Raw genomic sequence first — 257,373 nt, 5'->3', positions numbered from 1 at the left:
CGCCCCCCTCCCTCCGCCCGCCCTTCCCCATCGATAGGTATCAGAAATTGATCCCCGCCGCCGCCGCTCTTTGTTCGGCGCCGCCCGCCCGGGAGCCTGGAGCGGAGCATGGAGCAGCGCTAGCGGCGATGGAGCCGCGATGGAGCCCCGGCCCCCGCCCCGCCGCCCCCGAGGTGACAGCAGGGCCGGGGGGCGGCCGCCGCTCCGCCCCGGCGGGAGGGAGGGAGGAAGAGGAGGGAGGGAAGTTGCGCGGGATGAAGTTGCGGGGAGCGCGGCCCCCCGCGCCGCCCCGCCAAGTTTCTGGCGGTCCCCGCCCGCCGAGCGGAGCCGCAGGTGCCCGCGGGCTGCCAAGTGTGCCCGGCGCCGCCCGCGGCGGGGGCGGCTCGGTCCCCGCATCCCCCGGCGCGCTCGGGGCGGGCAGAGCCGCGCGGTTGCGGTGATGGATGCGGGGATGGAGGAGCGGGGCTGCCCGGAGCCCCGCCGCCCTCCCATTGTTATCCGGGGCCGGTGCGCGGGGCCGGTGCGGGGGCTCGGCCAGCCCTGAGCGCCGGGAAGGCGGTCGGTACCGGGCGGTGCTGCTCGGACCGGGGATGGATGCGGCGGGGGGGCGGCAGCTCCTTTGTGGCTCCGGGCAGGTCACGGCCGCCGTATCCCACCGTGGTACCCTCGGTCTGTGAAATTCCCGGTAAGTCCTTTGTTACCGTGCGCGGGGGAAGGTTGCCAGGGGCTGCTGACAGTTTGTGACCTTAAATACGCACCTTAAATGGGAGGTGGGTAATTAACACAATGGCTCTCCCAACATAATGGGATGAAAACCAACCTGGAGCCGCTACAACAACCCGAACGCGCATTTCCATGGATATTAAATGGGTTTATCCCTGTAGGATATTCCGGAGTTTAAAATACAGCGTGCTTCGGAGGGGAGTAAACAAATTGAAATGCGATTTATGGGGCTCCGGTGCTGGATCAACAGTTCCAGCATTTAATGCATTTTGGCTTTTAAGCAGATTACGTGCTGCATCTGCGCTACGCGACCCGAAAAGTACCGCAGGTACCGCGGCCGGTGGGTTTGCCATGACTGCTCAGTTCTGGCATTGTGGCCGGGAAGGGATTAGGGCTCTAAGCGCTTCGGATACAAAAGCGTTCCCCGCTAAATCGCGCTAATGACTTTTCCTGGGTGCGCGCAGAACCTTTATTTAAAAGATAAATATTGGCAGCTACTTTGCCGTGGGTCTGTCGGGGGCGAACTTTGCCGGAGGGAGAGGTGGGCTGGGAGGTGGCGGCTCTCCTTCCTCCCTTCCTTCCTCCCTTCCTCCCTTCGCTCCCCGCCGTTCCGCCTGGCCGGTGCCTGTGGCTGGGTGCGGAGCTGGAGAGGGAGCAGTGGGGATTGACTTCTGTCCAGGCAGCAGTTCTGCCGCCTCGCCGGGATCGCGTTGGGAAAGGTGACCTTGTGCCAGCTTGGCCTAATGCCCTCCATTAAGGAAAAAAAAAAAAAACAGGGGGGGAAAGGAAAAAAAAAAAAAAAAAAAAAGGGAAGGCAAGCAATCAATTTATAATTCTTCCAAGAGCTTTTTCCTTTTTTTTTTTTTTTTTCCCTTCCTTTTTAATGGATGTGTCTGAGCAGCTCTGGTGGCCTGGGGCTGGCCGGGAATGGCAGAGTTTGAGCCGCCCTGATGAATGGTGGGCATATGGAAAACACAGGGATAATGTGCGGCTCGGCAGCGCTCGGATCGAAACGGCGCTGAGCCCTTTTACGGCAGAGAGTCGCGGAAATGAGGAGAGATAAAATTCTATCAAAGATAATGCCAGATGTATTTCACCGGGTTATGAGATTGGTTTATTGTGTGCATTACTAATGCAGTATTTTTTTACAGCTTTCTTGTGTGTGATAGCCAGAGCGGGATTCATACCTTCGTGGGGTTTTTTGGGGTTTAATTTGCTCGGGGTTTATTGCGTTCTGGTTGGCACCGTGTGGATTTATGGGATGCTCTGTGCTCTGGATGCTGCTCCAATCCAACCCGTTCTGCTTTAAAATGGCAAAAAAATGGGCAAGAGTTTTGAGCTGCTGATTTGGGGTAATAAATACAACGGGCGAGCGAGAGCGATTAGAGCCATCTTTTATAAATGTCTTCACATCTCATTATGCAGATGAGCTCTGGCTACACGGCTCCAAGCCTTTGGTTCTCGTCAAATAAACTGTTCTTGGGTTTATTTCCCGGAATGCAAATGCTCTCTCCTCGTGCAGGAGTTGGGCAGAAACTTCGGCAGCTCTGCCGGATGGAGGAGAGCCGGGAGCCTCGGAGCCTGCTCTAGCTGATTAAATGTTTTTGCTGTTTAAAGTTTAGGGGAGAAGGAGTGGGGGGAAAAAAAAAATACACAACTGTGGATGTGATTAAAATATTATAACCTTATGATATTCTGAAGTGCATAAATTTTACATATCAGCTACAGAGGGAGTTTAGACATCCATTAAATGATATGACAGCTTGACTTATCTAAATGTGCATCATTTAACAATGTGTCAAAATTCTGCTTTATATAGACGACAGCAGTAAATAAGCTATCAGTCCTCTTGGCTGGAGCTTAATTCCTGGAGCTTGGACTAATAAACTTAGCTGCATTCTTGTGGTGTAGCAGGATAAACCTGGGGGAGGCTGAGGTGCTTCTGGGGCTGTGGATGGGGGAGCTTGACCTCTGCAAATGCCCCTGGTGCTCTGGGTTTTTAGGGCTCTTATGGAGAGACTGGTGGGACATTCCAGTTTGATCCTGCACCCAACACCTTCCATCCCCATCCCTGCTGGAGTGGCTGTGGTCACTGTGCCCGAGGGAAAGCGTGGGGAGCCCAAGGAGGCCCCGTCTCAGAGGGATTTTTATCTTTCCAAGCTGAAATCTCCGGGTTTGTGGAAGTGCAGCCAGTGCCCGGGGCTGGCTGAGAAGCCTTGTGAGGTCGGGGAATGCGGTTTGTGCTTTGCAGTGGCTCCAGCTGCTCCTGGTGCAGTGGGGCGTGGGGAGCACTGGCTGTGGGATCATCTGGTTTGAACAATTAATCTGAATTTGGGCGCCGCCGGAGCCGAGGCCTCGGCAGATGTCTGTCTCATGGTTGGCTTGGCTGCTGTCTGATGGTTGTGTGCTCCTCCTGGCAGCTTCCCTTGACCACAGCTCTTCAGGTGGGCTCTCCTGCAGGGCTGTGCCCTGTTGGTGGGGACACAAGTGATGCTTTTGTCCTTTACCCAGCAGCTCTGTGTCCTTAGGGATCCAGGGCTGGAAACGCAGCCGCCCCCAAGGAGGTGCAGCTGAGCTGGTCACTGAAATGTAGCTGATGCTCCAGCATCAACAAGTTCAAACCTTGGTCACAGGAGAGCTCGGGTGTCCTGGAATGTCACTGTCACTGACCACCTCGTGGTGTCCCTTCCTCTGTGCCTGCACTGCAGCTCCCTCCTTGGGACAGCCTGAGGTGACAATCCATCCCTCCCCCCAAATCTTTCATTAATACCTGATATTTCTACTATTTCCTGTTCAGGAAAGGAACGTGAGGAGATGGGCTGTGTTTCAGGTCCCACCTGCTCTGGGGTCAGTACTGAGCATCACTGGAAAGTCAGACTGAAGTTCCTGAAGTGAAATCTGATTTTTTTTTCTTTTAATATTTTTTTTTTTCTGGCTGAATAATTGAGATGCTGCCAGACAAGAAGAGCTGCAGAAAATGAGAGTTTATCTTTAGCACCACAGTTCTCACTTTAGAAACTGGTGACCCCAATTCCAGCCTGGAGAGTGACTTCTTCCCTAATTAATAAATCCATTAATTAATTGTGTGCGTGCTGCAGCCCATTAGAGATGTACATGCTGGCCTCCTGATCCAGTTTAGTGGATTGTCTCTGCGGCCTTGGAAGCAGGGGGGGTGAAAGAGGGATTGTGACCATGAGGCAGCTAGGGGACAGGGATGGAAATATAATTTGATTTTTGTGGGACTGCAGGGATGAGCACAAGCCCTGCCACCTCCTGGTGGGTGTTCCAGCTTGGAGAGCGGTGTGAGGACTGAGTGAGTGCCCAGGGTTGCTGTGCCCACTGAAATGGGGGACAGCAGTGGGGTCTGGGGGTTGTGGGGTGCCTCTGGAGTGGATGCCCTGTGGGATGGGGAGCAGGGAGCCACCCCCAGGGCTGGTGGCTTTGGCAGGGCTGGGCACGGCTCCTGCACCACGGGTGGAGAGGAATGGTAAAGCCTTGGGTGATCTGAGTTATTATTTATGTCCAGATCAGGAGGCAGTGCTCTCCCAGCCTGCCAGTCCTTCAGGAGGCTCTTGCTGGACTCGAAAACCTCGGCAGAGCCTGCGGAGCTCGCCGTGCGTCTCCCTCCGTGGGCTGGCACACAGGCTGCTCCCTTCAGTTAATTTTTCTTGCTGTCTGCAGAGACCTGGAATGAAAATACAGGCAAATTGTTGTGTGTGCTGGTCCCAGGGCTCCTGTTTTCTCTGCTGAATGGGAAGCTGGCTGTTGGCAAAAGAATCATCATCTTTAAATGCAGGAGGCTTTGCTTGCCTGTGGGTTTTAGGGGCTCCAGGGGCCCCTCTGCTCCCCCATTTTCCACTCCTGGTTTTGCTGGCTGGAGAAAATTGGTGTATCTGGGTTCCCAGAGGTGGCTGCGTGTCCCAAGGGACAGCAGTGGTGCTTCTCCTCTCCTCCCTTGTGTGCTGGTGTAATCATGGTGCCGCATTCCTGGCTGCAGGAATTCCCACATCCCAAATTTCAGGGAATTGTCCTGGGAGCTGCCAACAAAACACAGCAAATTGAAATTACAGGGCCATTGTTTGCAGGGAGGGAAGGTGAGCAGCAGCATCCTGCTCCTGAGCGTGCCTTGAAATGGGTTTTATTTAGGATTTGCAAGCCATGGGTGTGTGCTCCCCCCACAGCAGACCTCAGACAGAACCCCCAGTGCAGCTCGGGGTGTAGCACATTCCCTCTGGGACTGGAAAAGGCACATTAGAGACATCCATTCCCTCCCAGACGCCTGGGTGAAGTTTCTCAGAACATTTTGTACCATCCTGCTCCTATTACCGAAAGATGTAATTCCCCAACTTGGGAGATAATAAGCAGGTATTGACTTCTGCTGGGGTCATTATCAAGATTTATTCAGTCAATATGGCTCCTTGGGTCAATAAATCTTGAGGTTGATAAAGGAGGAATATATACTTGCAGACTTTATTAAAAAGTTTTCCCCTTTTGTAACACTTTTTCCTCTGTGTTGCAACAGGATCTGTGACTGAGTTTTCTTTAATTACTTTTTTTTTTGGTGGTGCACATTTTCCTGCAGCTTTTGGGCTGTCTTTCCAAGACAGCACAATTTGGGGAAGCAGAATTTGGCTCTGGTTTGCTGGAGATCCCTTTAGTGCTGTGATTCCCCCTCTCCTGGCTTTGCTCTGGTGCTGGGTGAGGATTTGGGGGAATGGGGGCAATATTCAATATTCCCAACATTGCTGGCTTTTTTTAAGCTGAGTTCCCTGGTTGCGCCAACACCTCCTCCCAAAATGGATTTGGTATCTTTTATTCTTTAACATGGCCTTGCTGCTTAATTATTTTTTTGCCTACTTTGGTGCAGCACTAACTGATTTCCCAAAGCTGCCCCAGCACCCCTGAGCACTGACTTTGCTGCGGTTTAAGCGAGCGTGGGGCCAATTTAATATTTAACTCTCGGCGTGTGCCTGTGCCAGCCAGTCCTCCTGCAACACAGATTCCCAAAAAAGTAAATAACCAGTTTGAACCCCGGGTAAATATTCCTCTGGTAGGAGCTGTGCCGTGCGTCAGCCGCTCCAAGCACGCTGCCGTTGCCTCTGGTAACGCTCCCGTGGTTTTACACCAAAGTCAGGACCTCGAGCATCCTTTGTTTTCTTCCGTCAGGATAACATAATAAAGTATTACCTGGTGCTGGCAGCAGGGCTTGTAATGTGTGCTGTAAGCACGGAGCAGAGCCGGGGTGTTATTGCTCAGCCTGGCTGCAGAGGACATTTATTCCTTATTAATCACGCTGACGGGGAGAGCTGCCTCCGTCTGCGGCTCTGGGAGTGCTGCACAAACATTGCTGCATCCCTGGGAGCTGGGTCATTATTGCCCCTCTTGTCCCCTCTGTTTCTTGGCTGAGGGAGGAGCTGTGGGCTCTATGAGGGCACATTTTGGGCTAAAAGCCCCCTGTGATGCCCGGCACGGTGGTTGAGTGGAGGATGGTGGTGACCCCCATGCTGTAGCTGTCCCTCAGGATGGTGGGGCTAAACTCCATCCAGGGGAGGGTTAGGTTGGAGATCAGGGAAAGGTTCAGCCCTCAGAGGGTGCTGGGCACTGCCCAGGCTCCCCAGGGAATGGGCACAGCCCTGAGGCTGCCAGAACTCCAGGAGCATTTGGACAACACTCCCAGGATGGGATTGTTGGAGTGTCTGTGCAGGACCAGAGGTTGGACTTGATGATGCTTTTGGGTCCTTACAACTCAGATGATTCTGTCCCTTACCACTCCATGATTCTGTCAGTCTCTGGGGTCTCTCCCCTGGGCAGCTGCTGGTGCCACATTTGCCGTGCCAGGGTGGGATGGGATGCACTGGGATGCACTGGGATGCTGCGGCCGCGCCGCTCCGGTTCCCTTCCCCTGGCACCAGCAGTGGGCTGTGCTTTGCTGATGCCAACCCATCCAAACTGCTCCCAGCCCCGTTCCTGGCAGAGCTGAGGGCTGGAGGGTGCCTGGGCTGGCAAGGCTGTGCCCTGGGCACGGCTCCAGCTTGTGCCAGGGCATCCTGGGCCAGCGGCTCCGCTCGGCACGCGCCGCCGAGGCAGCGTCTCCCGCCACCGCGCTTTCCCTTCAAATAAAAGCAGCTAATTAACATTATTCTTTAATTATTGCCTTTATCAACAAGGGGTCTGGTTTATACCAGCAGGGTAGTCGCTTTCCTTTCCACTACCCAAGCGAATGCTTCAATTCCTGTTGCTTTTGAAATGAATTTGATGTCATCTGCCCATTGTCACTTAATGGGGACACTTGGGTAATGATTGTGCGCTCCAGCCCTGTTAGCAGCACTGCGAGCGTGTAATTCAGCCCCTTAGGCAACGGTACTTTTGAAATCTCTGGATAGTTTTGAACTCTCTGTTCTTAATTAAATATGCAATTTTTCACGGTAACCAGGTTAATTCTTTTGTGTTGTGTTGTAATACTGTTAGGAATTTTCATAGTTCTTATTAAACATTATTCAGGCATTGTGAATTCCATAATTAAAAAAAATGAAAAGAACAAAGCTTGATTCACTTCTTTCTTTTCCCTGGTTAATTTATCAAATGAATTTTGCAAATTTTTCTTTTTCTCCCCAGACAGCGTGCCAAGTGTTTTAAAGGGGAAGGATTTAATTGCTCTGTAGGGATTGGTTGGTTATGAAGGATTTGGCTGTTTGATTAGTAAACCCTATTGGGAATGGTTTAATGCTCCATGATCTTAAAAATTGTCTGATTGTGAGGCTCTCCAAGGATGTTTTCTCTCTTCCTCATGTACGGAAAAGGCTTTGCACAAGTGTGATTATGGGATGGGGAGGAGGGAGCCTAGGTCGGAGCTGGGTGATCTGGGCTGCCCCGGCCAGGAGGAGGAGGAGGATGGTGAGGCAAAGCAGCAGTTGTTCCCCTGTATCCCTGCAGATTGTGGGAATGGATCCCTGGCTGGGCCAGGATGGGGCTGCTCCGGGCTGGATCCATCCCTCAGTTCCTCCTCCAAGGCTCACTGACTGTTTTATCTTGTAATACAGTGGAATTTGATGGAATAACTGGTTTATTAAGAGGCAAACCCCTGCTGTGCTCTCCGTGCCTGAATCACTCTGGCATCCCTGGGTATCCCTGTAAGGATGTGGCTGGGGGATCCATGCACGAGGAGGGATGTGGGGATGCAGCTGCCAGGGGTTGGATCCAAAGCAGGGGGATCCCAGCTGCTCTGACTGTGGAACCTGGGAATGTCCAGCCAGGAGTCTTTATCCAGGCAGGCTTTTAAAAAGGATAAAACCACTCAGTTTCTGCTGGTTTTCCTGTTTCCTTTGGATCCAGAATCGATGGAGGTGATGTCTGTGCACTGATACTGGGGCTGCAGGGATGGGCTGTGGCTCCAGTGTGCCAGGAAGGGCACAGTGCTCCAAAATCCCTGCTGGGGATGAGCCTGGGCTTCCCTTCCAGAGCATCCAGGGGCATCCCTGTGGGCACTTTTCTGTGTTGTTTTTAAAGCACTTTTGGATTTGATATAGAGAAAAAAAGGTCAATATTTGGTGGTTTTAGCCATATGGTGCCAGCTGGGCTCCCCCTGATGTTGTGGGGTGAAGGATGGTGGGGCCCCACTATTAAATAACAGAACAACAGCGTGGTGCTGGCACCCAGTGGGATTTTGGGGGGAGCAGGAGGGGCTTTGCCTCCTGCATGGAGCATCCCTGGGAGGTTCCTCTGTCTGGGAGCTGCAGCCTAGCCAGGATCGATCGTGGCCAGTCTGAGGGGCCTCCCCAGGGGTTATTTGGGCTTTAAGGAGAGGTCAGAGAGTCATTACACTTATAAATATATTACTATTTAAGAGAAGAGCTGTCATTATCTTTGAACTTGGTTTATGTGGCGCCAATTTTTCCCCATTCTGATTCCAGCCGGGAGGATCAGCCAGGCTGGGGCAGCACCTGGACAGCTTGGGGGAGGAAATAAAGGATTCAGCAGTGTTGGGCAGGGGGGCTTTGCCTCAAAAAGCTTTGGAATCTGTGCTTAAAGCTGCTGCTTTCCCCCAAAACTTGGAGAAAGGTGTTAGTTTGGGGAACCAAGTGATGCTGTGGTGATGCAGCTGGCAGTGATCCTGGGCTGGAATCTGTGTCAGAGCTGGGGTTTCTCTGCATCATCGTCTTTTGGGTGTTTTTGGGGAAGGACGAGTCAGCAGCACATGAGTGCCCTGGTGTGACCAGGTGGGAACATCACCAGCCCACAAAGAGAAATCCAAGATGCCACCAAGCAGTGGCATCACCCCGTGGCAATGCCCCCATTCCTGGGTTGAGCAGTGTGGGCTCAATGTGGCTTAAAAATAAGGGATGCCAATGTGGCTTAAAAAGAAGGATTTAAATCAAAATAAATCCCAGTTGTTCCCCCAGTTTTTCTGTTCCTTGTGGCTGAGTTAGGCACTGAACAAGCAGTGCTGGGCTGTGGCTGAAGCAGGCACACAAACCATTTGCTCTGGTGGTGACACGGGCTTGGAGCAGAGACCAGCAGGACTGAGGAGTTCCACTCCCCACAGGGCTGTGCTGAAGCCAGAAAGTCACTTAAAAACAAAGGAAAAAACGACCCAAAAAAAAAAAAAAAAAAAAAAAGCTAGACATTTAGACATTTGCAAGGCGAAGGCGAGCAGATGCCAGTAATGTATTCCCAGGCATGACACAGAGTGGCAGCGTGTCATGAACCGTGTCCCCAGGGACCCCTGGCTCTGTGATATTGGCTTTAATCCCCACCAGCTCCGGTCGGGGTGTAAATTCATCAGGCTTTGGGTATTGCTCTTGGACTACTGAATAATTTACAGTTGCAGAGCCCAGCCAGGTTCAGGTCATCGGGGTTCATGGGTTAATAACAGGTTTGGTTTTTGTTGTCAGCATCTGCCTTGATAACATATGAAAGAATCCTATTCTGTTGATTAGATTTTGAAATGGATCAATTTTTAATCAGCAGAACATCTGACTCACTCAATAAGAGGAGCGTGGTGGAGACAGGACGAGGGGCTCGTTATTTACAGGATTGTTTGTTTTTACTAATACGCAAATCCTCGCTGGGGCTGGAGCCTCCCCCCTCCTTCCCTGGCCCTGGCTCCCCCAAAATAAATCGCTGGGATTATCTGCAGCCTCGTGCCAGGTATTTGATCCATCTACTGATTGGGTGGGAAATCCATGCTGCTGCTCAGGGCACGCTGAAGCTTTGATTTAACTATCTTGTTATCGATGGAAAACATTTATTTACCAGTCACCAAATCTTAGAAAAAATTTTACATTTTGGGGGGTGTTTTATTCAGGTCTTCCTGAGCATCCTGCATGGGGCTCCCCTCCCCAAGGACCACCAGGATGGGCTTGTGGGTGCTGGGAGAGCAGGGAACCAACCCTGGTGGGATGCAGAAATATCCTGGTCAAATTCCTGCCTGTGAGCAAAGTTTCTGAGGGAATAACTTGTGATTTCCTCCTTCAAAAGAGCTGGATCCCCATGGAAAGTTAAATACTGAGTGGGGGACCTGGGCAAAAGCTTTGCTTATTTATTTTTCTAAATTATTTGGTTTTGATTCTTGGGCACAAAAAAAATTCCAAAGTTGACGTATTTCATTGCATCTTGATAAACTGCACGTTTCTTTCTGTAAGGACATGCATGAAATAAATATTATTTTAAAAATAATAAATTAGTGGCTTTTTAATGGAGTCCACTGGGTCAAAATTTTGGCTTGAAGCCAGTCAAATGGTTAACAAGCACCATCACAGGACTCCCTGAAAAACAAATTCTTTTTTTTTAATAATAGAAATGGTAAAAGTCTCATAAATGTAATTTTGGGAAGAGTGTCAGCAGGGAGTGGTGGCTCTGTGGGGGCTGGCTGGGGACTCTGTCATTTGCAGATATTGATATAGATAAGAACTTGTTGGGATGATAATTTGCATGGGTTTGCCCTGGGATCTTTGGGATTTTGCTTTTAAAACTTGTGCCTTCTGGCAGTCTCCTTAACCTAAATAAATATTCTCCCTTGGATCAATTAAGATCGTGGCTGGTGGTGAGGAATTGCTTCTGGTGGATTTTTTTGTTTTCTTCATTGTTTTTCTTAAAAGTGTGGCTGCTTCTTAAAAAAATTGGTGCATTTCTGAATTTATAGGTAGAGGTTTTTTGTTGATTCGATGAGGTGGTGATTTGAGCACTGGAAGAAGCATGCTGGGGATGCTGGAGGTGGGGATGTGAACATGGGGATGGATTTCCTGATCCCTTTGGGTGCCTGTTCCAGCTCCCAGCTGAGCACCCACGTGCTCTGTGTTTGCTCTCACAACCGAGGTTTCCTCTGGAGCTTTGCAGTGCCTGGTGTTATCACATCCCTGTAATCCCAAGAGCTCATTCCTACAACCTGGAAATAACTCTGCAGGTAGTGGGTGTTTGCTCTCAGCGGACACAGGTGATGTATCTGCCTCTCCTAAGATCATTAGCTCTGTGAGAAGGTTGAATATGCAGATTTTATCATCCCTGGCAGGTTCATTTGCAGGAGAGCGATGGGTGTCACAAGTTCGGGACTTCCAAATCAAGTTTATTTTAGTGATGGAAAATGTGCCTCTTCTCTTAAGCATCTGCTGGTTATTTTCGGCAAGAGTTGGAAGAAAAACAGCTTTGTAAAGAGTAGGGGGACTCCTGGGCTGGTTTTTATTAAATAATGGGTGCTTAGAAAGTGATGATTTGGTTTAGTGTCTGATTTGGGCAGTGGGAGCTGCTCTGGGGACTTGCCCAGTTCTTCCTCCTCTGGTAACTTATTAACTCCAAAAATTGTCCTTGTGTTTAGCAGCTGAGTAAATGTATTGCTGATGGGTGCCTGGGTTTTAATGTCACTGCTCTGGACAGGATTGACCCAAAACAGCTCCAGAGCTGGTTCTGCTGCCCTGTGGGAGCTGGGTGTGGCACGGTGGGAGCAAACAGCACAGGAGGGGCTGGAAATGGTGCTTGGCTCCTTCCTTTGCACTTTGAGGCCATGCAAGGGGGCTGCTCCTTTGCAGCTCAGGGTTTTTTCCAGGGTTCCCATCCCTGGAACTTTTCAAGACCGGATTGTACAGGCTTGGAGCAACCTGGGACAGTGGCAGGTCCCTGTGCTCATGGCAGGGAGAGGAAAGAGGTGATGTTCAAGGTCTCTTCCCCAAGCATTTTTTATTCTGTGATTCATTTTGGGTGTAAGGTTTTGTACCCCAGCCAGTCCCAGGTACAACCCTGTGTGTCACTGCAAAGCTGCATGGATTTGATCCAGAGTTACCAAGACCTGCAAACCATCCTCTCCTCTCTCCTCCTTGATTTTTTTGAGCCATTTAGCCAAGTATGATGCTGCAATAATTTCGGGCTCCACAGGGTATTTGGGTTCATTAGGTCTCGCTGTGGGGACCATACAAATTTACCTTGTGACAGCAGTGGTCTTCTCTGCCCATCCCTTCCCTTATGGAAGAATCCCCTTCCCACCAGGATGCGTAACCTGAGCCTGGAAGGGTTTCTGCATTTCGGTCTTTTTTTAGGCTAATAATTAAACCATAACGACAGAGCCCAGCATCTCTTTATTTAAAGAGCAGATGGAGTGTTCTGGATATTAGCATGGGCCTGGCTCCCACAGTGCCAGCAGCTCCTGAGCTCAGGGTTGGGATGAGCCCCCCAAGAACTGCGTTATTGGGTGGGCAGCGGGTGACAATGCCGTGGGGCACCAAAACCACAATGGCATAATTAGCTAGGGGTGAGCTGAGATGTTTTCCTGCCCCTCTTTCCTGTCCCGTGGCTGAACCCCAGGGAGCTGCTTCAAAAAGCACCTTTGGACTGCTGGGTTGGCACAGCTGGCACGTCGTGGGCTGAGCTCTGCCTCCATCCCACCTGAGGCGCCGAGGCTGTCACGGTTCCGACCGGAGCGGGGCTGGTTTGGTGACACACATTTTCATGGATAGTCCCAGGCTGCCACTTCCAAAAGCTGTAAAAGAATGGAGCACAGGCTTCGGCTGCTGAGCTGGCCCAGAGCTCGCTGCTCCCTCCTCACCATCGTGATGTGGAGCTGCAGTGGTGATTCTGGAGCTGGCAGTGCCATCCTGGAGGGTGCAGATCCATCCCAGAAAATCCCTGCCTTTCCCCATTTTGTCTCCACCCAGCATCACCATCCAGCCACAGTGCTGCGTACCTCCCACCCCGATTTCTCATTGACACAGTTTATTTTTTTTTCCTAAGCAGCCACAATTGATAATTTAGCTCTGGATAAAGCAACCTTCCAGCTTTTTCTTTCTCAGAGGCCAAAACATTGATGTTGTGTGAAATGGGAGCTTTGAGGAGGCTTTGTATGGAACTTAGCTTCCTGAAAAATTTATTTACTGCGACTGTGATCCGCAGGAGCGAATTGATGTTTATCTATAGTAGTTCTTGCCAGAAAAAAAAATGCATAACTGCACTTTCTTGGGAAGCCTTGAAAGGCCTTTTAAATAAGTGTCTAATAGTAGGCTCTCAATAGCAAACAGCCAGCTTGATAGACAGTGTACAGTATATTATTAACTATAAGCAGGCTTAATCTTTTCCTCATGTTTTAGAGAATGCTTTATAACCTTGTGGCCAAAGAATTCATGATCACCAGGTATTTGAAGCTAAGCAAAAATTATACCAGCTGTAACTGCTGGGAGATCGATTGTGCTGGGAAAAGCTGGAGGCAGCGAGCTCCTGCTGCAGCCCTGGCCTGGAGCTGCTGTTCCCAGCCACTCCTGGATGTCTCCATGGGGTTTAGATGGCACATGTGTCATGTGGAAGATTCCCTGGGGAGGGATGTTCATTGGGAGGATGTTGTTTGTTTATTCTCCTCACTATTGCTGTATGGGATGGGGGTCCAGGTCCCATCTGGAATTGAGTGGTGGGATCATTAAGGTTGGGAAAGATCTCCAGGATCATCGAGTCCAACCATTAACCCAGCACTGTCATGTTCACCACTAAGCCATGTCCCCAGGTGCCTCACCTTTTGAATGGTTCCAAGGGTGGTGATTCCACCCCTGCCCTGGGGCAGTCTGTTCCAATATCTAACCACCCTTTCAGTGCAAGAATTTTCCTGGATTTCCAGTCTGAACCTCCCCTGGCACAGCTTGAGGTTGTTCCCTCTTGTCCTTTGCTCCCTGGGAGCAGAGCCTGACCCCCCCTGGCTGCACCCTCCTGTCAGGGAGCTGTGGAGAGCCAAAAGGTCTCCCTGAGCCTCCTTTTTTGGCCCCATGTTGTGGTGCCCTCTTTTGCTGTCGAGTCCCTCAGCTCCTCCTGCCCGTGCTGCTGGATCCTGGGAGCTCTGGCCAGGAGTCAGGGAATCAATAGATGGTTAAGGTGATAAGTGGCTTTGCTAAAAACCAATTTTGCAAGAGGAGTTTGCAAAGAGGTCAGTGGAGAGGATCTGCATCTGCACTCACTCCAGCCCGGAGCTCGACCTGAATTAACCTGGGAAGTTCAGAAATTCCCTCAGTGTGGGATGGCCAATCTCCTCCTGCTTCTGTGGATCCTATGGGAGGGTGAGCCTGAGGAATGTCTCCTTCCTCCAGGCAGAGCATTTGGGTGAGGTGAGTGTGCCTGAAGGCAATGGAGAATTAAACCAGCAGAGTTTGCTCAGCTGATAACTCCGCTGGTCTAGGAGCAGTGCTGGAATTCTGGTTGCAATATTTACATATGGATGAAGTGCTCCTGTACAGCTCCTCCAACGTGGCTGGTCTAAGCAGGCTTTTCTCTAATCTCCACCATGGCTGGATGCTGCTTCCAGCTCTTATTTTCCTTCGAATGAACTCATTAATTGTGCCCACTGGTAAGGAGATGCTGTTTTCAGGGTGCTTGTTGCTGTTGGCACAGCTCGGTGACACTGCTGGGACCTGTCACCTCCTGGCACCAAGCACGAGTGCCTGAGTTCCACGTGTCACCATGTGGACCCCACCTGTGTGTTGCTGTAAGAGATGGATTAGGGAGGAATGAGCAGAAATGGGGAGGAACAGATTTTTGGGATGTTTCATCAAAGTGTTTCCAACCACCAGCAGCTCCCGTGTGGATTTTCTGTGGGCAGAGTATTGGGTTGTTTTGAGACTTTCTGGCATTTCTCTGGCTTGACTCATCTTTTCCCACCTGTAAGACCAGGAAAATCCCCCAAACTCCATCCTCAAACACTGGACACTGGGGCTGATGGCAGAATGAGCCATCACCAGCATCCCCTCTCCCCTTGGGCAACAATTCTTTATTTTCCCTGCTTTTTTTTTTTTCCATTTATCAGGTGGAATTCCCCCTTGGCTGATGACCCCAGAAAGAGCACAGTGGGATGCTCATTCCTTGCAGTGGAGCTTTGCTTTCAGCCCTTATTTATTACTCCATCTCTCCCCTGCACAGCCACCATTCAGATGCTGTGGCTGAAACCACCTTGTTATTTTATTTTATTTTTTTTAATCATCACGGGGAGGCTGTTTCTGGATGCTGATTGACAGAAACATCTTATCTCCTCTAGTCAAAGTGTCTCCTCTTTGCGTGGTAATGAAAGAGTTTGACACTTTGACACGAGTGTCAAACACTTTCCTGAAGATGCAAACAGTGCAGGCTTTGATCTAGGTGCAAACTGGTTTTATTACAACAAACAGATCCCCCCCTTTCATCCAGAAAGGGAGATAAGGGGTTTCAATTGGTGCTAAGTAGCAGCTGCTCTTAGGGGTTTTAAAAATAAAAATAGGAAAAAATATAATAATGGAATAGTGGAGCTGTTATGTCATGTTATAAACAAGTCCTGGTGCTGTGCAGTGAAGTAAGGTGGGTGTAAAGCCAACAGTGGGAATGATAAATGGGAGAAAATCCTCCTAAAATAAAACCACAAAAATTTCCTCTTTTGGGAGATGTTTGGATTTGTTTTTCCCCAGTATTTCCATCTTCAGAAATGCCTTTTCTGGAGAAAATTCATTTTGCTTTTCATAAAAGTGATAGGGGGGATTTGTGAAAAAAGACTTCTGCTACTAGTTTGGGGTTTTTTTTAAGGAAGAGGGAGGCAGGCAGCCCTTTTGGATGCTCTGGGCTTTGGTGCCTTCACTGGGATGCTGGGTCCTGTCCCATGGTCTCACCCAGGACAGCTCCAGTGGGACTGTGGTGGGATCTGCAGGGTTTCCCCACTTTCCCATCCATACTTTCTCTGAGGATGGCATGTGGCTTTGCCTTCTTTCCCCTCCAGTTTTCTCCTGTAATTCATTAAAGGTTGATATTTATTATATTATCCCCTAGCCAAGCCTTGGGGGTATTTTAAGCCCTGGTAGGAGGCCTGGAGGGAGGAATCCCAAACACACCCGCAGGCTGACAGAATTCTCAGTCATGAGCTTTTCTTTTTCAGTAGATAACTTTAAGTAGAAATGGGTAAAATTCCTTCCTGGCATCACTCTGCTGGCGTTAGGTTGGACCATGCCTGGATTTGGCCCAAGTTTGTCTAATTAAATGCAGCAGCACCTTCTCTCTATTTTGAGCCTTGAGCTTGGGCACAAGTGCCCTGTGAGCAGCTGAAGAGAATTGATGTGATGTATGGAAATTGTTAAGTTACAGCAAATCCTGAGGTTTGTGTGTGGATTTTCCCTTCCCTCTCTCCTGCATGGACATGAGCGGGGTCAGCCTGGGAACTGCCTTCAGCCTGCTGGATTTGGGAGTTTTCCTTTTAACTGCTTCCTTAGAAAATCTTTTCCTTTTGGACATCTTGGAATAAATGACTGTTGTAGATCAATTCCACTTGAGCCATTTCTGTCTCCCATCTCCCATTCCCCACTCCAGGCACTGGTGCAGCACAGCCTGGCACTGGGAGTGGGATGTCCCTTATGACACCATGAGCCCATGTCCCCTCTCCTAAAGGGACTGGGAAGCTCATCCTGGGATCAGGGCTCTGGGGACTGTGTTCATCCCACACCATCCCAGGATCTATCCTCTCTCTTGACTGTCACTGTGGAATTCCATCCATCCTCTTGGGATACCTGGCACTGGTGACCCCAGTGAGGGGTTGTCCCTACCCTGCCTTTGGGCATTGCCCCCTGAGATGTCTCAGCCCAAATCCAGGGGGTGAGGAAGCATTGGGGTGGTCATTTATGGGCAGAGGCGATTAATTTAATGTTTAATTAGACCAGCAATTCCTGCTCCTTGCCCTCCTCCCTGGCCGCTCCATGCCAAGGGGGCTGGAGCGCACTGAGGAGATGCTGGATTGGGAAGTGACAGAGGATTTGGGGTTTCATTTTAGCCAGAACATGTGGCTCGTTTTTAGATGCTTCTCAAATCAAGTCCTGGTGACTTTGTTGTAGTCGAGGAAAGGGAAAAAAACCCCAAAACTGGAAAGGTGACTTGGTTTAGATGGAATCTCTCCACGGCCAGAGTTGGGGAATTTAACAGGAGGGAGCTATTCCACATTGCCCAGCCTGTGCCAGAGATTAAAACTCACATTTCATTTTTATACACTGTGGTTAATCCAATAATGATTCCGTGTTCCAAACGGCAATAATATCTTTCAGCATAGTTAATCAGAAGAGACTTAATGCTGTCACTATTTATTAACCTTTGTTGAAAAGCAAGAAGTTTTCCTACTAATCTGTGATTGTTGCTCTTGTCAGGCTCTGTCAAGTGCAAACCAGATTTGGCATTTGTTCCGGAGGGGAGGATGCTGCTGCCTTCCCTGCCGGCTGCTGCATCCAACCCCCGTGCAGGGAGCTGGTCCCCTGTGCTGCCTGGGGATGCTCTGGGTGCTGCAAGCTTTGGATCCAGCCAGGCTGCTCCTCTCTCTCTCTCCTTTCAGCTTCCAGAGGGTTTCCAGCCTCCTGCCACACGGATCCTGGTGTTTGGGGTGAAGAAGCTTGTCCCCTCCTTGGAGTTCTGTTTGGCTGCCTGGGACAGAGCTTGGGGGTGATGGGTCAAAAAGGCAGCTGTACCCCACTTCAGGTTTATATTTTGTCTGCCTGAGCCTGTTTTACTTCCAGGACACCCTCTCCCAGGGCTGTTGGAGCCAGCAGGCTCCCAGTGTGGGGAGATGCTCTCCTGGCCAGGTGGCACTGGAGTAGTGACCTTGGTCTCTGGTGGTTTGTAGGGGTTCAGTGACTTCCAGCAGCTTCCCAAAAGCTCTGGGAATTCTCCCCTCCATTGTATCCACTTGTGCTGGGGGGAAGAAGGTGTTGCTGAGCAGACCAAGGGGTTAAGGAGGATTGTGTGAGGATCCTGTGACAGGAGCTGAGCTGAGGCACTGAAGCTGGCTTGTCCCTCCCATCCAAAAAGGCATCCCTGTGTGATCCCAGTCCCTGGCAGAGGCAGGTGGGATGCTGCCCTTGGAACCAGAGCCCTGGGCTGGCATTTCCCAGGTTCTGCAGCACCAGGAACAGACATGGTTTTGGGAAGTGTGTGTTGTCTGGAGCTCTGTGCTGATGAAAGCTCAGTGCATGAAGGAATCTCAGCCTCTGGTGCTCTCCCATGTGGCTCCTGTTGCGGGGAGGCTGGCGCTGAATTGGCTTGTAGGAGCACCTGGGATTAATGAGGCAGCTTGGTGCCGCGCAGGAATCGATGCTTCCTGCATTAATTGCGCTGTGTTCGAGCTTCAGCTTTTTATTCTGAGTTATGGAGTTACAGGGAGAGATGTCTCTCTTCAGCACAGCCCTGGATCCCACAGGAAAGGGTCGTTTTCCCAACACCCATCCTGCCACGGTGCTGGCACATCCTCACTGTGGGACAGGGATGCCAGAGCTGGATGGGGAGGGAAAACCAAAAACCAGGACAAAAATAAACCCCAATTCTCTGCTTGCCTCCCTTGTAATCAGCCAAATGCAGAGATGGATGGTGGTGGTCAGGCCGGAGTGGAAAAGCCACCAGCAGCCACCTGTGGGTCCAGCTCTGGTCTGCACTGGGACATGGATGGAGGGATGGATGGGCAGGAGAGGTCAGGTCTCCAAAAAAGGCTGGCGTCTGCTTGCAAGTGGGTTTGCAGCAGCTTTCACATTTATTTACGCATTAATTGCCATTTAATTGCAAATTATTTTTATTTACTTGCAATTATTTCTGATTTCTGTGACTGAGCATTCATGTGGATGGAGAGCAAAGTCTCCCAGCCTTGGGGCTTCGGGAACTGCTCTGGAAGAGCAGTTGTTGCTGATATTTCTTATTTTTAGGGTGGACTAACATTGAGCACTATTCTGATCCTCTTGATCACTCCAACAGGTGCAGTTATTTTACATACAGCCCCAAACAATCCCACTTTGATAATATCACTGAAGCCTAAACATGGTATTTGTATTTTTAGCAAATAGTTCATTCTGGTATTGATTTACGTGTAATGTGGTCCTTGCATGAATAACTACCATAAATCTGGAAGCATTTATTAACCCAAATAGCTGCAAACTCAGTCAAATCCTGTGTGTGTTGGACACAATTACAGAGCTGAGACTGCAAAGTAAAAGAGCAAAACATAAACCTTATTTTTCTGTGACCAACCCAGAGTTTCTGCCAGCTGGTCCATTGATCCGTGATAAGAAGCAAGGGTTAAGATAATTTGGCAAAATGAAAAAGTAGGGAATAAATAACAATAAATGGGATTTCTGATGTGGCTTGTCGATATTTGGGATGGTGCCTGACTCTGCCTTTCCTGCCTAGCCAGAGAAATTAACTTTTGAACTCAGTGGCTCCAGCCTTTTTCTCCTGACTCCATCCCTTGTGCTGATGGGTAGCAGGGACAGGCACTTGTTTGTTATCCGATTGATACTGAGCCCAGCAAAGCCGGGCTTTGTGGAGCCAGGGCTTACAAAAATAGTGTAAATCTTGTTTGGTATTTGTGAAACAGGGATCATGTTAAAAAAGCCTCGGAGCCCTCGCTGGTGCCGTGTGCCAGACGTGGAGGGCTGGAGTTCGGAGGGCTGGAGGGTTTCTGGTTCTAAATTTAGCCATTTAAAACAAGATTATGGACTATGCACTTGGGACTTTTAAAAAGGCTTTCACAATAACTCTTGAAAGCCTGATGCCTCTAATCCTAAACTTTAATTTAAAATAAAGAAACCTTTTCAACTCGCCTCTCTCCCCTCCTCCATCCTGCTCTTCCAGGCTGAGGTTCTTCCCATCTTGCTTACGGAGCAAAGATGTGCTCAGCTCTTTTAATTTCTTATGAAGATATTTATTTTTTAATAGAAAGAAAATCAAGTCAACACTCGAGAGTATACACAGCAGTTTACCGCGATAGGAGGAATTAATCAGTCTATAAAGTTCAAAACGTACAAAGAGGGAAGAAAAAAAACACCCCGGCTGATCAAACACGAGGCTCTTCTCTGAGATGTGGAGATAAAAGCCTTTTCCTCCACCAGCTCCTCCACTATTGGCAGCCAGTGGGATCGAGATTTTTTTTTTTTTTTTTTTTTTTTTTTTTTTTTTTTTTTTTTTTTTTATGGAAAGCTCGAGATAATTAATGTTGTTGAAAGAGGACCGTTGGGTTGGCGTCTCGCAGGCTGGCCCCCAGTCTGGCATCTTGGGGAAGCAGCAGCGAGTCGGGGAGGGGGGGAAATATCCCCCACTGAGGGAGCTGCCAATTTAACGGAGCAATAAATAATATCCAGAGATGAAAAAGAACATTTAAAAGGGGCTGCGGTGCTGCTGTCGAGCAACTTCCCTGCCCGCGAGGGCGGTGTGCGATCCGGAGCATCCTCGCGGTGTAACTCCTCTGGATGCTCTTCCAGGGCCAAATCCCTGTGGCCAGCTGGGAGCTGCTGGAGCTGCTGGAGCTGCTGGCCACTCCTGGATCCCTCTTGTCTCCCAAAGCTCGTTTGGTTGCCTCCTGTTCCAGCGCTGGTGTTAAATGTGCTGCCCCGGGGATCGATAGACGGATGGTCACCCAGGCTGCGTGTGCAGCTCCTCTGTCACAGCCCTGACAGCTCCAGAGCAAGATGAGAGCGGGCAGCTCGTACATCGAGCGCTCTTTAAAAAGCGGGATGAATTAATTACCGCCGTTAATGACCGGGGAGAGACTTTAGGAAGCTGCAGCTGATGGTTCGGAGGCTTGAGCCTGGGGAGAAGCTGAGGAGGTGGCACCTTACAGTGCTTCAGAGTTGGTGATGCTGTTCAAGTCCACGGTGATGAGGTCCATGGTCTCCATCCACATGAGACCAACCTGGATTTGTAGGGTTGGATGAGCCCCTGCAGATCTGGCAGAGGAAATTCCTCCCTGGCAATGAGGGCATTTTGAGATTTCTTTCCCCTGATCCCTTGGTCCTGCATCCCCAAACCTCCCTCCAACACTCCTGACTGAGTATCCTCATGGGATGGTGCATCCATGGGCCGGGATGGTCTGCTCCATGTTCTCCATCTTCATGAGAGCAGCCTAAATTTGTAGGACATGAAGGGTCCCTGCAGATCTGCCAGGAATGGACCTGGGGAAAAATGTCTAAATGCCATCATTCCTACTGAAAGGAATCCCTGCATCCCACCTCAGCAGACTTTCCTCCAACACCCCTAGCCCAGTGTCCTCTTGATGCATGATCCATGGGCTGGGATGATCCTCAAATATCCCAAGTGCATCAGGGCTGCATCAACATCATTACAACGCTGTGGTCGCAGCTGGATTTGCCCCATCCAGGTGTTTGCCCAAGATTGTGTTAATTATGATGATTTTTTAATTGCTTTGAGGGTCTTTTTGCTCTTTCCCAGCCCCCTCTGAAGGAGCTGAGATGGCACAGCTGATGATCCCATCCTCCTCCACCTTCCCTATCCCAGTTATTTATTATGCAGCATCACCAGGATTGCTCTCAGACAAGGCTTGTCAGCTGTAAAAGACACTGGCAAATTTTATTAGTTGACAGAAGGGTGGTGGTTTTATTTTTTTCCTCCTGAAAATATTAAAAAGTCATTTTAGTTTAGAAACCTAATTTTAATTTAGTTAGGTTTTAATTTAATTTAGTTTTTAAATTCATTTTCCAGCAGAACTCAATTTTTCAAGCGTAATTTGATGCCGTCAGTGGCCATAATGTTTAATGTCCTCCCTATAAATTGCAAGGATGGCTTTGAGATGATTTACAGGATTCAGGGGGATAAAGCCTGGCCCTGCACATGGGAGAGGCTGGAGAGAAAATGCTTTTATTGTGGCAGCTGCAGCAGCCAGGGTGTTACCTACAGAAAAATGGGGAAAACCTCAGTTTTCCTCTCTTCTCAGCCCTGCCTGGGGATGGATAGCAGGAGAGATGCCCCTGTGCTGGGTGGGGATGCTCCAGGGGTATTCCTGGATCTGTGCTGAGATGAGGGGGAATCCCAGCAGGGGTGAAGAGTTTGGGATGGTGACATTACCCCCAAATCCATCTGCTTTCCCCAAAGTGAGCTGAAGCATTTCTAGGCATGGATGGAGGGAACTGGGAGGTTGAAATCAGGGCAGACCCTTGGAAAACACAGCGTAATTGAGTGAAATTCCCTCCCAATTTCATCCCTTGAAGCGTTGCATTTAATTACTGGATTAGAGAAGTCTTCAGACCATGTATTGAACATTATAAATGGGGATGAGATGATTCTGGGAATGGCTTAATGAAGCAGGGGAGGTGGGTGAGGATGTCTGCGTGCACCTTTGGGTCAGGGCCACATCAATTTGGCAGAGGAGGAGAAACCCTTTGGTGCTTTGGGGAGTGTGGCCATGGGGGAAGGTTTGATTTTTCCTCTTGATTTTGGCTGCTGTGTGGCAGCAGTTGGCTCTGGGAATGTTTGCCTGGTGGTATTCATTTTTTGGTGATGAAGGGGCAAAGCTGGGTGTTCACAGATGGGGGGAGCATTGAGGAATCTCCCAGTGTGGATTTGGGATGTGTCTGCTGAGGGGGAGGTGGTTTTGGCCAGTGCTGCTGTATCTTGTCTCAGCCCCATCCCTCTGTGCCTGGCTCCCTGCAGGACTGAGGCTTGTGCTCCCTGTCCATTGGATGGATCCAACACTGGATGCCTTTGGTTAATTTTGACTCAGATGCTGGTGATGTGTTTTAAGACACGCTCCAAAATCTTCCACGGAAATGGGCCAGAGAAAAGCACCTTAAACAATTTTCCTTGATGGGGAGAGGGGATGTGAGCACAGCCATCGTGTGAGACACTGAACAATCCCCATGGGAGCTGTCTGCCGTGTCCTGGGCTGTGCCACCATCCTCCTGTGCCACCACCTGCCCGTGCCACCACCCCCTACTGTCACTACAGGACACGAAATAACACGATGGGGACACACAGCTCTCCCAAGGTAAAAAGAGCACTTTTAATTTCTAACTCCAACATTTATAGACTTCCAAAAGTGATGGTGGATTGGAGGGTGAAAGTGCCACCTCTCCAATGACAAGCCAACAGTCCATCAAATTTCTTCTCCTCCATAAAAGAACGCAAAACAATAAGTTACTTACATAAAGTGTGTGAGAAAGTTCGTTACAAGAATGTAAACATCAGAAGGCTTAGAAAAACTTAAAAAATCAGGGTGACATCCTACAGCTTCCCCTGGTGTCCCCACACTGACTTTGGGCTCCTGCCTGGTCCTGGCTCTCCTCACAGAGAGGTCCTGCCCTGTGAATGCCTCCCCCATGTCCCATCCCAAGGGTGCTGTGCCAGCACCAAAGCTGGAATCCCAGTGCCCTGCTGGGGTGCCAGTCCCTCCCAGTCCCTCCCAGCGAGATGCCATCGCCGCCCAGCGTCCCCTGGGTTGTCATGGTTACTGAGGCATGGGACCCCAGAGACCCGGCTGGGAATTAATGGCAGCCCGGGATAAAGGATTCCTGTCTGGGCCGAGTTGATGGATTACATTGATGTGCCATTTGTCATAGCGTAATTGTTCTGGCAAATGTAATACCCACTCGTATAAACATTGTGCTGCTTTGCTAATAAAACTGAAAATAGGAAGAGAAAGGATGATGCAGTGTTATGGTCAGGCAAAGAGACACCGCCTCCGCTCCGCGCTGGCACCGGGGGCTTCTGCTGGACTCCTGCCCCAGCCTGCCCTCTCCATCCATGGAAAACGGGCAAAGTGACTGTCAGTTCCTCTGGGATGGGGGTTTGGCATTGTTTCCCCCATCACTGCTTTTGTTTGGGGGGTCAGACACGTTTTCACCCCCAAATGGGCAGCGGGGACCCCGAGGGTGCTGAGTCCATCCCTCCCCAGGTGAGAGGTAAATGAAGCTTTTGGCATCTGAGGGGCTGCTTTCACCTTGAGGGGGTTCATAAATTGAGGGTTTGTGGCACAGTGGGCACCTGTCCCCAGGTGCCACCCCCTGCCCTTGCTTCAGGAGCACAGGGTCTGACACTGCCAGGAGCAGCTGGTGCCCAAATCCCCAGGTAGTTTTGCTTTCTGATTAATCAGCCCCTGGATTAGGAGCCCAGCAGGGCTATCAGCTGGAGATGAATTGCTCATCCTCCTGTGAGCAGTTCCTGGTGCTGGAGTCGATGGAGAGGGGTGGGAAAGCCCCTCCAGCCACCCCTGCTCCTCACCCAGGACCCTGGGTCACGGTGAGGATCATCATCCCTGCATGCCCAGCTTGCCTGGCACTCAGGTCATGACACTGTGCCCATGTTTCAGAGTTCAGGACCATTTTACCTGTCTTCTCCCATTTTTCTGCCATGAAAAGCGATGAAGATGAGGAGAAAGAATAACCCCCTTTGTTGCAGCTCCACAACCCCTCCTAAATCCTGAGGTAGTTGAGCAGCATTGTGCTTTACACACTCATCTCTCCAAATGTTTTGGAAGTTTCTGGTTGACCTGATTCGTAGAAAAAAAAAAGAAAAGATAAACACCCTTTCTGTGTTTGCAGTCATATGTAATTTTTATCTCTTGACCTTTAAACGTAAGCAGCAGTAAAATGAAGAACTATGGCAGTCATTTAACACCCTGCCTGTACTAACTGGTTTCTGCCTGTGAGCCGTGGTTTTAAATTGGCTAATGCAGAATACTTGCAGAGCTAATAATAATTCAGATTACTTCTGTCAGCTATTCCGGTTTCATGGGTAATTTAGTAGTTGAATAAATTTTTAAAAAAATTCATTCGTTCCCATGCACTGTTATGAATCAGTAGATGGTTTACCATTGGCAGCAGTAACTGTAAGAAGATTTAAATTGCTACTGAAAAGGATTTGAGTGAAGGTAATGTTTTATAATGTTCTAAGCCATATGCACTACTTTCAGGCCTCATCAGTTTTACATTGATTCCTAGTGAAGTGTTTAATTGCATCATGAATGCAATATAATTCAGTTCTTTTTGCTAATATGGTATATATCTCAAAGTGATATACAGCACTGACAGTGAAGACTCAGGGTTTTCTTAGGATGTTGAAAGATGCCTCTGTGTGTGTTTGCACGCGTGTGTGCACATCTGTGTGTGGCTGGGAGAGTTTTCCTTGGAAACCTCGAGGCTCTTGGTTGGGTGCTCGCTGCCGAGAGCTGCCAGCTCTCCAGGGGTGTCTGCGTGGGCATCAGCAGGTAGGGGTTTCTATATTTAAATATATTTACCTTGTATAAAAATAAATCTTATAGAATATTGAAAGTTCAGCTCTTACAACCTGACTGCTCTGGTGTTGGCCAGCGCTCCTTGGGCAGCTCAGCTCTGGTCCTGGCACTGTTTTGGTTCTTCCCAGCACTGCTCATGGCTGTGGTGGGAGGTGGAATCCTGGTCAGAGGCACAGGTGTGGCGCTGTCAGAGCCTTGTGGGCAGTGGATTAAAAGCCCCCCACGATTTCATGGTGATGTGAAGACAATTTGAATCCGTCCAGGAGCTCTTGGGGTCGTGGCAGGTGGCCAGGCAGCAGCAGGGAGCTGTGTGCTGGTGCTGCAGCTCTGGGAGCCCTCACCCTGGCACAAAGCTCGTTCCTGTGCTGCTGCCAGGCTCCTGGAGCTGTGCAGGATGAGCTCTGTGCCCCTCAGTGGCCCTGGTGCCCTTCCCTCCCTCCCGATCTGTCTGCTCCCTGCAGGGCAGGGACCTTCCCTTTCCCCCCGGCTCCCTCTTGCTGCTTCTGCTCATTACAATTTCATCAGTTAATTAAGGATTGGGCCCTGGTGTCATCCTGGTGGGGAAACTGAGGCAGGCTCAGTGCTGGCTGGGATTTTCCCGTGGGAGAATGCCAGCTCTTGGCTCCAGCGGAGCGAGCATCCCCCATCCCTGCCGTAACCCCGATCCACCTGCCTGCATCCTGCTCTTGGCTCAGTTTGAATTCCCAAATTTCCGTGGCTTTGTGAGGTGAGGAACACCCAGAGCTAGCAGGGACGTGTCCCTGGGGATGGCTGCTGTTGGCTGCTGCTGTGCACCTGCTGCTTCTGCCTTTGGGAATCTTGTCTTTGAGAGGGAGCTCCTCCTTTGGGATGCAGCATCCTTTAGTTTGGTTTGCCATCACCAGCAGGGAAATCCTGACCTCAGCTTGGCCCCGTGGGGCTGGGAGAGGTTGGTGAGGGCAGGATCCAGCCCCACATTTGGAGTATTCCCACAGAAGGCTCCTCCTTGGCCGTGGTGCTCCCCACCGGCGCGGCGGGGGCCGGGATGCGTTCCTGCTTTGCAGCCTAATGCGATATCAAAGTCACTAACATGATTATGCTTATATATCATATTAGGGAAAATGAATACTAATTCAATACAAACTACTAATTCAGTAGAACAGAAAATTGCTGAGAGAATAGAAAATTGCTGAGCGTGCCGAAGCTGGGCATGGCTGGGAGGAGAGGCGCTGCCTCGCTCCGTGCTGGAGAGCTCTTCCTCAGCGGTGTGGCACTCACTGTTGGCCAGGGTGACATGGGAGCTCCCAGGATGTGTCAGTGCCAGAGCTGAGCCAGGGAGTGGCTCAGGAGGTGGCTTTGCCATGGAGCTGGGGAGAGAAACCCTCCCTTTGCTTTCGATCCAGAAACTTATGATGAGGGACTGGGAGATGTTAACTGAGACCTGTGTGAGAGCTGAAGCAGGAGAGCAGGAAAATGGCTCCAGGTGCTGGTGGGAAAGGGGGGAGTAAAGCTGGTGTGGGAGGGTGAGCTCCTGATGGAGCCAGTGGTTTAAGTTGTTTGCTTTTCCTAATGCATGGATCACATCTCATTCCTGGAGTGGTGCTGAGCGTGGACTCCCCAAGCTCCTGGGGAACACCCCTGTCCTGAGGACACTGACTGGGGCTTCCCATGGTCCTGCTGCTGCAGGAACTTCATATCAGGCTCTTGGCTTAATTGGCTTCTCCTTCAAATTATTAGTGCTTGTGCAAGTTTTCAGGCCACACTGTTTCCCAGAGCCATGTGGCATTCCCAGGTTGTGGCAGCTGCCTTGGATCTCCATCCCTGGCCAGGAAACTCAGTCCCATGGAGAGGGCACCCAAATGTCTCTGATTTACTTCTAAATCAAGAATTTAACTGCAATTTAATGCATCTGCTGTGGGTCCTCTGCACCATGGGGACAGAGCAGGGTCCTCAGTGCCCAATCCTTCACATCCTCCCATCCCACACGGGCACATTTGGACACGAGCGTGGCTGGTTCTGGGAATGCCAGGAATTTACCCAGTTCAGAGGGAGCCGTAAGTGGGACACACAATGTCTCTGTACTAATATGGTAGGAGAGTCTTATTGTATTAGCAATTTCCCATCAGATCATGTCATATTAGTATTGTATTGTATTAGTATTTGTTTTCACTAATGTGATGTGAAAGTTGCTAATATGATAAGACTCCTGCATTGTATAGTGAAAACAAATATTAATATGATAGGATGGAAAATAGCTAATAAGAAACTAAGTTGCTAATCTGACGTGATGGATCTCCTAAAGGAATCGGTTGTAGCTTTCCTGTACTTTTCCAGGATCACCTTCAACCCTGCTCGGGGTGGGGGACGGGAAGGCAGCAGCACTGCTGTGTGGCACTGGTGGGTTTTAAAGGGATGAATCCACCTGGAAAGCAAGAACATCTCCTTCGGGCTTAAATCCAGGCTTTCGTTAGGCAGAAGAAAAAAATAATCACATTTTTATGGGGAAGCCCTTGTCTGCTGGAAACCCAAGGGTCCTGGGGCAGGCTGATCTCTGGGAAACACAGCAAATACAAATTTAGGGTGCACAGAGCCTCTGACAACCCAGGAGGCCGCCCCAAGCTGCAGTTACACCACAGTCTAACTACGACAAGACATAACCACCAGTTTCCTAATTTTATTTTATTTTTTTCCCCAGTCACCAGAGCAAAATATCAATTTCTGGCACAGAGAGCCCAGGGTAGGTGAACCAGAGCTAAATAAAAATAAACATTAAACAATTATTGGAATTTAGCTTTATTTAAAAAATCAGCAGGGTTGAGGGAACGAGCCACCTATTAGCGGGGAAAAAAAAAAAAAGCTATTGGGCTTTTTAACAACATGCTGTTTCTTGGCGGAGGCTGGGATTTGGGCTGTGCACAATCATGTTATTGATTAAAGATGATGTAGCAGCAGCACAATTATATCACAGTTTGTGCTCGCCGCGGTGGTACCGTTGGCCTCTCATTTGTCTGTCGGAGATTGGTTTGTTCTCCTTGCCCTTCCCTGGTGTTGCTCCTCACTCTGATGGATCCCCTGGCGCCGGTGCAGGAGGCTCGGGGCGCTTGGGGACTTGGTGTTGTCTCTGTGGTGAAAATGGTTTTAATTGTTTCTTGTCCCCTGTTCTGTGTTTAATGGTAATTCCGGTTTCTGCGCTGTCGACCACGGTGACGCAAAAATAGGGGAATGTTGGGGTTTTGCAGGAATTGAACAGCCTGGGATGGAGCAAGAGCAGCAGCTCGGTCTAGTGGAAGGTGTTCCTGCCTCTGGCAGTGGGGTTGGAACAAGGTGATCTTTAAGGTCCCTTCCAAGCCAAACCATTCCATGGTTCTATGACCCGTGGTGGCTCTCACCACGGTTCTCTCTGGTGTTTCCCTGAAATCAGAAATCAGATCCAGCCCAGCTGATGCTTGGGGTGCCACAGCAGGCAAAGCCACAGGAAAAGGCTGTTTTAAAGCATTTCCAGAAAATTCTGTGCTGGAATTAAGAAGCCAGCATAAGAGGATGGAGAGGGGCTGCGTGGAGCGAGCGGGTGGCTGGTGGGAACGTGCGCCTTCCAATCGGTCTATAATGCAATCAATTCTGTATATCCCCAGTGAAAGAGCAACATTTATTTAACGTCTTTTATAGAGCAGCTGAGTTTTATCACAAATCACATTCCATTTCTATTCTTTGGGGACCCCTTGAAGGCTAAAACGCACTTACTTTCCTCCAAGGAAGTTTACCAATTCTTCAATAAAGCCCCATTTGCGTCCGTATGTAAAATTGACACATTTATTGAATATTAAACATTTGCCTGTTGCCTGTGCACTTCTTTCGACTTTATCTGGTGCCCTTAAAAGTCGTTAAGGGAAGGATATATCAAAGTCGTAATAAAGGCATATTTATGGATGGAAGAGGATGCTGGAATCTGCTGGAGGGGTTGGTGTGTCCTGTTCAGGGGCTCCAGCCCTTTTTTCTCCGCTGTCTCTTGGCAGTAACCACCTGGCTGTGTGTTTGCTCTGATTCTCCTAGAGGAATTTCTGTGCTCAAAAGCTGTTTGGTGTTAGGTGCTGGCTGGGGTCATGCCAGGTTGCAGGAATACACTTTTCCAACCCAGAGTCAGTCCAGCTAATTAGCAGGAGGTCCAATAAAACAAGTATTTCTTTTATCACTGTTACTAAGTGCTGTTGTAAATCAATTAAAATGTATTCTAGTAATTCTATTTTTCCTTGGCGACTCTGTTTAAAGAAATGCTGAGCCATTAACAGCATTTTCCACATGTTTGTTTGTGTGTTTATGGGGGAATATTGAGCTGTTGCTGTTGAGTTTGGTGCTCAGTGATGAGCTCAGGATCCTATCCTGTCCCATGCTCTCCTCACAAGCCATGCAAGGTCTCTGCATCCATTTATTTGGAGAAAGGTGCAGGTTTTTTGAAGGTAGTAAGGAGGGAATTTTCTTTTCCTTGAAGCATGGGTATTCATGCCAATGGTTGTTCTAATTATGAATTGGTGAAGGTGCAGTCATATCCTCTGAGTGCATGCCCCGAGTTGTTTTATGGGGAGTATTAACTCAGGAGGATGTGGTAGCAATGTGTGGTGATCCTGCCTAAACAGGCCTCTCAGTCCAATCCCTAAAAACATGGCAGCCTTTGTGCAATGGGAAAAACCTGGGTGACAGGAGGAGAAAATTTGCCAGGAGCAAAAAAATGGGGGATTCACCCCTTTATCTGAGCCATCCATTCTCTCTCTCTCTCTCTCATTCCCTGCCTTTTCTCTGCTTTAATTCACATTATTTTAAGTACCATGTAGGAATCTGGGCTGGCTTGCCCTGCTCTAGGGATAATTTCTCCCAGGCCACTGGCTAATTGAGGATGCCTCGTTAGTCCAGGAGGTGGCTGCTGGGTGGTTTCATTGACTCTGGAATGTCAGCAGAGCACAAGCAGCCACTTGCTGGTGGCCACCTTGGCAGCTCAAACACCCACCCTGCCCCACCAGCCTGGGGAGGTGAAGGTGCTCCTCAATCCCATCTGGAGACAAATCCCTGCCACGGGGGATTAACTCTTCAGCTCCATGTTGTGGCAGCTTTCAGGAGAGTTGTCCCCAAGCCATGTTTATTGTCATCTATCAGTTATGCTTATCAAGAAGGAACTTAATAAATTCATGATTTGCTGAGCACTAGGACAGGACCAAACTATCAGTTTTTTGTTTGTTTTTTTTTTTTTTTTTTTGGAGGGGCTGAATTTAGCACAAGGAATAAAGAGCATTGAGTTGGAGATTTAGGAGCTGCTCGGTCGTTTTGAAGGATTTCATTTTGTCCCTCCTTTGGAGCAAGGTGACTCTTGGAATGCAGTTGGCTGCAGGATGGGGTTTGGCTCCTGCTTTGCCATGGCTACAGCTCCATCCTTGGATGCTGAATTATAGCATGGGTTAGAAAATTAAGTTCCTAGGGTTGAGACACCCCAAATTATCCCAAATGGAAGAGCAAATGGGTGTGCAGCAAACCTTCAGAGGAGCCAGCCCATCCTTGCAGTGAAGGTAGATTTTTGTGGCACTCGTCCGTATTAATTTACAAAAGAAATAAATAATGAATGTCACCTGAATGGAGCTCCAGTAAATGCAGCTCATCTGGAGTGTATAATAAAAATAATATACAGCTGCCTCTCGGCAGCTCCCGACTCGCTGCTGGATGGGAGGAGAAGCCCCTTTGCCAGGATCCTGCTGCTGGCACGACCCTCATCCCGCTCAGAAATCCCCAAAAGCAGCTCCCAGCACAAATAACCTTCCCTATGCACCGAGAGCCTCTTCTTTATGGGTGAGGGAAAGTGCTTAAAATGCTTAGAGGGAATAAACAGCTTTTAATGAAGTTACATTGCCACATAATGGGTATCATAAAATTGCCTTCATAGTACAGGGTCCCAGGATGGCTTTTATTATCGACTGAGCAGGAATCCTGTCTGTAAAGCTCCGGCAGCTGCAGAGAGGAGAATGCAAAGTCTTCTTAAATTACCTGATTGAAATAACCAGCAAATATTCTGCTTTGCTGCTTTGTTGAAGGCAAAGCTGCCTTTGGGGTGGTCTGTCAGACCTGGTTTGCAGCTTCTGAAGAACACAGGAGTTTCATTGCAGCAAAACAGATGTTCATCTTGTTTCTCTATCGGCTGTTTGATGAGAGATTTATTGCTCTTCTGCTGGGCTGGAGCTCCTCTGCTGTGGAGTCTATTAGGCAGCCCAGGAGCTGGCGGGGAGCCAGGGAAGCCACGTTTTGATGAAACCCATGAAAAAGCCTCGGCTTGGAAGGCGCCAGTAATAATGCATCGGCTAGACTTGGATCGGGCGATTGATTGCCGTGATTTGATTTATTGATCAATACCCTCAAATTTGGCGTCTGAGAAGCTGAACTAATCTTTAACTGCTGTGAACATCTCTGCCTGGTGGAGAATTAGAGCTGATAAGGAATGTATGAAAGGAATCTGAGCTTATCTTAATCACACAGTGCCCCGGCGCTGCCTGCGCCGAGCGGGAGGGGATGTGTGCAGAACACAATCACCAGGCAGAACAGAGCAGATCTATAAATTGATGGAATTCAAAGCCTCCAGCATCGATTACCATTATAACAAACAGTGGTGCGCTGAATGTCTGATTATTTTTAGACAAAGATTCTGTGCTCTCAGCAGCAATTTTGCTGATGCTGTCACTGTGTCAGATGTCTGTTGTTGATTGCAATTAGATGCGATACAAAAAAAAAAGAAAAATTTAAAACTATCTCTGCCTATAGTTTTATTTCCACTTATTAAATCTCCTCCTTTGTTTGCCTCCTCCTAATGTCTGCAGCTGGATGAAATATTGCATTACCAGAAGAGATCTCGTATATTCAGTTGGGTATAATCACTTTACAGATCATTGGATTATATCTGATATGGTTCAGATAATCCTGGGGAAATGTGGGACATTTACTCTGCCTTGGTTAAATAAATGCGCCCTGGTTTAGGGTTTTCAATGTGAATCTGCATAACATTTGGGTTTCTGAAACAGGGTCTGCAGCCCTCCCAATGATCCAATTCTATTAAAGCACTAATCAATTCCCTGTGACGTCAGTCTGCTTTCCTACTGGTCCAACGTGGATTTATCCTGTCCTTTTTAAATGGCTTTTGGAGCTGCCACAGCACAGGCTTTAATGGTTTGAGGAATGGTCACTACCAGCAGTGGTGATGGGGAGTGGGCAGTGGGGAGCAGGGCACATCAGGACCCACAGATTGGTGTTCCAGGGTTCTGTGTGCCGGGATCCCAGGAGCATCCATTGGTTTGGTGCTTTCCAGTTTCCCTGCAGTCCTGGTGTGTGGCTGAGTGGCCAGATTTGGGAGAGATCAATGTCATGGGAATGTCTCTACAGGGAAATGTAGCTGGGAAAGGGCAGTTTCCACAATGCTCTTCCCAATGGGAAAAGCTCCCTGGGGAACCCTTGTGAACTGCAAACGGGGGCTGTGAGTCCATACAGGCATCAGGACTGGGAGTTCCCTGGGGAGCGCTGTTGGACCAGGCTGGGTTTGTCCTGCTGGGTGCTGGGCTCTATCCCCGCATCCCACACTCGATGCTGGTGCAAAATAATTGGGGAATGCCACATTTTTACTTCAACCCCGGGCAGGGGCCGTGGGCTTTGGCATGTGGTTGCACAGTGGCCGTGGCCCTGGCTCTGACCTGGTGGCCAGAGGAGCAGAAGGTCTCCTCTTGAACGTGACCTCGTCTTGCGCAGCCACGCGCGGCTCCGGGGCTTGATGGAAAAATGCAGCGCGGCGGCGGAGGAGTTATGTGCTGCTGGCAGCTGGTGTTTTCTTTCTTTGGGAAATCTAATATATTGATTAGCTTTCTTCAGAACAGCATCAATAACGCGTATAATGGCATGGCTGGTGCCTGCGGCGTCTCCTTCCCTGGTCTGAGCCCCCCTGGAGCCGGGAAGGACCTTGGCTGCTCCGTGCCAGGATCCGCGTCCCGTCGGCTGCTCCTCCCTTTCCTGGCATTCACGGGCCCTGCTCTGCCTGAAGAACACGCTTGGCTGGACACCCTGATCCTCTGCAGGGAGCTTATCCTGGGCAGCCTTCCTCCACCTCCTCCTCCTCCCATCCTGTGTCTCCGTGTTGCCTCTGCCTCCGGCAGCTTTGGCTCAATCAGGTCTGGCACGGAGGCACTTGGCCAAACCCTGGCAAATATCTCCAGGGTCTGGATACACCATGGGGAATGGTTGGGATGTGCCTGTCCTGGTCATCCCCAGGCAGTGACTGTCACCAGTGGAGCCACCATCACCCAAGGAGGGTTGTGTGACTGGTGCTTTTGGGGAATATTGGGAGTCAGGGGAGCTCATTGCATCCAGGAACACATGGATACTCTGCCTGTGCCATCGTACTTCTTCCCAGCTGCATCCTGGCCCATGGATGGCGGCTCCAGCCCTGTGGTCACGGCTGGGGAAGATGGAAGGACCCATTAAAGTGCCTGAGAGAGTTTAGAGGTTGGTTTATTGTTGTTTATGCGGTTGTTTTTCTTTAAGCTGATTGATTGCAATAATGAATGGGGCCCAGAAATCAGCCGGAGCGGCAGCTCGAGGCCACCGCTGGACTTAAGGTCCTGGTTGGCTTCAAACCCTCTCCACTATTTTAGCTTTCATTGGTAAAATACACAGAAAACCAGTGGGATCTTATTTAGGGCCCTCTCAAGCCCCGATCCACCCTGGGATGCCAGTGCTGGAAGGAGCTGGTGTTTACCAAGAGCTGTTTTATGAACTGTTGGCTTATTTATTGTTCCATGGTTCGCTGGAGAGCGAATCCATCTGGAGCCACGGCTTGTTCCACCACGCAGTTCCTTGGCATCATGAGCCAGGTAAAGGCAGCACCTTCATCCAGGACTGATCCCACTTATGGATTTATTTTATTTTCAAGTCTGATTCCCTTGTGAAGCGATGGAGGAACACCCCAGTCCCCCAGTGCCCAGGGGTGGAGGTGTCCAGGCTGCATCGCACCAGCCAGGAGCCTGGAAGGGTTTTCTCTGCTTCCCAAGCATCTTGCAATGAGCTCATTTCAAAGAGAGATTTTCAGAGCAAATTGACAGCTGATGACTATGGGAAGATGTTTTCCAAAGGAGAAACAATTTACGATAATTAGAAATTTATAAAATGTCTTTAAACATGGTGGTAATGGGGATAAGAAAACACTTGCTGCAGTGTAATCAGTTATTAGCAGCTGATCATTTATCTCGATGGATAGTTGCTGCTGGTACAGGAGACACGTGATAAAAGGACTCTTGATTAACTAATTTGAATATCTTTTGAGAACAAATTCTGAGTTCTCTTTTTTCTCCATTGTAACGGATCCGTACATCTGCAAGATAAACACGGAATGAATATGGAAATGAATATTATTGTGGGAGTGTAGCCCTCGAACGCCGCTGCCGCCGTCCCAGCCCTGGCCCTGGGAAGCAGCCTGGGGTGGATCTAATAGGGAAGGGGCCTTAAAGAAGCTGGCTGGGAGGAGCTGAGGCTGTGGGATGCAGGAGAAGCCGGGTGGGGGATTTGCCAGGATGTGGGGTCTGGAGGGGCAGGACCAGGCTGGGCCCTTCCATCAGCTCCTCTTTGGCCTCTGGAAGGAGCAGGATGGCAAAACTCTGGAGCTGCCTGTGAGCACCAGCAGAACACCAGAGCATGTGATAGCATCCCTTGATAGATGGGTTTTTTGAACACACAGCCTGTTCCTGCCTCCCCGGGAATGGGAATCTGATGCAGGTCTCAAATCTCTGCCCTCTGTGAGATCCCATTACAGCTCCTCCGATAATGCTCTGTAAACCCCGATTCCATTTTAGATGCTGAAACCTCACTCTCTGCATCTGTGCCCTGGACACTGGCGGCCCTGGGATGTGCCCTGGGGTGACCAGTGGCACCAGTAGGGACTGTTCCCTGCTCCCTCTGCTGCCGTGCCATTTTCTGTGTGCCCACGGGTGCCAGGGGTTAAAGACATGGCTGGAGCAGTTGGGAAAGCACAACAAGCTTGTATTCCTCTTTTCTGGCACAGCAGGCAAAGGGAGGAGGTGGCTGCTGGTGGGGGTTCAGGGGGATCTGGTCCCAGTCCCTCTTGGTTTCCCTGGCAGCTCCCAGCCCTCCATGCCCTCGCCGTGTTCCGGAGCGGCTCCTGCCGCCTGCGAGTTATTCATCGTCCTCAGCCACTAATGGACTCCATTCAACTGCTTCTCCCTCGTCCCCCCCCTCAGTGTGATTCATGTAGTGGCTGGAAGCAGATTCCTTTTGGCAGTGAGAGTCCCAGATATTTTATATTTACGCATCATTTTCTTCCCGGGATCTCAATTTTTCCCTTCTCTCCTCTCCCCCTTTCTCCTTTCAGCTCCATCCATGCTCAGCTGGGGTCGTGGCTCTGGCTCCATCACCCACCATCCCCTCCCCACATGCTGCTGAGGGTGGGGGGTGCTGGATTCATCCCCTCCTGCAGGAATGGGAGGGGGATGCTCGGAGGTGTTGGCACTGCTCCTTCTCAGCTGTATTTACTGCAGCGAGGAGCAAAGTCCACGTAGCTGTGGATGCAGTTTACAGGTAATTAAAGTCAGCTTGGTGGGGATTTAAACATTAATATTGATGCTAAAGTTTTTAATAAAATATAGGGAAAGAGAGAAAGAGGTATTGATTCCTATAGGCTTTTTATTTTTTCTTTCCTCTGGCTTCATTGTCACAGGGAATGTGCTGATGTGTTGGTGAGCATGAAATTAGGGTGTCCTGTGCTGGCACGGGGTCTGCAGATGGGGACAGGTGTGATTCCAGGAGGACAAATTGGGAAAGACTTGGGAAAATGCATTTTGGAGTGATCCATATGGTGAGACTGTTCCTACCCCAACCCTCCTGGGCATCCTCTGTGGTAGGCACAGGCTTGGGGACAACATCCATTTTTTGGGAATGGCTCTGAGCCTCCAAGGTTTCTGTGTCTGCTTCTGCATCCCCTGTGTTGCTCTCCATCGTGGCTGGCTCAGCGCACAACCCCTTTGACCACCCCACTGTGTGTGTGTCTGGGCTCATTCCAGCATCATTCCCACTCCCACTGTAGCCTTGGGGGTCCCTGAGATTCCCCAATCCTGTGGTGCCACCGTGGTCATCCAACCCCTCTGCAGCCGTTCCTGCGCCGCACCAGAGGCCGTTAAAAAGATGCTGACGGCCGTTTTTCACTCCCTGCTTCTCTGTATACACACAGGACCCGGCTTTATCTGCTTTCTCGCCAATATTTTTTTATATAACAGTGAAATATTTATATTGTCCAATAAAAGGTAGTAACTTGCAATCTCGCGCAAATTCATCGGAGACCGGGAGCTTCGTTGTCTGAATTTTCCACCCGGCAGTGACCCCTGGTAATTGGCTCCATACATCTTTGGCATCAGGGATTTACATACAGGGAAGGGGGTGATGGATGGCCAGGGTCACCCCCCTGGCTGGCAGGGGAGGCTGTTGGCTCCCTGTGCCGGGTGTCCTGCTCCACATCCCATCGTGGCACAGCCAGGTGATGGTTTTGGTGATGCCAGGGAAGAAAGAGCCAAATCCCTCGTGATTCAGGCAGCCACAGCTTAAATCCTCACGATGCTGAAGTGCAAGGCTGGTTTCATGGGAGTTTTGAGGTTTTGCTGGGACATGAAGATGGAGCAAACTGCAAGTCCTGCAGGCCAGGACCAGCTGCTGATAAAGAGGGCAAAGCGGCTCCTTCCATCACAAACCAAATTTGCCCCAAAAATGCCCGTTTTGGGAGCAGGATGGGATTGAATCACCAGCAGCCAGAGCCTGGGGCACAGCTGAGCCTCAGACAGGCACCTCCTGACCTCGGCCAGCAGCACCTCAGCCCCCAATTTATCAAAAAGCAGTTAATGACCACCCCCCCGCCCAGGTTTTTATGGTGTCTGTCTCTCCCCCCCGACTGCAGGGCAGTAATTAGAGTCTGTCTAATGAGGTTTCCATAGCGGGAATATGTCCTCTTGCCATATCTCCCCACCAGACAAAGCTTTTGCCACAGTTTATGGTGCCAGCCTAAATTTTTTCCGGCTGTTTTCACCCTGGTACAAGCTGGATAAGGACCAGAACATCCCCTGGGCTGTGGAATTTACCAGGCAGCACCCGAGAGATCTCTTCCCACCGCATCCACCCCATCATTTTTATTTGATTTTATTTTTTTCCTACATTCCACCAAAATTAAAAAGCCATCTATATCTTAAAAACCTTATTTATGAACACTTAAGCGTAAGTAAGTCATCTTTGGACGGCTTCCCTCCCTGCTGATGGATGGAATCTGGCACCGAGGTGGACCGGGAGGGAAATCTGGCAATACAATATGCTGTGCTTGACTATTTTGACACTCGGAGTGCGATGTTTTTTTTACAGTTACTGATGAGCTTATGGCACTGCTCCTTTTGGAGAAGCGAGGAGGAGGCTGGGGCTGAGAATATTGATTAGCCAGCTCCTGATTATCTCAACAGCCCTCTCGGCTTGCCTTTTCTTTTGCGGGGAATTCAGAATTCCTTCAATTATTCATGTGAACCCCCTTGTCGATACTGCCAGCACGACAGCGAGCAAAACTGGGCTGGGGGAATTGTATTCCTCAAATTCGAACTCCAGCCCTCCTAAACCCCTTTTATTTTGTTTCCCCCCCTATTTTTCTTGTTGTTTTTGTCCACCTTTTGTTTTTGTTTTGTTCCAGAAGGAGCTTCATGCTGGTGCTGGCAGGGTGGGGGGAAAGCGCAGAGTCTCATAAACATTTAATTGAACTCAGTTGGGCATTTAGGAAAAAATGTACCTGGGGTTTAGGAGATTTGCTGTTAGGGAATTAACTCGGCAGGACAGTGGATTTCCCTCCCCAGCTACGAGATTTTTGGGAGCTGTAGATGTTGGTGACTAACAAAAGAGAAGTTTAACTGGCCACAAAGGCAAATTTTAGCCCCTAACCTTGAGGTGTGGGCATTTCTGGCTCTCGCCACCTCTGGTAGCTCTGTTGGGTGGGCAGAGCTGGAAGAAAGGGGCTTCTTGGGGGGTGCAGCATCCTGCTGGATGCAGAATCCACCTGGCTGCATCCCAGCAGCGCGGGAGGGAATTTTGGGTTTCGAGGCGTTTATAAAAAGCAAACGTTGAGCGCTTGGCGCGGAGCTGCTGGCACCCAGCTCGCAGCCCAGATGGGGGGAGATGGGTTGTTTGTTAGAAAAAAAATGAATTAAAAAAAGATGAGAAAGGGGTGGGGGGGAAAAAAAAAGAGCAACTCTAAAATAGCTTTTCTTGGAGGCTGTGTGGGGAGGGGTGTTTCTACCAGCCTGGCTGGGTGGGAGGGAAAACTGGCAGCGTTAGGGGGAATGCTCAGAGGAGAGCTGGGCAACGTGGGCAGGAGCTGCCCTCTCCACCCATGGTCCTGGGGATGATCCCAGGCCTTCCCCACCCTGTTGGCTCTTGGGGGGTTGAGATGGGGAGAGCCCTGGGAGGGACAGACTGGACAGAGCTTCCAGGCAGGGCAAGGAGCCAGCAGTGCTGGGAAGTGCCAGAAGGGGCCAAGATGTGTCTGGGAGGTGCCAGGGTGTAGCCAGGAGGTGCCAGGGTGGGGCTTGGAGATGCCAGGGTGTGGTTTGGAGATGCCATGACATTTTCAGGCATGGCCAGGAAGCACAGTGACACAGCCAGGAGGTGCCATGGCCGGGAAATGCCTCGATGTAACCGGGAAGTGCCGTGGTGTGCCCAGGAGGAGCCCTGGCACATCCAGGATCCCAGGCTGAGCTTGCAGAGGGGGATCTGAGGAGGAGCCGAGCTACTGGGATGGGACAACATGGTCCCAGCCCACCACGCTGCCAGGGAAGGCTTCTCCATCCTGCCCCAAATGCTCCACATCCACGTGAGCCTTGGCTTTGGTCGCCGATGCTGGCGAGAGTCTCGTGGCACTTCAGGACTCCTCTTTTCTCCCCGATAATTTAGTGTTTTCTTCAGGGGCTGCTTCCCCTGCTCCTCTAATGTGCTTGGATGGAAACCCCTGGAGAGCTGCTGGTGTTCTGAGCTCGCCAGCAGCGACACATTAGAATCTGTCATCTGCTGAGCATTACCTGGTTTTAAATCTGTCTCTTTGGAGCTACGGAACTGCATAGGAAAATATTAAAGTAAACAATAAGTGGATTTACACAAATGTGGCTGATTTCCATATTTTTCATCACTTCATTTTATTACTGGGTTTACTGATATGCTCATTTATTTATAGAGCAATCCAGTATTGATTCATTCCGATGCACTGTGCATAAACACATAAAAGAGAGTGATAACAATAGGAATACATTTTCAGTCTTTTAAATACTGCATTTTTTCCAATAGTCTTCATTAGATCCGCTCCAGGAATATGAGCAATGTCCTTTGGGAAGCCCTGCCGGCCCCTCTGCCCAAGTGGCTCTGGATTTATGGGGGTGTCAGGGAGAACAGGATGCAATTCCCAGCTCAGCAGCAGCTGCTTCCCCAGCTCTGCCACCTTCCTCACACCAGGGAGTTTTTCCACAGGAGGTTTTGGGAGGTTTTATCCCAAAAAGTGGATTCTGCTGCCTTGAGGTTGGGTTTCTGGGCTGCTTTGGTGCCAGGCAGTGCAGGGTGGACACCAGTGAGGTGCTGCTGCTCCTGGAGCCAGGCTTAAGGGGGCTCAGGACTCTGTTCTTCCCCTTTTTCCCTGTTCCCTCCTCTTTTCCCTTCCCTTTTTTCCCCTTTCCTTTTTCCCCTTCCTTTTCCCCTTTCATTTTTCCCTTTCCCTTTAATCCTTCTTTATTTTCCTTCTCTTTTCAAATATTTTTCCTTTTTCCTCCTTTTCATCTTTTTTTATCTTCTCTCTTTTCCTCTCTTTATGCTTTTTCCTCTTTTCTGTTTCTTCTCTCTTTTTCTTTTTCTCCCTCTTTCCCCCTCTTTGTCCCTTGTTCCCTCTCTTTTCCCTTTTCCCTCTTTTACCTTTTTCCCCCTTTCCCTCCCTTTTTTTCCTCTTTTTTGGTCTTTTTTTCCTATTTTTTCAAATTTCTGAAAACCCGCACCACTCCCATCCCATACATTTCCCCCTCAAACCCCACTTTTCCTCTCTCCCCATGAATATTAAGCAGGGAGAGCTGAGTGCTCCACCTGCATCACGAGAAGGAGCCCATAAACTCGGGGTGATGGATGGCAAACATTCCCCCTCTGCTCCTTCCTCTGAATGGGAAGGAAAAAAGGGGAAAAAAGATAATTTTTAAACATTAACCTGGAGGGGTGTGGATGAGCTTGTAGGGCCCTTTCTCTCTCCTATTCCTGAATACATCTCCTAAATATTTAGGCTCTTAGATAATTTTTTTTCCTTGAGGAAGGAGTAGCAGGACCAGAAGAAGAAATTGTAACCACAGAGGATAAACCCAGCTTTTATTTTTCCCCCCTCTTCAACTAAAGGGCAGCTCCTTTCTCTCCCCAAAAGCAGTTTAATGGCAACAGCTTGAGAGGGACAAAGTTTGAATATCCTTGTGCCGGAGAAAAGAGCAGAGCGAAAGCCCTGCTAATTACAAAAGTTGCTTTATGAAAGATAATTCAAAGCAATAATTTAGCAAACATAATCAAGTAGCGCAGATGGGGATTTTGATGAATAGTTTGCAACATGCAATTAGCAGCTCTTGCAGTTACATATCATTAACCCTCAGAGCACAAAAATTATTTTCTCATTATTAGATGAAAAGGTAAAATTAAGCTGACTAGACAGTAAAGGAACAAACTACAATTAATTACCTTCATTTATTACAGTCATTATTTTAAACTTATTTTTTTTTACTCTGATAGATAGATGAAAACATCTAAATTAAAAGTTTTGTTCTGCTAAGTGGGAGGTGAAACTTTGCAATCTTTGGGGTGCGGGGCCAGCCTGGCTGCATCCCAAATCTGGGGATCAGTGGGAACCCCCTCATCACCCCCATCATCCATGCCAAGGATGCAGAGCCTGAGCATCCCTGCCTGTATCCCACACCAACCTGGACCACTGCTGTCAGCCACAAGGGGAATTTTGGCTATTTTTGCAGGAAAATATTCTTCCACAAGCGTAACTTTCCAGGAAAATATTTTTTTGTGGAAAATAATTACGGGGGGCTTGCAAGAAATCCTTGCTGGGAATTAACCTGCTCAGGTGGCACATTCTCCTGGTGGTGGTCAGAAATCAGCCTGTTCCTCATTGGGTTGGATGCTGAAAACTTTGATTTTGAGATTTGTGTTGGTGGCAGATGGTTCGGAGCTGCCAACTGTCAGCAAATGCACTAAAAAAAATAAATTCAGGGAAAAAGAGGAGAAAAAAAAAAAAAAAAAGAAAGAAAGAAGGAAAGAACCAGCTCGAACAGTCAGTGAAAAAACATGGATTAAGTTATGTTGGGGAGGGTGGGTAAGCTTGAAATATTTTCCCTGTTGCTGCTGTGAGTGCTCAGCCCAAGAAATCCTGTGGTGCACAGGAAAGAAAGAGCTTGGGCACCTTCTCCCTGAGGCAGCAGGGTCAGGATGATGTGGGAAAAAAAGAGGGGAAAAATAAACGAATGAACTGAGTGTTCTCTGAATCTGCTCTCAAGAACTTTGCCAAAACATCACTGAACTTGTCAGGCAATATTACAACAAAATTAAGAACCAGCAGCAATTTTCTCCCATTCGGGATGCCGCGCTTTAGAAAGTAAATTATTAATGCATTTTTTTTCCTCCGTTAAGCAGTTATTTGCAGCAGTCTTGGTGTATTTCTCATTAGAAGTAACATCATCTAAAGAACTTATATTGATTCTTCTTTCCCCCCCCTCTTTTTTTTTTTAATCTCCGAATCATGGACGTGAACAACATATTTCTGTGATGTTCCCTTTAACTAGAATTCTCAGGCTTTATTTTTATATTATTGATCTTTTTGACATGAATTGCTTTTTGGCCTTGTGAAAATCTTGGGAGCTGCTCCTGCCTTTGGAGGGGTGGGGGGGCTGTGGGTGTGATGGGTTTGGGTGGGTGCGCGGTGGGTTCGTGGGGGGTGTGATGGGTCTGTGCGTGTTTGATGGGTCTGTGAGGGGTTTGTGTGTCTGTGATGGATCTTTGGGGGCCTGGGATGAATCTGTGGGTGCACAATGGCTCTGTGCACACTTGTGGAGGATTTAAGGGGTTGTTTGGACACGGAGGCACCAAAGGACCCCAACACGTGCCTGGTTCTTCGTGGTGGTCCAGCCCCATCACCCAGAGCTCTCCCAGGACAGTGGCTCCTTCCCAACCTCCCCCTCCTTGCCACCCTCTCTCTCTCTCCCCAACTTCTTTACACATCAGCAAAAAAAAAAAACACCCAAGGAAAACAGCGAAGCCTTGAATTAATTTTTTTTTCATCACTTTTCTTCAACATTTGGGGTCTCTGTTGCCGCTTTCTCCCCCGACAGCTGTTCCCGCACGCTGAAAAAGAGCTCATTTGTGGTTTACTGCCACCAGCATTTAGATGGAAATAACCCACTACTTATCCTGCACTTGATCTGGTGGATGTAAGAATAAACTCTCCGCCGGTGCGACGCAAATCCCGCGCCTCTGGAGCGGGGATGCTCAGACGCTCCGAGCGCCGGGAGGAGCACCGGCTGCGCCGGGGGAGTTTTACCATTTTGTCAGTCAATTATAATAATATTTCTGCTTCCAAATGTTTAAAAAGTTGGCTTCGGAAGGTATAATCATGGCACAGAGGCCAGCCTGACAATAGTAATTAATTAGGCTATTACGCATTCTGCTGTGATAATTGCTTTGCTGGAAAGTCACCAGCCATGAAAAGGACCCGGCGCGGAAATGTAATTTATCAGGCGGCGGCGATCCCGTGCTGCACCTCACCTTGAGCCCATGGAGGCTGTGGAGGGAGATGGAGGGGGGAAAAATGGGAATGAAGAGTACCTGGGTGTTTGGTGCACAGGCAGAGCAGGCACCGAGGGCTCTGCAGGTGGGCAGTGGGGTTGTGTCACTCGGGGGTGTCGTGGTGATGGGGAGAATGGGAGCGATGCCATCCTGATCCCACTGAACCTGGGCTGCTTCCAGGGACGCTCAGCTCCCCCATTTTTAGCCATTTCCTCCTCTTTTCAGCATGTTTTCAGATGTTGTCTTCTTGGATGTGGATGCAGGGTTTGGTTCTGCCTCAAGAAAGTGAGAATGTAGGTGTTTTGTTATAAGACCTTGATTTTAGGGCTGGTGTGGGCTTTTCCCAGGTGTTTATTCAGCTCTGTGTGAGGAATTGCAGCAGTTTCAGTGCTGGGTGAGCCATCCCTGTGCAGGACTCAGAGCTGCTCCAGCAGAAATCTCCCCTGGCATTTGAGTAAATTATCCCCCATCTGGAAAAGATCACTGAAAATGTTAAATATCTTTTTTTCTACTGACATTTCCTACAAGTTTAGTGGGACTCTGGGAGAGCTCAGTGGGTGTCTGGCTCACCATGTGCCAGTTGCCCACGCTGGTGGTGCCCTGGCACTGATGTGGGCTGGAATGTGCTGGGGCCCAGCACAGGGGATGCTGCAGGCTCCTTCCCACCCCTCACTGGGGATGCTCAGATCTCCACAGGGATTGCTGAGGAGAGGGAAAGGTTCCCCTTGGAAAATGCTTTGTCTCTTAAGATGTGATTTGAGGAAGGAAATGCAGTGCACACAGCTTGGTTTGGAGCCTGGGTCAGCTCTCATCCCTGGCATGGATTAGGGGTGCACAGGGACAGGCACGGGTGGTGGAGAGGGAATGGAGAACATTTGGGCTGGATTTTTGCTCTGCACCCTTTGGTTGATGCCAGCTCAGGGGAGATGCAGCTCTTCAGAGCAGCTGGGGCAGGTCCAAGCATCCCCATGGCCCCGTGTCTGCTCCTGCTCCCCTCCTGTGCATTCCAAAGGGTTTGGGAATGGGGAGGTCACGCAGGGCTGATGCCACGAGCAGCCCAGCACCGCTGTGTCCCCACATCCCTACAAATCCCCAGCAGGGCTCACCCCACTGGCAGATTCAGCAGGAAAAGCTCTGTCCTGCTCCAGCACACGGGCAGTGCCGGCTCCTGGCTGCCTCCTCCCTCCCTTCCCCTCTTCACTGTTATTATTTTAAAGCACCCTGAAGCCAAGCATTTTTGCAGAACGCTGAAGAAAAGCCCCCAAATTCCTCCTCTGCTGGAACCGCGGTGCTGAGAAAGTAGGTTTGTGTACGAGCTGCTATAAAAAGCCCGGCTTATACAATTTTAACAATAGAAAAATGATCTTTGTGCTCCAGTGCCTGCGAGCTCCGGAGGAGAAGGCGGCTTGCTCAGGTGGCTGCTGGATTACAAATGAGCCGTTTGCTTTGGGTTGGAATGACAAGCGATGGCAATCCGGGCTGGCAGGGTGAGCCAGGAGCTCTGCTGGCACAGAGGAGGGGAAAATGCTCTGGTGTGGGAGCTGCCACCAGACTGGGGCCCAAAGTTCAGCCCATCGGTGGCTTAAGAGCCATTTAATTGATTATTTCCCTGTCATAACAGTGTGTCTGCTGGGTGGGCACCTCTTCCTCCATCACTGGCTGGTGTGAGTGCCCAATTTGGCTCCAGTCTGGACATTTTCCAGCTGGGAATGGGTCACTTCCATCCCTGATGGCTGTGCCCTCGTGTCCCTCTGCTACCCCATCCCATCCACTCCAGGTGGGGCTGGATGTGAGGGGTAACCAAGGGGACCTGGTGGGCAGCAGCCCCTGCCCCGAGGTGTCATTGTGCCTTGAAGAATTAAAGGGAGTAAATGATTCATGCTCATAAATGTTGGATGGGAACACGCAGCAGATTAATGTTGTTGGGTTATTGGGATGTGGCTGGTGCGAGGGTCACCAGCACCCCAGTACCCCAGCAGCCCAGGGGGACAGGGACAGGAGGACATGCCCAGTCCTGGTGTGAGCATCACCTCCACCCCCAGCACCACCCTGGCAGGGCGGCTGGGGAAGGCCGTGCGCCGGATCCGGCCCGGCAGGCACAACAACGGGCGGGCTTCTTTATTTCTTATTTAAGCGCCGACATTAAATTATAATTTTCATTTACTCAGAGCACATCAATGATTTAGGGAGACGTGACATGGCAGCGGCACGAGGAGTTTAGCCACGGGCAGCGAGCGGCTGCGTGGGGCACAGAGCGGGCGCGGAGCCGTGTGCCGGCTGCGGTGGCGCCGATCCCGCCGGTTCCTTCCTCCAAGCCCATCCCTGACCCCTTTATCCCTCTCCCCGCAGGTGATTGCACTTAGTAAGAGAAGCAAGGAGGCTGAGACGGCTTTCCTGAGCGTTTACAAGCAATTGCTCGAAGCTCCAGGTAAGCAGCGCGGTGGCGACCTGGCTGCCTAACGAGTCGTGTGCCGGTGCCCAGAGGAGCCAGCGAGGAGCGTGGCACCATCCCCCGCACGGCTGGCACCATCCCCGGCACAGCTGGCACCGTCCCTGCCACATCTGGCACCGTCCCTGGCACGGCTGGCACCGTCCCTGGCACGGCTGGCGTCGCCGACCGCGGCCGGCGCATGGTGCTGTGGAGATCCCAGCCGAAGAGAGGAGAGGAAGCAGCTTTTGCCATCGCTGTGTTTCAGCCCCTGAGCCAAATGCATCTTGACATTAGGAAAGGAATACATTTGCTCAGCCCGTGTAGTAACACTGCGGCTATTCCCACTTGTCTGTTTGACGGTAAGTTGACCGAAACGGCCGAGCGCCAGCTCGCAGCACGAGCCACGGGGACATCCTTCAGCTGTCACCCTGTGGCCGGGGCGCTGCGCCGTTCTGGGAGGGGGAAACTGAGGCACAGGGCAGCCTTGAGGTTTGTGTTGGCAGAGCTGGTCCTAGCTGGATCAGCTGGGAGCCCTCTCCTGCTGCTCCCCACTTCAGGGGGTTTGTGTGCGCCAGGCACGGAGCGTCCCCCGGCACGTCGGGGACTGAGAGCTGCAAACGGCTGAAAATGCACGGAAAGGCTCCTGCAGGGCCACTAATTCATTTTCCAGACATTTAGGAATAACAAAATGTTTTAATGATTTCTTAGGGGAATTAGGGAGACATATTTTTGTCCTCATTAAATTTTCTCCTGTGCTACGAGAACCAAATGTCAGCTCGGTTTCCAGAACCCAGTTATCTTCCCTCCCCACCTCCCCACGCTCACACGCCTGCACGTGGATGCACACACATGCACGCCCCAAAACTGCTTCCCTGTGCTCTCTGCACTCCTCCTTCTCCTCTCTCTGCTTTCCACAGCATCCTCTCTTGCTCCCCTCCTGCTCCCCAAATCCCCCCTCCCACGGTTCATCCCCGTCTGTTCCATGTCCACATGTCTCTCGACAGGCAAACTCTTTGTGGAATACTTTCCAAGAGCCACATAAGTCCTGATTCGACATTTTTTGCTTTGAATGGCTGCTGTCAACACAAATCTCTGGCAGAGACTGTAACGGAGCCTGATTGCTCAGCAAGTATTTTGATAAGTGAGCTGGCTGTGTGTCTGTAATTACGGGAGAAAACCGTAAATCTTTTGGATATTGTTCACACAGATGTGGCGTGAAGGGAAGGGGGGGAAGCAGTAAAATGTGTTAAAAGCATAATTAATGTCATTGTTGTTGGGGATGATTTGATTTAAGGCTGACTTTGACTCGTGGAGGGATTCGTAGGGCGCTGGTGGATGTGTTTGAGCAGGTTGGCAAGGGGTGGCAGAGGAGAGGCCATGGTGGTGGAGAGGTGACAGCACTGTGGAGGTACTGTGGGTGTCCCAGGGATGCACCACGGGTGACCTGTGCTCCTCCTGGAGCCAGGCAGCAGCAGCATGGAACGTGGGCTGGGTGGAATGGCCCTGGCACCGGGATTAGCTGGTGATCCCCAGCGATACAGGTGCTCTCTGCAGCTGTGTCTGCTCAGGAGGAGGTGAGGAGCACTCAGAACTGTCCCTGTCCCTCTTAGAGCATCCAAAGAGGGCCATGGAGATGGTGAAGGGTCTGGAGAAGGAGGAGCAGCTGGGGACACTTGGTTTGTTCAGCCTGGAGAAGAGGAGACTGAGAGGAGCCCTCATCCCGACCCGCATCATCCTCAGGAGGGGCAGTGCAGGGGCAGCTCCAGTCTCTGCTCTCTGTGAGCAGGGACAGCACCCAGGGAACGGCTGGAGCTGTGTCAGGGAGGTTTAGGTTGGATATCAGGGAAAAGTTCTCCCCCAAAGGGTGCTGGGCACTGCCCAGGCTCCCCAGGGAATGGGCACAGCCCCGAGGCTGCCAGAGCTCCGGGAGCACTTGGACAGTGCTCTCAGGAATGCACAGGGTGGGATTGTTGGGGTGTCTGTGCAGGGCCAGGGGTTGGACTCCTGGATCCTCGTGGTCCTTTCCAGCTCAGGATATTTTGTCGTTCTGTGATCCTGCTGCAGCACTGCCGGTGCCACTAAAGGATGGCCAATGACGCCAGCTAGTGGTGGCACTTATATTTGTATTTATTTATTTAATTAATATATGTATAAACTGCATATGTGGTGGGTGAGGGTATGGAGCGATAGATGGGTATGATAGTGGGTGTGATGCCCAGCGTGCCAGGGCAGGGACACTGTTTCCCAGGCTGTGCCATTTGTGGGTGACCCTGCACCGTGGCCCCAGAGCAGTGCCCTCAGGTCCTGTTTAGGCACACGTGTCCCTCGTGTCACCCGTCACCCATCTGTGCTGCTGGCCAGTGTCAGGTCTGACCTGTCCCAGTGGAAGATGTGATCCATGGAGCAAGGACCACACCCCAATATCTCACATGTGGTGGCACAGCCAGCCCCACAACCCAGGGTGGTGTTTCCCAGTGGGTGGGCAGTGTGGTATTAGCTCTGTGTAGTTATTCCAGCCAGGAATTTGGTGTCTGTGCTGCCCTGGCTGTTGCAAAGGTTTGTTCTTCCCTTCCCAAAGCTCTGCTCCCACCATTTCATCCCAGGCTGGTAGCTCCAAACAGGGAACAGCACACGGAGGCATCACCCCAGCTGTATTTCACCAGCAGGGCTGCAGCTCATAGGAAGGAAAATGCTGACCTGAGGAAAATCCTTGGTGCTTTATCACTCAGATCCATTTTTCCCATATTATTTCTCATCTTGGAGGCAGGAGGAGTTGCTGGTGTGGATCAAACAGGGCCTGTCCCAGCTTTTATCTCCATGGAGGCAGCTCACAGGCTGGCACGGAGCCTCCTGCCAACACCCCCAGGGCTGGGAAGCACAGGGGGGACCCCGGCAGCCCCCGGAGAGCAGGGTTTAATTATCCATGTCCTTATCTCCACTCACATTGTTATGGGAGTTATTAATGGCTGTGGGAGCATCCAGGCTGGCTGGGACTGTGCTGCATCACTGTCATCCTGCACCCTTGGGTGGGAAACCAGCCTGGGGGATGCTGAGCTGAGGCACGCCAGGAGCTGAAGGATGCCATGAGCATCCCCAGGAGGATCCCAGCTGGAGCCAAGTGCCTGTTCCAGTGACAAAGCTGACAGCACTCAGCACCTGCCTGTGGATCCTCATGGCCAGAATCCTGACACAAACCTCTTATTCCTTCCATTCGTGGGGCCTCTGTGATGTCCAGCAGAAAGAAGGGATAATGTTCTCTCTGGAGGATGCTCCAGGAGCTTTTGGTCTTGCAGTCACTAGTCCTGGAGGGAAGCTGTGGGGTGGGATGGTGTGGAATGGCAGAGCAGCAGTGAGGCAGACAGACCCCCAAATCCCATTTGGGGGAGTGTGTGCCTTGGGATTTCTTGTTTGCAAGGAGCATCCACATGGGCATGGACCAAATCTTGCATATTTGGGGCAGGTTCACCCCAAAGTCATCTGGTGCTGTGTTTGACCCCTAAATCCCATGACATGGCCTCCTTCATCCCGCTTCCATCTCAGCCAGGGGCTTGCCAAGCAGCAGAGCTGCTCTGTGTCCCGTTCTGAGTGGAGGCAGCCAGTTGCTGGAATTATTTTCCCTCACTGTTATTGTCTTTTACCCTTGGATGCCTGCCATGTGTCCGTGCCGTACGGTAGCATGCCCAACTCCATCCCACTTCCCTGTTTGCCTAACTTTTTGACCCTGGAGAATTCAAATCTGTTTTCTTTCCTCTTCTTTTCCATGAAAAAACCCCCAACAAAAAAAAAAAACCAAAAAAAAACCAAAAAAAAAATATCCCCCAAACCTACATTAACCTGGCTCAATAGGAGGCATTTTCTTGAACTTATTAAAAAATCCAGACTTGTAAATTAATTTGTTCATGTTGTACAATGGCAGTGCAGATGGACTCATTAGCATGCACACAACAAATAATTATAGATGAATTTTTAGCTGGCCTGCTTAATGGGCTTGCTGGGTTAATTATGTCAATGTATAATTACATCAGCCCTGGGAGACATAATGGCACACCCCGCTGAGCAGACACTAGCTAATGATGGTGTAATGCTGACAGAGGGAAGACGGACGGCTCCGGATGCACCTGCTTACCTCGGCACAAACCTCCATTGTCTGTGCCCAAACCGGCCCTGCCGGAGCCAGGGTGCCAGGAGAGGTGATGCCCCCATGCCCCCAGCCCGTCCCTCCGTGCCTCGGGGCTGGCAGTGAAAGGCAGGGATATCCCCATGGCACCTGGAATGGCAGGGTGTCCCCATGGCTGCTAGAAAAGCGGGACTTGGCGTGTCCCCACGGCTCCTAGAAAGGCAGGACCTGGCGTGTCCCCATGGCTCCTGGAATGGCAGAACCCAGGATATCCCCATGGCTCCTGGAATGGCAGGACCTGACGTGTCCCCATGGCTCTGGGGAAAGCAGGACCTGGGGTGACCCCCTGGCTTCTGGAATGGAAGGACCCAGGATATCCCCATGGCTCCTGGAATGGCAGGACCTGGCGTGTCCCCATGGCTTTGAGGAAGGCAGGACCTGGGGGTGTCCCCATGGCACCTGGAATGGCAGAACTCAGGATATCCCCACAATTCCTAGAAAGGCAGGACCTGGAGTGTTCCCAAGGATCCTGGAATGGCAGAACTGAGGATATCCCCATGGCACTTGGAATGGCAGGACCTGGTGTGTCCCCATGGCTGCTAGAAAAGCGGGACTTGGCGTGTCCCCACAGCTCCTAGAAAGGCAGGACATGGGAATGTCCCCATGGCACCTGGAATGGAAGGACCTGGCGTGTCCCCATGGCTTTGGGGAAGGCAGGACTTGGGGATGTCCCCATGGCTCCTGGAGTGGCGGGACCTGGCATTTCCCCATGGCTTTGGGAATGGCAGAACCCAGGATATCCCCATGGCTCCTGGAATGGCAGAACTTGGTGTGTCCCCACAGCTCCTAGAAAGGCAGGACTTGGGGGTGTTCCCATGGCTCCTGGAATGGCAGGACCTCCTGTGTCCCCATGGCACCTGAAATGGAAGGACCCAGGATGTCCCCATGGCTTTGGGAATGGCAGAACTCAGGGTATCCCCACAATTCCTAGAAAGGCAGGACCCGGAGAGTCCCCATGGCTTTGGGAAAGGCAGGACCCGGGGTGTCCCCACGGCACGGGGAGGTGGGAGAGGGCCCGTGGAGAGCCATCCCTGCTGCTCACCGCCCATCCCGCATCCCGCAGACCCCGCTCCTGTGCTGGAGGCTGCCCGGAGCCTGGAGGATCGGCTGCAGCAGCTCCAGCGCCTCGAGCCGGAGCCGCCGCCCCTGAAGGATCTCAGCCGGCCCTGGAAGAAGCACCCGGAGCTCGGCAGCACCAAAGGTACCGCTGGGGAAGGGTGGCAGGGTACCGCGTGTGCCGCCTCTGAGCATCCCTGGAACGCAGGGCGGGTCCCAGGGCCAGGAGCTGCCCCCTGGCCACCGCCGCTGTCCCCTCCGCAGCCGTGTGACTGTGTCCCCCCGCAGAGCGCAGGGAGGGGAAGTCGCCCGCAGCCGAGCCCCCGCTCCCCGGCCTCGACGGCAAAGCGGCCGGCACAGAGACCTCGCTGCAGAGAAATGAGGCAGACAAGCAAAAGTACGTGAGTGCCGGGAATGGGGTCGTTTCGGGGCGCTGCGAGGACACGTGGCTCTGTCCCTGCTCCTCTGTCCATCCCCCTTCTCCTTCCCTTTGCTGTCTGGTTGGGAGTGGCCGCACCATGCTCAGAAACCCGACACCTGTCATACTCTCGTACTCTCCCAGTGTCTGTCTGTCTGTCTGGCCATCCCCAGTCCCAGGTGGTTTTGGGGAAGCAGCAGGCACAGGCGCAGCCGGGACAGGTCCCTCCTGTTGTCCCCTTCCATGGTATCCTTGGCTCATGGCTTTGCTCGGACTCATGGGTTGAATCCAGGTCGCTGTGTGAACCTCGTTAGATGACCTTTTGATTCGGAGGCTCTGGTGCCTTCATTGTTATTCCTTGACACGCTGCACCGGGAAACAAATGAAGAATCTTTAAACCCTAAATTGCAGATCTCTGCGAGTAAGTTCCTGGCAAGTGCAGGCTATAAATAATGCAGAATAACTTTCCCCTGATTGCTTCCCCCTCCTCCAGTTAATTACAGGTGGGGGTGGGCTGCCATGCCCCCCTCAGAGGGGTTTCAACCTCAGGCATCAGGGACCGTTTTCAACCCAAAGTGAATTTTTTTTACACTTTGGGGCAATAAACATTAAACAGGCTACCCCTTAACATTGAGGGGTAACGCAGCTTGGACACATCCTGGTATCCACTGGTGGGTCTTCCCTGGCTTCAGTGAGTGATGGGCTAGAGGAGGGGACTCTGAGGGGTCTCTGTATGATTTTGGGGGGCTGTGGGGTTGGCACGGCCACGGTGCCCCCAGTACATCCCTGGTGCCCGTCTCTCGCAGGGGCCTGCAGGAAGCTCAGGTCACCTTGGCCGCTCGGCTGGGGGAGGCAGAGGAGAAGATCAAAGTGCTCCATGCAGGTAGTGGGGCCGGGACAGGGGCTGCTGAGCATGGAGGGCCAAGCCCCCACCCCACAGCTCACCCTCCTCTTCCTCTTGCCAGCGCTGAAGGCCACTCAGACGGAGCTGCTGGAGCTGCGCTGTAAATACGACGAGGAAGCGGCGTCCAAGTAAGTTCCCAGCAGGGCTGGGTTGTGCTCAAAGCTGAGCCGAGCCGCTTTTGGCAGCACTGGGACATCTCCGTGGTGCTGCTTGAGGAGCTGGCACTTCAAACCACTGCAGGAGCATCCTGAGTTGTGGTGTGACCAAAACTGTGGGAGAAACAGAAACTCTCCAACAACATCTTTTAAGTGTTGGAGAACCAAAGCATTACTTTATTCTGGCTGGGATGTGCAACAGAAATTATTTCATCCACACACGCCTGGGTTGTGCAATGAAAATCATTCAATCACACCTGGTTTTGTACCAGACCTTCCATGTATTTGTACATAAAAACCCCGTAGAAATTCACATTCATTGGTCTCAAATGACACAATCCTTAATATTCCATCTCCTATTGGTTATTAATCCCTTCACCTTCGATGCTAATTGCATCCTCATCCTTGGGTTCTCTTATCTTATCTTTTCCCAGACCAGGTGTCTCCAATCCACCAGGGGGGAAATGTTAATGTTCCCTTATCTCCTGTTTATCTCCTGGCTACTCCCAAATCTTCCCCATGAATGGGAGTCTTTTGAGGAGAAACTTCAATTCCCCTCCCCTTGGGCAAAGGCAAACAAGCCCCTGACTAAAGTTACAAAAAAATGTTGAAAGTTGTATCATTTCCAACAACGGGATCCTTATCCCTCAGCCTTAACCCGTGTTCTGGGCTGTGTCTGTGCCCCCACACCCTCTGACACCTCTTGTTTTCTGTCTCAGGGCAGATGAAGTGGCCATGATCATGACCAACCTCGAAAAAGCCAACCAGGTGAGCCAGGAGCTGAGTTTGCAGGAGCTGGTGGGGTTGGCCCTGCAGAGCTGCTGCACGCACCCTGAGCATCTGTGTGACCTGGATGTCTGTCCCCAAAACTGATAAGGGGTTGACAGGAACCAGGATTGGGAATCCCTACAAAGCAGAGCTCAGGTTTCCTCCCCCTGGTAGGACCCCCTGCTCCATGTGTGGGGTCAAGGGTGTGTTTGGGTTTCTGCCAGGCTCCATTTGGCTGCTGGAGCTGGCACTTGTCACCTCCAGCCTCTCACAGGTGTTTTAGGGCACAACCCACGCTGTTACTGTGTTAGATTCCGTTGTAATCTCTCTTGGTCCTGTCCACTCCTCTTAATTAGTTTTATTTTATTCTGAAAATGTAAGTACAGATAAATGCATGTAGTTAATAAAAGAGGTCTGAAGAACAATTTGTGTAAATAAAACCATCCTTTTGGGTGGAAAAAAAATGGTGTCCTGGAGACGGTCTGCAGCCAGTGCCCAAGGATTTGGATCCAGAACTGTGTTAGGACATGGGGACCTTAAATACCTGGGGGGAGCTTCAATATCTGGGCTGGGCTTATGATGCTGGGAGTGGGAGTGGGTGCTTAGGAGAGGCAGAGACTGGGGCAGATCCTGGGCCCTGTGTGGGGTGGGATGAGCCACAGTTCCTGGCGTGATTCCTGTTCTTTCTCTTGCAGCGGGCGGAGGCGGCGCAGAGGGAAGTGGAGAGTTTGCGGGAGCAGCTGGCGGCTGTCAACAGCTCCCTGCGCCTGGCCTGCTGCTCCCCGACGGGCACCACGGGGGTGAGGGCATCCCCAGGGCCAGGAGCACCCCTCGGGGCCAGGAACACCCCTCAGGACCAGGAACAGCCCTGGGGCCAGGGACAGCCCAGGGCCAGCAGCCCCCCCTGCAGCTGGCAGCATCTGTCACAGCCAGGAGCATCCCACTGCACTTGGGAGCACCCCACTGATGCAGGAGCACCTTTTTGTGTTTGGGAACACCCACCAAGTTGGGGAGCAGGCCCAAAATGCCTGAGGAGTGTTTTCACCCTGAGGTGGTGGCACTGGTTGTGCCCTTCAGACTCCCACGGAGAAGGGGACATGCACCCCCACAGCACTGAAATGCACCTGGGAGACCTTTAAGGGCAGAAGGAAGGTCTGTCCCCCCCCCAGGGCTCTGTCACCAGTGTCCCCAATGCACTGGGCTGAGCCCTGCTTCCTATGGGGACATGTCCAGTGGGGAGGGTGGCCCTTGTCCCCACCGTGGGTGGCCGGGAGCTGACAGTGTCCCCTCTCCCAGCAGGACAAAGTGAACTATTCCATGTGCTCAGGGTCGAGGCTGGAGGCAGCTCTGGCTGCCAAGGACCAGGAGATCCTGCGGCTCCTGAAGGACGTCCAGCACCTCCAGAGCTCGCTGCAGGAGCTGGAGGAGTCCTCTGCCACCCAGATTGCCGAGCTGGAGGGACAGCTGGCCGCCAAGAACGAGGCCATCGAGGTGCGGGGGCTTGGGGCTTGCCAGGGGTGGGGGACACGGGCCCGGCCGTGCTGTGTGGCCACCAGGAGCCGGCTGCAAGGAGTCCCCTCCTCTGCTCCACAGAAGCTGGAGGAGAAGCTGCAGGCACAGGCAGACTACGAGGAGATCAAAACAGAGCTGAGGTATGGCTTGATGGGCGCCCGTGTCTGCCTTGCCGGTGTCCTGGCACCCGCGGCGCGCTCCCGCAGCCGTGACACGGCCACCACGTCACCCCCTTGTCTCCCTGCCAGCATCCTGAAGGCGATGAAGGTGGCCTCTGCCGGCTGCAGCCTGCCCCAGGCAAGTGCCGCAGCGCGTCCCGAGGCGCTGGCCGGGCTGTGCCAGCCCTGCCGACGGTGCCTCCGCCGCCTGTCCCCATCTCGGCTTGGCTCCTTGCAGAGCATCTCGAAGGCAGAGGAGGCCCTGCTGCTGGGGAAGGAGGCTTTCTACCCCTCCCAGAAGTACCTGCTGGAGAAGCCCAGCCTGCTGGCCAGCACTGGTAGGGACCCTAGATTCTGTGGCATCCTGCTGGGAATATCCGTGGGAATGTAGGTGGCCTGACTGTGGTGGGGTGGGATGTCACCTGGGGAAACTGAGGCAGGAGCAGTTTGGCTGCAGGGCTGTGCCCGAGCCATAGCCACAGGGACTCTAGTGTGTCTCCCTCTCTCTCCTTCATCTCTAGAGGAGGATCACTCCGAAGACGAGTCGGGGAAGGATCCACTGGGCATGGAGCAGCCGTACCCATCACCCCACCACGCCCCGGCCGATGACCCCACGTCCCCCACTCCCCTCCCACCTCTGCCTGGTCCCGGCATGGCCCCTGACGGTCCCCGGACTTTCTCGCTGTCCCCATTCCCGGGGGGCGAGCGGCTTCCAGGGGACCCCAAGGCCCCCCACCTCCCGCTGGCCGGCTACAAGAGCGAGAGCAGCAGCGGGGCACCGCCCTTCCCCTCCTCCCTCTTCGGGGCCAAAAGCAGCACCGTGCACCCTGTCCCCGTGCCAGCCACCAGTGCCACCAGCCCTCCCGGCGAGCCCTCCGAGGGCAGCGCCGGCAGCTCCACCGAGGAGGAGCAGCTGGACACGGCCGAAATCGCCTTCCAGGTGAAGGAGCAGCTGCTGAAGCACAACATCGGGCAGAGGGTCTTCGGGCACTACGTGCTGGGGCTGTCTCAGGGCTCCGTCAGCGAGATCCTGGCACGGCCCAAGCCCTGGCACAAGCTGACGGTGAAGGGCAAGGAGCCGTTCATCAAGATGAAGCAGTTCCTCTCCGACGAGCAGAACGTGCTGGCCCTGAGGACTATCCAGGTGCGCCAGAGAGGTGAGTGGTTGGGGTGGCCCTCGCCAATGGGTCCTGTCCCCTCCCAGTGCACCCCAATTCACTGGCAGCACCCTGGAGTGCTCCATGCCACGGCAGTGGTGCTCACCAGACCCTGATGTGCTGGTCCCACCAGTGGCACCCCAGGATTTTCTCTGCTGGGATGGAGCTGGCTGCCGGCTGGGATGAGGCCTGGCAAACGGCAGCAATTAACAACAACCCATGGCTGTGGAAGCTGCATCCCTGGACGTGCTTTACTCATTTATCCTGACAAGTGCCATTTAATTATTCATTAGGCTGTTCCGTGCCGTATGAATCAATGTGCTCCAGAATATTTCATTAAAATAATGAAGTTTTAGTGCTGCGGAACCTTGGCGCGGTGTTGGCACAGCCGTGGAATGGTGACTCCCATCTCTGGGGGCAGTGGCTGCTGGCCACATCTCAGCAGTGGCAGCTGGTCACTCGAGTCCCCTTGGTGGCACCAGGACTGGACAATGCACACCCATGGTCCATGCACCTGCTGTTTTCAGCCTGGAGGGCTCTGATTTATCCCCTGGATCTGATCCATCATTAACACTTCTCCTGCACAGCCAGGAGGGCACAGTGCCAGGGATGGGGACATGGTCTCTGTGCCTGTGTCTCTGCTTCTGGTGGGGAGAGGGTGCCCTTGGCTGGGATGAGCAAGGTGGTGGGAGATGCTGTGCCAGAGGCAGGAGCTGGCCAGGGCTACCAGGGCTCCCTGTGCTCTGGTAGAGACTAATTGGGAGTGACATTTGTCTTCAAACTAGCATCCCTAAAAATAACCGAACAAGAGGAGCAGTAAATACTTCCTGACATACAAGTGGAGCTTGTAAAACCAGCGCTGGTGACAAAGCTGTTATCCTGCCTCTTTGATCAGGTAGCATCACGCCACGGATCAGGACGCCGGAGACCGGCTCCGACGACGCCATCAAAAGCATCCTGGAGCAGGCAAAAAAGGAGATCGAGTCGCAGAAGGGAGGTAGGTGCAGCCATGGGGGTGGCTCCAGGGGTGGCCAAGTCCCTGCTCTGCCCTGTGGCAGCAGCACCCAACGGGGTCACAGTGGCTGGGTGCTCTGTGGCTGTGGGTCCCATCCCAAAAATTGGCTTTTTTGGGGGTGTTTCACCCATCAACATCCATGGAGAATTTTAGGGCATGTTGGAAGGAAATACCATGTGGGGTGCAAGAGTCCCTGTGCAGCAGAGTTCAGATCTGAGCTTTCAGAAACTTTGGATGCACTCTTTTCCTCCCCCTTGCCCCAAACCAGATGATTAAATGAGTATTCAGAATCCATCTGGCACGAGGAATCATTAAAGCAGCTGCTCTCACAGTCAATTACAAGAAATGAAATACATTAAAACAGGTAGTCTGCTGAGAAAGCAGAATCACGGAGAATTAAATTAGACGGGAACGGTGGAAAAACAGGCAGGGAAAACAAACATGTTTGTCTATCGCATTGTTGGTAATGGGATTTATTTTGCAATCATCAAAAAAGAAGTTGCCTTTGCGTTGGGCTGTTGAAGCTTTTGCTTTGTGGATGCTGCTGCTCCAAACCAGATCGGGACAAACCGCTTTTCTCCCACACTTCGAGCTGTGGCCACACAGTAAACGACGTGTGCTGCTCCTCGGGGCTGCCCTCACCCCTTTTCTCCGCAGGGGAGCCCAAAACGCCGTCGGCATCGCAGGCAGTGGCCAACGGGGCGAGTGGCAGCAGCTCTGAGGACGCCATCAAGAACATCCTGGAGCAGGCGCGGCGGGAGATGCAGGCGCAGCAGCAGGCGCTGCTGGACATGGAGTCGGGGGCCAGCGGGCGCGGCGGGGACGCGGCGCCCGCCGAGCGCTCCACGCTGGCCACCGTCAGCCAGAACATCGCCCCCGCCTACGTCAAGCAGGAGGAGGGCAGCGGGGGCAGCCCTGGCCCGCCACAGACGCCCCTGGCCGTGCTCTCCCCCGCCGCCTTTGTCCAGAGCATCATCCGGAAGGTGAAGTCGGAGATCGGCGACGCCGGCTCCTACTTCGACCAGCACTGGGCGTCGGAGCGGAGCCTGCTCAGCCGGCCCTACACCTCCGTGTCGCCTTCGCTGTCCTCCTCCTCCTCGAGCTACTCCAGCATGGCCAACGGGCGGGGCTGGCCGCGGGGTGAGCCCGGCGAGGGTGGCACCAACGAGGATGAGCTGCAGCCGGCGGACGAGGAGCCCCAGCGGCTGTCGGAGATGAAGGCGGAGGGAGCCGGCGCGGAGCCGGCGGCTGGTGGGAGTCTGTCCTACTACCCCACGTACGTGCCACGGACCCTGAAGCCGACGGTGCCACCGCTGACGCCGGAGCAGTATGAGATGTACATGTACAGGGAGGTGGACACGCTGGAACTGACCCGGCAGGTCAAGGAGAAGTTGGCCAAGAACGGCATCTGCCAGAGGATCTTCGGAGAGAAGGTACCAGCCTGGAGAAGGGGGAGCTGGTGTCCCCTCTGCTCCATGACCCAGGGCCTGGGCTCATTGATGGCCTTCACCAGCTCCTTCCAGAGTCTTCCTTTTCCCTGGTCTTTTTCCCCTTGGAGGACTCTGAGTCCTCAGGATCTGACCCAGCCCCAGTCTCCCAGTGGCCACCACTAATTGGTCGGTGGCACTTCCCACAAAGAGTACACAGAGCCCTTTTGGACCAGCCTCCCACCCCACTGGGTATCCCGGGGGACCCACCATCAGCACCCATGGCAGGGGACAGAGGGTCCAGACATGCTGTGGGGCAGCGGGTGGCAGTGGGTGGCATCCTGCTCCTCCTCCCCTGACACAGGAGTGGAGGGCAGGCAGCTTCCCAGCACTGGGGGAGTGCGCCCCACCTTCAGTGGGTGACACCTGCGTGGTGCCCAGGTGCTGGGACTGTCCCAGGGCAGTGTGAGTGACATGCTGTCGCGGCCCAAACCGTGGAGCAAGCTGACGCAGAAGGGTCGGGAGCCCTTCATCCGCATGCAGCTTTGGCTGACAGACCAGCTGGGCCAGGGGATCAGCCAGCAGCCCACACCCTCCCAGGGTAAGTGACAACACTGTCCCTGTAGTCCCCATGTGCCATCAGTGTCCCCACCCCTTCTGTGTCCATCCCCTGCATCCGAGTGAGTTTGTCCTGCTCCCACCCCAGCACTGCGAAGAGCTATCCCAGCCAACTCCAATACCAACACCCAGATCTTGGGAAGCCCCTTTCATCCCCAACCCCCTTCATTTAGAACAAAAATAGAAGGAAAGCCACATCAAAAATCTTGGGCTTTGTGCCTGACATAAAGCAGTAACTGGATTTTTTTTGTGTTATATTGGTGGCATTTTCTCTCTTTAATTATTCCACCACCACCATCTCCCACTTGGTAGCCACTGGAAAAACTTGGCTGGTATCCCTCTTCTCTAGAGGGCAAAGCCACAGGCATCCCCCAAATGCTCTTCCTGCTCCTGCTGGGTCCCTGCACTGTCCCCTCCTGCTGACCCCTCTGCCCTGGTGTCACACAGCCAGCCCGGCGGAGCCCCAGCCGTCCCCCTCGCCGCCCCCCAGCCCCACTGAGCACGAGAAGGGCTGCCAGGAGCCCCTCACCCTGGCCTTGGAGAGCAGCAAGGAAAACCAGCAGCCCGAGAGCCGCTCAACACCTGTGCTGGGTGGGAAGACGTATCCCAACAGCCAAGGCCCCATGGGCATCCAGGAGATCGTCGCCATGTCCCCCGAGCTGGACACCTACTCCATCACCAAGAAGGTCAAGGAGGTCTTGACAGACAACAATTTAGGTGCGGACCCTGTCTCTGCCCAAGTTTTTGGGAGCTGCTGGTGAGACTGCATGGATCCAGCACCCCAGTTCCTGTAGATGCAACACCCCTCCCAGACGTTTTTCTGTGGGTGCTCATGGGAATTCCAGGAGGATGCTGGCTGGGAAATGGGGTGCACCTGCTCTGCAGGGGGACTGCAGGGCCCGTCCCGCTGCTCTACCCCGCTAACCACCTCTGCTTCTCCTCCGCCAGGCCAGCGGCTGTTTGGGGAGAGCATCCTGGGCCTGACGCAGGGCTCGGTGTCCGATCTCCTCTCCAGGCCCAAGCCGTGGCACAAGCTGAGCCTGAAGGGGAGGGAGCCCTTCGTCCGGATGCAGCTCTGGCTCAACGACCCCCACAACGTGGAGAAGCTGCGCGACATGAAGAAGCTGGAGAAGAAGGGTGAGGGATGGGGTGATACAGCCCCGCTGGGTGGGGGGTGCTGGCTGGGGCAGGGGTCCTGGGCTGGGGGGCGAGCCGTGCCAGCTGGGTGTCCTCTCCTGCAGCCTACCTGAAGCGCCGGTACGGGCTGATGAGCGCTGGCTCGGACAGCGAGTCCCCCAGCGCCCGCTCCGAGTGCGCCAGCCCCAGCGCGCCGCCGCAGGACCTCAGCCTGCTCCAGATCAAGAAGCCGCGGGTGGTGTTGGCGCCAGAGGAGAAGGAAGCCCTAAAGAAAGCTTACCAGCTGGAGCCATATCCCTCCCAGCAGACCATCGAGCTGCTCTCCTTCCAGCTCAACCTCAAGACCAACACCGTCATCAACTGGTTCCACAACTACAGGTATGGGCACTCCTGAGCTTTGGGGTGCTGTGCCACGGAGGGGGTGTCACAGTTCCCCTTCTAGCCTTCCCCATCACTCTTCCCTAGATGGGTGGTGCAGACCCACTGGAGGTCCCCAGGTTGGTGGGTGGTGTTGGCTACCTTGACCAAGTCATGTTGAGCATCTAAAGTGGTTTCCATGCTCACATCCACCTGCTCACCCCAGAGTGGGATCCCTGCAAAGGGGGAGGGAACACCTTATGGAGGCTGCTGGAGCACTGGATCCATCCCCACAGCAGCCCAGCCCTGGGGAGCAGCACAGGTTTCATCCCTAGGTGATATTACAGTGGACAATTTGCCCACTGGCTAGAGACATGGCATGGGGCACTGGGTGGTTGTTGCCACCTCTCCGTGGTTGTGTCCCGCAGGTCACGCATGCGCCGAGAGATGCTGGTGGAGGGTGCGCAGGACAATGACACGGACCCGGAGCAGAGTGGCGGGACAGCCATCCCTGGGCGCCGGGCCCCCCACAGCCCCGATTCGGACACCGAGGATCACAAACCCGTGCTCGTGGGGGGCGAGCCCCCCTGTGCCGCTGTGCCCGTGAAGGTGAAGGAGGAGCAGGGGGATCCGGGCGGCTGGAGCCGCCGGCGGGACTCACGCAGCCCGGCCGGAGCGGCCGAAGGGACCGGACCTCCCCAGGAGGAGCGGGGGGCAGCCCCCCACGCCGCCGCCCCCAGCGCCGGCAGCCTCCCGCGGCGGGGAGGCCGCGCCGGTGCCACCGCCGGGGGACCTCCGCCGCCGCCGCCTCCACATCCCGACAGCTCCCAGTCCTCCGCGGGGTCATCCCGTTGCAGCTTGGTGGTGTCCCCAACATCGCCCTCGGCAGCTTCCTCGCCCGGCCTCACCGGCTCGGCCTCACCAGGACCGTCCTCTGCCGGGCCGGTCTCGCCCGCGCTCCCACCGGCTCCTGGCCCCCGGCTCAGCACCAGCGTGCAGCGGCGCCACGAGAAGATGGCCAACCTCAACAACATCATCCACCGCCTGGAGCGGGCTGCCAACCGCGAGGAGGCCCTCGAGTGGGAGTTCTGAGCCCCCCCGACACCCTAAATATATATATACACCCCCACACATATATATATATTTTGATAAATGCAGTGTGCACCAAGAGGTGACGAGTGGCCGGCGCTGCGGAAGAGGAGCGCCCATGAAAAAGAGGGGACCTCCCCCCCTCTATGAATCCACCCTACCCCTCTGGCTTTGTTTTAAATGTGAAAAACTGGGAACAATTTTAGAAAAGAAAAACAAAAAAACAAAAAATATTTATAGACCTCTTTTAGATATTTTAATAAAAGGATACTTTGGAATTTATTAACAGCTTAAGCTGCTTTGATATTAAAGATAGCTATAAAATCAAGATGATGTAGCAGTCGTGTCATTAAATGTACACTGAAGTCTTGTAGTTTGCCACTGGATGAGATTAAAAACAAATAAACAAAAAAAAAAAAAAAAAAAAGAAAACCAACCCACAGAAAAGACTTTTTGAGCAAAGCCATCAAGAAGCACTATGAGACTGACCAAATTTAAGAAACTTTTGCAGTTTCCACCCCTGTCTGTAAGACACTGCATCGCTTCTGCCCCAGCCAGAGACTGCATCCTAGTCCCTGAAGACTCTAAAGCCCCCGATGCCATCGAGTATGTATTTAGTTCTGGTGGTTTATGTTTTTGGAAGCCTTTGTAACACAGAATGTCCCGTGCGGTTGTATATGTTGTAGAAATGTCTGCAATAGCCTTCTGGAACAAGATGTAGCATGGTCCCAACGCCGTCCCTTGCGCTTCCTCCGGCCGGTGGCAGCTCCCATCCGGCGTGGTGAGGCTCGTGCCAGCTCCCAAAGGAGAGAAAATGAGGCAAAAGCAAAGAAAGCAACCTGAGTGAGCTTGGGCTTTTGGGAGTGGGATGGGAAAATGTCCCTGGGTGTGATGCTTGAGGATGGTGCCAGCTTGCTGGGAATGGAAATCATGGCATCCTGTTTCCTCATCCATTCAGGAAAGAGAAGGATGGAGCCTCCAAGCTTTGGCCCTGGAGCTGCAGTGCTTAAGGTGAGCGCCCAAAAATTGTGAGCCACCCACTCAGGCTGAGCCCTGCTTGGAGCTGCTCCAGCATCACAGCCCAGCACTTTTTTAGGGAGATCACCAGGGCAGGAGGAGCATCCCTTCCCCGTAGCCATGTCCCAGGTAGTGGATGTCAGTGATGCCAGGATGAGCTCTGGGATGTCACATCAGGCTCCTGCCTAAACTGGGCAAGCTCACCCCTGAGTTGGGCAAAGCATCACTGATCTTTGGCATTCCAGGGCTGATCCTGTGCAGACAGAGGAGCTCAGTGGTGGCACCATCCCGCTGTGCTCCCTGTCACCTCCCTGACCCCACCGCCTCCAGCCGGCCTCTGCTAACAAAATGCCTTTAAACAATGTGGAGTGTCCCACGCTGGGCTGCTCTGCCCTGTCCCCTGCCCACATGGCATTGCCCACCAAGGCCCTGCCAGGCTCCCAGGCGATGCATTGACTGATTTTCCACTGTAGATGTTTTTATCAGAATAGAAGGTATTTTTGTACTCGGGTGGTAGCGGACGAGCAATGCTGGGTGAGGGCACAGCTCTCCTTGCCTGCCTCTCCTGCCCACAGCTGCTCTGCCACCGTGCTGTGGAAGGTGGAGGTGTGACCACTGACTGCCTTCTCCTTTGTGTGCTAGAGGGAGCTTTAGTGGAACGGGATTTGAGGAAGCACTTAGGATAGTCCTGAGCACGGCAATCCTGTTGTATGAAAGCCAGCGGGACACACCGGTCACGTTTTTGTTAGGCTCATGTTCTGTACTTCAAAAGTTTCTATGAGATCGATGAACTTTGTTTAACAATTTTGGAAGGAACAAGTTCTGTAAAGAGCCACTAAATACAGAAGTTGGATATGACTCTGGCCTTGGGGTGTGTTTTGTCCGGAGGTGATGGAATGGGAACTCCTCTCATGCTTGCCCAGTGTTGGCACCCTCAGAAGTCACAGCTTTGCTTTGGGATTGTGGCAAGAGCTCTTGTTATCCCAGTGACTGGGGGATAAAAAAGAGAAGGTGTTAAATGGGGTTAGCCCAGCTCAGGGTGTGATCCTGCCCCATGAAATTCCTGTGCTCATCCCTGCTGCAGGTTTGCTCCTGCCCCTGGGGTAGCTCAGCATCCTCCAGCATGAGTTTCAGCTTGGTTTATCATAAAATCATCATTTACTGGGATGGTTTGGGTTAGAAGAGACCTTAAGGATCATCTTACTCCAACCCCCTGCCATGGGCAGGGACACTTTCCACTTGAGCAGGTTGCCCAAAGCCCTGTCCAACCTGGCACTGCCGATGGCACCGTACCCCAGCTTGTTCAGAGCCAGCCATCGCTGGGCAAGTCGGCAGCTTCTGACACGAGGCAGGGCTGTTTGTGTCTGATGAATTAATAAATGCATATGTTGCATATCTGTTTGAGCTTGTTTGTCAGCTAACATGTTGAGAAGGACTTATCTTTGATGGATATCTGAACGTCTGGAGAAGCTGTGCCAGCTGCCATGGAAACTGGAATCTTCCCCCTGCGGTGAAGGATGGAGCCACAAGAACCATCTGGGTGCTCTGGGTGTAACTGCACGCTGGCTGCCCTTGGCACTGCTCCAAATGCCAAATTCCACAGGGGGATGCCTGCCTGGCCAGGAGCAGGCTCCACACTCTACAGGCTCTTGGTGAACAGGTGACCTTGACTGGCTTCGTGCCTCAGTTTCCCCAAGAAGTGATTGCCCAACCTCTGCCAGATCCCGTGTTAAAGAGAAGATGGAGACATTCATGCAGGTGGGATATGTGGGCAGGGACATGGGGACATGCTGGCCACTTTCACAAGGGCAGAGTCCTTGGTCCCTGTGTAGCATCAACAAGGGGACAGAAATTTTGTCCTGGTTAAGAGACGCCCTGACATGGGACCACCCTGGCACTGGGTGTCCTGATGTTCCCAGGGTGACCCCATCCCATCTCACGCCATCCCTGCAGGCAGATATGGGGCTCCAGGGCACTGCAAGAGCCTGGTATTGACTATGTCCCCTTCAGGTGACACAGTCCCTGAGTAGCCCCACAGACATGGTGGGCACAGAAGGAGGACTAAAATAAAGCATTAATTCCCACCTGGACCCCCCTCCCCAGGGGTTAGAGACACAAACAAGGACCATGGATAGGAGGGAACAACTTTTATTGTAGAAAAATCTTGTGCCTGTCCCAAGGGAGCAAAGGGAGCTGGAGCCACCCAGCCCTAAGCCAGGGCACCCTGACTGCTCCCCCTTGCTCCAGGGTGGTTCACCCCACCTCTGGGCCAGCAGCTTGAGTTTCTGATGTGGAAATAAGATAGAAACACAGGCATGAGACACCAGCTTCGCTCTGGTTTGGCACATGAATCATTCCTCACGCTCTGCTGCTGACACACACGTTCCCATTTGCCACCACGAGCGATGCTTCCCCTTATTGAGCTGGCACGGGGATGATGTGCTGTCCCAAAATATCCACCAGCAAAGAAGTGCCTGAAGCTGCTGAATTCCCCCAGGGTCTGACCCCTCCCATATTTGCCATCCAGGCTGCAAGCAGCAATTGCTCCCTGTGAAATGCCCAGGGCTGGGTGTCACCAGCTCCCCTGAGCGTGCGGAGCTGCTGCTGCCATTAAGGAAGGGCTGCACTCGCTGATATTTTCATGTCAAACCACATCCTGCTGGAGCAGAGGGATCTGGCAGAGCTCAGCCGACCTCAGCCTTGTGCTGGGCCAGGAGGGGAAGTTGGTAGCAGGCTCTCCATTGTGGAACCCACACAGGAACCCAGGCGGGCGAGATCCCATCACAATCCTCCTCCAGAAGTTGTCAAGGCATGATCCCACTGCAAGAGCACCAAGAGGCCCCAGCAGAGCCAGAGCAGCAGTCGATTTCCAGGAGGCCTCAGTCAGTGAGTGGTTTGTAGTTTGCTCGTGCTGAGTGGAGCACCCCAAACCCACATGGGGGCATGGCTGGAGGGCACCCCTGTGGTGCCCATTTCACCATCACAGAGCAGCACTGGTGTCCCTTGCTGCCCAGCCCTCATTGGCACCACCAGCAGGTGTCCATCACCACCACAGCCAGGTCTGCACATCCCGGGGTGAGGAGGGGACAGGGCCAGCACCAAGGATGGCCACCTGCCCCAGCTCCTGGTAGGTTCCCAGGGCTCAACCACAGCTCAGGGCTGAGAGCCACGCCGCTTCTGCTGCCAGTCCTGCCGCAGCCGGGCCACCTCCCGGCTGTACTGCTCGTGCAGCCGGCAGAAGGTGGACGGGCTCTCTGCCACGGCCGCCTCGCCGTTCATCACCCGCCTGCGCGGCGGCAGCGGCGGCGGCCGCGGGGTCCCCTCCTCATCGTGCCCACCGCAGCTAGAGGTGTCGGGCGGCCGGTCCGCACCCAGCACGTTGTTCCACACGGCGCAGCCGTTCTCCTTCGGCACGACGGCGGGCAGAGCCGGCAGCCGCTCCTGGGACTGCTCCAGCCCCGACGGCTTGGGCTTCCAAGGGCCGGGAGCGTCCTGGGAGCCCCCACATCCTCCGGGCAGCCCCTGGCTCATCTCCTGCAGCTGCTTCTCCAGCTCCCGCACCACCAGCCGCATGTAGTCAAAGCTGGCTCGGGACAGCGACTTCACCCACGACTCCATGGCCGCCTGGCTCTCCGCCGCCAGCACGTAGGTGCGGGACTTGCTGCCGCCAAAGCGGATGGCGAAGGCGAAGTTCTCGGCTGAATCGCAGAGCTCCACATTGCAGCCCTCCAGCACGATGACGCCCACGGGCTCCCGGCTGTCCCGCTCCTCGAAGTAGAAGAGCATGTTGCCCTTGAGCACGAACCAGCGGCGGTGATAGGCCGTGTGCCGCTCGCCGCGCTTGTAGAGGAAGCCGGAGTTGTCGGCCGGAGAGTCGCAGGTGGCATAGAAGGCCAAGCTCCGCTCGTTCAGCTTCATGGCTCCGCGCCCTGCGGGGACAGAGGGTGCTCAGCGCAGCGCCTTAATTGCACGGAAACGAACCATCGCCTTTTTGTTCTTGCTGGCAGCAGCCCTGGCGCCCAGGAAATGGAGCTACTGAATAAACAACACCGGGATACTTGGGATAAGCCCGCTCCCAGACAAGGTGCTGAGTCCGGCGGATGCCGGGTGGGCTCTGGCTCCCCAAGGCTCAGTGGGGACGAGGTTCCCCCCCCCCCCCCCACCACCCCAGTGGAGTGTTTTCCCACGGAGGAGCCCCAGGCAGGGCCTGTCCCGGTGCCCCACGTCACCTGCACAGGTGACCTTCCCGCCGGCGCCGTGTTTTCCGTGTCGCGCCGCTCCTCCCCGCGGCGCGCAGGGAGCGTTTTGGCCGGCGCCGTGGATCTGGCTGCCGCTCCAGAGAGCCGTGGCCATGAACCCTGTCACCAGGGCAAGGCCACCGCTCCTCTTATCCCCTAATCGCTGGTGGCTTCGCCGTGCCAGATTTTGCACTCACCTGGACTCTTACCTCCGGTCTGCGGCGGTCACCAGCATCAACGACACGCGAGTGGCCGTGGTGGTCGTGAGAGCGCTGGATCCGGGGTCGGATGGTGCGAGGGGGCTTTGGGGCACCGCTCCCTCACGGTCACCTTTGTCCTCGGCTCCCACCGCCCCGGCCCGCCCCGGCCCCGCGGGCGGAGCGCTGCTCCCGCCCGCCTCCGCCACCGCCCATCCCCGCGGCCGCGGCCGGGAGGGAGGAGCTGGAAAAGCGCTCCGGAGCTCGGCCCCGGGGCAGGGAGCCCCTGGCTAGACCCAAAACCCCCGGCAGATCACGGCTCCGGGCACCGGGATTGAGGGCTAGACAGCAGCGGGGAGAGCGAGGGGGGAATGGGCGAGAGGTGGGGGCACGCATTGGAGGGTGCGGGGGATATGCACATCCCGGGGTGAATGTATGGGTTTACTCAGGGATGTGCACGTGTGTGGGAAACCCAGGAGTTTAGTCCTGAAGGTGGCTGCACAACGTTGAATTTTTGAGCACATTTCGGAGGGAAAGAATTGGGATTCTGGCAGGATCTGGCAGGGAACGGGCAGAGGTTGGTGGATGAGGTGGGCAACACAAGCCCCACAAGGAGGGTTGGTGGCAAGATGTGGACTGGTCCTGTGTGGGTGGGGGATGCTGCAGGGGACCAGGCTGCAAGTCCTGGCTGCTCTCCTGACCTTCCACCCATATCCTTGGGCCACAGACAAGTGTGGGGTGGTCTCAGTGCAGAAGGACAGAAGAAGCTGAGTGGGGACAAGCCTCCAGTCTGACTTCTGCTCTTGGTTGGCCTTCCAGGCTCACAGGACCACCTTGGCAGTGTTGCTGTCCTCACCATGTCCCAGTAAATACCAGCGTTAAGGATTTGCTCTTCTTATCACTGTCCCTTTCCTCCAGTTTCTTCATCCTCCTGCTCTGCTCCACAGCCATGTGTGCATTTTGGCAATCAAGGCACTGTCAACAATTTTACAGGTCCCCATCCCAGAAACCCTGCTGTCCCTGACCTCTGCCACAGGTTGTGGTTCACTCCCCACCCACAGATGCCCTCATTTCCTTGCACAACTGCTCAGGACTTTATAATTTTCTGCTTGTGTCAGAGGTTTTCAGTTCACCAAGGGTTTTCCTTGTCACCTGCAGGCTTTCACTTTCAGGCTATAAAAAGGGATTTAAACCTACACTAAAACCATTTGGGCTTTATCTTCCCTCCTGAGCAGAGCAGCTCTGTTCAAGGTCGCTGGTGGGAAGTCTCAGGGCTCTGCAACACTTATCTCCCTGCCTAGCTCAGAGATGCCTTTTCACACGGCAAGATTAGAATGGGAAGGGCTGTGGGGAGAAGCAATATCTTTATTAGAGCAGCTCGGCTAATTGGAAAAAGGCAGCAGTGCTCCCAGCTCTGCTTTCCTTTCCTGGGACTCCAAAGCCACGTTTTCATCTTGCAGAGGTTGTTCCTCCTCCACAGCTGCTCTGGAAAATCATCCCAATTCCTCAAAAACACCGGCAAAATTCCCCTGTGGATTTTTGCTTCCCATTGGGTCTCTTTTGGGACAGTCACATGTTGCTGCACCAGCTCCAGGACTTCCCTTTCTGAGCGGCTCCGTATTTTCCCTGTTGTCCCCCAGCACCCCCCCAGCAAGGAGCCCAGACTCTGTTCCTCAGTTTCCCCTCAAATTTTGATGGGAAAAATGGGAAAATTAACTCCCATGTTGAACTTGCCCGACAACAGAGGGAAAGGGAAAAGAAAAGGGTGTGAAAGGAGGTGAGGGGGTGCCAGGAGCATTTCTGGACATGGGATGCCCTTGGCCCCCGCTTCCAGCTGCTCCCATGACTGGTGACTTGCTGTGATTACACAGCGGCGGGTGCTGTCGGCTCAGCGAGAGCAGCGGGAGCTCTGAGTCACCCCCAGTGCCGGGAATCTCGGGGTGCTGGGGGAACGGGGTGCTCTCTGATACCCGGCTCTGTGCGGGTGCCCGGCACAGAATCATCCCCCGGGAACCCAAATGGATCCCGAGCCGTGCCTTGGCGTTCAAGGCGAACAAGTCCTGACTGTCAGCGAGACGCGGGCGTGGGGCGGGCGCCTCTCGGGGTGCGGAACCTGCCCCGTCGCGGGGTTCCCGGTCCCAGGCCGCCTCCAGCCGGGCACAGGGACACGCTGCCCCCGGGCCCCTCCGGGCAAACGGAGCCGGGCGGGGAAGGGCCGGAGGCGGCGGCTGCAGCGCGGGGAAGGGCCGGGAGAGGGCGGCGGGAGCCCGGCCACGGCGGCCGGAGCGCTGCGGGGCTCAGCGGGGACGCGGGGGCAGCCAGCCTCCGTCACTGCCTCCATCCCGCTCCATCAGCACCCCCCTGCCCATCAGCACCCCCTCCACAACCAGCCCAACCATCCCTAAATCAGTACCTCCGTTACCATCTCCCCCCGAGCCAGCCCTCGGAAGGGACACGTAGAAGCCAGGGTAAGATTTTGGGGGGCATTTTCCAGATCAGCCCAGACCCCCACAGCCAAGCCTTTCCAGATGTCGTAGCCCCCTCCGGGCAGGTTGGGAAGGACAATACCTCGGTGTGGGATGGAAGAGGTCACCTGAAACCCACCACATCCCGCCTGGAGGTGTGCAAATGAGCCACTTCCAAACCGCCCCACCCATCCTGAAAACAGAATGGGCCAGAGCAGAGCAGTTAAGGAGGGAAGTGGGAAGGACGGCTGGAAGCCGGTAAAGGGGTTTTTACACAGCAGAAGAAAGCAGCAATGGTTAAAAGCTGAGGGCAGCGCAGAGCGGAAGGGAAGCAGCAGCGCCTGAGTGAGAGTGTGTGTGTGTAAGAGCATCTGCGCAGCTCCACATGCACAAAAAAAAAAAAAAAAAAAAAAAAAAGCAAAAAAAAAAAAAGCAGAAGTCGGGGGTAGTGAATTAGCAGTTGGGGACTGAGAAAATCCATACAGGAAGCAAAACAAAAGAGAAATCTCAGGCCATTGGGGCTGAGGACGCTGAGAGGGCGCTTCTGACATAGATGAAGCTGATAAAGAAAAGTGCGATCGCTGGGAGCTGGGACAGCCGCCCGCGGGAAGGGGGGCAGGCACCCGGATCCGCCGGCCGCTCCTCCGTCCTCAGGAAAAGAGCCAGAAGGTGCAATTATGCATAAAGCAACGGCAGGAGGAATTAAAAAGCAGATTTCAAGGTAAGATTTTATCATGTCAGCTGCTCCCATCCACTTCCTTGTGGGGTTTGGGAAGGGCTGATTGGATGCGGAGTCACCTGGATCCCTGGCAATGACCGAGGGGCTGCAGGGTTATGGCTCAGATCTGATCCGGGGGGGTTGCTGAGGCTGCAGAAGGGCAGCAGGGCTGTGTCCAAACCGGCTGTGGTCCAGGGGTGGCGCAGCTCCAGCAGGGAGTTTGCATTTCTTTCGTTTCTTCCCTGGAGGGTGGATTGGGAATGGATGGGGTGAAAAACTGAGGTGTGTTTAAAGCACCACTGAGGACGGACCCCACGGGGGGTGACACACAGATGTTCACAAATGGCTCAGTGTGTCCCTAGCCCACTCTCCAAGGGCAAATTCCTGCAGCTTCCACCTTCCCAACACCCACAAATCCATTGTGTGGAGTGTGTGAAATCCCAGCTGCCACATCCCTGGGCTTCCTTGGCTTGGCATGCTGGGTGGGCACCAGACCCTGGGCACCACCACGGCTGCTCTGCCGTGACTTTTTCCTGCCCAGTGTGAGTGGCCTCTGCGTGGGGCTCTGTTCCTCTGTCCCTGCCACTGCTGCCATTCCAGACACGGCTTTGTAGGAGCTCTTGGCACAACCAGTAACACAAGTGGGGGATGTCAATGGGCCAGATGTGACACTACAGACCACAGTCCTGCCCTTTACTGGAAAAAGGTGCCGTGGAAGTTTATTTTTGCTCCATTTCCCATGGCAGAGTGGGTGGCTGTGGTTTTGCTGTGGGGCCCCTGCTCCCTTGGGATGAGATGGCACCAGGATGGCTGAGCCTGACCCGTGCCCACCCACTGCAGTCCCCAGTCCTGCTCGGGATCCAGGGACACTGTGACCGCTCTGTCACGGCTGAAGCCCTCGCCCACGGTGTGGGACAACTCTGGGCCCTGTGTCCTGATCCGGTCTGGCTGGACGTGGGCAGCAGCCTGCGCTGCCTTTTGCCACAAGATAATTTGGAAAATTATGAGAAACAGGGTTTGAGACGGCATCTGGCCCACTGCTGCCACCGCACAGGTCCCTTGGGTCCCAGCCCGCGGAGCTGGGGGAAGACGTGGCCGAGCAGGAACAGAAAAGGGGGCATTTTCTTTCCAAGCCTCCAAGAGCCCCACGCTCGGGCTCCCTCCCGACTCCCGGGGGGCTGTGGCGGACACCCCCAAATCCACGGAGAAAACATTCCAAAAGTCACAAAAATACATATGCGTCAAAATTAAAAATAAATCCACCCCGGGAGCTCGGCCGGGCTGTTTGTGCCGCTGGCTCCGCGGGCGCGGATGCGATAAGATAAAGGCAGAAGCAGGGAGGGGCGGCGCGGAGCTGCGCGGAGCCGGGCGCACCCGCGGAGCCGCCGGCGGGGCCCGAGCGGACGGACGGACAGACACACACACATAGGGACAGTCAGGCGGGCGGACGGACGGACAGACACACACATAGAGGGACAGTCAGGCGGACGGACAGACGGACAGACACACACACATAGGGACAGTCAGGCAGGCGGACGGACGGACGGGGCGGCCCCTCCGCTCCGCCTCCGCGTAGCCTCCGCCCCCGGCCGCGCCGCTCCGCTTTACATAACCCGTCCGGGGCCGGGGTCCGCGCCCCGCGCCTCCGCCCGGCGGAAATGCGGAGCCGCCTGCCCCGGTTTCCTGCCTGAGCCGTGCCGTGCCGTGCCGTGCCGAGCTGAGCCGTGCGCCCCGTCCCGCCCGCCCCGTCCCGGGCGTTCCGCCGCTCCATCATGGGCGAGCGGCAGCCGGACGCCTTCTCCTGCAGGTAACCGCGACGGCGCGGCGGTACCGGGACGGGCTGGGCTGGGCTGGGCTGGACCGGACCGGGACGGGCAGGGCTGGACCGGGACGGGACGGGCGGCCCCGGGAAGCGGCCGCTGCAAAGCGAAAGTAGCGGCGGGAGGAAGCAGCGAGGCGGCCGCTCCTCCTGTGCAGCCCCCGGGAGCCCCGGGCTGGATTCTCTCACCCGGGGAACTCCGGTGCTCCCGTTCCGGAGTAGTGAGCCCCTTCCTCTGCCAGCCCTCGGACAGCAGCCCCGTCCCCCTCAGCCCATTTCTGTGCGGCACAGCCTTGTCCCTGCCCTTTCCTCGGGCTGCCTCTTTCCAGGGACTGCTTGCCCGTGGTCCCGTTTTCCTCATGGGCACTCCCTGTTCTAGGGCTCTGTTCCTCTGTGGGTGCCCCCATCCTGGGCACCCCTGTCCTTCTAGCAGCACGGGACCCCAGAGCACCCCTTCCTTTGGGATCCCTTGACTTCCCCCGTTTCCCAGCATCCGTATTTTGGAGATCCCAGAGCCGGGGGAGCAGCATGCAGGGAACCAGCCTTGCCCCTCTCCTCTGCCTCCCCCCGGACCCCTGCAGCCCCTGCCGTGGGGGTGACCCCTCTGGGAGGGTGCAGGACCGATGGGGTGATGCCCACCTGCCCCATGTCTTGGGGCCCTGCGCTGCCCGAGGGGGCCATGCCTTGCCTCTGCCCCCGTGCCCGCTGTGAGTGCCAAGCAGAGCTGCCACCTGGAGCCTGCCAAGCAGCTCCTCTGACTCTCTGCTCCCTGCAGACTTTGTTGGCCCCGTGGCTTGGCAGGGGCTCGGAGCACGAGGCCGATGCACCAGCGGTCAGCATCCCCACAGCCTTCCCATGCCCTGCCAGTGTGCCCAGTCCTGCCTGTGCCAAACCCCATCAGGGTCACCCACGGAGAGCCTGGACCCGCTGGCTCATGGCAGTGACACTGTCATTGCAGCCCGGGCTGGGATTTACTGTCAAGGAAACCAGGATGAGTTACTGAGCTGCGATTTCGATATTGTTGTAAATTGATTCAAGATGTGCTGGAGTTGTGGGCTGGTGGCCTGGGGACTCTGTGGGGCTGCAGCCAGAGGAAGAGGTGGCCTGTGCAGGGACTTGGCGCTGCCAGCTCCTGCATGTCCTCACTGCACTTGGATTTGCTGGCAGGAAACAGGATTGGTGTTTAAAGGCCTATGGAATTAGTGGCAGGTTTCACTTTGACTTGTTTGGGACTAGAACAATGCTTTGGATTTCTTTTTAACTTTTTCTCGGAGCAGGAGAGGCTCATCCCTTTGCATTTTCTCCTCCCCAAAGCTTCTATTTTCTCTCACTTTTATATATTTATTGCCTCTGGTAAGATCTGGTTTGGTTTCACCAGAGCCCACAGGGCTGCAGGTCTGCCAGCACCCTGTGCTGTGTTGGTGAGGTTGGGGTGCAAGTGCCAGTGGCTTTTGAGGGATCTTCCATCCTCTGCCAGAGCAAATCCTCCCCACCCACACACCCATGGCACTGATGGGCACCGTGAAGGTGTCGTGACAAATCCCAGTGGGTGACACAAAGTGAAAGTGCAAGCGCTCATCGCTGGTGGGGTTTGTGGTGCTGCCGCAGCTCGGCAAGGAGAAAGGGCCAAATCCAGCAATCCCTGGGGGGCTGCTGCGGCGAGCCAGGCTGGCTGGGAGCTCAGCTGCTGCCTGCTGTCCCCAGGGACCCCCGGGCAGCCGCTCCCCCGGGAGCGCTCCCCGCACCCCGTTTCTCCCACGCCTACACCGCAGCGATTCATTTCATGCAACAAAACAAGCCCTGTCGAAAGAGGCCACCCCACTGCCGGGCTTTTCCCCGCAGGCAGTGGGTGTAGGAGAGTGTGATGGTGTAAACCAGGCTGCAAGGTGCCAGACGCCACGGTGTGGGGGCAGGCTCAGGGTTTTTGGGGAGCTGGGCTGGCCACAGCTGTTTGTGCTGGTGAGTTGCTGTGGGCCGAGCCAGCGTGGAGCTTGGATTTGACCTGAGATGGGTTTGGGTTTTCTCTATCCTGTCTGTCCTGTTGGAGTGGTCAGGGAAAGCCAAACAGGTGAACTTTCCTCGGATTTGAAGTGCTGTAACATCACCCACATCCCCAGAGCTCTGTGGTGCTGCTCAGTCCATACAGAGCTGTAAATTAAGGCCAGTTTGGGTCTTTAATATAGAAAGCTGTATAGTGCCAGGAGGTGAAATGAGAAGAGTGTGTATGTCCTGTGAGAAAGGGGGAGAATGAGGGTAAAATCTGCCTTCCCACACTGGCTTTTAAACTGATTTCCTACACGTGTGGAATTGGGGGAATCTTTCTGTCCTTCTCCTTTCTTACTTTTTAACTTGCTGGTTTGGTTCAGCCAAAAGAGAGAGAGGGAAACTCCTGAGACCCCGTGGGATTCTCCAGCTTGTGTGGAAACAGCTAGAGGGTCACAGGGAGTGATGGTGCTGTGCCATCACCCTTTCTGAGACCCAGAGAATCCTCACCATCACAGGGAGCTGCCCCAGAGGGAAGAGGAGGACAATGCTGGGCAGTTTCTGCTGTGGATTGTGCTGGCACTGGCTTTGGCTGTTTTATAGTGGTGCTGTAAATACGTGGGTGTATCCCACATCCCGAGGCTGCAACCAGACCTTTCCCCACCTACCCCCTGCACCAACCCCTCCTGCCTTCCTGAGTGGCAGCATCTCCATGCCCACCCCCAAATGGCTGCAGCACCCTGCTTGTCCCCCTCAATCCAGGGGTGCATCCAGATGTTCTTCCAGCACCCGCCGTCTCTGAGGGATCAGGATGCAGAGCGGGGCTGCACCATCCCCATCCTGCGGGGAGGTTCTGCATCACCCAGCCCCTGCAAGCCCACCTGTGGCTGGCTGGATCCCCCAGGGACCTGCATCCCCCTGATCCCCCCTCCAGGGACCTGCATCCCCCCAAAATCGCCGTGCCAGATGCAGTTCCATTGAAAAGTGCCGTTCATTGTAACCTGGCCTTTTATAGCCGCCTCGGAGCGGCTGCGGGGCCATGCCAAGAAAGGCTGCAGCCGGCTCAGAATAGCTCTTTTCATGGAGGACATCCTGGGAAGGAACAATGTTCCCGCTCTTGGGATTGTGGGAACTTTGTATTTCTGCCACTCAGGAAGTGGGGAGCTGCGGGGCCGGCCAGGGCGTCTCCCAGCCCCTCGCTTCTCCTGAAAATAGTCCTTGGGATGAGTTTTGAATATTCCTGTGCTTATAAAGGGAGCTGCAAATGCCTCTGGACTCTTCTCCTCCAGTTGGGAACAGTTATTTCTGGGAGAGCTGGCGCATCAATCACATTTCCTATTCACGTCACTGGCGTGCATTTTCCTGCCGTGGAACTGGCAGCGAGTGGGGCCGGTTTCATTTTCGGGTTGGTGGTGCTGCACATGCACAGCGTGTGAGCAGGGCTGGGCACAGGGCACGGCCACGTGGGCTCTGCTCCCTCACGCTTCCCCTCGAGGCTGGATTTGTGGTGCTGGGTGCTGGAGGGTGACCTCCACACCCCTGGGAGATGGGAAGGTGGCGAGTTGGATCCGGCAGCTCCTCCGTGGTGAGGCCAGCTGGCTCTGAATGCTCATCCCCTGGGAGCGGGTGGCAGGATTGGGCGCTGGCTCCCAGCACTGCCCTGGCACTGCTTGGTGCTGCCAGCTCCTCTGGCTGCAATTAAACAACAAATGCATTTACTGGGACAAATAACCCATTGCTGGATCCAGGCGCAGATTCCCGTCCCAGTCGGTGCTGGCACTGCTGCCGCAGCAGCGCTCAGGTTGGGCAAGAGTTTAAGGGAAGCTCCTGGGGGTGGCTGGGCTGCAGGGCTGGATCCTGCACAAGCCCCAGCTCGCTGTCCCAGCCCGCATCAAAGCCACCGCGCCCGGTCCGTCCCGTCCTGCTCTTCCTCGAGTTCCTGGCCCAGCACCCCAAAACAACCTCAGCACCCCAAAACAACCTCAGCACCCACAAACAGCCCCGAGGTGGGGCGGGCTTGGTGACGTACAGCTCTTCCAGCAGCCGGCAGGGATGGAAGCCCCCCAGTCCCAACTAGTCCATGATGTGTCCAAGGATGGGCTGGATTCTCCACTCAGAGCAAATTGAAGCCATCAGAAGTCCTTTGTCTGACCTGCAGGATGGCCAGGAGCTCCTCACGGGAACGTATGAGGAATAAAATGTCAATTCTGCCTTAAAGCCACTGGCTGCTGGATTCCAGCTTTGTGGAACACAGCAGGCTGGAGCAGGGGGAAGCTCACCCAGCAGCAGGAACTCGCATCCCTGTGGATGTTGCCACTGAAACCTGGGGCTAAGCAGAGGAGCAGGAGGCTGCTGTGGTAACTCCAGCATGGATTCACCCGGGATAGCTCTTTCCATGTGGGAAGTGTGCCAGGCAGAAGCAGTGAGGTCGGCATCGTGCCAGTGCTGGGAGGAGGAAGCGCTGGGGAGTATTTCCCATCGTCGGGTTGGAAAAGCACGTTGCTACTGGAGACGGCCTTCGGCTGCTTCCCACCGCGTGGCACAGACGAAGCCCGGCTTTTCCCGTGCCACAAACCTCTCCCGAAGCTGGTACAAAGCGAGCCTGAAATCTTGGAAGGTGAATTCCCTACCCTGGGAATCTCGCACCTGCCTGCGGAGCCGTCCGCACGAGCGCCTCGCTTCCCTCCGCGTTTTGCGGGAGCATCCCTCCGAGCGTGCCGGCGGCGTGGGTGGTGCGGCGGCGATTCCCGGGTGCCGGGAGGAAGCGGGAGCGCTGCGGAGGATGCTGAGTCACGGGCAGGCTGGCGGCGCTGATAGACGGGGCCCAGCTGGGGGATTCGGCCGGGCTGCGGCGGGCGCATGCCCCGCACTGCCGGGGCGCCGGACGGCCCCGGGTTTTGGGCGGCTCTTCTGAGAAGGCGAGGCTGGCGGGGGGCAGATAACATCTCCCCTCGCCTGCAACCTTCGCGGGACGTGCTCGGCAGGGCAGCGGGTGGGCAGAGATAGAGCCCCGCTTCCCGGCGTTATCGCCGCCCCGGTTGCAAACACGATCCCCTGTGCCCGCACGTTCCTCATCGCCCTCTCGCTTCCTCCTGGCCCCTCAGGGTTTTTGTGTCGTTTTTTTTTTTTTTTTTTTTTGTAATTTTTCCTCCCCCTGACGAACGCAATCCGCTTTTCCTCCCCTCCCAGCAGCCGGGGTGCTGCTGCTGGAGTTTCGGGGAGGCGGCAGCGCCTGTGCCGGCGCGGCAGGATCCGGGTGGGTTGGCCGATGTTTCCTTCCTGAGCGGAGTGCACGGCCCCGATAAGTGCCCCGGGCGGGCACGAGGTTCGCTGGTGAGCAGCGGGGCCGGCCCTGGGGAGCACCACTGCCGGCTCAGCCGGGCACGCCGGGCCGGCTGCACGCCAGCCACGGTGCTGCCAGATTGGCTTCGCAGTGAAATCTGCCGGGGGCACAGATACGGTGTGGTTTGCCAGAGCCCGGCAGCTCCTCGGTGCCGCAGGCGGCAGAGCATCCCCTCAGGAAAGCGCGCTCACCCCGGGCAGTCCCGGCCTCTTCTCAGGCCGCTGGGGCCGGGAGGATCTGGCAGCGAGGCAGCTCCATCCCTGGATTTCTGCAGCTTTTCATGTTGCTTCCTCCCCTCCCGCCCCCGTTCCAGTTTTATCAACTCCGTTGAAATCGGTCCCTGGAGGGAAACCCATCGGCGCTGCGGAGCCTTGGCAGGAGCCGAGCGGATGTGGCCGGGCCAGGCGTCCCCGCGGGCGGCGGGCAGCTGCAGGCAGCTGTGCTGGCAGGAAGCCGCGCAGACGCCCCGCGCCGCGACCTGCCCGCTCCCCACCGCGCAGGTGGGGAAACTGAGGCACGGCCCAGCCAGGTGGGGACGGGCGTGTAAAGGAGCTGCGGCGGGGCTGCGGGCTCGGGGTCCAGCGTGGCCACTGCTGGTCACATGCCGTGCTGCTCGCTGGGAAGCAGCTGTCCCCTGGCCATTTCTAGCGTATCCATGGGAATGAGGCAGCTTAGAGTGGGACCCGATTGACCACAGTGTTCCCCAGGCCTTGAGGATGCACATTCCGAGTGGGGTATGGCCACTCCAGCCAGGAGTTGCCGGGGTGGGGGATACATGGGGACCCTGGGGCTGCCCTCACCACCCGTGTGCTCTGTCTTGCAGCGCGGCCGCCTCGCTGGAGCCTCGGCAATGAATGGGCACTCGCTGCCGGCCGGCACGCCAGCGCATCCTCGGGGCTGGCATGAGTTCTGCGAGCTGCACGCCATCAGCACCGCCAAGGAGCTGGCGCGGCACTACCTGCGCTTCGCCACCGAGCACCCGCACCATGACCTCCTGGCCGCCGAGAACTTCTCGGTGCAGTTCACCGACCTCTTCCAGCAGTACTTCTGCCACGAGGTGAAGGAGGGCATCGCCATGAACCAGCTCCGCATCCTGCCCGCCGGCCCGGCGCGGGATTACCGGGACACGCACCGGCGGCACACCGACGCTTCCCTGGGCACGGTGGCCACCAAAGCCGAGGCGGAGCCCGGTGCCCGCCCCGAGCAGCCCGTCCGAGCCCCCGAGGCTGCTCCCTCTGGACTACGCAAGTCCTGGAGCTCGGAGGAGCTGGCGGGGCCGGCGCGGAGGCCCTTCTCGCTCAGCCAGCTGCGCAGGAGCTGGCGCAGCCTCTTCCGACGCCGCTCCTCGGACGCGCTCCCCGGGGATGGCGATGGGGAGGCGGCGGAGGCGGCTCTCAAGCCGGGACTGGGGAAGCGCATCCTACCGTGGGGGCTGTCGCGGGAGCAGCCCCCCGAGGTGCGCAAGGAGGGGCTGCTCAAGTACGGGCTGCTGGATGAGAATTCCCTGGACAGCGGGACGCGCTGGCAGCGCTGCCGCCTGGTGCTGCGGCGAGCGGGGCCGCCCGACGCCGAGGAATTCGTGCTGGAGCTCTTCGACCCGCCCAAGGTAAGGAGCTGCCACCCTTTTGCCTGTTCCAGCCAGTGATGCTGCGGGTCCCTCATTTAGGGATGATGCCCAGACGCCAGAGCATCCCACAGGGAGGAGCAGGGCCACGGTGCAGCCAGCACCACGAGGGTTTCTCACCACGAGGGTTTCTCACCATGAGGGGCCCGGATGGGTTTGCTCTGCCACTGCTCTCCCTCTGCTGCAGCCACATGAGGCTGGGCCGTGTTATTTAATGCCTCTGAGAAGGAGACAAAGCCACCCCTGTGGGTCTTGTCTGGGGAGTGAGAGATGCTGAGACCAAGGTGTGCTTGTTGCTGCAGTCGGTCAATGTGTCACTGCATTTCTGCCTGCTGGGACTCCAGAGCTGGGTTTTCCAGCTGGGAGCACAGTGCCTGCCTTCTGAGCTGAAGAGTGAGGCTGGTGGCCTCCATCCCACTCATCCCAGCCTCATTCCACCAAGGTGTGGGGCAACCCAGTCTGATGAACCCCAAATTCACCCTGTCCCCTGTGCTGTGGCTTTAGCAGCCTGAGATCTGCTCGCCTGGGCAAGCTGGGAGAGGAAAGGGAAAAAGGAATTAGGCTCTGTGCCTTTCTCTGCTCCCAGTGGGACCCATAGTTTTAGTTTTTGTAAGGAGTTTTGTGACTGGAAGTTCAGCTCTCAGCTGCTGCAGGGAGCTCCCGTGGTGCTGGGACGTGGCTGGAGTGGAGATGATGCAGGATGTGAGGGAGTGGGGAGTGATGTGGGGGGAGTTGGGGTGTTCAATCTGTAAAAAGACAGTTCCTCCACATGGCAGGACTTGCACAGGCGTGATGGGATGAATTTTCTTTTTTTTTTTTTATTTTATTTTTTTTTTTCTTTTTTGTTCTCGTATAACTTTGATGACAAACTTGTGCTTTGGAAGGAGGAAACCTCCGGTAGAGCTGGAGCCTTGTCCCTGCCTTCAGGGCAGCAGGGTCAGGGAGCAGCTGGCTGAATTCCTGCTATTTCCGTCAAACGACTCCAATATTAAATATTTGAAAAAAGAAACAACATCAAAATTGTAACATCTGAAAGTAAAAGCTGGTTTTGCTCCGTCATGTCAAGGGTTGCAGTTGTTTGTCCCCGTGGGAGTGTGTGTCCCCATCCTGGGGCACAGGGAGGTCAGAGGCACTCTGGGGCACTTGGAGGGTGCTCCAGCAGCTGGATAGCACTGCCTTTTTTCCTTCCCTCACCCCTTTTCTCCCTTTTCCCCCCTTTTTCTTTTTTTTTAATCTCTTATTCTTTTTTTAAATCCCTTTTTCTTTTTTCTTCCCTCTTTTTTTTCTTCCTCCTTTTTCTTTTTTCACTTCCCCTTTTCTTTTTTCAATCCCCCCCTTTTTTTTTACTACCCCCATCTTTTTCTCCCTATTCCCCCTTTTTTTTTTTTTTCATTTTCTCCCTTTTTCTTTCTTTGTTTCCCTCCCCCTTGGGAAGCAAGCCCAGCACATTCTTCCTCTCCCCACATTCCCTGCCCAGCTTTGACCCAGGGGTGGGAGACACTTCAAACAAGACACTGACCAAGTTCCCCCAGTGCTCTGAGCATTATTCCTTGCAGTCTCCATGGGATGGAAATTTCCTGGTGCTCCACATCCCCACGAGGCTGGAGACCCCAGAGCCCCGAGCAGGGGGTTTCTCAGCCAGACCTGCGGAAGTGGGGGATGTTCCTTGCTGGATTTTGCAAGTCTCTGGATTAAATTGCTTCCTGTGCAAATATTCTCAGGGCGGTTCCTTCCTTTCCAATTCCCTGGGCCAGGGCCAGCTCCTGTCTCCTTTACAGCACAATCAATCCTGACCCTTTCCCAGTAACTGCGGTTGAATTCCGGGGGTGGTGGAAAATCCCCCACGGTGCTGGTGGCTCCCACTGCCCAAACCCAGCACGGGGCAAACCACGGAGCAGTGAGAACAGAGCAGTTTGTTGGGGGGTTATTTTCCTTTAAAATAACTAAATAACACTCAACAGCCCCCTGGGAATGGCTGTGAGGAGCCTCCTCCTTTCCATCCTCCAGCTCCAGGATGCTCCCAGGGCTTTGCCACCGCCTTTTCCCCATCTCATGGGTCTGTTCCTGATTTGAGGATGGTGTTGATCACCATAGAAAATTGATGGTTTTAAATAAGCAACCGTAAAATCAGTTCTTGGAATTTTTCAACCCCAACTGATCTGTGGATTGTGAGGTTGGTTACCCTCAGGGTCTGCCTGGAAACACCCTTCCCCCTTCCTCCTCTTCCTTCCCCCTTCCTCCTCTTCCTTCCCCCTTCCTCCTCTTTCTTCCCCCTTTCCACCCTGTAAATAATAGGATGCAATTGAAATTTCATCTCAGCCTCAGGGCTTTACAGCACCAAGCCAAGCCCCCAAATATCCCTCCCCTTGGAGTGACCTTGGAAAAGGCAGGTGTGTGGAGAAAGGAGGGGGGTCCTGCTGCTTTTGGCAGCTTTTATTTCATTTTCCCCCCTTTCTCCTGGTGCTCCAATGAGGCCTCTGAGCTTAATCCCTGGCATCAAAGGGAGTGGGGGCTTTGAAGAGCCCTGATCCCATTTACTGCTTGGGTGGCTGTGCTGGGTGAAGGGTCAGGGAGCTGTGCTGGAGAATGTGGCAATACCAATGGCACTGCCTGGAGTGGGCACCCCCTGCCCAGGCGTGTGCCAGAGTAGAGATGAGGATTTTGGGAGAGGGAGCAGCTCCCCTTGCCGTGCTCACAGCCACAGCTGGCTTGGCTTTGGCATCGCTCCCTCCTCCCTCGAGCACTGGAAAAATGATGGAGGGATTTGGGGATGATGGGATCTCTCCTGGGAGAGGGTCACTGCCTGGCTGCAGGGCACAGGATTGGGGGCAGTGCCACCCTGGGGACATTCTGGAGGGCAGAGTGAGGTGATGATGCTGTGTGGAGGAGGAGCTGGAATAGAGGGATATGGGAATACCTGTAGTGCTTGTATATATGGCTCTGTCTATCAAAGAATATATATATGTGTGTATATAAATATGTATAGGGCTATATATAAAATATATATAATATATATGTATATATGGCTATATATGAAAATATATTTTATATATATGTATATATGGCTATATATAAAATATATATTATATATATTACATATGGCTATATAAAAATATATTATATATTCTATATATGTATATTTTAAAAAATTTTTTAAATATATATTTATATGTGCCATAGGAAAACCTGGGCATGGTCCTGGAGTTGCACCCAGGTGGATTCTCTGATGTCTGTTATGAGGGCAATGCTCACCAGTCCTCCCTGATTTCCTTGGAAGCATTAAGTGTTTTCTCCTCTCCCACACCATTTAATCCCATACAACCTTCAGGACTGGGTACCTCTGAGGTCTCTCCACCTTCATAAATTTCAACCACTTGAAACCATTTGGGGCTGCCCCTTTCCCCAGCTGAGCCCCAACCCCAAATACCTCTTATATGGCCAAATCCCAAACTCCATGAAAGCCGTGATTCGCAGCGGAAATGTCCCGAGCCGTTTCTGTTGACCAGATGTTTTTACAGGAAGGGGAAGGGAAATGGGATTTGCATTTGTGCTGCTTTCTTTATAGCATTTTAATGAAATCCAGTGCGTCCCACAAATTGATGGCACGCCGGGACTGGCCGGGAAGGCTCCTTCCGGAGAAAGCCTTGGAGCCTCTGCCACAGCTCAAACATCTTTGCTGAAGCCACGGGAGGAGCAGCATTTTTATCTCTGCTCAGTGTGAGGCTGCTTTGACTTCCTTTTTTTTTTTTCCTCTCTTTTTTTTTTTAAATTTTTTTTTCTTTTTTTACACCTTTCACCTGAATCTGGTTTCTGAGAACTGCCACCTCCTGAGCCAGCAGGTTCCTGTCCCCGATTTTTGGTGCTTGGGGCTGTGAGTGGCAGCTGGTCAGACATGGGATGGGGCACATCCCAGTGTTTTGGTCCCCATTCCCTATCCCTGCTCCTCCTGAAGCTGCTCAAAGGTGGCCTGAGTGACCCAGTAAAGGAAGGACAGTGGTGGAGGGGGAATTTTCCTCCCTGGAACACCTTGAGAAGAGTTGTGCCAGTGATGGGAAGCACCTCGCTGTCCCATCATCCCATCCCTGCTCCAGGAAAGGGCAGGTTTGTGTCAATCTGGATCCCCAAGGGACCACATCCCTCTCCTGGCATCCTTCTCCTGGCATTCCCAGGGACTTCATCCCTCTCTTGGTATCCTTCTCCTGGCATCTCCGTGAGCTGCATCCCATTCATGGCATCCTTCTCCTGGCATTCCCAGGGACTTCATCCCTCTCCTGGCATCTCCATGGGCTGCATCCTGTCCTGATGCAGCCGAAGATGTCCCTGCTCCCTGCAGGGGTTTGGACTCGTTGACTTTTCAAGATCCTTTCCAACCCAAACTATTCTGTTCTTCTATGATCCCTCTCCAAACATCCTGCTCCCAGCATCCCTCTCCTGGCATTCCCAGGGACTGCATCCCTTTTTTGGCATTTCCAGGGGCTGCATCCCGATCTGGTTGGTGTCCCTGCTTATTGCAGAGGTCTTGGACTGGGTGGCCTTTGAAGGTCCCTTCCAACCCACGTTATTCTGCGGTTCTGTGATCCCGCTCCCAGCATCCTCAAGGATCGCATCCCTCTCCTGGCAACCCCAAAGACCACACAGCCAGGAGCTGGGAAAACTGCTGTCATGACCCTAGAGGGGTTTGGGTGTCCTTCAAATCCCTTGGGAGAGGCAAAACCTCCCCTGAAGGCACCTGGAGCTGCCCCAAAAGCCTCGGGCAGCCTCTCCCCGGGGCAGGGCGGGCGCATCCCTCGCTGCTCTCTCTGTTCTTCGAAGGCACCGGGGCTGGGCGGCCTCAGGGCTTTGTGAGATTTTGGTGGTGACTTTTGCTCTCTTCCCCCTCCCCCCCGGCTCTGTTTTTGGGTATCGAGGGGGGTGGGAGGGAGGGCGAGGAGACAAAGGTTATTTGTCATTTATTAACCACAACTTTTTCCATCCTTGGTCATGCACGGAAAAAACACTTTTAGCAGCGTAACCACAGCCCCGGAGTTAATTGCTGAAGAGCAGAGTTTCTTATTTTGGAAACTGTTGCTGGGATGGGGCTTGTCAGGGCCTGGGTGTGAGGGGAAGGGTGCAGGTTGGACCCCAATATCTGCCTCACTGAACTCTGGGGTTTTGGCCTCTGAAGGAGTCCATCCTTTTAACCCCATCCTTTAAAATCTGCCCTTCCTGGGGATGTTTTCCTACTGCTGTGCCCACCCTGCTTATCAGAGCGTCACTCACAGGGATGCTGCAGAGCTGCTCGGGGTGGAAAGCACCACATGCCAGCTGAGAAGCGGGCAAAAAATGGAGATATTGGGCAAACCACAGGAAAAAGGACTGGGAAAGTACTCAGGGAATGCATTGCTTGAGAAGAGCTGTGGGTGCTGGGTCCCCACAGCTGATGTGAAATGCCTAGTGGGGTTTTTTGGGTGGTTGTCTCTCTTTTTTCCCCCTTTTTCTTCTTTTTTTTTTTTTTTTTTCTCTCTCTCTCTCTTTTCACGGCCCAGGATGTGGTTGTTTCGAGGCTGAGAGCTGCTTCTTTCAAAGGTAAATATTTATGAGAGCCTGCGCAGGCAGCGCGGGGTCTGGAAGGATTCAAGGATTCATCCCAGCCCTGGTGGGGGCTCAGCTGGGGTGGACCCTGCTCCTTCCCACCAGGCAGGTCCCAACTCCGGTGTCTGTGATGGGCTCTGTGATGTTCAATGTCATTTTGGGATTGTGTTAAAAATGAGCATTTTGGGCAAACTCACTTCCTCCAGCCCCGGGCAAGGGGCAGGAATGAAAATACCCATCCAGTGGGATTGAATGCTCCCACGTGGCCTTTTGAACCTTTTCCATCATCCTGGGTGATGCAAAACCTTGGGAAAAATCCCAGGACACCCCAGGGACTATGGGGAGCCTGCAGACTCTGTGCTGGACCCCCTCATTCCTGTGGGGCTGGGGTTTGGGGTGACTCAGTCCTGGCTGCAGCAGCTCCCACTTGCACGCAGACACCTTGTTTACTTTCCATGCTCGTTATTTATTCCAGGAAATTATTAAAGCAGCCCACGCTGGAACCGAATCTGGCATAAAATAAATTTTAAAAAAAAATTAAAAAAAATCAAGGGTCTGCTGAAAGCTGACTGTTTACAGATCTTGTTTACAGCCCCCATTACCCTCAGCCCTGCTGTGAGCTGCTGGAGTGGCTGGTTTTGGGGGGCTTTGCAGGGTTTGGGGGGGCTTTGTGGGATTTTGGGGGCTTTGTGGGGTTTTGGGGTGTTTGCAGGGTTTTGGGGGTCGTTGAAAGGTTTTTGGTGTTTTGCAGAGGTTTGGGGAGTTTGGGAATGTTGGCTCATTCAGAGGAGGGAGGATGATCAAAGAACAGAGAAACCACCAGCTCCAGGCACGGGTGGCGATTCCTGGACCCCCCAAATCCCACCCCGCGGCTCTTGGGGTGCTGTTTTGCAGCACCCGGGATTAATTTGGAAGGAAATCGGGGCTCAGGGGGCTCCGGGGTCGGGGCTGTGTTTTCTCCCGTGGCCGTTCGCCGGCGCTCGCAGCCGCCCGCGGCGGGAACAGAGGGACCTTTGTGGCCCCCGAGGCAGCGCTTCAGGCCGGCACAACGGTGCCTCTTGTCACCGCTGGGCACGCTCCCCTCGGGGACAGCTCCGGCCCCCGCCACGGCCCGCGGGATGCTCGGAGACAGGGTGTCCTGGAGACGCCTTTGTGTGCCGGGTGGAGGATGCTGGCGGGGCTTTGCCGTGGGCAGAGAGGGTTTTCTGGGAGGGGTGGGGGATGTTGGGCTGGCACAGCAGCGGGAATCACCTCCTGTGTTCCTCTTTGAGAGTCGGGGAACCTCCAGGCTCCAGTTCCCCGAACCCAGAATGGAGCCCAGGATGGTGCTTGCTGCTGTCAGGAGGTCTCCAGTTGAGTGGTCTGCACCTGCAGAGAGGCAGGAATGTTTTGGGAATGTGTCATCCCGGGGTCAGGGGGAGCTGAGCTGAGCTAGGGGTTCCTGCAGCAGTGGGATTCCAGTCCCTGTCCCCAAAACCAGCATTGGCAGGGGCTGTCCAGGGTGGACCTCTCCTCTTGGGATGAACTGTTGTGCAAACACCTGAGGAAGAGCACTGGAATTAACTGTGCTGTCAACTCCTCTGGAGCACTGGGATTAGCTGCTGGAGAGAAGGATTAGTCAGCTGCAGATCCCTGAGGATGAACACCAGGGTTAGCCATGGTGCAGATCCCTGAGGATGAATAGCTGGAGTGGTTGTGGTGCAGATCCTTGAGGATGAACACCAGGATTAGCCGTGGTGCAGATCCCTGAGGACACATTTTGGGATTATCTATGGTGCAATGTCCTCAAGGATGAGCACTGGGTTTAACGATGGTGAAACTCCCAAGGGAAACCACCTGTGGGATTTCCTGCCACACAAAATCCCTGAGGATGAAGTCTGGGATTACCCTTGGTGCAAACTCCTGAGGATGATGGCTGCTCCAGCAGACACTTTGACTCTCCAGCAGGACCCTTGGAGCCCTCACAGCCCTGCAGGGCCACGCTGCCTCTCCCTGTCCTGCCCTGACACCAGGAGATGTTTCCCACACAGTTCACCCAGCATTCCCTGGAGAGGAGCTGTGTGTATCCATGCTCCTGGAAAACCTCACAGCTTCCCCCAGGGCTGCAGACACAGGATATGGTTTTGTGTCCATCCAGCACAGCCAGGCCAAGCCAGGCCTGGAACTGCAGCTTGGCTGAGGTTTGTCCCTTGCGTAAGGGCCACAGTGATTTACAAGAAGTGACAAATCTCGCCCATATCCGTTGGGGACCTTGCACAAGGGCTCAGGCACTTCCCCACCTCCCGTGGTGACTCAGAGTGGAAGCGAGAGCTGGCATGGGGAAACCCCAGGAGCATGGAGGGGCCGGGGGCAGCTCCTGGTGCTCTCGAAGGATTTGCTCTGCATGAACTTGGCCTGATGGCCCAGCCACTGCCATCGTCACTGTGACAATGCCATCATCACCACGCCACTGCCGTCATCACCGTGCCACCGTCATCATCGTGATGCCACTGCCACTGTCACCATGACCCTGCTGTCACTGCTGTGCCACCACTGCCAGGCCTCCACCCTCATCACTGCCATCATCACCAAGCCACTGCCGCCACTGTCATCATCATGCCACTCTCGTTCTTGGAGAGCCACCATGCTCCTCATCTGAGTGGGAAAAGCTCCGCCAGCAGCCTCAGTGTCCCCTGAGCATCCAGACAGGACGTGCTCCTTATGGCAGCAGCTTGCAGCTTCCTGGGGAGAGTGTTCCTGGCACAGGTGGGCCAGCTGGGAGGAGCTTTGCTGTGAAAAACGCCATCAACCCCAAATATCCTTGCTGGAGATTCAGTGGGGCGAATCTCCATGTGGAAGCTGGTGGGGTTTGGGCTGAGCCAGAGCAACGCCTGTACCATCCTAAACACTCCACCCCATCCTGAGCATCCTGAGCACACAGAGCCGGGCAGCAGCGGGCATTACCCATCCCTGCAGTGCTGCTGGGGCTCCTCTTGCCGAGAAGGAGCCCGTGGGTGAACCCTTGGCGTGTTGAGTGTGCACTTTTGGTTACTGAGAACTCCCTTTCCCGGTACCGGCCGCATCGAGCAGGGCATCTTGCGGTCAGGTGCGGCGCCCCAGCAGCGGGGGCACCGTGCCTGTGGTAGGCACTTCCCCGAAGCCAGCCTGGTTTTTCAGGCACCCTATCTCTGTGCTGCATCATTTCCTTCTCCCTTCACGCACCAGCTGCGCTCTCCACGCCGAGAGACGCAGGGGGCTTCGCCGAACTCCCTTTTCCTGGAATTTCCCCGTTTCCGGAGAAGCCGACCCCAGCGCTGTGGTTGGGGTGTTGATAAAACCCGCTCAGGGTCACGCTGGACGTCACAACTCCCGTGTGGGAAAGTGGCCAGGACGAGAGATCCTTTCACCTTCTCCACACAGGACTTTGAACAGGGCACGGTCGCGTTCCAAAGGTGGCAGGAAAATCAAATTCCTTCGGGATCAAAGCCCCGGCGCCGGCGCGGCGCCTCACGGCAGCCCGGTGACAGTGATTGCAGCACAGCACAGCTGCAATCACTGTCACCAGCGGGCCCGGGGCTGCCGGAGCCACCGCGGTGTCACCAGCCCTGTGCATGACGCCGTACACGAGCGACTTCTAAGAACTTTCTTCTCGGTGCAGCTCAGAGCTGATAAGGGCTGATCCCTCTCGCGCTGCGTTTCCGGCCCCAGAGAACACCGAGTGCTCGGCTGAGGCAGGCAGGGAGGGAGGAGGGGGGATGGAAAAAAAGAAAAAAAAAAAAAATGCACAGCTAAAGATGGTGTGGTTGGGTGACCGAGGAAGTGTCCGCTGGGGACGTTCTCAGTGTCATACAGGTGGTTGGGGACATGCTGGGGGTGGGTTTGCTGTGAGTATCACAAGCTCTGGGCAGAATTTGGGCAGTCTGGTTGGCGGTTGCTGTTGTGGGGTGAAGCGCCACAGCCCAGGGTGTCGGGACACTGTCGCTGTGTAGGGACAGTGTGAGTGAAGAGGGACACTGGAACCAGCATCCCGTGGGATGATGAAGCCACTGTGTGAATCACAGCCAGCCCAGAATGTTGTGCAGCAAGCCTGGTGCAGGGGGATGAACGGGCCTGGCACGTGGTGGCACTGCCTGGGCTTTGCCAGGATGCATGGAATGGCTCTGGCTGTGGGGCTGAGCACAGAGCCTTGGCTCCATCACTCAGCACCATTGGGTGATTTTTTTGGCCCAATTTAGTGAATTTTTGCCCATTTCAGTGATTTTTTTTCCCCCCTGGCACCCCAGATCCTGTGCCACGTGCTGCAGCCTCCTGAGGAACCGAAAGCTGCCACAGGGATATTTTAGCCTTTGTGGAAGTGTTTGCTCAGCATTTTGTCACATGCCTGTGTCAGTGCCAAACCCGCTGGGGAGCTCTTGGCAGGCCACTGACCCTCGCAGCCACGAGCAGGATGTTCCCTGCCTGCACCCCAATTTCCCCATCGGTGCCACATCCCTGGTGCTGCCATGCTGGGAACCCCCTTCTCCCCCTCTCCTCCACCCATCCCTCCACTGCAGGGTCCTTGGGACCCCTGAGATGGGTCTGGATGTCGCCCAGCCCCTCTGGGGTGCCCTGACAGTGACTGGGCAGTGCCGTGGGGGGTATTTCCTTGCCACAAAGGGGTATTTCCTCACCACACAGGGTATTTCCTTGTTGCTGGGGTATTTCCCTGCAGAGCCAGGTGTTTTCTTGCTGTGCCTCGGGTGGCTCCTGGGCTGAGCAGAGCAGTATGGTGTGGGGCAGTGTTTTGGGGTGTGGGGCGGTGTTTTGGGGTGTGGGGGAGTTGGGGCTCAGCTCAGGCTCTGTGTTCCCCCTCACAGGGCTCCAAGCCGAAGCTGCTCGTCGCCTGCTCCGCCGTGCAGGAGGTGCGGAGGTGCACACGCCTCGAGATGCCCGATAACCTCCACACCTTTGTCCTCAAGGTGGGACCTGCCGAAAGGGTCTGCAGCCACCCCCGAGGCCTTTCCCACCCTCTGGGGCGCGTGTGGCTCCCAAAAGCTCCTGTGCCAAATTTCAGTTCCTCTTCCCATCCCGGGAGGGGATGCACAGGGGGATGTGGAGTGCAGGGTGGGGGATGCGCTGTCCCTGCTGGGGTCCCAAGTGTGGGTGGGTGGGGGATGCACATCTCTCTCTCTCTCTCTCTGAAGACCTCATGTCCCTCTCTGATGTCCCCTAGGTCACCAATGCCACCGACATCCTGTTTGAGGCAGGGGATGAGCAGCAGCTCAGCTGCTGGACGGCCGAGATCCGGGAGTGTGTGCGCAGGGGGTAAGCGCTGCTGGGTGTCCCTGAGCCCCGGGGTGGGGACAGTGGCTCTGTGTCCCCACTGCCAGCACTCAGCCTGGCTTCTCCTGTCCCCAGCAGGTCTGACACAGGTGACTCTGAGCTCCTGACGTGCCGACACCCCGACCCTACAGCCGCCAGCCCTGCCAGCAGCACCGACCCTGTCAGCCAAGGTGAGCTGGGGACACCCAGGGGACCCTGGGGACAGAGTATCCCTCACCGGGGGGTCACCACATCCTGCCATGGCTGGGCTGATTGGCCTTCCCCAAATGGCACGAGGAGGGGACAGAGAGGGGAGGGGACGGGGGCGATGGGCAGGGACATTTCCCAGGGTCACTTCCAAGGGACACTCATCCCTGTGCCTGGCAGGGGCGACTCCGGGGGGCCCGGGGGAGGCGGCGGGGCCGAAGATGGAGCAGTTCCTCTCCTCCTGCCCCTGGTTCCACGGGCCCATCTCCCGAGTGAAGGCGGCTCAGCTGGTGCAGCTGGGGGGGCTGGAGGGCCACGGCGTGTTCCTGGTGCGGCAGAGCGAGACGCGCCGCGGCGAGTACGTGCTCACCTTCAACTTCCAGGGCAGAGCGAAGGTACCTGCGGGACAGGGCTGGGATGGGGAGGGGAATCTCACAGGGACAGCCCCTGCTGCAGGACAGCCCCCGTCTCACCAGGGAGGTGCCCTCCTGCTCTCTGCCCCGATGCTTGCAGTGTGCTGGTGCCCTTCTCCCAGGCGGCAAAATCCCCAGGGAGCCACAGGCGGGGGGGATGCAGCACGTGGTGCTAAAGCCATTAGTGTCCCCCGTCCCAAATATCCCCACCGTGTCCTCCAGGAGGGAGTGGAGGGAGGGTAACAGGTCCCTGCTCCTCTCCGCAGCACCTGCGGCTGGCGCTGACGGAGCGGGGCCAGTGCCGGGTCCAGCACCTCCGCTTCTCCTCCATCGTGGAGATGCTGCAGCACTTCCACCGCTACCCCATCCCGCTGGAGTGCGGCACCGCCTGCGACGTGCGGCTCTCCAGCTACGTCGTCGTCCTGCCCCAGGCACAAGGTGCTGGGAAGGGAAGGGAAGGGAAGGGAAGGGAAGGGAAGGGAAGGGGGTGTTCCCATGGGACACAAGGTGTGCAGGAAGGGAGATGTTCCCGTGGAATACAAGGTGCTCGGGAAGGGGTTATGTTCCCGTGGGACACAAGGTGTTGGGAAGGGAAGGGGGATGTTCCCGTGGGACACAAGGTGCTCAGGAAGGGGGATGTTCCCGTGGAATACAAGGTGCTTGGGAAGGGGTTATGTTCCCGTGGGACACAAGGTGTTGGGAAGGGAAGGGGTTATGTTCCCATGGGACACAAGGTGTTGGGAAGGGAAGGGGGATGTTCCCGTGGGACACAAGGTGCTCAGGAAGGGGGATGTTCCCCTGGGATGCAGGGATGGAGCTGCCCAGCCTGGGTGTGGGGTGCCCCGGTGCTGGCCAGAGCTGGGCCCTTTGGCTGCTCCTGGAGTGGGGAAGAGGAAGCCTCGGGGCAGTGGCACAAAAGGTGACTGCCAAGCTCCCAACTTCCCTTTCTGAGAAAGGAGAAGCTGCTCCCAGCCACCGTCTGCGGGGGGGTCATGGGATGTACCCCCAGAGAGGGGTGACAGGAGCATCCCCCTGACCAGCATCTCCCCTCTCTGCCCGCAGCTCCCGGCTCCAGCACCACGGTCCCCCTCCCGCTGCCCTTTCCAGGCTGGAGCCCCGAGTTCGGCCTCATCCCCACCAGCTCCTCCTGCCCTCACAACCCCGACGAGCCCCCCGGGGGTCCCCCAGCGGAGCAGATCTTCCACCTGGTGCCGCCGCCGGCCGAGCTGGCGCAGAGCCTGCGCCCGGCCAGGGCCACCGCGGCCACCGCGCCCCGGCCCCGCGACTCGGACTATGAGGTGGAGGCACCGGGCCGGGGCCACGTCCGTGCCATCGACAACCAGTACACGCCACTCTGACCAGCACGGCGCCGGCACTGGGATGCACTTTCGGGTGGAGAAATCCTGGAGACCTTCTGGGGGATCCATCGAGAGAAAGAATGTACCTGTTTCTTCCTTCTGGTTAGGGATTATTGTTGTATTTTTTTGCAAGGAAGGGGGTAATTTTTCACTCCTGTACGGGTGTGCTCCCTCTCGTTGGCCTGTTAAAGGGCCTCTTATTGTTGTTTTTTTGTTGTTTTTATCGAAGCTTTCTCGTTACTGTTTACACAACGCCGCTCGTGCCTGCGCCGGGCCCGGTGTCCTGCCTGTCCTGACATGACAGAGCCCAGCCAAGGAACCAGGGGCTTGTGTTACACCCACGGAATTAGAGGAAGTTAAAAAAAACCCCAGGATAACAAGGAAAGAATGATTATAAATTCACTGCCAAGTTGCTGCTCCAGGCCTCATCCTCCTGCCCTGGCTGCTGAACCCACCAGCAGAGCCCGACTGAGCTGAGCTCCCACAAGAGGTGGTGAGCAGGGTTTGGGCTTTTTTTTTTTTTTTTTAGCTAAGGCAAAAACTGGCTTTTTCCTGCTTTTCCTTTTTAACCCAGCACAGCCGTGGTCACTCCCTGCGCCAGGCAGAGGGATCCTCATCCCGCTCTCCCGGCTGATTGAGACTGAACACTAATTGCTCCATCCTTAGCCATGGCACCAGCTGAGAACTAACACAGAGACTGACACAAACCTCTCCTGCTGGTGAGGGAGGGGTTTATCCCTTTGTATCCTGGTGATGGATGCGTTCTATCCCGGTGATGGAGGCTTTTTATCCCTGCGGTGAATGGGTTTTTATCCTGGTGATGGAACCGTTTTATCCCAGTGATGGAACCGTTTTATCCCAGTGATTTTAGGCACAAATCTAAAGTCAGTTTTCCCCTTAAAGAGCCCCCATACTCTTGCTTGCCTTTTTGCCCCCAAAACACCGTGTCACCAGGAGCTTGGTGGCATTTTGATCTCCACAACAGCCTCTTGCAGGCGATGGGGGTCCCTGGGGAACAAATGTGGGGTCCCAAATCCCTGGGTCTCATCATCCCCTGACCCCCAGCTGTCCCCAAACTCTGCTGCTGTTCCTGAGCCCCCTGGGCTGCTTCACCTGCCTGGGGCAGCCGTGAGAGAGGAAGCACTTCTGAGAAGCTGCCTTTATTTTAGGAAAGAGGAAGGGCTGGAGCCGTTGCGCCACACAGGAGGGGATGTTCACAGTATTCAACTTCCAGATTTCCCAGCACAGCCTTCCCTGGGATTTCGGATGCAAAACTTGCCTTGAGATTGCCTTACAGAAAGCATTTTTATTTCTATTTTCCTTGAAATTGCAATACAGGTGGGAGCCCTCAGGAGCATTAACATTTAGCAATTAATTTGAAAACCAGCAAACACAAAGCCTCGTTGGGCTGAGTTAGGGAATTCCACAAAAACCCAGCCTCTAGGACAGGCTTTGCAGGTTCTGGGTGAGCACAAAGTCCAAGGAGACAAGGTCAGGAGCTGAAGGGCAAGGCCAAAATATCTGGGGCCAAACAGCCCAGGAAGCAGCCATGAGAGCAAATCTGGGTTTATAAATCTGAGTATGAGGCTGAGACAAACGGGAACCATCAACTGAAGAAACCATTTAGGTTTTCCTTTTGTGCCTCCCCATTGCTTGCTCTTGCTCTCTCCTGGGCTTTGTGCGTTTAGAGCAGGCAAAGGCTTTTTTTTCCCCCTGCTTTCTCTACACTTGTGCCTGAAACTGGAGCATTAAGAGCAAATTGCACTGGTCCTGCAGCACTGCCAGCCCCGGAGAGGCTCTCGGAGGAACAAAGCCAGCCCTGTCCTCGCTGGGCTCCTCAGCTGTATCCGCATCCCATTCTCCTCCCTGGAGCAGCACAAAGGCTGCAGCCAGAGGCAGGAGCACATCCCCAGGGCTGGCTTGTGCCAGGCAAGGCAGCTCCCTCCGAGGCTCATAAATAACTCCCCGTGCTCTTGCATTTATAGGGATGGGGAAGGGAAGGGGGGACAGCACAGCGCGAGTTGTTGTTTCCTTTCCTCGCTTGCTGCCCGCTTCCCAAAGCCTTGGAAAACACAGGGATGTGCTAAATCTTGCTCAGGTTGCTGGTTTTAGTCCCACTGAGCTCCAGGGAGTTGCTTTCAAAGGGGTTTTCCCCCAAAAGGCGAGGTGAAATCACCCGAATCTCCCGACATCTGCAAAGAAAGGATGGGCTGGGAAAAGGCAGCGCTATTCACATCCCCTGCCAGATGAATCCAGAGAAATCCTTGCCAGATAAATCAGATGCTGCTGGGGTGGGTTGTTTTGGCACGCCAGGACTTTATTGTTGCAGTGCCAGAACTGAAACATGCGTGTGCATGTGGTATTTTTAACCTGCAGTTTAATTACAAGGGGGTTCTCCGCAGTTTAAATGGAAATTGCTGTGCTTGATTAGTAAAATACACGTTGGGTTCATTATCAGCCACTTCCCCCATGCAAACAAACTCCAGTGGGGGAGAACTGTTCTCCCCACCAGTGGGAGAGTCCCTCTGATTATTTAATAGCTAATTCCATCCCCAAACTCACCCACAGGCAGCTGAGGGCTGTCCAGCCCTGCCAGCTCCACCAGTTCCTCATTTCAGATCCACTGCAGCAGGACCTGAGGGGATTTTTGGGCTATTTCCCAAACTCCCAGGGGGAACTGAGTTTGAAATCCCATTTCTCCTAGAAAACATCTGGCTGGTGACACAGGTCAGAGCACAGCTCTGCTCCTGCCAGCACGTTACTGCAGCCCTAAGGTACTCGCTCCTCTGCACTATAGCAGTGGGCAAAGAGCATTAAGCCATTCCACCCTATGGAATAGAAGCATTTTGCAGGATTTTTTATATTCTTGTGATTTGAGAGAAGAGCCCAGGGCTGGGCAGGTTTTGTTCTTCGGCCCCTGTGGGCTTTTACTGGCATTTGTGGGGATTTTGGGAGGAGGGGAAGCCAAGGGCAGGTGGCCCCTGGTGAGGTGTAGGCACCAGTTTGTGCCTTGGCCCTGGAGATGGGCACGTGGAACACGAGTTTGGATCCCACCCAAGGAAGCCAGGAGCCACAGGAGCAGCTCTTGGAGCTGGGCTGGAAGTCCTGCCCGAGGGCCTCCCCCAGGAGAGGCTGGGGAAGGGGAGCCCCATTTCATCCAGCTCCTCAGGACAGTTTTTAGCAATAAAAATGAAAACCAGGCAGTGCCTTTGCTCTGTGACAGCAGGGACTTGGTTTTAGGGCACAATCCAAAACTTGGGTCCTGCCAGAATTCCTCCCCCTCCTCTTCCTCTTGCTGTTTGCTGACAGCCACTCCTGCTTGGTGGCCTTTGTGTCCCCAAGGGTGTCAGGCTGTGAAGGAGCTCCTGACATGAAGCATTAGTGGATGTCTCCCTCCCTCCCTTCCAGATCCCAGCCCAGCAGGTACCGAACACTGACACCAAAATTCCTCACCCATCCCTTTGGATTGAAGCTATTTTGGGGTGAAACTTCTAGGAAAAGATCCAGGGAGAAGCCAAAGCTTCTCATTTCTCATCTGGACCACCAAACCCCGGTGTCATCCAGCATTCCAAACTTTTAGCTTTGATCCAAACAGCCCCAACATTCCCCAGCAGCTCCCAGAGGCAGGGAGGTGACTCTGTATTCCCTAACTCAGCCTTTAGCAGGACGATTAAAGCCAACAATTTTGTTGGGAGTGTATTAATTTGAAAGTTCTACTTTTCACCTGCACAGAAAAGTTCTTCTTGTATAGTAATTTTTTTCTATATATTGTTTCTGTATGTACTGTACAAGTAACTTATTCTTGAATAATGCAATTTTACCATAATATTAAAAAAAAAAAATCTGCTCTTAATAAACTGTTTTTAGAACTTGTTTCTCACTTGTAGTCTTCAGTTTGATTCTCTCCAGGTGCCTGGACATTGTTTTAGTGGATTCTGGATGCTAAAAGGCAGGAATGCTCCCTTGGACATGAAAATCCTCTGGTTTATCCCCATGGGACAATGCCTGCACCACACAGGACAGTCAGGACACGGCACTTGGAGCAGGGATAACTTTGTCTCTCCATCTTTTTAAGGCATTTTGCCAGGGAATTCTTACCTTTCCTTCCCTTCTCCAGCAGCACCACTGACTTTTACACTTCCATCACCTTAAAGGCCCATCCGGGACCTTTCCCAGCCCCGTCCGGAGCAGCTCAAGGCGAGGGATCAGAACACAAAATCACCTGGACACAAAACCTTGTTAGAAAACTGGGCTGGATTTGGGATTCCCAAACCTTTCCCTTATTCCTGCAATGCCCCTGCAGCAGCAGCACACAACAGCCTCAGGCAAACCCTGGCTCCAGCTGGGATTGGAGCTGGAGCAGCCGGTATGGGAAGAGACCCAAAAATCACCACACAAACACCGAGGAGGGTCAGTTTTTAAAACTTTTTTTATTTTTTAATTTTTTTTTAAGTTTTTATTTTATATTATCTACAAAGTAAAAGTTTTCTTAACTTAAAAGTTACATCACTGTCTCACGATAGTGATTATCTCATCAAACGTGATTTATAAATAATAACTCATCCGTTTGACGATTAGAATTTTTTTTTTTTTTTACTGAACCTGTTTCAAGTTTAGTTAAATCTGCTCTTAATAAACTGTTTTTAGAACTTGTTTCTCACTTGTAGTCTTCAGTTTGATTCTCTCCAGGTGCCTGGACATTGTTTTAGTGGATTCTGGATGCTAAAAGGCAGGAATGCTCCCTTGGACATGAAAATCCTCTGGTTTATCCCCATGGGACAATGCCTGCACCACACAGGACAGTCAGGACACGGCACTTGGAGCAGGGATAACTTTGTCTCTCCATCTTTTTAAGGCATTTTGCCAGGGAATTCTTACCTTTCCTTCCCTTCTCCAGCAGCACCACTGACTTTTACACTTCCATCACCTTAAAGGCCCATCCGGGACCTTTCCCAGCCCCATCCGGAGCAGCTCAAGGCGAGGGATCAGAACACAAAATCACCTGGACACAAAACCTTGTTAGAAAACTGGGCTGGATTTGGGATTCCCAAACCTTTCCCTTATTCCTGCAATGCCCCTGCAGCAGCAGCACACAACAGCCTCAGGCAAACCCTGGCTCCAGCTGGGATTGGAGCTGGAGCAGCCGGTATGGGAAGAGACCCAAAAATCACCACACAAACACCGAGGAGGGTCAGTTTTTAAAACTTTTTTTATTTTTTAATTTTTTTTTTAAGTTTTTATTTTATATTATCTACAAAGTAAAAGTTTTCTTAACTTAAAAGTTACATCACTGTCTCACGATAGTGATTATCTCATCAAACGTGATTTATAAATAATAACTCATCCGTTTGACGATTAGAATTTTTTTTTTTTTTTACTGAACCTGTTTCAAGTTTAGTTAGAAGTAAAAGGGATCTCCAAGTCTTGATTTTTAGTGATAATAGCAGCAAGAATCACTCTTGTTACTTCTTTTGCTAGCTGACGAGTTCATAACTTTGAAGGGTCATTAAAAAATAAATAACTTCCAGTTTTCAGCAAGCAGAGTTGGGGCACTTGCAGGACTCAGATACAGTGCATGGAATTATGGAATAGCCCACAAGTTCCTAAATGCCTCTACTCAGTCCGAATCTCTCCCACTGCAAGATGAACTGTTAGCATTCCTAGTGGATGTTACAAGAAATCAAATTTTTTTTTTTTTTAAACAAAATAAAATGAAATTCTAGTTTTCTGTGCTTCCAGTTGGCAGAAGCAGTAGAAGGAGGGTATTTGGCCTACAAAAGGTATCCAGCCTTTCAGTTATTCCAGATGAGCCTTACAACTGCTGTTGGTGGTGGGCTTGTACTGTAAAAAAAAAGTTCAAATGTAAATAATAAATTGGCAAGCCACACAACAGTTTGCTAGTAAAGTGGTCACAGGACAACTACTGAGCTCAACTTTATTTTATTTTTATTTTTTTCTCTTTTTATTTTATTTTTTTAGAGAACAAAACAAAACCCTGCACATCAAGATGTCCTTGGGATGTTTTTTTTTTTTTTGCTCTTTCCCTACCTAAGCCCTCAGAAAGCAGCTTTGTTCTGCTCACACATTCCCCAAGAAACATCAGGTAAAACTAAATCACTACAGAAGTTCAGAGGCTGTTTGAACTTGAATAATCAAAGAAACCTAAATAAGGTTAAATTTAAAGCGCAAAGAAGTCACACAACTCCTACTTTTCCCCCAAAGCAAAGCTGCAGAATGTTACTCTGAATTAAAGTTTAGATTTCAGTTGTCACTTTACTTTAACAGCAGCCTAGCAGCCCTACCCCCACACACAACATTTCACTGCTGTCCTCAAGATTTAATCAAACCTCTGATCATTATAAACTACACACAGTCCATCCCCCACGGCAAATCCACGGAAAACTCAGTCCCACAGTGCCAGTGGCTCACACCTCTCCTTTTCCCTACTCCAGCTAGAGAAAAATCAAGAATACTCCCTGAATTAGGTACATCTCAGCTAAACCTATGCTCCTCCAGGCTGCCAAAGCACAGCTGTGAAACACAAGGACATCTTAAGGTTGGTCTGTTTTTTTTGTAGTTTTTTTTTTTAATTTTTTTTTTTTTTCCCCAAATCTGGTTTCTCCCAGTCCTCACTCCTCGACCTGGCTCAGTTAGGGTGCAGGTCTCCCAGGCACACACTCCTCACCTGAAGGGTGGGTCATATAGGGGAAATGTGTTGTTGTCGAGACTGGAATGGGCTGTAGTGCACTTTGAGCGAGGGCGGCTTGGGGACCACCGGGAGGCTGTGTCGTCATTAGCATCATTGGAGCATGGGCAGTTGGGTGAGAAGGAACCATTCCTGACTGTACATGAGCCTGAAACAAAGAGCTCTTTAGTATCATGGTCACAAGGAGGCAGCAACTCCTGGCCACATGACTGGCGAAAGTTTGCTCCGTCAGCAAAGGTTTACTCTTCATTTGTTTGATTTTTTTTTTTTAATTTTTTAACTAGGTTAGGGGTTAAGGCAGAAGTTGTAACACAAAAAAAAAATAATAATAATAACAACAAAAAGGAAAACTAATAATTAAAAAAAGCGCTCAAGTCCTTACTGCTGGCTCTGAGTTGTGTTCTCAATTTTAGCCATTTTGCCAGCATTAAACAGGGGATATTTAAAAAAAAATAACAATTCAGCAACAAATCTTCAAAACATTTCTGTTAGTCACCTAGATCAAAGCACTTCCTAGAGGGTACAGATAGGAACTTCACAGGCACTGGGAGTCTGGCATCCCTTCCCCAGCTCTCTCCTTGCACAACCCCACGTTCTCTCCTGGCTCCCTGCCCTGGGAACCTCCCTGTCCTCTCCAGTGACCTGTGCCCACACAGTGCTCAGCCAAGTCCTCCTGACATGAGTGATTTCATCCCTTCACACTCTCAGGGCAGCTTTGTTCTGCTTCCAGTTCAGCTCATCGCAGTTCTTGTGTAATCTGAGCAATCAGGGCTAAGTCTCAGTGGAAAAGGAGATTAATCCTTCCCGGGGCTGATCACCTCTGGCAAACAAGTTCAGGAACTTGGTGGGTTCTTTAGCTCAGAGCAGTTCATGTCTCTAGAGGTCATCAATCAATTTATTTTATTTAAAAACCTAGCAAACATTCATTTCTTAAAATCACAAAGGAACTCAGAGCTCTCAGTGGATTTCTCCTGGGAAAAAAAAGCCCCAAAACCCCATCATTTGTACCTAAGGTTTGCTTTGTCCTTCTACCATATCCCAGAACTGCAGCCTCACAGGTCTCCCATGCCAGTAAAGACAGATAGCAGGTAGTGGCTAGAATTTTATTTCTTAAAGACAAAAAGGGTTACTTGACTCATCACAGACATTCCCCAAACTCTTTGATCAGACTTGCACGTGTTAGTAGCACCCCAGAAGCCTTTAAAGGCAGGAACTGCAATTCAAATCTCACTCTTGCTCTAAAAAAGGTTTAGGAGATCAGGTTGTGGAACAGAAATACCTCCCAGGACTGGCTCCACGTTGACTTTGACAAACATGCTATTGTAGAAGCCATCATTATAAAGCAGCTATTCATAGAGCAGCTGGAGTCAATACACACAGTGGATAAAATTTTTGTGCTGTGGCTCAAACATTTTGCAAATTGGCAGCTGACAGCACTCTCTAATGAATTTTAAAGTACTGGTTCTCAAGTGAGATATCTATCAGCTCAAAATTCATCTGATAACCTGAAGGGAAATTGGATTGATCCCCTGTGTTGGCCTAACTGAAATTCTTACTACGTGGTATTTCAGAATTGTGTTTAGAAGTTGGGAATGAGGCTGCTAAAAAACTATTAAATCCAGTGATTAGTTTCCCCACGATGGAATAATTACATGCATTTAAAATTTCTGACAGAACTGCAGTTATGCCCTCACTAGAGATTTTTGAGGGAACTACTTCATTGGGAAAGTCAATTAGTTTGGTGTAAATATCACAAATTGCAGCTTTCGTTCTAAAAAAATTGCAGAAGAGACTGCACAAGTTAAAATCAAGGGCAAGGCAGGGTTTGTCTGTGATTGCTAAAAATGCTGTCTGAGCAGTCAGTTCTGACTCAAAGTTGCATCTGATTTGTTTAATTTGGTTTGCTTGGCACACAGAAAGGAAGGCAATGGTCACATCCTGCAGCCCTGGCCTGGCCAGGGCACAATTCAGGCACAGCTTTACCCTCTCATGGCCTTCAAGCAAATGTTTCATGTTTCAAATCACAGCACTGGACATGCCATTAAGCCAAGACCCCTCTGAGAAGCTCTAAACACAACCCAGGCATTCACAGCACTGCCTTCACACCAGAGCAGAGCAGGAGTCTTGTTTCTGGCAGAAACCAGAGAAGGGGAGGACGTGCCAAGATGCCACAGCAATCATCAGCTCTGGCCATCCTCTCCTCATACTCCCCCAAAAAAAGCAGAGAAATCAAAAGCCTAAGAGAATCAAAAAGCTAAAAACTCAACATCAGTAAAACGATTCCTACAGAACTATTGATTTATTGGCTTAACTGACTGTCCCAGGGACCAAAGCAAAGATTTTATCAGAATTCTGCAAGGGACTGGACACCTGTCAGATTAACATCCCTAATCACAGTTAGTCACCTTATCCCAAACTATTGTTAACCTGTAGAAGCCAGAAGCCAGACACCAAGTTCTTGGTCTGAAGAAAAAATTGTGCAGGCAAATTATTGATTGAACTGCCCATTCCTTGACAAAGGACACTAAATCCAGGAGATTTAGTAAACATCAGAAAATCTGTGTCACACTGCTTTACACGGAGCTCTTGATTAATCTATCATGTGCTTCCCTTCCCCAAATCCTTTTTCTCAGGGAGCTGACCACAAGAGAGCAGTTAAGAGAAGTGGGTTTCTGATTCTGAAGCAAAGACTGTTGTTTCAGGTTGCCCAACAATCTTTGGGGATCTTCAGCACAAGCAGTTCATTTAGAACCACACACACACCACACACACAGAGGCTTCTTTCTGCAAGGATTGTCCTGCAGTCACCTTAACTCTCTCCTCTCTCCCTTGCACTGCCTTGCTACTCCCTGGAAATCCTGTCATGTCCTTTTCTGGATGTATTTGTATAAAATTTGTCTACGATGCAGAGCCTGAAACTGCCACCAAAAGCAGCAATTCAGCCTTTCTGCACTCACCTCCCACCTCCAACCTTTCTGTATGCCAGCTCTTCCTGAGATCAGGCACCTGACTGAGCAGGGAACTCGTTTGACCAAGAAATAGCCTAAAAAGGGGGTAGGGGAGGCACATTTCAGCTGAATCGTGTCCCCAGCCTGGTCTGCTCCATGGCCAAGCAGTTCTGTGAGCAGAGTGGTGGGGCAGGGACAAGGATGGGAGCCAGGAACTGGGAAGAGAGCTCAATTTATTTCAGTAGCAGTGCCAGCTTAAGATGTCTTCATTAAACTACAGTTGCAGATGCACTAGGTGTTGGAAGCTGAGGTCCAAGTACACCTTGTCAAATTCTAAATAAAGGCAATGTACAGACAAAAACCTAAATAACAACAACAGGTAAGTCTGTGCTGAGAGGTGACAAATTGGCAATCACTTCAGCAGGCCCGACTGTCCTAACTTTTGTGGCATTAAGACATTTAGTCTTGAAGGTTGTTAAACTGTGTTTACCTGGGGGACATGGGCCATGTGTGGCGGATTGGTATATGCAGGTTGAACATGGGAGGGATGAATGGTGAAGACTGTTTGTTGTGCTGTAGGAAAATTGTTTTGTGGAGACTGCGTGTTGGAGCCTGGCGTCATGGAAGGAGGGGTTGGAGCTAGACCTGCGTGGTAAATCGCCGACTGCTGCTGGGGGTTGGCCAGGTGCAGGGCCTGGGCAGCCTGGTGCTGGTGGTGCTGCAAGAAAACACAGAGATTATTTAGGTTAGGGCTGAGGAATTACACTGATCCCGTTAAGGAAAATGGGGTGGGAAACTGCTCTTAATTCTGAATCGGTAAATGGCGAATCTAAGATCACCTGTACTTGTGGGAAACTCTTTACAACCCCAGCAGGCTCAGCTTGTGCTGGCAGAAAGAACCCAGACTGCCAGGTAAAACCATGGAGAACCTGGAGCTGGGAGTGCCTCCCAGCTGCAGCCAGAGTTATTCCCAGGAGGGAATTAAGGAATGCAGCATTATTCCAAGGACCACTTTGTTTTCAGCTCCTTTGACAAAATCCAATCAAACACTACTCAGCATTTATCTGCTATTTCCACTTCACCCATATGAAAGCACTGACACAATTATGATCCTTCCTTAATCCTTAAACTGAAACATCCCCCCTCCCCTGTGAACAGGGAGAAATGAGTGGTTGGACTCTGCTCCATCCTAGCCTTTTTCCTCTCAGAGAAATCAATACATCAACATCAAGCACTTATCAGCTGCAATCCCTTGAACACAATTTGCAGCCACTCAGGCCCTGGGTTGTGTTACCTGCACGGGGCTTGGAGCAGGGTGGCTTCCAGCATGTTGGCTTTGCTGCTGGCCAGTTGGGGTGGCAGAAGGCTGAGGATGAGGAGGATGCGGGTGCAGGGTAGCATTAGGGTGGGCATACTGCTGAGCAAGTGAGCCAGTGGAAACTAGGATGAAAAAAAGGAATATTTAATACCAGGTACAGGATGTGCACCTCTATCAAGTCACCATCTGCATTTGAAGATTTCACTACAACTCAGTCTGTAAATATATTCCCTCCCCCTTCTAATAAATATATATATATATTTATCTTGCAAATAGCTGATGATCTTACCTTGCTTTTGTGTAGTTTGGTTTGGCAGGAAAGTCTATAAACAACCATAATTAGACAGCTCATCTTCCCTAATTTGACAATGTAACAGATACTACATAGAGAAAAGCAGTATTTCATCTTTTGTTTTGTCAAACAGACCAGTTTCAAAGATCAAATTTATAATTTTCATACAATTTAGGATTTCCTGAGATATACTTTTCAAAGGTGTTACGAGCCATTTTTATTTCCACCATCCAAAAAAAATTCTTTGGCCTTATACCTGGCTAACCTCACCATGCTACTCTTCTGGAAATTGCTCACAGAACAGTCAGAGGGAAGCACAAACTCTGCCTGTGCACTCCAGAGTCAATAAACACATCACAGCTGACAAAACTGAGGCTGCTCGAGCATCAAATTTTTGCTGAAGCCACTTTCTTGTGCTAAAATAACCCATTTTGCCTCTGCCCTCGAGGCCAATCTGTTCTGGATCACCACCATCCTGTGAGTTCCCCAACGCTGCCACGGAATTCTTCATTCCTTGAATCAGAAGCAAATAAGGTACAAAATTCCCAAAAAGGAAGAAACTGAACAACAGAAAACTTTTACCCCAGTGAAGCCACATCTGTTGCTACAGCTGTGCCAGTCTCCAACAACAAACACCCAGTTCCTTCTTGGATCCTGCTCTGTCCTGCTTCAAATGGGCCACACTAAATCCTATTTTTTTTTTTAAACTTTTGAGGGAATCTAAGCAAGTATGAAAAGCCATAATGACAACAAGCATTCCTTTCAACACAAAGCATGCAATGCAAAAGCAGGACCCTAAAAATGAGGATGCTTCCCCTATTTCTTTTAGGTCTTGTGCAACAACCAGACCATGTCTGCAGCTACTTCTGTGTGTGACAACACGTGTTAAGCCCTCTGATGTCACAGCCTAAAAGACCAAGGAGAGTTTTGCTGACAAAGTGCTAAAAAAGCAAACAACCAAAGAAAACTATCAGCCTGCTCCTCAATATTTCCTTCAACTGTTCCTTATTTGTTTTGGTGCCTTTTGGTGGTTCTGAAATTAATTACTGATGAGTATCTACCAGGTTATATCTATTTTTTAATGGGGTTGGTATTATATAAGAACTTGATGGCCACTGCAGTTTTCCTCCAGGCTGGTTTGCTCTAAACCTTACAAATCCAAGTTCTGACACTTTCCAACTCACCAGAATACAGAGAGCCAGGATATTTTTGCCTAATTGAGGTTTTTTCCCTGTGCAGGTTCCTCCTTTAGAAAATAACTGCCTGCCACATTTAACTTAATCCCTGGCAAGCTCCATTAAATCTTCACTGAGCAAATGGCCTGGCAGTGATGAGCAGTTTCAGGCTATTAATGCAGATGAACTAAATTCCTGCAGCCTGGAGTTGATCCTAATGTTCTTATCCACATGTGCAAGCACAGCTGTACACTCTGAGACCTCCTGATTGAGAGGGGTTTCAAAAACACCTCAATATTTTCTAAGCACACTGTCAAAACCAGCAGGATTTTCTGCCACAGCATTTTGTTATGCTTTAAATCCAAGTATTTTTGATTTATTTTGTATCACTACTAAAATGTATTTTGCAGCAGCATCCCTGCCATGCTCCTACTTGACTTTCAGACATCTCTCCTCTGACAACACCAAAATTATCAATGGCAACACTGATCATTTTTACAGTACCAGGTTTATGGCTTTCTACAGGAGGACAATTTCTCAACCTCATTATTATACACACTCTGAAGAAGGCCAGAAATGATTACCTTTGTCAAATTAATAGAAATAAATGGAAGGAGGGATGACTTGCTTGCCAAAGGGCACCTTAGACCAGCAATCCTCCCAGTGCCTCAGCTGGCAAGCCTGACTACAAATGAACTGCACCTCCACTCAAGAGGCTTTAAAATGTATATAAAATTTAATTCCAAGTTGTAAGATACTCAAGGCTTCCCACATCACTTGTTAAGAGCCCCCAAAATAATGTGGGACTCCATTAAACCATTGGTGCAATTCATCTTTTGGTTCTTTATGGCCAAGAGAATAATAAACTCAGTCGTTCTGAAGCAAATATTTCTACAATAAAACTTCACAATAAGGAATTTCTCTCTTAAGATATTAGTTAAAGCAAGGAATAGCACCCTAAAGAATAGAAATAAACCCGGGGAAGGATCAGGTTTTTGTCTTAGTGACAGCTCTTCCAAAACCACCTAATATTTTATCCATAGCTTTGGATTTGAAGCACTGGACTTTTGTATATTGAAAATATTTAATTTTCAGTTTCTCCTCTCCTTCATTTCGTCTTTAGCAGGTCACCCTAATGACCAAATTTGTAAAGCTTAAAACCACTTCAGATGCTGCTGCAAATTATGTTTTAATAGTAATATTAAAAGTGCCTTTCAAAAAAATGTTATCTGGGCACTTCTCTAAATCGTGGCCAGTCCCTGCACACAAACCAAGAACGACTCAGCAGGTCTGAAATGCATTCCCAGCTCAAAACCAGGGCTCAGACTCCAACTCCAGCAGTGCAAATGGTTTTTCATGTTTAGTTAGTGCAAGTAATTCCTACCAAGCCAATGAAATCTCTGAGACCAGCAGCGCTGTCAAAGGAGTCTTGTAAAAGCCATCAAAAATTCACCTGCTCAGCCAGAACTAAAGCACTTTCCCTGGGATTTTTAAAAGGAATTTTTGCCTGGTGATCAAAACAGCTCACTACACAAATTAACAGCAAATAAGACAAGACAGGAGGTGGGGAAAAAAAAAAAAAAAAAAAAAAACCCATTGACCCATTATCCAACATTTTCCCCCAATTGTCCAAATGGCCACCTATTATCTGAGAATGTGCCAGGAAAGCTCTAGGAAAGGACACACCTTGCTGCAAGTCACCTCAGCTCACTCCAGCACAAATACACTGAGTTTCTCACCCTTTATGCCTTAAATTCCTCTGCCTGGGCTGCCCTGCTTCACTTCTGCATCTTTCTACTCAAACTGGGTCTAATGTGAGATATTTCACTGCACTGACCTGGCAGGGACACAGGGGAGGGGAGAGACTCAGTCACGGGATGGGAGAAGAACATCACAGGGATTGAATTACTGAACTCAACTCTACAGAACTGCACCCCGTTTCTGAGAGCAAACAAGAAGTAGTCAGCCACAGAACCCACAGAAGAAGCTGAAATCAGAAGAGGTCAGAGCAGCAGAAATCAAGCAGAACTCCCAGCTACAAGGGAATATGTGAAACCACATCGTGTCATTTTGTAATTTTGTTTTTTCCCTGGAATTTCAATGGTGCCAATGTTGGTCAGCGTTGGTCACGGTCCAAAGATGCAATGAAGAGCCTATTTTCAAGAACTGACCAGTGAACAAACTTCAAACCTATTGCCAGAGCCAGTAAGATGGTGAGGATAACTACATTTAAAAGACCTGAATGGTAGGAAGCAAAGAAATAGCAAATGTTTCTTTCTTTCATCATACAAACATTTCAAGAAGTCATTTTACACAGGTAGAGTGGACTTGACTTCAAAGATAATCCAAGAAAGGAACGAGGTTATTGAAGTGATTTCAGTGCACCAAACCAAGAGGCATGAACACAGCACAGGTCAGCATCCTACAGCCCCCACCCAGGCAGAACCAGTGTGGCACAAGAAACACAGGAAATCTGCTCCAGAGCAGATTTTTGGAGAACAAGTGGTTTTTCTCACATCCCTCTTGCATGAGCTAATGAAAAAAAAGAAAAAAAAACCAAAAAACCAAACCAGGAGAGTGCCTGGCATGAGCTGCACAGACTTACAGACAGACACAGCAACAAGTGCCAGGGCAGGACAGGAGCAAGAACAGAAACAGCCTGAAACTGCAACTCCTCCTTTCCCATGTCCTGGGTGAGAGTTCATCCTGCAAGCACCCCCCTCAAACCTCAGCTTCCTCAAAGCAGCTGCTCAACACCAGCAGACAAGGCAGGATTTTGCAGTTCTCTGCCTTTCCTGGATGAGCTGGATCAGGCTGCTGTGTCCAGAGAGCACCAGCTCCTCTCCCAGTGCCTCCAGTGATGCTGGTGACCAGCACAGCCCCAACTGAGCCAGGGAATGGAACTGAGAAAGCTCCAAGGACTCCTCATCTCATCCCTGTCATACAATGATGACCACAAGCTGTTCCCAGCGCTCCTTCAGTGGCAGCTCTACAGAAAACTTCCTCCACCTCAGCTGCAGCTCGAGTTATTTCCTCCCAGGGGCTCAAAATTTGAGCCATGGCTTTTAAAAGGGATGAGGCCCACATTTTTTCTCCTTTTAGGAAGCTGGTAATTCATCAGGTGTAAAAATCCTGTTTGGCTCATGAAAGGGAGCAAGGCAGCTCCCACAGGTTTAAACAGAGGCTACAGAATCACAGAGTGGTGTGGGTGGGAAGGGACCTTCACAATCATCCAGTTCCACCCCCTGCCATGGGCAGGGACATTTTCAACTAGCCCAGGTTGTTCCATCCAACCTGGCTTTGGACATTCCAGGATGGAGCAGCCACAGCTTCTCTGGGCACCCCGTGCCAGGGCCTCACCACCCTCGCAGGGAAGGATTTCTTAGAGCCCATTTCCAGCTGCAGATGAAAAGACTGGGTAGTGAAGTCAGAGATTATTTCATATTCAAAATAAATTTTTGAAGAATTGACAACTCAGCTTCCTGTGATTATATAAATCTGTTCCAAAGCTCCATTCCCTGCCCACTGAGAGGAACCTTCCTGCGTTTTCCACATCCTGGTTTGGTGCAAGGAAACTTGTTCCCTCAACACGCCCCATTCCTTTAACATGTGGTTTTTTAGAAAGTGCTTTTCTGTACAATCAAAATTAGTACAAAAAACCCAACTCACTGGCAAAGTAGAAAGAAGGGCCTGTCTCCTTGCTGTATGGTATTTTGGGGCATGCTGAATTTGGGAAATAGAAAGGTAAATTAGCCTCTTGCCACGTGCATACTTCCCATCTTTTGGAAAGGTCAGTGTCAGTTTTAATTTTTTTTTAATTATTTTTTGAAGACTCTAGAACCATGCAGATATTTTTATTCACTTAGCTGCTATTAGAGCTAGATATTTCATTTTACAAATTAGTGGAGATGAAACACAAGTCTTGAGTAAGCCTTCCTTCTTAACTCTGACACTGAGGTCTGCAGATCTTCATTAACAAAAAAAGAAATTTTATGTCAATTCATGGTCTATTACTGTCCACTGTAACGAGAAGGTTAAAATGCAATTACACTAGAGCAGAAACTGGCCCTTGCTTTTTCAGTTATAGCACTGCCATTCTGAACAGTTCCAAGACAACTTTGGTGACTGCTTCACTCTTAGTCCCTGGAGAATCCTCTGAAGTTTATATTATATCCACCATTGTACTACCAAGGGAATAGAATTTACTCTACTGCTGAGACAGAAACCAGATAAAGTTAGAGACAACACCAGACCAGTAAAACATATGCAGAAGGGGAAAAGGGAAGGGAGAACAGGGACAGGAATGAGAGCACAAAAAACAGGAAATGCATCTGTGTAAAACCAAGCTCTGGTTTTACACAAGTTCTTAAACACAAAAGTTAAGTTTTTCAGAGGACTCCAATTATCTGGAAACAATTCAGCCACATGGAAAACTAACACAAGTTCATTGTCACAGGAATGGACAGATCCACCCTCTACTTGGTAACCACATTTTCTACCAGCAGCAGAAGCCTGGGCTTTGTGTGACACAGGAGCCAAACTGGGACGGTGGCCAGCAAACTCCAGCAGCCCAAGGACAGGGACTGGGAGGCCACCCCGAGCCAGCAGCTGCCAGACAGACACAGAACCTCCTGAACCCAAGGTGCAGCTGAGCAGGGCAAGGATGACACCTCCAGGTCGGCTGGGTGGCAGGTAAAGGTGTCACATTTCAAACTCTCCTGGACATGGTGTCACATTTCAAACTCTCCTGGACATGGTGGCTCCGCGGCTGAAGTGTCACAGACGTTGTTATCGTCTGGCTGGGAAGAAAGTTGTTTGGACTTTGTCCTTCCCCATTTTTAGGGGAAAACCCCAGTGATCTGAACACTCCTCTGTCCTGTCTTTAGCTGGGGTTACTGGGACCAGGCAGCTCTGCTTCTCTCTTTTGGCAGCAGCGGGGTTGTGACACTGTGAACTGGCAAGGAAATCCCAGAAGTGCAGGAATATCCCATTAAACAGCATTAGATAAAAGTACTTTTCTTTAAAATGGAAGGGTGCTTATCACCAAGTGTAGGTCACTGTATGTAATTTGGATTCAGCTATCTCTTCACAAAACAGGAAGGAAAACAACCCCAAAATTCTGGAAGGTTGCCTTAAATCGACAGGAATTGCTCTTGGCTGCCAGGCTGTTACTATTTGCCACAGACTTTCAACTCATCCCAAAAACCATTAGTGAAGGTGGAGTTTCAGATCTTACCAGAAAACACTTCACACCTTAGGAATACTTGATAAGCAGTTTCCCCCCAACCCCCAGGTCTCAGGACAGTAGTTCTTGCAGACATCTTCTCTCTACCACATATGCAGGAGAAAAACTGAGTGAATTTTGCAGGAATAACTCAAAGCAAGCACCAGTACCTTGAAGGGTAAAAGGGCAGTGTGGCCCACTGAATCCTGATATCAGTGCTAAAACTAAGTAATCATGTATCTTTTAAAAATCAGATAGCAATTTTTAAGAGCCAAAAGGGAAATTGTTTGAGTAAAATCAAAAGCAGCAGCGGTGGTTGTTTCTCAGGAAGTTGTTATTCTGTACTTTCAAATTATCTTTTAAGAGAGGACCAGAATCAAAGTGCACAGGTATATTTAGTTCAAATGTGGGTAAACTTAAAGATTCCCAAAAGACAGCACATAAGTTATGGATATTTTCTTATAGTCACTCAGTCAGATATGAACAATTCCAACATGATGTTCTTTAGCTCCATAAGCAGCTCAGATTGGTCACCTCTGGCATTCCTGCCTTTTCCCACACATGGATAAATGGAAGCTGAAGTGGACACGTTACAGCTGGACACACTTTGAGGAAGCACAGTCTATCTGGGCCAGGTCTTCAGGCACTCAGCACATGCAAGACTTGCAAAAATGTGAACTGGGAGGCTGCTGCAGAACATCAGGAGTCATTCCACGTGTCAGTGTCACCTTGCAAGGTGAAGGGTACATTTGAGACAGTTCATGTTCGCTAAACACGCCTGCACGGGGCAAGAACACACCCTTAGAAAAGGTCTATCACATGGAGATCATGATCCTCTTGGGTTCAGTGGTTTCAGTAACAAAAATTTCAAGCACTCCATCATTTACTGGAAGGTGGGAGAATATTTAGAAGAGTCACCAAGTAGCTACTTGAAAGAACACAGGAGGACAGGCCATTTCTGTAAAATTAGGTGCTCTTGGGAAAGTAATATTTAATTACATGGCAGGAAATACCAAAGAATTCTCAAGTTTGACCCAACTTAGTTGTTTGCACTGGCAGGTAGTCACATATCTACAACAGACAAGCTGCAAAACCAACACAAAATGAGATCTAACAGTTGTAAGTTAGAATATCAGTGAAAAAAAACTATACAGACATCTGATCAAAGCCAAGCAAGGCAACGGGCTTGTACTTCAGCACTGCAGAACCCACTGATTACAGAAGATAAGGATGGTGCACAATGGGAAATTGCTAGAAAGTCACATGCAACCATTGTGAATCAAATCTCAGATTATCTCATGTTTGGTTTTATTTTAATTAGAATTTGAGAGGAGGGTTTTCAGCAATAAAGGTCTGAACGCCTTTGATCATTCGCTTTATGGGAATTCTATTTAATCTAATGAAAAAGCAAACAGAAGATCTGTTTACATGGACACCTCAAGCACAAGAGTTGAAAAGATCAAAGTAATACAATTAGCAAGGACCTGTGAGAGAAAGATTAATCTCTACAAGTAACTTCCATTTCAGCTTCAGCACAAACGAGCTCAAATGTTCTTCCTCTGAGTGTCAAAATAAGTTATTTTTGTTTCTTAACTCTGTTACCACACCACTGCAGAGATCTGACAAGATGTTTTCAGATGGGTAAGACACCTCTTAAAATCAGAATTAATTTCCCACTAAACTCCAGATTCTCTGTAAGTTTTCATGACATGTCATGGACTTCCATGAAGTAGCAGTGTAAAACTAAGCCCCCAGAAACATACAAAGATGTCTAAAGGTACAGAAAATCTTTTATTAGAATCTAAGTCAATAATATACGTGACCCAATGAAACTTTTCCTCAGATGCTATAACAAGTATTGAAATGCCATGTTTTCAAGAGACCATCTGCTGTTTTGACATTTTATGACAATTTCCAAGCCTTAAACAACCTTGACTCTACCTCTTTCAATAGCATGTTTTGCAGTGAGCTCTTTTTCCTCCAAACTGGGCCTTGATTTATCATACATTTATAATGCTTTAGAAAGTTCTTGCACATTTTACTTTTGTCACAAGGTAACCCACATTTTCAGCACTTCACTCTGAGTGAAAAATGCCCATCTGATAATGCTAGAGACTAATTGTCCAAGTGAGAGCAATACATGAGTTGTTGCATTTACTTATTCTTGACTTACCAAATGAGAAAGGTAAGCAACACATGGTTTATTTTGCTTAAACAGCAGTGTTCATACTGTTAATAATGCCAGTAGTATCATAAAGACAGCATTTCACTAGTTGCCAGAACTAAAGTCAAGTTTGAAACTGAGGTCATAACCTTGCAATAAAACAAGTACTAATTATAATCAAGGAACAAACAAGGGATGATGTATCAAGAGCATCAAGAGAACTTCAACAAACTTCTTTCAGCAGATATTCTTTAGCAGCTCCCAGGTTGGAATCTCATCTTGGTCACTGGCATCCTACCGAAATCAGCACACTTGAGTTTTCATTTGAACCAGCTGGCTTAGTTTTCAATGCTCTGCTCATCATCATCATCATCATCTTATGAAATATAAACCACATCTACTGAGATACCCACGTTGGAAGGCTGAGATTAAATACATCCCCTGCACAAGGTAAGGACTTAAAAAGTTACATATAACACAAAACGTTTCCTACCATACATAGCATGTGTCTGTTCATGCGCACCGTACTGTGTTGCAGAGGAAGATACTAAACCCGGCTGTGCGTGTGCTGGTGGGGCCATCATCCTAGCGTTGCCCTGTATTACAGGGCTATAAACATGAGGATGCTGCAGGCAGAACAAAGGAAAAACCACACAGTTAATTGGGTTAACAATTAACTCCAAAGAAACTTTTGTCATCTAAACAGTCGGGATTGAAAGGGCGGCACTCGGCCTTGCTCAAACGCAGAGCGAGCTGAGGATTTCACACCGTTGTGATTGTCCCAACTGTTTCCAAAATTTAAGGGCTAGAAAGTGACAGCAAACATTGGCATGCCCAATTTTTGCCACTCTATTAATGCACTAAGCTTAGACAGTTATCCAATTACACATGTAGATTTAACAGCCTTTGAAGTAAGAGCAGTTCACCAAGCAAGTTATTTTTAAAACACTTAACCAGGAGATGTGCTGGCCATGACCTAAAGAAACTCTTCAAAGAGCTAAAAAACCGTATCAATAATAAATGCCAACTTCCAAACTGACCTTAAAAGTTGTTAGGACATTAAAATTCATTAGGACCTTAAAATTTGTTACGGGCTTTGAAGCACATTCCAAGATCACCACGTGTGCTCCAGAACACAGAAACTCTTCAGGGTGACTCAGGACTGGACACAAGGGGGTTATTTAGCTCTGAACCACTTCATTATTTGTGCTTGGATTGATCAGGAGCATGGAAAAGATTCTTACCTGAGACTGGTAGTGTGGCACATGCTGCACAAGAGGCTGATTAGGAAACTGTTGGGGGCTATATGCAACATATTGTGTAGAGTAAGCAGGTGGAGTAGCTACAATTGGAGGGCCTGCTGCTGAGGCAGGATGCATCATGGTGCTCTGGTGGTGTTGGTCTTGCCGCTGCTGGGGCATATTTGGTACTGCAAAACAAAGATTGTCTCGTGTTAGAAAGACAGAGAAAAAAATTTGGAGCTTTCTGAAAGGTTCTACGTTGTAATAATGTTACTGGGATCATGTGGAACACCCTCACCCCACACCTTTAGCCATGGGTTAGAGCTCTGTCAAAAAGGAACAGTGTGAAGTAGAGTTTCTCCAGGAAACACTTGATTTTCATGAGTGACTTTGAGCTGGATACACACAGCCACAAACCCAGCCCTGCCTTTTCATGAAGGAAGAAAGGGGGAGGGAGAGAAAGACTGACCAGAATCAGAAGGGAAGAGAAAGGTTATATCAGGATACCTACATTAACCAATTAATCCTGCCCCCTTTAAAAGGCTTTTTCACCCTCTATGGGAACAACTCAGCCACTGTTCCATCAGCTGGAAATCTGAGTCTATGTTAAAGTGACTCGTGCTTATGGCTGAGGAGAGCAAAATAAAGGTCTCCACTCAGCCACAACTCGAGATTTTTACATCTTTTGAGCTCTGTCCTACCCCTCAGGGCAGCAGAAAGCAAATTTTAGGTCACAGACAACACTGACCTATAAGGAATAGGAATAATTAAGAGGGAAGAAAGATGAAAAGAGCAGAGCAGTGTGGGATCACCTGAGCTCTCCTGAGAAGGTGACCACCCAACTCACTTGGAACAAACCAATTCAGCCTATAAGGCATGGGCATGGGAGCTCCAGGAGGGCTCCAGGAGGGCTCCAGCTTCCTGCAGTCAGGCTGCAGCTACTAACTGAGCTACCTCAAGCTCCTCTAAACTCCACTGCAGGGGCACTCTCTTAGGGAGAGGAGAGAGAAATGTTGCAAACATCCATAAATTCACTCAATGATTTTATTTACACTGCAGATCAACAACAGAAAGGAGTAAATAAAGGAGGCAACTTGAACAGTGTAAGGGCACAGAGCTGTAATCCAGGCAGCTCCCACAGGGCTGCGCTGCACACAGATGGATGTGCAGGAAATATTGGAACTTAAAAAGGGATTCAGAATTGGAGCTGCCTCACCCAGCAAAGGAGCACTCAGCAATGTATTTCTGATTAAAACAGTGTTACTAACCAGAAGATTTCAGGGGTGAGGCCACAGTGAAGTTACTGTGTTTTAACACAGAAATACATTGCAGGGTTTTGTCTCCCCTAGGTTGATAAAGGCCACTTGTTTGTTTCTACACAGCAGGAAACAATTTCCTCCTGCAGTGACTGGAGCTGCAGTGCTGGTCCTGTCCTGCAGCACTGGCTGCCACTGCAGGAGCATTCACTGGGCACAGTCACAGCATTCCCTGGAACAGGAGCACAAGAACAAGAGCAGCACTTTCTGCTCCCTCGCTGCCCTGCCCAGCACAGGGAACATCTCACCACCCATCATGACCCCACAGCCACGGGTGTCACTTAAACACGTGGCATTGTCATTGTTAGTCCAGCAGTTCAGTCACTGGGGCAGCAGGAACAAACAAGAACAAACTGGAACCAGCTCTTTCCAGAAAAGCAGCAGAGCAAACTCTTCCTGGAGAAATAGTGATTCTGCATGCTGCTAAAAACCCCTTTATAAAGCACCAATGGGGGCACTGCTGCAAACCAGTAGAGAAGTTCCCTTTAAACAAACCTGTAATATTTATGTAACACAGGAGATGATCAGCTCCAAGTAACAGAGACATTTTCCTGTTTGTCAAATCAGATTCCAAACCAAGCAACCCCCCATTACTCAAACCTGGCATGTTTTAGCTGAATTAGTTTATCTAAAAATCCATTAGTATTTCCACTTACTTCCCTTTAATAAAAATAGCATTTAAAATATCGATTGAAACCAAATTGCCACGGATTAGAAAACACACAAACATTTGTCATTTAGCCATGCTACATGCAGACTGAGAACCAAACAGGCAGTATTATTCTCACCTTTACCTGCTCTATATGTCTTGGCTTGGTTCACTGGCATGGGCGTCATGGGAATAGGATACAAAGGCTGAAACAGAAGAAGTTGAAGGTATGATATTCCTTTAAAAACTCAGTGTGTGCTGGGGTGGGGGCCCCACTCAGCTTTGATGTGTTTCCCTCTGTTCTGCTACAGGGTTTAGTGAACTCTGCCTAACCTATGAGATTTTCTTGGATCAGTGTCATTAAGTCTGCACGGACACACAACTAAGACCAGATGGTTGGCAACAACCAGCCCAGGAATGCTACTGCTGCTACTGCAGGCACTGGGCTCAACCTGACAGCCCCACAGCAGCTTTTTGGTATAAAGCTGAGCCAGGAAAGGGTTAGGCTGAAATATCAGGGGCAGGTTCTTCTCCCAGAGGGTGCTGGGGCACTGAACAGGCTCCCCAGGGAATGGGAACAGCCCCAAGGATGCCAGAGCTCCAGGAGAGGTTGGAAAATGCTCTCAGGGACAGGGTGGATTGTTGGGGTGTCTGTGCAGGGCCAGGAGTTGGGCTGAAGATCCTTGTGGGTCCCCTCCACCTCTGGATATTCCATGATTCTATGATAATGGAGCTAGATTTGAAATCCCAGTGATCCCTACAACAACCAGAAACCAGTGGGACACAGCTGGAAACAAAGAAACAGTTGCAGAGTGAGAACTATGCTTGGAGGACTGGCAGGAAACCTGCACAGATCCACAATAAATGTGGGCTGCTGGCATTTACAAGTGTTTGGAATTATTTGAACATCCAGATTGAGGGAGCACTGGGAAAAGTCAGTATTTACACAGCCAAAACTTAACAACAACATGATTTATATTTACAAGAGCAATACAAGCTGCACTATTTCACTATTTTAACTCACAGCTCCCAAGCTGCAACAAGCTGATCTTTAAGGTCCTTCCCAACCCAACCCATTCTATGATTCCTAAGCCCTGCTCAGCTTCCTGAGGATCTCTGTGAAGTGTTGAGGAGTTTGCAGCACTTTACCTGCACGCCTGGACTCACTGGAACCGGGTACATCATATTTGGTGCAAAACAAACAGGCTGAGTGTACACGGGGGTTGGCTGCTGATGCCCCACCATGGAGGGGCTGGGCTGAGCTTGAGGACGAGGGGAGGTTGGTGTGGTAGAAGGTTTCGGCTACAAACAGAGGTGAGCAATGGATATGGCAGGGTTAGTTTGTGTATCCTCCAAGGAAAAGGTTGGTTTATAAACATCTACTCAAAGGCATTGACAAACAGCATCAAATCACTTACTTGAGCAAAAGATCGAGGGTTGAACTCTTTAGCATTAGGATTAAGTGTTGATTTTCTAACTTGCCTAAATATAAAGAACAAAAAATTAAGTTGGGCATTATTCTTTTACAGGAGTATCTGCAATTAATAATTTAAGAAACACCTCACTTCCACCTGTGAGTCAGATTTCTGAGAAGTCAAACACCTCATGGCATGCAAAAAGCCACTCTCATTGAGGGACTCTTACTACAACTAACCACAAAAGTTTTCCAGTTGATACCACAGCTCATGTGAGCCAGGAAAACATTGAAATAAGCTTTTAGATGTGAACTAGGCATCAACAGAACCAGAGCTCTGCACTGAGTCAGGAGATGACTTTCAGGGCAGTCCCTTCCCCTGTGGTTCCTCCTGTGTAACAGCACCTAGAGCCAGGAATGTGTCACCCAGTCATGACTTCTACACAAGGTCTGCTGTTAATAAAGATGTGCTTATTCCAAAAGGCATGATTACTCACTCAGAAGTATCCTTCTTCTCCTCTTTATCCTCTTTGTCTTGTTTATTTCCAGGCCCAGATGTCTGTACACCTTGGGAGGTCACCTCAGGCCCTCGCTTTTGCTCCGAGCTGTTACTCATGGAAGGAGAAATACTGGGACTGTTGGGTTTGCTACTGCCACCACTGGAGTTGGTGTTACTGCCAGCTTCTATGATAGATTCTTTAGGGGTGGATTCTGTCTTTTCTTTAACTACATCTCTTGATTTTTCACCTTCTCGGGTTTTGTTTAGCAGCTGATCCACTGCATCTGAAGAGGAACTGGACTGTAACTGAAAAAACCCAAGGGATATATTCAGTAAATTGATACAAAACTCAGGAGAGACCATCTAATGCTGTCACATACACAGAGTAAAACACAGTCCCACAAGCCTCCATCATCTGGAAACGACCTTTTAAAACACTCATTTCCATTTCTACTAGGAAAGAAATCCATGGGCACTGAGAGTGTTTAAGCTGGCACTGTGTAAGGAGCTGCTCAGCCACTCAAGTGACCTGTATGTTGATTAAGGAGTGACAGGAAAGCTTCAGACAACCCTCTGGACTCATCCCCTGAGTGATTTAACAGCACCACTTGAAAAGCTAACCTGATTTAATAAACCCTTATAACCAGGAAATAAGTAATATGAATTCATCTTCAATTTTCCTCTGCAAAACTCTTCATTTAATTTTGCAACAGCTCCTCCATATGGAGTGTGAGATAATTATTTGTGCCTAATGATCAAAGAGGTTTCAAGTCCTGTTTTCAGTGTACAGTCAATATTCACATTTATGTGCATTAGGCAATTGTACAAACAAGAGCCAGCATTGATTTTACAATACCTAACATGAATTCTTACAGATATTTTCATACATTAGGCAAAAGTATAAAGACCTGTTAACATAGGCAGTGTGTTCAATTCATTAAAATAATCTGGATGCACATGAGAATGATGACACCATTAACAGAAACAAACTTACCCTAAAGTCATTCTTAAATTTCTTTAAATCATCAATCTGTTTTCTATGCTCTGAAACAATTGGAGAGACACCTGCCAAATACAAGATCAACATTGTCCAAGCATTTCTAATATAAGTTTTATACACATTACTAAGTTTGCAGAAAGATAATGGTTTTGCAGATATAAAAATGAAATCTAGCACCTTATTTTGGGTTTTAATTTGGTACAATTCCATGACCTATGTGTATGAGCACACAGAAAGCCTCAGTGAAAGCAGAGCATTACATAACTGATTTATCTTTAGTTCTGATGCACCACACCAAGGCAGAAGCCCCGAGGTGCAGGGACTGCAGAACTCACTGAACACAAAGAACATGCAACAAAACCCCCAACCCAGCCTGTGCCAGCATTTCAAAACACAGCAAGTGAAGGAGAAACACTGACCAAGGTGAGTTTTATGGCTGGACTCATCCTAAACGTCTCTCCAATGAGAGAATTAATGAATCTGGTTCTCAGTTTAACAACATGAAGAGATTTCTTTTTTTTTTTTTCTGAGAACTGAATGAACAAACAGCTCTACAGAGACAAACAAATGTAAGGCATAATAGGAAAAGCACAGTTAGAAAAGCTCTGCTGACCACGATGCTCAGAAGTATTGTGAGCACAGCTCTAAGCAGAAACATATTCAGTCCAAAGGCAGCTAAAAAGCAGCTCTGTGAGCAGGGGAAAGAAAGAAGGGAGGACAAAAAAAGAAAAAAAAAACAAGTGAAATCACACCATCCACATGAGCATCTTTACACTTGGTGTTGATGGAATGAGTCACAAACAACATTTCAAAGTGCCACTTCACAACTGCATGACCAAATTTCACTGTAGAACACCAGACTGCCTCCAAGCCTTCCTTAAAATGCCAACTAAAGCAGCCAGGAGAGCAGGTTTAGTGTGCACAATTCCTACATCACTGCAGTACATGAAAGCTTTGGATACAAACCTTTGTTTTCAGGTTTAGAAAAACTAGGAGAAGTCTCACTTGGCTTTATATTCTCCTTGTTTCCAGTTGCAGAATTTTGCCTCTGGTCCTGAAGCCTTGTATCTTTAGCTGGAAAAGAAATTGCCGAAGTTATTCTTATACACAACTCCAACTGACCAAAGAGAAGGCAAGAGACAAACAGGGGAGAGATTTAACCATTTTTAGCTTGAAAAACCTTTTAAGTTACACATTTTCTGCTACCTAGTTGGTCCCTGGAGGATCACCCTCCCTCATCCTCCTTCCCCATCCCACTGTCTAATGAAAAAAACCCAATTAAACTCATCCCACTCATCATACACAAAACCTTAACCACACTGAACGAACTATAAATTTAGAGCCAATTATTTTCAGCAGTCCAAGCTCTTCATACAGAATGCTACAAAGATTTGAGAGTTCTTAGACATTTGACTGTGCTCCTGAATGGTTTTTTCCCCCAGTCCTTTTGCTGTGTTTGAAACCAGTGGCCTGTGTTTATTTAACTTAAAAAAGAGGCAAAAACTCACTTTGGTAAAAAAAAATCCTCAATTAAGTCAGACACCTATAAACCCAAATTCCTTAAGGGCACAAGAAACTCATCATAGATACTTCGCAAAAAGCCTCTCTCCAACCTTAGTTTAAAGCTGGAGAAATGGGAACTCACAGTAAAACTAAATGTATCCCAAATTTTCCTATGATTCAGCAAGCAGCTGTGCTCTTGCCTGGGCACATTCCTTGTCAGGAATTAGGAATTAGGAATTTGCAAGGTAGTGAGGGCCACTTACCTTCATTGGAGGGGGTGACTGCTCTGTTGGATGCAGGGCTGGCAGGTGTAGGAGAGGCAGCTGGAACAGGCATGGCAACAGATTCAGTGGGAATAGTACCAGGCTGAGGAGAAGGCAGAGCTGGTCCCATGGGAGTGCTGCTCTGCCTTGGAGACCTAGGCCTGTGTGTTTTAGGGGATAATCTCGGAACTAGAAACAAACAGGAAAAAGCAGTTATAGGATGAGCTTCCCCATCTGCTCAGCAGTTTGTTTTAGTTTTAAAATGGCTACAGACATGCTTTGAAACACTTTGTGAGGTATTATGTAGTAACTGAAAACCTGTTTACCTTTCAGGCACATCTCCTAGTTATTTACAATGCAGCATTTCATAGACAATGGGGTGTTTCTCTGCAGATTGTCCCCCAAAATTTATCACTGCCCTCTAATCCCACCAAGAATCTGCAAAATGCTTCCCCAAGTCCCCAGTAGTACAACTACAACAGCTCACATTAACCCAGTTTCAGGCAGAACACAAAAGGTGGTCAGGTCTCCACACAAAGAGATGTAAAACATTTTTTAAGAGGGCTGAAAAAACACATCCATTTTACAGTGTCCTCTTTTGGAGGTTTGCCAGCTGGAAAAAAAACAACACAGCCTATTGAAAAAAGAGTGCTTTTAGGTATATTTTTGCCCCTGTGTTAAAGCAGCAAGGAAAGTTGTGCATTCTTTGAACAGTAAATTGTAGCTCCTGCTTCCTGCTCATCCCACTTGTGCTTTTTGTCACATATTAACTCCCAGTGAGTGAGCAGAAAGGCAGGTAAGTGGTTTAACAGTCCTACTTGCATGTTAATAATATATAAACAGGGAAGGTGAATCACAAATAATGCCACAATAGATGAGTTGAAGTTTTTTCCACAAGGCAACAAGCCTATGTGGGTCTAATTTATACCTTCTGTCTGAGAAATGTGTTCCCACTACGCTCCTCTAGAATTCTGCACTGCTAAAAAATACCCAAAAAGGACCTAAAAAGGACCAAACTGTTGCTCTCTTGCCCTCAAGGAAACACCCAGCTCCTGACAGCCCAGCAGGACATGGCCTCAACTCAAGAGCTCCAGACTAGACCTGTGGCACAAGACTGAGCTTAAAGCCAAATATTAAAAAAAATATATTAACAGATTAAAAATAAGACACTCACTATAACTGCTCCTGTAGTAGCCAAGAACAACATCACCACTTAAAATCCATGTAAATTTTAAAGGAGAAATACATCCAGCTTAACTTGAGTATCAATTCATCTTTTAACACCGACCTTCCTCTACCCAAACACCTCCTTCATTTGTAAACCACAATCCAGCCATGCTGCCATAACCAAACTCAGGGATGCAGTGGCAAATCTCTAACTCCTCCAATAAATCCCCTAAAAATGAATCCTTTCAACAACTAATTCCCACACTTTTCCTTCCTTTCTCTCCACACAGCACTTGACTCTACAGTTAGGACAATACTGCACCAACTCTCACTCAGCTATCTGGGAACATCCTTCTCCCCACTCCAACCTTAGCCCAGAATTTGATTATTCAGAGCCTGAATTGCCTGGAAAAGGCAGGATTCTGCTGAGCATTCCCACTCTAAGGATCCCCCTGCAAGCCATCTGCAATAAGCCAAGCTTTACCTACCCCCACTGACAACTGATGACCACGTCCCACCTGAAGGGCTGCCTCGTGCCACTGCAGCAGTAGATGCTTCCCCAGGTGCATTATGAGATACAAATTCTAAGCCACTTGAAATTGTACCCCTACCAGTAGAGACTCTGTGACCTCGAGGGTGCCGTTGAGCCTTTGGAGACATCCGTGGAGGCCCTGAGGAAAAAAAGACAACCCCACACAATAAGTGCTTAAAGTCCACCACAGAAAACCCAAATATCTCTTCTTAAAATTGCAATTAATCTTAAAACTCTCAATAAAGCAGCAATAAAATCAAGCAATTGGCAATGATAGGCTAAAAAGGCCAAGGCATTGGTTCAGCCAGGCTGCCAACACTCATCACCTCCCCAGGGCAGCTCCTGGGTGTCCAGAGGCTTTATCAGCACTGAAACAGGTGTGCAAGGGCTGGATTTAAAATATTCCAATCCAAGCATCCACCACTGCCAAGTCACAAAGGTCAGTGGTGCAGCTTGCTCCTGGATAAGCACAGTTCCAGGCTATCAAACATTTTTTCCAGAAAATAAAGAATTCCCAGTGCTTTTGTCAGGTGGTCAGTGATCCCAACCATTTATAGTCACCACTGGCTGACCAATGCTCTTGGGGAATTTCAGCAGAGCATTCTCTGCAGCCAGGCTCAATTGCCTGCAGCAGGTCACAATTCATTTACAAGTCAGCAAAAATTGCAACTAAACAAGGGATTGTTATCCCAAGGTTCAAGTCATGCATGTTTAACACCAGAAGCCAAAGTCATAAGTGAATACAGGAATTCTGCACAGCCTGCACGGCTGCCACACCATAGTTATGCTCAAATCTAAGCAGCAATACAATTCTTACATCCTACTAAACATTTTCTTTACAGGATTAGACTCAAATGTTGATACTTCAAAAAGAAAAACTGTGTGTGAACAGAATCTGGCTGATTGCAGCTCATTTTTAACACAGGTCAGTAACAGTCAAGTTCAGATAATGGCTTTTAGGTTTCAGAAGAACTTCTAAAATACCAAGTATCTTTCCTGGTTACATAAATCTTTAAATGTCAGCTTCTATTTTAACCATGAATCTCAAGTCCACTTCAATGCAAATTTCACATAGGTTAGTATTTTAAATACACATTTCCCAGGAATAATCTTGCAGCAGTAGGAATTAAATGTTGCAGTAAGCAGCAGTTCACTGCATGCCTGACAAATCAACCACAAATGCTAAGAAATAATTCAATTTGCAGGTGGATTCTTAGTTCCTTACTCCAGAAAAAAACCCACAATAAATGGACAGTAGGCCAGACACATGCTACCCCCCACTTTTTGGTCAGGAGCATTTCCAGTGTTCCTGCTGAGCCTCAGGGATCATTCCTCTCTCTTCCATGGCTCCAGTGGAGCCAGCTACAGCACCCACTGCAAGTTTCAGGGAGCTCAGTACAACCACTTTGCATTTTCTAGGCTTGCTACACCGTGTTGTGCAGGGTTTAAACGCACTTGAAATAAAAATGATAAACCATGTTCCTTACTGCACCCTCCCAGGACAAATTTAGTTGGGATAATTCTGCATGCAGCTACCAAAGACTCACAGGTCAGCCTTTCTCTGTGTATTATTGACTACTAGGGAGTTGATTTATAATTCTGAATAAAAATTTCCTACAAATTCACCTTTGAAGCAGCTCATCCTACCCCATTCCACATTTCCCTTCTCTGAACACAGCATTTTTATTATCATTATTGTCATTGGTTGCTTTACAAGAGGTGATTCATTGATTGAGTTATGAGTTTTGTGGAACAACTGTGTTATTGGTATTTGATATAAATTTGCATTTCATATAAATTGATAGTCCTAAAAATGCTCCCTAAAGTTACCAGGTCCTGCATGTTGCTGTTGGTTAATTTAAGACACTGAGCAGCGTTTACAAAGCTGAGTTTAATTTCATACCAAACTTGGGAAATTTCACAGCTTTCTTTCGTTTTTGTAAAGCTCTTCAAATCAAACAAACAGAAGGAAAAAAAAAAAAAAAACAAACCACCAACCAAACCAACAAAACAAAAACAAAAGGTTAATAGAAATAGCCTGATAAACTAAAGTTAAACACAAATTATAGGTTAAGTAATGAAGAGGAAAAAAAAAAAAACAAACCAACCAAAAAAAAAAAAAAAAACAACTCTCGTCATCAACAACTCACGGAGGAGTTAAACAAAGACAAAAAAAAAAAAAAAAAAAAAAAAAAATCAAAAAAAAAAAAAAAAAAAAAAAAAAAAAACAAAAAAAAAAAACAAAAAAAAAAAAAAAAAAAAAAACAAAAAAAAAAAACAAAAAAAAAAAAAAAAAAAAAAACATGAACAAATCGTGGTATATTTGTACCTTCTGAAGACATGCGTTTAGGCATAGTAGAGACAGGAGCTGGAGAACCATGAGCAGAGGGGTGAGACGGGGGCCTGGAGGGCCGCGAGGGGGGCCTGGAGGGCGGCCGTGTAGGGGTGGCTGCCCGAGGTGGAAGAGAGTTGGGACCTGACTGGTAGCGAGAAGGTGGGCGAGAGGAAGGAGATGGGCAAGGCGATGGCCAGGCAACACCTGACAGAACAAATGATATGAAGGAAAGTATAAAAACTAAAGAAAAAAATTATGGGGGTGGGGGGGTGGGGAAGGGGAAGGGAGGGGAAGGGGAGGGCAACAGAAAAAAAAAAAAAGTAAAATATGACAAAATGATTTTTTGGGGGTTTTATTTTGGTTTTTTTCATGGTTTAACCCTTTGGGGATGGATTGAGGTGGTAATTGAGGAGATAAAGTCTCTGTAGGGTTGGGTTTTGCCTTGGTTTTGGGGTCAAATTGAACTTGTGAATGTCACAGGCTCCCCAAAGGGTTAATTGGGGTCTACAAACACTACTAAGGAACAGACAGTAAAGTTTGATCTGTTAGCCTGGCATACCAATGCTCCACAGCACCCAGCACTCCACAAGGTCCTTAACAGCTACCAGAGGTTCTCAAACAGCTGTTCACAAACAGTACTGACCACACAAACTGCTACTTTCAAACCAAATGATGAGTAAATATCCATCTAGGAGCTGGATCTTTACAAAAACCAGCGGTGTTCAGTGTCTGAATGCTGACATTTATGTCTTTATCACTTATCTGAGGTATTCATGGAGGATTTTAATCTAGGATATAGGGCTCATGGTTTCCAAAGCAGAATTAATTGAATTTACAAGCCATTCTGAATATTTTAGGTCTATGATGTTGATTCAGCAGAGTAACAGGGTGAGAGAAACCACAAATACTACAGACAAATTTCAAGGTTAGCATTGTTTGGGCAAGGCTCATTTGTCCATCCTTTACAGAGCTGACTCTGGCTTTAGAAAGGAAGTCTCACTTACCTTTAGATGCTTCTCAGACTTACAGATAGATCACTTGAGTATTATACATTTTTCATTTATTCACAGCAATATTTATTCTAATAGCATTTTTAAATTCTACAAATAATGCCATGAGGACAGGCCACTGCTGAAACCCATCTCCAGAAATGGTGTTTGGCTTCTGGGACACCCATTGCTGCCATGCAGTGCCTACTGATGCCTGGTTAGAAATATTACCCACGTGTACAGCAGAAAATACTCAAATACCCATTTGGAGGGAAGGCTTTGGATTCCTTTTCTCTAACACTGTTCTTGTTTCTCCCCTCCCATTTTCATAAAGCCAAGCAAGTGGCTTTATTCTTTTCCAGAAAGGAAGAGAAGCTTCCTCCTGCCACTGCCTTTCAGCAGGTGTCAGCACTGCTGCTCCTCCACCCAGAGCTTTGCAGTGCTGATGCAGTTTTTCATCTTTAAAACCACACAGTGCACCATCATCTAAGACAAAGGTGATTGAGGAGGAAAATAAATGACATTTCTGCTCTGCAAAGCCACAGACAGAACAGTGCAATGAGCGTTCCTTTGTGAATTAAGCCCAAATCCAACTCACAACCTCTGTGTTAAATGATGAATGCTAACCTGGTTTATGGAATACACAAACCAATCCCACACCATTTCAACACAAAATGAGGTAATTATCTGCAGTGTTACGAGGTACATTCATTCAGATTTCAGATACTTGCCTCCGTTAACTACTCTCTGATCTGCTCCAGAGTTAGGGCTGAATTCTGAAGTGTGGGATCCAGACCTTGAGATTGGTGGGCCTGATCCAGACTGGCCCATCCTCGGTGAGTTTTGTCTTCCACTTCCCCAGGACAGGACATCTCTGTTCCTCTGTCCAGGTGGAATGTATTTATTTTCTCTGAAACACAGCAAATTTCTATCAGTGTCGAGACCCAACTGAGAGGCAACAAAAAGCACCCCATTTGCTCTCTTTTTCTCACATCAAGCCAAGGGGAAAAAATCTAAATAGTATCAGATGTTGACCCAACAGTCACCTCATGAATTGGCTTTTGATAGTGGCCACACAGTCCACTTTATGAGCCCACAGGCACTGAAGGATTAGCAGTAATGCCTGAAATTCTCCAGGACACACCGAAACCACTGCCCCTTCCTGTAATTTGGGACAAATTCACCACGGTGACAGGTCAGAATGGGGAAGTTTGTTTCACTACAGAGATAATACAGGGCCAGGCAGAGGTGTCCAAGTCAGCCTGAGTGCCAAAACCAGCACAGGATTGTTTACACAAGGCTCCAAACCTAATCAGGCCTGCTGAAAAAGCCCAGTATCAATGAGCAAACTGCTACAGCACCAAAATACCTCCATAATTTAAATAAAAATACTATTCATAGTGCACTCAAGTACCTAGTGTTCACACCATGTCCTTCTCTTTCATTAGCATTTCTCTGAACAGCAGTATATTTTTCTTCTTCTGTCCTTTCATCATTTTCCAAGGCAACCCGAGCTTTGTATTGGGCACTTGATTCAATTTCCTCTGCTAATTGAGTTGCTCTGGCTTCCCGCTTTAAAAACTCTTCTGAATTATCTCTTTCTAATGGCACCCTAAAAAGACAATGGAAAGGAAAAGAATCTCTGAAATGCATTCAAAAGCAAAAAGGAGTTATAAAAATCACACAGTGTTAGTTCTAACCCAGTCAGAGGGGAAAAAAAAAAATCTTGCTCCTAAGCCAGTAGACTTGCTGTCTTTTTTTTTTTTAATACAAAATTCCTGGACTGGTTTGATATTATGGACAAACTCAGGGTCATTTACCTGCCTAGAGAGCTGAGGACAGGGTGCAGAACTTTTCCACAGGATTTGTAAAATCCCCAGTCCCTAAAGCTGTGCAAAGGCTCCAAATTTTAACATGGTTGAGAACATCAGGAATAAAAAGCCTCAGACTGCTGTTTACATAGGAAGCTACTCCAAGAGCCCAAACTTGAATTTTTTTTAGCTATTTACACATTGCCAGCAGACACAATCCTACTGAAATTAGAGAGTGACATCCTCACTCCTTTGATAATTCCAGCCATAGAATTTCAGCTCTCCCAGTTATGAAGAACTGCAGAAAAGATGGATGCAACACTTCAGAGCACAGGACCAGAAATTCCTGACTCATCTGGGAGTACCAGGACCTCAATCCCATTCTTTCCATGTCTCTCTCTATGGCAGGCAATGGAATATTGCAAAAATCATCCCATAGGAAAGTCACCAAGTCAAAATTCAATACATGAGCACTCAAACACTGAAAAAACCCAACCAGGGATGGGATCATACCTGGCACCTCCTTCTGCCACCCATTTTTGGGGTTTACCTGTCCTAATGTCTGCATCAGGTTTTAAAAAAACATATTTTCCCTCTGATTTTAAAGTTGCAAAAGTTGTTCCACCAACCTTACTTCAGAATAAGCTACATAAAAATACAGAACAGAGCTGAGGCTTGGCCCCTGCTCTGCTGGGCATTATAGAACCACTGCCCATATTTTGAATAATATAAAGAAGAAAAACAAAGAAAGTAGGTGGAGATACAAGCCAGGTATAGAATAATATATGCAAAATTGCTCAAGTGTTGGTGGCAGAATGAGGAAAACGAGTGGCTTTGCCAAATTCCAAGCCAGCACTCAGCTGCACAAGTTTTTCCCCAACTTTTTGGCCAGTCAAAACATTTACTGGCCTTATCAATGGTAACTGCAAGAATATTCAATAAAACCCTTCAGCATAAAGCTTTGGCTCAAATGAGATCTACATGAATGCAAACCTGGTCCCAGGCCCCTCTGTTAATAACACAATAAAGGAGAACAGGCAACAATCCTCATTTATTTAAAGTGAGTGCAAAAAATGAAGGGATGTATGGCAACCTAAAGAGGCAGGGAATGATTTCATGTTTTCTAAGAGGCCATTAAAGATGAGAGAAAGGGGATGGACAGGATGACATTGTTCAGAACCCTGGAGATGATCAATACATTCTCTGGAACACAAACTTGTACCTTGATGCAGTTTGACAAACTCTACCTGCTATTGCTTAGCTCTAGGAAGAGAAAACAATCAAACAATCAAATAAACCCTTCAGCTGCACATCTAAGCATTTAATGGAAAATCAGGAGAAGAGCTTCCCAGTTTAGCAGACTGATATGCAAAGCAAGTTGCTTGACTAGGGGGAAAAAAATTGAATTAATTTAAAGCCACCTTCATGTTTTTGATCTGTTTCCATTAATATCCAGAAAGCAGAAAGATGGAAGACTGAAGTTCAAAAGTACAAAAAGTACTTAGAGCAGTGAAGGGAAGGAAAGAACAGCTTCCCCAGGATTCAAACATAAGCTGATTAAGACACTTTGATTATCACCATGTTACAGGTCCATTTGCACAAAACACAGAAATCACATTGTTGAACCACAGACCTGCAGACAAGTGCACACACACACACACACACAGAAATCAAAATATTCACTGCTATTCCTTGATATTGATAAAATACATTTCTGCTTTGGGGGTTAAAAGAGTGGGGAAATACTGAAGCCATTTCACAATGGCTGTGAACATCTGCAGTCCATTTGTGTTGCAGTTGCAGTGAACATTAGAGCTGCAGACTCTGGGGAATAAATCACTGCCAGAGTAGCCAGAGCAGCCTTTATATTACTTCTATATTCCAGTTGTTATTATATTTAACTAAAACTTCAGTTTAGAGCTGGACAAGTCTGCTAAACAAGCACACAACCCCCACCCTGGTTATCAGCAGCTTTTCAGCATTCCAGTATCTTCCAGATCAATTGTCTCAATAAAATCAGGGTTTAGCCAAACTGCTCTGCTAGGTTAAACAAAGAACTATAGGTATAGCAGCTACATACAGATTAATTCACAGCTTTCCACCCTATTCCTGGAAGTTTCTGCAAGAAACAAGCCTTATTGCATGGCTAAATTCAGAAAACTCTGCAATGGGAATGAGCTGTGCCCATTTAAGGGAATATATAAAGATTTCTGCATCTAACTATTCACAGAAAGCTGGCAAGGTTTCTTAAGCACCATTCATTCATTGCTTTTGCAGTTATTTGATTCCACAACTTCAGAAACTATGCAAAATGAGCTGCAGAATAGAAAGTTTGTCAAACCAGGGAGAACATTCAATACAAATCTAATAACAAAATATTTTGGAACTTACGTATAAGAAGATAAACTGCTGTCATAAGTTGACACTACACCATAATTTTCTTCATTGTAACGAAACATGTCATTGGGATCCCATCCATTAGACTAGAAGAAAATGATGCTTGTTTTTCAAAATGACACTGGAAACACATTCCCTTCAAATTAAGGGCTGATGGCAGAAGTTAAACCTTCTGCCCTTTTTCCTGGGCCTATGAATTCACTGTCCAGATAACAAAGTTATTAATGCCACAGTTTATTTCAGGGAGCTTTGTTCATCAGCTGCACAGATTCTACCTTCAAAATTCCTTTTTTTTTTTTTGTTTGTTGTGAGTCTTTGTATTGTTTTTAGGAGGTTTTTTTTTTAAGTACATGCTCACTCTGTACTAGAAGACTACTGGCTAGCAAGACATACATACATTAATATCTTTTTTGCCTTTTCCAAAAATGCAAATTAACACTTCTGAAACTTTTCAAAAGCACTGATGGAATTACCTGAGAGGCACCACAGGCAGAAGACTCCTGTTGATCTGCACAACTCCCCCACTTCAGTAAAATTGCTATCACAGCACTCAAGCACAACAATAAATGCTTTGAATATTTTATAAAAGCATTGAGAATACTGGGTATTCCAATAAATCTCAGCTCTACAGCATGGCCACCAAAACTGACAGGAGAATTGTTCTACCCAAAGTTAATATGCTCTAATCAGTAATATTATCTCCTTGAACACACTGCAGGCTGAACACCTGGCTACAAGAATTTCTGCTTGAGGAAAAGCTGACTGCTGTGATATATGAGGACATGGCATTTGAGGCCATATTCTTCATCTAATGATTCATAATCTGAGACTGTCCCTGTGCTTGGGTCAGGCTTCCATCAATTCTCTCCATCTGCAGCCCAGGGACACTCAGCTGAGCACAATCTCCCCATCATTTCCAAGTGCAATGACAGTCAGACAGGAATGCTCTGATTAAACATAAATCACTTTGGGGCATTGCTGGATTTGGAGTCCTTAACAAAAGCTGCTCTTTGGGTCCTGAAGTCCAACACAGCTCTTACCACAGCAGCTGCCATTGCTCAGACTTTGCCAAAAGTGCCATTTGAAAGGCAGCTATTCTCAGCCAGATCGTTCCAAAGGGCTGTGGCAGCTACTGGCAAAGACTGAACATCCACCAGCACAATGCAGGACAGCAATTTTGCTCCTCCAAAGCTCATTAGTAGATTGAAATTAAGGAATTATTTCAAGGCATGTCCAGGGAAATAGCTCATTTTCTGCTGATGGCCAGAGATGATCAAAGCATCACTCACGACATCGGTCTCCAGCGCCTCCAGCTCCTCGGAAGCCGTGTTCTCTCCTCCATCCCAAGGTTCCAGATCCTTCTCCTTGTGCTCTCCATTAACTTTAGCACTGATGGCTGAATCAGTAAAAGCATCTGCAACAGAGTGGGGAGGGTTGGGACCAGTGAGACCAGTTTGGGTAAGTTTGCACACTGGTTTTGAGCTGAGGAACAGCACAAACACAGCTGAATCACGAGCACAATATCATCATTCCCCTTCTTTTGGAGCTGCTGAATATCAGAGAGGTGCCTACTCCAGATTAAAGTACAGACTAACTTCTCCATCCATCAGAAAATAGAATTATTTTCAGTTATTTCAATACCTGTTCTACAATTACATGTATATTTATTTGGGAGAGAAAAAGAGAAAAAAAGACAACACAAGGATCCCTATTCTTCTAGAAAACGAAATACTTGTATAAAATTCTTTTCCAACCAGCCCACACAACTGCACATCACAACAGTGTGCAAATATCAAAAAAAGCAGGAAAGCAACTTCCTAAATGGGCAAAATGCAATTTTCCTTTCAAATATCCAAATTTCTTCTATTTCCACAACTCCTGAACACACCAACAGAGCAATTATCCATCAGCTTTTGGTGCTCCCACTTCCTGTGACATGAACAGAGGGGTCTCCTCTCCTGCCAGAGTTTTTCCAAGCAGCAGCTGATCCAAATCACACAGGAAAATTCAAGAACTCTCTACTTTTTGTTCTCGACAACAAAAGAGAATAAATAACCAGTAAGGTTCTTCTATTGTTTATAAAAATTATAAAAACATCAAAAAACAAAGATCACAAACATTTATTTTGACTTGTTCATGTTTCATTCAAGCCAGACTTAAAAAGGAATAATACCAGAGTATTTCAATTGCTGTAAAAATATATCTAAAGCCATTCACCAAGCTTTTGTATTTGTAAGCAACTGGATCTCAGAACTACATACAGAACTTTAAAAAATCAAATAAGCTTGTTATAAGCTCATAAATAAATAAATCGGCCTAAAATAAATAAGTCTTCAATCCAGAATTTCCTATCATCATTCTGCTGATAAAATAAGGAGCAAAGATTTCAGACCTTTAGAAAAGATGAAATCAAACCACCAGGCAGTGCCAGATAAGGAAAAACATGGCCTAAATTAACTTCTGGCAAGATCTAAAAATCTGCCTAAAAAAAAAAAAAAAGAACTTTAAAGTTATTATGAAAAGAATTCCCAACATATGAAGTTGGCCACTGATGTAACAGCTTTTACACAATCACTGAAGATGTTTTAAAGAGAGACTGTTGATGCTGCTTATTATTCCTGTTTTACCCAATCTCACAATGAAATTCTGCACATATATTGGATAAAAAATCACTGTGCTGGTCTCTCTAATAACAGCCAGCACTATCCCATGAAATGCTCAAAAAACCAGCATTTAAAATATACTTTATTAGAATACATACTATATATATGTGTTCAAAAGTCATCTGAAACTACACAGGAACACAGAGCTACAACTCATAGTTAAGTAGTAGCTAAAGAGCATATTTTTAAGATTTTTAAAGAATGTAAACTCTGCATTTACCTTATCAATACCCCATGGCTTAACTCAGATAAACCAGTGCTGCTCCTGCCCCAAACATCATTAATTCCATCTTTTATTTCTGCTCAGACTGGGACATTTCACACCAAACCTAAATTGGAGGCTGTTTATGTCTTTTAGGAAACTGAAATTTGTTTCTGCATCTCTGGGAATGGAGGGAGCTCCTCTCCAGTGAGATTAGATAAATATGAATTAGGAGCCTGATGGCAGCACCTGATGAAGGCAATCTGTTTTTCAGAAGGGTGTTTCCTTAATTTCTATTAAATTCCTCCAGGCAAACTCCACACAACTGTGCCATTTTGGATACTGTGAATAAAATACCAGCTTAACAAGACTCATCTACTCAACCCACTAATTTTCTTATTTAAACAGCCACATAAACATTCAGAAGCGCTGTTATTGTAATGATACAGACAGAAAAAACACCCAAGTCAAAACAAAAACTCCACTATCAGCAAGTGCTGCAGGTCTGAGTAGGATGTGTGCAGTCACTGCTGAGTTTCCCAGTAAATCCAGGATATCACAGGGCACAGGAAGCTCCACTGCTCTGCGTTCCTCTCTCATTTTCCAGTCAAAGTCACAAGAGAGACTTAGCCTGTTTAACCTCCACAACTCAAAAGAAAACCCAAAGACAGGAGAAATTCAAGCCACAAAGGCACTCCCAGCCAGACAATGTGGTCTCAAGAGCATCCAGGCAAAGTTTAAGTGCAGCAGGATGGTACCTCAAGGCACAGATCAGAATTTTCCTGGAACAAACAGCAGGGCAGGCACACGGGAGACCAGAATTAAAAACACAGCAAAGCCTCTCCCAAAATTAATCAGCAACAAACTTGAGAATGAATGTAAAAAACTTTAAAAATAACAGTTTCCAAAACAAAAATGTGGCTCTTAGGATGATTAATAAAGTAGAAGGTAAAGCATGAGCTGCTGCTGGAAGTGCTGACTGGCAGAGCAATAAGTGACAAGACACTGCCCAGGCTCAGCTTCCCCCTTATCTGGTGCCTCTTATCTCTGAGCTGTTGAAGGAGCAATTCACATGACACCTTGACAAGGCCAAATTTTTAATCAATCCCTTTTCTACATGGTAAAACCCGAGTTAAAGATCAAATGGGACCTGGTGAAACAAGGGGCTGAGGCTGTAACACTCAATTAGCCTCCACTGCCTCTGTACCTGCTTAATGTGACATTTCCTAAGCAGAGGAGTTGGGTATCAAAGATCTTGTTTTAAAGCCTGGTAAAAAATAATTTTTCATGAATGGAAAAAAAGTCCCAAGGAGAGCTCTATGCAATGGAAATTCATATTAAGGCAAATTAAAAATACACATTCTGCGAAAAACTCAGCTGGGGCAAATTCCTTAAGTGTGTGCTACTAACTGAGTTAAAGAAAAAACTGCCAGAGCAGAGCAATTAAGAGTCCGGGTTTAATTAATTTCAATGTCTAACATGCTTGTTTTCACAAACAGATTTTGGTGAAGAGCACAAATGTGCAATTAAGTGCCAGTCTGCAGCTGAAATGCCATTAAACCAATCAGTGTTACGTGCCAAAGGTGCTGATGGCACTCACTGAAGCTTTGATCAAGTCAAAGTAAACTGAGGTTTCACCTCAAAGGTTTCAACAGTAAACTCTGATTTGTTTTGTAACTACTTACTACTGATTTGAAACATTAAAACCAGTTACCACCGGCTCTGCAGAGCCAACATTTCCTTTCTTTGTTCAAAAGATGCCTTCTGCTATTCCCCTTGCAACACTTTCTCTGGAAGGATGCCACTCTCAGAGCTAATTCAAGGAAAAACTTAAATAGCCAATTCTCTTCTGCCTTTCTTTTCATTGGATTTGTAGTATTTTCCTCAGCATGCCAAAAAACAATAAAAACATTGCAGAAGTCTTTTACTTTAGCAGTAAGTTATGATGTTTGAATTGTCTTGTCTTTAAAGAGAAGCCAAGAAGACAACTCCAAAGCCTGACTGAAATTTGAATCCCATGCAAACCAGCTCTGTGGACTGATCAGTGTTCAGGGCTCCCAGGAAACACTTCTGGTGTAAAATCAGGACAAACAGAACCTCCTGCATCAACCAGGAGCCCAAATCACGCAGCAGCAGCAAGATCTCAGCACTCAAAGGTGAAGCAGGAAGATATGCTAATATTAATGTACAGCCAAGGATTTCAGCCTGCACTGACAGTGGGGTTTTAGCAGCTGATTTCCACTGCACATGCAGAAATCAGTGTCAGTCCCTCTTTAGGAGCAGACAGAACAGTCTGGAAGGGGAATAATGGGTTTAATACAGCTTCACCTGAGTTTTCCAGTGTATGTTTCATTCATCAGCCTGCCTGTACTGCAGCAAACCTCAATTCCACAGAGAGAAACCCTCAGGTGACTCCCTCCCCTTCCTCTGGAAGCCAAACAAGCACCTCCAGGAGCTGCAAGGTCTGTGCAGGCTGACAGAGCTGCAAATAAAGGCCCAGAAAACAGGGACACGTTGATTTTTGGAACATTCACAGCCACAACACCCCTCCCTGTGCAGACCTACCAATTTCTCTCCCAACCCTCCCAATTTTACAATCTGGGCAGACCCCAGGCTTTCCCCAGGAGTGTCTCTGAAGGTGCAATGTCATGCTTGGCACAAACCCACGTGTGCTGCTCCAGTTCCACCCCCAGGCCTGCAGTGCTGCTCCCTCCCCTGAGCTCTCTGGGTGGGTTATCAGCTCCCTGCCCCAAAGCTGCAGGGCTGTGATAGCACTGGGAGCTGCCTGGCAGGCTCTGGCAGAGGCTTTTCACACTCAACTCTGTTTTCCTTCTTCTGAAAGGAGACTCCATCCCATTCCCTTTTTCCCCACCTGCTGCTCTTTCCCATTCCTCTTCCAGTCTCTTTTTCAGGATCCAGAGAACATCTCTGCTACTCAAACCTGAGGGTGGACCAGAAGATCCAGACCCACAGCCAGGAGCCCACATTCCTCCAGCCCATCAGGGAGCAAATGCCACAATAAAATCCACAAATACTTATACTGAATTGGGATGCATTAAAATTTTCAAAACAGTATCTTCTGCAGATATTTATTTAGTTCAAGGTCTCCACAAAATCTAGAAGTCTCCTACAGGGTAAGAAACTACACAGAGAGAATCACAGAATAATCTGAGCTGGAAGGGACCCACAAGGATCATCAGACCCCAACACCCCTACCCCAGGTAAGCCTCCCAAAGGAGAGCTGATGAAAAGCTCTTTTATTTGAGTATGATTTTAAAGCCTTTCCAACCAAGTATTCCCAAATTCTCCTCACCTGTCTGTGAAAGCCAAAAACCATCGAGGGTTAGACAATTTAAAAGTGTCTGTTCCCAGGTAAGCCTAACCAGAGCACCAAGCAGGGACAATTCCCAAAACAAGGAGCACCAAGTCAGGCAGGAGTTCAGAGTCTGTTTTCACTCTAAATCATCCTGCACCACAAAGATTTGGGTTTATTTACAAGAACAAAGGCCAGCAGCTCCTTCATGCACATTCACAAACTTCCAGCCTTTTCAATCCTTGCTTATTTAATTTCCCAGGAAGCAGAAAACCCCTCGTTGCTCTAATTTGAAGGTGTGATCAGAGACTGAGTTACACTTTCAAGTGTCATTTCCAGATAATGTATTTTTGGGACAAAATGGAAAGCAGATTAATTCACCCACTCTGACTTATCAAGTTCTGCAGCCTTCCAGTTTATCTTTCTCCCCAAGTTTTTATGGCTTTATTTCAGCTCTCCAGTATTTAAGAGATTTAGACTCAGTCATTCCACCTAATAAAGTGCACTGAGGGACTGTTCAACCTGAAACAGTCATTTTCTTCTAGAAAATGTCCGTTGAGCCATTATTCCTAGAAGCAGTAGTATATTCCTCATTCAGTCTGCTCAAAATCTATAAAGATTGGGTGAGGCAGAGCCCAGTTTGCATTTACATTAAAGTGATGTTCATACCAAACCCATTATAAAACAGCTCTCATGTAATTTAAATTCCAAGTCCCATCCAGAACCTGGAACTTATCTGCATTTCAATGCTGCATTTGCTCTGACATTATGCATCATCATCTGGGAAAAGCAAAAATTCCTTGAAACAACAAACCTCTCATTCTGCAGCTTTAGATCAGGCAAGAACAGGTACAAACACAAGATGAAGAGAGAAATTCTCATTAAATGTCCTCAAGTCTCTACCCATCTCTAAGTCCCTGCTAATGGGAATAAAACCTGTGTTCCAATAAGCACTGAGCTCCTGTGACAGTTGTTAATCAGCCTGTAAATGTACACAGAGACAATTTCACCCCATGCCATAAAAACCTGTATTTTCTTTTATTCCTTAGCCCAGCAAACCAGCAACATTAAGCATAAAGACTCTGGAGATTTGCTGCCCAAAACCAGAGAAATCTGCAAAGGAATAGAACTGACTCATGAGCTCTTAGGTTCCAGAAGAATAATCAGGGGCTTGGAGGTCAGACATTAAAAGTATGAAGACTGCCTGCAAAATTGTTTAATTTGAACAGTTTCAATGTCTTAAAGATTTTAAGATTTGTCTGTCACCTCTCTGTATTCTAGAGAGCTTTACCTACAGGTCTACAAGGAGTAAAGAAGAAATTAAAACACAAATAGAGGATTTTAAAAGAATTTCTAGCTTTGTTTGCAGGAGTATTTATAGAATATTTCTATGAATGCATGTTTAGACACAGATTATACCTCAGTATAGACTCTATATATCTCAACTCTGAGAAATTCTGTATTCAATGATTCTTGCATAACACTTAACAGAGAAATTTAGAAAGACATAAAGACATTTACAAAAATGTGTCTACCTTCCATAGAATCTGTAAAATATTCTGAAAAACCACTAAGGCTTTGCTTTCCATACACCAAAACAACTACTCAAAAATACATTTTTTTTTTTAATTTATGAATTTCTGATTTCACAAAGTGCTGAAGTTTGTTACTCTTTAAGAACTACAAATCTAAATATGAACGTCAGTATTTAGATCCTAAAGCATCTACTACAAAAAACCTTGAATTACAATCTCAAAGCATAAAAAAAAAAATGAAACAAATATACCTCTTCTGGCATAATTGGTATCCATATCCTTAAAATGCACCATAACAAAGTCAGAAGACTTGAACAAGATACTCTCCAGGATGTCCTCCCGTTTTGGCCCCAAACTGGATTCTGCAGTTTTCCGATGAGCAGCATCAACCACTAAATCACACTGTGGGAAATACAAGCACAGGGCACTGCTTTACTGCACAGTCATCCCTTCAAAAATTTGCAAAAACTAGGTATTTACAAGCTGGTTTCAATCTAGGCATGAACTGCAAATATAATTCAGAGTAAATATTACAATTTTAATCAAATGTTGTTTATTCGGTGTTAGGAATTTTCACAATAGGGATGAATCAAAACGTAAAAAATTACCTTAGGACTGTAGGTTTTAAAAACTCCTTCATATATACCACCATTTTTCACCTGTACTTCACATTTGGATCCCTAGAATGCAAGAAAAAAGGAGAATGTAACTTTCTATGAACATGACAAATGACATTACAGTGATTTTCTAAAACATGTGCTCTTTACATAGGTCCAAAGTGTAAAAACACAGATAAATTTTTAGCCAAATTTCCTCATTCAGCATCTGCCCATTTATAAATACACTGCTGTGCTCTGCAAATTCAAACAGCTGGGTGTGTATGGGCAGTTCTGAAGGGATTTAAGATACTCACTGGAGAATATTTGGTTCTCACAAGACTCTTGACCAGTTAAAATACACAAAGGAGGTTTTGTGCAAACCCCAAATCTGTGCCTGTGTGGGTACAAATAAGGATAAAAGCTTATCCTGGCCTCAAGAAGATGTGAGACAGTCTGCCTTATTTATTTTGCCATGTCAGGGCTTCCCTTAAAATATTGGGAGAAAGGTTTTTAATCCCTGCACACGGACTCGTTTTATTTATCCAGAATCACTCTAAAGGCAGAAAATTCAAAATACAACCAATGCACCTAAGAAATCTGCTATACCTGTGCAAATCAGAGTTGAACCTTTCCAAGCCTAAAATTTCTATGATCCTTTAAAGCTCAACCTTGGCAAAAAGTGTTTAAAGTTTAATATTCACTCCTTTATATTACAATTAGTGGATTAGTTAACAATTCCCTGTCATGTAGGAACCATTCTTCCAAATACAAAGACTTACAACAACTGATGTGAGTATGTGAACCATTCTCATGTTTGCATAGATGCCATCAAAAGAAATCTGAAAAATAAGAAAGCCATCATGAATACTGGAGAAATTCCAAAGGGCAGAGTACACAACCCAACCCAGGCTTTCATCAGTACACAGAAAATCTCAGAAATGTTGGGTACAAGTCTTACTCAGGCAAGACACGTGGAATGTCCATTATTAAATATTAATATTAAACATGCCAGCGGAGATTCTCAGAGGGCCCCTGACTTTTCTCTGACCAGTTAAAGATCTAACACCCTCCCAAACAAGCTAAAAATCCCAGGAGAGCCCCTAATGTCACTCCATTAAGGAAATTCTCTGGCTGGCTGGGTGCAGCTGATATGCACAGATTTGAGGGATGTCAGCAGGGCTTTGTTTTTAAACAAAAAAAGCCCTGCTGGTTTTAAGAACCATCAAGAGAATAAAGCACTTGCAGTGCTGTAGAAGCAAAAAGGTGTTTTCAGGCCTGCTCAAGCTCATCCTTTCATCTCCCAGCCCTGATTACACACATTAACAGCAGCTAAAGCCATCAAATTGTGGAGTGCTAAATTGCCACAAATCCTATTATTAATTTAGTCCAAAGTAACTCAGTGCAGCACCAGGACCTGCAATCCTGACTGGGAGAGCTGGGCAGGTGTCCCCAGGCTGCTGGAGGACACATTCACCTCAGTGCAGGTGTTTTGTTGCAATAGCTGGTAGCTCTTTGTGTTTGTAAAACAAGAGATGCTAAAACAGCTCTTGGGATCTCACCATATTCTGAGTTTTTCAATTGACAACATATTTTTAATGGTCAGCCACTTTCCTGGGCTGAAGAGACAAGTTTGGGGACACTCCTGTGCTCAGCACTCAGTACACAGCACATGCAGGCCAACATTTGGGGAATTTTAGTGTTTGCCTATGACCTTTTCCACCAGTTTTCCTCAAAGCTTCTTTAGTTTTTCTCAAGTGTCTTGGTATCTTCAATAAACATTTATGTAAGCAAACTGCAGCCCTTTTAAATCTTCCTGCTTCTGCTTCATTCCCCAAAATTAGGCATCTTTGAAAACCAGGCCAGCAACAAAATGGCAAATATTTGATTAGTGAAGTTCAAAGATTCACTCTTTCAATCAAGATCCATGAATTTAGCTCTGATAAAATGATGCTCTGCAAGTCAAGCCACATCTACACAAAGGCTTGAGAACAACTAAAGCTGCACATTGGAGCTACTGAGAACAATGCTTCAGCAATTTTATAGTAAAGCTAAACAAAGTAGTTCTTTTTATTTCATTAAATGCTGCCTTACTGTCATCTGTTTAAGGGAGAAGCCAAGGTTAGAATTTTCAGATAGGAACTAATTCAAAAAGCACTGCCTTAAGTTACATGTTTTTTATATTTACAGCTGTAATTGCAAGAAAATTAAGAATATTTATATTAGTGCAGTCAAAAGTTTAAGCGAATCTTCCCCCCTTCAACCCTCCCAGGAGATTTAATGAATGTGAGATGATGCTCTTTAGAAAATTGTATTTCACTCTGAAGTATCCACCCACCATGGTATCCCAAGGAAAAAATGGAGAGAATATTTCAGTATCTGCCATTCTGATAAGTTGTTTCCTCCTAGCCTGCATGGGCACAAAGAGGAGAAACCACGAACTCACCGTAGGCTGAGGTGGTCCTTTGCCACTGCTGCGGCCTCTGGAATGAAACACACACATGGCAGACGATTAAAGAGCTGCTGAAACTGCTCCATTTCCTACCAAGCAAGAATTCCAAACCCATCTTAATTTAGAGTTGAGAATGGGGTCAGGAAAACCAGCATTCCCAGAGGGCAGAGCCTGACAAGGACCCACTGGGTTTATCTCCAACCTGCTGACCTACCAAGGGCCATCAGCAGGCAGGGGGTTACCTGTGATAAATTAAAGGATAAAATGAAGAAAATACTAAGTTTATAAAATCAGAGTAAGAATGAAAGAATAATCCTGCAACTAAAGCAAATTCCAAAACTTTATGGCACACAAAGGCAAGATCAGGCTCAAGCCCTACACAGCACAGGGTCCCTTCCTTGAGCCAGGAGGCTCCAAATGTTGTCACTGTGTCAGATTTGGGCCACCCAAACCACTGACCCAGCCACAGGGCACAGAGGAGCCCTGACTGTGAGGTTCCACCTGCAGAGCTCGTTTCTAACTGCTCTCATAATGCTGCAAACCCAGTAATTCTGTCCATTCCCCCCAAAAATACCAGCTCCTCCTAATGCCAATCTGTCACTGTGTAGCACTCAGGACACCTGGGGATGCTCAGAACACCCTGCACACTGAGAAGGGTCAGTCTGTGCCCCCCATCCCAGGCACCTGAGCCCCAAAACATCCCTGCAGCTAAAAAAGTCCCCAAATTCCTCAACTCCACTGGTGTGCCTTAATTCTAAGCTCCTCCCTTGTACCAAGAAGTCCTAGTTTCAAATACTCCTTATAGTGATTTAAATTTGTGTTATGACTTCAGGAGCACTCACTGGAATGTGAGGCAAAAATAAATCTTCTGTTCTATTAAAAAAACCCTCAATTTTTTAAATAGACTCACCTTACTGACACACAACCATTTCAATAATGACACCTGAAGAATCATGTCTGGTATTATCTAAATAACACTGAAATCTAAACCCAACTGGATGTCAGAGAATCATGGAATGGCTGGGGTTGGAAAGGACTTTAAAGGTCCATCCCCATCCCATGGGCAGGGACACCTTCCTCTGGACCAGATTGTTCAGAGCTCCTGAACACCTTCATTAGATGCCAACTGCATTGAAATGCTTCTAAAAACACCAAGCTGGGGCTAAATACACCCTACCCCCCAAAATAATAGGCCCTTATAAAAGAGAGCTCACAGGGTAGTCAAAAAATCAAAGGAACTTCTCTCAGTGAACATAAATAACCCTTCAATAAATTCTGCCGAAATAAGCAAAGCCATCAGAGAGCCATGAAAGGCCTTAATGAGGAAAAAATGAAAAACCACTAAACTATCACCTGACTCATTTCCAACAAGCTTCTGCATCAGAGCTGTGGTCTCAGAGCATCACACATGCTGGGGGCATTGGCTGATGGCAGAACTGCAGATTTGGGGTGCCCAGCAGGCATTTTCTGGATATTGCAGAGAGCTAATCTCACCAAAAAAAGCTCTAATGCAAATAACCTTTATTTAACTACCCATCAGCCTTAACTTTCTACAGGGCAGCTTCACAATGTCAGGCTTGCTCTGGAGCAAATCTCACCGTTTACCAAATCTGACATTTGTTAAATGGCTTCTGAGAGAACTGAAGCCTTGTGAATCTGGAACAGCATTTTTGCATAATTTTCAGACCCTTCTCTATCTGAAAGCAGATGTGGAACCCCGACATAAGAGCCACAGCTCAGTTTGATTAGTCCTTCTACTACAATCAAAAATGTGATCACCATGGTCACTCAGAACTTGACCAAAGTCAAACAATTTTACCAGTTCCATCTGCTGCTCTCATAGATTTTAGAAGATCCTCCTTTTCCTCCATCAGCTACAGATCAAAAGTGAAAGAGTTTCGTGTCTTTGCAAGAGAAACCACTCCCATTTTTAGTGACAAAGTATTCTTAGACCTGAAAATAACTGGGTTGCTAGACTGGGCAGAAAGTTTGGAGTATTCCCTTTAAGCACCAAGGCAAGTATTCCAGATTTTCCGTCTCTTGCCACATTTCCAAAATTACTGTTCCTACCCACACTTCTTCAAGAAACAAACTGATTGTGCACATCCACATCAGCAAGAACTCCCAACCTCTACATGAGCCAAAAATTAAAGCAGAAATTCTCTGATCTATCAGGTCTCTTTATAGATCTGACCTCTTGTTTTCCAGCTACAACTGTTAATCACAAACCATTGGGGGGAAAAAAAAAACAACCCAACACATTCACCAAGATGAGAAAAAAGAAATATATTTACCAATCCTGCCAATGCAACAATTTAGCCAAAACTGTATCTTCTGCTAAAACCAAGGCCACCAACTTGAGTTTCATATTGAAATAGGTGAAGACTCAAGTTCAAAGTATCATTTGACACATCTTTGATGCAACATATGAAAGGAAAAAACCTCAGGACCTTTACAAAAGCTGAAGGTAGATGGGTTTTGCCAGATGTTTAACATAATTTGGAACAGGAGGGTAACACAAAGAAATGGAGATGGGGGAATCCAGGAAGGCTCAGTAGCAACTTAGCACTGCTAACTAAAACCCCATTTTCATTAGGGTAAGTATGGCAAAATTTAAAAAAAAAATTCATTTTGCATTGCAGATATGTGGTTAAAGGTAAACCTGGGGGAAGGCAGGACAGCCTGGCAAACCCAAGCTGGAAACCCTTTGCTTTGGGGTAGCAAAGTCACAAACTCAGGACAAAGTAACAACTGAGCAATTAAACTCAGTGCCAACCCCCTGGGTCCAGCAGTTACACCCCAAGAAGCAAAGTCTCCTTCAGGGCCCAAAAGCTGCACTATAAATGTTTTTTTCCCAGCAGCAACTTGCACATTTTTTTCTATTTTTATGAGTATTTCCTCAGCATCCCTCACCTCCCTCCTTAATGTTTACATGCCAAGTAGAGAGTTTGTATAAGCAAAACAAGGTCACGCATTTGTATTTTCCCAGTTAATGCAAGGGAAACAAAGTCATTCCCGGATGGGAAAGAAAGTCTCCAGTTTTGTTTCCAGCAGCATCTTCACTTTGAAACTAAGAAATAAATGCAGCCACACGGCAATTAATGTCTGGAGCAGAAATGTAGCTACAAATACTTGAATTTAAAGGGTGAATGGATGTTTCTGGAGCACTGACTGACATTGTTGCAGCTTGGAAAACAAATTTACAGGGTACTCTAAAGAACTTTAGTGCAGAGAGCTGGCAAAGCTTTTCTTCTGAGGGAGAAATCTGAAGTGCAAGGTTTTATTTCAGCGCAGTGTTTGGCTCTATAAAGTCAAATGAATCGAAGATGTCAAATGAGGATTATGCAAGAAGTCCTGCAGCTTTATTTTTTGTCATTTTTCCCCCAATACTGACATCAATAATGCCAATTCCTGTCTCCACACAGGGTGACAGCTTCTACAGCATCTGGATATTGAACAACTTGACTCAAGTCTGGCCCAGTGCACACCTGGAACCTGCAGATGGGCTTAGTCATTGAAGAACCTTCACAGACATTGCCATGAATCAGCTGTTAAATTAAAAGTTACTCCAAACCAGGGATGTAACACCACCCTAAAGTGCACTCACAGTGATAAGGAAAGAGGCCTGCAGGTTAAGCAGTCATTCTGCTCAGCAGTTTAGCACAGTTGCACTAAAACCCACACAAAGATGTCAGAAGCAACTCAAAAACCTGACTGGCATGTGTGAGATCTCCGGAACAGGCACTGCCCTGAAATTCCAGCACCTTGGCACTTAACATTCCCTTTCCCTTCCCTCTGAACAGGATGGTCACCATGCTTTCAAGAAAGGGATGTCAAGGAAAAAGGAAAATAAATGGAGGCAAGAAGTCTGTGTAATTTTCTTTGGAGACTGAACCATGGGGTGGTTTCAGTTTTAGCTTTTTGATAGGAAAAAGCCATTTTTAAAGGACAGTAACTCTGTGTATTCTTACAGGACCCCCAAGCCTAGTTAGGCAAGCAAGTTACCAAAATGAAAATTCCCTTCTGCCACAATTGTAACAAGACAAGAAACATCCAAACCCTGACCCTGAGGTGTTTTGCCTTCAGATAAAATAACAATGGGGAAAAATGAACAAAAAAAGGATGGAGATGGAGGAAGGCTGGGATAGACACAACTTGCAGCCAGAGGACAGCTAACCCTCCTGTGCTTGCATAACAGCAAAACTCCTCTCAAACACAGAAAGTGGATGTTAGATAATGTTCTGATAGCACAGGCAGCAACTTTGTGAACCAAGTCTACATTTTCCCTAATTACAGCTCGCTGTGCTGTTGGCATCTCCCCTGCAGCCCAAGCCCATCTGCCATAGTGCACATTAAACAAACACAGCATTCCACTTGGGGCCTCTTTATGATAAAGGTATTAATCCTTTTTTATCTCAAACACCTTCAAGGATGCCTTTATTTCTGATTTTTCCCTTTGTCTAAAAGCAATTAATAAGATAGTAAAGAACACTGGCTGTTCACACGGGATTTTACCTTTTCTAATCTGAAATACAGATGTGCAGCAGCATGAACCCATGGAGACAAGGCAGGGAGCAGAGCTGACCCTTCCCTCATTATCAGAGGTAGAAGGACAAGTGCTCAGCCCAGTTCTTCCAGTAACAAACCCACAGCAGAAAATTAGGCCCAGGACAGTTAATTATCAATGAGTTTTCTGCCCAAACTAAGCTTTCAAGAGCAACTTAGCCATGAAAAGTAATTTTTTTTTTTTTCTGTATGAGAATGTTAGTGCTGCAGGGAAATGAGTTGCTGGGCAGAAAGCTTGACATACACTGGAGATGTTTAAGTTTTTATTAAAGAATATAATGCATCAAATAGACACCAAGATGCAGCCACCTAAATTTTAATTTTTCTAAACAGAAAAGCCACTCAGCTTTTCATTCACATGGCCAGATTTACAGCATGAACCATCTTCGAATTTGCACTCCCCAAAACACCAAGGACAGGTGTAGGGGAAGTTCCCTGAAGGTGTTCCATGGGGCTCCAGCAGGCCTGGGACTGTGATTTTACAGCCCCTCCTTTCAGAAACAACTTGAAAAATTAAGAAAGAAAGAGCATGAACACCTCTGAGGGAACACATCAGTTGTTCAGCAGCCCCACAGAACTCCCTAAGGAGTTCTGAAGTGGAATTTATCCAATAGAACCAGAAAGCCAAACTGGTAGGAGAAATCCAGTGGCTTTAATCTTAAACTTGGGAGAGAATTTGAACTCCCATGCCCAAATCTATGGGGGCAAGTGCTTGCCATTATGCTGAATTTCAAAAAATAAGCTGGAGGTTTTGTTGCCCTTCACATTAACCTCTACAGTGCCACTGTGGGTTGGCAGGGACAGAGCCCAGTAAACATCACATCCCACCTAATGCCATATGTAAAAACTATTAAATCGGTGCTCTGAGCTGCTGAGGTATTGTTGTTGTTATTTATTTTGTCCTTTTCAGCCCTTCCAAAGCTCTTCCGCTTCCAGTTCCACTGGCTGGGAACAAAGTAAAACCCTATTTCCAGTGATGTCCAACAATGGGGCCACTGTAAATTCTGTTTTATTGCCAGTGCACAAAACCGAGTGGGAATAAACGTCCAGTTGAAGAGGAAGATGAATAAAACTCGAAATGAAACTGCTCTGAGTGACTGTGACCTTCAGAACTGTTAACGTCCTGCTCTGATCGTTTGTTATGACCCCCGCAGCCCCGGAAAAATTCACAGCACTACAGAGTTTATTATTTGAGGGAAAGAAAAGGGGGAAAATGTGAGTGGATTTGCGTAGCTAATGATCTGAGAGCAGGAGCGGGATGAATCTTCCAGAGGCAGCGAGCGTGGGGCGGGGGGGGGAAGGCGAGGAGAGGGCTCAGCCTCTGCAAGATTCCTGCCCCAAAAAATCTGGGAGAGAAAGCGAGGCCGCGCTTGGAGCCACCATCCAGCGGCGCGGCGCGGCCCGCCTTCCCGCGAGAATTTTATTGCGATTATTTAAAAAAAAAAATCAAATAAAAACACTAAAAAAAATTTATATATATATTACAAATAATAACGATCCCTAGATATTAAAATAAATTTTAAAATCCACCACCACCACCGGGCCCGGGGCCGGTCCCGCGGCACTGCGCACCCACCTGCCCATGTTCTGCCTCCCCGCGGCTGACGGGAGGCCGGGGCCGCCGCCGCCGGGGGGCTTGCGGTTGTTGCCGGCGGGCTGCGCCGCCGCCGCCGCTTGCTTGAGGGACATGGCGAGGAGGGAGGGAGAGCGCCGGGGGTCGCGCCGGGCTGGGTGCGCTCGGCCGGTCCGCGCTGCGCTGGCGGGGCCGGGGCGCCGCTGGCTCGGCCGGTTGCTCCCAAACAGTGCGAGCGGGGCGGAGGGAGCGGAGCGCGGCGCGGAGGGATCCGCGGGGGGGGCGGGCGGCGGCNNGGGGACACGTGAGGCGGCGGCGGCGCGGGACGGCGGCAGCGCCCGCCCGGCCCGGCCGTGAGGCCCCGGCAGGGTCGGGAGAATCCCCTCGCCCGCTCAGCCCCCTCCGTGCCCGCCGGTGACACCGGGTGGGTCGGCCCCGCACGGCTCCCTCGGGCTCCGCTCCCCGCGCTGCGGGCCCGCAGGCCGCGGCCTGGTGGGGCCCGGCCGCGCTCGCCCCTCCCCGGGCCCCAGCGAGCGGCGGTGGGAGGGCGGCGGGCTCGGCCCGCAGCGCATCGTTCAAAAGAAACCAAGCGTCGAGAGACAACGAAATGGAGGAAAAATGGCCGAGCCCCGGCCGGCTGCGAAAGGCCGGTGGAGGACGGCAGGCCCCGCCGAGCTGCCCTGATCCGCAGAGAAGCCAGAGCCATCGCTGCCAAACACATCCCTGCTCCTGGGGGAAAGCAAGATGGGGCCGGAGGATGGCTGCTTTCCCTGCAGTGCCCCTCCATCTTACAGATTTCGGAGCAGTCAGGGCTTCCCCTCGTAGTAGAGAAATATAAATTTGGATTGGGTAAAATATTTAAGCTCCAGATGCCAGTTCTCCCCTCACTCCGTGTTTGCTGTCCACCATCAGCAGGCTCCCTGCAGAAATCCAGGGTGCAGTGGTTGTGTGTGGAACCTGCTTGGTGCAGAGCGGGAATTTCACCAAACCAAAGCCCATACACAAAAATAAAGCCCGGTCTGTCCTATTAAAAAAAAAAAAAAAAAAAAAAAAAAAGCACATACAGGATTAGTAAGAACAGATGCAACTTGAAAACCAAGTGCTAAATTGATTTATAGCCATGGTTACTCGAAATGCTCAGAGTTTAATCTATTCATAGAAATGCTCTAGAAATCCCACAGGATTCCAATGGAATAAAAAGGAGCAGTGCTCTTAGGCAGGCATTATTTATACACCTTGCTCCTAAAGCAACAGCTTTCCCATGCAGTTGGAAGAGTTGTGGGTGGTAGCACACAATGGTAAAAAGATAAAATATTGAACAGCTTTCTTAAATTAGCATTTTCCTTACATTTTACCTTTTAAACTGATTATTTTGTTTTACCTCACAGGCCTAAGTAACCTTGTGGTTAATGCTTTATGAACTAGATGACAGATCCTACCCAAAATGGGCTCAGCATGAAGAATTTTCCCATAGAAAATACTCTTAACAGAGACGATTTTTTTAATCCTTTCAGTGAACTCACGAGATGCTTCACTATGTCACAGCCACAGAACTGAGTGAGAAGGACACTCAGGATTTCTGGAGCCCAAGAGTTTCTGTGGGAGACATCAAAACCTGCATAGCCCAAAGTTACCAATTTTGGGAGCATTTACTATAAGAGCAGGAATCTGGTTCACTGTATGGGATGGGATAAATAAATCTCCTAAGAGCAGCTAAGAAAAATCCTTTTTATATATATTTGTGTAAAACCCACTAGCATGAAAAAGCACTTAACCAACATAAGACAATATTTAACAATATAGTAGTAGTAATAATGACAACAATAATAATAGTTTAGTAGGATATAGAAGTATATAATAATATAAGAAATATATAGAGCCCAAAAGAGGCTCCATAAATGAAAATGTTGAAGGGTCTGTGCAGGGCCAGAAGTTGGATTTGATGATCCTTATGAGTCCCTTCCAACTCAGGATATTCCAAGATTCTGTGAACCAGTCTCTTTAGGGTGCTGCTTGTAAGTTCTACAGCTTTGGGTTAGTCCTGAACCTTGTGCAACTTTGAAAAGGAAGTTGTTAATAAAAAGCACCAGGAAGTCTGATAAGAGAACGAGTAGAACTCATCCACTAAAGGTGGGGTTTTTAGAGGACATCACTTCAATGCTTTTCCAGCCTGGAACGTTCACAGCTCACAGCAGTTAGTGACTATTTCTGTGGCTGGAGGTTAAGGACCACAAAAGCACCTGCAGCAGTTTGAAGGGGCTGTGGGGCAAAGATGGAGCCCTTGGTAGTCAAGAATGTCAAAAAATACAGAACCAAGTTCCACAGGCAGAGACAGCTTGTAAGACATGACGTGAGCACACTAAAGTACATCTTAGGGTGACATTATGTGCTCAGAAAGCAGGGTATGAATAGGCTGGTGTTCACATCCTCAGTCATGACTCAAGAGCAGTTGCAGTTTGACTTGTTTTCCCCTTCAATATATTCTTTGTTTTCTTAATCTCTGTTTGGCTTTCGTTGTGCCCTCCCTTTTTTCTTTGTTGAGCATCCTTATAAAAAAGCAGGTTAAAAGTAAATATAGAAGTGATCGTTTAAAATAGCTCAGCAGTGACCACCAGAGAAGCTGCAGGGTGGTTTCAGCTTCTCCATGGACACTGCTCTTCCTGTGTCTGCAGTGACCTCCCCACATTCCCAGTGTATGGGGTTCTACTGCTGTTAGAGCACATCATTCCCTTTACTTCCTCCTGAATATGCTTTTCTTGATAGCCCACCATTCCCAATATTTATTATTTTATGGCTTGTTTTTATCAATTTCTCACCCTTTTCTTTTTTGTGCTCTTCCCCACCATTTATAGCTGACACTTTGGATGTTAATGATGTGACAAAGAGCAGCCAACAGTGGATGTGGTGGTTTAGCTGGAGAAACATCCAGGATTCAGTCAAGAAAGAAAGGAAACAATTCCTAATGGAGAATTATGTTCCCTTTTGCCTCTCCTGTGGGATCCAGGTTAGAGCTGCTCCTTTCCAGGACTGCTATTTCCCTCCAGATGTGTGACTACGTGTGCAGGCTGTATTTGCATGTGGAGATGAATGAGGCTGATAATAGCAGCACTTAGCAGGAAGTGCCGTGTGATGTAACATTTCCTTGATCTAACCTGCTGTTCATCTTGTGCTCCCTTCCCTGAGCTACCCAGGGTGATCCTCAGTAGCATCCAGCAAGACAAAACACGCCTGGCTACACAGGGACAGCAGCACAGGCACGGGGGTTTGCTTGGAGCAAAATCAGCTGCTGGAGAAGCTCAGAGAACTGAGCTTTTTCACACACGTGTTTTCTCTTCCCTGAAGATTTCAGTTCTTCAGTGCCATTATCCCCACCCCTCCTCTTGAAGGGTAAAGCTTTGTGGACAGTGCTGTGAGTACGGGGATCTCCAAACACTTGGAAGGATATTAAGAGAACAAATCAGGGGCTGACACACAGGCAGCACTTCCCAGAGAGATACGATGTAGCTCATCAGCAAAGCTGCCCTGAGTTCAGACTGATGACACAGCCCTGGCCAGACCAGAATTGGTGCCACAGCAAAACCAAACCCCAAATTCCAAACCAGCCACGTGGGACAGCTGCTGCCACCTCTGCCTTTCCCCCCCACCCTGATCTTCCCATTGCCTCCAGCTCCCAAATTCCCAGCTCAGCTCTGAGCAGAGACCAGTTGCTGTCAGATGCAGTTTTTGATCTGCACTTGAAGTTTTATTGCCATTTCTTCCCAATTCTCAGCCCTGCAGCTCAGTGCAGCCAGGGTGATGGATGTCCCTGCTGGGCCATGCATCCAGCTGCTTCTCCTGCAACCAAGAGCAGATGAAGGGAAATGCTGATGTCCACGGAGCTCTGGAGGGAGGCACAGAAGTGCCAGAGCTTTTGCACCCATTATCAACCCTTGAATGACCCTTGCTGTCAATTTCCACAGGCCTTGGACACAACAAGGGCATTTCCTTCCTCAGCCAGCAAAGCTCCAGGATCCGTCTGATGAAGCCATGGCTCTGCAGCGATTTTTGGGACAGAGCTGCAAACTGGGAGACACCAACTCTGCCCAGCAAAGCACTGGAAATCGCCAGCTGGGCTCTTTTTGCCTTTAGATTTCACATTTTTAGGAAAAGGAGGGGGGAACCCAGCCTGGCTCCTGCTAAGCAGCAGCAGCAGCACACAAAGCAATCGTTATGCCAAGATTTAGCTGTTAAATCCCTCAAGATCTGGTGCTCACAGAGCATAAACAACCTTTGCCTCCCAGCCTGGCCGAGCTGTACCTCCAGGTTTCCCAGCACAGCCACACAGACCCTCCCATACCCATCCTCTCCCCAGCCCTTCGCTGAGGCTGCCGTGCCAACAAGAAAGCCAGTTGCCATGGCATTTGTTCCCCCTACAGACAGATGTCCATTAAAAACCAAGTCAGCCTCAGGTTTGCTTCACAGAGCAGCTTTCAGTTATTATTACCAGCCTGCAAGGAATTTCCACTGTAGCCCTTCACCTCAGATGTTTCAATGCACTTCAGGATTAATCCCTGGGGATTAGAAGGAAACTACTATAGAGCAGGCACAGGTATGTTCAGAGGACAAATTTAGGATTATGATTGTGGTTTATGTTTTTGGCAGATGACAACCACATGACTGTGTTTGGAAAGGGTTGAATTTGTTACCTCTGGTGCTCTTTCCCCTGTTCACTGTGCTAAAATCATCAGGCAAATTGGAAGTGAGATGTGAAACTTTCCCCTCCTCCGGGATGTCTCACCTGGGACTCAGGTCTGGGATTTTGGCTTCAGGAGGAACCTGCCTGTCCTGGACAGGGGCATTATCTGAGGCTCCATCCATGGAGAAGGGAAAGCCCAGGCAGCTTCTGTGAGCAGGGCCAAGCACTTCCAGCAACCACATGGCTCAAGGAGCAATGTCTTCCTTGGCCACATTTTTATTGAAGAATGGAAAAAGGGATGAATGGATCCCATTCTCCCCCTCAGCCCATCCTGGGGGCAAAGGGCTTGTTGGAAATGTCCCTTGGGAAAAGCAGAGGAGCTTTCTACTGCAGTGCTGGCAGCACATCCCCAGCATCTCTGCAGGGATGGGTTTGAAGGGAACAGTCAGGTATTTTTATTTGGACTCCAACAGTGCTGAATGTGTGAGAATTAGACACTGAAATTTAACTGTACAGTGGAATTAGTTTTCCTTACTTAGCAGTGCAGTGCTAGAAATCCTTAGTGATGTCCAGGGAGGGATCTCCTCTCTCACATCTGGCTCTGAACTTGGCAGAGCTTCCACAGCAATCGTTGTTTAAGCTGTGGCATGGTGAAACCTCAGCCTTCAGAGATTTTGGAGTCACCATTGCAGCTCAGAGCCCTGCATCCAGGCTCAAAGGGAGCCTGGATCTTTGAGGGAGCCAAGTGCCACAATTCCAGCTGCAGGAATGACAGCTCCTCGTGGCTCTGGGAAGCAGCAGGGTCTGAGCACACCCTGGCTGCAGGTCCCAAGGGAGCACTCCCTTTCAGGCTCTCAGTCACTTCCCAAGGCGACACATTTGGATTTCTCCTCTTACTTACAGCAAGAACAGCTGCAAATATGATCAAAAATATCTAATCCTCTTAACTGCTTCTGCAGTTTGACTTGATCACTGCAGAGGAAAGTGCTGTGATTGCAGAGTGCTGCCTGCATTCCCACGTAAGCCTCAGCTTTTACACCATTGATCGTTCCTCCACATTGATTTTTTGGAAGGAGGAGAAGGTGTTTGGCTCCTTGTAATGAAACTGAGGGGGTTTTTCAGGAAGGGTTGGAGGCCAGGAGCTCCCAGATCCCAGGGCAGCGCCTGGCTCTTGGTGCTCCTTCACTGAACAAGCAGAATCCAGCTGGGATTTGTTCTTCACCAGAAACCAGAGCACATTTGAAAGCTGCCAAGGAGAATTGCTTGGGAAAAGTCCTTTTGCTCCTTGTGCAAGCCCTGCACTTGCCAGAGGGAAACTCTTGGCACAGCTGTGCTTGGACAAGACCATCCAGCTTCCCCTCCAGCTGCAGCAGCATCCCTGTGTCCTGTGGATAACTCCAGCTCACCCATCTTGCTTGGCCACATCTCCCACTCAGCTCCTCCAGCTCTCACAACTGAACTCCACACAGACCATGGATTCCAGCCAACAGCACCACGAGTTTCTCCAGCCTAAGTTAATTCTGCTTGGGCCAAGATTCCCAGTAGCGCAGAGGAATTGTTCTGGTAGATCTAGTCCTGGTGTAGATGCTAAAAGGATTTATTGTGGGTTTGGTTAATTTTACAGAACTCTGACACGCAGATCATGAAGATGCTTTGGAACCTCAGTCATACCTGTAAGTGGGGATCTCCCAACACCCCAAAGAGGAGCCTTTCCCAAGAGGAAACCCAGAGGGTTTCCTTCACCTGCTTAAACCCCTCTCCTGTACATGGCAAGAGGCTCTTCTTCCCCGAGAATGTCCCACATCAGTGGAGACTGATAAATATCACAAATAACACATAAAAGAGGGAAGAGGAGACTGGGAGGCAGAGGCCTGTAAATTGTTGTCAAAAATATCATCTTTGCATCCAGGAGACTAAGGTATGTCCCACACTGACATTGTCCTCCAAGGCCATTGCCACCACACAGGGACACAGAAAACAGGCAAAGAAACCAGCTCTTTGCAGTTTGTCTCCAGGAAAAATCAGCACCACCAGGATCTCAGGTTGGGAATAAAGCTTAACACAGCTCATTCTCACCCACTGCCCTTGGGCCCACAAATCCAGAGAACCTCTCCAACCACCAAACCAGCAAATTACTGAACCTGCAAAGACCAAAATCTCAGTTTCCTGGTGAGCTCAGAGCTCAGCTCTCAGCAGCAGCAACAAAGCTTTTCACAGCTTCCCAGCCTCAGCACAGCTCAGGAAACCCTCCCCAAAGAGCCCCCACCTACCCCAGCTCCAGCTCCAGCTCGGCAGCAACCCCCAGGTGCAGCAGCTTTGGAGGAGCTCTTGGCCCTGAAGAAGGTTCAACAGGATCCAATTTCCTGGTGGGGAAGTAAACATTGTTCTCCTGGAGGTGTTTGATGTTTTTAACCAGCTTGGGATGGAAGGAGTTTGACTCTCCAGCTCCCTGGGAGAAGGTGGAAGGAAACCACGCGAGTGTGTTGAGGTTTGTTGTCTAACTCAATTAACCAATTACTTCCAGGTCAAGAAGGGGCAAAGCTATAACTGCTCTTGGTGCTATAAATAATGTTTGCTCAGGGGTGGTGCAGGGGCAGGAAGCTGTAGGTGTGGGGTTTTTGCTGGAATGAAAGCAAATATCTCTGATTGCTTCCTGCTCCCAGCAAACCTGTCCCTGTTTTACTGTTGCTCCTTGGATTCTGGGGTGAACCCAAGCACAATTCTTGCCTTGGGAAACGTGTATAGGAATTCAGGCTGGGGGAGGAATACACAAATATCCCTCCTGTGCTGAAAAACACATCCCAAACACTGCTGGCTGTCCTGGTGTGGGATCTCCTTTGGAGCAGCTGGATGAGTTTACCTTTAAAATGCAGTTATTAGACCAAAATTCCCATTTATGTTAAAAAAAAAGGGGGGGGGGGGGGGGAGGAGGTTTTGGGGAAATTGGTGTGAATTTCTCAGAGCTCAAGGAAAAACAGACAAGTTAGTTGGTCAAGACCAAGGCAGGAATTTTCCAGTGGGCCTTAGGGAATTGGGCTTCAGGGGAAAGGTAAAGGGTGTGGGAGAGCAGAGTAGCCCCTTGGAGGGGGCTCCAGCTCAGACAGATGGACACCCTCGAGGGCACTCCATGTCCACTGTGCTCACAGCACCATGCAAGGTTTTCTTTGGGCACAAGCCAGAGATGTCACCTCACCCAGGACTTTGGCTCCTCTGCAGAATGGTGACATGGAGGGGATTAATTGGTATTAAAGGACAGGTTCTTCCCAAGGGACAAAAAATTAATGAGACCCTGGAACCAGAAACAGCAATGTCAGGTGTGCCACCCCAAACTGCCAACCCAGCTTTGCCATGGCTCAGGTGGAACATTCCTGTCATGGAGCAGTGACAGTCCAGCCCTGGGCCTCAGCTCACCCCCAGCTGCCCAAAACTTCCCTCCCAAGCAGGGGAGCAGAGCCCTCTGTCCCTGCCTTCCCCCTCTGCTGGTGGAGCCGCCTCTCCCTGCGCTCACTCGGGAGCAGCTGCTGGAGTGAATCATCTCAGCATCCTCCAGCCTCTGCCAAGCTCTGCTGGCTGGGACCCTGCTCCAGCTGGGCTTCTCCCTGGCCCCTGCAATGCCACAGCCTCTGCTGCAGCCCCTGCCCACCTCCTCTCCTGGCACTGGGTGCTGTCCCCACCACAGTGACAGCAGAGGTTCCTGGTCACTGTCCTGCCCCTGCTCACAGAATCACTTTGGTGTCCACTCCCTCCCTGCCAGAAGATGAAGCAGGGATCTTTTCCAGAGGGAACAGCAGGATCCAGGGAAGTTCCAGCACGTGCTGGCCACCAGCAGTGCTTTGGGGAGAGCAGGTCCCTCATTTCTTGCCCCTGCAGGAACATCTCTCTGTTATTTCATGGAGGGCTGTGTCCTACAGCTCCCTGGGAGACCACCCAGCACAGCCAGCAAACCCCCGTGCCATTCAGCTGGGGAAAGGTGTGTTCCTTTCAGGATTTACAAATTTAAAAAGTCTATTTCAAGGGTTGTAACCACAGCAGGAGCTCGGCCAATCTCAGCTGTGCAGTGCTGGAGAGTTTCACCACTGCAGCCTCCTGCTGTGGGGACAGTGAGGCACAGCCAGGGCTGACCTGCTGCTCCACTTGCTGATGTCAAAACTTGACCACAGGCTGAGGTCCCAGTGCCAAAGCTTTTTCCAGGCATTTGTGGGTCCAGATGAGGGGTAAGGAAAAGTCAGAGACCAGCCTGAGCTGGGACCTTTCCCTTCCCCACAAGCCCCAGTTCCTTGTGGGAAGTCTCTTAGGGGAGGGAGCCTGGGGGAGCCCAGTGATCTACAGCAGTGAACAAACACCCAGACAGACACTGCAGGGTCTCTGCTCACCTGGGATGGTTTAAGGAGAAGCTGGAGGGGATTCAAGGACTGAGAGTTACTTGGTTTTACACAAAGCCTTCTACAATTCTTGCTTTTTCTGCACAAGCTGCCCAGAGATAACTGCCCAGCCTTATCTGCTCCTATCAGCTCAGCTGGGCCCAACTTCCCCAGCCCAAAAAAGACCAAGAGCTCATTTGGACAGCTTTGCCTTTGAATTAAAAACTATCAGACTTCCAAAATAACCTCCTCCCTCCCCTCCAGTGGAACAAACACACAGAAAGAACTGCACGCTGCTTTAATTTTCCATCACATTTTTTGAAAATGAATTCCAAGATACAGTACAGCATCTTTAGTGTTCTACACAAAGCAAGCCTTCAGCAAAAGGTCAGAGGATCTTAATGGTGTAAAAATATATCTTAAATAAAATAGTTTCTCTAGGAGAGCAAGCCGTGCTGTACATCTCGAGGTCCTTAGAGTCATTTACAGAAGGCAGAGGCCTGGTAGTACAATCCACACACTGGAAAAGTGAGTGTACATTCCTGCTACAAGGTCAGAAAAGGTCCAAGTTCCAGGTGGTGGGGGCAGATCTCCAAACCCAAGCAGGGGATGCCCAGAGTGCACTACCAGCCCTGTAATTCCAGTGAGGAAGTCCAACTCTCTGTGTCCATGCAGCCAGGAAGTGGATGAGAACCACCCCCCTTCCCAGGGTCATTCCAGGGACTGGGACTTGTCCCTTTCAATGGGCCAAAAAAAGAACAACTTCTAGCAATAAAGAACTGGCTGTTTCATGCCTGTGTTCCAGGCTGGCCCTGCTCAGCCAGAGCTGTTTCAGTGTTCCAAACTAAGGTCATGATTGTTCCTACAAGGACCAGGATCATCCTGCGGCCTGGAAAGACAACGGGGGACTCCCCTGCCATTTTTAACAAAAGATCAGCCTTTAAATGCTCTGATTCTGAGCACAACAGCAACCAGAACAGTTGCTTCTCCAGGGGAAAAACTTCCCACCCCAAAGCATCAAGTCTTAGATTCTAAGTGAAAACCAACAGAAAACCCAAACCAAAGCAGATTTGTGCACAAAATTCCCTTCCAGGTCCTGTGTCCCTTTGGGGCAATTCACACAGAAGCTCTGCCAGCTGAGGTTGTGGATAGTGCCACGTTTTGGTGAGCACAGGAACTGAACCAAGAGCTGCAGCTCCTGGTGAGGACCTGGTGGAGGGGCAGCAGTGGCAGCTCCAGGAATGTGGGAAGAGTCTGGGAAAGGCTGTGCTTGTCCCTCTCCTCACCTGGCTCTGAGGAGAACAGCTCTGGAGCTCACACCAACACTGCCAGAGCAGCTCAGGCAGGGGACACACACACCCCCTGCTCCAGGAGCACTGGGAATGTGTTCCCCAACTCACAGATGACTCTACTTAATTAGTAGAAATACCTGTAAAATAATCACATTAAACAGCATCCAGAACACAAAACTTCCACCCTTTCTGCCCCACAGGCAGCACAGCAAGCACTGGCCCTCTCAAAGGGCACTTTTAAAATTAAGAGAGATCAGAGCAAAGTCCCTTAAAGCCTTTAAATTCCCAGACCATTGGCCTTTAGGACTTGCCTGGTTTCTTACACCACTAAGATGGTTTATTTTCCACACCTCACTCCTTTTTCTTTCCAAACTACAGTTCTACTCCTGCACAGGCAGTTCTGCAGTGTCAGAACTGCACATACAAAAAGGAGATGTATATAACCTAATTTACACTGGTTTATTAAATAACTTCTTAATTGAGAATACTTTTAATCCAGGAGAACTGGAGAAGCCTTACACACCGGGCTGAGCCTACTCTACAGCATCCCCACAGGGACTGGGATGTTGGATATGGACACACCCCACACCCCCCCACCCCAAAACACTCTCCAAGAAAGTCAAATGCATGACAGGAGGGGCTCTGAAAAGGAGGGAAGGCAAAATGGTCACCAAGATCTGCCTAAAAACAGCTAAATAGTGCAGTGAAATGCTTTTAAATACCACAGACACCTCCACTGACTTGCAGCCAGTTTTATGAGCAGCTCTGGAGACAATTTCTAGCTGAGCTTTAGTGAGCTGGGTGTTCCCAGCCCGAGTCCCGAGGTGAGCCTGGCCTGCTGCTGGCATGGCCAGTTCCAGGGTGGGAGCAGAGAATTCCCCTTCTCATTTCCCTCTCTTGCCACGGCCTCTCCTGGAGGAAGGTTTGCCCGTGCCTGCTGTGGAGGAGCTGGCAGAAGATGCCACTGCAATGTTGATCTGTCCCTCCTGAATCTCCTGGCGGGTCTCAGCTGGGAGGTGGTTGATTTTCTGCTGTGTCTCCAGGTAGAACATGACATCCCTCAGCTGCTCCTGGATCTCGGAGATCTGCAGGTCCTTCTGCTCACAGGTTTCCTTCAACACCCTCTCCTCCTCCTTCAGTTTGTTCTGCAGCAAGGCCTGGTTTGCTCGTAAGCACTTGTTCAGTTCCTGCTCCTCTTTCAGCTCGTTGGAGAGTTTTGCCACTTTGTTGTTCAGCTGGGAACACCTTGCAGAGAGAAGCAGGAGTCAGGAGAGCAGCACTGCCCACCCAGACCAAACACCACCTCAGCCTTCTCACTGGATATCTGACCCCCAGCCCACCAACTCCACCTGGAATTTGGTTTTCCAAAGATGGGCAAAGAGGGGCAAGACAAGAAGACTCTGAAATCCCCCCCAGGTCAGACAATTCCATCTCATGTCAAATGCCAACAGCAAAGGCAACAGGCAGGGTGTGCCTGGGAGACAGAACTGACCTTGGACAAACACCTGCAGCTTTTGGAATGGGTGCCAAAAAGGGCACAGGGGTTAAAGGGATCCTGAGAGAGCTGAGGGCAGTCAGGGGCCTCCTGCCATATTCCAAGACCCTCAAAATACCAGTTCACTGGGAAGGAAGATGCTCCCATAAAGATTACAGCCCTCTGATTCACAGACAGGGCTTCCTGCTCCCAACAACTCTGCTTTTGCCCTAATAGCCTGCTGGCAGCCTCCTCTGCCTGTTTCCCACTCAGGAAGGTAAGCTGCATGGAGCTCAGTGCCTGTGCTCCCTGCTCCAGCCAGGACTGCCCAGAGATAACTGCCCAGCCTTATCTGCTCCAGGCCCTGGGCTGGGAGGAACAGGGACACAGTCCCACCCAAAGATTGCATGGATCCACAATTCCCAGGCTTGACATCTTTCCTCCAGGCACTTCCCAAGATCTGTGTTTTCCTCTCTGCTGGGTGATGCCCCTGCTGAGCTGCCTTTCATCCCTTTGGATGCACCCACCAAGAACAGGCTGGCATCTCAGAGCAGGGAGAGAAAGGATCCGTGAATGCTAAACATGCAGAGCGTGGAAAGGGAGCTCACGGCCCCAAAGCTGGGCTCACTCAGACATTTCCCATTTGTGAACACCTACAGAAATCAGAGCTTTTTATAAAGCAAGCCATGTTCTCAGTATTGCAGCTTAAACAGCTCAAAACCCAAGAATAGCAGCTTTTTTTTTTTCTTTTTGGATGTCAGTGCACGGTGTTTTAATGGCTGCATGGAACTAAACCTGGCAGTGGTACCCACTTCCTCTCCACTGACTGCTTTTCTTTGAGCAAGTCATTGAGCCGCTGTTCCAGACTGTCACACTTCTCAATGGTCTCTTTAAATTTGGTCTTCATGTTGTTAATCTGTAAAAACAAACACAGGGGCATTTCCAACAGCTCAAAGTCCGCTGCCCTTTCATCAGGACACTTGGTTTTCCAGAGCTGTTTCCAGACTTTGACCAATTCCTCTCCCCAGGTAAGGAAAGCTTGGAGCCAAGGCTTTGTTCTGCTGAGGACCCCCCGTGTTACCCTTGGATCCCAGACTCCCAAGGAGCCACGTTGCCGTGGAAGCTGCTCCCACAGAGCAGCAACTCCGGCTGCAGATCCGTGCCAGGCGCTGCCAAAAGCTGCAGCAGCTCCTTAACTTCTTCCTGCCTGCATCCAGCATTCCTTTGGCCACTCTCTCGTGGTTCTGGATCCATCAGCAAACTCAGATTTCCACCTCAAGGCGTTACAAGGCCGGGTTTTTGCTCATTTTAAACTAAACCTCAGAGGATGAGTGTGAAGATGAACAGGGGCTGAGTCAGCACTGACCCACTGACACCAATATCTCCCTCCCACAAACACAAACATCCCCTGGCCATGGCCTTCCTCTTCCCTCTGCTGCCCCATTCCAGCTGCTGCTCCTGGAGAAAGCCAAGCTCTCCTTCTCCAGGTGTCAAACCTCTAGCATGAGACTCACAGGAAATTTACAGTCAGGAATTCTTCTTTCCCTTCTGTTGGTGCCTCACTGGCTGTGGGGCAGAAATTTAATGGAAAATGCTTTCCTGGAGGAGCAGCCTGGACTAATGTCAGTGTCAGCACTCACGGATGCAGAGCAGGTTTGAAGCCTTCCAGTCCTAATCAGAGAATGTTGGTGCTGCTGATGGTTAATTTGGGGAAGTAGCCTGAGCACTGATAATGGAATACACTGCATGTTGGCACCAATCCAGACCAGACTTACATGGAGCAAGTGCCATGGATGAAATTATTGGGATCTTTAAACGTGAAACCACGTTTGGAGCAGGGATCAGAGTGGTTTCATTCTGAAGCTGCTTTGAGGATTGTGTCTCCTGGCCACTTGCAAGATGATTTTTCATATATATTTTCCTTTCATAAGGCTCTCCATAAGATTCCTGGGACTGTTCTTTAGGACAAGGTCAATGACCACCATTTCAACAGTCACAATTTCTATTTTTACGTAATTGCAGACACTTAAATGGTTAATTAGAAGTCTTGAAGAAAGTTAAGGACTTAATTCTAAATCCTGACTCACTTATAAACCTGGTTGAAAGGATCTATGTAGAGTGAAAAGCAATAGAATATCCTCCCTGGATTTTTCCTGGTGACATTTTGAAGCAGTCCTGCCTGCAGGATGTTTTATAGGAGGAGACTCTGAACTTTTCCCAAAGGGTGATGAGGAGAGAGAAGGGATCAAAAAGAAAGGGCAAATCAATATGCATTTGGAGCAGAGAGACAGTTCCACCTTCTGCAGACGAGCAAATTAAAGTCATATTGTCTCTGCTCCACCAACATTCCCTGGAGATCCGTGGAGAGACGGATGGCTCCGGGATCCTGCAGCACCACGCTGCTTTCCACCACTGCTGCATTTCCCCAGCAGCACATTTAAATCAAGCTGCAATCTTTGTGGCAATCTACCTGCTTCTGCACCACTGAGCAGCAAATTGCTCCCTAAGAGCAGCCAGATAAGGGACAGATCCATCTTGGAGCCAATTTTCCCAGCTGGGAGCGGAGCAGGCTGCGGCAGGCGGCGCCCAGGCTCAGCCAGAGATCCAGCAGCTCCTTCTTCCACTGAACAGGGCCAGGACCCTTCCCACAGGCCCAGGGCAGTGCTCACCTCCTCAGCTGTGTCCTTCTCGATCCGGACAATCTTGTTTTCCCAATAGATCCTCTGGGATTCCAGCTGGCTCGTCAGCAAATAGGAATACTACAAATAGAGACAGCAGTCAGGGTGGCCCTGCTGGTTAAGGAGCCCTAAGGGGTCCAATCCACAAACCATTTCATCAGTTTAACCAGATGAAATCAGGAGGTTCTGGACATACAACCCAGCTGCAGATCCAGCTGATGGTTTTCACCAGTTTGATTTCCCAATCAAATAATTTTGGGGTTTTTTTGAAATTAAGGAAAGCCTTTAGAGCACAACAAGAATTGAGTGAAAGTATCAAACCAAGAATTGTTTAAGGAGACAGATTTTTCAGGGGAATAGCAATAAATGTCTACAAGAAAATGGAGCACTACCCATCCCTGTCCTGAGAGTCTGAGATTCCAAAGGCTGAGGGAACCCAAACTCCTGTGCAGTAGGATCAATGCACATATCCAGTTTTCCTACAAGGAGATTTCTGGGAAGGCACCCTCAGCTCTCTGTAACCATTCCAAATTACTCTTCTCCACCATGTATGGCCCATTCCAATGTCATTTTGGTATCTGAACAAGGATCTATGCCCTACATCCCATCTTTTCCCTTTTGGTTCTGCAAATGAGTCATGAGAAGGTTGAAAAAGGTGATTACTCCTTTTCATCAGGCTAATAAGCATCAAATTAGGCATTCACTAGAGAATTAAACATGCACAGAGCCTTGATCACTCTCAATAATTTCCGAGTGCCAAAACACTGAAATATTTCAAGAGAGAATGAATTTGGCAATCTTATTAGACAGAGATCTTACATGCTTTAAGCAACCACCTCACAGAAAAAAAAGGGTTAAAATTAGCTGGTTTAGCATCTAAGTGTTATTCAGAAAATTCACTGAAAAGCAACCAAATATTTATGTGAGCAATGAGCTCCTCCAGTCTGGTCTCTGTGGGCTGTTCCTCCTCACAAACCCTCGTGTCTAATGCAGCTGAAATCGTGCTGCAGTGGCTGCTCAGTGAAGCAGGCATTTCAAGCTCCTCTCCTTTAGTTAGGAGAAGCTGGGCAACAGGTACAAAAAATAAATAAATCATTATCTGTTCAAGGGAGGGGAACAGAGCAGGGCTGGCATCAGACGCTCAGCTCTCTGTGCTCGCCAAGGTGAGCGCACAGCTGTGGATTCCTGCACCCTCGTTCAGTTTGGGAGCTAAACCACCCAAAGTGACAGCTCCACACAGGTCATGGCTCTGAACCCAAGCCACACATCCACTAGGAAGGGTCTGGGGAGTGACTCAGACCCACTTCTCCCTCCAGTGCCCCCCGTTTGCAGCAGCACAAGCAGCTCTGCTTCAATCACCAGTGACCACAGGACGACACTGCAGCCAGCTCACACTGCGCTGCATCGGCTCTGCAGAGCCAGGGAGAGGCTTAAAAAAAATTTAAAAAAAAAGAAAAAAATGCAGTAAACCCATCCTGTTCCTGCCTGGAGACAATTCCAGGCTAGGAGCAGATCTGCTGCCTCAGCTGATGGGATTGAACCGTGGTTGTGGCGGGGTTGGAAACATTTCCACAACGCAGAGTCCAACAAGTGAAAATATTTACCTCTAATTGTAAGGCATCAATTTTCTCCTCCTGGCACATATCCCCCTCACACTCGTACTGAACTAGCTTGCCATCAGTTTTGCTTGCCACCAGCCGATGGACATAATTGTCTGGGGAGAGAAAATCCAACCATGGGCACTCAGATCTGAGGAACCCCAATCACGGAGCACAATAAAACCACCCAGACCCGCTCCTCAGCGAGGCACAAAGCCAGCACCATATGCACTTGATCTTTAGCAGATTCCTCTCAGCCACCTTATGGGGTATTTGGAAAAAATACCTTATGGGGTATGACGGAAAACGAGTAACAAACATTCCAGGGACACTGTGGGACCGCGCCGGTTTGCGACAGAGTCACTTTCCCCCTCCTCCTGCCCCAGCAAGCTGCTGCTAGAGCAGAGATGGCTGCTCCCCAAAGTCAGGGATTAGCCCAGACACAACCTCCTCAGGGAGGAGCCCCCAGCCCCAGCCCCAGTCCCTCAGGGAGGCAGGGGGCGCGGGCTCACCCCCGGCGTAGTCCCAGACGCGGTGGTTGGTGAGCTGCATGGCGTACGTGTGCTGCGTCTCCTCAAAGTGCTTGTAGGCGTGGCGGCTCACGTAGCGCCCGCAGCCGATGTGCCCGCAGATCAGACAGATCCACAGGTTCTGCAACACAAAGGGCAGCTCTGGGGGGCAGCAGCACCCTGAGACAGCGTGACCCACCCCACACTCCAGTCAGTGTTTCCTTTCCCACTTCCCTCCTCAGCTAGAAGGGCAAGGAGAAGGGAGCCCTGCTCATCAAAGGCAGCTAAACCCCTGCAGGGGCTGGATAAATCCCACCCAGATGGGAGAGTGGCCTTGGCCAGGAATGAGGGATCTCAGCAAGCTCTGGAGGGCACAGACTGGAAGGGCCACCACCATCAGGCTGGTTTAGCTCCCTGCTGTCACACTGATCTAAGAACCACAGAGATTCGTCAGAACAGGAAACCTGTGAGGTGACATCCCTTTCCAGCACTGATGCAACTCAAAAGGAAAACTGATACCCCACTGGCTGGTAAAACCAGCCCAAAATCAGCCCCAAAGCAACCCAAGCAGCTGAGCAGTCAGATCTAGGCCAGATCTCACCTTCCACCCACCTACTTACTTCTTGAACTCCACACTCAAAACACTTGTTCTCTTCCACTGGCTCTGGAGTCTGGCAGTACCTGCACACAGGGCACCTGGAGGGCAACAAGAACATCATGAGACACATGGAGCAACATCTTCACATTCCAGTCCTTGAACAAAGAGCCAGAGAGCTCCAGGGAAATGCCTTGCGCAGCAGAGGTTCCCTGTATCACCCATGAGCTCACATTTACCCCACCTGAATTCATTCCACACAAAGTTACTGGTTTGAAGCTGGTGACAGAACAAAGAACAGTTCTCCCAAAGCCATTTCAGCTGGATTTGGTTTTGGTGCAGCCCAAGGGCTTTACACAGAAGCTACACACTGAAGAAGGGCACTGGAATTAGAGAATGCTGGGGACAGCCAAATGACACTCTGCAAACAGCCCTCAAGTCCTTAAAACAACCCTGAGATGCTTCAATCCCACTCCAACCTGAACAATTCAGTCTCAGCTTTCCCAGAAAGAACATCCCATAACTACTCTAAAACAATCAGTAGCAGCAATCCCTTTTGGTTCTACCAAAGATCCTGATCTTTCATCTCTTTTGGAACTCCCTCGGTGCTGCCACAAAGACAGAACATCCCAGACCAGAAGGAAGCAGCAGTCCTGGAGCAGCAGCAGCTCAGCTCAGGAATGGGGTAACTGAGGCTGCCAGGACTGTTTATGTATTTTTCATTAGCTGCTGGGTAAGCCCCAGAAATCTTCCAGGGGAGAGACAACTGGGCTGCAGTCAGTTCCTATTCAAATCAGGCACCTGCAGCCTCTGTGGTGACTGAGCAAGGAGAACAGAGGTTTTCCTTTGTCATTTCTTTAGACTGGGAGCATAAGCTCTGCTTAAATTGTATATTCCATATTTAAGGGCTATTTGGGATCTGCTCCTGTGCTGGCTATGCTCCACTGCCCCAGATTTCCACTGGCTTGGATTTATGGAGCAAAGCAGCCCTTCAGCCTGCCCAGCTCCAAACCTGATTAATCTCACTGAGTTCTGTTGCTCTGTTTTGGGAGTGATAGATCACAGGGAGCTACAATCTTCCTCACATTCCATCAGAGAACCCCGGAATTGGGATAGCAGGGATGGAGCAGCCACAGGGAGGATCTGCAGCCTCCTGCTGCACTGTCTGTGCCTGCCTGAGGTGCAGCAAACCAGCAAAGTGTCCAGAGGAATCGCAAAAACACCCACCTGACGGCTCCAGGCACACCAAAATCCCACTCCACAGGGATTTGGGAAGCTGGGAGCACCAAGAGGAAAGGGTCAGTGGCAGCAAGGACAGCTGCTTTAAGGACAGACACAGGTCCAACCCCCAGCCTGCCCAGTGCCAGGGACATGACCTCCCATCACTCACCTGGAACAACAGGAGCCTCCCCTGCCTGATCTACTGAGCCATCTTGTCATCATCCCTTCTTCTCCTTCCCAGTGTGCCCCTGCACACCTGCTCTTCCTCACCTCCTCTTCCTCCCCTCCCAGCATCCAGGTAGGAGAGAAGGCTGCAGGGCTCCCCACAAGGCCCCTCAGCTCCAGGCAGGAGCAGATCCATCTGCAGTGCCAAGGCTGAGTGAAGCAGGGCTGTGTGTGCAGCCAGGCCTGTTCAGCCCAGCACTTTTCTCCTGGAGTATTTTGAGATAATCAGCATTCCTCTACAACTCTCTCCCTGCCTCAGCAGCGAGGCCCCTGGGAATCATTGTTCAATTACTTTTGGCAGGGAGATTTTTCTCTGGGAGCCCCTTAATGGGAAAAACTGAGCATTAGGACTTGCAGTAATTCCTGCCCCCACAGTGACCAGCAGAGCTTTGTCAGCACAACCCCCAGCACTCCAAGCAGGGCCTCAGAGGTGGAAATAAAGCCCAGGCTCTCACGTGGTGTCCTCCCAGCGCTGCAGGCACTGGCTGTGGAAGCTGTGGTTGCACAGAGTGGTGAGGATCCCGTTCACAGACTCATCCATCCTCTCCAGGCACACGGTGCACTTGGGCAGCTCTGTCAGGTCCATCACGGGCAGGCTGGCCCCCTGCAAGCACCAAGCACAGAGAAAGTGCTCAGCACCTTCCCAGCACCAGCAATCAACTCCAGCTTCCCATCACTGCTGGCACCAGGGGTCAAAACCATGACACAGGAACGCTGTGAGGCCGCACAGTGGTTGGGAATTTATTGCAAAGGTAAGAAAGTGATCCCCAACATTCAAAGGGCCACAGCCAGGGCTCACTGAAGGGGCTGCACCTGCAACCAGCCCCACTGTGCTCTGTGGAGTCTCTAAACTACAACCCAAGGCAGGTTTAAGTCACAGCTGAGGGACAAAGTCCACGGAGTCACCACACAAACTCTTCCAAGGAGCACTGGAATGGGAAATGGAGGTGGGGATGATGTATTAAGGCATTTTTGCTGTTTATTCTTAAAAAAATCCTGTTAAAACCTTCTGAAGTGCAGGGCAAAAAAATCAAACCAAACTTACATCTTCTGACTTGAAGACTTCAGCCCTCTCCACATAGACGAGCTGGCAAACGTCCTCCTCGATGGAGTTGAACTGCCGGCCATTGCAGGCCATGTAGAAACTGTCTGCATCAGCCTGGCCACAGAGCAGGGGAAACTGGTTACAAACAGAAAAATCCCAGCTGATCCACCCAAGGGAGAGGAGGAGAAACCTCCCATATCCTCCCTTTTTCCCTGGAACACCAGAGGGGGGTTTCAGCCAGCTCCAAGCACTGCGTTTTGGTGCTGGGTTTGGCATCAGCTCTGAAGACACGAGTGAAGCTCAGGGCAGTGACACCATGCTGACACTGGAGCATTCAGCAGGCATTGGGGATTCCCCTTCTGCACCTGTTTTACCCTCTCTTGGCAATTTCAGTACATTTGTAAAGTAAATTTGGTCTCTGCAAAAATGTAAGAGGCTGCTGCCAGGGACAGGAGCAACAGTTGAACTGTGGGACAGAATCCATTCACCACTCACAGCCCAGGCACCTTCCAGGGCAGAAGAGGCAGAACCCACCCAAACCCTGCCAAATCCACCATCCCTCAGGATGTCCCAAAACCCTTTCTCCACCAATCAGCTGAAAGCCACATTCTCACTCTCCTGGTGATTCCAGGCAGGAGCATAAAGAACCTGGAGGTTTGTTTTGCCACCTGCAGGCACAGCCATTAGGGGTCAACAGAGCTTCAGGGAATTACCTGAGAAACAGGAATTTCAGGGTGAACTGAGCAAAAGTTTAGGGATTTGCTGCAAGGCTGGTTAGCACTAAATATTTACCTGAGTAATTTAATGCAACAGGAGATACAAAACCATCTTGGTAACTACTGCAATTAGCACAAAACTCACACAAATCCTCCATCTGCACAAAAGGCTTGGGGAGATCTCTCCCTGAACTCCAGAATAAATCATGTGGAGCTGGGAGAAGAGAATGTCCAAGTGAAAGGATCCACAAAAGAATTAGGGGGGGAATTTAAACATGCCCAGCCCAAGGGGCCTGAAGGTGCAAACTGTGTTATCTGGGTACCAATTCACCCCCAGGCTCTCAGACTGGGGGGCCTGGCAGTGGAAATCACCCAGCTCCTCAGAAAAGCAGGAAAAGTCTTTCTTAAAACAAAGGGAGCTCCCCTGGCTGGGTCTTTTCTGTTCAGCACAGCACAAGACTATGAACAAGCTGAGAGACAGCAGAGAACTCTGTAAATGGATTAATTTTTGAAAAATATCCTGCCAAAAGAACAGGACAGCCAGAACATGGCATCCACTGCTTCCAGGTGTGGGACTCATCTCAGCAGCCCCAGGAATTCTCAGGGAAGGAGGACAGGGCTGTTTCTCCATGAGTAAGTACAACCCTGGCTCAGGGCTGCCCAGTGAAGCCACCAGATCAGTGACTCTGTGTGACATTCCTGCAGCCAAGCAATGCTGGAAGCACCTTACCTGGGAGCTGAACTTGATGAGCACCATGTACTGGTTTGGGGTGGAGTCTCTGATGATCTTCATGTGCTCAATCACTTCGTAGAAGGAGGCCACAAACTTCATGAGGTCGTGGCTGGTCATGGTGGCGGGGACAGTGAGGATGCAGAGCATGGCACTGCGCCGCACGTCCTCCTTCAGGGACGTCATCTTGCTGGGGACACAGCAGGGACACAGCTGCACACACAGCTGGACACACAGCTCCAGCCACACAGTCACAGCAACTCTGCTGTCAAACTTTAACCCTCTTTTGTCATCGGTGAGTGACCACAAACATTCATCCCAGGATGAACCTGGGAGCTCCAGGAACAGTGGGATTGTTTGACACCTGTTTTTTCTATAAAAACAGCTGAAGTTTGCAAGCCCCAGATGTTCAGCACTATCCCTAGAACAACTGAGCAAGGTTTGTTACTATTGCCAATGCCCATTTGGTGGCTCCTGATCTCCTTTCTTTCAGGAAGGTCTGAAATAGGAGTTCTCACACAATTATAGGGGAGTGGTGTGGAATTGGAACCCCTGGAATACAGGATGAGACCTCCTGCCTCACACAGCTCCCAGGATTGTCACCAACCCCAGAGATCACTATTTAATTGTGGGATCCCTTGGAAAACTGCTTTCAAGTACATGCTGGGAATGATTTTTTTTTTTTTTGGTTGAATCTGTGCTTGTCTTACACTCTCACAAGCCCTCAACACCCCCAGTGTCACACACAGCTGTCACAGGTGCCACCCACAGCCCCAAGCTCCACCATTAACAGCAGCCACTCTCTGCATTCCCAGGAGCTAGTCACCCTTCCTGTTTGTCCCCAGCCAGGAGCCACAGCCCCAGGGTGGCCAGCTCACCCTCCCATTGCCACCTGAGCTACGACAAATGAGGAATTCTTACTTTGTTTTGTACAGGTGCATAATTCCATGAACGATTTCAACCGAGGGATTCCCGCTGAAGAAGGAAATCTGGTCTGGGAGCTGCTTGGAAGGCGAGTCTGGAGCAGCCTCACACTCCTTGCTTTGATCCTCCTGTTTGGTTTTGTCCTCAGCTGATGCAGCCTCTGAGGATTTTCTTCCCTCCATGGCAGCTTGTGCTTCATCTTTCACAAAGGCAAAATTTCCCCTTTACTGAGGGAAAGGGACCACCAGGATCACCCAGTGCAACCCTACTGAGACACCCAGCAATCCCACCCTGGAGCTTTATCCAGCCTCTCCTGGAGCTGTGGCAGCCTCGGGGCTGTGCCCATTCCCTGGGCAGTGCCCAGCACCCTCTGGGGAGAACCTTTCCCTGATCTGCACCCTAAACCCCTGACACAGCCCCAGCGGTTCCCTGGGCCTGTCCCTGTCCCAGAGCTCGGGGCTGCGGATTGGGATGAGGTCAGTGGGCAGTGCCCACCGGGAACCCTCAGCTCTGCCCCCCCGGGAACCCCCGGCTCTGCCCCCCCCGGGAACCCCCCCCCGCATTCCTGAACTTCTCCGCTCGTTCCCCACCCCGCAGTGCCCGCTCCGGCCCCGCACACCCCCCAGCACCGGGCCCCCGCCCCGCCTGGCCGGTGACAGCACCGGGACGCGCTCCCCGCCACGGGGCCGCCCCCAAACCGCCCCGGTGCCCGCGGCCGGTACCTGCCCGCGGCTGGATGGTCTCGATGATCACGTCGGTCATCTCCCTGCGGCCCAGGTGCTGGTGCAGGATGGCCGCCCGCTCCCCGGGGCCCTTCCCCTCCAGGCAGGCGGGCACGGCGGCGGGGGCCGCGCCGGTGCTCTCCGCTGCCATGTCCGGAGCTGCGGGGACAAAGCGGGCGCTGGGACGGGGCGCCGTGCGCGGAGCCGCGGGACCGGCGGCACCGGGACGGCCCCGGCGGCAGCTGCGCGGTGCGGAGCGGGCCCCGCCGCGCTGCCCCGCGCCCCGCCCGTGCCCCCGGCGGGGGGAACCCACCGGCCGCGCTGTAGGCGAAGCCCGCGGGCAGCGGGGAGGTCCCGGCCAGCTCCAGCCGGATCACGACCAGGGACACGCTCATGGGCTCCGCGGGGCCGCCGCCGACCGGGACCGGGACCGGGACCGGCGCCGCCACCGCCTCCCGCACCTTTCCCCTCTGACCCCGTGACGTCACGGCGCGGTGACGTAGCAGGCGGCGGCTGCGGCGGCAGCGCGCGGGGGGCTGCGAGGGGCGGCCGCTGCTTCTCGCGAGAGTTCGGGGTACGTTCTCGCGAGAGCGGGAGCCTTGGCCGCTGCGGGCGGCCCGGGAGGTGTGAGGGATCCCTGAGGGGAGAGAGCCCCGGGATCATCGGCCCGGGAGGAGTGAGGGATCCCTGAGGGAAGGGAGCCCCGGGATCATCGGCCCGGGAGGTGTGAGGGATCCCTGAGGGGAGAGAGCCCCGGGATCATCGGCCCGGGAGGTGTGAGGGATCCCTGAGGGGAGAGAGCCCCGGGATCATCGGCCCGGGAGGGGTGAGGGATCCCTGAGGGGAGAGAGCCCCGGGATCATCGGCCCGGGAGGAGTGAGGGATCGAGGCTCTCTGAGGGGGAGACCCCCCGGGATCATGGAGTCCAGCCACTGACCCATCCCCACCTTGTCACCAATACAGAGCACCCAGTGCCACATCCAGGCCTTCCTTGGACACCTCCAGGAACGGGGACTCCAAATTTCCCTGGGCAGTTCCAATCCCTGACCACCCTCTTCATGAAGGAATTTCTCCTGGCCCTACCCTGGCACACCTTGTTTCACCTTGTTTCTGTCCCATGTTCCCTGGGAGCAGAGGTGACCCTCACATGGCTGCAATCACTGACTGTGAGCAGTAATTAGTGTGTGTCAGTGATGAGTTATCCCATTGTCCCCAGCGTTTGAAGGGTGTGTGTATTAACCCCATTTGGGGGTCCCTGGTGTGGCTGGGACACTTGAGTGGCTGCCCAGGGTGGAGCCAGCCTCCCTGGAAGCGTTCAGAGCACGAGCCCAGGTGGCCCTTGGCCCGAGGGTTTGGTGGATTCAGGGAGGTTGGATTGGATCTTCACCATAACAATTCCATGATTCTGTGTGCATAAATAAACACTTCCCCTGCAGTTCTGCAGCCGTGCTCCAGCCTCTCCCTGGCTGAGGTGTGAGTTTCCCTGGCCCTGCCGTGGTTCCCAGCATGTACCTGAGCAGTGCTGCCCGTGCCCAGAACCTTCTGTGTGCCGGGCTCCGGCGGCTCCCGCTGATCCAGCAGCACTCCAGAGGGTTCTCTTACAAAGCTGTGATCTTTGAGGAGAGCGGGGTGCTGCTCCCAGCCCCTCACAGGACAGCCACAGGTGTGTATTCCCATTCCTGATCCCGCACAATCACAGAATGTCCTGAGCTGGGAGGGACTCACAGGGATGATCATCCATTCCTGCCTTGCACAGGCATCCCAGCAATCCCCACCCTGTCCCTGAGAGCAGTGCCCAAGTTCACCCAGAGCTCTGGCAGCTTTGGGTCCGTGCCCATTCCCTGGGGAGCCTGGGCAGTGCCAGCACCCTCTGGGGCAAGAACCTTTCCTGATATTTCAGCCTAACTGAGCCCTGGCACAGCTGCAGCCCTTCTCTTGGTCTGGTCCCTGGTCACCAAATCTCCTGTTGTCCCTGTGCATGGAGGGAAGATAAAATTCAGGTGCCTCTTTCAGCTGTCTCTGGTGAGACACCCAAGAACTTGTGATGGTGGGACCTGTTGTGCCATCAAAAGTCACCCTGCACCCCCCCGGTGACAAAACTCTCCTGTAGTGCCACCACCTGATGCCACCCAAGGCTGGTGCAGTCCTCCAGCAGTTTTAGGAATTCTCCATGCTGAAAACAGGCATGAGGTGCTCCTGGAATGCCCAAACTCTTCCCTCTGTGCTGTGTCAATCACCCCAGTGCAGCACATCATTCTCACAGTGCTGGGCCCTGTATCGACCTCAGAGAGATTCCCAGCTGATTTCCCAGTCTGCTGATGCCCTTTCCTGCCTTCCCTGCTGTTCTCCATGCAGACTGGGAGGCCCGGAGCTGCATTCCAGCTGGCACCATCCAGCGAGCTGCACTGTCTGGAGGGGAGAACAGCCTCTCTCTGCAGTATTCCAGAGGAGAGCTGACAGCTGTGGAGTTCCTGCAGGAATTGGGACAGCAGTGCTTTGAGATTGTAAGCCAACTCCCCCCCTGCTCTCCTTGTGCTTCCTGGCTGCATGGAAACAGGTCCAGTGAGGAAAGAGGAGCTTTAAAAAGAAATTCTGTGGTTGAAGGGTCTGGATTTTCCATCTAGGAAGCACTGCTGTTGGAGCAGGGCAGATTTCCACCATTATCCCGGTGTCTGGCAGGGCAGGCAGATGAATTTGCCTTAATTTCCTACTGGAATAAAGTCCTTTTTAAACACCTCACATTCATATGCAGATTCCTTTCCTGCCTGCTGAGCTGTCAGTGTCTGTCTCTAACCTGCCTTGATCCCATGGCAGGCACAGTCCCAGTGATTTCTCTTTCCCAAATCAGCCCTTTATCTCTGCTGTAGAGTTAGGAATGTGAGAACATTAGTTTATTTGGGCAAAGCAATTTAGCTGAGATTCCCTGCCTGCCTTCTGCTGCCAGAGGAAGCAGGACAGAAGATAAGATGATCAGGCAACCTATCCACCCAACCACTCTTATTTTCACTCCATTTCTGGCCCATCATCACTGTTGGGCTTTCTCTGTTTCTCAGGCAAATGTCCGTGTTCCAGTGCACTCCTTTCTTTGGGATTTAATCCTAAAGGAGATGAGAAAACAGCTCCCCATAATGGCAGAAGCAGCTCAGTGTATCCGGGCAGAAGGGCTTAAGACAGCTCTGCTGAGCCACAGCTTGTGCCTGGGGGATGGAGAGAGGTTCCTGCCCCTGGACCAACAGCACTTTGATGTGGTAAGTCTGGATGGATCCCAAATGGGGCTCTGCTCCTCCACCTGTGAAAGCAGCAACTGAAATGCTTTAAGTGCAGGTAGCAGTTGAGCAGCAGCACAGTTTGGTTGACATCAGTGGAACAGACTGGGAAAGCATTTCCTGACACAATTCCTTGCAGGCACTTGGAGAGGGGCTGAGTGACATTTGCAAATCCACTGCAAAGTGCCCACACAACCACGAGTCTCTGTGTAACAGGCACAGGCAGCGATGGAGACAGAGGACTTGGAAGCTGGAACACCAGACTAGAAATAAATGTTATTATTCAGTGCCCTGCCTGCTTTAAAAAAACAAACAAAAACAAGCTTTAAAAGAGTAAGGACTCTTTGAAGAGTTCATCACCCCCTGTGCCACAAAAAACCCACTACCCCAACATGCTGACCTGGGTGAGTCTCCTCTCCCTGCACAGATCCCTCTCCCAGCAGAGTCTCCTTTCCCAGCACACTTCACCTTTGTGTAGGTAACACAGATTAGCAGATTAGGTGACACATGAACCTCGAGGCTCCAATACCCACGGCCTCTCCAGTGTGTGCTGCTCCGCAACAGCCCTGCACAGCAATTAGTGGGGGGAAAATAATTGAATGTTGATTTCCATTAGTGTTGGCTTTATATCCATCCAATGGATTCATTGCTGTTCCTGGAGCGTTACAGAGAGCAGGGGAATGGCTGCTTGGATTGTTCATGGTTGTGAGGGCAGTGGGGGTGTTCAGACACTGAGTCAGTGCTTTTTTGATCCAGATTTTAGGTGGATGGTTATGGTCAACACAGCTGCTGTGGAGATGGCTTTGGGGTGGCTGGTGGGTGCAGTGGTCAGGACGCTGCTTTTCCAAAGCCTTTGGAAGGTGCTGCCATCCAAGGCTTCCTTGGACAGCACTGAACAACTGGTCTGGGACACCCAGTGAGTCTCCCACATTGGGACATCTCATTGGATATCTTCCATCCAAGGACTGGCTGATCCTGTTTGGCTGATTTGAGTGGAGGAGCCACGGCCAAAGCAGTTGGCACCCACACAGTCCCTGCAACCACAGCCTACCCAGCTCCACATCCTTCATTTCTCATGTTAATTAGACAGTCTCTTTCCCACCCTCCCATCTCCATTTCCAGCACTGCCCAGATGTTTGTGGTCACACAGGCTCATGCATATTCCATCTGCTGTTGCTGTAGATGGTTGAATCACATCAGGAAGGGGTGCCCAGGCCAAATCCTGGGATCTACAAGCTGTGCTTGGAGCGCCTGGGTGTCCAGCCCCAGGAATCCATCCTGCTGGACAGCAGCAGCCAGAACCTGGAGGCAGCAGCCCAGCTTGGCATGAAAACAGTGAAGGTACAAAGTGGCACAGCCAGGGTGGGATTTGGGGATGGATTTTGGGTCCAGAAGCTGTTTGGTTTGAACAGCTCCGGATTTCCAAGTGGCAGTGGCTGACTCTTGCCAAGCCTTTTGTTCCAGCCTTGCTTGTCCCTGCAGGATGTGGTGGGGTTAAAGCAGGGATCACTGCCAAAGTCTGCTCTGGGCTATTTTACTCATGGCTCCAAACCCTGTGTAACCTCAGGGAAGTCTCTCCTCTCCCGTTCCTCTGTTCCCTATTGGAGAAACAGCCCCATCCCTATGGTTCAGACAACCACAGCAGAAAATGAGCCCCAGTTAATGAATTCCCAGAAACTCTGAGGCCTCATGGATGAGTCAGCTGGGGACTGACAGGTTACCCCCAGGCTTTGGGGTCAGTGAGCACAGGGGTTTTACTTTGGGGACCATTGGGAAAAGGACAAGAGTGGGACTGGTGGGAAGAGTGACCTCCACTCCCCTGGACTGCACACAGGGAATTCCAGCTCTTATCCCAGCCCAAGCTCACAGTGCCTGTGCCACCATCACAGCTGTCTCCAGGGCAGAGTAAAGGTGGGAAGCTCTGTGTTGGCAGGGAATGACCCATGAATTCCTGTGTGTCACTGGATCAGTGCTGATAAATGCATCCCAACCAGGCAGGGCTCTCTCTTTCCCAGGAGATTTTGTCTTCTAGCTGTCACCCAGTGCTACTCTCTCCCTTCTGGTTTCAGGTTGATGATCCAGAAGCAGCACTCAAAGAGCTGGAAACCCATCTGGGATTTCCTTTGCAAGGGTTCGTTCCCTATACTCGTTCAGTGAGACCAGGCCTGGAAATCCCAAAGGATCGTCTACAAAAGTACATTGAGGATGTTCTTGGTGCCCACACAACAGGTATTGCAGTGGGTTTGGCCCTTCCATCAGAAAACCTGGATATTCTGGAGCTATTGGCTTTTTCCATATGACATAGGGAGTGAAAAATAATATTAAGGAAAGGCTTGTAATCTCCAAGCAACAGCACAGCCATTCCAGTTTCAGTGATCCGTCACTTTCCTAGAATTAAGAAACAACATTTGAGGACTTCCTCATTTTGGGAGGGGTTGAGCACAAGTGGCCAAAGAGATGCCAGGAATATTCCTGTCCTGTGAGGCAGCTGTGAGCTACAGCCATGTTCCCCAGGAGTTTGGGACACAGGGGAGATCTCAGCCCCAGGTGCAGGAAGGGGATGGAAAGCCTGGAGAAGTGCTGACCCTCTGCTCCCACCTCCCAACCCCACTGCAGTTACGGCAGTTTGACCACGGAGAGCCCACCCGGAGCTATTTGGTGAAGTTTGGAGGTCGTTTGCTGGTGCTGAAGAAGGAGGAGGAGCCTCCCGATGGCCCCTCAGGCCCTTCTGTCCCACGGGAATACAGGTGAGGCAGTTTGCTGTGCCAGAGGAGCTGCCCCAGCACCAGAGGAGCAGGACACGTGGAGAGGATCATTTATGACCTGCCCTTGTTTTCCAGAGTGTGGGATAGGTCTGGGGGCTCGGGCCATGGGAAGATGTAGGTGTGCTCCTTTCTCCTCCCCCCAGCCACATGATTTTAGTATATTTAAAGCTGAGCACAGTGATATGGTGTGTCTGCCTCCAACACAGCAGTTCCAGGACTAATTCCTTGCACCTCTCTCCCTCCCTGGCAGGGTCCTGAAGGCTCTGGCTGAGGCTGGTGTTCCTGTGCCCCCTGTGCTTGCTCTCTGCGAGGACAGAAGGTAATTCTGTCCCTCAGCTTTCTCTCTGTGCTTTACAACTGCAGCCAGATTCCCCCAAAGATGAAGAGAGAAGGAACCAGAGCTCACAGAGTGCTCTGATCTAATGAACATTTGTGCAGTGTGGGGCTGGAGGAGCCTCTAGAAGTTCAAAGGACAGAATCACTTTTATTTGGTTTGGTTTAAGTATGTCCCATTATAGCAATTAATCCAAAAGCTCTCTCTGAAAAGCACTTATAAAGCAATATTGTAGGGCTTCCTGCTGACTCAGAGTGCTCAGGTTTGTAATAAAGAAAGGATTTTTCCAACTGCCAGACCTCAGACAGCAGTGACAGCAGCAGATCTGTGACAGGACAGCCCTGAGGCCTGCAGCCTGCTCAGATCTCTGCTGGCTGCAGGACTCAGTGTCTGCACTGCAGCTCGATGTGTGCCCACTGCTCCTGGTGTTTGTGAGCAGCCCGACAGCCCAGCTCACGGGCGCTGCAGGAGCAGGGGAGCAGCTGCTGCTGGAGCCTGGCTCCAAGCTCAGCTTCCTGGGGCTGGAGGGGCCAGGGCTGGGCATGCCCCAGCCACGGGCCACAGGCAGCCTGAGCGGGGCTCCAAGCGCTGCTGGGGCTGCTCTTCACCTGCCCACACAGGCCTGGGGGGCACGTTCAAGGTGCAGGTGAGATCTGGAGGGTAGTGGCAGGATTGACATCAGCCCCACACATCCCAGTTTGCTTCCCCAGCATCCTTGGCACTCCTTTCTTCCTGCTGGAGCACTGTGCTGGCCACATCCACCGCGCCGTGTCCCTGCCCGCAGTGCCGCCGCGCCAGCGCGGGGCCTGGTACGGGGCCATGGCAAACGTCCTGGCCAGGATCCACAGCCTGGACCTCGGAGCTGCCAAGCTGCAGGACCTCGGAGAGCACGGTGAGAGCAGCCTCTGGATCCTTTCTTCTCCTGGGTGTCAGCATTTCTAGGGATAGGCAGGATGGACCAAACTGGGGGCAGGAGGGAAAGTGAGGATGAGCAGTCCAGAGTCTGAGTCCCCAGGTGTGGTGGGAGGGTGTGAAGAGCTCTCCCAATCCAGGTTTCCTGTGAGTTCCCAAAGTTCTCCTACCTCCCAGAGCTTCCTGCCATGTTTGTTGCCATCTCTGCCCACTTTGGGTACAGGAGTAACTTCTTTGCTGCCATCTCTGACCAAACCTTCCCACCTTCCCAAGCATCCCCTCCAGTTCCTCTGCAGAGACAGCTCAGTTTTCTGGAGCTGGTGGATAAGTTATATTTTTGTCCAGGATTGGATTCTTTCCACCTGAATATTAAATCCAGTGCCCAGTTAAGAAAGTATGAGACCTTTGGACATTGCAATTAAAATCTTGGAGCTTAAATTGGGGTTGTGGACTGAGATCTGCCTGGCTGTTTGACTTTTCCTGTGTCCCTTTTGAAGCCTCTTTGTGCCTTTCCCTAGGAGCCTCTGTTTTTCTGTTCCAGGAAATTACATCCAGCAGCAGGTTGAGACCTGGACAAAGCAGTATCGAGCTGTGGAAACTCACGTGATCCCAGCGATGGAGAGGCTCATCCAGTGGCTGCCTCTGCATTTTCCTGAATCCCAGAAGACAACAGTGGTGCATGGTGATTTCAGGTATTGCCCTGGAGCACATCCCAGGCAGCAAACAAGGACTGAGTGTAAAATGACCCTCAGACTCCAAAAGGTTCTGATTGGGCTGGGGCAGCAGCTTCAGAGCAGCCCAAAAGCTGGGGTTTGGGTCAGGGTCAGCATCCCCAGGGAATGAGATTGAGTTTCTTCATCCAGCAGCTGCAAATGCTGGTCTGACACTGGAGGATCATCAGCTCTTCCTGAAATACTCAGAATCAGCCTGATCTGAGGCTCTGACTAACTTGGTTCCATTCTCCAAAGCACAGTTTAGTCCATTATTAACCAGGGAGTTCAATATTGAGTAACCTCCATCCTCTGCTTGCAGAAATTAATGTTTCACTTTGTGCTGCCTTCCAAAGGACTCAGCAATTATTGAAGAGTGTGAAGAGCACTGAAAGCACCTACTGCTGCTGAGCACAGGGATTTTTCCCTCCTCTGGAGACTTTTCTGATCTCTTTTTCCCTCTGATACAGGATGGACCACCTGGTCTTTCATCCAGACAGGCCAGAAGTCCTTGCTGTGCTGGGCTGGAAGTTTGCCACTCTAGGAGATCCCATGTGTGATTTGGCGAATAACTGTATGAGCTTCTTCCTGCCAGCCCACTTTGGTGCTCACAGAGGTACAGAGGGGGCACAGTCACCTTTGGCACACGCAGAGGAACCAGAGCTCAGAACAGATCAGCTCCTGCCCAAGCAGCTCAGCTGGCAGTGGGGCTCAGTGCAGCTGGAAAGGGCTCTGGCTTTGCATTGTTTTCCCTCTCACTCCAGCTGGGAAGCTGGGCAACTCTTTTGGGTGGGAAAGTTGTGAAGCAGATCAGGACTGGTTTGTGCACTAAGTTATACACTTCTTAAAAAGAAAAATACAGCATTAAACGGAGAGGTTCCTTCATTTAGGAGAGATCTCTGTCAGTCACAGTTTCACCCTAACCAGGAGAACTGCCCCATGTGCATTTTGGGGCAGGGGCTGGTGCCAAGCCCCAGAATTCCATACAGAGCCAGCACTGCAGCTGTGCAGGTCCTGGAGGGTGCAGGTGCCTCCATGGAGGGGCCAGGCTGTGCCACAAGGCTCACACCATCCCGTGGGAGCTCTGAGCTGCTCTGGCAGCTGACTCACTGGTACCTCTTCTCATCTTCCAGGCTTGAGGAAGTGTGACTTGGGGCACCTGGGAATTCCCACAGCAGAGGAGTATTCCCAGATGTACTGTGGCCACCTGGGAGTGGAGCGCCCGGAGAGCTGGAATTTCTACCTGGCCTTTGCCTTTTTCCGCCTGGCTGTGATGCTGCAGGGGCGTCACCGTGGCTCCCTGGCAGGTGAGGAGCCCACCAGGCCAGCTGTGCCCTGCACGGGGCACAGCCAGGGGCACGGAGCTGCCTCCCTGCTCCAGCACAGGCCTGTTCCTGCCTGCTGTTTGTGCTGTGAGGTCTTCCCTTTCCTGGGAGAACTGAGCAGAGGCCAAAGTTGGGAGCCCAGAGCTGTGTCCTACAGATGGAGCTCTCAGACCTTCCAGCTCAGCACCAGCCTTTGCCAAGGGACTCACAGGGAGGTGGTGAGAGCTCTGGGAGCTGTTTGTCTGCACACATCAGGTGTGGCCTTGGAGCCTTTATCAGAATTAAATCTGATGTTATTTTCACATCCTTAGAGAGGAGTTTCTCCGAGTCCTGCTGGGCTGGCCCAGAGGAGGGCAGGTGATGCTGTTTGGGATGTGACTACCTAACACAGGCTTTTCCAAACAAGTGTCCTGTTCTCTTGTCCCCAGGGAGGCCAGCTCCAGGTGACAGGAGCCCCAAGGATGCAGAGTTTGTGGCCGAGCTGGCTTGGGATTTTGCCATTAAAGAAGGATTCCGTGTGTTTGAGAACCTCCCCCCCACAAAGCTGCTCGTGAGACATTCCAGCACCTGGGCCGGGCAAGGGCCACTCCTGGGCAGGAGTTACAGCACCTGGGCACGGCCTGGGGCAGCCCCTGTGCCCAGAGCCCCCCTGGTCACCCCCCCCAGCAGCCTGGGGATGGCCCAGGGGCTTTGCTGCAAGATGGAAAATACGGGCATCCAGTGGGGCTTTCCGAGTTCTCATTCCAGGGGGACTGCACATCCTCTGCCAGAGCTGCAGGTGAGACATCTGTGCTGAAGCTGCTTTGCTGCACCTGCCCCAGGGGAGGGATTGTGGCCTCCAAGTGTCCTGGCTCTCGTGATCACATCAGACATTTGGCACTCCTGGAGTCCAGGGGTTTGGAGGAAAAGGGCTGGGTTCATATGGCTGCAATAGAGTTCATATCCTGGGAAACAGTGATTTTGGAAGCTGGCACTCCCTTCCAAGAGGAGCAGATTAACACCAGCCCAGCTGTGGTTGCTTGCCCAGGTCCTGCCATCCGTGCTGATGGTGTGCCCAGAGCATGGCTGGGCTGGGCTTTTCAACTCTTGCCAGTCCAGGAAGAAATGGTTGTTCCTTACCTTTCCCTGTCCAGGGAAGCCTCACTTCTGTCTCCCTCTGGGAAAGGCTGAGCTCATTCCCTTCTCTCTGTCCCTCTGGTGCTCCCTTGGGAGCTCCCTCAGATGGGGCAGGGAGCTGCTTGCACCTCCCCAGCTTCCATTCACAGTGTGAGTGGAAGCAAACAGCCCCACCCTTGGGCTGCTACCAAGATTATATTCCTAATTATTCTAGTGACATTATCAAATTCTAGTGGGTTACTTAACCTTCTTTCAGCTGCCAAAAAAATACCCAGGTGCCCTTCCAAAGTGTTTCCTTGTGCTCTGGCAGAAACCAGCAAATGCCAGTGTGTCAGGGCACTTGGCAGCTGATCTGCTGAGAAGGTGGAAAGGGCAGGGAAGCAGCAGCTGTGGGGAATTTGGAGGTGCTGAGATGAGCAGATCTCCTTGCCCTTCCTCGAAACACTCATCTTTGCCAAGTCTCCAAACATCAGGATTGCCACACTCTCTCCGCTCCATGCCTTGGGCTTGTGGAGATGCTGCTCCTGGTGTGTGGCACCACAGAGCCCCCTCATCCCTGTCACCTCCACATCCATCCCACTGCTCCTTCCCTTGGCATCATCCCTGCACTGTCAGCCTTTGCTGTGGAAGAGTGTTGTGAAAGCCAGGGGAGGAGTTTTGCTGCCTGCAACAGCAAGATAATGCAGAGGATTGTTACACAGCCAAATATTCCCTGGAACTGCCACAGTGCTCCAGAGCTGGGCACGGCCAAGGGCAAGGGCAAGGCTGGCCCTGCCAGCTTGCACTGCCAGGGGGAGGTTCATCCCTGGGGGCTGGCAGCCAGGTGCCCTTGGCTGAGTGTTCCTGGCTGAGCAGGGCAGGATCTCAGCTGATCCTGCCTCATCCCACACCAGGAGCCAGCAGACTCCACACTGATCCCAAAGGCTGCCTGTCCCTGCAGCTCTCGGGGAGATCCTCTCCAGAGGAGCAGAGGGAAGCTCAGTTTGTCCTTCAGAGCCATGGCTGGCTGTCAGAGGGGCAGCACCAGGGGCACTAGAGCTCTCATGGGTCTCATCCCAGACACAGAGTGCCAGGACAAGGCACTGATGGCTGCACAGGCCATGGATCAGGGCACCAAGGTGAGCAGATTCCTCAGGCTCGAGCCTTCCCTGACCCAAAAAGAGCAACACTGGGACCCCCACTGAGTCTGGGGCCTATGAGCATGAGGGGTGATCTGTCCTGTCTGCTGTGGGATCCCCAGTGCAGGTGTTTCCCCAGCACTGGGTCCCCAGGGATTTGGAAGGCTCTGGGACATTGCTGCCTGGTCCTGCAGCCCTCTGTGTGCCTACATGGGCTCTGGTCTCACTCTCCCACAGGTCCCTGGAGCAAAACATCTCCACAGTGCAGATCCCAGCCCAGCACTTCCCTTGGACCTGAGCTCCACATCTGGCTGAGGGTCCCCAGGGTTCACAGGACAGGACTCTCCAAACCAGAGCTGAGCCAGGAGCTGCAGCACTGGGAAACCTCAGATGGGGACCCAAACCAGCCACTCTGGCATGGGAGAGGCCGTGCTGAGGGCAGCCTGTGAGCTTCTCAATTCCAGTGGTGTTTGGTGTTATCTGTGCTCAGTGCTTTTATTGCCTGGCTCAATACAGGGCCAAGTCCAGCCTTGGATCATGAGGCTGCAGGAGTCAGAACTGCAGCAGGGAGAGTTGGTTGGGAGTGACCTGGCTGGGGGTGCACGACTTGGTTTTGGGAATAAAGAGAATGGACCAGCGCATCTCCTTCAGCACATCTCTTCTTCTTCAGCACAACCTCCAGCAACTTGCAGATGCTGGAAGAATCCTCAGTGGTGGAAGGAACTGAATCCAGTCCTCGAGGTCTCTGGATTCAGGGGAGACTCAGGAGCTGAGGCAGTGCCTGCCCTGTGGAGCTGGGAGAAACTGGGAGGACTCCATGGTCCCATGAGTGTGGTGGGGTCTCTTTGGGGACCACGGAGGATGCAGACTGGATCAAGGGAGCTTTCAGTGCTTTTCAGAGCTAGGTGAGAACTGTGGGAACAACCATGATAACTTTATGAATGTAAGCAATTTATATGTTGCATTAATTAATTACTAAAGTAATGGGTACGGTTCTTTGGGTTCTCCTGCTCCTCCGGCGTGGGTGCAGCTCACAGCCCATCTGCCCAGGGTGGCCACCACCTGCCAGCCCTCAGGGGCACAAGGAGTGCTGCAGAGAGCCCTGGGGGCCGTGCTGGCTCTCAGCACAAGGACCAAGAGGCTGAAGGGAAGCCGGTAACCTGAGCCTTGGATTCTCCCAAGCTCCAGGGTGAAATTCCACCTCAGCCTCGGGCATTTGGCTCTGCTGTGGAAGGGGGAGGGAGCTGAGCCTGTCTCTGCCCAGCCCAGATATTTGGGATGGTTTCCCAGCAGGCGCCTGACTCCTGCGCCTCCCACCTCCCTCGGGCAGGCTCAGGGGACAAGAGCCGCGTCTGCCCTGGGGGGTTTAGTGCTGCTGGATCTGCCTCCAAGCCGAGGGGAGGGAAGGGGCTGCTCGAGAGAGCCAAAGGCTTTATTTAACACGCACTAGTGCTCAAAGCCATGGTTGTCCATGCCGGGATCAGGCACAGACAGAACACTCACGAGGGTTTAGCCCCGAGCTGGAGCTCAGCTCTGTGACGTCCCTGCGGACACCTTGAGCCGCTCCCTCTGGGACACACGGGCACATCTCTGCAGGGAGGACAGTTCTGGCATCTCCCACGGGCGGTTTAACATGCACAGGGCTGTGACAGGAGGCAGAACAGTCGGAACAAGAGGCCCTTAGGAGTGCCACTTTGTAAAGGGCAGCCCAGGAGCCACTGCCCGGGAATCCACCACCCTGCAAGGGACACGAGCGGACCAAGGATGAGGGAGGCTGAGACCCAGCACATGAGGATTTCTTTTCAGCTGATCCGGGAAACGCTCGGCCTAATCCGTGTCCCGCTGGATAACCTGGCACGGGCGCTTTGCCGTCTCTGGGCTGTGCTGTTCCTCCCTGCTGGTACAACTGGGCTGAGTACACCCAGCCCAGGAGAGAAATGCCTGGAAAGTGCAAATGCTGGAACCTCCAGCAAGACTTTCAGCCACATGGGTCATCCAGGACAGCGGGTGAAACTATTCCTGAACTCACATATTCTACATTTTTTTTGTCCCCTTTAACAAACCAGAGACATCCGTGTCACCCTTCACAGACTCCTCACTGAGTCTCTCATACAGGGTAATACCACAGGTCTTTTTTCCCCAGAGGTTAAAAACCTCTCTGCATTTTTGGTCTGTGGCTTCCTTAGTGATGTTGATGATAACCCGAGCACATCTCTGCTCCCTGCATGTGAATCTGCACTTGGATACGCTGAAGTTGCACAAGACATATAAAACAAACCAGAGAAAAAGGCCTTTAGCCATTGTTGGGAGCGATTTCACAAAGCCTCTCATTTGCATTCACCGAGAAATTCCCTGTTGTGAAAGCACTTCCCTGGCTTTGTTCCACTGCCCCTACACACGGGAGGGTTTTTTTGGGTGTCTGGGTGGACAGTAATGGTGGCACATTCATGGAACCGGGAGTCCAGGTCCCCAAATTCTCCCTCCTCACCTTCCCGCAAAAGTAAAAAGAGATTTCTGGGTCTTTTTTTTTTTTTTTTTTTTTTTTTTCTTTTCTCTTCTCCTAGTTGTTGCCTGCAATTAGGCACAAAGTTCCCTGGGTATGGGCCGGGACATGGCAGAGACAGGACAGGGACAAGGACAATGCTGGACACGATGAGGCACCCACGGTGCACCAAACCAAGCCTGATTTGAAACGAACGGAGCTGAACCGACCAGAACGGCGCTGAGCTGTGCCGAGCCCACCCGAGCCACGCCAAGCTGATCCGAACGGGGCCGTGCTGAGCCCAGCTGAGCTGAGCCGAGCCAAATTGTGCTGCTCGATCCGAGCTGGATCGAGCCTATTCCACACGAAGCAAGGACGCCAAGCTGGCTCTGCTCGTGCCGTGCCCAGGCGAGCCGGGGTGGGCGGTGCCGAGCGGTGCCGGGGCGGGGCGGGGGACGGAGCGGGGCTGTCCCGGCTTGCGGGGCCCGGCCCGGCCCAGCTGAGCTCAGCATGCTGCGGGCGGTGGTGCGCGGCTCCCGGCTCTGCCCGGCCCTGCTCCGGGCTCCCTTCTCGGCCGCCGCCGCTTCCCCCATCCCGGCGCCCAACCCGCGCCCCGACATCGCCTATAACAAGGTATGACCGAGCTGGGAGCCCGGGCCGGGCCGGGCGGGTTCGGGGCTGCCGTGTCCGCCGATCGAGCTCGGTGCAGGGCTGGGCCAGCGCGGGGTGGCGCTGAGCCCGGAGCAGCCGGGGATTTGGGCCCAAAGCCTTGGGAGAGAGGAACCCTGGGTGCAGCCGCCGGTGCGGGGCACAGGGCGCGTGTCCCATCGCCACCGGGCTCTGCCCCCTTCCCCTCGGTGGGCTCAGCAATCCCGCATCGGTGCGAACGGCATAAGGAAAAAACTCTGGGGAAGGGCACGGGAGAGAAGGGAAGGTGCTTGGCCGGTTATCTGCAGAGACTGGACCCTTGTTCCAGGAAAATCCTGTGGGATCACCTGTGCGAGGTGCTGCTGGAAGGCAGCGTTCCAAGGCACCCGGGCACTCCTTCCCCGGCGGCTGTGCCCAGGCTCTTGGTGGTTGTCTGGGCGTTCTGCAAGTTCTTGGCGAGCACCACGATCTTTGCACTCCCCTTCTCTTGCCACAGACCTGAAAAAAAAATTACCCGTAGAAAGAAAGAGTTGGTAAAGCTGCTGTTAGCACCTGGTTCTGGTACATGGGGAGCCTAAAACTGGTTAATCTGGGAAATAACAGAATCATTTAGATTGAAAAAGACCCTTAAGGCTCATAAGAAATACTGCAAAAGCTTTGGTGCTCTGGACAAAATCGACTCACTGTAGTGTCTATGCCTAAAGCATTTTCCCACTCTTCAGTCTCCTGAACTTCCCAGTGCTCCTGCACAGCTCCAGCCAGGCTTCCAGCTTTTGCAAGGACCTACCAAGATGGGAACCTCTTCCAACTCACGTGCTGTTTGCTGAGCTCTGAATTCTTTTATTCACTTGAGGCTGTGTTGTGTGCTTTTAGGCTAAAGTATCTCCTTCATATTGCTGCAGGTTTGGAGCCCACACAAGTCAAGTTAAGCTCTTTTAATTAACCAGGCTCCTCAGATGCCATCAAAGAAGCAAAGCTCTCCCTGATTTCCCCGGGATCTGGCTCAAAGGCTCACCCTGCTTGGCTTTTTCCTTGCAGATTTTCATAAATAACGAATGGCACGATGCAGTCAGCAAGAAAACCTTCCCCACCATCAACCCAGCCACGGGAGAAGTCATCTGCCAGGTGGCTGAGGGCGATAAGGTAAATGTTGTTGGGGTGAGATGGGTTTGTTCTCCATGGGAGCAGGTCCAGAGGGGCTGCAGAGGAAGGCACCACCCCATGTCCCACCTGGGCAACTCTGTGTTTGCAGCAGTGTCTGATCTGTGTAAATACCACGTCAAGTGCTGCTAGTGTCCTTCCTTGACTACTGCTAAAAAAAAAAAAAAAAAAGAAATGATGGGGAATAAAGTCACGTCATCATCACCTGCCTTATGCAAGGCCCTCCTGGGAGTCTGTGGCAGAGCTGAGGTGGTGTTTCCCAGCAATTTGGGGTTTTTCCTACAGTCTGGAAACCTGTGTGTGTTCCCCAAGGGAGGAGTGAGTGAGGGAAACCCTTTGTTGTTTGCTTCTCCGTGGCAGCCTGGCTTGTCCTGGCGAGACCATTGCAGCAAGGACAGAGAACCAAGTAGGAACCAGCAAATGCCCTGTCAGGACAAAATCATGGAGCAGAGACAGCTGATCAAGGAAAAAAAAATCTCCTTTGGACTGGATTCTGAAAAAGTACCAAAAGTAGACTTCCAGAGCTTTTTCCTTGCCTCCTCCTAGGACGCAAATATTAACCCAGCAGGTGACACTGCAGAAATAACCTGATGATATTTGCTCTCTGTGTAGCTGAAATAACAGAGGGTGAGCACAGGCAGAGGTTGTGGCTGCACAGCTGTTGCACCCATCTGCTCCTCTGCCATTGCTGCTGCTTCCTCCTCACGGCTGCAGCCTGGGTGGGAAAGCTGTGTCCTCGCAGTGCTCGTGGGGAAAGTGGCCCAGGGCTGCACCCTGTGCTCCCCTGCCCTGGGACTCAGGAGTGCCTTGCAGCAGGGCAGCTGCCAAGGCTGCAGGTTCTTCCCCCAGGAGCCTGGCAGGAGCAGCCTCTTGTGCTGCCTGGCTGCAGGCTGTTTTCTCCTGCACAGCAGGGAGAGCTTTTGTTGTTTCCAGAGAGGGAAGGGGGGCTGGTTAATCCTTCCTCACCCTTTGCCTGGGCTCCCCCGCAGGCAGATGTGGACAAGGCAGTGAAGGCAGCCAAGGCAGCGTTCCAGCTGGGCTCTCCCTGGAGGAGGATGGATGCATCTCACCGCGGGAAGCTGCTGAACCGTCTGGCTGACCTGATCGAGAGGGACCGCGCCTACCTGGCCGTGAGTGCGGGGCTGGGATCCACGGGGGCTGTGTGCGCTGCTGGGCTGGGGCCTCACCCCCAGCTCACACCTGGGACACACTCACAGAGCGTGGGGAGCCACTTTTGGCAAGCTGAGAGCAAAAGGCCAACGTGCAGGACAGATCCAGGCTGCAAACTGAGAACTGACTCAGGGCTGCACATGTGAGTTCCCCCCGGCACCTCAGGAAACTCTGCTGTCTTTGCAGGCCCTGGAAACTCTGGATAATGGCAAACCCTACGCCATCTCCTACCTGGTGGATTTGGACATGGTGGTCAAATGTCTCAGGTGGGTTTGGAGGCCACAGCTGGCCCATGGTACTGTCTCTCTGCAGGTTCAGCTACCTCCAAATTCAGGCACTGTGGGATCTGGGTCTGACTGATGGTTTCATATCAGACACTTTGGGTTTACTCTTTGCTGTAATTCCTCTGACTTCCCCAAGTCACACAAGTGGTGGTCATCTGTCAGCATAGAAATTGCAATGGGAGACACAAATATTTCTATTTACTGTCCATTCTTTAAATCACCTGTTTGGGACATATCTGCACTGTGCTGTGTACGAAGTGACTGAAACAGAGGAAGCCTCTTTTATTTTCTGTTGGCAGCAGACTTGTTATTTTAATTCCAGTGACCAAACTGTTACTGTTTCCAGATACTTTGCAGGCTGGTCAGATAAATTCCATGGCAAAACCATCCCGTTAGACGGAGACTTCTTCTGCTACACAAGACACGAGCCCGTGGGAGTCTGTGGACAAATCATCCCTGTGAGTAAAATGTAGCAGCAGCTCCTGCAGGGCTGCAAGAATTCAGTGTTATTCTGTAAGTTCCGCTCTGTTGCCAACCACTGCTTCCTCCCGGGGTGAACAAAGCTGGGCTTGCACCAGCTGGGAGGGCTCTTACTTCACCCTGGGAGTGCAGAACTGCCTGTTGATTTCAAGAGCTCTGAGTGAGGTTTACTTTGTATCTACTGATTAAAAAAAGCCCGAGGGGTTTAAGCCCATTTATAGGAATTACCTGGCTCAGAACCACTATTAAGTTTAAACTGCTGCCTAGAATTAACCCCAAAATTTTGTGTGATGAGGAAAAATCCAAGATTCTTCCCTAAGTGTTGATTTGAGTTGAGCTCACTGGTTCATTACTGACTAATCAGAAACTTCCAAGTTCACACCAGCAAATCTCTCTTTGTTTTTCAGTGGAACTTCCCGCTGTTGATGCAAGCATGGAAACTGGGGCCTGCCCTGGCCACTGGGAATGTGGTTGTGATGAAAGTGGCAGAGCAAACCCCTCTGAGTGCTCTCTATGTGGCCAGTCTGATCAAAGAGGTGAGGATGAGGCCAGGATTCCATCACTGCTGGAGACAGGAGCAGGGAAGAGCTGTCTGCAGGAAGGCTGGGTTGATTTATCAAAAAACTCCCTTGTTCACATAAATGCATGTGCAGATGATGTAAGTCTTGATTAGGGAAGGACTCTTTGAGGTTTGATTAGATAATGAACTTCAGGGTGATCAGAAAATGAACATATGTCTGTATTTCCGTGTGTATTCACACCTTCAACTTGTGCGTGGGATGTGGGGTGAGAAGAGGAATTGTCCTGGTTATTGCAAACAGCATTAAAATGAAGCCCTGGAAAATCAAAGGAGAAATCAAAGGAGTAAAGGCTGCTGCTGGTGGGAGATCTCCTGAGTGTCACAAACACAGGAGGGGAGTGAAAGCCTTGGTTTGTAAAAGGAATAACTTTGCTTTGTCCTGCTGGGCATTGCCAGGCTGGATTCCCCCCGGGCGTGGTGAACATCATCCCTGGCTACGGGCCCACGGCAGGAGCTGCCATCTCCTCCCACATGGATGTGGACAAAGTGGCCTTCACCGGCTCCACCGAGGTAAGGGAGCACCCTCAGCCTGGGACCACGGAATATCTCATGGCTGGGTAAAACACTGGAGGTGCTTTGCCTTCTCCACCTCATGCAAAGCTGATTGCAGGGTGTGAGATGTATATCTGCATTACATATGACTCTTTTGTTCTGATTTCTTTCTTTAGAATATTTCCTATTGCTCCTATTTTTCCCTTGAGCTGTTTCTTATTGGAGGTGAAACTCTGGGCAGACTCAAAGCCCTGACAATGAGGATTAACATTAAATGCTGACTGAGATGTAAACCCAGAGCCCTCTTGCTGATGTGGGAGTTAATCCCAACACCTGCTCTCTCTCCCTGCAGGTTGGACACCTGATCCAAAAGGCTGCAGCAGAGAGTAACCTCAAGAGGGTGACCCTGGAGCTTGGAGGGAAGAGCCCAAACATCATCATGTCTGATGCAGACAGTGAGTAGCTGGGCAGTGTTTGATCTGTGCCTTTTACCTTGGCTTCTTCCAGAGCTGGAGGGGAAAGGAAAAGGAAGGGCAGTTCTCCTGTGTGAGGCTCTACCCTGACATCACCACTCTGTGCCTCCTGCTGCAGCTGCTGCATTTGTGTATCAGCACTCCTCCACTCCCACTTCTGTTCCCAGAGCTGGGTAGTTCAGTTATCAACAACAAAAAAAAAATTGTTTCAATACCTTCTCTAGTCCTTGCTCCAGTTTTGTTTCCATTTCTCTTGGAGCACACCACTTTTTTCTTCTCCTATGAAGTCCTGTTTCCCTCATCCCTTGCATATAAACTCATTTTTGGCCTTGATGAGCCAACACTTGCTTTATATGGCAGTTAAGTAAGGAAAAAAACTCGTCCTCAACACCTGATAATTTCCAATGAGAACTGTAACCTGCCTCAGGTTAGATATTTTTCTCTAGTCTGGGGTTCTTTAATAAAGAATGAAATCTGCAACTCCTGCCCTACCAACCCATGGCAAATGCTGTCAACTGAAAGGACTTTGTATCCCCAGCAGTCTCTGTGATAATTGTGCTAAAAGAGTCACAGATCTGGTTGGGTTTGTTTGCTTATTTGTTTTCTCTCCCTTTTCTTAGTGGACTGGGCTGTGGATCAAGCCCACTTTGCCCTGTTCTTCAACCAAGGGCAGTGCTGCTGTGCTGGCTCCAGGACCTACGTGCAGGAGGACATTTACAACGAGTTTGTGGAGAGGAGTGTGGAGAAGGCCAAGGCCAGGGTGGTTGGAAACCCCTTTGACTTCAAAACCGAGCAGGGGCCTCAGGTGGGAGCAGGAAATGCCCTGAGCTGTTATCTCATGGAATTGTCCCAGTCTTGAGTCACTGTGTAGATTAAAGTGGGAGTATCCTTGGCTCTATTGATTAACCCAGTTTGACCTGAGCCCATTATCACTGGTGCAGGAGGGAGGATTTAATTAACCATTGGGACAACTCCAAAACTTGATGCTGCCATTTAAAAACGACCATTTCCCTTTGGAGATTGCTTGGCAGCCTGCTGCAGTGAGGAATGGCTGGAGCTCAGCAGCTGGGAGCGGAACTGTTCCCAGGTGAAGCTGACCTGTGTCCCCTCCTGGCTCTCAGGTGGATGAGGAGCAGTTCAAGAAGATCCTGGGCTACATCAGCACGGGGCAGAGGGAGGGAGCTGGAACTGTTCCCAGGTGGAGCTGACCTGTGTCCCCTCCTGGCTCTCAGGTGGATGAGGAGCAGTTCAAGAAGATCCTGGGCTACATCAGCACGGGGCAGAGGGAGGGAGCCAAGCTGCTGTGTGGTGGCAGCCCCGCCGCAGACAGGGGCTACTTCATCCAGCCCACGGTCTTCGGGGACGTGCAGGACAGCATGACCATTGCCAGGGAGGAGGTGAGTGCTGCAGCTCTTCGAGGTTGCAGTGGGAGAGGGAAATAAAAGTATGGATTTTATTAATGTCTGTTAAAACTAAGTAAAGCAGTGGTTTTAATTTTTTTATTAATTATTTATTTTAGGGGGGTAGGTTTTGTTAATGAGCTGTTGAGTTTTATTGCATGATTGATAAAATTACATCATTTTAATTGCAAGATGTTTTACTTAAGGGGAGGAGCTAAGCATTCTTAATTAGTATTTTAAATCTCAAATTTTTCAGCTTTTCAGCTTTTTAAATTACATTCCTAGAGGAAGACTAAATTTATTTATATTACTACTAAACTTTTAGAAGAAAACTACATCATTTTACAAGATTACTGCTTTAACAGAACTGTCACTTCAGGAGGACTGAAATTACCATTTAATCACTCTGAATGACAAGGTGTCAGGTTATATTCTGACCCTATCAGTGTTTTTGTACTACTGCATTTTATTTTAATTTTCCTATTAAGTTATAGGGGGTTTTATTATTATTCATTTTAATTTTCCTATTAAGTTATAGGGGGTTTTATTATTATTCATTTAAATTTTCCTATTAAGTTATAGGGGGTTTTATTATTATTCTTTTTACTTTTCCTATTGAGATAGGAAAATTAAAATAAATATTAATTTTAAAAACCTATGAAGTTATGGGGAATTTTTATTATTATTTAATTTCCCTATGACGTTATAGGGGGGTTTTATTATTATTTAATTTCCTATGAAGTTATAGGGCTTTTTTCTTATTATTTATACATACTAGTAAAAAACTGTCATTCCTATCCTCATATCTTTGCCTAAAAGCCCCTTAATTTCAAAATTTAAATAATTCAGAAAAGCTGACATTTTCCATTCCAAAAAGAAACTCCTGCCTTCCTTAGCAAACACTTGTCTTTCAAATTCCAGTGTCATTTTGCCCCCTCTTGGTGCAAAACCCCCAGGTTATATCATGTATAGAATAACTCAGACATAGAATAACTCAACTCAGACATAGAATAACTCAGACATAGAATAACTCAACTCAGACATAGAATAACTCACACATAGGCCTTTGTGGGGCCTCAGCAGTTCCAGAGCCCGGTCCCCGTGTCCCCACGCTCTGCTGGCCTTTTGCAGATCTTTGGGCCGGTGATGCAGATCCTCAAGTTCAGAACCATCGAGGAGGTGATCGAGAGAGCCAACGACTCCAAGTACGGCCTGGCAGCCGCCGTGTTCACCAGGGACCTGGACAAAGCCAACTTCGTGTCCCAGAGCCTGCGGGCTGGCACGGTCTGGTGAGCCTGAGCCCCTGGCAGCCCCTGGCAGCCCCTGGCACTCGGGGCCTCTCCTCTGGGTCAGGTTTACTTGGGCTTTGCTCAGGGTAATGGCAGAACGTCAGGGGTAGTGGGAACCAGGTAAAATTTGGGTGTGGTGTTTATAGGTACTTGTTTTTTATAGGTATTTGTTTTTAACAGGTATTTATTTTTATAGGTATTTTTATATATTTTATAGGTTTTAATAGATATTTTATAGATATTTATTTTTATAAATATGTACAGATATTTTTATAGCTATGTATAGATATTTATTTTTACAGCTATTTATAGTTTTTTATGGATTTTTCAATAGATTTTCAATACATGTTATAGATTTTAAATAGATACTTTACAGATTTTAATAGATTTGGATAGATTTTTTATATTAATATTTTATAGATTTTTAAAATATAGATATTTTATAGATTTTTATATCGATATTTATTTTTTTAATAGATATTTATTTATTTAGGCTGGTCCATCTCTCCTCTGAGAATGGGGATTTTTCAATAGATTTTCAATACATGTTATAGATTTTAAATAGATACTTTATAGATTTTAATAGATTTGGATAGATTTTTTATATTCATATTTTATAGATTTTTAAATATAGATTTTTATATAGATTTTTTTTTTTAATAGATATTTATTTATTTAGGCTGGTCCATCTCTCCTCTGAGGAGCCCTGGGAGTCCCAGCTGAGGGGGCAGACTGGACCCTTGGCCTGGATGATGAGAGCTGTGGGTGGATCCTGTATCCTGCCTGGCCAGTGCTGATCCATCCTGCTGGCTGAGGGGATGGACAAATTCCCTCAGGAATTCCCCCCAGAGCAGCTCAGCCTTCACTTTCACCCTCACTTTCCCTTCCAGGATAAACTGCTACGACGTGTTCGGAGCCCAGGCTCCCTTCGGGGGCTACAAGGCCTCTGGCAATGGGAGGGAGCTGGGGGAGTACGGCCTGGAGGCTTACGTGGAGGTGAAAAATGTGAGTGTTTCCTGCAGCCAGAGCCTCCCCAGCCCTCTGCTGCAGCTCCAGAACGTCTCTGTGCCGTTGGTGTGGGCTGGGCTGAGAGCTGGAACCCACCTGGCATCCAAACCTTGAGCTTTCCAGTCTCCAAACCTGCCCCTGACTGGGATACACTGGTTTTTTTTTTTTCTCCTGCCTCTCACCATTCCCTGAAAAGAAAAAAAACCCAACAACCTGTAACTTTCCTTTTCTTTTAAATCCCTAGGTGACAATCAAAATTCCACAGAAAAATTCCTAAAGGACAGCAATCTTCTCCACAGATTTGAAAATAATGATGCAGCTTCACGGCACACAAAGCTGAACACAGAAAATTTAGTATGCAAAAATATGTAACTCTGCATTAAGAGTGTTTTTTTAGGTGTTTAAAGGAGCTTTTGTTAAAAAAAAAAAAGAAACAAACCTACTTGGCTTTACCTTTTTAAAATACCAAATGTATTTGGCTGGCACTAACAAGGTGGGATGGTTATTTTGGGTACATTTTGGGAATGTATTATGTGGGTGCAGTCACCAGAGGAGAGGGGTGAGATCTTTACATCTCTAGCTGATAAATAAGCTTCTTTTTCCCCAAGAAATCATTTAAATGCTTCTTTAGTCTAGGAAGATGTGTAGAATAGAAAATAACAACAGAATTAGGTCTCTAAACCTTGTCCTATGAACTGTTTCTCTTCTGTGAGCAAAGTGAATGCAGTTTGTGTACCTGGGCCAGGGAGCAGTGTGAAATCTGAGGAAAAAGTGCTTTTTTTGTTCCGTCCTGCTGGTTGTAGCCACTCCAAATAAACATTTCTTGTCTCAGCGCAGTCAACCATACTTTTGTTGGGCGGTGTGTGCCGGTGAGCCCAAGCTCACACAAATTCCTGGTTATTTTTAAGGGTTTGCTCTGCCCTGCCCTGCCCGCTGTGCTTGTGTTGCCTTGGTGTTACCGGCACACTCGCGCTGTCACCCGGCCCCAGCGCGGCTGGAGGAGTGCAGGGGTCTGGGCCTGAGTGAGGGCGGTGGGGCTGCCCTGGGAGGCGCGGCCGTGGCGTGGTTTCGGGGGAGGAGCGCAGGGCCCGGTCGGTTTTTGCGGCTCCATCTCGCCGCTTCCCCTCACGGCCCCGAGGGCGCCCGCTCCCCTCAGGCGCGCGCGAGCCCCAGATCTCGCGAGACTTGGAGCCGCCTGGCCCCCTCAGCCCAGCGGGAGGGCCGAATTCTCGCGAGACCTCCGGGACGCGACGGGCGGCAAGTCCCTTCGTTAGGTCCCGCCCATCGAAATATCGCGAGACTTCGCTTTGCCACGCCCTTCATGTTAGGGGCGGAGCGAAGATCTCTGGCCCCGCCCCGCGCCTCGTTGATTATAACGTCATCACAAAGCGCCGCCCTTCTCGAAAGCCCGGCGGGGGCTTTACCGTTGCCGTCGCGCTTTTAGAGCCGCCGCCAGCCGCCTGCAAACCGCTCCAGCGCCGTGGCGGCGGCTCCCAAAATCCCGCGGCGAGCGCGGGGCTGGCGCGGCGATCCCGCTCCGTCCTTCCGTGCTGCCCTCGTTTGCCCCAGCGCTACCGCGGCGGCCCGCGGCGGCCGGCGGGGCTGCCCGGCGCGGGGTGCCGGCGATGTCCGGGTCCCGGGCGGCTCCTCCCGGTTGAGCGGCGGCTCCGCGCGGGCCCCGCGCCCTCCCCGGGCACCCGCGGCCCGCCCGGCCGGGCATGAGGCGGAGCGGCGGCGGCACAAAGGCTCCTGCGGGGCTGCGCGTTGCCTGAGGCGGCCCAGCGGCGCCCCGGGCCCGCCGCGCCCCGCGGGGCGATGTCGCAGGATCACGACATGGACAGGACGATCAAGGTTGGCGGCGGCGGGCTTTGGGCTGTTCGGCCTCGGCGGAGCCGCCCTGAGGGGCTCGGGGGGGTTTGCTCGGGATCGCGCGAAGGAGGAGCCGAAGTTTTTTGGTGTTTGTGGATTTTGGCGAGCGGGGGAATCGGTGCTCGCTGGCTGCGGGGTGCGCTTGTTAATTAGTGTGCTGCTGGTTAATGAATGCCTCATTATCCATGTTAATTAGTGCCGCTCCTGCTCTTCCTGGGCTGGTGCCGCTCTGTCCCTGCTGGAATTCCCTTTTTCCCGATGGAGCCGATTTCAGCTGCGAAGTTTATTTTTGTTTTTATTTTTGTTTTTATTTCTGTTTGTGTTTTCTTCCTTCCCTGGCGGGTTCTGCCCAGCGCCCTCACGGCCCATAAATCCCACATTCCTTTTGTCCAAATCCTTCTTCCCGAGCTTTGTTCCCCTTTTCCCGGATTAATGTCCTTAAACCACAAAATTACCTGAGTTAAATCGATCAAAGTTTCTCCGAGCTCCTGCAAACCCCAAATTCCTGCGAGCCGCCGAGATTTCTGCCCCTTCCTCCTAAACCCTGCATCAACCAAACCTGGATCAATTAACACTTTAACAAGTACTCATCATTTTATACTTCCTGCAGATTTTTTTTGCTTCTCAGATCTTTGGTTTAGCTCGGGTTTGGTTGTTCTGGGGTTCAGGATCTGGGATTTAGGATTTGTTTCCATGGTTGAGGAGCAGGAGGTGGAATTCCCCAGGATTTCATTTTTCTCTGCTTGCATCCAGTTTGTCCAAGCAGCCTGCACTCCTTCCACTTGCTGTATTTCTCCCAAAACTCCTCATTTCCAACCTTTTCCCCATCAATATCTGTAGGAAATAAATTTGTAGAATTTGTTTTTAAAACGTGGTAGAAGATTCACAAAGTCTGCACCTCGAAATTAGAAATTCTGCCTTAGAAATGCCAGGGAACAGGATAGACTTTGCTGAGAAATGGAAATAAATGTCAAAGCACAGCCTTGCAAAAAAAAAAAAACAACCCAAAAAACAAAAAAACCCAAAAACAAACAAAAACCCAACATATTTCAGAGAAATAGAACTATGAGACATGAATTTTATCAGCTCCCACAAGGTCCTAATTGCTAAAATAAAATAACTAAAATAATTTAAATTACTAAAATAACAAATGACTTCACTGGGGGTAATTTCAGCTGATTGGTTTTAAGGAATTTCAGCATTTACATTTATTTACAAAAGCTGATAGGCCAAGAAATGCTTATGATGCACTGTAATTAAAAAATTAAAAATTAAATTTAAAAAGTTATTGGCTTCTGGTTGTGATGGTGTGAATTGTGACACCTGAAAAATGGAATAAATGTTTTTTTTTAAAACACCTCTCAGTGCCCCATCTCTGGGTCAGGAAAGGGCTTAATCCCACAGATTTGTGTTTTGTGTGAGGAAAAAAAAAGGCTTTTTTGGGGTGTGCTGGTCAAAAAAAAAAAAAAAATCCTTAATCCCACAAATATCCAGTGGGATCATGGGATCAGTGAGGATGGAAAAGCTCCCTGAGATCAGCAGCTCAGGGGGGCTGAGCAGGGCTGGGAGAGCTCTGGGAATTCTGCTCTTCCTTTTGGAATTCTGCTCTTCCTTTTGGAATTCTGCTTTTCCTTTGGGAATTCTGCTTTTCCAGGCTCTCAGCATCCCAGCCTGCTGGGGTAGTGCCCAAACTCTTGGCTCAGCCTTGGTGGGAGGGAATTTTGCTGAATTTTGCTGCTGGGGAGATCCCAGCTGCACGTGGAGCTGTGGAACTTTGCTGGAATTCTGGATAGTTCTCATCATTATCCCCTTTTCCCACTGAAAATTCATGTTATCAGTCAGAAGTTTCAGGTTGCTGGAAGTTTGGAGCTGGGTGATTCCCAGGAATTCCATACCCATGAAATCCAGCTGAAACACTTGGATATTTTTAAACACATTGGTGCTTTTGAAGCATTTCCAGCTGTTTAGGATCAAAAGAATGGAATTTTTGAGGTGGGAAAAGAGTGAACATTTCCCTGGCAATGCTGGAATTCCTGGTGCTGAGGTTGGAGCTGCCATTCCTGAGCTGGGAGGTGCAAGTGGCTCCCAAATCCTGGATTTGGTGCCATTTGTGTTTCTTGACCACTTAATTATTCATTTTACCTCTGAATTGTAAAGCTGTTTTGGGATGAAGGTTGGGATCCAGATTTAAAAAGTGCAGGATGTAAAATTGCTTTTTTTTTCTTTAAAACAATGGCAAATACACAGAATAGGAAATAGAAATTAAAAGTTCATTAATGCCCAACTAAAATTGTGTTTTCACCCCACCCCTGCTGCTTCCAGCTCTCTACAGCTGAATGTCAGGAAAATTAAATCAGCTTTTCCCTAACAAGTGAAATTTTTCCTCAAAAGTGAAATTTATCTGAGTTAAATTTATAATTTCCTTGAGCTCCTCCTGAACACCACAAATTTCTGTGATCCACTGAGATTTCTGCCCCTTCCTTTAGAAACCTTCAGGGCTGGCCCTTCCATGGATTTGGGAATTGTTTTTTTCCTTGTGCTGCTGTTGCAGCAGCTCCTCTTGCTGTGATTTATCCTGAGCAGAGGCAGGAATTTAATAAAGGAACAAAGGCCCAGCTCAGGGCATCAATCACAGCTCTGAGCTGGGTTTAAAGCCTGCCTTGGCTTGTGGTTAAGCCTGAGAGCACCCAAGTGTGGCCTAACAAAGCCCAGCCCTGTCTGTGTGGATTTGGACAAAAGGAGCCTGGTTCATGATCAGAAAAATCTAAAATTAATCAAGCAGGGTTTAATTTACAGTGTGATGGTTCCAGTGGTTTGAAATCTGTAGTTTTCTGTGACCAAAAAATGCATTTTAATGCTAAAATGGGCTCCTTGTTTCCTTGAGATTGATCATTTATAGGTGGGAAGCTGGAACTGAGTCAGGGAAAGATGCCCTTGGTACAATTTGGGTATTAAAAGCACAAAATCACATTTACTGCTGTCAATAACCCTGTTTGGAAATTCCAGCTGCACAGAAACAATTTTAATCAGGTAAAATAATGACATATTTATATTTAATTTTAATTTTCCTCAGGAAAGCAAGCTCCCCAGCAGGCACTTTTACACTCAGATCTGCTGAGCTGTTTTTTTGGGGTTTTTTTTTTTTGAAAAGCTGTAATAATTTTATTTATTATGTATTTATTGACTGTGTTTTCCCTCTTGCTGCTCCTTCCTGAACAGGAAACCTCCATTTTAGAGGAATACAACATAAACTGGACTCAGAAGCTGGGAGCTGGGATCAGTGGGCCTGTTAGGTAAGGGAACAGCCCAGGATTGTCCCTGCCCTGTGGAGGAGTCAGTGAGTATTTTACTAAAAGTGATGATGGGATAGATGGAAAATTAAAACCAACAAATGCCTCTGCCCCACGTGGGTCCTGCAGGAGGGGTTTTGGTTTTTTTGGGGGGGAATTTGGGGAGGAAAATTTCTCCTCCCTTCTCTGTGCTGCTGTTCCCACAGCCAGGCAGGAGCAGGAGTTGGTTGTGGAATAATGACAACAGAAATTGCTCCTGAAGCCCCTGCACTGCCCCTTCCCTGCTTTCCCAGTTGTTTTTCCAGCCCTTCCACTGGTTTTGCATCCCAGCCCTGCTCCTCATGGATTTTTAACCCCTGGATGCTTTCTGGGAAGGAAAACACTTCTCCAACAAAGCCTCTCCCTTCAGGGAATGGGAATTAAGCCTGTCCCTTCAGGGAATGGGAATTTGGGCTGGAAAACCCCTGTGCTGCTGTTCCTGGGTGTTCCCTTTGTCTTTCCCATCGTTTATCTTCCTGTCTGAGTTCTCCTCATCCTTTTTGGGTTGTTTCATTAAAACACTCATTTTGTGCTTTGTTCTTTTGGCTGCCTCTTCAAACATGGGCCCTTTCCTCAATTGTTAAATGAGGGAGGAAAAATAGAAAAAAAATCAGCCAAAATGAGGATTTCCTTCCCAAATCACTTTATCTATTCCAAACACTTCATTTATCCCAACATCACTGGGGGTGTTCAGGTGTGCTTTGGGTTATTTCCATCCAAAATCTCTCTTGAGGCTGAATTTAGGGTGAGAGCTGGGAGGTATCCCAGTCTGGGGGAATTCCTGGCAATTCCCACGTGGAGATGCAAACTCAAAGCTACAAATCAATTGCTTCAGGTGTCTCTTTTTAACCTCCTTGCTGACTGAATGATTTTGTTGCTGTAATACCAGAGTCTGCATGAAAAAATCCTCCCAAGAACGCTTTGCACTGAAAATCCTCCTCGATCGTCCAAAAGCTCGAAATGAGGTACAGTTCCTGCTTTTCTCTCCAAAAAAACCCTCAATTCTTGGGATGTTTTAAACATAAAAACCCCACCACCAAACCCCCATTTGCTGGCTGTGCATCCAGAGGTTTATTTCTAATTAATTGAGCTGTGTTTTCAAGCTGTTCTTCTCCCTGTAATGGAACAGAACCAGTTTGAGAGGGAATTTTGTTGCCACACGTCTCACTCTTGGATGTCACTGCTCCAAGAATGCTTCAAGTTGTTCTGGAAATGGATTTTTCCATGTGCCAGGACCTAAAGCAGCTCCTGACACAGGTTGGGAATTCTTGAGGTGCCAAACTGTGGAATGATGGGCACTCCTCCAAGCAGTGGGGAATTTAAACAAGGATTAATTGTCCTCGAGGTTTAAGCAACTTCCATTTCTTGTTACCGAGCAAATTCTCCTTTAAAATTCCCATAAAAACCACCTGTGTACAAAAAGCACCAAGACTTGGCTTGATTGAACAGCTCAGGGAGCTTTAAAGTGGGGGAAATTCCTGAATGTTGGGACAGGAGGTCCCAGTTCCTTCCCAGCTGGAGCCTGCTGGGGCTCCCTGCAACCCAAACCCACAAACTGGGCCAGCAAGGGACACATGTGATGGGATTTGTGCTGGAGAGGCAGAAAGGGACAGCTCTGAGCTTGGGTTACCCTCCAGACACACTTCAGCTTCTGGTTCCAAGCATGGAGGGGTTGGAGGCTCTGAGCAACTGCTTTAGTTCAGATGTTCCAGCTGTTGTGAGTGCTCAGCCATGAACGCAGCCAGATGATGGAATTTTCGGGTTTATTCATTCATTTTCACTTCCATCAAAGTGCTACATTGCTCCTTTAAAGCTGGTTCTGTCTTTACATTTCTGTAAAGAACTCCCAAGACTGAGCTTTTCCCAGAGCTCTGTGTGGGATTCCATAAGCTGACACAAATTTGGGGCTGTTTTTATCCCGAGCTCAGCAGGGCTCAGTGCCTGTCCCTGTGTGCAGTAACAGCTCTTCCCTTCTCTTCAAGGTACGTCTGCACATGATGTGTGCAACACATCCCAATATTGTTCAAATAATTGAAGTTTATGCTAACAGTGTGCAGTTCCCACATGAATCCAGCCCCAGGTAAGATTACATAGGGTGATTCATTCCCACCGCTTGTTTTCCATGTTTAGCCCAAGGTATAGTGGAGTTTGCTTTGCTTTGCTTTGGTTTTAATCACAAAATTATTATTTCAAGGGGGTCCCAGGTGTAATAATTATCCTGCAGACCAAGCAGCTCTTGTTTTTTTTTTTTTCCCTGACTTTTGTGTATTTAAATTATTTTGCCTCCTTTATTCCCTGTGTTGAATGCATCTCCATTTTTTTAGGTTTTCCATTGATTCAGTCTGCATTGTGTGAAAGAGTTGTTTCTAAAAATGTGAAATTCAGCCCTGAAAACTCTCAGTGCATTGTCCTGCTTAAAATGAACACAGGAAAACATGGAGCAGAGTGATTCTTTTTTTGTGCATTATTATATTTGGATAAAAATACTGTCTTCTGATAGGATCTTAGTGGAGAAAATCATCAGAGCTGGGAGAATGAAAGAGCTGAGACCTGTCCTAGGCTCTGGTGTAGCTGATTTTGCTGTGATGGGAACTGGGAGTTAATTCCTTGAGGATCTGGCAGCCCTGATCTCCACCTTCCTATTTTTTATCCTTCATACTTATGGCAGTGAAGCTGGAAATTAAAATAATGGGGGATCCAGACTCAAAAGCATCCACGTGCTGTGTTATCCTCGAGGGCAGAGTTATCCCTTGGAGTGTCCACATGGCTTCCAGCTCCATCCAGCTGGATGTATCCATGTCCAGTTTGTTCCAGCTGGATGTGGGAGCCCATCAGGAGGAGCAAACTGGAGATTCCTGGGAGCCAGAAAATCCTGAGCATTTTAGACTCGAAGGCAAAACGACAGCACCAAAATAGCCCCAAAAGCAGCACAGAGAAAGCAGTGTTTGTGTGAAATATACATTCTTAGCTTAGCAATTCTGTTCTTTTGGATGATTTTTTTAATGTAACAACATGAAATGCTTTTGAACAGGGCTCGGCTCCTAATTGTAATGGAGATGATGGAAGGGGGAGAGCTCTTCCACAGAATCAGCCAGCACCGGCACTTTACTGAGAAGCAAGCGAGCCAAGTAACAAAGCAGGCAAGTCACCCCCTGTCCCAGCAAATCCATCATGCTCTGGCTAAAGTAGGGACAATTCCTGGGGCTGGAAGGGTGGGAAAAAAGGATGAATTAAAAGATTCCTCAGTTCTGATCCGATGATCATTGCCTGCTTTGTTATAAGTGACAATGCCAAAGCTTTACTAGGAATAAAGGATTGAAGGTGTGGGCTTGTTCTCTGGGTCTGCTGTGCTTAACATTGCTTTTCCACACCTGGTCTAGAGAAGACTTCCAAGAAAACTTTGTCATTCTTCTTGTCTTAAAAGTGTTGCCTCCAGCAGGACTCCTGAGCTCTGGAACCCCCGTGACCCCCTTGGCATTTCTCTCCCCTGGGCCAGGGGTTTTCAGGCTGGGTTCTGGGCTTGGGCTGTGGAATTCCTGGAAGATACCAAGGAATGTGTCTGTTTGTTCTGATTTTGTGTCTGTTTGTTCCAATGTTGTTTTTCCTTCACCCTTTCTCTCCCAGCTCACTCCTGAATGATTTTATAACCTCCATGGTGGTTTCTGCAGGGGGTTTTGGTGTCCATCCGGTTTTTTGTTGCTGGTGGGGACTCTCAGAAGGATCTCTGTGGAGTTCAGTGCTGGGATCCCCAGTTCCCCTCAGATGGACAGAGAATGTTTGAACCTGGGGCAAAAAATCTGTGTTGCTTTTGTGCTTTGACTTGTTTCTAATGAAATGCTAATTGTGCTGGTACTTTTTGGTCTCATCCAACAAAGAAATGAGGTGGAAGTACAGAATTATTCTTGACAGTTTGTTTGACATCCTTTGGGCTGTTTGATTCTGCCATGGTGGGGAAGACTTGTAAAACTTTAGCAGAAGTCAAGACTTTGGTTTGAATTCTGTGTGTACACTTGGGTTATTCATGTCTCAAGTAACTCTTTGCTTTAACGTTTATAGAAATGAAGTTTGAAATGTGAAATTATCTCTAAAATTCTTTTCTCTGGTGGTTCTTCATCCTTGTCTTGTACCCAGGAATGGTTAAAACTTTTCACAGCACTGCCTCATTTTCTCTGGGAATGTGTTTGTATTTATTGCTGAGCTAAATTAGCAGTGAAGTTCTCTTGTAGCAGTAATTTGGAGGTTTTTAAGGACTCTAAACTTGGGTAGGATCCTACAGAATCCCGCAGGGATACTTCCAAATAAGGGTTGTGAGGCTGTGCCTCACTCCTCTCTCTGTTTAAATATTTATACTTGGCTTTTCTTTAAATGAATTGCACTTGGAAATGTGCAGTCCCTGGAGCTTTTCCTGCCTGGATTGCAGGTTCCCAAAGCATCCTTGAAACAATCCAGGAATGCATTTCTGTGGGATATCCACAGAATGATTGAAGTGCAGGCAGTACCATCCAAAATGAAAGAATAAAACTGCCTGAGTGTTGGATCTCCAGGCAGGAACAAGTGCACTGAATGATTCCCTGCAATCCTGAAGCAAGAACTCACTGCTGGGCAGGGGCAGCACCCTGGAGCCCTGGCACAGCAGGGGAGGGGCACTGGCACCACCTGCTTCACTTTGGGGGGCTCTCAGTGCCTTGAGTTCCCAAACTGAGGAGGTTGGGGAGCCCAGGCCTGCCTGGCTTTTGTTTTCTGTGGGATTCATGTCCCAGCTGTCGCTTCACTGCATCACTGCAGCAGGGTCAGGCTTGTCCTAAAGGAGATCTCCACCCAAGTGGAGTGAAAAGGTTTGGGGTTGGAAATGTCCTTTGTAAAGCTGAAATAAATGTCCAGGCTGCAGGAGGAGGTCAGTGATTGTAGCTGATTTATTGTGCCCTTTTCCAGATAGCTTTGGCTTTGCAGCATTGCCACTCACTAAACATTGCACACAGAGACCTCAAGCCTGAGAATCTCCTCTTCAAGGATAACTCTCTGGTAAGATGAACATTTGCAATTCTTTTGCTGCTGAATTCTGTCAAGTGGCTCAAGGGTGACTCTCAGAGTAGTGGTAAAATGACATGAATGGTTTGGTGACAAAATTGAATCACCTGGATGGACCTGGTGCTTTTCCATCCCCTGATCTCCTTGCAGGGCAGTGAGTCCCTGCTGCTGCTGTTAAATAGGAGTCAGGTTCTCCCCCTGAACTCAGAATCCAGCTGTGCCCCCTCATCAGGATGTTCTGACCCTCTGCCTAGAGGTTCTTTGATAGATCCAAACAATTCTTTGTCTCTCCTGCTCACCACCAGCCTGGATATGCAGTGATCCTCCTACAAGGGGCTCAGTGCTTTCCCAATCCCTGAGGGGGCTGTTCCTGGCCCAGAGCACCCAGAAAAGCAAAACTTCTGTTTTGAGAGATCACTTTGTGACCTTTCAGCTGCCTGGTGGAGCGTGAGGGTATAAATACAATGAGGTGGATGTTTGGAGAAGGTGAGATGAGGACACGGGGAGAATTCTGTGTTAGAAAAGCTGATTTAATGAGATTTGTCTAATAAAGCTTCTTCTTGTTTTAGGATGCACCTGTTAAATTGTGTGACTTTGGGTTTGCCAAAGTAGACCAAGGTGACTTGATGACACCCCAGTTCACTCCCTATTATGTAGCACCTCAGGTAACAACCAGTTCCTGCTCTGGGCTAAAGGGGGATCATTTATTGCCTGAGCCTCCATATCCCCATCATTTTAACCCCCTTTGCTGCCCTGGGAAGGGCTCTGAGTGCAGGAATCTTGCAGGAATCCTTCCACTCTGAGCTGGAGTGCCACAGGGATCTGTGGATAAGGCAAATTTCCCAGACTCTGCTCAGCACTGATGGTGACAGTTGGCCTTTAGCTGTATTAAAGCAGCTGCTTTGGAGAAATCCCTGCTTTGCCACCCTTCCTCCAGCTCAAGCTCATTCAGGATTCCATTAAAAAGGACTTGGCTGGAAGAAAAAGGTTCTGAAAAGGTTGCTCACAAAGGGCAGTGGCAGAGGGTTGGTACCTGGGCACCTTGGCCTGGCCCCTCAGTCATTAAACACAATCTGTAATTATACACAGGCTGCTCTTTGTGGTGCTGCTTTCCCCCTCTCTCCTGTCCTTTGTGTTGGAGTTCTGGAGAAAATGAAAAGCAGCTGCAGATGGAGATTTAATTGCAGTGCTGGGCTGCCTTTAATCACTGGGAAGAGCAATTCAGAGATCAGAGGATGCCCTGAAAATTCATAAAATTCCTTCCCAGCTGGAGCCTGCTGGGGCTCCCTGCAACCCAAACCCATAGTCTGGGCCAGCAAGGGACACATTTGATGGGATTTGTGCTGGGGAGGCAGAAAGGGACAGCTCTGAGCTTGGGTTACCCTCCAGACACACTTCAGCTTCTGGTTCCAAGCATGGAGGGGTTGGAGGTTCTGAACAACTGCTGTAGTTCAGACAGAAATGGAGATTTCAGTGCCCTGAAATATTCTGTATTTTAGTATTTTCTCCATGTAGAAAGCTCTAGTGTTTCTTAGGGAGAAAAACTGGATTTTGGTAGTTTTCAGTAGCTGGAATAAGTTTCCTGAATGGAAAATCATCAGGAATCTTTGGCATAGGCTTTGCTGGTTGTGTTGCCTGTTCATGAGATGGATTTTTCTTTGGTTTTATTTCCCTTCTCACCAGGTATTGGAGGCACAAAGAAGACATCAAAAGGAAAAGTCTGGTATTATCCCCACCTCTCCAACCCCTTACACTTACAACAAGGTGAGCTGGGAAACACCTTTAAAATTCTTCCCCACCCCACTGGTGCTTCTGATAGAGCAAATAATAAAATGTACACTGAGTGCAAACCTAATTAATGAGCCTCTAATGAAGGGGGGATAAATACACAAATGCTCTTAAGGAGCACTAAATATGAACAAGATTTTGGAAAGCTTAGAAGGACTCTGCTGGAGTGAGGCCATGAGGGAAGTTCTTTCACCTCTGTTCAAAGGGAATCTCTTTCTGCTGCCAGAGTTTCTGGATGTGCAGAGCATTCCTCATTCAGGCAGCTGTGCCAGAAACTGCTCTGTACCTGGATCTTCTGGAAAACAACCAAAAATTTATTGTGTAGCTGCTGGAATCTTGGCAAAATCATGGCAGGAAATGTCCTGAAAGGCCATAATCTTTTATGGGCATTCCAAAATGTTTTCCTCCTTAGTATCATCTCAGTTTCCTGCTGCCTGAGCAGTGCTTGAATCACTGAGTGTGCAGGATGTGTCAGTTTTAATCCAAGTTACCTGGTTTGTGATCCCAGAGTGGGGATCTGCCCTGATTCCAGCTCTAGGGGTGGTTGTTTATTCCACCACGTGCCTGAACAGGTATTTGATATGCAGTGTTAGCATTTAGTAGCCTCACAGAGAGAGGTAAAGCAAATATTAATTAGTCTGCATCACAAATCTGCCTTCCTCAGGGCTTTGAGTGCCTCTCTCCATCCTGCAGAGCCAGGTTGGTGATTGTAGCAGACAGCTCTGCTTCTGAACTCCTTAGAATGTGCCAGTAGTGTTTTCCTATGGAGTTTCTTCTTTTCCCTCTCTTGTCCCTTGATTTGGGATTTCCATGGTGGGAGTGATTTTCTTTCCATGTCCCATGTGAAGAATTGCTCTGTCAGCCCTGGTGGCACTGGGTGAAAAGGGTGCTGAGGGAAGAGCCTTGTCCCCAGGTGTGGTTCTGCAAAAGCAGCACCTGGCACTCACCTGGCTGCCCAGAATGGGCACTGAGAGCTTCCAGGTGCTCTGTGCTTCCATGGCAGGCCAGTCCTGCTCCTGGCTGCCCCCACAGACTGCTCTGAATTCATTTCCCTGCTGTTCCTTTGTGGGATGGTTGTTCTGTTTTCAGTCTCCCGTTGTAAACAACTGGATTCTTTTATGGGATTGGGGGTAGGATTCAGGTATCCTGAGAGATGCAATAAAGCTCTCACACCTCTGCAGCCCTGGCTGTTCCCAGACAATCCCCAACCACCTGGAAGTTGTTCAGCTTGGAGCAGGGATCTGCCTTGTCACAGCAGCCAGATTTATCCACCAAGGTGGATCTGGAGGAGGAGCTGAGCTGGTTCTGTTCCCTTAGGGAATCACACAGAACTTTTATCAGAACTCCCTCATTATTTGCTGCAAACTGCTCCCCGAAGTGACCCTTTCCTTGCTTGCAGAGCTGTGACCTGTGGTCCCTGGGGGTGATTATCTACGTGATGCTGTGTGGGTACCCCCCCTTTTACTCCAAGCACCACAGCCGGACGATTCCCAAGGACATGAGGAAAAAGATCATGACAGGAAGCTTCGAGTTCCCAGAGGAGGAGTGGAGCCAGATCTCAGAAATGGCAAAAGACATTGTGAGAAAGTGAGTCCTTGGAGGAAACTCTGGTGTTGCTCTGTGGTTGTGTTAAGGAATTGGAATGTTTCCATCTTAAGGAAGTGGAAAAGCACCTGGAAGTGCCTTGTCCCAGCAGTGAGGATTGTCTGCAGCTCATCCAGCTGACAAATTCTCTTGTTATATTCAGCATAAATCAAGTCTGGGAAATGTCTTCTTTTCCCCCTGCCCAAGTGTTTAATGTTGATGTCTCTTTTGTTGGGGTGAATTGTGTATTGAGTCTTCAAGGGGAGTGGGAGCACTGAAGGGTTTCTGGATAACACAGCTGGCATGGATTTCCTGGGATAACACTTGAATTCCTGTGAAAATCAAGTGCCCTTAATGGGATGTGGTAAATCTGTCCCCTAAAGCCCTGTGCACATCATACACAGCCTAAAAAGAGTCAGGCAGGAGGATGGAGAGGGAGATTAAGATCTGTCATGAGGTGCCAGACTCAGATAAGGTTTTGCATGGATGTTTTATTCCAAATGCTAATGGAGTCTGTTTTCCATGCAGGGCACATCCCTCAGCTGGGAGTGTTTCAAAGACTTGGTCTGTTTGGGAGCAAGAACGTGGCACTGATTAGGGCTTGACCTCACTTATTTTTGAAAAAGTGACAGGGACTTACTGCCTTTGCATCACCAGAGGAGCTGAGAGAATAAAAGCGATATAACTAGGGGAAAAAAATCAGTTGGGGAAGTAATTTAAAAGTGTCACTGGCTCCTGAGAGGTACTGTAAATTCTCCAAGGATTCACATTGTTTGGAGAGGGTGCTGGGACCTTTTTAGAGCTGTGCAGGAGAACCCCCAACCTTTCACCAAATTAACTTTCCTTTATACCAAGGTCAGCTCTTTATTCTCACACAGAAACTCCACAGGCAAAAGGTTTCATTGTCTTTCAAAATTCCCATGAAACTCAGCTCTCAGGATGTTGTCACATGGATCCAGGCTGATTTCTGACCTCAGGCTTGATGAGGGTTTGATAATGGCTTAGGATTTGGGAAATGCATGGAAAAGGAATGCACGTGGCTGGTATCAAAAGTGAGCTTAACCTGGTTGGCAGCAAGTGAGATTTCTGCTCTCCCCCGTGGTGCTGCTGACATTTTGTACAAGTTATTTCCACTTTCTTGGTACATTGAACAATTGTGCTCTGCAGCCAAGAAGCTGATCTGGAGTTCTCTAAGGAAGTGTGACAAGCTCATGGAGTCATTCCCATTCTCATTCAGACTTTGGGATGACTTGTCAGCACTTTGTGGGAAATCTTGCTTTTTTATTTAGTTGTGCCCATCATGAGAACACAAATTTATCTGCAAATCTTCTTTCCAGAGTTTCATGCTAGAAAAGAATTGATTTAATGGAGTTTTCAGCAATCTTGGAATAAAGTTGCTTTTTATTTTAAGGGGCTGGAACCAAAGTGTTCATTACTTGAGAACTTTGCAGGGAGGAGTGGCGTGGTTGGGCATGGAAACTCTGCAGGATTCATTGCTCCCAGGTCCTTGGCATGGGTGTAACCTGTTCTGGGGATGAGCTCAGAGAGTGCCAGCCTGGATCATTTCCAGTTCCCCTGGAGGGTGATTTCCCACCTGGGAGCAGCAGCTGTGGAATTCAGCAGCACAGGGGTACCCCGGGAATGCCTTTAGCACCTTCCTTTGCCCTGAGTGCTGGATTGCCCTGGATGAGCTGTGACAGCATTAAACCACAGCAAGGTCAGGGAGCTGGGACAGATTTTGGGCTCATTTTGGGGCAGTTTCAGCTCTTGGCAAAGCTGCTTTTTTGGCCTTTAAAATGCTTAAATGCTCTGTAAATCAACAAACCCTTTCTTAGGGATTTATTCTTTCCTCCCCAGGCTGCTGAAGGTCAAACCTGAGGAACGTCTGACCATTGAGGGGGTGTTGGACCATCCCTGGCTCAATTCCACTGAGGCCTTGGACAACATCCTGCCCTCTGCCCAGCTGATGATGGACAAGGTCTGAGCAGCAGTTATTTGGTCAGGAATGTTGCAGAGGAGCAGGAGAGCTCTGGGATGGGTGAAGGGTTTTTTTGATGTGGCATTATACAGAAAAGGAGCTTCTCTTCTGCTTTAGGAGAGCCTGAGATTGCAGGGAGAAAATGGAAACAGAAGTGAAAAGGGAAATAAAATGTGAAATTTGGGCTTGAAGGAGATGCTCCCAGATTGGTGTAATGAGAGTGCTGATGGCAGAAAGCAGAGCCTGAGGGATCTTCCATAGGTCTTTCCTCCTCTGCCATGTTTTATCCCCACTACAGCAATGACCTCACTAATTAAACAAATACTCCTTGTTTCCTTTAATTTCTGCTCAAAGTCAATCTTGTGAATATGAGAAGGAGATGATCCTTTATCCTGTTTCCCCCACAGATATTTTGTCACTGATTAACCGTACCTTGCTTCATGCAAACCTGACTTTTCTTGCACATCTCAAAAATAAATCGGGTTTTGGTGCCTCTTTTTTTCGCCCATGGCAAACACTGTCCATATGTTGTTGCACCAAGTGCCCCTTTTGTCTTTCCAGGCCATGGTGGCAGGGATCCAACAGGCTCATGCAGAACAACTTGCAAACATGAGAATCCAAGACCTCAAAGTGAGCCTGAAGCCCCTTCACTCCGTGAACAACCCGATCCTGCGCAAGCGGAAACTCCTGGGGTAACTCCAGAGCTGGGCTTGGAAGGACAACGTGGAGCCAGCTGGGGTGGCTGGGAAATGGCTTTGGGAATGGCACAGGCTCAGTTGTGATGGTTTAACACACTTCTGGTGTTGCTCAGACAAGTAATAGTGGCACAATGTGTTTTTTCTGCCAAGATGTGCCAGTGAGGGCAGGAAGGAGGTTGGACACTGTTCCTGCATTGAACAGATTCCTTTTGGGATGATGGGTCACATGTAAGATAAGGCAAACTGGGAGAAAGAATTCCAAGATATTTTTTTTCATCCTGACATTTACTGAAGAAGTCAGGTAAACTCTCTCTTTGTTTGAGTTAATCTAAAAAATAGACTTAGACTTTTAGGATTACCCTTATTTGAAGTCATTTAAAGGAATATTTCTTTTTCTCCATACTTAAAATGATCTCATAATATAGGACAAGAATTATAATTAATGCTGAACCTGTCTCCCCGTTTCCCAGAGAGGGAAGGAGCTGTTTTAGACTGGAGCAGTTACACAACAAGTAACAAGCTTGAGCTGCACCCAAATTCTAATTATTTCCCCCTTGTTCTTGTGCAGCACCAAGCCAAAGGATGGTGTTTACATCCATGACCCTGAGAATGGAAGCAACGATTCCAACGTGGCTCTGGAGAAGCTGAGAGATGTGATTGCTCAGTGCATTCTACCACAGGCTGGTAAAGGTTGCCACTTTTAAGAACCTTTTATTCCTAAAAGTGCAAGGCCCCGACTTTGGGTCTGTCTGTGTCAGTGGTGAGGAAGGAAGAAAACTCCTGGGCAGCCTGTGAGCTGGGATTTGGGTTCATGTGGAATTTTAGTGACATGCAGAGCTGTTAAAAGAACTTTCAAACAGGAATATTTGGTTTAAAAGCCATTTCCTGGTTTGTGTGGGGTCAGCAGGAATAACTGCCCAGTTTGCTGAGCCCTGAGTGAGGCACAAGTCCAAACCTCCTGTGTCCCTTGTTGTCCCAAACAGGAGAGAATGAAGATGAGAAGCTGAATGAAGTGATGCAGGAGGCCTGGAAATACAACAGGGAGTGCAAATTGCTGCGAGACACCCTGCAGAGCTTCAGCTGGAATGGTGAGAATTCCTGCTCTCCCACAGGGAAGGTGGAAAAGGGGGAAGCACAGACCTCCTGCTATGGAAATAACCCCAAATGTATTGGATTTGGGCTGATTTAGGTTTTGACACTGTTTCATCCCTTCTGCCAGAACTGGTGTTCCCAAAGTGTTGCTTTGAGATTTCTCCTTGAGGGTCAGGGTTGAACTTTCAGAGGCACCAGGAATGTAACAGCACAAATGGATCATGATAGAAAAGGGGGAATATTAAACTGAGGGCAGGGATAGATGGGATATATGCAAAGAACCCTTCCCTGAGAGGGTGGGAAGGCCCTGGACAGGTTGCCCACAGAAGCTGTGGCTGCCCCATCCCTGGAAGTGTCCAGGAAGGGGTTGGACAGGGCTTGGATCAGCCTGGGATAGTGGGAGGTGTCCCTGCTCAGATGACCTTTAAGGTCCTTTCCAACCATTCCAGGATTCTGTGATCCTTTTAGGAACCTCTTCAGCTGTGTTGAGCTGCTTTCCATCCAGCTGTTTATTCCCTCTTTCTGCTGGAGGCTGCTCCTCCCTGTCAGCTCTGCAGCTCAGCTTGGGTGGGAAGCAGAATGAAACCAGGACAGGCACCTTGGAATGCTCAGGTGGCTCCTGGACAGAAGAGGCTGCAGAGGTGTCAGCCCCCAGGAGCAGGTGCTGATGGATGTAAGGGACCAGGAGCATCAGCCAGCTTCACAAGGGCTTGATCCTGCTTCCTCCTCTGTTCTATTTGCTTAGCTTTCATTGAGATCTTTAATTGCTCCATTTTTCCAACAGAACCATGGTCTGTAAGTTCTTTTGGATCCTGTGCTGCTGTTGCCTTAAGTCTGTGTGAAGCATTGTTTAATTCCAGCTGGGATTGCTTTCCTCCTTGTGCCCAGCTCCACTGATTCCCTTTTTTTCCCCTTCCAGGCAGAGGATTCACAGACAAAGTGGATCGACTAAAACTGGCAGAAATCGTCAAACAAGTGATTGAAGAGCAGACAAATTCCCACGACTCTCAATAGCTGGAGCTTCTTAATCTTATTTTTTTTACCATTTAAGATTTATTCTTTAACTGTAAAAAGTATTTTTATGTAAATTAATAAATCATAATTATTTCATTAAATTTCCATACTGCTTGAAAATGCTGTATAGTTGTAGATACAAAAAAAAAAAATCATTGGTACTGTAATATTTTTTTAAAACTCAGTTCCTCGAGGTATATATGATCACTTATGTACTGTTAATCATGAGCCCCACAATTGGGGTGGATTTTATTGTTAAAAACCATTCTTTTTCTTAATAACCAGTTGCAGAAGCTGCCTTTCACCTGCCACATCCAGCCCCTGCAGTGACTGTATACAAAGGAGAGCCACAGTTTCTCAAGCCCCTGCTCAGTGAGTACTTGAAGCAAGTGCTGTGAAATGCAAATTCACAGCTCCCTTTGGCACCTAAATTCCAGGTCTTTAGGTAGAGAAAAATCAATTAAATACCCTTCAGTTTGGCTTGGTGCCTGGCCCAGGAACCTGAGGCCATGTGCTTGCTGAAATTTTCAGTTCTGAGCAGTGACTCTCTTTTTTTGTCATCTTCCCCATCTCCCTCAGACCTTCTTTAAGGCTTAACCTCCTCTCTTTCTTTCTCCTCATCTTCCTCAGAGCTTTTTTAAGGCTGAATCAGCCATTCAGCACAAAACTCTTCTTTTTCTAACCTTGTCCAACAGCAGAGCAGAAGAATGTTCAAGTCTTTATGCACAAGTTCTTTTAATTTCCATGGTGGGTTCTTCTATGGATCGAGACCAGCCTGGGCTTTGTTTGTGTGGGATCCACCCCCATATTCCCATTCTTTCCTTCCTAGAAGATCCAAGGCTTGGGTTCTGACTTGTCCTCTTGTTTGGCAGAGCTGCTCCCAGGGAGGTTCCCAGTGCTCTGGGATTTCAAACCCCTGGGATTTGTCTCGAGCCCAAATTCCCGTCTCTGATGCCTTCGAGCTCCTTCTTGGGGGAGCCACAACTGCAGGGCTGCTCCCTGCTCCCCAGGGCAGGTTCTTACTCTAGTCTGGAACATTGGCTTCAAAAGCTGCTTTTTTAAATCCTGATAAAGCAAACCAATGGCAAGAATCTGTACATAGTTCTAGTTTTCTACCTTTTCTGCTTCTCTTTCTTTCGAGATCGGGCGGAGGCTTTTTATAGAGCTATTTTGGTACCAAATCCGTGCAGACGTCGGGTGAGTCTGGTCTGCAGACTGAAGTGCCAACCCAGGGCCATCAGTGACCACTCCTGAACGTTGTTGTCTTTCACAGCTCGTCCATTTTTGGGTTTACATTGACAAACCTGAGCCATGAATCTCCCAGTTCTCTCCTACAAAAGTCCAGCCTTGTTCTTTTTTTGTCTCTTTTCTATACCAAAATTTCCTTGCAGCTTTAGCTGGATGGCAAAGCAGTGTCTGACTCTTTCTATACAATTTTCTAAACAGTGACTTGTTTTTTCTACATGAAGGAGATGCTTTGTTTCCTGTTCTCTGTCAGCTTTCCTTAATCCTGTGGACAGTTTTCCAATGCCTGATCTATTGCAGGGTAAGAACAGTCCCTGCTTTTCCATCCTCTGATGGGAGCAGGGAGTTTCTGTGAGCTACAATTGTACTTCTAACACTACCTGGAATATTTGTGCACTGACCTGTTGATGAAAACTGAAGAGAATTAGCAAAAAATGAGAGTTTTTGTCAATTTTTTGGCTGTACCACCAAGCCCTGTTACGTGCATTTCTGTCCTTGCTCTAATTCTAGGTCATGTCTTGAAATGATTTCATTTTGGACTTGAAATCCATGTATTTCTGAGGAATTGAAACTTTCAAGTGTGGCAGATAGAGATGGAAACAAGGAAATCACCTTTGTTTGAATGGCAGAGCAAAAAGAAAAATCCCCTCCAAAAGCACTTTGTGACTCTGCCCTCCCAGGAGGAAAATCCTCAGGCAGTTTTTTGGGAGTCAGAATTTGTTGGAAGTGCAGTCAGAGGGGAAGGTGGGATCTGGTGTGTTGGAGGATTCCTCCTTTTCTTCATCCCTTAAGTGCTGCTGATCCTGAGGTGGGAACATTTGTACAAATTTCCAAGGGCTTTTGATGGATTTAATCTACATTTTCTTGTCTGTGATAAATAAGGGTCTGATTTGAAGCAGAGGGAGGAGGGACAGGTTAAGAAAACACAATTTGAAGACTTAAGGTCAAATGGTTTTGTTTCTATGAGAAAGTTGATTTTTTTACTCTTGGAAAAGTTCTGTTTTACATTTCAAAGTTCAATAACTTTAATGGATTCATTTATGTGTTTGAAAGTAGCATTTGACTTTCTCCTTCCTGTGTTTAGTTTATTTTTCAGTTGAAGCAAGTGCAAGACACCTTGTCTTGATTCTCTGAGGCTTGACTTGGTAATAAATCTACTGATCCTTTATAGCAGACTGTGAATATTGTAAATATCTTGAGCTGGAAGTGTGGGATCAAAGAAGAATTTCTTTGTACAAACACTAAAAATATGTGGGAAAGCTCTGGAGGTTGTTGGGTTTTGGGTTTTTTTAGAATTTTATTTAAATGAAGAAAAATGTCTGAAATCATTTGACCTTTTCAAAATTTTCTGTATAACTGGCTTCTCCTGTGACTTGATTATTTGAAGCTTTTCTATATATATTAAAATTAGGAGAACCTGATTAGTGAAAGAGATTTTGATTGGAAATAGCAACATGTCAAACTTTTGCTGTCATTACTTCTGGATTTTCTTTTGGAAACCTGAGTCTGTCCCCATGTTTAACTCCTGTGTGTTAAAATGTTCTCATTTCTCCTCTCAGTGTTCCCTGTTAGTTCCTTTTGGATCAGTATTACATTGTAAATATTACCCATCCTGTATATAAATGATTTTACTAAACTCAAAAGTTACTTGCTGCTTTTGTTTGGTTCCCAAATCCCTGCAGGAGAGAAGGAAGGAGTGGGAGGGAAGAGCAGGAAGATTCTCCTGCCACCCTGCTTTTCCCTGGAAGTGTCCAGAAGGTGTGGATGCAGCACTTGGGGATGTGGTTAGTGGTGAACACAGTGGTGCTGAGTTAATTTCTGGATTTGATGGTCTTAGAGGGCTTTTCCAGCCTTAGAGATTCCATGATTCCATTATTCTCCCACCCTCAGCCCCCCATCCCACCTCCCTTATCCATAGGAATAAACACTTGAATGAAGATTTGAGATGACAGGCTGGATAAATCCCTAGGAAATCCTGGGCTCTACTTGGCAACATAAGCCAAAATTGCCTTTTTTAAGCCCAGCTTTCCATCAGATGGCAGCAGCACCTGCCCAGTGCTCCCAGTTAACCCCTGAGGGCTGTGGGGTTGGACTGGGCAGTCAGGGAAGGCAGGGATGAGTCCTTCTGTCTTCAGGGACACTGGGAATAACACCCAGATCCTCTGGGCTGATGATCCTTGCAGGTGGTTGAGGTGGGAGCCCTGCTGGAGTGGGGGACACTGGGTGGTGAGAAATGGATCTGCTTTGTTGCTGATGGCCCTGTGCTTTTCCAGGGCCAGGGAGTGCTTCCCTCACCTCTCTGGACACAGAGCCTCAGGGTGGCACTTGGGCCCTTCCTGCTTCTGGAAATGGTTTTGTTATCCTGAGCAGGGCTTGGTGACAGGAACCAGACACACCCTTGGCCCAGGAGCATTTCAGGACACAAGATGGGGCAGTTGTGAGAGCTCGGGCTCCTTCCTTGTAACAGAATTTCCCTCTGCTTGGTGACTTAGGGGAGTTCAGAGTGGGTTGGGTGGTGAGAGACCCTCAGAGCCTCCAGACTGGGAAAGGGACTGAGGGAACAATTTCCTGGAAGCACTTAGAGCAGCCAAGCCAGCTGTGAGTGCCCATGGAATGGCTCTTTCCAGCAAGAAAACTCCCCTCAAACAAACAGTGAGGGGCTGCTGAGCTGTGTGAGGAGCCCTGGGAATGTGTCAGCCCCCACTGCCAGCTCTGATGCTCCATTAGCAATCCAATCATTGTTTCCTGAGTAATCTTCCATCACTTAGGAAGCCTTAATCCCCTTTTAAACAAATTGCACTGGCTCCACAAATGGGGTCAGTTCCAGGAGGGTGTAGGAGGCCCTCAGGGATGAGACTGAGTGTGTTTCATGCCCTGCCAGTGCCAGGGCACGAATCCCATCCTCCCTGTGGAATATTTGCCTTTGAAGTGGGGCTGGACAGAGTCATCCATGTCCAAACTTTGGAGCTAGAGGAGGATTTGAAAGACCAGGTGGAAGAAGATGGCTGAAAACTTTGTTTTTATCCTGTAGAACAGCAAAATTGAATTGTTGCACTCAGTTTCACTCTGTAGGAGAAAATAAGTCATTGACCAAACCTCCAGGGCCCTTGTGTGACTTACCCAGAGTTTACACAGTTATGTTGTGTAAGTTAATTACACAAAGCTGGAGTATTTCCTCTTCTTGTCTAACCTGCTATGAGAAAAATTTGGGTTGGACCGAAAACGTGAAGCTGTTGGAAAATAAAGAGTGTAAAGGTAAAGAGTTGTTGTCAAGACAGCTTAAGGCCTGGTTTATTTCCTACAGAATGGTGGGACCTCAGTAAATAATTCATGTGAACATCTGGAAATGCAAAGAGAGATTCAAAGTCCTGCTCACCTGGTTCATGAGAGATGCTCCACAGGGTCGAAGCAGCTGATTTTTGGGAGTATTGTGGCTGAGCAGGAAGTTGGCAGGAAGAAGGAAAGGGAAATGTGCAAAAATTCCAGGCAGGTTTTGTCCTTTGCAATTCTTCACTCCCTGCAATTGGTTCTTAGGGTGGTGCAAATTCTCATGGTTAGAGTGAATTAAAAGGCAGGGATTGAAAAATACTCATTTTGCTTTTTGTTAATTTGTAAAGGCAATGACTTGGAGAAATAAAACAAAGTAAAACATCCTCTGCTCAACCTCCGTGGAGCTGGACCAGGTCTCTGAGCCTTTCCATGTGGTTTGCTGCACTTCTAGGGATATTTCCAGGAGGAGAAAGTCTGGACTAAAGATTTACCACGCTGAAAGAATCCATCAAATAAATAACTATGTCCACTGAGCTCCTGGGGCTCGGGCCCGAGGGACAGTTCCCTCCCGGTGGCTCTGGAGAAGGAGTTGGAAGGATTCTGCCTCTCTCCCTCCAGGCAGGGCAGCATCAGAGCAGGGTGGAGGAGGAGCCCGCGGTGTCGGGCGGACCGGAGGGGGCTGTGCTGGAGTAGAACTTCTTCTGGGAGCGCAGGAGCGGGGTCTGCGTGTCCACATCCCGCCGGGAGCCGCGCTTCAGGGACAGGAACACGTGCTGGGTCCAGCCGTACACCAGGCAGTTCAGGAGCCCCTGGGAAGCTGCGGTGAGAGCCTGGGAGAGAGCACGGGGAAATCAGGGATCCCTGGAAAACCTCCCCCTCCCAGCAGGATTTTAGCTTCCGTGTGATAGAGAAATTGTGCTGTTATTTTAAGAAATGTTTCATGAATATATAATTAAATATAAATGCTATACAAGTACAGAATATATATTAAATATGTTTGTATATAATAACTATATAATTTAATAAAATGTCTAACTTCTGCCTCAGGCACAGGAAGGAGGTGGACAAGTGAGGAATTATTAAGGAATCACATTAAGAGACTTAGGGACATAGGATCCCCAGAAATTGGTTTTGTTTTCCCTTTCTGGTCCTATTTGCCACAATTTCCATGACCACAGAATCAGTGAGGTTGGAAAAGACCTTTGAGGTCACCAAGTCCAAACATCCACCCAGCACCCTGTTCACCACTAAACTGTTGTGGTGCTGGGATTTTGGGTACTGAGACCTTTTCAAGCCTGCGAAAAACATAAACCACCAAACCAAGATCTTTGCCAAGCAAAAGCACAAATCAGACTTGGGCTCACACAGCAGAGATCCTTGTCCAGCTGCATTCAGCAGGGATGCAGGGCAGGAGACTCAAGGTGAGAAGGAAGGAGGCTGCAGGGGCAGACATTTACCTGCAGGATCAGCAGAGCCATGTAGATTTTGCTGGTTGTTGAAGCAGTCAATTTCAGCATTCCAAGGACGACAGCTGTGGAAAGGGATGGATGAGAGGGTGAAGTTAACCCCACCTCTCTGGGGTTCTACAGGGAGATGCTGTGGGAGGAACTCTCTGCTCACCTGGGGCCCAGCAGCAGAAGAAGGCAACGGGGTAAAAAACCACCCGCTGTTCCACCATCTTAATCATGGCCCACTGCTGATCCCCCAGGAATCCTGTGGAGTTCACAAACCTCTTGTACAGCCCTCGGGCCTGACTCAGGATAACCTGGAAAAGAACAGGCGAATGTTATTGTACAGGCTGTGATCTGCTGCGTTCATCCAGGATGGATCCCAGTCTATCCAACCTCTTCACACAGCACTGAAATCCTGTGGGAGGTGTTGCTTTGCATGTGGCCTTTTCTAAACTGAAGACTCTGAACTGATTTTAGATTTATTAAATTGTTTAGGCTGGAAAAGATCTCTGTGACCATGGAGTCCAACCATTAATCACGTCTTGCTGACCCACGCAGAAGGTGATCTCTTCTGCCAAGCTCCAAGCCTTTGAAATCCTGCTAAATATTCCTGGGATGGGTTGACAGAACACAGGACTCCAGATGGATTTATCTGGTGGCACAGTGATATTTTCCCTCCCCTACCACCCCTTCCAAAAGGGAAGCAGCACCACACAATTATTCCCCTGCCCTATTTACCAAGAACATGGAGTGAGCAGATAGGGGGGAAAGGATTGAAAACTGAGAGCAGGGTTAGATGGGATATTGGGAGCAAATCCTTCCCTGAGAAGCTGTGGCTGCCCCATCCCTGGCAGTGTCCAAGGCCAGGTTGGATGGGGCTTGGAGCAACCTGAGCCTGCCCATGGCAGAGAGTGACACTGGATGAGCTTAAATGTGACTTCCCACCCAAACCATTCCATGATTTCCCGGCCTCTGGAGCCACCCAAGGGCTCCACAAGGACCAGCCTTACCAGGATGGCCACGAAGCTGATGAGGAAGGAGACGAGGAAGACGCCGATGCCGTAGAAATGCATCGCGCGGCAAACGGAGCCGCTCAGGCCCTGCGGCTCGCTGGGGGGCTCGGCCATCTCCGTGTGCATCAGGAGACACCTGGGGACACAGGGGACAGCCTGAGCTCCTGCCCACCCCCGCCAGAGCAGCGCTGGGGCTGTGCCAGAGCAAGGGAGGAAGCTCACCCGTGCTTCTGGCTGAAGTTCTGGTAGCAATTACTGCTGTTGCCCAGGCAAAACACCGGCACCATGAGGAGGAAAGGGATCAGGCTGGGAGGAGAAAGGAGAGCACAGTCATGGGTTATTGCACTGCTCCACTTGGGCACTGCTTGGTTTTTCTCCCATCACTACAGAGGACTTTAAAGTTGTTTTTATTGGCACTGCTCTGGAAAAGTATTTTATCAGCTTTACCAGCGTCGGGGCTTTTAATTTGTGAGGGCTAATCATTGGTAAAGGGAAACCTTCTGGAAAACCACATCTAGTTAATAAAGTTATCATTAACTTGGTTGAAAAAACCCTCTTACTCTGCATTCATGAGGTCACTCTGCTGTTAATGATGAGCTTTACAGCTTTTTTAGTAAAATTTGCTTCAAAACAAGTAGGAAGCAGGGATCAACACACTGCAGTTTGCCAAATCCACACTCTCCCACCAGGGAGAATTAACTCTCACCAAATCCACACCCTGTGCCAGGGAGAATGAAATCTTACCTTGACAAGATCGTTGCTATTCTGCCAACACAACTTGCATAATCTACAACCTGCAAAATCCAAAAATCTTAATTAAATTATTTCTGCACAGCCCCTGGTTCACAGGAATCAGCTTCCAGGGGGCATTTCAGCAGCTGAGGGGGATCTGCCCAGCCTGCTGCTCCTGAACTTCCAGATGGAATATCTGGGATACAAAGTTTACTGTGCACAGCAAATGTCTGGGGAAGCTGTGTAGGGCAGTGGGGCTGATGGGTTTGTTGGGAAGAGCTGCATAAGGAATGTGCCATCTTGCAGGAATAGCTGGGGTATTCCCCAGCCTGGTCATGGCAGCGGTGGTGCCTCCCTTTTTGGGTGGGAGGGAGGAATTAACTGCAAGGAGAGATTTTGGTCACGGGGTGTGTGAAGTATTTGCTCAGCCTGCAATGCAGGGAGGTTTTTCATGAGTGTTGTGTCCTTGTCCCTGGGTTCCCAGCCTTTACACCAGTCCCACACCAGTCCCACTCACCTGGCTCAGAACCCTGAAGAGGTTCTGGTTGTATTTCACCTTGAGGTCCATGTACAGGTGCCAGGTGTAGTTGACAGTGTAGAGAAAAGAGGCCACGTAGAATATCTGAGAAATAAAACCAGCATTTCAGTGCTGGAATAAAAATTCCTGGAGCATGTTTAGTTCCTCCCAAATCCCTTGGAACAGAGGCAGGATGATGAACACCTGCCAAAGGTGAGGATCTGAGCACAGGGGCTGTGCTCACATCCAGCTGGGGAGAGCCAGGTTGGAGAGAGATTCCCACTTTAAACCACACAAAAGCAGCTTCACTTTGGCCTCAGACAGGATAACTAATGACAGCAGAACTGTCTTAGAAATAAAAATCTTTGTGATCTGGCTCATTTTTTTTGGCTCAGAGCCTGGCAATGAGGGTTTCAGAGGCACTTGGACCTTCTCAGTGCTATCTATGTCCATTAGGAAACACAGCACAGATGTGACATTTAGATTTGCTTCTTGCATAATAAGCTCACTACGCAGAGAATTCACGGAAACAGAAAACAATTGGATATTTCAAGAGGAATGTGAGGGCAGATATTCTCTGCCCTCAGCCTGAGTTAATGTCCCAAAATCCCTTTTCTTCCTCCATGGGAAAAAGGAGAAAAGATAGAGCACACTGAGAGTTTCATAGCCTTTGATTCCAGCTTGAGATAAGTCTAATTATCTAAAATTTCCTATAAACCTGCCCAAATGTTAATCAAATTTGTTTCCAAATTCATGCTTACTCCAGGTTGCCTAATCAAGACCATGTACATGCATGTGCTGTGTTTGTCACAGGAAACACAAACTACAGTGGCAAAGAGGAAGGGCTGGACAAGGAAATTTTTTTTTTTTTTCTGTGGCTTTGCTATCCTTTGCCAAAAAGATAAGGAGCACAGGTTTGCCACCCTGGTATCATCCACGGCTGGGAAAGTGGTGACTAAACAAACCTGGCCTCCTTCACTGAGGTTGTGAATGCTCTTGGCTGGCTCAAGAGGCTGAGTCCAAGGGCTGCCACAAACATTGTTGTGACTTTCCAGCTCATTAAATGAGTTTTAATGAGGGGCCGTTGCCCTTTTCCAGCTACTTCCAGAGAAGGCCAAAACAGTCCACAAGGATCATTTTCTTGCACTTCAGGACGCCTGGGAGAGGCTCATGAAATATCAGTGCTGCCTTTTGGAACAGAGACCCAAATGTCACTTGTGAAGGTGCCAGCAGGAAGGGAAGGGAATTCTGCTCTCCTGAGCCCCAGCTTTGGGGCTGGGGACAGTCCTGCAGCACTGCCCATGAGGAGATAAAGCAGAGACACAAGAATCCCTCATTATCCCACTTGTGTGGCTCCCATTGTCCTGCCCAGCATGAGCAGAGCCTGCCAGGACATTATTAGGCCACTGGAACTGAACTGGAAGAACGTGGGGCAGTTGTGCAATTATAACCACAATATCTGTCCTGGACTTTATTACTGCAATGCAGGAGGAGGAGAGAATGGGGGACAGCAAAGGGAGCAGTATTTACATTCGTATCAATCAAAGCTCCGGGGCTGAAAGAGGTAAAATCCAAGAAACAAAGCAATCTCCTCCTTTATGCCACAGTTTGGACACTGGGCAGCTCCATCCACTGCAAATGATGCAAATGACTGCAAATGACTGTGATGACAAATAATGCAAACAGCCTGAATAAAGCAAAATATTGCCCTGCTCCTAAGGCAGTGCCTTGAGACATCACAAGGATTCCAGTGTGAGCCTTCCAAGGGCTGCAAACTCCACTGCTGGGCTGTCCCTGCCTGTCCTCACCTTGGCTCATCTGACACCTTCTGGGTGCTGGTGTGCAGAGAGGCCCCAGGTGTTTGTGAGACACCCAGAAGCACAGTGAGACATTTATTTACTCATTGCATCAGCTTCCAGATCCCTCCTGCTCTGCAGAATCTGCTGGTTCAACCTGTTACTGGCTCCTTCTTACGCACAAGGTGTTCCCACCTCTCAAGGGCACTGCAGGGTGTTGGGTGAGGAGGTCCTGCACTGTCACGTGCCCTGGGGGACAGGTTGCTATGGCAAGGGCTCAGTTTGTTTTAATTTCTCCCAGAGCAAACAGCAGCGACAGCTCTTGCCAGGCACAATCCGGCTCTGCCACCCAGGCAGTCCCTGTGCTGTGGGGACTGGTGGTGGCACACAGGAGAGGAGCCAGGGGACACTGGCTGAGGTCAGGGTGTGACTCTGCACACCCCACCACAAGCCCTGTCCTGGCCCAAGGCCAGCTGGCCCACCCAGCATGAACACAAAGCTCCCACCTTGTCCCATCCTGTGCTGGTGTCCCTGAGAAGCACAGCCACAGGCTGGAAAAGTGAGGGCAGAACAGAGCCAGAAGTGCAAGGGAGCTGAGAAATTATGGGCATATTTTTCATAGCCAAATTATTTCTCCTCTAGCAGTGCAAATTGCCTTCTCCAGGCAATAAAAACATCATACCAGCTGAAAGAAGTGTCCCCCAGGCAAGGGAAACAGCTCAGGAACAGCCTCAGTCCTGCTTGTTCCTTCCACCTTCCAGCTCTGAAAGCCTCTCCCAAGCTCTCGTCATTTTCCCATTTCCCATCACCTTCAAAACATCTTTGATGTTGTTCTGCATCATTCCCAAGTGGCCAAGTTACCCAAACCTCACTGTTTCTCTCAACATGAACATACTGTGGAGCTAGTAGGGACCAGAGATGAGCCTGGAGTGGAACAGCTGCTCTCACCACCCTGTATGTGATGCAACACATCTGTACCCCCAAAAACAGCTGCTGAAACAACCCTGGGCTGCAGGAGCCCATCCCCAGACACACAACAGCCAGAACAATTCCATCCTGCACCTGCAGCTACACCCCTACCCTCTCTGAGGCACATGGAGATCCTTTCCAGCTTTGGATGCTGATGTTCCACGAGGAAATTCAGTTCCCTGTTGTGGGTGCCACCACACTCTCAGGGAGCTGCCTGAGCCCACACATCAAGGCTTCCAAAAGTCTCTTGCTCTTCCCAGCCATATCCTTTAAAAGGAAAATTTATTTGCCCTCTCTGAGGCACATGGAGATCCTTTCCAGCTGCTGTTCCTCAAGACAATTCAGTTCCCTGTTGTGGGTGCCACCACACTCTCAGGGAGCTGCCTGAGCCCACACATCAAGGCTTCCAAAAGCCCCTTGCTCTTCCCAGCCATATCCTTTAAAAGGAAAATTTATTCCAGACATCATCATTTATGAACCCCCAAGCTCAGCTGGACTGTGCAGAGATTTTTGAGAGCTGAGATTTGCAAAGCCTATTGTGGAAATGGGAACTGTGTGAGGCAACAGCAAACTGTCAGGAAAACAGTGCTCACCCACCCTGCTCCAACTGGTCCCCAGCACAAGGATCAGCTGGAAAGCAGCTGAGTCAATGGGACACAGGCTGAGCTTGTGCTGATGGAGAATCCTTGGGAAGAGCAAGAAATGGGATGTTCATGTGAGTTATTTAAGTCTGAGCTCAAGCAAGTCACAGAATGTGTCTGTTCCTGCCCAGGCTGGAGGAAGCACAAAGAGAAGTAGAAAAGCTGCCATGAGAGAGCAGAGATCCATTGGCATGGATCCAACAGGAGAGATCAAGTCCCATCTGCTCACTTCACACAAGCAACCACAAAATCCCACCTTCTCTTCCTCTCACACACCAGAGGAACCTAAACCCCAGTGCCATTATCTCCCTTTTCCACACAAAGCCAAGAGATCTGCTAAAGCCTGTCTAGAAACAGCCCCCATGGCCACGCTCTGATCACAACAAGGTTAATTATGACAAATTACAAGGTTAATTATAGAATGTGGTGCCAAGGCCACTCACCTGTCCCGTGGCCTGCAAGTTGTAGCAGATGAGGTCTTGCTGGGAGGTGGGTGAGCTGTAGAGCAGGGCCCCAGCCAGCCAGCACATGCCCAGCAGCAGATCCGAGAGGCTCAGGTAGAAAAGTGGACGCACCTGGAAAAGGGAAAAGGCTCAGCAGGTGTGAGTGCAGTCACAGCCCTCCCACCCCCAGCTGCAGTTTTACCCTCTTATCAGACATAAAGATATTTAATACAGCATTCCAAAGGTTTTTCTGCAGGTGAGGAAAGTTTTTCAGTAGAAAAACCCCACTGCAAAGTAATTTTGAAAGCCTTAATTGAGGGAAAATGGGGAATAAGTGGCACTTTGTGGAGGGATGACTTTACCCTCAGGGAAGCACTGTGACAACATTTCTGAGACCAGTCAATTCATCTGCAGCAAACCCTGAGAGCTCCAATGAAAAATCTCCTCTACTTTCACAGCCAAGAGAGTTCAAAGAAAAGTTGCCAGATGAAAACTTTTCAGTCTCTGCTCCTGAATGTCATCCTTGTTTTCAGTCCTTTAAAACTCCTACACCAATTATAGCAGAAAGATTAATTGTGCTCAGACATCAGTACCAGGTTATCTGGTGTTATCTGAACACTGTCAACCCCCAGCTCTTCTGGAGAGACAACTCTCCTTGCAGGGAAATTCCACATAGATTTGTGTTCTCAGGAGCAGTTCCAATGCACATTCCCTACTCCAACCACTGCTTCTGCAACAAGACCCAAGAGCAGCATCAAAACTTACAGAAAATATCCCAAATATCCACCATGTTATAATTTTGCAGAACAGGACAGGTTGGCAGGGAGAAGAGACATCATGTTTTAAATAAACTCAATTTTGATAGAAATCAAACTTCCAGTAAACACAAACCCTTCCTCAGGTCTGGAATTACTTGAAACAAACATTTTTCTATGTGTTCCGTGTCATTTCAACTGATGACTAAGGTTGGGTTTATTTTACAAGCTGGATTAATTTCCACTGAGAGCCATTATTGCTGCATCTTGCTGGAAAGGAGTCATGTCTCCTTCAACAACAGTTTCCAGCCATTTCCAGTTTGCACTCACTGGCCAGGACTGTAAACACTGCAGGAAAACATTTGTGCAAAAATTCTGGCCAACATTTTCTTTGTTAGTGGGAGAGCAGAGACTTTGGAAAAGCAACCTAATTACCTACATTCTTAATTAAAGCCTTTGGTACCTCATTTTCAGCACCCAGGAGAGAAAATTGTGGTGTTTTTCTTTCCCTACAGAAAATTATAATGCTAAACACAGCATGGAAATGCTTCAGCAGCTTTGATTTTGTATTTCTTTTCATGGAGCTGAGTTTTTGGTGAGATTTGCCTCAATATTGTCCTGGAAGTAAATGTATGTCCCCCTCCACGTTGTGTTATACTTGTTCCCATGTGCAATGAGAGAGAGCTTAGGAAGACTGATAAGAGTTAAGGTAGATCTGATTGAGCCAGATTTGTCCTTAGAGCATGAAGGAGCACAAGGCACAATGATCTGGAGTTAATTTTAATTTGATTTCATCTCTAAATGCCTTTTTTTAACCAGGCTTTTCCTCACTGGTGCAGAAATGAAGCCCTGGCACGACAGGCTGGGGGCACTGTCCAGTTTGTGATCAAGGCAGGTTAAACCAAACAGATCTAAAATAAGCAAAGAAGGCACTTTTGCAATCAAACAGGTGACCTCTTTCTCCAGTACAAGTGCCCTTGGAGCAAGGCACTGCTGGTGGGTCTGGGAGCTGTTTTGGCAGAGACCTGGATAAAGAAGTAGGTGACACAGGGGCACGTGTGGCTCTGGCTTGAAAAAGGGGAAAGAAAATAACCACTGGTATTTATAAAATAGAGGAAGGGACTCCAAAGATGTAATGATTTACATCCTGGCAGCTCCAGCTGCAGCACACACGGGGATTTGGCTCGGTGGCCATGGCCCAGGCACATGCTGAGCTGAAGGTTCTTCCTCAAACCTGCTGAGCTGAGGTTTCTTCCTCAAACCTGTTGAGCTGAGAGTTCTTCCTCAAATGTGTTGAGCTGAGGGTTCTTCCTTGCTTGCCCATCACCTCTTCTGAATGACTTTCCTCAGACTGAAGGGTTTTGTTGACCCCATAGAGACAGAAAGCAAGCTCCAAGAATGCAGTATTTGATTTCTGAGGTTGAGGGCAGGAAGGGAAGTGTTTCTAAGATCCTTCTCCTCCCAGCCTAAAGAGCTGTTTATTTTTAAATGTTCTGCTGTGGGTCCTCATGACTCAGGGAATAAGCTGTTTGTGGCAAGCTTTGATATGGATCTCTTCCAGCCCTTTTGTTTACAAACTTCCACTTCAGACCCGAGACATGAGGACAAGAAGATGGGGAAGTTAATGGAGATTTTGTCACTTTTGAAACCCAGCACCAGATCTCCCCTGGCAGCAGAAGAGCCTGGAAGGCTGATGCAAACCAGTCCCTCCAGCTGGCATCCAGCCCTCCTATCCGCATTTGCAGAAATAATCTGAGCAGAAACATCTGGACCCTCTGGAGCAGGAAGGGCCCATTGTTGACCTGGAGCCATGTGTGGCTCATGAGCAGCTCCCAGGCCACAGCTCCATCACATGACTGAGAGCAGAAGGGCTCCTGAGCAACCAGGCCATGGAAACCAACAGGATGAGGCTGCTGAGTCACAGCAGGACACTGCCAACCCCTGCTCCACATCATTCCAGAGAGGACCCCAGAAGGAATCACATCTGGATCTTTCCAGGTGCAAATGTAGTAGAAAGAGACTTTGATGTGTACCTTGAGCAGCACAATCTCAAGCAGATTTTCCATCTCAGCACTAAGGTGAAATCCCAGCTTTTGTTCCTCCCTGGGGATGCATGGAGATCTCCACAGTTCATTCTGGATGTGCTGGGCAGAGCGTTTCCAGCAGGCTGGCTGGGAGCAAGGTCCTCCCTGCTGTAAATGGGACAGCTTTGCCCTGCAAATATGGACTCATGCTCTCCTTCCCACCATGTCATCCAGCAGTGTGTCAATGGCCTGCATTCCTTGCTTCTCCAGGGATAGCTCCATGAATTCCCTGAAAGTCCCATTCTCTGGGCTGCAGATCAAACCCATGATGTACAAAGAACATGAAGATGAAGGAAGGACAAATACAGCTGCTGCCAGCTCCACTGACTTTCTGTGTGTTCCACAGGCCAGGCTGAGCCTGCAAACCCTGGACAGCAAATCCCTACTTCACAGGGATCAGCTTGGCTCACTGCCCCCAGGAAGTCCTGGACAGAGGGACTGTGTGTGGACACCCAAGCCTGGCAGGATGGGTTGGAGGGCTGTGGGGTCAGTTTTAGTAGCACACCTGCCCAGAGAAACACTTCGGAGACAGCCAAAAGCATTTCTGCAGGGGCAGCTCCAATTTGCACTCCAGCACCTTTGCTCGGAGACAGCCAAAACCCAACACTTATAAAAGCATTTCTGCAGGGGCAGCTCCAATTTGCACTCCAGCACCTTTGTGCACAACTCTTCAGCCCTCCAGGAGTTTTGCCCCACTGAGGAGGGCACACTAAGAAATCCCTGCTCCCAGGAATGACTGGAGGACTTTCCTGGAGCAGCAGAAAGCATGGGACTAAGGAACCTGCTTCTCCCTGCAGAAGCACAGGTTCAAGGTCAGTCCTTTCACCTCCTACCAAGACAAAGAGCCCATTTTTTAGCAAGCCCTTTGCCTCCCAGCTATTAAACAAGGTTTAACCACATTACCCAAAGACCTGCAGCTGCTCCTAGGAGAGAGTCAGTGCTACAGGTGTGACCAACCTGCAGGGACTAACACCATGGCTTAGGGAGGGAGAAGGAAGCTCAGACCTTACCTCAGGGGACCGCACTGCGTTTTGGAAGACGGCGTAGGCAATAATTGAGCTGGAACCTACAACGCTGAGAAAACAAAGCACAGGTTGGAAAGGGAGCGTGTCTGCCTCGCTGGGAGACGCGAGTTCTCTTTTTTTGCTTTTCTGGGTAAAATCATCTTTGCGACAGTAACTCTATGGGCAGCGTGTCGTACCTGAGCATGGCCATGGTGAACTGGATCCACTGGAGCGCAGAGTAGACCTGGGGAGAAGGACGGGAGGGAGCTCAGGTGACACGGCCCCAGGCACGGCAGGAGAGCCCGGGGACCGCGGGGAGGAGCGGGCAGCACGGACCGGGGACCGGGAGCCCGGGGAGGAACGACAAGGACCGGGGATCGGGATAGGAGCGGGCAGCGCGGACCGGGCACAGGGACCAGGAGCCGCGGAGTCCCGGGGAGGGGCAGCACGGACCGGGGACTGGGGACAGCGGGGTCCCGAAGAGGAATAAGCAGGACGGACTGGGGACAATGACCGGGGGAGGATCGTGCAACGCTGCCGGCGCCGCCGGGCACGGAGCGGGGCGCAGGGCTGGGGAAGGACCGTGAGGGGATGGATGAGGAGAGACGCGCACGGCGAGGTCCCGGGGAGGGGGCAGCCGCTGTCCCTAAGGGGTCCCGGTGCCGGCGGGGCTCGCTCACCTCCTGCCAGCCCCCATCCAGCCGGTCCGCCTCCGCCGGCAGGGCCATTGGTACCGCCACCGCCGCCGCACCGCTCCGGGGCTGCGGACACCGCCCGCGCTCCGCCCCGGGGCCGCACCGCGCCCGGCCCCCGCCGGCGGGGCCGGCTGCGGGGAGCGCCCGCTGGCAGAGTGGGGCTGAGGGGACAGGAGTCCTGGGCAAACAGCAGGATTAGAGTCCCGGGCACCGGCGTCCCGCGCATCCCTCCGGGGGCAGAACCGGCCGAGCCCCGGTGGGCGGGCTCGCTCCGGTCACCGCCGCCCCGGGCTCCCCTCACGGAGCCGCCCTGAGGCGACCCCGCGGAGCCTCGGCCCCGCCCCTCCGTGACGTCACCAGCACCCGGGGGCGGGAAGCGGCGGCGGTTCTGAGGGGGCGCGCGGGGGCTGCTCCCCTCAGAGAGCCCGGGGGCTATTCCTCTCAGAGCCCGGGTACCATCCCTTGAGTCCCGTGGGCTGCTACCCTCGAAAAAGCCGGGCACGGCTCCTTCAGAACACCGGGCGCTGCTCCCCTCAGAGAGCCTGGCACGGTTCCTTCAGAGTCCCGGGGACTGCTACCCTCGAAGAACCCGGGCAGGGCTCCTTCAGAGTCCGGGGGCTGCTCCCCTCAGAGAGCCCGGGCACGGTTCCCCTCAGAGAGCCCGGCGACTGCTCCCTTCACAGATCCAGGGGGGCACGGACACCTCAAGTGCCGATCCTGTCAGGGGCTGCTCCCTTCAGAGTCCCGGGGAATAGTTCCCTCACTGCTTCGAGAACGGCTCCCTTCAGGATTTCCTCAGGGTCTCCGGGGCTGAATATCTCCACACAGCCCTCCCAAGGACTGCCCACCCTGCCGGGGTCTTTCCTCTGCCGCTCCTGAGGGGACAGCGCTGGGCCGAGGGACACCCTCGGCTCCCCTCACCTCGCTTCAGCAGTCACAGCCTCCCCTCTGATCATGAAATTGGCAGTAGTTTCTCTATAGTGGTTAAAGAAGCAGCTCTGAAGTGGATTTTTTTTTTTTTATTATAGCATTATTAATACATTTTATCTCGCAGCAACATCTGCTCCTTGTACCCACCCCAAGATTCAAAAGGCAGCAAAGCTCCCACAGGAATCAGTTTTGTTTAAAGCATACTCTTAAGGTAAAACTCACAGGTGTTTCTCTTTCCAACTACTGTCAGCCTGACCAGGACTTCAGCATCTTCCAGAGGCATCCAAATTCCACAGAGCGTGAACTGCACAGTTCTGAGGACTGACCTGATCCTTGGACCAGGCACCTCCCTTTAAATAACACAGATGAGGCTTCTAAGGACACAAATGCTTCTGCTTCCTCTTACAAGACCTTATTTTCAAATATTCAGAACTACCAAACACTGATGAGGCTTTAGTTTGAGAGTGTCAATTGTTTCTGGAGGCTAGAAAAACATTTTGTTCATGAAGCTTGGACAGGTAGAACACCTCTTCAGCTGTAAGAAAATTATCTAAATTTACCTCTGAAAACCCGATTTTTTGCACAAACTGGTGAGACTGAGTGTAATAGCACCTCAAGGAGACTCTGCCCTTGCTCAGAACTCACTTCACTCACTGTGCCAAGGTATCGCAAAGGATTTCAGGAGAATATTTGATGAAATGGCTGCTCTGGACAGAAAATGAGGGGCAAGCTGTGAACTGTCTTCACTGCCAGCATTTGGCTGCTACCCAAAGCAAACAGGGACAGAAGCCATGGAAGGAGAAGCCAGAAAAAGGAAGCTCTGAGTCTCTTAGTCAACAACAGGTAAGAACAAGACTTGGAGCCAAAGTGGGACAACACAAGGTGTGTGAGGGGTAGATTAACAAGCATAAAACCCAAGGATATTACAGACAGGGAAAGGTGGGGAAGCAGAGGGCACCCAATCTGTACCTTTTCCAGCATGTAAAATGGAATGAGAGACTGAATTTTGTTATTTGTTAGCCAGGGAACAGCTGTAAAAAACACCAGGAATGAGCTTCCGGCCAATCTAGAGCTTTTTTTTTTTTTGTTGTTGTCTGCTTTAACACTGTAATTGGATAGCATTACACAATACTTGCTGTGTCTTGCTCTTAGGTGATTTTTCCAACATTTACAATACTGTGTTTTTAAGGAATGTCTTCCTCTTGATCTTCTAAACTGAGAATCCCAGAAGGAGATGTGCTGCCCTCTTGAAGTCAGCGGGAAGTTTGCTTGCATTAAGGAGAACTGGTTAGGACTCTTGACAATGTTTCACAGCTTGTAGAGAGTTCTCCAACACATCAGAGCTCATCTTTTTCACTACTCTTCTTCCGGAAAGAAGTGAGGATGTTGAGGCTTTTCTGGAGCTCCTCCTTCTTTCCATCACTCATCTTGTTCTTCTCGATCAGCTTTGTGATTCGGACGACTTCGTTAGCAGCAAACTCCTCTCCCTGCTCCAGGATCTTGCTCATAATTTTCAAGTATTGCTCTGCTGACTTCTTCTCGGTTTCTTTTGCTTTTCCTAAATTCTCCTGCCCCTTTTTCAGGAGGGCCTGGCGATCAGATTTCTCTGTGGTGCTCATAAATTTGCTGGCCAGCACATCATACTCCTTCAGGCAGCCTGGCATCCCCAGGTAGATGCCATTACTCTTCAGCCAGCGCTGAATAGCCCCAGCCTTGATCTCACCACTATAAAGTAAAGGATTTTTAAAGTCACCATCCTGGAACAAGTAAAAAACAGGGAACTTTTCCTTGTCCAGCTTGTACTTCTCTCCCAGCTCAGTGTTCAGTTTATCACCGTAATCTGTCAAGGGACAACGAAACACAGAAAAGCACAGTTAATCAAAAATTAAATTAGGATTCCCTCCCACACAAATACTTGTAGGCAGAGCTTCAACATGTCCTAATAACCTGTCTGCCAGGAAATCACAGAGTCATGGAAATATCCTGAGCTGGAAGGGACCCACAAGGATCGAGTCCAGCTTCCAGCCCTGCTCAGGACACCCCAAAATCCCACCCTGTGCCTGAGAGCACTGCCCAAATACTCCCTGAGCTCTGGCAGCCTCGGGGCCCTGACCATTCTGTGGAGAGCCTGTTCCAAGGAAATGCCACACACTGAAATAAAAACACCTCATAAAATCATTTGTGCAAGGCAAACATTCAGTGGCTTTTCCAAAGCAAAAGACTTTAATGGTGTTTTGCTGTGACTGTGAGAGTGTAAGACATTGGCAGGACCTTTTGTATAAACTCTGTCCTCTTTATGGGAAATCAATACCCTTTTTCCTCTTATTTTCCTCTATCCACTGATTTTACAGTTAAATAAGAGTTTTTCCTGTCTATGTGCAGAGAATGATTTGGTTCTGACAGCATGCCAAGCTACAAGACGTTTAGTCATCTTACATAAATTATATTTATTCTTGAGGACAGAAAACAAAGCCATTTCAAATATGCTACTCGGAGAATTCCACATATGTTTAGAAATATCAGAGTGGGTAAAACTTCACAGTTTGATAATGAAGCCTAAATTCTTAATTCAACCTACAAAGCCAGAGCATGTCAGGTGACAGTGATCTATTTTTCACTCTTTTTCTCTTAAATCCAGTCACAGTCACATCAAGTTAGAGCAGCCACAGTGCAACAACCCCTTGCTGTGCTGCCCCAGGGCTTGCTGCATGGAATTAATCACACTAAATATTCTTTGTGGATTTTGAATATTTTGTGAATATTCTTCCAGGATTGTGGCTAAAACACCATTCTTGTGAGGTCTGTTCCCTGCGTGTGGGACAAAAAGGTTTCTCTCAGCAAAGAAGAGGGGAAAAAAAGGCAAGAATTGCTGAGGATGAGGAGGTGGCAGCAGTTCAGCAGCGTGGGCTGACTCTTCATTACCCAGCCCAGATGGATAAGAAGCTCTCCCACGCACAGCCAGGCTCAGCCAGGGCAGGAGCTCCACTCTCACATCCATCCCTCCCCCAGAATTGCCTCAGAACCTGCAGAAATCACACCGAAATGTATCCCCTCCTCACCAGCCCACACTGTTTGCATGTACTCAGAGTTCCTCACCTGATATTCCCACTTCAGCCACCAGCAGATCCTCACTGGAGCCTGAGCTCTCCGCCAGCTTTTTAAACTCATCTTGTTTCTCACCATAGGGATATTGTGTGTCAAACTTCACAAGGACAAACTTATGCTTTGGAATAACCTAAAATAAGAAGTAAAAGGGGAAAAGACATGACAAAACTTGATCATTTCAAGTCTGAGCAATCTACAAGTCACCAAAAGTTGTTTTTGATTGTCCTTTTTTTCCTGTGCAATGGGGAGATGCAGAGCAGAATGGAAATTTTATATAATTATGGCCTTTCAGAAATGACTCACTGTCGTGTGGAGGAAAGACTGAGCTTTGGCTGTCTGAATTCCTGATAAAGATAGTACGTGGTAGGTTTGGGGAATCTGATAACGCCTTTAATTATAAGATTTGCTTATTGTAAATCTGACTGGCACTTGGGAAGAAAATCAGCTAAAGCATTTTCCAGTGGGACATGAAGAGGAGAGAGGCCAAAGGTACTGTCATTCTGAAGTGTCCCAGCATGAGAGCTGCACTCTTGGCTAGGAGGAGGCACAGGGAGGCAGTGCAGATGCTGGAGGTGTTGTACTGGTACATGAAATGGAGAATTCACATTCAATTGATTCCTTTTCACTTCAACCTTGCTCTGCTCAGATGATGCCTTTTCCAATTAGTCTGGCAATGGACTCTCTCACCCCTTGAGGGATGTTCCCCTTCCTGCAGTAGAAGACCTTGCAAAATCTTTTTGTTCTACCGAACAGGTTGAGGTTGCACCACAGCTCCCCACCTACACAGCGCTCTGCCAGCCCTGCTCGGGCTCTGCACAACATCTGTATGCACAGGCGGCTGCAGGCTCCGTCCTGGCCTGCCGAGCGGTCAGTGTCCCGGTGGGGAGCGCACAAGGCCCTGGGAAGATTCCTTCCTTACAAAGTGATTTAGTGAAGGGAAAAAAAAAAGGTGAAAAAAAAAAAAAAAAAGCCTGTTGCTGTTTGATGAACAAGTGAAACCACCCAAGCAGCGCGCGTCCACGGCGCCGGCTCTATCCCTGCACGGTCCTGCCTTCCCTCAGCGGCACAGGCAGCCCAGCCCCGGCCGAGGAGCCGCGGCTGCGGCCGCACCTCCCCGCGCCGGTACCGCCGGTACCGCCGGGCCGGACCCCGCGGCTCGGCTCCACTTGGACCGTGCCGATTGGCTGCCGGCCGCGGCCGCCGCGCTCCCATTGGCTAACTGCTGCGGCCGCCGCGCTCCCATTGGCTGCGGCGCGGCCGCTCCGCCGGCACCGAGCGCTCCCCGCGCCGGTGGCGGCGGCAGCGACCCGGTGCCCGCGGCCCCGCCGCGCCCCCCGCGCCCCGGCCCCCGGGGCTGTCGCCGGCTGCGGAGCACGAGGCCCGGTGCGGCCCCACGCCCGCCCCCCGAGCGCTTCGGCAGGCCCGCCAGCGCCGTACCTTGTAGAAGGTGATGGTGTCGAGCGGCACGGAGCCCTTGGTGTGCAGCGTGCTGCCGCCGGGCAGCACCAGGCCGAGCAGGCAGAGCAGCACCGAGCCGGCGGCAGCCGCCGCAGCCATGGCGGAGCGCGGAGGGAGCGGAGCTGCGGAGCCACGTGACGGCGCGACGGCCGCCGCCGGGGGCTCGCCTCGCCCCGCCCCGCTGCCCGGGGCCACCGGGGGAGCGGCAGCGCTCGGGGGCGGGCGGGGGCTCCCACGCCGTGCGGGGACCGGGTAGCGCGCACGGGAGCTCCGTGCCCCCCGGGACAGCACCGCGGCTGGTGCCGGTGAAACAAGGACAAGGGAGCGGCTGCCAGCAGCAATTCCAGAGCAGCTGAAGACAGCGAAAGGGCAGGAGGGAGGATCGGGCTGCGCAGGGCAGCAGGGATGGAGTGTACGTTTGGTCCAGGTGGGCACTGCCACAGCCCTCTCAAGCAGAGGTTTTTGTGCTGCCAGGGGAGATTTCATGCACTGCCAGCCCGCACTTGCACACAACGTGTCCTTATCGTGGAAAGACTGGATTAAAAGCAAGCAAGCACTGCAGAAAGACAGACTGACAGCTCATCAAGTAAAAGCACTGATCCATCCACACTCCCTCCCCCAGCAGACATAATTCTGCACCTAATCCCCAGCTGGAAAACAATGAGCATATTCCCTCTTTTTTCATCCTTCCTCTTTACAGGATCTGCTTGTCCTGCAACAGCATAATCTGACTTCACCACGGAGCTTACAAAGACAGTGCAGACAAGCACTTTGATCACATCCAGACCATCCAGGCAGAAAAAGGAGGCAGCAATACTGATTTGTAACGAAACTGACTTTTATATAAATTATAAACCCATCCAGTTTAAAGCAGTTCAGTTGCAGCTGTGTCACTTAAGTCCGTAGAAGGCTGAGGCATACATATCTCCTACAGTCATAAATTAACAATAATCAAGGAAGAGAAAGTTCAGATAAGGCTGCAAATACAACAAAAAAAAATCCCTAAGTTTACTAGCCGTTAAAATAAAGTCATGATTATCAAGGATTGCAAAATATAAATGCAATTTTTGAACAGTTAAAAAGTACAAAAATGATGGACAACACAAACAAGCATTGTACAGTTTGTCCTGTGTGTAGACAAAGCAGGGTAGGAGATTTCCAACCTTTATCTACATCAGAAACTGATTTTAAGCCAAGAGGAGTCAAGGAAATCTGTAAAAGGATCGTGGCTCATGATCCCAGTAGTATAAAAGCAGTAATTTTTCAGTCTGTAAACAGTAGTCTTGGTAGCTTCTTCTAGGTATGTTTTTCAATTCATCACCCAAAGAAAATCCAAAACAAATAAAAACAAATTCTAAGAGTGGAAAAAAGGGGAACAGCAGCAATGGGTTATAGCTTGAATTTCTTACCAGGTCCGTGTTGGACATATTCTGGAGGGGAAATGCTCTTTTGTAAGAAATATATAATATATTTAACTGTACACAATTTATAGGGGGAGAGAAACTCTCCCTCAACCAAGCCCCCAGTCAGTGAGTACGGAGTCATTTTTGTACACTGTTTCCTCCTAGAGAAACTACAGCTTGGGAAGAGACAGCCTCTGCTTTTAGAAACCACTGAGGAACCCCAAAGTTCTGTGTTTGACAAGGCTGTCATTCCCAGTGGCTGGAAGTGGCAAAAGAACAGCAGCTGGCACTGAGAACAGTCAGAATTCCCTGTGCTGGAAGTGAGTGAGCCATGGTTCCATCCTGTCCCAGCCCCTGCCTCAGATGACATCAGTCCCCTCCAGTTTCAGTTCTGCTTTCAAGGAATGCAGGAAACCTTTTTTTAACCCAGCTTCTGCTTTCAGGCACACAGGAGGATTTTAAATGCTTGGTTCTCTTAATCCTAAACTTCACTTACATTGTCACCATTGCTTATTGATACGACTGAGTTCAACCTGGTGTAGCAGCAGTGGAAGGAAACTCCAGCCTGGATCAGCCCTGGGACTGTCCCCTGTGTCACCTTTGCTGTGTTTGTGCAAAGCCCTCTGGAATTTGTGGGAGGGAGGGGACAGGGACAGCAGCAGTGCCACTGTGCCCCCTGACTGGGAAGGGCAGTGCCTGTTTCTGGCTCAGGGCTGTTCTGAACTGCCCACCCCAGCACTGGGGTGGTTTTCACTCACCCTACACACCTGACAGCATCACCTTCAGTCACCAGCCTTGCTTTAATTCAAGGAGCACACCCTCCTTTCAAAAATGGTATTTCTATACAACATGACAGTTGTGTTTGGGGTTTTTTCTTTTTTTTTTTTTTTTTTTTTTCAGTAAAAGTATTACTATAAAACAGACTTAACACATTTTGGTATTCCTCCAGCCCAGAGCACTTACCAGACATTGTGATTCAACCATCAGGACATCCTTTACAATCTGACAACCTGCAGACATTCTTCTTCTTTCCCTTTCAGGATGGGGCAAAGCTAAACTAAATCCAGCAAGAGCAGCTATAGGACTTTTTTTTTTTAAATACAGGGGATTTATTAAAAAAATACTCTCATCAACATTCTAGCATTACTAACAAAACAGAGGAGATGACAAAGGCAGTCAAGCTCTCTTCAAACTTTAAATCTAGACTTGGATACCTGTAGCTCTAAACCAGGAGATGAGGAATCTGTTGGGTCTGACCTGTCCCTTGTATTGCAGGTACATGAACTTTATTTTTTTGCCTATCAATTTTAGGCTGCATTGCTCTTTGAACATGAAAAAAACCCAACAGAAATACAGATTCTGTGGGAGCAGATGATATGGTCACACTTTCTAACAGAAAGTTTCATGAGCCAGTGCTTGGATAATCAAAGTTCAACTGCAAAAAGCAAGCAGACAGGCACAAAAAGGATCTCAGCCTCAGACCACAGCAGAAGCAAAAGTTACCTCTGCCAACTTAAAACCAAAGCCAATAGGATTCCATTTCTATTAAAATATTGAAGTCTTAAAGTTTCAGTAATCTAAATACACTTTTTAAAAGTCATGACGTTGCTGTTTGACATTAAACTGACATGATACCAGCGCAGTGTCACACTTCACTGCAGCCATTATTTACAAGGTCTTTCTTTTTGTCTTTTTTTTTTTTTTTTGCTGAAACACCCATTCCCATCTCTTTCTCTCTGAAGTTTGCTCCTCATCACATTTGCAGTTTTCCCGAGTTGTGCACAGACACCTCCTCCCTGGAGGATCCTGCCCCAGCTCCGGATGATTCCCAGCCCACCACGGAGGCCTCACCTCTCCCTGATGGACCAACACATGGAATTCTGTCAGCAGGACCAGGTGGTTTGCAGACAAAACAGGCAGCTCCAAGCCAGGCTCAGTTCATCAGAGGTGGCTGAACGTGGACATCTACAATTCCTGCATTTCTAAGGCAAGGACCATACAAAAGTTATGAACACTGTATGGTGGTGAAAATATCCTTGGAGATAGATGCTTTACACTGGATTGCTATTGCTGCTTCTAAAGACCATCTCCAGTTGGTTCTAGAGATCAAAAGGGAAGAAAGTGACTTTTCTCCTGTTGCAATATGCTTATGAACATGTATAAAAAGTGGTCAAACCCCAGGAAGGGTCCCTGCTTCTTTTATGTACAATAATTTAAATCAGCTCAATACATCTGTAATACCTAAAAAAATTGTTTCATGATTTTAAGTCCTTCATGCATTATGAGGAAGTTCTGGATTTAAGTGATGGTAGAGTGGATGTTGCTTCTGTCTGGGACTCTGGTGTCACTCCCCTGTGGAGTCTGTCAGGGATGCATTGCTCAAATCTTTAGTTTTTTAATGGTATCAAGTCTCTTTTTCAGCAGCTCTCCAATTTCCTGAACTGAGTGATGGTAACTGCTCTGGACCTTCCCTTGCACAGTCTTTGTAAACTTTTTTTCTTCCTGCAAAGTGCAAAAGAGAAATCACTCACTCCACAGCAATTGTTTAAATCCCCCTTTTAACCTTTCTCCAACATCTCAAACACCAAAAGGAAATTCCTGAGGACCACAGTGTTTGCACAGGGAATCTCTTACCTGTAAAAGCAGAGTGTCCTTGAGGGACAGCTCTTCAAGTTTTAGTGCAGTCAGAATGATTTCAAGCCCTTTGATATGATCTATTACATTGGAAGTTAATGTCTGGAGTTCAGTTACATAATCCAGGAAATGGGTAAATACAGGTGGCTACAAAAACAAACACAGGTCTTGAATTTATAAACACATATTAATGTCCATTTTATATAACTCCCTTTGTAATACATAATTCTCTTCTTCCCACCAGTGCTAAGCTATAATTTAGCTACTCAGATAAACACTCCCAGCTGACAAGTTTACTGTAGTACATTCCAGGCAGGAAGGTCAATGACACTCTAAACTGTATTTCTCATTAAAAAACTGTCACATGATGTCACAGATATGACATGTCACTGAATTTAAACAGCAAGAATTAGCCCCAAGGTACCCACATCAACCTCCACAAGTTTATGAAAACCAGTTCATGTTATCTAGCCTGATTTTTCTTTCAGAACAAATAGGCTGTGATTAGGGGTGGGGGAAGAGAGAAAGAAATATTGTTTGTACCATTGCTACACTGCTTTCTTTTTTTTTCTTCTTCTTTTTTTGCAGGTTGGATTTAAAAGGTCGGAGGACGCTGTCACAGTAACTCGATACCCACAGGGCAATGGAGATCGTCTGGAAGAAAGGTAAAAATATGTTTTAAGTTGCATTTACAGGAGGTTTCTCAAGTCATTTTAGTGTTCCTGGTAAAATTTAGTATGATTAAAATATGCAACAAAATCCCTCATGAGTTCTCTTGATTGTCTGACATCAAACTTGCACTGTGTTTCAGTCCCAACATTTCTACCCCACACCATTCCCAAATTTCTAGTTTCCAAAGGAAAAACAAAATACCTCAACAAAGAAGACTAAGTTTTCTAACAGGTTTGGATGAGTTTTCAAGGTGCCATCTCTGACTTCAATCAAATCACCTTTACATTTATTGAACAATTCTGAAAAGAAAAAAGAAAAAGCCTTCCTTGAGGATGAAGGAGATCATCTCAAATGTGCATTTTCTTTACACCAGGTATCTGAGTGTAGTGTGCAGAACTGTCAGGGCACTGACCACTAGTCCTCTCCATCTCCTCTGAGTTCTGGCTCATTACAAACATTTCCACACCCCTGATGAGCCCCCCTGACCCAAGCACCAGGAGAAGAAGCTGCCCAGGCTGGCAGATAAATGCACTGAAGGGCACAGCACGTTCTGAGCATGCAGCAGTTTCAACACACAAGCCAAGGGCAATCCCAGCCTTGTTCTCAAGCTTTCACAGGGTCTGCAGATGCATCACCACAGCCCATCCCTGCAGACACTCCACAGCCATCCTCAGACAGCCAGGAAGCTCTGCCTCAGTGTCTGTTCTTGAGTTACCATTTACCTGTCAGTCGTTCTACTAAAGACTTGAAACTATTCCCTATTCTTTCCTGGATTTCTGCTGAATCTTCTGAAAAAAAAAAAAAAAATTAAAAATTATAAGCTACAAACTTCTCTTATTTTCTGCTTCCAGAAATTCAAGAGGCATTTAAATGCAATTTAGTGTCAGTACTCAAAACTAAATTAAACTGCTTTCAAAGAGAAGCCAGTATTACAGCACCATATTCTGTAGAAAAAGACTTACATAAAACACTAAATGAAGGCACTGGCTCTCAGATAATTTAGTTTCAGACAGAAAATTAACACACAAGTAACAGTTTTGAGTCCACATCCTCCAACGCCCAGCAGTTTTCAGACTAAACAGAGACATGTGGCTCCCTCCCACCACACACCAGGCAATGTGGTCAAACCCCTGCCCCAAACACTTACCTAAGCCATTGGTATCTAGTTCATAAATATCACTAACAAGATAAAACAAGCTAGTCTGGCACTGACAGCTGCCATTGCTGAAGAAGCCAGCCATTCGGGTAGGAGGAGGGCCAAGGACAGGATACTAGGCAAGAAGCAAAGAAAAAGATAAAGGTGTTGCAGCTTTTCCTCATCCCACCCAGTGCCTGGCACATCTCCCAGTCAGTCACACACCACAAACCCAGGGGCAGTTAAATGCACTCTGCAGCCTGCACGATGCATTCACAGTCAACATTTGGGGAGAGCTTTTGCCTTACTGGTACCTGGATTTTTTGTTCTAGAAACTTCTTCCCTGAATCCACCGCCGCTTCCAGCTGCTGCAGCAGGGCTCGGATCGTGTCAATCTTGGATGAGACACCGTTCTCTGCAGTCTTTTCAGAGTTCTTTGGTTGGATGGTGTGACCAAGAGTTGGGAGTCCGCTCACCAGCCTCAACGTTAAAGAGCGGATTCGCAACCAGAGAGTTTCCTCCTCCAGGGAGAGCTTCCGATGCTCCTCAGAAATGTCCCTGGAGAAAGGCACCAAAGCTTTCAGGCAAATCTCCAGGCACAAAAGCCTAGGCAAAGCTCCCCAGTTCTGTATGATGAGGAAGGAGTGGTCAGAAATTCCGAAAAATTAATATCTAAAAGGGCAGCACTGCCAGATGTGGTGCATGGTGCTTAAATCAGCCAGCCCAAGGAACACTGAAATATGGGAATTGCCCTGGAAGGAATTTCTTTGCTATGTGTGAGTTGAGGATACTTCTACTCACCTGTCTTTTGGATCCCAGCTAAACAGGACTGTCAGGTCTCTGTTGTCACGCAGATCTTTCCATGGAATGTCATCCTCCTCTGGGCTCAGACTCATGGACTTTATACTTTCTTCTAAACTGGTTGATCTGTAGGTAAGAACAAGCAGCACAAAATCAAATATCTGATCACTGCAAAGGGAAAGCAACTCGCTAACAGATCACGTTCTGTGCACTGCTCAGCTCTTCCTCTGTCAGGAACGTGACACACAGGGCACTGACAAGGATGTGAAGGGACAGCAAATCAGAACCACAGAATCCCCAAAGCTGGAAAAGTCCTTTAAGATCACCAAGTCCAACCACCAATGCAGCACTGCCACCATGGTCACCACTAAACCATGGCCTCAGTGCCCTCCCACATGTTTTCTGAACACTTCCAGGCATGGTGAATCCACTGCTTCCCTGGACAGCCTGTTCCAACACCTGACAACTCTTCCCACAAAGAATTTTTTTTAAACCTCCTCAGTGCAACCCAAGACCACTAAAATCAGAATGAAGCTTTAGGAGCAGAGCTGCAGCTCTGAGGCTTCTGCAGGTGCAACTCCCCAAAGGCCCCTCTTGGCCCACCCCCAGTTTTGCCATGGCAGGAGCTGTACTCACATATTTGCTTCAAGTAAGAGGTCCAACAACATGCGCTCGGTGCGAACCTGCGCGAAGTGGAGGGAAGAGTTCAGCCTGTTCCTGAAGGCGATGAACTCCGGGATCTTCTCGAACGCCCCGTACTTGTAGGCTTGGATGATGTATTCTGAGGTCTGCAACACAACACAGGCAGCTCCCTTAGTGACTGCCCAAATTAGCAACAAGCAACAAGGTCACTGCCAAGGAACCGCGTTTCTGTGGTTTTTATCAGGCCAGAGGTGCAGGACCTGGCAGATCCTCAATCTCTGGGAGGAGTTTGTGCTTCTGCTTCTCCAAGTCACCCAAGCAGTTTTGCTGCTTTAAATTGGGAATGGCCAGATGCTCCATGGGCAGTGAGGTTTAACAACCAAACCGACCTGAAACATCACGTTGTTGTCACCACAATGAGAAATACTTCACAGGGAAGAGATGCTTTTGGAAGGCTTTTTTTCCTTCCTCTTCCTTTTAGATACGTGATTCAAATCATTAAATCATTATTTCATTGTGAGAAATAATTCCAGGCAAAAGAAATATAGCCCAGATTTTCTGGAACTGACTTGGATGTGCATCACATATCACCACAACACAGATTAAAAAAAAATTTACTCACACATTTTTTTGTTTCTCTTTTTTATTAGAGTTTTAAATACAGCATCACACAATGTGTACATGGCACAACACAAACACCAAAGGAAACTCGCAGGGTCCATGGAATATTTTGCTTTCCCTCTGATGAAATGTAGCAATACAAGGCAGGCAGCCAGTATTTCACTTCAGTCCAAGCAATCTCCAAAAAAAGAGATTTTTATGATGAAGGAACTCCAGACAAGCAGTGTTTTAATGAAAATATCTAACTGTAGACACAGAGTGAACTATTTCTGTTCCCAGCCATGAGTGACAGCTGAGTTTTTACATCAGAAGTACTCCACAACTGAGAAGTTCTGGCAAATCAACTATTTTCTTCTGAACAAGCTTATGAACTGCACTGAAGATGAAAGGCACCAAAAAAGGCTTCTGCTTAACTGAATTCTGTATGGTCCTAACAGGCTCAACCTGTCTGGAAGGCTCTGAGAGACCAGAAGGCAACACTCACAGATCCAAAACTCTTTCTTTTCCCCCTCCAAACCAAGAGACGTCCTCTAGGGAGCTGTCTTTATTTTTTTTTTCCCCTAAGTAATTTGGTTATTTGCACTGAATGAAAAAATATGCCAAATATTCAACAACATACCCTCTGATCAACAGCCTTGCAGAGGTGACTGTCAGGGACTGGGCTATGGGCTCTAATTCAACTGCATCCACGTGGTTTTTAAATCCCCCCAGGACACGTTGGAGTGGTTTGCCTGCAGTATCTGGAGAGATTAAAGATGGATGGACACAAGAAAATTAGAGAGATTACTGGTGATTCTGCATAGCTGAAGGAGGACTATCTTGAGGAGGATAAAGTTGCCTTTTTAGTTTTGGCCAAATATAGCAATGCTGCCTTCTCTCCTCCGTGTCCTTGGCATTCTCTCCCAGAGCAGGAATAGTGGCAGGATTGCACAGCAGCCTACATGGCTGTTACTCATGGGATCACTCTGACACAGGATTCACGTCAGGCTGGGAAGTTCAGCAAGTCAGGAGAACGGATTTATCTGAAGCAAGAAGTCTGATTCAGGAGCTCTATTTTTATGCCAGACTTCATTTACATCCCACACTTCCTGCTCCAGGCAGAGTCCCACACACAGCTCTGTGCTGTGATATTCCAGCCAATCTCAGCATCAACCTAGGGAAGAGCAGGCAGCACCAGAAATCTGTAAAAAGGGAACATTTAAAGGACAGACACCTTTTAACACTGCAGATGTGGTTGTGGGGCTTGAGTGGGAGCTGCTCCAGGCACCCTGAGCATAAAGGGGCAGCCCCAGCAGAACCACAGCAGCACAGAAATCTCTTCTGAAATCTGGGAGCAGATCCTGACCTTGTGACATGTTTTATGGCAAGGAATCCTTCTTCATCCCCACTCTTGTCATACCATCATCCTCAGGGAACAGCAGCCAGAACTGAGCCTTCATCTCCTGCAATTCCTGGTTGCAAGAACAGCTTTTGAGGCATCAAAAGGATCTTAAGGAGACAACCACTGCAAGTGTCCAGAGCAGGAGAGATTTGGAGACCTGAGAGCAACATCAGCTCGTGGTCCTTTGGCCGCAACACCATCTCCAAGGTAGGATGTGAGTGGTTCCAGAGTCCCATCCTCATCTTGTCACATGAGAATTCTGTCCTCCTGCTGCACCACTGCTTGCCTCTTGAAATCTCAACATGTTTTGAAGGTGTAGCAGCAAGGCAACACCTTTTTGGGATTTCTGGAACACAAGTTGTGTTTTCCTGCCAACAGCCACTGGAGACATCCAGCTCTTCTCTGCCACAAGCGCCTCCATCATTCATGCCACAGAGAAAAACCTGCTCCCAAGGGAACCACACCTCAATTACTTCAGATTGTTTTCCATGGAAAGATGATTTCTTGATGCTTTACAACACAGTGTTCCCAAGCAGAGGAATCACATCCAGAAGTTTTTTCAGTTCTCTTTTCCACCTGGCACCCAGCAGTCGTGGGTTTCACTCAGACAGTTGGTTCCAGGGATGTTTTTCATTAACATCCATCAAATAACTTTTAAACAAGATTGAAAAGTTACACCTCAGTAAAAAAAAAACAAAAAAAGGTGTCTGGATCCAGGGCTTCACTCCCAGGAATCCAAAGCTTCTTAGCAAGTAGGAAAAAAAATGAGCAAGTGAGAGATGCAGAGCAGAGTGAGCTCCCATCCCACTGAACAATCCATGTGTATCCCTCAGGAAAACCTCTGTGTCAGACACAGCTCCCAGGAACTGGGCACCAACACTCCAGGCACAGGGAAATGGCCATGGGAATGTTGTACACAGGAACCACCTGGGCTGCCAACAGAGCAGCCTGCTGCTTCTGAATGATTTCTGTGTGAGAATCTTTACTGCTCAGTACAGACAATTCCTGTGGTTATTGCTGGGATAGTGGGAAAGCAAATGGTGTGACTGCAGAACCTCTGGAGCCAACTTAGCCAGTGGCTGACTGGCAGATCTAAAACTGGATTGCACCTTTGTTTCCTAGGAAGTAAAAATAATCTTCTTCAGCTACCTCTCAACAGTGCCCACCCAGGGTGTAAAATACAAATACACAGGAAATATTCCCACTCCTCAGAATGGGATAGTCCCTTTAAAGTGAAGTGCACCCCTCACCATCCAATGAAAACAAGCAGCTCCAGCGATTGTAACATAAAGGATTCATCATGTGCCACCCCCATTCTGACCCACCATCACTGGCTGCTGTCTTACTTTCCAAAATGCCAAATTTATGACACCAGCACTTATTTCCACAGGACATTCCACTTCAATTATTGCAAAAAATCACAAACATTAATTTAAAAGCAATCATACCTGTTTTATGAGGAGCATTAAAACTGCCTTTAAAAGAAAGGAAGCTGAAGAAAAACCTCGTGTAACAGCAACTCACAAATCCTTGTAGTAGGAAATGCAGGTTGAGACAACTTTTACCACAAAACTGCACCTACTACTGCTCTTTGTTATGTTTTAAACCACTGCATTTGCACAAGCCTTGCACAGGGCTTCTCTAAAGCCCTAAAGCTTCTCTAAGACACTTTGCTGTGTGACAAGGTCATGGAGGAGGTTTCTTTCAACTTACATCTTTCTGGTTGGAGTGGAAAAACCTGAGTGCAAAGTTGCAGGATTGGGAAGCAGCAGCGTAGTGGCCCAGGGAGCCGGCGTAGCGTGTCAGGAGATAACTGCAACAAACAGCACGAGGCAAATGTCAGCCACTGCCCTGGCAAGCAGCTGCACAGGAGACATCTGGACATTTAACAGCATTAACAGCATTCATGGGCAAGTTCAGGCTTTTAGTGGAATGAATTCTCAATTTTTTAAAAGCAATATGTGAGGGCTTGGAGTTCTTCAAGTTAAGGGAGTAAGAGCTGCTCAGTGAGAGATCCCCCATCACACCAGGGTGTGATGGCTTTCATTGGTGTTCCCAAGCTGAACACCAAGCTCTGACTGGCAGCCAGCCAGACATTTCACCAATTTCCTTCAGATTAATTAATACTCTAAAAAATCCAACACAAATCAAAATCACATGGGGGAAGATACCTGAGAGAAAGGGGGAGCATGCAGTGGCCGTGCCTCCCAAAAACCCAAACACTTTTGCACAACAGCACATGAAAATGTGACAATGTGCTGAATTCAGGGTGGCAGAGGGTGCTGCAGCTGGCAGGATGGGGCCAGGAGTGATTATTCTCAGTATGTACCACCCACCCGATGGTGTCGTGCTGGATGTGCTTGGCGTCCAGGCTGGAGTAGAGCTCCGAGACGGGCTCGAAGGCGCCGAGCCTGCAGTAGATCCGGATGAGCAGCAGCTTAAACTGGGCATTGGAGGGACTGTGAGACAGCCCCTCCTCCAAGAGAGTCAGGCACTGCCACACAGCTGCCTCTTCACCTGGTGACAGACACAGCACAGGCAGGTGTGAGCAGGGACAGGCGCTGGCACAATTCCCTCTGCCCGTGTTACACAAGGCTCAGAGCGCTGCCAGGGATTTCAGTGTGCCCAAACAACACCTGCTCCAGCACTCCAGCTGCTCCCTGAGGGAATGCTGGGGGAATGATCCCTCCCAGGGAATATCTAGCTCACATCTGCACAGAGCACACTGCAGGCAAAGTGACCTTTCCTGATAAATCATGGGTTGTTTGGGAATTGCAGCTTGCACATTGCAAAAGAGCTGGGAATTCAAGAGCCCCCATCCACCTTCCTGCCAGAAATCTGACCAAGGATTTAGTCAGGTTAAAGACTAAATCTTGCCTTGGGAAAGACAAGGGTGTATAGATAACTACATGGAAGGGCAGGAAGTCACATGTGGACACCCAGCACTGGACACTGTGGGATTAAGAGACTAACACAAGGAGCAGGGGTGGAGTACAGGCAAATTTAATTCAGGGAACAGGTCCCAGCAAGTCTAGAAACAAGGGATCCAAAAGACAAAGTATGTCAGGAAGAGAAAGAAACACTCTCAAAACACTCCTGGTATCAGAAACGAATTGTCAGCAGAACTTGTGCAAAGGGAGAGAAAAAATGAATTAATCAGAAAAATTAAATCTGTTTATAGAGATCAGTGAGATTCAGGGCAAACACCAGCTGATCAGAAGGACTCCTGAAATACCTCATATTGCAAAAAAGACCCCAAAACCCAACCCAGAAAACTCCAGGCCTAACAAGCCATGCCAAGCACTCACTGGCCACACAGTCTCCCTTTCCCAGCCTCCCACAGAGATATTGGAGCAAGGCACAATTTTGGGACCATACCTTCCAGCCACAGATCAAGCAGCAGGTGAACTGCAAGCAGGCAGTAATAATCTGAAAATTGCAATTCAGTTTTCAAACAAGATTTCCCTAAAAAGAGGAAAAAAACCAGTTACCCTTGAATTACTAAAACTAATTATTAATTGGTGCCAGCTGATCTCAGTCAGGGTTATTGAGTGGCCCCACCACCAGAGAGCACCACATTTTAATTTATAAAATCAGAATTGTCTTAAAATCCAAACAACTTCACACATCACTGAGTGGCCTTTGGGGCACTTCAAACATTGATATCTTCTGGAAGAAGAACTGACTCCCACAGCTGCAAGATTTACAAATCAATAACTCCTGACCACAAATGAGTCCTATGCACTTCAGTGAGAAAACCTGGCTTTGCTTAAAAGCACAGGCAATCTTGCAAAGTACAAACAGACAGCAGAAAAGCCTTATTTATCTTTAAGATACATGGCTGAAAGGAAAAAAATAAAAGTAACCACAATTCAGGGGAGGTCAAGGGTAGAATCAGAAAGGAGAAAGCCGTTTTTTATCAGCGTTACAGATTTTCCTCACCAAACTCCAAGCCGTGGCGGTATCTCAGCATCAGCTCCCGCACCACTGCCAGCTTCTGCTTCTTCTCCATGGCGTGGTAGATCCCCAGCAGCCTGGAGAGCTGCACCACACACAGGTGCTGCTGCAGGGCCTTGATGTCACCTGGCAGAGCCACCTCGTTCTCGGCGGCCGCCGCCAGCGGGATCACGTCCAGCAGCTGCCGGATGAACTGCAAGAGAAACCCCCGTGGCAAAGGCTGCAGGGCTGCACCAAATGATGGGGAAGCAGCATTTCCTCCCTCCAATCAAACCAAAAAAAGGCAAGGTGGTAACATCCATGTTGGTGTTACACTGAATCCGTGGTTCAAGAGCAGCCTTCGAGATTTTTTTTGAGTTGCTCAATGTTTTTTTTGAGTTGCTTGAGGTTTACTAAGTTTCATCAAACAGATGGAGGGAAGAAAAACCAGAGGCAGGTTTCCAATTCATTGATACACCAAGGAGCTCAAGCACCTGTTAACACTCGTGGTAATAAGAGATGCAATTAAAATAATTAGTTACTGACAAGCTTCTCAGCACACTTCCAGGCAATGATGGTTTTGCACTGTTACATTTTCCCTCAGCTCTGAAGCAATGTGCAGTTCTCAGTGAGGTCATCAACTCTGATTAATGACTTCTTTTTGGAATTAAGCTGTAAGAAATGCAGCTTCTCATTGTGTAGTTTTAATGGGAGACAAAAGACTCCTCACAGCACACAGGGCTGGGCAGCAGCTTCTTGCTCTAAAACCCAACATTGTCTGCAAAGTGAAACCTGAGTAAAAGCCAATGAATTTGGTTTTACTACATTTGGTATCAACACAGAAGAACTGCATCAAATGCAAGCCTGAGGCAAAAAGCTCAGGAGCAGCACCAAGCACAACACACACCAATTCCAGTTTTCCCGAAGAATTTGATGAATGCTGTGTTGACAGATCTTTTCAGTCTGAAACTCTGCCAAGCTGAGCAAGGTCAACCACATCATTGGCTCTGCTATCCAATTTACACCTCTAGGAAGTCAAGGCTGGTGTTGTGACCATTATTTCTGGACTATCTCACATGTCAGTGGTCCAGCAAGATCGTGACCTCAGCTACTGAAGTGGAACTCTCATGTCAAAACTCATCAGCACCTCAGCACCATGAAACCTCCTCAGTTCCTTGTGTCCTTGACCAAGCTAAACTGCTGAAGACGCTGCTTCAGGGACAACCAGAAAACCACCCAATACATCAATCTGACACAACATATATTCCAGAATATACTCAGTAAATCAGCAGCAGTTTTAAGGCCAGACAGAGAATTTTAAAGTCAGAGTTGTGACAAAACTGAAGTGTGAACTATTATTATATATAATTTTCCCACTCTTGGTTTTGAATTTGTTCCCTGGAAAGTTAGGATGAAACCTGTTCACTACTTCAGGGCTCCCTTACAATGGAATCACTCTTTCCAGGACTAGGAGTTCAATATCCTACTGGCCACATTTCTTGCCAGTGGGCTAAAAACACATCTTTAAATACAAAGCACCACCAACATCCACCCCTGCCAGAGCCACCACGCCCATCAGCAGTGGGGCTGTGGGAAGAGCTTGCATTAGGAGTCAAAAAATACTTCAATAAACCAAGAGAACCTCACTACCTACACTTTGTTTACCAACATTTTATCCCCAGGCTCTGGCTGATCCCAGATTCTCTGCCCTCCCCAGTGCTGATCCCTGGACACAATGGCTCAGACAAACACTGGGGTGAGTGACAGAATTCCCAGCTGCTGAAGTCACTCCAGGCTGCTCATGACTCTGCACAAATGGGCTTTTCAGAGAAACTCTTTTCCAGAGAGTTGTTTCAGAAAGAGATTCTGGAAAAAGCTGCCACAGGTGCCTGCATGACCCCTGGATTTGGGTCAGTGTGTCCTTTTGGCACTGTCAGAGCCAAGCAAAGCACCTGTGACATCCCTGCATGGGATGAGGGGGCAGCTTCTTCCCATTAAACAAAATTTTTGACCTCAAAGCATCCTGACACCCTGAAAAATGGGAATAAAAAAGCCAAAGGAATACCAGATCTGAGACTGCAGGATCAAACTTAGCTTTAAACCTCCAGTAAAAATCCTCGGAATGAAACTTCTCAAGTGTTCATGTTCAAGTGTTCATGATATTTTCTACAGCACAAAGAGTTCTCTGAATTTCAAGCAGAAAGTAAAAATTTGCTGTTTCCAGTCTCTTAATATGATCCACAGGTATTTTAAGACAAAGGGACCAGAGTGCAAACAACCACTGCTGTTCCTGCCACCACTTCTTGATTATTTCCTTACCTTTGTGTACTGGCTGGGTGGAAGGAGATCCACAAACACTTTGAGATCAGTAAAACAGCAGGGCTTGTCCCCAAATTTTTTGAAGTACTGGAACATTAGTTCTTCTGGATCACCTAGGAAAAAAGGCCAGGTCACCTTTTTAACACCCTCCAGTAGAAGTGAAATCTGTAAAATCACTGTGAGAAATCTTTGTTCATTCTTTCTTTTTCTCCCCCTTCAAGATTACAGAGTGATTTAGAAAGCAGAGAGCTGCAGTACTGCAGATTTTAACAGAGCCTCAAAGTCTCTGGTAACCAAGGACACATTAAAAAAAGCCCAAAAGCTTCACTCAGGCTCCTTTAGCACATAAGAGCTCAGCAACCCAGGCAGGCACACGCAGCCTCCACTTATCTCACCACAGCTTCTTTTGGGATGGAAACACAAAAGGAATTAGGAAATAGCACAGATGTTGCTCTAATCATATTCCCTTTCATTCATTCCCTAAATGCCATTTTGTGATGCAGGTTTTTAAAAAGCAAAACCTGGCTTTGTTGCCATGAAAACTTAAATCAAAAATCAAAACCCACCCAGAGATTGCAGAACTAACAGCAAGACTCTCCACTAGGAATACAGTGTCAGTGACTGGATGCTCCTAAATCCCTGAGGTCCTTTTTAAAACCTCCCTGCTGGCTTCTCCAAGCCCTGGAGTAATCAGGAAACACCTTCCTTTCTTCCAAGTTCATCCTCCAATGCTTTTAAAATCCTTTACACGCAGAACAACACGTTATGTTTTCCTAATGAAACCTGTCTTTAACTCAGTGATTTAGCAGCAAGTTTGTGCTCTGCCTCCCTCAGTGCAGAGGTGAACTCCTCCCCCAGGAGGGCTCTTACCCAGTTTGTACTCATCATTGCAGCCCCTGTGCCGCAGGCGCCTGATCAGCTCCAGTTTGGCCAAGTACGGTCCCCGGAGCGGCCGGGAGCTCTTGGACTCCTCTGCTATCCTCTCCTCGATGAAATTCACAGCCTGCTCGATGGAGCAGTGCACCTCCCCTTCCAGAGAGCTGCAACCACACAGACAAAAGGTTCTTGGAGAGGTCCCACTGGTATCACACACTCAGCACGCTCCCAAACAGGGAAATGATGGATTCTGCAACTCAGTCACCACAGAAAGCATGAGCTGCAAGAGTTCTATAATGTACAAACTACTTCCATAAACTATTCCCAGCCTCCAGATAAAATATGGAAAACACAAAGCAGGGAAAACACACCATTTGGGCTCTTGACATCAAGAACTCACTCTAATACTGAATATATGAACCCAAACAATTTGCTGTAGCACAAAGGGAAAACAAATCCACAGCAAAATTCTCAACTTACTGCTCTTCCTCTGCTGGAGGCGTCCAGGATTCATCAATGAGTTGAAACACTGAATCAAAGTAAGTTATATAGAACTGCCAATCATCTGAGCTGAAACAAAAATCAGGCACAAGACAAAATTTAGGGAATTGCCAAAACAATTAACAGCTAAAAGTACGTGTCTTGCCAAAGCTGAATTAAGGAATAACACATAATCATATTACAGAAAAAACCCAATGCCAATCATAAAATTGTTTTCCCTTGAAAAGGTCTTGCATCTTTGAAACACCATCATCCTGAATTTCTGGAAACATATTAAGCAAAACCATTTCAATTCAAAAGTGAGGCAAGCTATGAATTCTCCTCCTAAAATTCACATTCCAGTCTGAGCTCAGCAACATCCCCACAAAACATGAAGGCAGAAGTTTCTCTTCTGCATTAAACTTATATCTAAGATGAGAGCTAAATTCAAAAGCAAACACCACATCTCCTTGACAGCTCTGAGACAGATTTGATCACACTGGAATGTTCTGTCTCCTGATGCATCTGCTTCAAGCATTACATGCATCTCCCACGATGAAGTCTGGCCAAATGGAAGAAATTTAGATGTAGAAAATGTAATGTAAATCATGGACAGGATGTGAACTGCAAAGTCAGAGCTAGACAATCAGCACAAAATTTAGAAGTAAGGAGGTAAACAACCTTTTATTGCATTAATTGCCAAATTCTGCCTGAAAAAAGCAGCAACTCCAGTCCTGACCCTGCCTCTCCCTGTGACCTTCACCATGCCTGGCTTCAGAGTGCAATCTTTGGAAAACCTTCCCCAAATTCTCCTATTTTAACCACAAAAGCCACCAAACAAGGCCATTCCCAAACAAGTAGGGGTTTTTGTTCCATCTCTTTTGCAGGACTGCAGGAATCCTCTCTCACTTTTTGAGCAGCAGCCTCCTGGCCAGCGCGTTGCACTCAGGCCACCTGTGCAGCTTCTTGTACATGGCCATGCACTTGTTCTCCCGGCTCTGCAGCTCACTCGTCAGCTTCTCTGCAGCAAAAAACACAGAAAGCTCAGCTCAGCCCTGCTTAAACCTTCTTATTCCAGCCCAGCACCAAGGTCTAACACAGCAGCAGTCCCCAGGAAGATATCCCATGGAAACCTCCGCATCCCAATTCCAAGCACATTTTAATCTTTAGTTAAACTCCTCTAAAATGCAGATATTGAAGACTTTTCAGTTTTGAAGATGGCAGCTACAACCAAGAACATGTTCCCAGTTTACCACTGCAAAGCTCAGCCCTGAGTAGTGCTTAAACACCATAAACAAAGTAGGTAAAACCAGGTTGCACAAACACCTCTAGAGTTTACACTCAGGTTGAAACTGGTGCTAAGTCAGACTTCCTAAAATTTTTTTGGAAGCAGTGGACAAGTCTGAAGTGAAGGGGAACTGTTGTATTCTCCACCCAGCTCTGATTTATTACAGAATAAATTACCTCCAAGTTTTCCCCTCACAACATCTAAGGCTTCCTTGTACTTCTCCAGACGTTCCAGGATCATGTAGTACAGTTCCACCTTCAAAGAAAGATTAGACTGCAATGAAATTTGCCAGGAAGAACATACCCAGGTGTGCCAAAAGGGAAAATAGGGGATACCAGGCCTGCAAAGCTATCTTTAGTATCCCAAAGGGTGCAATACTCCAATTTAGGTCTTGTTTTCCATTCTTAGTCCTCAGGTTTTTCCTGGGGCCTCCCAGAGAGCAAAGCACTTCATCAGTCAAATCAAACACCAAAAACTGCCTCAGCCACAGGATTCTGAGACCCTCCTAACCCCCTGCTTTTGGTTTTCCTTCTGTCCCCTACATTCACATTTAATTCCAAAACATTGTTTGTTATTTTAAGTTTTCCAAGGTAATCAAGTTCCCTTAACAGTGCATTGCTTGTTTCAACAAAGCTCAAACCAAGCCTTACTTCAGCCTCAGCTTCAATCTTGTCCTCTTTCACCATTTTTTCCACCATTCTTTCAGCAAGTGGCAAGAACATTGTCTTGGAGAGGTTTTCATCCTGTGCTGAGATAGACTGAGGAAGAGAGAGATTATTGTAAGAGCTCAGCAAAATGTTCTGTGATGTCTCACTCACTGCTCTTTTCACTTTAAAAGAGGGAAAAAAGAAAACAACCCAGGTGTTCCAATCCCCCTCCAGCCACATGTTTGGAGCTGCCATCTGCGACCTGAGAGTGCAACTGCTCAGGGAAAAGGCAGCAATAAAATTTCTGCTGCACAGAAAAGCTCATTTTTGATCAGATCAACCAGAGCCCTGCATGTCTGAGCACAAAAACCTCGTGGTAAAAACATGGAGCCAGAACATTTTTGTGTTTTACATGGCACAGGATTTTAGAGGATGTGATTAAAACCCTCCAAGCTTATTTTTGTTTGATTTTCTGTTGATTTTCTGTCTGATTTTTAGTGTTCAAATGTGCTGCCTCAACCAGCAGCAGCACAGCTGATCTGTGCCTATTCCTGCAGACTTGCTGCTAATTCCAGAGCTCTCATTTATTCCCTCCAAGAGCTTTTATAACCTTGCTAAAGAGGAACAATTCCAACTGAGAAACTGCAGATAGCTGAGGATTTATTCATTATCTCTGCCAAAAGGACAGGTGGATATTAGTGCAGATTAGAGAATAATTCAAGCTGTATAAAGGTGGTAAGGTAACAGTTAAATGGGATTATAAAAACACCTCAGTTTATTTTGGACCACAACAATCATGCTGCTTAAGGAGGGCTCAGTCTTTCTCCCAGCATCACACAGAAACAGCTCAAACACGCATTTTACCCAAAATCATCATATTTTCCCTCAGAACATTTCTGCATCAGCACTGCAGTCAGAAAAAAAAAAAAAACAAACAAACCAACAACCCAGTCAAACCCAATACTGCACACACCTGCATGATCAGGCTCATCACAGACCAAAAATAATATGGATTTTTGGGAACAATCTTATAAAGTGCCATTCCAGCCTGAAAAACAAGAAGTAGACAAGTTTCATCATCCCTGAAATAGATTTATTGCTCAGATCTCGTGATGGGCAGCAGTGATGGAGGGGATTTGCACATGGGAGGATTTTCCCCACTCGGGAGCTCTTCCCTCCTAACACACATCCCTGAGGAAAACAGAGGGTGGAAATGTTTCCAAGGACTCTGTGTAGGTCTGGCAAGAACAGCAGCAAGCACTGACTGCCTACACAGCTGACAGCCTGAACTGGAACTCCAGGAGGAAGCAGATTTGCTCTTTGGGAATGAGGAGGTTTCTCCAGTGCTGCAGGACACAGCAAACCCACACCTGCCTCCAGGAGCTGCCCTTCAACACACACTTCACACCCACTGACACCCCCAAATTTGGGCTCACCTCCACGTGCAAAGCAGGGGGAGCAAAGGCTGAGCAGAGAATTTGGTTGAATCAAAGCAGAGCCAAAGAATTCACAATTTTCCCTAACACATTAACAGCCATTCCCACACTTCCCTCACAGTGCCTGCATGTAAAGGACAAGACTTTTATCCCTACAAAATCTGTAATTAATTTCAAGAAACTACACACAATAGTCTACCTCCACAGCTGGACTTTTGTCCCAATCCCCTGACTGCAGTTGGCATTTTCCAGGATTTTTAGCTGGAATACCCCAGAGCACAGGACACTGGGGTTTATTTTCATTCCCTAATCAGTCACCATCCACACTCTCTTCACATCCCTAAATCCAAAAGCACAGGCCAACATCCCACTCTGACAATGTGATACTGATAATGATGTCTTGATTCAATTGATATTGAAAGTAATTTAATGAGATCCACACTTTTATGTCACTTCAGACATACAAAAGGTCACATAAATGTTAATTATTGTTATCTGTGGCATTTTCTCCACTCGTGATTGTGATCTATCACATCTAAAGTTTGGGATGTATCATGAGGTTTCTCATTTCAGGTACACCAATAACTCCTTTTTAGCTATTTAAGCCAAACCTGTCACAGCAGAAACAAGAGGGAGTTTCACACTTATTTCTTGGCTCTCTGTGCTTTTTTTACACAGAAGAGTGAGCACACAGGCCTTGAAAATCATCTTCCATTTACAGGCATTCTCCAGGTACCTCATTTGGAAGGGATGAAATCAAAACCAACCAGTGTGACACTGTGCTGCCAACTGACAGGGAATATTTCAAGTGCTTTTTAGTTTTTCTTCACTGAATGACTTCAATACAAGCTGTATTTTAGATACTCAGAAAGAGCATAGGGAGGATTTATCTTCTGAAGTTAACAGAGAACTGAGGCCAGAATCAAATGTGAAAACAAGGATCAGAAGCTACTCCTAGATGTGCCTATTCCAGAATTCCTTTATTTTGTACTGTAACTACAAAACCACAGATCAGTAAAAGACACAGCCTTAAGTTAACAAAACTTTTGTCTCAGACAACCCGCCTTCAAAAACTGAGGCTCAAACCTCTCTGTAAAAACCAACCAAGAATTTAACCTCTGCATTAACCCAGCTCAGCTTTTGTGGAAGATTACTCATAACACATAAATGAGAGTAAAAGACAGAGAAAAATACATTTTAAACCAGCCAGAACACAAACTGTTGGTCATACCTGCTGCATTTTCTTGTATTCTCCAACCCTGGCATAGGCCATGAAGAGGTGGGAGTGATACTCTTCACTGTTGGGGACCTTCTTCACAGCTGCCTCGTAAAGTTTAGTCACCAGCTCAGCTAAACCAAAACCAGATGCTAGAGTTAAAACCAACCTGGGAATATTTTAAAGCACAGCTCCCCAGAGAGCACCAGAGATGCTCTGAACAGCATCTAATTGCATTTATCAGCCCCCAAAATGTTGCTCTGTCCCCCAGGCACTGCAAGCATCATGCAAAGGAGGAAAGAGCTTCAAAAACTCTAAATAAACCTCAAAATAGACTTCAATCAAAATAGAGTTCGACAGCAGCAACTGAACTGCCCAGCAGAATTTTAGGTCTACTTTTAAAGCATGTTTTTCTTTATTTTTGAGCATAAAAATGAATGAAGGTTTCTCCTGCTGGCAGAAATCTCCTCCATGTGAATCATGTATCAAAACAAACACTTTCAGAGCCTATTAGCAAATTAATTATTCTTATCACAGGTTTATTTATATTAATCATATCCTGCTATTTCCCAACTGCCTATATCAGAACTCTAAACAATTGTTTCACACTACACTTCTTAATAACAGGTCTATCATGACAAAATACATCTGATAGTACAACATGCAAAACTTTCTTACATTTTCATCCTTCCATATTCTTTTTTCTTAGACAAACAATTGTAGCTCAGAGTAGAAATAGAAAAACAAATGTAATTTGTCTTTCATACAGTTTATACATCCCTGACACAAATACAGAAAACATCTAATTGCAATTTTCTTGCAGGACCAAAAGTGGAAGTGCCTCACACCCACCAGTTCCTGAGTTACAGAGCTAAAAGTTACAAAGCTCAGCTTAATGGAAGTTGTTAACAATCACAGAGAGGTTCTTGTCATTCACAGGGGTTTATGCTGAAGTCAGAAATACACAAAAAATGTTGGTATTACTCAACAAATGATGCTTTAACTCCACAAACACACACAAAGAAATCAAGTGGGAGAAGATAAGCAAATCTCTTCTGCAGACTGATGCAAATACCCTTTTCTGAAGCTGTTTCACCCCTTGATCGTTTCTCCAGCAGTTCAACAATAAATTTGGTGCTATCACCCACCAAACTCCACAATAAACACCGGTACCAGGTACCACCACACCAAGAAGCTGCCAGAAACAACTGTTCAAGCTGCAGAAAAGCAGGACAGGAGGTCTGGCATCTTTCAGAAAAGCACAGGAAACTTTCCTCCATCACTCCAATGCTGATGATTCAGTATTTTGAAAACACAAATCACTACGAGGAACCTGACAAAGCTGAAGTGGCCAAACTGGGAGGTCAGGATTTCCCTCCTGCTTTTCACCACTTTCATCACACCCTGTGGGATTTGTCATCTCTGTCACTCTACTGACAACAAACTCCAGTAGTTTCACCAACAAAAGTGAACTCCCAGGCTGCTGGATCATTATCAACATGACCTGTCACACAATTGTGTTCATAAGAAGTTCAAATGAGCATTTTTTTGCTTTATGAAGATCACTCCAGCCTTACAGGCATTACAACAGGCATCACTTCAATTCTGAGTCTCCCAAAAGTCTCTCACATACACAAATCCTGGATTTCACACATTTCCCACCAAACTGTGGGGCACAAATCTTCTGAAAGAACACAAACAGAGATTTCTGGGAGAGGGACAAACTCACGTCTGTGCATTTCCCGGTAGAGAATGGTCAGTGCTTGCAAGGAATTATCATCTGTGGGTTCAAGTGCTGCTACTTCTTGTGCCAGGGCATAGGCTTCATCCTGCTTGCCAGTCCTCTGCAAGCCAATGGCCTTCAGCACCTGTGGACACAACACAGGCAGCTCTCAGAGACACAGTTTGCATTTGGAAACCCTCTCACTCCTGCTGGGAGCAGCCCAACCACCTCATTCCCTCTGCAGAACTCCAGGATTTATTACATTTTTAATCCATATGGCTGGAGAGGAAAACTCCCAAATGCAACAGCATCAAAGAGGGAATCTGACTTCTTAATAAATGTTGAGGCTGCCCCGAGGCATCACCACATGATTTTCTCTGCCTGGAGGCTGCAAACTGACCTGTCCTGGCAATTTTCCTTAGTTTTCTTTCACTAACTGGCCAGAGAGAAGTGACATAAATGAGATTCAGGTCAATGACACTCTCTGCAGCTTGGGAAGCCTTCAAAATGTAGAAGTGGAGCGAACTGCAGAGGGAAACCCCCAGGGAAATGAGAAAAGCAGAGAGTCACACGTTCAGGAAAGGGAGGAACAGAAACCCTTTCCCTTAACAGGGCCACAGCAAGGAAGGTGGTGAACGAGCAAAAGAGCAAATGCCTCCAAAATCATGGAATCCTGGAGTGCTTTGGGTTGGAAGGGACCTTGAAATCATCCAGCTCCACACCTTGGCATGGGCAGGGACATCTTCTTCCATGGACCAAGTTGCTCCAAACTGGCCTTGAACAATTCCAGGGGCATCCCCAGCTCCTCTGGGACACATGTTCACCTTGTAATGTTTTCCTCAGACATTTCCTCCCAAGTTTTGATCCAAACTCCTGCAGATGAGTATCCCAACCCCAGGGCTCCAAGAGCCATTTTTAAATCCCAGCCCACCTGCCAAGGTCACCTGGAATGGTGCTGACAATCAGCCCAGGTGGAAATAACATTCCAGTCCCTATTAGTTCATTTTCAGACAAACAAGATCCAGGTGGGCTGGAACAGAGATATTCCAGAGGGCTCAGAAATCACTGTGGAAGCTCCCAGAGAAAGGGACAGTGGAACACTCTGGAGTGAAGACACAGGCAGAATGAGCTCAGTGCCCCCAGTCCCACTCACCTTGGCACAGTGAAGGTCCTTGTGCTTTTTGAGCAGTTTATCTGCTTGCTGGATTGCCATTTTATTATTGCCATTATCGAGATAATCTGCAGAGGAAGAGCACACACAAAAATCACACCCAAACACCAAGGCCATTCTGGAAAGCCACCTCTAATTTTACCACAGAGCATCTGCTGTCACACCAGCAGCACAAACCACATTTTCCCTGTGCAGCTCCTCCTAAGCCAAACATTCAGGGAACTGTCATTTCAGGGATGAAGGATTCATCTCGTTGTACTGGTTTTAGTCACTCAAACAAACAAGCTTTTGTAATTACTCCACACAGATCATTACAGCAACAAAAGAGACCCATAATAGAGAGGATTCTGCAGAAACAGCTCTTTGCTGGCAGTGCAGCTCCAGTGCTTTAGCAGGAAAAGTACAAATTAATTTGGTGTGTCTTTGGGAGACTTTCAATGACTTTTAACAGGCAGGAACACACACCAGCAAAGTGGGAAACATTTGTCCACAGCATCCATACCTCAGGCAGAGCAAACCTGTCCCCCTGGAGCACCACTACCCTTCCACCAGACAGGTTTTGAAGGCACAACTGTGAAGCATTAATATTTCCTAGGGAGATATCCCACTATCCAGACTATTTTCTCTTTTTTTAGCTCAGAATGATAATTTTCAGATTGGTCTTCATGTTATTACACAATTACAAACATGCAGTTTTAGGCCAGGACACGACCCCTACGTGCTCCCCTTCCCTCAAAAATCCCTCCTTCCTCAGCTTTGCTGCCCCTCATGTGCCAAGGGAAGGAAGGGGCTGCTCACCCTGCTCTGGCCTCTCTCCTGCCAGGGAACTGAAATTACTCCACACACCTTTACCTCATCAAACCTCTTGTTCCCATTATGAGCCAGAACTCTTTTACTGAGGGGTGACCCTTGGCAATCCTCAGCACAAATTATGCATCTACTCTGATTTACAGATTTCTATCAAACAGCTCCCATGTTTGCTCCTGTGGCCAGGTGGATGCTGTATATTTAAAGCAGAGTTAATTGGGCTCCTGAGCCCATCCACAGCAAACCTCTCATGAGGCAGCCTTTCCACACTCACCAAAATAAACACTGTGGCATGAAATCCAGTTTGAAGCCACAAATTTCAACTTAGGAAAACATCTGTGTCACCTCTAACATTAAAACTTTGGGGATTTCTCAGTGAAGAGGCTTGAAAGATGTGGAACAGCACA

General features: G+C 49.3%; 11 protein-coding genes across 38 annotated transcripts; 5 read left to right on the top strand and 6 right to left on the bottom strand.

The window, feature by feature from the left end:
* The first annotated feature begins 46,337 nt into the window (after window positions 1-46,337).
* On the top strand, window positions 46,338-61,624 carry CUX2 (cut like homeobox 2). The gene is made up of 18 exons (XM_041489097.1): window positions 46,338-46,629; window positions 50,729-50,866; window positions 51,010-51,118; window positions 51,946-52,022; window positions 52,105-52,171; window positions 52,918-52,966; window positions 53,662-53,766; window positions 54,263-54,457; window positions 54,560-54,618; window positions 54,727-54,974; window positions 55,158-55,793; window positions 56,689-56,790; window positions 57,466-58,241; window positions 58,677-58,836; window positions 59,301-59,570; window positions 59,802-59,990; window positions 60,095-60,368; window positions 60,776-61,624. Exons 1-18 carry the CDS (start codon window positions 46,338-46,340, stop codon window positions 61,437-61,439), a joined length of 4,410 nt encoding a protein of 1,469 aa, XP_041345031.1. The 3' UTR covers window positions 61,440-61,624.
* A 2,970-nt stretch (window positions 61,625-64,594) lies between these two features.
* Window positions 64,595-69,619, bottom strand: PHETA1 (PH domain containing endocytic trafficking adaptor 1). Of its 2 annotated transcripts, none has more exons than XM_041488926.1 (2): window positions 66,889-69,619; window positions 64,595-66,382 (listed from the first exon to the last, which is right to left on the bottom strand). In XM_041488926.1, exon 2 carries the CDS (start codon window positions 66,369-66,371, stop codon window positions 65,607-65,609), a length of 765 nt encoding a protein of 254 aa, XP_041344860.1. In that variant the 5' UTR covers window positions 66,372-66,382; window positions 66,889-69,619; the 3' UTR covers window positions 64,595-65,606. The 2 variants fall into 2 exon arrangements, with proteins under 2 accessions (XP_041344860.1, XP_041344861.1); XM_041488927.1 differs by having other exon boundaries at window positions 66,901-69,619.
* A 176-nt stretch (window positions 69,620-69,795) lies between these two features.
* Window positions 69,796-95,542, top strand: SH2B3 (SH2B adaptor protein 3). Of its 8 annotated transcripts, none has more exons than XM_041489068.1 (8): window positions 69,796-70,074; window positions 78,040-78,822; window positions 89,247-89,348; window positions 89,603-89,694; window positions 89,767-89,882; window positions 90,079-90,293; window positions 90,578-90,749; window positions 91,374-95,542. In XM_041489068.1, the coding sequence occupies exons 2-8, from the start codon at window positions 78,067-78,069 to the stop codon at window positions 91,667-91,669; spliced, it is 1,749 nt and encodes a 582-aa protein (XP_041345002.1). In that variant the 5' UTR covers window positions 69,796-70,074; window positions 78,040-78,066; the 3' UTR covers window positions 91,670-95,542. The 8 variants fall into 8 exon arrangements, with proteins under 8 accessions (XP_041345002.1, XP_041345000.1, XP_041344997.1 ...); XM_041489066.1 differs by lacking the exon at window positions 69,796-70,074 and adding an exon at window positions 70,135-71,878; XM_041489063.1 differs by lacking the exon at window positions 69,796-70,074 and adding an exon at window positions 75,559-76,490 and having other exon boundaries at window positions 89,791-89,882.
* Window positions 95,543-96,101: 559 nt separating this feature from the next.
* Window positions 96,102-145,781, bottom strand: ATXN2 (ataxin 2). Of its 12 annotated transcripts, none has more exons than XR_005956935.1 (24): window positions 145,516-145,779; window positions 139,368-139,404; window positions 137,704-137,763; window positions 136,934-137,005; window positions 136,577-136,727; window positions 129,902-130,026; window positions 128,607-128,698; window positions 125,819-126,016; window positions 125,136-125,314; window positions 123,410-123,619; window positions 121,037-121,219; window positions 119,382-119,570; window positions 118,582-118,689; window positions 117,610-117,680; window positions 116,614-116,921; window positions 116,121-116,184; window positions 115,852-116,004; window positions 114,842-114,908; window positions 112,741-112,925; window positions 111,990-112,122; window positions 102,618-102,763; window positions 101,814-102,041; window positions 97,053-98,523; window positions 96,102-96,271 (listed from the first exon to the last, which is right to left on the bottom strand). XR_005956935.1 is itself a non-coding variant. In XM_041488761.1 (24 exons), exons 1-24 carry the CDS (start codon window positions 145,626-145,628, stop codon window positions 97,482-97,484), a joined length of 3,270 nt encoding a protein of 1,089 aa, XP_041344695.1. In that variant the 5' UTR covers window positions 145,629-145,779; the 3' UTR covers window positions 96,861-97,481. The 12 variants fall into 12 exon arrangements, 11 of the variants coding, with proteins under 11 accessions (XP_041344695.1, XP_041344696.1, XP_041344698.1 ...); XM_041488761.1 differs by lacking the exon at window positions 96,102-96,271 and having other exon boundaries at window positions 96,861-97,510; window positions 98,355-98,523; XM_041488762.1 differs by lacking the exon at window positions 96,102-96,271 and having other exon boundaries at window positions 96,861-97,510; window positions 98,355-98,523; window positions 114,848-114,908.
* Window positions 145,782-154,842: 9,061 nt separating this feature from the next.
* Window positions 154,843-168,737, bottom strand: LOC121364892 (BRCA1 associated protein). Of its 2 annotated transcripts, XM_041488601.1 has the most exons (12): window positions 168,591-168,737; window positions 168,278-168,436; window positions 167,553-167,754; window positions 166,632-166,821; window positions 165,186-165,299; window positions 164,596-164,744; window positions 162,720-162,795; window positions 162,103-162,241; window positions 161,597-161,706; window positions 159,984-160,073; window positions 158,127-158,230; window positions 154,843-157,085 (listed from the first exon to the last, which is right to left on the bottom strand). In XM_041488601.1, exons 1-12 carry the CDS (start codon window positions 168,670-168,672, stop codon window positions 156,725-156,727), a joined length of 1,776 nt encoding a protein of 591 aa, XP_041344535.1. In that variant the 5' UTR covers window positions 168,673-168,737; the 3' UTR covers window positions 154,843-156,724. The 2 variants fall into 2 exon arrangements, with proteins under 2 accessions (XP_041344535.1, XP_041344536.1); XM_041488602.1 differs by lacking the exon at window positions 158,127-158,230 and having other exon boundaries at window positions 156,794-157,085.
* Window positions 168,738-168,782: 45 nt separating this feature from the next.
* Window positions 168,783-180,787, top strand: ACAD10 (acyl-CoA dehydrogenase family member 10). Of its 5 annotated transcripts, none has more exons than XM_041489026.1 (15): window positions 168,783-168,851; window positions 169,714-169,940; window positions 170,633-170,781; window positions 171,331-171,525; window positions 172,726-172,884; window positions 173,613-173,772; window positions 174,149-174,290; window positions 174,559-174,627; window positions 175,353-175,534; window positions 176,096-176,246; window positions 176,735-176,880; window positions 177,398-177,571; window positions 178,018-178,367; window positions 179,599-179,823; window positions 180,494-180,787. In XM_041489026.1, the coding sequence occupies exons 2-15, from the start codon at window positions 169,784-169,786 to the stop codon at window positions 180,548-180,550; spliced, it is 2,316 nt and encodes a 771-aa protein (XP_041344960.1). In that variant the 5' UTR covers window positions 168,783-168,851; window positions 169,714-169,783; the 3' UTR covers window positions 180,551-180,787. The 5 variants fall into 5 exon arrangements, with proteins under 5 accessions (XP_041344960.1, XP_041344963.1, XP_041344959.1 ...); XM_041489029.1 differs by lacking the exon at window positions 180,494-180,787 and adding an exon at window positions 180,061-180,462 and having other exon boundaries at window positions 179,765-179,823; XM_041489025.1 differs by lacking the exon at window positions 180,494-180,787 and adding an exon at window positions 180,061-180,462.
* A 1,980-nt stretch (window positions 180,788-182,767) lies between these two features.
* ALDH2 (aldehyde dehydrogenase 2 family member) lies at window positions 182,768-192,121 on the top strand. The gene is made up of 13 exons (XM_041488751.1): window positions 182,768-182,938; window positions 183,992-184,096; window positions 185,104-185,244; window positions 185,471-185,550; window positions 185,915-186,026; window positions 186,456-186,584; window positions 187,025-187,138; window positions 187,473-187,575; window positions 188,214-188,398; window positions 188,826-188,990; window positions 190,125-190,282; window positions 191,173-191,287; window positions 191,535-192,121. The coding sequence occupies exons 1-13, from the start codon at window positions 182,816-182,818 to the stop codon at window positions 191,565-191,567; spliced, it is 1,563 nt and encodes a 520-aa protein (XP_041344685.1). The 5' UTR covers window positions 182,768-182,815; the 3' UTR covers window positions 191,568-192,121.
* A 576-nt stretch (window positions 192,122-192,697) lies between these two features.
* On the top strand, window positions 192,698-209,765 carry MAPKAPK5 (MAPK activated protein kinase 5). Of its 4 annotated transcripts, none has more exons than XM_041488397.1 (14): window positions 192,698-193,141; window positions 196,379-196,452; window positions 197,378-197,453; window positions 198,471-198,568; window positions 199,520-199,628; window positions 201,421-201,510; window positions 202,086-202,181; window positions 203,200-203,280; window positions 204,704-204,891; window positions 206,746-206,866; window positions 207,428-207,558; window positions 208,133-208,248; window positions 208,548-208,652; window positions 209,576-209,765. In XM_041488397.1, the coding sequence occupies exons 1-14, from the start codon at window positions 193,106-193,108 to the stop codon at window positions 209,668-209,670; spliced, it is 1,416 nt and encodes a 471-aa protein (XP_041344331.1). In that variant the 5' UTR covers window positions 192,698-193,105; the 3' UTR covers window positions 209,671-209,765. The 4 variants fall into 4 exon arrangements, with proteins under 4 accessions (XP_041344331.1, XP_041344330.1, XP_041344333.1 ...); XM_041488396.1 differs by having other exon boundaries at window positions 208,133-208,254; XM_041488399.1 differs by lacking the exon at window positions 192,698-193,141 and adding an exon at window positions 193,169-193,295 and having other exon boundaries at window positions 208,133-208,254.
* A 1,933-nt stretch (window positions 209,766-211,698) lies between these two features.
* Window positions 211,699-226,576, bottom strand: TMEM116 (transmembrane protein 116). Its single transcript, XM_041488401.1, has 11 exons — window positions 226,271-226,576; window positions 225,788-225,834; window positions 225,597-225,660; window positions 221,748-221,879; window positions 217,899-218,003; window positions 217,394-217,443; window positions 216,872-216,955; window positions 216,647-216,785; window positions 215,806-215,950; window positions 215,643-215,716; window positions 211,699-215,015 (listed from the first exon to the last, which is right to left on the bottom strand). The coding sequence occupies exons 1-11, from the start codon at window positions 226,316-226,318 to the stop codon at window positions 214,815-214,817; spliced, it is 1,089 nt and encodes a 362-aa protein (XP_041344335.1). The 5' UTR covers window positions 226,319-226,576; the 3' UTR covers window positions 211,699-214,814.
* Window positions 226,577-227,402: 826 nt separating this feature from the next.
* ERP29 (endoplasmic reticulum protein 29) lies at window positions 227,403-231,947 on the bottom strand. The gene is made up of 3 exons (XM_041488925.1): window positions 231,758-231,947; window positions 230,312-230,450; window positions 227,403-229,055 (listed from the first exon to the last, which is right to left on the bottom strand). Exons 1-3 carry the CDS (start codon window positions 231,875-231,877, stop codon window positions 228,553-228,555), a joined length of 762 nt encoding a protein of 253 aa, XP_041344859.1. The 5' UTR covers window positions 231,878-231,947; the 3' UTR covers window positions 227,403-228,552.
* Window positions 231,948-232,598: 651 nt separating this feature from the next.
* On the bottom strand, window positions 232,599-256,259 carry NAA25 (N-alpha-acetyltransferase 25, NatB auxiliary subunit). Its single transcript, XM_041488561.1, has 23 exons — window positions 256,142-256,259; window positions 254,995-255,133; window positions 253,281-253,399; window positions 251,587-251,661; window positions 250,617-250,724; window positions 250,143-250,221; window positions 249,588-249,699; window positions 248,679-248,768; window positions 248,193-248,362; window positions 247,323-247,435; window positions 245,010-245,217; window positions 244,446-244,532; window positions 243,404-243,584; window positions 242,781-242,880; window positions 239,060-239,211; window positions 238,424-238,549; window positions 237,937-238,180; window positions 237,635-237,758; window positions 237,210-237,275; window positions 236,689-236,786; window positions 236,359-236,469; window positions 235,816-235,962; window positions 232,599-235,683 (listed from the first exon to the last, which is right to left on the bottom strand). The coding sequence occupies exons 1-23, from the start codon at window positions 256,199-256,201 to the stop codon at window positions 235,561-235,563; spliced, it is 2,832 nt and encodes a 943-aa protein (XP_041344495.1). The 5' UTR covers window positions 256,202-256,259; the 3' UTR covers window positions 232,599-235,560.
* Window positions 256,260-257,373: the final 1,114 nt, after the last annotated feature.

The sequence above is a fragment of the Pyrgilauda ruficollis genome, unplaced genomic scaffold, assembly GCF_017590135.1.
Source record: "Pyrgilauda ruficollis isolate IOZ18807 unplaced genomic scaffold, ASM1759013v1 scaffold9, whole genome shotgun sequence".
Classification (NCBI taxonomy): domain Eukaryota; kingdom Metazoa; phylum Chordata; class Aves; order Passeriformes; family Passeridae; genus Pyrgilauda; species Pyrgilauda ruficollis.
The sequence above is the reverse complement of the archived record's forward strand: the minus strand, read 5'-3'. Positions and strand labels throughout refer to the sequence as shown.

Excerpts from the sequence above, each read along its gene's own strand:
- SH2B3 (XM_041489061.1), top strand. The coding sequence starts at position 76,242 with ATGGATTCACCCGGGATAGCTCTTTCCATGTGGGAAGTGTGCCAGGCA. Across the intron at positions 76,491-78,039 it reads CGAGCCTGAAATCTTGGAAG|CGCGGCCGCCTCGCTGGAGC; the intron begins GTGAATTCCCTA and ends TCTGTCTTGCAG. Across the intron at positions 90,750-91,373 it reads CGTCCTGCCCCAGGCACAAG|CTCCCGGCTCCAGCACCACG; the intron begins GTGCTGGGAAGG and ends CTCTGCCCGCAG.
- ERP29 (XM_041488925.1), bottom strand. The coding sequence starts at position 231,877 with ATGGCTGCGGCGGCTGCCGCCGGCTCGGTGCTGCTCTGCCTGCTCGGC. Across the intron at positions 230,451-231,757 it reads ACACCATCACCTTCTACAAG|GTTATTCCAAAGCATAAGTT; the intron begins GTACGGCGCTGG and ends TTCTTATTTTAG. Across the intron at positions 229,056-230,311 it reads GGCTGAAGTGGGAATATCAG|ATTACGGTGATAAACTGAAC; the intron begins GTGAGGAACTCT and ends GTCCCTTGACAG.
- ALDH2 (XM_041488751.1), top strand. The coding sequence starts at position 182,816 with ATGCTGCGGGCGGTGGTGCGCGGCTCCCGGCTCTGCCCGGCCCTGCTC. Across the intron at positions 185,551-185,914 it reads ATGGTGGTCAAATGTCTCAG|ATACTTTGCAGGCTGGTCAG; the intron begins GTGGGTTTGGAG and ends TACTGTTTCCAG. Across the intron at positions 187,139-187,472 it reads CCTTCACCGGCTCCACCGAG|GTTGGACACCTGATCCAAAA; the intron begins GTAAGGGAGCAC and ends CTCTCCCTGCAG.
- ATXN2 (XM_041488759.1), bottom strand. The coding sequence starts at position 145,628 with ATGTCCCTCAAGCAAGCGGCGGCGGCGGCGCAGCCCGCCGGCAACAAC. Across the intron at positions 118,690-119,381 it reads AGTCACCCCCTCCAATGAAG|CTAAAGATACAAGGCTTCAG; the intron begins GTAAGTGGCCCT and ends TTTCTTTTCCAG. Across the intron at positions 114,909-115,851 it reads CAGTGAGTCCAGGCGTGCAG|CCTTTGTATCCTATTCCCAT; the intron begins GTAAAGTGCTGC and ends CTTCTGTTTCAG.
- MAPKAPK5 (XM_041488396.1), top strand. The coding sequence starts at position 193,106 with ATGTCGCAGGATCACGACATGGACAGGACGATCAAG. Across the intron at positions 203,281-204,703 it reads CCCCTTACACTTACAACAAG|AGCTGTGACCTGTGGTCCCT; the intron begins GTGAGCTGGGAA and ends CCTTGCTTGCAG. Across the intron at positions 204,892-206,745 it reads GCAAAAGACATTGTGAGAAA|GCTGCTGAAGGTCAAACCTG; the intron begins GTGAGTCCTTGG and ends TTTCCTCCCCAG.
- CUX2 (XM_041489097.1), top strand. The coding sequence starts at position 46,338 with ATGCACGCCCCAAAACTGCTTCCCTGTGCTCTCTGCACTCCTCCTTCT. Across the intron at positions 59,571-59,801 it reads CTTGACAGACAACAATTTAG|GCCAGCGGCTGTTTGGGGAG; the intron begins GTGCGGACCCTG and ends CTCCTCCGCCAG. Across the intron at positions 60,369-60,775 it reads AACTGGTTCCACAACTACAG|GTCACGCATGCGCCGAGAGA; the intron begins GTATGGGCACTC and ends TGTGTCCCGCAG.
- LOC121364892 (XM_041488601.1), bottom strand. The coding sequence starts at position 168,672 with ATGAGCGTGTCCCTGGTCGTGATCCGGCTGGAGCTGGCCGGGACCTCC. Across the intron at positions 167,755-168,277 it reads GACCATCCAGCCGCGGGCAG|ATGAAGCACAAGCTGCCATG; the intron begins GTACCGGCCGCG and ends CCTTTGTGAAAG. Across the intron at positions 166,822-167,552 it reads ATGCACCTGTACAAAACAAA|CAAGATGACGTCCCTGAAGG; the intron begins GTAAGAATTCCT and ends CTGTGTCCCCAG.
- TMEM116 (XM_041488401.1), bottom strand. The coding sequence starts at position 226,318 with ATGGCCCTGCCGGCGGAGGCGGACCGGCTGGATGGGGGCTGGCAGGAG. Across the intron at positions 221,880-225,596 it reads ACGCAGTGCGGTCCCCTGAG|GTGCGTCCACTTTTCTACCT; the intron begins GTAAGGTCTGAG and ends TCCCTTTTCCAG. Across the intron at positions 216,786-216,871 it reads AACTTCAGCCAGAAGCACGG|GTGTCTCCTGATGCACACGG; the intron begins GTGAGCTTCCTC and ends CTGTGTCCCCAG.
- NAA25 (XM_041488561.1), bottom strand. The coding sequence starts at position 256,201 with ATGGCAATCCAGCAAGCAGATAAACTGCTCAAAAAGCACAAGGACCTT. Across the intron at positions 250,222-250,616 it reads AGATTGAAGCTGAGGCTGAA|GTGGAACTGTACTACATGAT; the intron begins GTAAGGCTTGGT and ends CTTTCTTTGAAG. Across the intron at positions 235,963-236,358 it reads AAGAAAGCAGTGTAGCAATG|CCACCTGTATTTACCCATTT; the intron begins GTACAAACAATA and ends TTGTTTTTGTAG.
- PHETA1 (XM_041488926.1), bottom strand. The coding sequence starts at position 66,371 with ATGAAGCTGAACGAGCGGAGCTTGGCCTTCTATGCCACCTGCGACTCT.
- ACAD10 (XM_041489025.1), top strand. The coding sequence starts at position 169,784 with ATGTACCTGAGCAGTGCTGCCCGTGCCCAGAACCTTCTGTGTGCCGGG. Across the intron at positions 169,941-170,632 it reads CCCTCACAGGACAGCCACAG|ACTGGGAGGCCCGGAGCTGC; the intron begins GTGTGTATTCCC and ends TTCTCCATGCAG. Across the intron at positions 178,368-179,598 it reads ATCCTCTGCCAGAGCTGCAG|GAGCCAGCAGACTCCACACT; the intron begins GTGAGACATCTG and ends ATCCCACACCAG.